Here is a 253137-nt window from a genome sequence, read left to right as displayed (position 1 = left end):
TCGAATGAGGTTCCACCCGCGATGTATGTAGGTAGGATTTTTTGAGTATGGTTATATTTTTACAATAAATCGCTATAAAAAAATCTTTATTAAATTATCAGAATATGTAATAAATAAACAAATGCCTCGTTAGTGTTTCTGAATTGTTACAACTGTTATCCGATAGATGGCACGCGAGCCGATATTAAACGGTTTTGTTTTGTAATTAAAGGAACAATTTTATATACCTACAAATATTTCATAGCTTATTTAAACATTATCTATTTTTTACAAGTTCTCTTCAATATATCGATCAGTATATTACGTTTATTCTTTATATTTTGATACCTTTTTATAGGTATTTCAAATAGGTATTGTTGATATCTCCATTTTACCAAATTTTTCATACAACAATACGTTCTTAAATTCAAAACGCAAACACAATATACAAATAAAAATCGGTATTTACGAACCCTCGTTATTATGTCATAAAGTGTAATTCCGAACTAACAACATTATAAACTTACTAATCATCGCTCGCCCGTGTCATTTGTATCACAATTTAATAACACGTACTCTGTCAATCTTCTGATGGTGTCCCTTTTTTACTTTCCAACAAGCACCAACTTAATAAAACACCCAGCTATAGAACTATGCACCTTAACACCTGCACATACAGTTGAATATTGCGCGAATGTTTTATGCTAGTGTTTTCAATAGGGTTGTGTTTCGAAGACAAACGTGCAGGCTAATGACGTCACGAGCACTTTTCCGTATTAAAATGATAAACGGACGGCTATCGAGTATGGAAATCTACCAATTTATTATACGATAGGTCGTTATTCTATTAGGTAAACAAAATTTGGGGGGTTAATAGAGTCATCTCGGTTATTACGCGTAATATTATAGGGTGTGGTGCTTCACGTTTGGGATTTTAATAGAAGTTTCAAATATAATAATATTTTAGTTAGTAATTTTATAAATACCTAGTAATAATATTAATTCAGGTAAATATTGCATTGATAGGTAAATATTGAGATTGACTATGTACTCTGCACAAGTGAGCTTAGTTTGCATGTTACTATTTTTCTCAAGAACCGATTTCAAAAATTTTAATATCAAAACTCTACACTCCGTGTATTTTTGTTCACTGCATGACTGTATTAAAATGCAATATAAAATAGAAAGAATTTAATGAACTAATATCTAATTTAAGAGGAAAAAAGATTTGCGATTTTTTTTATCGAAAAAGCTCAATATCGATTTTATTATACGACTAGCTGTGCTACGCGGTTTTACCCGCAGTGCTCCGCTCCTGTTGGTCTTAGCGAGATGATGATGATGCCTATAATAGCCTTCCTCGATAAATGGGCTATCTAACACCGAAAAAATTATTCAAATCAGACCAGTAATTCCCGAGATAAACGCGTTCAAACAAACAAACTCTTCAGCTTTATAATATTAGTATATAATATTAGTATGGTAAGAACCGAGTTAATGATTTTGCATAAAGCCTTTTTTCGAGTGTTTCTTTAATAAAAAATATATGTCCAGTTACAAATTAACATAATCATGTTATGGGAATGAAATACATGCAAGTATGCGTGTATTAGATATTAATCTAGATAGGTTTAGATAAAAATATGTTCGGAAATACTATGTTAGAATATCTGTGTGTTATCATTCCCAAGTGGCGAAAAGATTTAACTCCTATAGTTATAATAATTTTAATTATTAAAGACTACATTAAGCATAGAGGTGGATATGAGCTTTTTAAAATATGATGATGAAATATATTAAGATTTATATTTTTACTACATTTCCGCCCGCGGCTTCGCCCGCGTTTTTCCCGTTCCCGTGGGATTTCCGGGATAAAACCTATCCTATGTGTTAATCCAAGTTACCCTCTATATGTGTGCTAAATTTCATTGTAATCGGTTCAGTAGTTTTTACGTGAAAGAGTAACAAACATCCATACATCCATACATCCATACAAACTTTCGCCTTTATAATAGTATTAAGATAAGATGTTGAATAATGAAAGCCGGACTGAATGGTAGTTTACTTTATCTATGTCTTCATTTAATGATTCCAGTAAAACGAAAATATGTACTTATATTTAAAAAAATGCATAGGTATGTACACTTAATGTTACTAATATTGCACATTGAAAACCTTCGTATAATGGTTCTTCACATAAAATAGGTAAAGAGATGAAAAACATGATTATTAATTATGTGAGCAAAGGTGAGCCTTTGCTTTACTAGTTTTATGAAAGCAATCAACCACTGCCACATCGAATTACAGTTTAGGTAAATATTTGTAAGACATAATATCGTATATTTGCCCATAAAAAGTTCGTGTGACGTGAAAAAACAAACCATTAAATACTTTATTTACAAACAACGATATGTGGACATAACTACCTTTAAAGTTACATGTTACTATGGAAACTCGATCGGACATTTTGTGAGTCGCGATCGAGTTGAGTGTGAGTTGCTTATGATTTTCTCTTTTGACGATTACACTGTCTTGTTATGTGGATATACTAAGAAATAGATTTAACAAGAAAATTGTTGAACTTAAATAAAAAAGATTAACTCAAATAAGGGAAATAGGAAGATTATAAATGAACTGTTAAATTGTTCTGCGTGAGCTTTTGCATTTTGAATCGATTATTGTTTGTTTCATTTTGGTATATTTGGCTTGTATGTACCTACAATTTTTTTATTAAAACATGTTCATTGCGTACCTATTAGTATCTTTTAACTTTGAGTAAGTATCTATACAAAATATGTGATGATATTGTGCGTTTAAAATATTGAATGATTCCTAATAAGTTTTAGAACAACCGAAGATCGAAAGAAAACAAAGAAATAACACTTGTAATGTTTCCTTATTATTAATTAATTAAATAAAAATATCATAAAAAAGAAAATATTCCAATAGTACTCCACACTAACTAGCTAAGTCAAGCTCGAGCGGTAATTTCCAAGCAAAGCAAATACATTCGTACGATTTTTAAAGCGAAACGCAAGAACGGCTGTTATTATGAGCAATATATCAAAAAACGAACAGTTAGCCCTTATATTACCTTTGTTTGCTGTACACAAGACCGCACATATTAAACATTTATCCTATAAACACGTCACGCGATATTTAACCCTATTATTCTGTGATAAAGATCAAAATCCTGTGTAGTTTGTTTAGGGTTGGTACATGGTGGAAATGTAGTACGGTGAAGTCACGCGTTGCTTAATTTAAAAGCTCACTCATTAATACGAGCTTGTAAAAACAGTAGGCGGTTTATATTTTGGATTCGTTTTAAAGAATTTTGAACTAAGTACATATGGTACCTATGAAAAAGACCATAAAAGAGTTGTCACTAAGATGGAGAAAAGTCTATTTTAAGATTAAATTCACTCCTTCGGTGAATTGAAATACTCTTATTTGAAAAATGAGAAACTTGTTTGTTTTTATGTAGATACTAGCGGTCCGCCACGGCTTCGCCCGTGGTACATAATATTTACGTTTTCTCTACATAAGAACCATCCTCGTACTTCAAGGAATATAATAAAAAAAAGAATTATCGAAATCGGTTCAGCCGTTCTCGAGTTATGCGCTTACCAACACATTTTGCGATTCATTTTTATATATAAGAAAATTAATATCATTTCATGGTACAGAACTAAATTTCCACAAAAAAAAACGTAACTGGTATGCAGATAATATATAGTTGTAAACCGAAAGAGTTAGATATCATTTGGGGCTTGAATAAATTATTGAACATGTCTAGGTATATCTTATCTGTGATTACTTTATTGTACCTGTTACATAATCAAATTCTTATATATAAAATTCTCGTGTCACAATGTTAGTCTGCATACTCCTCCGAAACGGGTGGACCGATTCTCATGAAATTTTCTGTGCATATCGGGTAAGTCTGAGAATCGGCCAACATCTATTTTTCATATGTACCACGGGCGAAGCCGGGGCGGACCGCTAGTATAATATATATCATTACAAATTTTACTAACTATACATAGCATACGTAATGCAAACGTAATGCAACCTAACACAAAAGATCACAAAATGAAACGAACAAAAAATCCAAGATTCACAAAACCATTCTATTTTCCTTTTTACCAGAGCCAATTATTAAAACCAATAGTCACTTGACAAAACAGAGTACCCATTCATTAGAGCCTAATGGGATTTGGGAAAAACGCGAGCAAACTAAAAAACAATGTTCTATATTAAAAGCCAACTTAGTTTGACTGACGGGCTCTGGGGACGCGCGGGTTTTTCATTATTTAATAATATTCACTCTCAGACCAATAAAAATTATTGGTCTGAGTATTCACTTTCCAATTTGTGTAGCACAAAACTGAAGCTTTAATAGATTTCATGTAAAAAATAATAATAATAGTTTAAAAAAACTAAAAAACACGCTTTTAGGTCGGCGCGGTTTTCTATAAAAAGCGTGTTTTTTATTTTTTTTTAACTATTATTTATTTTATCAAATTAGTGTATTGTCATCGGTCCTCAATAAATCTACAAAGTTTGAACGAAATTTGGCCGTTTAAAGTGGGTCAAAATCGCGCCCAAAAAAGTCGGTTACAAACATACAGGTGAAGCTAATATAAAGCGTGTAATGAGCAATCTGGATAATATTTTAGTTAAGGCATCGATTAATTATCTCTTAATCGATGCTGTGTTTGCTATTCATTTCATCTCATTTGTAGTTTGAAAATGAAACATTAAGCTATTCATATAACATATAATATAAACTGACCACTTATACCCGCTATGAACCTAATTCTATACTATATCCCGTATAAAATCATAAAATTAATATATTAATCTCTTCCTGAATTAAACAAGACCATCTCTGTGATTGTTGTAATATGTTTTATGAGCAATAAACATACAAAATTAAAGTAACCTAGCTGTGGTTTTATCCGCGGACAAGATCATGGGCAAAAGCTAGAATTTCTAGTTTACCTAATTCTTTATTCGCTTTCCGCGCGCGTCCTTATTACACGCTTTATATTAGCTTCACCTGTATGTTTGTTTGTTTGTAACCGACTTCTTTGGGCGCGATTTTGACCCACTTTAAACGGCCAGATTTCGTTCAAACTTTGTAGATTTATTGAATTTGATAAAATTTTCTATTTTTTTAGTTCGGTTTTCTATAAAAAGCGTGTTTTTTTAGTTTTTTTTTAATTATTATTTATGATATACTAACCCTTTAGCTTCTGTGATCTGTGACTAACACCTTCCTCAAGAACTAGGTAGGTACTCTAGACCTCATCAAATCCCTTTGAGTAATTTTAAAAATAATATAAGCTTAAGGGACTGTCATACAGCGACAGCGACTTTTAAACTATTTAGTCATTGTGGGACATCCTACTAATAGATATTATATATTTATTATAAGTGTGAAAGTTTGTGAGGATGTGTATATGTCTTTGTTACTCTTTCACGCAAATACTACTTAACCGATTAAAATGAAATTATGAATACTTATAGAGGGTAACTTGGAATAACACATAGGATAAGTTTTATCCCGGAAATCGCACGGGAACGGTAGGTAACTATGCGACTTTTCTTTGAACACGTGGGCTAAGCCGCGGGCGGAAAGCTAGTAATCTATATCAGCAATTTAGTAATCTGTGATAACACCGCCAAGTTTGATCAAAATCCTCTTTATATATTATTATTATGATATAATTCGAGTACAGAATTAATTATACGACACGACATCCTCTTGTACACCGAATTTGTAATAATAAAATTAATTAATTGTTTACGAGTCATCCGTCCTACAGCCCTCATTGAGCTAATTCTAAAAACCATTAAATCGTTTACATTTTACGACCATTTCGATGCGACAACCACAAAACACAATCTATTCGCAATAAAAAAATCGTACGACGGAAATAAAAACGGTATTACAACGAAAAAAGTTCGTTAAGCTTAATCAAGCGGTACTTAAATTAATCTAATCATAGTTTTTAGGGAAAGAACCCGTATTGGTTTAAAAACAATAAAAATCGTGTGCCCCCAATGGTTTGCTGATTGAAAAGGATGCGACTGTGAGAATCGACTGATTATGTGGGTGTTTTACACTTTACGACTTTTTGGTAGTCCGATTTTAATTGCATTTTTGTATTGTAGTGTTTTATTAAGAGCGAATTTTATATTATTACTAAGACAACAACGACTACTTATTAATTCATAGTTAAAGAATTAAAAAAAGCGTGAAGGCCGAGCATACGTGTCAGAAGTGAAACTTGGTAAGATTCAAAGATACCAAAATCGCTGCCTTACTCTATGACGTGACGTGAAATTTTACTCTCAACGCGCCTTAAAAGTTTCACTTCAAAAGTAATAATATTTTTATGTGTACTAGAATACGTCAATGTAGAAAGGTTTAAGTAAGGTAGGTACACAAACAAGAAAAAATCTACCTTTTTGAAGGGTGTGTATGATCCCACAAACTGATGACCATCTTTTCTAAGATTAATTCTCATTAATCCCTTTACCCAAGACACGACAAATGTCGATACGACATTTTATCGCATCCGTACCGTGTAAACGTCGCCACCTCCCCGTGAGTCAGTCATTAAGCCCAAGCTGTGCTTTAATCAGTGGGAATAACACGTAATTAGTTGATCTACAGTTGAGTCAACTTTCTAGTCGGTCGCCTTTGACTACTAGACCGAGAAATAATGAAGATTTGCATTTACCCTTTGTACAAGTTTCAGGGTTAAATTATATGTGGGATCCTTTAAATGTTATAGATTTATATGTGTGGACGGTATGGATTTACTTGAAGATTATATTAGTGTCTGTAGTCTAAAGAATAGTACATGGTAATCATAGATTCATGAAGGAATTCTTGAATGAACGGTGTTTATCTTAGGTAAACTGTTGCTGCATCTTCATAATTGTGTCCTGGCTCATTATGGTTATAGGGAACAACTAAAAATGCTTAGACAAAAATTTAAATATTATGCTCATAAGTTAATGTTAATATTTGTTTGACTATAAATAATTGTAGTGTTATGAATAACGTAGAGATAAAGTGTGGATGAGCTTTTTGTTGGTTTTTTAATGCAACATTTATGCTGATAGAGTTACCTAAAAGTGAAGTCCCATATCCCCTAGTGGGGTAAGGGGCAGATGCATTATACATCTGTTTCACTGATCGATTTTCTTTAGGGACAAGTACCTACTTGTTGACACAGAAGGCTGATCACCTGATCAGCCTTCTGTGTCCTACCAGACCAAGACATTTTTTTTTCTTCGTCTCCACCGGGAGTCGAACCCAGAACCCCTCGGTGTTACGCTCACGTGTCTGTCACCACTGTACCGGGGAGGCGGTCCGCGGTGGAGAGTTACCTAAGACACTAATTAACATTAAACTTTAATTGGTTGTTCAGAAATAACATTGTAAATTATTAAATGGTACATTTTTCACTAATCATTTAGACTTGTTTGTGTTAAAAAGTTAAAACTGACCTCACGCAGACTTTAAATGACTTGATATGCATCCTTATTAGCCAATCTTTCAATGAAGTTCAATAGCATTTTATTAATAGAAATAACAAAAAATCTCCCACACGATCAACCAAACCCATCCATCACCAAAGACAAAGGGTTAACGCGCTTAAAACAAAAAACAAACAGGCAAACCCGCATGTCATTATATCACTTAATACGTTAATTATAGTCAGATTGCTAAGGGCCAGTAATCAGGAGTTCGTTTTCATTAAGGTAATTAGGGATCGCTATAAAGACGTGGATTTGTGAGCTTTTAAATGGAAATGATTAATTTATGGGAAACAATGAAGGTTGTAATAATTTTGTAATTCTTATGACATCTTCAAGTATGACTGTTGATCTGGTAAATCGCATTAATTTAGTAAAGATCTTCTGTGTAAGAAATCCTTCTTCATTACTATTTTATTTGTAACTTCTGTCTTCAATAAATGACATGGAATATAAAATTAGATACTCCAAGGATACTCCAAACAACAAATGAGCCTGATTGAGCATAAGACATTGCTTACTTGAACCCTTACAATTGGTTATTACTTAATTATTGTGACGGTGCATTACATCAAACGAACGTAGGGAAGCTAGAGTTAGAGCCAGAGCAAGAAAATTATTTCATGATCTTTTAGTGTAAACGAAAACTCGTATTCACTGTTGTTCAGAATTAGAACATTGCATAAAATCTTTTCGAACGAACTTAGAACGACAGAATGCTCTACGCCTGTTCACACTAAAATAATATCATAGTGGGGTTAAAATGAGCATTCGCTCGTTTGATGTATATTATGCACCGTGAGAGGCTAATTCATTGCGTAATAAACTGACATTATATTTCTATTGGTGAACCACACACTTTAAAAAGTTAATGCTCTGTTTAGATACGTAAAAATTATTTTCTAACTAAATTCTTACTTACTAAATTATAGAGGTAAATGTTATTGATTGCAGTTGGATGAATGTTGAACGTGAAAGTTATAGAAGATGGTTGGATGAATGTATTTTTCCTACAAAAATCTATACTTGGTACTATTTCTTGATTTTTTACGATGAAAAAAATCGTAATTTCTAACGCCATAACGTATTAAATATTAATTATAACATCCTCAGCACCATGATGTATGTCAATATTGCGTGCGCGCATGCGGGCCGCTATCTCCGATCACGTCAGCGGACAATTGGTAAAAACGACCGTCAAATTCTGGGTAAATTGCTAAAACGGCGTTTAGTTAAAGATGGTGAAGATTGCCCTTTTTGAATGCGGGCTGTGTTTGGTTTGATTGGGGAATGATTTGTTTTATGTAACAGCTTGTTTTTAGGGTTCCGTAGCCAAAATGGCAAAAACGGAACCCTTATAGTTTCGTCATGTCCGTCTGTCCGTCTGTCCGTCTGTCCGTCTGTCACAGCCGATTTACTCGGAAACTATAAGTACTACAGTGATGAAATTTGATGGGAATATGTGTTGTATGAACCGCTACAAAAATATGACACTAAATAGTAAAAAAAAGAATTGGGGGTGGGGCCCCCCATACATGTAACTGAGGGATGAAATTTTTTTTTTCGATGTACATACCCGTGTGGGGTATCAATGGAAAGGTCTTTTAAAATGATATAAAGTTTTCTAAAAAACATTTTTCTTAAAGTGAACGGTTTTTGAGATATCAGCTCTCAAAGTCGTAAAAAGTATGTCCCCCCCCCTCTATTTTTATAACTACGGGGTATAAAATTCTAAAAAAAATAGAGGTGATGCATGCTAATTAACTCTTTCAACGATTTTTGGTTTGATCAAAGTATCTCTTATAGTTTTTGAGATAGGTTGATTTAACTGTAATTTATTATATTTGCTGCTACGGAACCCTTTGTGCGCGAGCCCGACTCGCACTTGGCCGGTTTTATTTAAGTTTTAATTAGTAAAGATGTTTTCTACATGAGTACGGGTATTGAGTATTGCGCTACATATTGCATTTTTCAGTTTGTACGTAGTTTATTAGAAATATATGTGTGATATATTATCTAATTATTATTGTGCTTCTAAGTTCTATTAAATAACATATAATACCAAGTTTACTTTTATTTTAAGTATCTTTATAATCCGGATTCCGGTCAACAAAACTGTTCTCTACAAAATAGAATACCTATATTAAACAAGTACCTACATTGAACGCTCTGAAATTACAAAATTCATGAAAATACTCTTAAAAAACAATACCCTCCTTCGATCAGTCAACAACATTCTAATGATAAATATCTACCAGTATAAAATACATAATAATTCAAAAAACATATCAATAATACCAATCGATTCGTTAACCACATTACCAATTTGTCAATAAGCGATACCATCTTAACCCGTCCCCGGCCACATGGACCGTACGAATTATAGAAAAAATTCAATAACCCTCTAGCGGCCCAGATCGGCAATATCAATGACGTTTAACCCTAAACATAATCAAGCCGAAACTACCTCGGGGACACAGGGACCGCGAAACTGTTGAGTATTTTTTTATTCACCCCCAAAGTTTAAATTTGGGGTCTTTTAGGCCTGAGGGCGTACTATTGTGCTTAAAGTTTGTGTAAATAACGTTACAGGTTTGAAGTGAAACATTTTTTGATAGAATGTGCAATTGGTTAACTTTGTAATTTTAAAAGTAAAGAAAACAACGATATTAATTTAAAAAGAATCTGATATTGCCAACGCACATTTTTAAACGGACAATTTATTTCTTTCTGCGATTTGTGGTAAGTATTTATTTTAATTTCAATGTATTTTTATTAAACTACGATTATAACTATTTACTATCCAAGTTACCATAAAGATTTTAATGCCCATGGGACAACCGTTATGGGTTAACATTTATTTAATAAGCAGAGTGATATCAAAAGTGATAGCAATTATTTTAATCTCACTACCTCACTACAAAATAATAAGTAGACCGATTCAACAATGTAAGCGCTATTCAGCTCAGAACAATCACACATAAACCACTTCTCTATTTATCAAATTTGCAAGATTCATACAAATTTTAACCCGTAACCAACGCACAAAACTTAACCCTTGCAATGACATTTCCCTTCGCTCGAGGCGACCTAAACGAGCCTGTAATTGATAAGTAAAGGAAAAGAAGTACCGCCACATACATATTTATGAGTTGGCGAAATTGCTACGGGACCATGCGAACGGGAGCACTTGCCTGTCTCATTATGCTTTTAGGGTTACTTTGTTATTGCCTCTTTGATGTTGCAATCGCAGTCAAGAACTGTACTGAACCATAGGGTTTTTCTCTACGGAACCCTGAAATTTCGTATGCTGTGTATAACGGAATATTCATAAGCAAAGTTATGGTGGCGGAAGAGTTTATTGTCACTTTTCTACGTCTTTTCGACGATAATCCGTTTCAAGATCTTTATACAGCCGTGGAAGTGTTATTGCTGTTTATTTGCCTGTGTTTTCGAGTTATTTGCATAATTTCTTTGTTTTAGAAAGGAAATGCGGAAGAATAAGCTGATCTATACAGGTAAAGGTACAGGTAACAGTGTAGAAATTTTGGATACATACTTAATTTAAGAAATTTATCAATAACTAGCGGTCCGCCCTGGCTTCGCCCGTGGTACATATTTACGTTTTCTCTACATAAAAACCATCCTCGTACTTCAAGGAATATAATAAAAAAAGAATTATCGAAATCGGTTCAGCCGTTCTCGAGTTATGCGCTTACCAACACATTTTGCGATTCATTTTTATATATAAGAAGATTAGGTATCAAGGAGTTTAATATATTTTCTAGTCTTATTAGCTTATTAAATTATTGATTATACATATTTCACTTACTGCGAAAAGACAGCTGAACTCATTTTCTTTTCCTAAAATAGAAATGCCAGTACTTTTTATATTATTTACTCCTATATATTTCACATTCTTCTTTACTCATCATTATGATATGAGTAACGACATCCGCAGGGTTGCTGGGCAAAACTGGCGACAACGAGCGAATGACCGGACTCAATGGCTTGCCAAGACTGAGGCCTATTACAGCAGTGGACAAACATGGGCTCACAATGATGATGATGATAAAAACTTTTTCAAAAAACGGAAGATTTTTACCTATATCCTCTCTGTCTAATCAGGAAAATGTTGCATACTACACGAAATACGTTTAACTGCAAACCACACATACAAAGTAATCACTTAAATAACTTAGCATAACAATAATTAAGTTCTAGACCGGGTTCAACAACACTTGCCTGGCAGATGACAATCCGCAGACTTCCTGTGATAGTTTTACAGTATTATTTATAAAGTGTCTCTCTTGAATTATGTTTATGCACTTTGCGAAACATATTGTTGATTATAAAACATATTGTGAAGAAGAATTTTTTGATTGATTGACATTTGTTTGGTTGGTAGAATAAACTGGTCTGTTTTGATGAGATTGCGTTGTATTTTATGTAATTATAATGTACTAGCTTATCGCCCGCGGCTTCACCCGCTTTGTCTAAAACCTAATACTAAATATACTAACACCTTCCTCTTGAATCACTCTCTCTATTAAAAAAAAACACATCAAAATCCGTTGCGTACTTTTAAAGATTTAAGCATACAAAGGGACATAGGAAACAGAGAAAGCGACTTTGTTTTATACTATGTAGTGATGAATAAAAGAGAAAAAAATGTTTTGCTTCAATTAAATTTTAAATGAAACATATTGAAAAGAATAACGTAATCACACTCGAACGACCATTAAAAATCTAATTAATAACAGAAGATTTTATACGATTTTATTGCTCACAGAAGTTAAAACGTCTTCAAATCAACAACATGGTTTGCATAAATATAAAACGTAGAGACATGTGGTCTTCAATTCATAAATTCGCATTACATAACCTCTTAACATATGGTGCTGTTAATGAATGAAACTAGTACAGATAATATAATACTATATTAGTACTTACGAATGTAATTGTAACTACGTATTACTAGCTATCCGCAAGCGACTTCGTTTGTATTTGATGCAAGATATCGTACCTACGTACGATTTTCTATGAAAATTACATATTTCAGCCCCTATTTTCCTTATAAAATAAAATAAAAAATAAATAAAATTGTTTTATTTCAGGAAATTTCCCTTCCCATATGCAAGTTACAAATTACAATCAAAATCAAAATAAAATACAAAAAATTAAAAACAATTAGAGCATCATTTATAGCTTTTTCCTAGCTTTATAGGTTTATCCCTAGCATAATATGATGAATGAACTTTGCACCAGTACAGAAGTAAAGGATTGTCATAAAAGTTAGAGACAGCCACCAGAATACTATTACTGGAGCGTCTCATTCTCTCCCAAAAATTTGCGATTCGCGATCTCATTATGGCCATGAAATCCGGGACCCTCGTCTCCAAAAACATAGCATTTTTTAAGCATATACAATTTAATTCCTATATAAGTTCTATTGTTCAGATATAATTAATGCCTAACATATTTTACTAATGGCAAACATTTTTTGTTTTTTTTTCAGAAAAATACTCTCAAAACAATTTAGTACTCATGGGGGATTTCAATGCACAAGTAGGTACCCAAATAACTGGAGAAGAACATATAATAGGGAAATAATATGGGAAAGGTAAAATAAGTAGAAATGGAGAAAAGTTAGTAGAATTCTTGCTTGAGCAAAATTTAACACTTCTTAATTCCATTTTTCGCAAAAGGCTCAACAACAAATGGACATGGATATCTCCAGACGGAAAGGTCAGAAATGAAATTGATTACATAATAACCAACAAAGCGAAGTTATTTAGTGATACGGGAATAGTGAAAAACCTAAACTTTAATACCAACCACCGTATGGTACGTAGCTGTCTCAAAGCAAGTGGTTTAAAGAAGCCTAGACCAAGAGCCGTTCAAAATATTTACTTAACGTGCAAAAAGGGGGATAAATTCGAAACTACAGAAAACTTAATGGAAGTTGTTAACTCAAATATGTCACTAGATGAGAAATACAAAAAAGTAGAAAACAAGCTCAAAGAACAGGCAAGTACAATAGCAAACAAGAAGAAAGAACCCTATTTAAGTGAAACAACTTTAAAACTTATTCAAGACAGAAAGAAACTGATACTTAATAAGAAAGAAAACCAAAAAGAAATCTCCAATCTTAGCAAACAGATCCGCGAAAATATGAGGAAAGATAGAATAAATAGACGACACAAAACCCTGGAAAATTATATTATCAAAACGGGAGGCACAAAAAAAGCACTTAAAGAACTTAGAGAAAAAGGAAAAGAATGGATACCAAAGCTAAGAGACAAAGAACTGCAAGTTACATCTCGTAATAAAATCAAGAGTATAGCGACAAACTATTATCGTTCATTATATTCAAATCAGGCTAACACACAGACGACTGAAATGAGACATGTTCAAATACAACAATACACGACGGAAGCTAATGAAGATATACCAGAAATATTACAATCGGAAGTAGAGAAAGCTATTAAAAGTCAAAAGATGGAAAAATCGCCTGGTCCTGACAAAATTACAAATGAACTGATGAAAGGGACAATCACAGAACTAGTTCCAATACTCACCGGGATCTTTAATGAGATTTTATATACAAGCAGCATTCCAAGCAATTGGGCAGAATCGCACATAATACTTTTGTACAAGAAAGGTGCAAAGGACGATATAGGGAATTACAGGCCAATATCTCTCATTTCGAACGTATATAAAGTTTTCGCTAAAGTTATCCTGGACAGAGTGTCAAACCAACTAGACGAAAACCAACCGATAGAACAGGCTGGTTTCAGAAAAGGATTCAGTACAATTGATCAAATACATACAATTAAACAGCTTATCCAAAAATACAATGAATACAATAAAACTATTTATATGGCATTCATAGATTACTCTAAAGCTTTCGATAGTCTCAAACACGAATCTGTATGGCAAAGCTTAAAAGAGCAGGGAATTCCAAATTTATACATAGACATCATCAAAAACATATATAAGGAAAGTAAAGCTAGTGTCCGACTGGAATCAATGGGAGATGTTTTTCCAATTGAAAGGGGTGTCAGACAGGGTGATCCACTCTCACCAAAGCTGTTTACAGCAGTGCTAGAACAAATGTTCAGGAAACTAGAATGGGAGCATGTGGGACTAAACATAAATGGATCAAGACTGAATAATCTCAGATTTGCTGATGACTTGGTGTTATTAGAAGAAGACCCGCTACTACTGGAATCTATGATACAAACTTTATCAGACAGAGGCAGGGAAGTGGGTCTAGAAATGAACTCTAGTAAAACTAAAGTAATGACGAATTCAACACCCATAGACATAACCATCAATGGACAAAAACTTGAATACGTAGAGGAATATGTGTATCTCGGCCAGATTATATCACCTTATGATCAAATGTCCAAAGAAATAGACAAAAGAATTGCAGCAGGATGGAAGAAATACTGGGCCATGAAAGAAATCATGAAAAGCAAGACTCTGGGAATTAAGATCAAGAAGAAAACATTTGATACCTGCATCCTACCCTGTATAACATACGGCTGCGAAACCTGGGCTCTAACTAAACGCCATAGGGATAAACTAGCAAGTTGTCAAAGAGGTATGGAAAGGAGCATGCTGGGTCTGAAACTAAAAGACAAAGTTAAGAGTACAGACATCAGATATAAAACTAAATTAACAGACATCCTCAAAAGCATAGACCAACTAAAATGGAGATGGACTGGACATATGCTCCGCTGCAAAAAAGAAAAATGGAGCAAACAGGTCACTGTCTGGTACCCTAGGGATGGAGTAAGGAGCCGGGGTCGCAAAGCTAGGAGATGGGAGGACGAATTAAAAATGACCGCAGGGCCCTTTTGGACAAGAGTGGCAGCAGACAGGGTACAATGGAAAGAGTTGGAGGAGGCCTTTGCCGTAAGGCATACCGAAATAAGAGATATTTTATAGTGAAATTTTGTTTTTAGTTTTAAGTAATTTTTATGTTTATAAATACTTATTTATGTCAACTTTTTTCGGAAATAAAGGCTTTATTATTTAAACATTTTTTGTACCTAGTAGTATTCCTAATTCCTGTACCTATGTATTAAGAAGTTCTAGTACACCTACACACGCTACGAAATTTTCCTTGTAGTCAGTTTTAAAACCTAACTCCCTGAAAAGACACATAATATCTTCTATGGGTCCTATCCCCTGAAACAACCCGTATATTTTTCATCATCATCATCATCATCTGCCCATATACGTCACGGGCCTCCTATGAGGGTAATAACAAATATTATCCATCAATGGTTTCTACCCTGTTAACTCACTCTCACCAAAACAAAGATCAAGACGTTCGTGACACATGAGCTCGACAACAAATCATTACGACGGATGTAACAAAAACACTTATCACAGGAAGCTAATCATTGACACATCTGCGGCTCTCATGCGAATTAATTTGATCGCAGACTCGTAGTTGGAACTTGCTTTTTTAATTGCGATTACGCATGTGTAGGAATTGTGGTGGATCTGTTTCATTTAGAGCACGATGTTGAAAACAAATAAATTTTATTTCCTCGTTAGAATTCATATTCCATGAAAATTTTGATGAAACTAAGACTTATCAGGATTAGACCAATTAGTATTAGGTATATCTGTTGAGAGCCCTCTGTCCTTTTCCTCTGCCAGGAACAAAACCCAGGACCTCTGTCTTTATACGCACTTCCAATCTATCCATTAGGTATAACATGACTGAAAGGTATTTCTTCTCTAGTAGGAATAAGTACCTCTATATCACACGAACTCTTCCTCTAAAGGAATAGAATCTACTAAAGTCTGTATCTGCAAACCGCTCTCTAATTAACGTTCGACATTAGCAAAAACCTCCAAAAAAGATGCACAAAACTCAAAGTACGGACTAATTACGCCTTCGCCAAGTTTGTCGCATTACAATGCAAATTGCTTCAACCCTATTTATTTTACCTGTAAATACCGCAAGGGTTTTACGGCCGGGATCATTTAGAACAATAATAATGATTTTATTCTCTCTTCCTTTATTTGGGGAATTATAATGTAGCTTTGTTTTGAATATTAAGGTCATTTCATTAAGCCTTATTTCAGGGTATTTTGTAAAATATAATTTTAGTCAAACACTTTTCTCGTATACGGATTTTTGTTTGCATAATAATTATAAAATGGTTTATTGTCAGATTATAAAATACCCTACATGTAGATTATTTTTTTTATATATCTAGAAATAGTTAAACGAAATAAGATATACAATTACTAGCTGACCCGGTAAACGATATTCTGCCCTCTTATTACTTAGGGGTAAGAATAATAGATGTTGGCCGATTCTCAGATCTACCCAATAGGTAGACAATATTTCACAAGATTCGGTGCAGCAGTTTCGGAGCATTATGGTAATATGCATTGTGACACGAGAATTTGATATATTATAGCTGGTTAAGTAAGGTAAGGTCCTATATTCTTTTATATTTATAAGATATTTCAAAAATAATCATCATCTCTTTTTAAAGAAAAATATTATTTTTTACACTGAATATATATTATAGTTTTTTATAATACCATGCATACACCACACAAGTTTTGTAGTATCACACTATGCTTCTATTTCAGCACTCTATCAAAATTGCTAAGCAAAAAGACCAAAAACTCTGCATGTGCACAAAGAAGCAAAAACAAGCGGAACGTAAAAGCCGTTTGGAATAAAATTTTGAATTAAAAGTAAACATTGGCTGAAGGTAATTCCGCACACCGGTAACTTCAAATGATTTTTGATAGCTACCCGCTTGTTAAACGTTTCTAGAATACGGAGAGGCCACGAAATGTTCATTATCGATATATTTTTATGAATAATTTTAGTTGTAGATACTTCTGTACAAATATTTCTGGACAAATATGGTCATATTCATGATTTTGAAGAAATGATTATCTGACTATCTGTCGCTGATTATCCACAGATCGATATGTATATACGATTTAATTTAAGGAATTTGTACGAATATGTGAATTAATCATAGTATAACTGAAGACATATTTAATTCGTATTAATCGCATCAATCGCTAAAGGCGAATAATAAAGATTCCTTCGTTATTTTCTTGTATGTTTATGATCTACACTTTAAATTCACACAGCACAATTAAACTTATACTGAATTTTTTAAGACAAAATATCTACTTACCTTCATTTCATAATTATTATCACACTAAAATCCGCTCCCGCTTATAAAACCGCCCGTTTAGTGGCCCACCGGTTAATGTTTTGTATTAATTAACTCAGTATAATTAAAGTGGCACGAAATACTGGCTACCTTCATCCACTTTTACAGTACACAATGTTACAGCCATGCTTTGTAAGTAAAGTTTGGGTAAAATGTTAGAAGACGATTTTGCAAATAAGAAATACAGCGTATTGTATGAAAGAACGGGTTTAAAATCTTATAGAGAGCTTTCTTTGAGCTTAATATAAATATTATTAATTTACACGATAGGTACACACTATTTCAATTTTGAAATTAAAGAAAAATTTAAGTAGAGGCCTCTACTTAAATTTTTGTAAGCTGAAAGGATATTCAAAAATGTGATAAAATAATAATAATGGTCTACTTTTATAAGATTTTATATAGGGATAGTATTTGCTGCACAAAACAAGTAGAATACATTAAAATTGATTCATTCTGTAGTCTGTAATAATACTTACATTATTATAATTACTAACACTATCGTTCAAAACGCAGTCGGAGCAAAGTGCTAGTATGTTATAGTACTAGCGGTCCGCCCCGGCTTCGCCCGTGGTACCTACCTATATATTTCGCAATAAAGGCCTATGTTCTTTCTCAGGGTCTAAAGATTGTCTGTGCCAAATTTCATCAAAATCGGTTGAGAGGTTTAAGCGGGAAAGCGTAACAGACAGACAGACAGAAAGAGTTACTTTCGCATTTATAATATTAGTATTACTAGTAGGGATTAGTAGGGATGTAATACATAGAGCAAACAAATAAGGAATTACATTTTTTTTCAGTTTTACAATAAACAAAATCTTATATATAAAATTCTCGTGTCACAATGTTAGTCTGCATACTCCTCCGAAACGGGTGGACCGATTCTCATGAAATTTTCTGTGCATATCGGGTAAGTCTGAGAATCGGCCAACATCTATTTTTCATATGTACCACGGGCGAAGCCGGGGCGGACCGCTAGTATAAGATACTAAACAACCAAATTAATTAAACGCTTACAAAATATAGATTTACAAAAGCATACCCTTAAAAGTTATAGGCAATAGACTTCCAAAGCTAAACCTTTTCACTTCATTTCAACTGCATATTTATACGGCCAGCCGTTTGCTTGATAACGAGCTCCGATGAAACACTGAAATTAATATTAGAGTGATTATTTTATATTGTCGACAATTTTAGTATAAATTAGAACAATTTGTATTCCGTTGTTTAATTGTATGGAGTATTTATGCTAATTTTTTACCTTGGTTTTAGTAAAGTGGAAATTCCTTTTTAGAGATTATATTGTTGATAGTGGGTGTGAATAATTAAAACTTGTTGAGAATTAAAGCGCATAACTTATTTATAATACAAACATACAATATGTATTATATAATTTGAAGTGAAACTTCTTTATCGGGGTTGGAAAAAAATTTAGTGTAACATTTTTTCGTTACGCGTGACATTTTTCCGTTACGCCGCTATCTTTTTCTTATCCCTACCACGTGTGATTCGACGTATTTCTGTAAATTTGTGTATAGTAAATTATTTTTTGAAAAATAAGGTCATAAAGTAGTTTCACTTCTTACGTGTCTACACTAGTACACGCACACATTTTTTATAATACAAACATACAATATGTATTATATAATTTTTTTATCAATGACGCAGATCCTGTAAGATGAAAGATAATCTAGCAACACTTAAATAAAATATGTTTCTTCGGTATAATGCTCTTTAATTTCTAATAAATTATTGACTTTAGTACCTACTATGTATAGATCGGTCAAATCAGGGCTCCTAAACAATGCTCCAAGCTAAACTAAAAATAAATATAAAAACCTATAAAACAACAATTCCTTCCTAATCAATTCAACGCGCGTCAGTTTTACGAGTAAATCCCGAAAATCAGACGATAGCGAAATTACTTTTATTTCCATACGATCCTCAATTTTTGTATCTCCGGATTACAATCGAGGGGTTCCGCATAATGGGATTCGCTGGCTAGATTATACCGGGATTATTTCTCTGTAAAAAATTATTTGCACAGCCCTATTTTTAATGGCACACGCATGGGAAAATGAACTGTAGTATGTTGTTATAAGGTTGAATGTCGCTTGGTGGTGTTGGAGGGAAATTCATTTTGTGATGAATAAAAATATCATATACGACGGCTTTGCTTTATCATTGCGAAGTGGAGGTGTAATTAGTTTTTGGAAAACGTGTCGATGTTCTTATTCTATATTTTTAAAATAAAAATTAATTTTTCATTTCTGTTTGATTATTTTTGTGCATAAACTTTTTATACTTACTTTTTATACCTTATATTAGGTATTGCCTAGGTATTTATTATAATGATTGAATCAGTTCTCATTTTCATCTTTAGAAAATTCCTGTTTTAAAAATACAACAAAAAAAAAAAACTTCAACTAATGTTTTAATGCCTGATAGACAACGATGACCTATGTTACAGGCCTATGTTAATTCATTTTTTTAATGGTAAACCAGAAATCAGACCAGCTAGTTATATTTTAAAACTTTATGAACTTATGGACTACCTGTTGCGTACAAAAAACAAATTTCTTTATAAATAAAACTAAAATAACATTTAATAACACTGGTCTGCAAATAAATCCTCCTTTGAATAAAAATATGATAAACATGGAGATTTTAACATGCTGAATCTAGATCTACTTTCATTTTTTTTGTATCACATCTAATTTTTTTTTTATTGTCGTTTTTAAATACCTCAAAATTTTGTATTGTTTGGTAGTCTCTCTTGCAATAATGCTATTTTATTCGATCTATATGATATTTTTCATCACAAAAACGACTTGAATTTATAAAACTAGAACGAAATCTACTGAAGACATTATTTTTACACTAATTTGTAGAGAATTTATGGGCTTCCGTAGTTCTCATCATGACTCCGCGTCGCTCAGTTCAAAGTAAAGTTTTAAGGTGACGGTTGATGATTTTGTCCTAATATTTTGGTAAAATTTTTATATTGTACTGATAGTTGATACATTGATGAAAATTGGTGTATAATTTCAACCATAAAGCAAAATTGAATCACGTATTATGGATTTTTAAACGACGCAACATTGAAAGCGCGAGTCTTTAGTGTGGTCTCTAAAAGACTGCAAATGCAGGAGCTTAGATAAGACTTAAATTATGAAATTAAGCAGAGTAAAGCTGTAAAAAGAGTATCTGGTGATCACTATGAAATATTTCACCAGAAGTTTGAGAGGAGATACGGAAAAGCTAACTGAAAATATAGTAAAATATAGATAATAAGTTGGCAGCAAAGCTTGCTGATTTTACTTGATCGATTCGTCGCGAAACTCCTCATAAAATATTAAAAGAAAAGAAAACAACTGATTGAAACAATGTAAATAATGTGTAATTACATTCTCTAATAGTTTTTAATGGTTTTTTTGACATTATTTGTAATATTTAAACCTAATTATTAAAATAACGATGTATTCTTAGAACAAAAAATTGGTTTCTTTCAAATTAAATCACAAAAAATCTAGACGTGATACAAATTTTTTAAAACTTAATTTCTGTTCAGAAGTATCACTTCTATAATAATCTTGTGCAAAAATAAGAAGGAGCGCGAAAAAATTTTTTTTTGCAGACCAGTGTAATTATTTAAATATTTAAAAATAAATATAATTCCAGAATAGGACCGCGGAACGGGATTAGCAAGTTGTTTGAGTAATATCAAGACCTACTGTTTGAATTGAGATGGCCTTTGTTTTAAATATTCATTATTATCATTATTTTATACGTGTAACAACCTATTTATTTTAACTTGAAATGTTTCGCAAACAATGGAAGCATTGCTATTACGATTATTATAAATTTAAACACAATTTCCGTTTGTATTACCTGTGCCCCTATTCTTAATAATTTATAATATTTTTCGTTATTAAAATATGAATGAATTTGAGTAAGTATCTAATTGTAACAATGATCGTATTTTTAACCGACTTCAAAAACAGGAGGAGGTCATCAATTCAACCGGTATATTTTTTTTATGTATGTTTAATAGCTATATGCAGGTTCCGGGGTGTGTTACACTGTTATTTAAATTATTATCTTTACTAATATTATAAAGCTGAAGAGTTTGTTTGTTTGAACGCGCTAATCTCAGGAACTACTGGTCCGATTTGAAAAATTCTTTTGGTGTTAGATAGCCCATTTACGAAGAACTAGAAAGGCTATAATAAATCCAGGCGGGTGAAACCGCTAAGCGCAGCTAGTAAAGATTTAAGAGGTTATTAAGTTTGTGAATTTGTAGGGGTGATCTCTTGTACCTATGCAGAATTAAGTTAAAAAAAATATTTTACCAGTAGAAAGAGACGTTATCTGTGTTTCATAACCCATAGACTATATTTACTTAAGTTTTATCCCGAGCCAACACGGGCGGAGCCAGGATGAGCTGCTAGTATCTAATACATAGATAAATTTATAATAGGTATTTGTTATGCAGGTACCTAATATATGCGTAGATTATTTAACTTATTATCTTCCACATAAAAATTAGCGTAATAGATTTGATAGATATTTTTTCCAACTATGGTTAGGAAGGTTTTCTTAAGCTGAATAGGATAAATAATTATTTATAAGCCTGTAGGTATTCGATTTTGCGTTACCTACACGTATCAATGAAAATTTGCAATTATCTAGAAGAAAATATATATTTAAATTAAAACCAACAACTGTATACAAAAAATAAATCAAATAGGTATTCAAATATTTTGAAATCCAATTTGCAAAAAAAGTTAAATAAATTGCAAATGCATTATGCATCCAAACCACAATAGTTACTTACCTACCTACTAGGTATTTGAACGAGCAATGTAGTATAATTTTATTTTTTTTTTATGAATAATCATGTAGTTGGTAGGTAGGTATAGGTACGAAGGTAATTAAAAAAAAATCTTCTTGCTATGATTTTATTAAAATATTTTTCCTAACCACATAACAATAACAACATTATTAATTTAAATACGCAATCATCGTCATAAAAATAATCATATTGTTACATAAAATTCATAACATATCATAAAGACGGTATTATGAAAGCTGACGTCACTGATATCCACCGATACGTCGATAATCCACGGCTTTACTCAATAAAAACATAATCAACTACACCCATGAAAACCTAATACAAGGCGTATTTATGAAATTTCTCTCGCATCGTTGGAACAATAAAATCTATCAGGAATCATATTATTGTGTTACCTATACAAAGTGATTGTCACGCGTCGCGCGGTGGGGTACGCAGGCGGGGCCTAGTGTTCCACGCCCTCCGCGAGCGATAAGGTTCAAATCTCTATACGAATTGTGAAGATATTCGGCTCTACTGAACAGATAGTCTGTGCACGGAGTGTGCCGTAGCCTTAATACATACTCGCGGCCCGCGCCGGTCGCACGCTCCGTGACAGTTCCATTTTTTAAAAGTGGCGGTTATGTTTTGACGTTTTGATTTTTTTTTTCGAATGACAATGGAAATTAGTGCTATGGCACCGATGCCTTTGGACTTCTCTATGGTGAGAAATGTTTCGCCCGGTTTGCGGGAGGAATCGCCGAAACCGATCTCTAATAGTGCGTTTCGTGTCGTCACTCCGAAGGGTAAGTGATAATATTTGTTTGTAAATATTTCAACACGTCATGTAAAATTTTCGGGTTATGAAACGTATGAAATTGCGCGGTAAAATAATGAAATAAACGTCAGTGATGGTTACTCATAGATTATAGATTTGTTATTTTGGAAGTAGAGAATAAATAATTCTTATAAGAATATTTTTATACACGGCCAGATAAATATGTTCTCTACCATGTATTTATTTTATTACATAGGTATTATTCACATGTAACCGAACAACTGTTTCATTTATTATTATTACCCTCCACACAATACTTAATTATTTTTAACACATAATTGACAAAGTCAAATCTACAAATTTATTTTCTATCTGCCTAGACACTTAACTTAAGTAGTCTGTGACTTAAGTCAAATTTCCTATCCGTAGAAGAATAAAATTAATTTTTAATGAAAGTTCAGAAGCAGGTTTTCATTCATTTTTTAAAAGTACCTATCTATCTACTTATTTAATTTCATATCTATAAGCTTAATTATTACCTAGCTAGCAGACGGAATATTTTTTATAGATTATTTCAGCGGTTAGTCCAATAAAAAAATAAAATTTTCAGTTCGCCCCACTAACTTTTTAATAGGTATTAGCGTGTTAAACCAAACATATAAACAAACACTTACCTATTTTATTATTTCAGTTTAGACATTAAAATTGGTAGGTAGAGCCTTGGTAAAGCAGAACAATATGGGCATTTAATTTCTTTCAAAAACGCACATTATTTTTCAGCTAACAAAATATAATTCCTTATTGAATAAAATTTTAATTAAATTGTTTGTATGGACCCATGATAATACTTAACAAGCTCAGCTTCTTAGGCTTTAGGAGTAAGGAGTGTGTGAGTTATGTACCTAGGTATATAAAAAATTGCTTATAATTTAGCGCTTAAAAATGATGTCGCTTTCTGTTGGTGAAATAATAAATTATTATGAAAGCCAGAATACTGGAATATTACAGAATGATTAATTCTTTATTTAAGGGACATAGGTACTATAAACAACACAACATCAAAAAAAACTGTAAAACTGGCTATTAAATATTAAAATTGTAAACTGTTATACAAGCATGATTAAAAAATACGCATGTAAGTATGTAATGTAAAAAAAAATAAGTAATAATTCATACTTTTTTAAAGAATAGAAATAAAATCGATCACGAGACGGGATTTGAAGCCGCGTCTTCTGTCTTACCTAAGCGACAAAAAATTTTATTTTTAAAAATTTCGAAACCTTACAATATAACTTAAATATCATATTCAAGTTATAAGTGCCCTGGCATTTTTTGGATTCAAATTATTCCTCAGCCTTGGTTGTCGTGAATTGTGTTGATAAAAAAATCAAGAGTCGAATCCCAACAAAATGAATATTAGATATTACAAACGATTACAAACGATTATTATCGATTACAACACCTCTATCATGTCTATAACTATGGTTATTTAGCCCTATTCCTTCTGGTCAAATTTCAGCTCCATGCCTCAAAGCGCATTCTGATTGGTCAAAGTATCCAGTTCAAAGGAATGAAATTTTAATTTTCAATTCTCCCCGATCAGTGGGTTTTGCGTTTTTTACTTTCACTGAATAATCAACTTTAATTGAACTTTGATAAGGATTATGTCTGAGCGATTTGGGGTGGAAAGCTCTTTTTGCTTTGTGCCTTCATAAAAAGCGGAGTTTTTGTGTTTGATTTTATGAGTATTGTGGATCTATGCAATGTCTGTTTTTAAATTATAAACAATAATTGCTATTTTAAATGTATTGTTTCTTGATATTTAAAATATTACAAGCTATTATCCGTACTAATATTATAAATGCGAAAGTAACTCTGTCTGTCTGTCTGTTACTCAATCACGCCTAAACTACTCAACCAATTTGCATGAAATTTGGTATGGAGATATTCTGATAACCGAGAAAGGACATAGGCTACCTTTTATTGCGAAATATGTACCACGGGCGAAGCCGGGGCGGACCTCTAGTCATAGGTATTATAAATTTAATCAAATCGTTCCATTAACATTTCCTTGCCAAAATGCATTCATTTGGTTAGTTTTTCTTATTACCTACAAATATACCATTTAATGTCTGTATAAAATACAGATTATTTAGTCTGACTCTACCTATTATGAATTACTTGAAAACAAGCAATTTTGCAGATGTAGAATGTTGCAATCGTGTTGCAATGTATTGATAAAACTTATCCGTAAATTCCGTAACCTATATATAACTTAGGAAGGAACAATGTTTAATAACTCCATCTAAATAGTTATTTTAAATGTTTGAAAATAATCAACAAGAGAAAAATGAAATGAACTAAAAAGCTCCTAAGTTCACCTACTCTAATGCTATCGATTTATTTTTATTGTTTTACTTTATTTATTAGACTCTAATAACTCTAATAATTAGAGTAAACAGGTACATCTAGAGAAGCGCGCTCCATCTTAGGCCACATCTCAGCTTACCATCAGGCGAGAATGTGGACAACCGCTCCCCTATTGTACAATAAAAAAAAAATATTATGAAGTTACATCTTTACCGGGATGCGATTTACCTTACCTAGAAACACAAATATATAACTCTATCAAATATCATTTCAAATGTGTATCAAATCTATTACTTAGGTATATCTATATTGCACAATAGTGTCAAAAATCAAGTAGAGCGCCACTCTACAACACTTGTCTACAAAACTATCACGTTTTAAAACATCCACTACCGGTTAGCATTGAAAAGTAATGATCCAAAAGGCACGCGTTACCCCAACAATAAACATAATGATAATCCACCCCTCCGTTTAGCATTGATCTGAATTGTATGGAGTGCGTTAGGTTTTTTTTTATTTTTTTGAGTTTTTTGTAGGAAAAAATGTAGGATAGAATTGGTCATTGGTCAAGGTTAATTTATGTATTAATTCTATGGGTTGATGAGTAACAATTTTATGAATATAGCAGGTTAAATTGCATTTGTGTATTAAAAGTTTTTAAATTACTTAACCCCGCGATTTTTGATTGCTCCATTCCAATTGGACGTACATATTATTTTTTACAGCTATATGGATATATATTTTTATACGATGGTAGGTAAACTTTAAATCTTATTTTAGTAAAAATACAATGCAATTTGCAAAACAGAGAAAAACTTTATTTAATAAAAAATAGATAGAGTTCACTTTTATGCACCATTATAAAGTGTGATAGATAGTTCAGAGAGCCTATTACAGTATTAAGGAATATATATATATGGACGATAAAAACCCATGGAGGGTTGTCGCGTAAAAACCACAGGACAGTTCTTTGGCATATCACTATAAATTATGATGTTACTTATGAATTAAGTAATTTGTACTTAAAATTAAATTGTAAAACTGACATGATTAAAAAGAGCAACTATGGAGTTTCTTGCCGATTCTTCTCCGTAGATACTGCTTTCCGAATCGGTGGTAAATGTTAAAAATATGTACCTATGACGTTTCAAAAGTGCTTCTAGAAGAAGTCTAATTGAATAAATAAATGATTGAGTTTGAGTTTGAGTTTGATATTTACTATTAAAAACTCCACATCCGATAAAGATTTAAGGTGTATTTATTACATGTTATTATTTTACAATCAAAGTAACATACAAGCGTAAAGTCTAAAAATATGATTAATTATATTACAATTTTACACCTTCTCTTAATAATTATTTTTAATATTTAATGGATCTAGACCAAAATCTTGCCAGCAAAAAATGGGAGCATTTTAAAGGTCCAATTACCTTTTTATCTATTTAGGTTCACACGAAACCAAGAGAAGTCTACATTACCTTCATATAACATAAAGCTACAAAAAAAGGGTATCTTATAAATAATAAAATCAAAAACACAATTAATATTATATCATACGTGTATAATCCCGATTGCTAATAATTTGGTACGAGACATCTGATCCCAAATAATCCGATTTGTCTGATCGAACACTCCCGGCCTTTATCAAGTTTGTCCATTATTTCTGCGAGCTACCGCTAACATTGATTTTTAATGGTATTGAATATTTATTTTTGTAGTAGGTATATAGATATTATTATTTAGTGATTAAAGATAAGCCTGATTTACGAGAAATTTGTACAGATAATTGGATTGGGCGATTTATTTTAAATTAAAAATGCGTTTCTAACTTGAATTTTATTGAGTAGGTAGTTATGTAACTCCGTTTTGTTTGTATTTTTGTTAACATGTTGTTACTAAATTCTATGTACGCTTTGGTATTATTACTGTAAGTACAAAGAATGATTCTGTTCAAAAAAATAATAAATAAAAATGACTACTTTTATAAGGTACACAGTACACAAAGCGAAAATTTATCTAATAGGTATGGATGTTTCACTGTGACAAATAAATATAATCTATCCATGTTAATTTCAATTAGCTTGTCCAATTTTTATTTTAAGGCACAATATAGATAGGTATCAACCTCTATGGAGAAAGATAACATTATTTCGAGAGGAGAATTTCTAGAACATTCTTCACACGATTCAAAGCTCACCCGTTCTAAATAATTATACCAATACCTATTTTAAGCTAATTAACATACAAATGTATGCATCCAGCCCGCTCATCTCTGATTTGTACGGAACCATCCATCAATGTATGGAAATCCAATTTGTTCACATTCGGCAGCTAGACGGGCCCTTAAATCGATTATAGGGTACGCGCCTACGCCTAGGTTTTTGAACTATCCTAGGTGTGTGTGTATACCTAAATCTTTATTTGATGTTATTAGGAATCTATAGGGGATAATTATTTAGTAGATGTTATTTTTTTATTTCAATATATCTTGTGTATGGAATAGTGTACTATGTACCTACTCATTTCTAATTGGACTTTGGACGACAAATTAAAGTTACAACCTATAAACACGCCAGTAATATTTTACAATGTAAAGAATAGTAATATATCTTTCTTATATATAAAAATGAATCGCAAAATGTGTTGGTAAGCGCATAACTCGAGAACGGCTGAACCGATTTCGATAATTCTTTTTTTATTATATTCCTTGATGTACGAGGATGGTTCTTATGCAAAGAAAACGTAAATATTATGTCCATCGTAAATATACCTACGTTTAAAATTTATTTTTATCTGATTGTTTCATATAATTCTTGAATTACTTTTTCATGTATTTTCAGGTAGGAAACCATTACCTACATTATTTTGTAGGCGCAACTGACAATACTTAAAGACTTCTCACCGTCACAGTATTACAATATTTCTGTGTCTTCGTTAACAGCACCGTAATATAAATTTCAATTCTTACATAAATCTCATGAATAATTTCTCTCATTGTCATCTATTACACCATCACGCAAAAGTTCGCAGTTTGCACATGTGGCGCGACAAAACGACGACATTAAAATCGCATGTCCTTGGCAACATCCTACATCCGCTTCTCACAGTCGCGGCCAATCTTGACGCGCGATGGCATTAATCACACCGTAGCGTAATTATTATTTAATATTATTATTTATTATGTGTTTATTTAGTTGATATAATTCTTGTGTTGTTAAAATTTGCGGTTTCTAAATTGGCAATTGATTAGTTATGCATAATAATTGTAATTAATACAATGATTCATGATTCTCAAACGGACATTTTATTTAGGTCAAATCCAAAGAACCTATAAGTAAATAAATAAAATATTATCTACGCACTGAAAAAAAATCAATACCTACTTTAAGTTAGATAATAATTTTTAACCTATATTCAAAGTGCATAATTACTTCTAAATTGCCTGCAAGAGTTCTTCATTACTATAATGGGGCACACGTGTCGCAAATCCCGGGTACGAAACCCAAATTAAATATTAATGGACCCTTTGACTGTCCACGGGATGATTAGCTGATTATGGCGGATTTTTTGGAATTGTTTAACTGATTAAAGCGATGATTTGGAGGGAAGTGACGGTTAATTTGGTACAAAGATTGCGAATATGGTAAGCATTAGTAGTTATGTTTATTTTTTTTTTGGTTTTAATAAGAACGTCTTACACTTAAAGTCTTATCATTTGTGTGACATTATAATAAAGGTTTTTTCGCAATTGTTTCATATTTTCCATCGAGTTAAATATCTACTACCTACCTACCTACCTAATTAATTTTTGTTACACGTGTGTAAAATGTCGTGTCCATAGACAACCATATAATCGAAAATAGGAAAAGATAATCCAATTGATTTTCCAAAATTTAATTTTTTTTTTCATTTCATCTGCAATCAGCGGTTTTCGCTATAAGCGGATGTGTTGTCAGGCAAAGTTTGGCATGTAGAGCGAGCCCTCCAGTGAGGACAACTGCTCTTCAAGTAATAAAGTTAGATTATATCTTTCCTTTTAAGGCGATTGTGGTAGGACAAAATTAATTTAAATGTAAAAATACAGGGTGCATTTATAATAGATACCCAAAATCCATCTAGAAAGATCTAAACCCACAAAACCCGAACACTTACACAACATTTCATTAGTCACTCATAAGCCGCTGACCCGCGGATCTAAATCTTAACCCTATTAGAATCTTCCTGTACAAATTGTTGAGAAACAGCCGGCTAGTACAAAGGCGGCGACTTCTGACCAATGATCAAATGATGGAAATCATTGGACGGACATGTTGTTGATTTAGTTTGATCGATTTGCGCTTATTTTGTGTGGGGAATTTGGAGTGACAGAATTTCTGTTCATTTTTTATTATTGTAATTTTTTTTAGTCATTTTCTACAACAGTCTAATCAAAACGATTCAATTGTTGTAGAAAGTCTGATTTGGATATTATATTCACACAATATAAAAAAAAATCAACAAAAATGAATAAAGTTTTCGTTTTGGCAAAAAAATGATGTTTTTGGTGATTAATAAAAATATGCAATCAATACAATATTTGCCTTGTCACTTGCATCACTATAGCACAATAGTATCCTCATGAAAAAAAAATATTTTATAGTTTAATGGTAGTCATAATAAATGTGTTGTTTTTATTATTTTCAAAGACAAAGACGGTAATGGGATTAATAACGACTCTGGCCTCAATTGCATGCAGTCCCACGGGATTTGGTTTCAACAAAGATTTTATTGGCAAACCGTGACCTTATACGTACTTATGGCCCTTGATAAAAATACACTCATTATAATTTAGATTAATCGCATAAGACTAAATTCGTTCAGAGAAGAAATGAAAACGGAAAGATAGGAATTAACTATTTTGTATTAGTTCGACTACCTACTTAGGTTCTTAATTATGACGTGTAAAGATAAATAAATAAACGATACAGACAAAATTTATTCAAACAAAATTTAAAAATAAATAGATATCTATGAGTTTATAAAAAAATAAAAAACTTCAACAATATTACACATTCACAAGTTATATTAATACTAGAGGTCCGCCCCGGCTTCGCCCGTGGTACATATTTCGCAATAAAAGGTAGCCTATGTCCTTTCTCGGGTATCAAAATATCTCCATACCAAATTTCATGCAAATTAGTTCAGTAGTTTAGGCGTGATTGAGTAACAGACAGACAGACAGAGTTACTTTCGCATTTATAATATTAGTATGGATGTATATAGAACAAATTTAAAATCTCTCTAAACATACGTATATGTTTTAAATAACAAAATATATACGATAAAACATAGATATCGTATAGAAATATACCTAATCATTATAAACGTAGATTGATCGCTCCATGACTCACTGCAGCTCGACCGCCGAATCGCGGTATTTGTCCAACTAGCGAAGCTTAGTAAAAATACTCAGACAATTGCGTCCAATTTAAATTCTGCCCTGAGAAAACATTCAATCCCGTACAATTAACACCTCTTAACCCGTTCCGACGTTCGCACGACAATCAGTGAGACAGAAATTAGCTGTTCCTAGTTTTTTGGTGCTAGGACTAGGGGTCAAAGTTCAGTTTCAGACTTCGATGGTCTTATTAGAGTTGTTTGAAAAATTGTACCGTCTTCAGCTAAATTGTACCGACGTTCGCACGACAATCATCATACTGAAATTCGTTGTGCCTAGTTTTTTGGTGCTAGCTCTAAGGGTGAAAGTCCAATTCAGACTGAAAAGTCTTATTGGACCAATTAGGAACTAAACCCTAATTTGATAATGAAAAATTGTACATGTGCAATCTTAATCTTCAGCTAAATGGTAGCGACGTTCGCACGACAATGAGAGGACTGTGAATTAATCGTTCTTAGTTTTTTGGTACTAGATGTGTGTTATCGTGCTATTATTTTATAAGAGAGCGATATTATAGTTATAAAGTACCAATGAAGACAATTCCTGTGATTTCCCTTTTACCTGAAACTGAGAATTATGTAACTACTAGGTAAATTAGTAGCTACGTTTAGGTAACTGGGTGTAAAGACCTACTAGCCCACTATTACCAAAACTTACGTTTGTAATTACAAAAAATGCCCGACCTATTTCGGCCCATCGCAACGTTCACACATCCATGAATGAACCACGATTTAATTTAACTAGATCTTAGATCAATTAAACTAGCAGATGACAAACAGTGAGTAATCATGCGTGGGCGGCGTGATTCCGTGGGAATCGGCCTAGATCGTTTATTAGACGTGGGCTAGACGGATGGATTTAGTCACAAAATCATTGTTTTTGTGATTCATGTGATGATTTTGAAATTTATGTAGCTGGAGAAAAGCGGTTGGCAAAGGTAAACAAAGTTATCTGAAAATGTGTATTTTTTTTTTTTAATTTTTCAATCCAAAATATATTTGTTTACTAGGTATATTTAAATTAATAAAGTGTACCTTAATAACCAAGTTCGTAATTTTATAAGTTATGACGTCAATTGATCAACATAATATCAGAGAATAAGATCTCAGATATGAAAATGATATTTTACTATGAACTATTTTTTGATCTACATTACAAAAAATTCTTAGAATTATTCTGAACAATGTTTTTTTTTTTAATATAATTTATGCAATAAAAAATTTTAAATTTGAATTTGATTTATAAACTTAACTAGTTATAGCATTCAATTTTTTTATATGTGACAGAAGTTATTTCGTTCTCTAATCAGTTATGCGTACTTTACAAAAACTAAAAATGTCCGCGCTCCATCCAGGAAATACAACCAACAGCAACCGTTGAATTACAAATTAAAACCTATGCCTATATACATAGCTAATTAGCAGCTTCCTCTATTAGTGTTCACAGAAAAGATTAGACGATATTAATTAAAACATTGTTTTAACAAATGTTTGAAATATCCCGCGCGGAAGGCGTAACCTCTTGCTGACCCTAAATTCTTCAAAATAACCGACTTTTGTATTGAATAAGGATCTTAGTGTTTTATACAATCATTCGTAGACTGCGTGTCACCAAGATAACAAAATGCGAGCGATTTTGACTCTTATGTTAAATGATATATGGGTAAGAATTGTGTGCTGTATTAATAGGTTCTTCGAAATGATAATGCTCGGTTATTGTTATTTGATCAATGGAGCTTTTCAAGTTAACTCGGTGCATGATAAGCGGTGAATTTAGACGATTTTATAATACAAATCATATTTTTTGAATTGTATTGTATTCTATACTTCGATTGTTATTAATTATTACAATTCAACATGTCATTTCAATATTTCACTTACAATTTTTTTTTAAATGACAAAATTTTTTACGTTGACGATTTAAAAAAGAGGATTCTATTATCGCTACGTGCTCTTTAAACATTTATGTGCAAAAGTATTAAAATGCACATATAAAAAATCGTATAATTACTTCAAAAACTACTAAAATTGGTTCACTATGTAACCACGTGGTATATCAATAAAATAATGACTACTGACCTATCCAACATTCTAAGAACACTAATCCTATGAAAACTTCCGTTGAAGTCTAGCTTATTAGTGGTCGCTTGTGAAGATGCCCAGTTGCCCACCCAGGGCGTAATTCGATCTGCACTAAATTGATCATTAATATTTGGTTAGTATATAGGTTTCTTGTGTTTTCTGAATGCCCTCTGTTTTATTTATTTCAATTCAATTTATTAGAGTAACGATTCGATCAATATTATTAATTTTAATTACATACTTTATTGCATTTGTATAAAAATGTAACACTCATTGTTTAAATAAATAAGTGAATCAGTTTTGGTTTAAATACTGCTAAAATTTATTCATTTGTCGACTTCTGGAATAGAAAAATTTAACGTAAATCGTTATATTATTATTTAAAAATGCATAAAGAAATGCATAAAGAGTGTTTTGAATTATGATATTGTATTGTGCAATCTACGAATTATAAAAATGCAACAATTGCCGCTCCATGCAATATTTGTTCTAGTATCATGTTCCATCAGAATATCTGATCGATTCTACATCGATTTATAAAACGATTTTGAACTTTACAACAATAGTTATAAATATCAAATTCGCGAATCAATAGAACACAGGGTCAGATAAGAATAATTGCATTTATAATGTAATTACATTCCGTTCTTACTAATGCGAAATATTATCAATTGCTAAGGGATTACAAAGTAAGTTGTAGATAATTTTACTGAATGGCGCTTTTTCGTTGATGACATAATTATTTAGTCATATATCTAGATTCTAGAGTTCTCAATCAGCGTAGATCTATAGCTATGTATATATTTATATGTATGTTCTTACATAGGAATTTATAATTCAAGAATGGCTAAACTAAAACTTAAAGGGTGAATTTCACTGTAAGTAAAACCGATAGACTAGTTTAATAAAAGCACTAACAAATTTATAAAAGATCAGACGACATTATTATGATGAAAAAAGACTCCGCCACAATAATTGTGATCAAGTGTAGTAATTGAATGATAGCGCAGCGGGAGTTACCGAGGGCGCCGGCCGTGGCGCCGGTGTTGTACTAGTTGTTCATGCGGTTTGCCTTGTGATCTGGAAATATTTTATAGGTTATTAGTATTGAAAAATGGTGTAGATTAACAGTAGTAAATGGTTAGCATTATAGTTTTATTGTTCGCTAGTTAGAGCAAGTAGCATGACTAGTTTTATTAAATAGCGTGTACCTTTGCACTACCGATGCATCTTATTCATAATATGAAGAATATCATTCAAGTTGACACACATTTCATTTCTACTCAAACTAAAACATTTATTTATTCAATTAGGCTTCTTATAAAAGCAGTTTTGAATCGTCATATATCTTAAATTTACCACCGATTTGGAAAGCATATTTTTTATTTGTAATAGGGAAAGAATCGCTAATATAAAAAAAATATCTTTTCTCTATTCAATCATGGGTTTTTACTTTTTACAATATCAGATTTTCACTTAAAGCTTGCATTGTTTAAAAGGTAAATTGACACTAAAAATTGTATTTCTTGGGTTTTTATTATCTAAATACCAAATATGAGTGAGATTGATACGATACAATGCTAGACGATAAATAAAAGAGCGACGGTGAAGAAAAAGAGAGACGACAATTTTAATTAAGCAATTTATCAAATAGAATTTTAAACTAACAATGGTACAAGTACCTACTATAGAATTATACATTCTGTTTTAATTCCTATTAAAGACAAAAAAATTTGATGAATGGCTGAATTCTTTCATAATCTGTGTTCCTCATTAATTATTAATACTAGATATAATTTCAGATAAATTGATAAAAATACGATTTATTTTCATTTCCATTAGCATTTTGACAAAGGAAAGTTCTTTACAGTTTTGGATTATATCTTTTGATATCATGTTAATTATGATTCATGAAGATTTTATCAATATTACTTTGTTTACATATTTATTATTTTCTCAATTAAAAGTGTTGTTGATTTCACTATTATATCCACTCTATTATTATTTTCATGCTTCTCTATCCTTATATTGAGATTCTCTACCAGCGAAGCAAAAGTTTCCTAGTCAAATAGAAAAAGGAGAGTAAAGATTTTGCAAATGCCGTTTTTTACTCATCCACCACTTTTCATAAAGATATTGACAAAACCGCCTTTACCAATTTTTATATTATTTTCATATGTATTTGCATTCGATCGTTTCTTCCATTCGACAATGAATAATTACTTTTTTGTATGTACCTCAAAACTGCCGCACCCCCCACCTCGTTCACAGGAAGCAATATCACAATTGGCTCAACTGCGCCCGGACGACGGTCGGTCATTGATGCCGCTAGTTGGCGCCTCTTTAGTTTTCTTTATATGAATCATATGTGACTCATTGTGTTCTATTCGCTTTGGAGGTCAGATGTGATTTTCGTAACCTTGGCTCATGTGGCATGATGGTTGACTCGTGTATGAAATGTGCTAGCACAGAAGAAAAATAAATCAAACGGCATTTTTTCTGACTCTTGGCAAACTCACAATCACAGATTTTATTGCTATCGTCACATCATTCTTTTTCAAGAAAAGAACATACCATTTCTGGCCAGTGTTCTTTCTTGATTTTTGCTTTACGTTTATTTTTAAATTCTAACTCCTGTTAACAATTAGATAGTTAGTCCTTTCCCTTAAAAAAGACATCAAAGACACACAAAGATAAAGCATCTGCAAACGTTCATACACGGTTGTGATGACTTACCATTATGTAATCTACCAGCTTAAAGCCTAATAGAAAATAAAAAAATTCATCCACTGTTTTTCAGTTCAATCTAGCGAAATATTATCGTAATATGATGTCCTAGAAATCGAAACAACCGTGATATAAGACACTTGGCTGCGTAGCGCCTTTGGACCACTTACAAGATATAAATAGAAAGTTCCTACGCTAACAGTTTTGATTGGATGATGATGATGAGCCGAGATTGTGATGTATTGTCCTTTGTTTTGTAGGAATTGGTATAAGGTGCAAGGATACAAGGTTTGATTTAATGTAGGTATTATGCTGAAATCGGGTGAAATGAAGATATAAACAAACGTAGTGTTGAAAATCTTCAATTACACTAAATCTAGGGCATCAAATTTCATACGCCTTTCAACTGATCTTCAAAAATATTTGACAACTAATATTTGACCTGTCTTTGCAACTATTTTCATTAAATCGCTTAACAAGTTAAAAAAACTGTCTTTATAATCAGATAATACGTACAAAAAGGGTCCAAGAGTGACTCAATTGTCCAGACGCAGAAATAACCAACTAAATTATGATTAAAATCTCCAATCATCCAATACAAAATAATCAAAGCTAAGCCAATTGAAGAAAGCGTATTTACGGGCACGCGGCGGGCTGGCGCCAACAATCGTCGTCTTCCTAAGGATGTGGCACGGATTGTCCTCGCTCTTATGGCTCTTATCCTGTTACGAAATATTCGAACGTCCGTCAGATGCTCCTGTTTTAAATATTTGAAGTCTAGTGAATATCTTCAAATCTTCTTATTATTTATTTAAAAATAAATGCGAAAGTTTGTGAGGATGAATGTTTGTTACTCTTTGACGCAAATACTACTGAACCGGTTACAATGTAATTTGAGATGTAGGTAGCTGAAGACCCAGAATAAGACATAGGCTACTTTTTATCCCGGAAACCCCATAGGAATGGGATCTATGCGGGTTTTCCTATGAAAACGCGGGCGAAGCCTCGGGCGGAAATCTAATCTAATATGAATCATATAACGATTTGATTTCTACTTGAATATCTTTAAATGTGAATTATTGTGTCACAGAAGATACTACTTGGAAACGACTTTACGTGTTAGAATTTGTTTTGGTATATGAAAATAGAATTTTGTAAAGCGCATCACACACGATGAAGTTACTATAATATTTTATGTTAAGATTCTCTAATATAAAATATTACAGTATCTTAAGGTATCCGGTATCAGCGTTCTGAGTTCTGACCATCATTTTTCTTTTTGTCATTGCGTACTAAGACCCCTGTAGAACCGCCATCCTGTTACAAATGACCCGAAACACTGACACAAAATTTCGGGTCATTTGTAACAGGATGGCGGTTATTATTTTACGGTATTCGTTTTTGAATATTTTCAAACACCTTTGATAAGATTAAGACAGAACAACGTTTGCGGTCAGGTTGTATGGAATATGAGTTTTTCTAGATAAATATTGAAAAACGTAGAAAAAAGGCTTAATAAAATTGTCAATAGCGTACCTATCGGTGTTTCATCCATTTTTGTAAATCAGAGATTTCCACGAAAGTATTGTACATGATATAAGTGTATTTTAGAATTCAAAGAAACACGAATGATACTAAAATAGTACTATACCGTGATAATAAGTCAGATAAGAAGGGCTCGTACGAAAATGGTATTTCGGTCCAAAACATAAAGTTGAATTTGCTATTTCAAGCTACTTTGTTGTTAAATAAGTACATTTTTTGCATGTTATAAGATCTCAAAAATACATCAAAGCCAAAAGCCGATAATATTCAAAAAAGAAATAAGTAACAGAAGACAGCATTGAGAAAACTGATATTAAAAATATAGATAAAACATAATATAATAATGTGTACAAAACAATAAATAATTAATTAATCAAAAGAACATGGAAAAAAATTCAATTTGACATGATCGTATCAAATAAACACATTATTACATGCAATTACAAGCGATAAATGTAATTATGTTCGTTATCAGAATATCCGTAGCAGTGATTACCTAAATGTATGATAAAATTTATCGAAAACATGTAACACGAACTAAATTTCATTTGATTGAATATCAAGTGATACATGACATACCTACATGATATTATGCCTACTGAAATATCTTCTTTTAAATAAACATACCTACCTTAATTGACAACGTGATTACAGATTTTTTAGATTTTAGATAATCTGCCTCATGTAAAAATAAATATTTTTCTTATACTTACATTTATATTTATAGGTACAGGTAGTTATGAACACATTTATTAATAGTGAAGAAACAGGTCATAACGTGACCTGACGCACTTATAATCCTAATTTATTTCCTATTTAATTGCATAATTTACTCGAACCAGATATTTATTATCAATAAATTTTTTCATATATACCTTTAAATAAAATGAATAATACTTTTCTTTCTATAGAAACAGATCTTAAAAATAATTTTGACACCAGTTAAGATAGATGCCTATAAAGAGTTCCCAAACGCCACGAACAATCTGACCTCTTTACACCAATCTTAATGAGCGCAAGTGATTTGTCGTATTATGTGTAAAGAAATCGACAGTATTAGGGCCGTAGGGGCAATCGGGGCAATCAGGCAAATCAACTGGTGACACTCTCTTGATAAAGCAATTGAGAGATTTGTCGATGAAAGATCGCTGATATGATGCCCCGTTTATAATGTGTCATTTTTCAATTATTATTGTCAACAGAATTTTAAGACTAGGCACTAAAAAGATAAAATCTTCAAATCTAAAGATAACTTAGATTTGACGATTCGTTAAATGACTGCATTAGAGTTACAGTCATAAATTTTATTGTTGATACGTTAATGTGCGCAAAATTTAATCTCAGATTTATCATTCTTTCAATAATGTATTTCCTTAAATCGTTGTACGAAAAAAATGAACACACACGCCTGAACTAACATATTTAGGAGTAAGGAAAGCGCCAAAAAAAGATAGATCCTTAGCTCACTAGTTACTTCATTTAAAGACAGGTCTTTCTAATCTGGTCTTAACGAAAATACTGTAACTAATTCATACATAATTCCACAGGATTATCAGCTAGTGAAGCCCTGCGGAATGGTCTGTGCCAATCGCTATGGGGCGCATCCAGCGCTCGACCCGAGATGAGGTTGACCCCGCCACCTGTGAACAATGATGTTTATCCTAACAGAGGTAACGTGTTTTAATGAAATGGTTCAGTTCTTACAATTTTGTTTTTTATGATAAAGGCCAATTAATTTCTGAACTGGTTATAAAAAATATGTGGCTCAAATTGTTCACAAATCACATTTATCAAAAATGATTTAGAAGGCACAAGCCCTCTTTATACCCCATATGCTTGTACTGTGTGATATAGGGCACTTATATTAATTTTGCTGATTGTTTTTTCTTTTTTTTTTGCGAAATAATGCCAATTCAAATATCAAATAATTTGCTGCAAAGTAAAAATTTCTGCAAAAATTGCTAAGTCATAATTTTATATCCGTTGGCACTTGGCTGTTATGTAATCATAGCCGCTTTATACAAAAAAAATGAAGATCGATAAAATAAAGACAAGTCACTTTGTACTTGATAAATTGCACCTGCCTCAACAATCGGTGCAAGATCACAAACACCTCACAGGGTTCCAGATATAAGGATTTGGTACATTTCATATTTCACAAATTCCAATAACATCAACCAAATCCCACGGCTTCAGATTTCTGACACTATCTTATCGGACGAAACTGTTATCGCCCGGTGAAATTACGTTTGTTTTATGACTCTGATTTGCTGTCGGCAGCGACAAAGCTTTATCAACCCATCGACAGTTTAAACGTTACGTGTTATGAAGCTTGTAATTCATGTATCGAACACAAATTTCGATATCGCTGATAAGGTACGGACGGCAGAATAAGTTTCGTTTATGGCGGGATGAATGCGATCGTAAATGCGATATTACAAGGGCGTTTCGATAATCATTATTTGTTGCAACCATGTGAATATTTTGGACATCGTCACTGATACTTTTTTCTTGTCCTTTAGAAATAGAAACGACTTTTTTTGCTGGCTGTGCGTTGACCACGTCTCAATTCTCAAACGTTGTAAATCCGATTTGGACATGTGTACCCTTGTAAGCAAACATAAGTGTACAAGATAACGTTGTATGCCTGTTTGTCGTGTATGGATTGTCAGACTTCCCGGGAAATAGAAAAAGGTCTGTCGCTAGACGTTTGTTAAATATTTTTCGGGTGTTTAAATCTGATAATGTTTGTTAAATGATATAAACTTTTGATTTTATATTTATGTGTATTAACAATTCTCGAGGTGGAACTGATGGAAATCTAAATGCTCAAATTCATTTACTTATTGCTTTATCGGATTTATTTTTTATTAGTCGTATTATGAGATTAAACTTTTCTTGGTATTAAAGTAAATATTATATCCATTTGAAAGTAACTATCAGCGTTAAAATTTTTTCGGTCGATGAAACTATTTTTTTTTATTATTGAAAAATTAAGTAAAAATGAACACAACAAAGCAAAGCTTCAAAATTCTTCAATTTATAAACAAACACGTATTTTAATAAACTATCTTTCAAATCGCTAAGAGCATGTTTATCTATTTATTTCAAATTAAATCGACCACCGCAGTATGACCTCACGCGACCAATAGAATAATCATTGAGGAGAACTTAATTCAATAGTCATAGCGCAAAGTCACGCGAAGTTTAAACAAGAGGGCCAATACAGACATACTCAAACAAATGTGAATAATAGGACAAACAGGGGCAATGTCGTGACCACTGTGCAAATATTGACGGCTACGGACACCCTTTGATTGATCGAGCTTTGTGCTTACCGTTCGTGTAACATGTTTTGTTCCACTTGGCCTGGAATTCTGTTTGTGGTCGTGATCCAATTTAAGGAAACTTGTTTTAGGAATATTAAGGCGGTAGAAGAGAAGACACCTGGAAAGTATAGGGTAACAAGTCTTGAAATTTTGGACAAAATTTTGCAGGAAAAAAGAAAGTTTAGTCATGTGAGCACACTCGAGTATGAAAACCATTTCAGGTCAAGGTGAAACTCTCTGTAAAGTCTCAAAAAATGTTTGCTAAAGATACAACAATCAAACATATTAAAGAGCGCTATAAGACTATCATTTACAACAGTCATGTGCATATTTGATTAAAACGTTCGTAACCGTTAAATCCCAACTCATTAACAAAACCTCATTACGTGGGGTCATAACCACAAATCTAAGCGTACGTTGACTGACAATTATTAAAGCAGAATTTAATCTCAAAGATGCCGCCAGCATTTCGTCAATGTTTACAAACAACACACTTAGTGTGGAACAGGAAAACTGATCGTTGCGATTTTAAGCTCTATCACTTGAACTTAAAGTTTAATTTAAATCTGGGTTAGTTTCCCATGTGACGGTTTAAGTTGGTGAACGTCACACACATGAATCGTGCTATTGTTTCAGTAAATAATTCGTGGAAACATTTAAGGGAAATCGGGACATTTAAGACGCCGCTGAGATAGTGTTGCGATGGAATGAATGAAATAACATGAATATGATATAAACGAGCTTTGACTGATAATACATCATAGAAGTCTCCCTGACATAATGACAAAATTAAATGATTCAATAAATAGTGATTGTAAAATGTGGTTTATTAAACAAAACCATTATTCCAATACAGATTTGCCCACTCAGTTTTGTCCCTACAACTGATTTGGACTGAAGATTTAAAATTTGTAGTTTCTTCAGCAGTACCATATTCTTAATTTTCAGAACATTTTTCCTCACCACAACAAAAATTGACATCTTAAGCAAATGTAAAACCGTTTTAGGTTATCAATTCGCACCGTTATCAACCATAAACCTCTCTCAAACGATTTAAGGATTCATTCCTGTTATCTGTGATGACGTAGCGATACCAAAGTTAGGCGTGGCTACTTAGTGCTCTCTGATCTCGCCGCCTAAGGCCTGATTTATCTATCGAGAGCTGATTGACAATGAAAAGTTAAGGCGGATGTGACGAAATATTATGATACTGTCAATAGATAGATAAATGCATCGGACAGGAAAACTACGGAATATGTAGGGATAATTCTGTGCTTGCAACTTCGTGATAAGATGATCATAGCGGGATTACTGTAATAGGCATTTTGGACTAACTGAAATATTTCAATAATATTACTTTACTCAAACGATTTACCACCTGCTGCGGTGTTCCCGGGCAACTACGACATTGGGGCCTACAAGAAAAGATCTTATTTGTCCTTAAAAGGCCGGTAAAGCACCAGTAACACTACCAATGTTAGTATTAAGGCGGTGGTGACCAATTAATATCAGGTGGCCCACCTGCCCCTTTGCTTGCTCTGACACAAAAAAGAACTTTAATCAAACGTCAAAAGCATTCAGTTATTAATTTTAAGGAACCCTCTTCTGTACACTTTCATTAAAGAACGTTTAAAATGAATTTCAGCGTAAAGAGCTTGCAAGAAACATTATAGGTACCTATATACTTCTTAAGAAATGCGCCCGCCTCTTAACTTCACAAATGCAAGGAAGAATTCAATCACAATATAAAACGTAACAAATCATTCATTAAGCCATACGATAAGGTTCGATATATTATAATCGATAGAAACTAATCGTCAACCTTCAAAACTCTGATTAATCCAGCCGAACGGATTACGAGAAATCCAACTTGATTAAACTTGCTTTATTCATGATAATTTTTTTTATAATTTTTTTTTTGTTTCTTGAGATTACTTAAAATGAAGTAGCATATAAGTAAATTAATTCTAAATTCTTACTTTGAGTACAGATGATGCAGACCTAATTTTATTACCTACAATAAATATTTCGATTTTCTTAACGATTTTTCTCTGTAGACTTTCTCTGTAGAGTGAATATCAGCTCCTTAGTTTTAAATTCAAAAATCATATTAAATTCAATAATTACTTGTAAAAACAGTATAAATTAGTAATAGTTAACTATCTTATCAACGTACAAGTGTTATTTAATGTGAAATACGTATAATTACGTGACTGAAGCTGCGTTTTGTATAACGTGGATGTCAACGGCAACGGAAATTCAAATTCGAATTTCTTCTTGGATAAAACCAGGGGAGTACTAGTTTTAATATATCTTATTTATAGATACACACAACATTCACATTCATTTAAAGTTTAAACTAATAACACTGCTCATATTTTATGAGTAACGTCACAATAAATACATGAGCGCATAGTTATCGTCTCACTTTGCTTGACAAGTTGGAAGCAATTTAGAGGACAAAAACTAATAGCTCCAGACAAAATATACTTCAGTTCTAATACAAAACCTATATCTTATCCATTCACTATCTACTCTTTTCTTATAATTAAACCATATTAAGCCTATCTAACACAAGCAAAATTGTTTTAATTGTATCATATTATTATATACAATTTTTAACATCTATTTCACCTGTTTCAGCAACTAAAATTACAACATGCTGACCCGCAAGGCAGTGGCCAAAGATATGGAAAACAAACTAAAGGCCACACTACAGGATTTAAAGGCTTCTCAATCCCTGTGTGAACAACTCTTGCTGGAGAGAGAGGAACATGAGGTAGAAATCCAGCAAATAATAAACAAGAATACTAGTCTGAAGGCCGAGCTAGCGGAACTCCACACTCAATATATGGACAGCCAAAACAAATGCACAGCCCTTCAAGACCTTGTCGACAGCTTCCAACAGTGTTCCAATGACCACGAGAAGGCTCTCAGTCGTATCGCTGAACTGGAATGCAGTTTAATGGAGGTTCAGGAGGATAACTCCAAGCGGCTATGCAATTCATCCAACAGTCTTTTTGATGAACTGCTTGAATGTGGACAGTTAAGTGGTTTTGAAAACAGTAGAAACATTAAGTTCAATTCACACAACAAATTGAAAAAATATCTTAGATTAAGTAAGTTTATAAAACGTACAAAATCAATTATTAGAAATAGATTTTCATGGAAAAATGTAGTACAATTACAAAATAAAAATAACAGTCTTGTGAAAGAGTTAGATAGATATCATAGGGACTTAGAACATTATAAAATGATATATGAAGTGGAAACTACTGAACTGAAGGAGAAAATAGACTCATTAAATGATACATTACTTGACCTCAACCAAAAATATTCTGCTGCCCAGTTACAAATTAATGAACACATAAAAGAGGCAGATTACCTAATTAAGTTAAGCAATGAAAATATGGATCGTTTCGAATCTCTAACCAATAACTATGTATGTAAGTGTTCAATAAGTGACAATAAGCAACAGTCGCCCCATAAGCTAATTGACTGCACTGATATACATAGTATTCAATCAACGGCAACAATTCCATCTACTAAAACGAAACATCTTTCCACGCAGGAAATTATTGTGTTGTCAGACAATATTGGTCAGGGATTTGGCGCTTTGCTTAACAATTTGGGGCATAAAGTAACTAATTTTTGTACTCCTAATAGTTCATTTACATATATCATGAATTCATTAGATAGTTTTACTTTTAATGAAAATAGTATTGTTATTATATTATATGGAGATAGTTTTAAATTAAAAAAACATGACATAGATATAGGATTTCAAAAAATGTTAAAAATTAGTAGTGAGACAAAATGCAAATTTATGTTGTGTACATTACCATATTTGCCTGGTTTGACACAAAATCAATATAAATTTATCTATAATATTAACTTGAAATTATATAATTTAACAAATCATCATAGTGATGCATTTATATATTTTGACATAAATTCTTGTATTAAATCTTTTTGTTTGACAAGGAATACAGTGTATCTGCCATTTAGATATAAGAGAGAACTTGCTATGTTAATAGCATATAAAATTATTAACCAGTCTGGTACATGTTTAGTATCAGACCCTGGATCTACTATAATTTTATGTAGTAGTAATTATATACATCAACCTAGTTTAAGTGTTGACAGACAATCTAGCCCTAAGCTAGATTTAAACTAGTTTATAAGACAACAGCTAAGCAGTCTTTTTCTATTGTGCATCAAAATATTCAAGGCTTGGCTAGCAAATTATTAGAAATAGAATTATTTTTAAATCATAATAGAATTAAAATATTTTGTGTAACAGAACATTGGCTTAAACAATGTCAGTTGTTAATAAATATTGATAATTATAAATTAAAAAGTATATACTTTAGAACAAACGCTATTCATGGAGGTTCTCTTATTTTTGTACACAATAGTTTAAAATGCAAGGAACGAACTGACATTGTTAGCCTTTCTGTAGAACGGACCATTGAACTGTCCTGTGTGGAGCTGGAGCGTTATATTATTGTTTGCGTTTATAGACCCCCTTCCAGTGACTATAATATGTTCGAGACAGTCATGGAAGAAATATTAAAGCGTTTAAGTAGGAGTAAAAAAAAAGTTATAGTATGTGGTGATTTTAATATTGATATACTTTTACAAACACAAACGGCAACACGAATTGTTAATTTGTTTCAGTCATTTAATCTGTATAAACTTTTTAATGAACCCACACGAATTACACCTACTTCTGCAACCTGTATTGATAATATATACTGCGACTGCAACTGTTTAGAGAAAAATATTCTCAATACACTCACTTCGGATCACTGTGGCCAGAAAGTAGTTTTTGAATGGGATTGTTTACCTGAATTTAAAAGAATTAATGTTAGGCCTATAACTAAAAAAGGCATTAGTAAATTTAGAGATAATATTAATAAAAGCCTGCCCGTACTGAATGATCAATCCTGTCATAATAATCCTTGTGAAATGTTTAAAAATCTTTTTAATTTAGTGCATAATGAATTTGAAAAAATATTTAAAGTTAAATCTTTAAATATTACCAAGGATTTACCATTTAGTAAATGGGCGACACCTAGCATACATAGGTGTAGGATCGTTCTTTATGAGTTATATGGTATGAAGCAATATAATAAAGACCCATCTTTTCTTAGTTATGTTAGAAATTACTCAAAAACTTTTAAAATTGTTTGTTTTACTGCGAAGCGTTTGTATATCAGAGATAAAATACGCGACTCCGATAATAAAGTTAAAACAGTTTGGTCTATTATTAATGGTGAAATGGGTAAAAGCAAATCAAGTAATACCATAAAACTTGTTAATAATGGCATGGTTATTGACAAAAATGCTGATGTTGCGCTTGCATTTGAAGATTTCTTTAGTAGTGTCCCTGCTAGCATTACTAATAATTTAAATTCGTCTTCAGCACTTGCAGAGACCTTTTTGAGGGACCATGTTGCGGGGTGCAGCACATTATTTGAATTGCGACACGTAACTGCTAATGATATTGTTACAGCCTTTAAGACACTAAATTTAAAAAATACTTGTGATCTTTGGGGAATGTCCGTAAATTTAGTTAATAATATAATAGAAAATATTGCGAACAATTTAGCTTTTATATTTAATAAGTGTTGTGACTATGGTACATTTCCTAATTTATTAAAGCTTAGTAAAGTTATACCTCTATTTAAGAAAGGCGATCAAGAAGACTGTAACAACTATAGACCTATCTCGATTTTACCAACATTAAGTAAGGTATTCGAAAAGTTAATATTAAACCAATTGACTAGTCACTTTGCATCTAATAATTTGCTGCACACCAAACAGTTTGGTTTCACAAAGGGGCGCTCAACCACAGATGCTGGAGTTGCACTACTAACACATATATATAAGGCATGGGAAAACTCAAAAAATGCTTTGGGGATATTTTGTGACCTCTCCAAGGCATTTGACTGTGTTGAACATTGTACCTTATTGCGTAAACTTAATCACTATGGGATTAAAGGACAAGCTCAGAACCTCATAGCCTCATACCTGCATGATAGGATACAAACTGTAGTTGTTAATGGAGAACGTTCTAGCGGTGCGTCAATTAACATTGGTGTTCCACAGGGATCTATTTTAGGACCCTTCTTGTTCTTGGTATATATCAATGATCTACCTTATTATTTACAGGATAGGTGTGAAATAGTTCTGTTTGCAGATGATACCTCATTAATATTTAATGTGGATAGGCATGACCCAAATGTTGACGAAGTGAACAGTGCTCTTTTACACATATCCGACTGGTTTACTGCTAATAATTTATTATTAAATGCCAAAAAAACAACTTGTGTTGAATTTTTACTACCAAACGTTAAAAAGTTAAGCAGAAATATTACCTTGAACGGGGAGGTATTACACCCTACAGAATCGACTGTATTTCTTGGGTTAACATTGGACGAGAAACTACAGTGGGGAGCCCATGTCAACACCGCTGCAGGTAAGCTCAGTTCAGCAGCATATGCAGTCCGAAAGGTAAGGCATCTCACCGATGAAGATACAGCTAGATTGGTTTATTTCAGCTACTTTCATAGTATTATGTCCTATGGAATTCTACTATGGGGCAGGGCAGCAGATATAGAAACTATATTTATCTTACAGAAAAGAGCCATTCGTTCTATATATAATTTACGTGCTCGGGACTCACTAAGAGATCTCTTTAAGAATACTGGTATCCTTACTGTACCATCACAGTATATATTTAATAATATTTTGCATGTACACAAAAACGCCGACTTACACACAAGAGTGGGAGATAGACACTGTTATGGCACAAGGAACAGAAATAGAATTGAAATGCCATTTTTCCGATTAGCTAAAGTTAAAAATTCATTTATGGGTCAAGGTATACGCTTTTACAATAGAATTCCTCATAATATTAAAGAGTTTAGTAGTTCTAAATTTAAAACTTATATAAAAAATGTACTAGTTCAGAGAGCGTACTACAGTATTCAGGAATATATGGACGATAAAAACCCATGGAGGGTTGTCGCGTAAAAACCACAGGACAGTTCTTTGGCATGTTATTACAATACTTATATGTTGTTACATATGTATTTTGTAAAATTGTAAAACTGACATGATTTAAAAGAGCAACTATGGAGTTTCTTGCCGGTTCTTCTCCGTAGATACTGCTTTCCGAATCGGTGGTAAATTTTAAAATATGTAATGACGTTTCAAAAGTGCTTCTTTAAGAAGTCTAATTGAATAAATAAATGTTTGAGTTTGAGTTTGAGTTTGAGACAATAAACATAGTTATGTGATGAAATGGAATGAATTGAATAAAAAATCAGTTTCAAATGTAACTTTATTGCCATTAGATGATTTCTCATAAATATGAAAGTAGCAGAAAGAATTAATTTGCCGGGACTATGAAAGAGAGCTTAGAATTGTTAGCAATCATACCTAGATCACCCTATTATAGGTATAATATTCTTATCATACATTTATTTGTCTAGATGAAATTTATAAACTAAAGTAGTGAAATGAGCCACTTTGGCTGTTGGCTTCAATGGTGACTCATGTCTCTAAAATAACGAAAATACAGATATTCGCTGTATACTAATATTACTAATAATTTGATAATTAGATTAGTAAAAATAAAAAAAATAAAAATTTTATCAATTTTCGCCTGAAAGCCAAATCACTTAATTTTATGGCTATGGAATAATTTTTAAGTGCCTGTTAACAGATATCTAGATAAATCGCCGTTTTTCAACCGATTGTTCAAATACGATCTTATTTTAAACATTATTTTTTATCAATTTCAACCGGCTTCAGAAAAAGGAGAGAGTTCTAAATTCGACTATATTTTATTTTTCGATTTGTTACTTCAGAACTTTTGATTGGGTGAAAGGATTTTGATAATTCTTATTTTTTTAGAAAACCTTGCCTCCCATGTCATCGTATTTAAATTGGATTGATTCTGACAAATTGAAGTATTTATTTGAAGTATATTTTCATATTAGTGCACTATATTATATTACTGTAAATTTATGCAATAGGTACGCTATAAACTAGCTGAAAAATTATTAATAATTATGAGTACAATATTTATTTTATTCCATTGGGTATTATTATAACATCTGTTACAAAAACCCGTAAACGGCTAGATTAAAAACCCTTTTAGCACGATAAAATTCTACAAACACACACACACGCGCGCTAGCATCACGCACATACAGGATTAACGCACACATGCAAATTCGGACATTTACGATCAAAGATTTACTAATCCATGCCGATAAGTAGTTTTAAAACGTTATTACGATTGATAACGGCTATCGAACGTGAATGATAACATGTGATTTATACTATATGTACGGTGGGCAGAAGTGGAGTGTCGAATGTATGATGGCTATAGAGCTAGAGAGCAACTTGGGTGTGCGTGGGTATTGGAATAAATCAAAGGAATGTGGTATCTAGTTCGCTAGGAATAGAGATTAGTGTTGAGTGCTGTTAAAATACATGCATGTATGTTATAGACAAACCGTATAACATATCTATTGTGTGTGTGTGTGTACTACACTGCAATTACTATTTGTATTATCAAATAATTCTAATTAGTAAATATATACCTCTAAACCGGGCTCATTGGCGTGCCATGACTGAGGCCTATGTCCAGCAGTGCACAAACATGGGCTGATAATGATGATGATGATAATATCTAATACCTCTAAATAAAAGAAAAAGAATGCTATAGGTATATTATCACAATATTTTTTTTTATTTTATTTAAATGTTTACCAGTTTTTCTGGAACAACCGAGCAAAATATTCAATGCTATAGGCAGAATGGACTTCCCGAGTTTAAAATTAGCAACAGGATAAGGAACACTAATTGGACCTATGTATTAACATACACCCAAGTACTTATTATTTAAAAGTTGATTAAAATGCTTGGTATTTATACATATTTAAAATAATGTGTATCACGCCATTTACAACGTTTCACGTCAAAATTTAACTACCTAGGTACTTTAAAAAAAGGTTTAAGAACTTTTTTTTTCTTTTTTTACATTTCTGTCGGACCGTGAACACACTGTAAAATATTTAAAAGTTCTAAATAAAAATATGCTAGTGAATTCATCGCTTTAGATAACCACCTTTAATTTTAAAACAGATATGGATTACAGTATAAATATTTTGAAGATACGAAAGATATACCTAATTATAGACTAGTCATTTGACAAAAAATAAAGGCCGCTTATAAATTCAAAATTAATCCTGCTACAAAACAAATAATAGGTTCAAAATTCAAACAAGAAAGTAAGTTCAAGTGAATAGTATTAAAGAAGTATTATAATATCTACAATAACGTTAAGATTAATATAGGTATAAAGATCCAATAAAAAATATTTAGAAATCACAAAAAACTCGGGCTTTTTAATAATTTAAGCACTAAGCTATGTTATCAACGCACAGATAACAAAAAAATCATAAGATTAATATTTTATTATTATTTATTTCATAATTATTTAACGTATTAAAATTATTGCAACTCGTTTTTAAATCCACGATCGTAAATAAATAAAAAGCAATCGAAACTTTATACAACTATATCAGTTATGTAATAAATTCTTAATCCAATTTTTTACAATTTTATTTAAAACTTAAAAACTTAATAACACTTCTACTACAGGCGGGTCAATTTAACCCCAGTGATAGTTAATTAAAAATATAAGTAAATAATGAATAATATCAAATCAGTGATAGCTAATTAAAAATGTTATTATAATTATTATGAAAAACATCAAATCTAAAGTTAACACTTCGAGTGCGGGCGGGTAAATCATACCCCCAGCGTCAGTTTATTAAAACTATAATTAGTTACGCTCCCCATATCATTGGGATCATTATTAAACATTTTATTACAACCTCTAATCCTGATTAACGATTGCACCGTGACTTCGCATCTATTTTATGACGCTTATAAGCTCATATAAGTGAACTACAAGTATTAATCGAATCAATTGCAAAAGAATGTGCTCTCTGATACCTAATACTCAAAGGCAAATCCAATTATGAAAGAGAATAGTTTAAAAAATTGGCTTTACGATAAAAACGTTAACTATCTTTTAGTTTTATTATTGTAACTAAAACAAAATATAGGTAATAAATTATTAAGATTATGACTATAGATTTTTAATGAATACCTACTCTTTTACTTTAATAGAATATACACTTTTACATAATATAAATACGTCTCATACACTTTTCTATGCGAAAAAAAATCTAACCCATATCTCGTTATCTTTAATTCCTTAAAAGCCGACAAAATAGCAATCTGGATGCAACAGACACACCTTACAATTAAAATTGCATTAAGACCGCAAATAACGACTGTTAATGACGCTAATGCATTTGAATAGAAAAAAGCTTGGTAATATAATTTGAACTAGGTGCAAGTTTTTTGTTCAGTTTACAATTAGGAAGAAATGTCTGGTCTATAAATAGAATATTTTATCTTACAACGGATTTGCACAATTTTATATCAATACTAGATACTAATGTGTCATGCTGATGTTGATGAAATATCTTTAGGTAGCCATATAGCTTGTTTTAACAAATAAAAAAGTAGATATATAAATTATGTAGAAATATGTATGTTATAAAATTAACATTAATTTGTACAAAAATCTAACGTTTCTTTGCGTTTGATTATTCTGAGCAAATACAGCAACATTCGATAACAATTTAATAATGCTTACATTTCAATCCATAATCAAAACTTCAAATAACCCAAATTATCTTATTACAAAGAGCACAATAGGACACAATAATGCCAGTGTTTAAATTTCACCCCATTACCCTGAATGGGGTTGCATTCTATATTTCGCGAAGCCATGAATTCAAGCATACTGTCGAGGCGGAACAATGAATCCAAATAACCATTAATATGTAATAAATACTATGGGGCAATAAAACCGTGTCGTGGGGGACAAACAAACAAGTGTACAGAGGCAACCCTAAACGCCGCGTATTGTTCGAAAAGGCCCAGGCGTGAAATGACCGAGGGCTTGCGAACGTCGCCGATCGAAGCCGATTGGTTCCACTCCGAATGCCGACAGCTGCTGCGTTTCAGATATAGGGGTTGCTCTTCATTAGTGTAACTTGTCTCATCTCTAGATGGATGTTTGTTTTGGACAGCGTGAGTTTGTGCTGATGGTTTCTTGATGATCTATGGATTATTTATAGATGTAAAGCTAATCGGGCTTCTCATGTAGGTACTGTTTGTTCTGGGTATAATTTGTAATGTATTTATAAATTATAAATGTTACATAGTTAGTTAATCATTTTTTTAAGTTTTATGTTAAGATACTTATTTTTATCACTCAACTCAGTTTTGCAAATATTGCAAAAAAAGTATAAATCAAAGAAAGCAGACAACGATTTTTAATATTAGTATAGCTAAATAATTTGAAACACGTATCTAATTGAATTATAAACACAGCAATAGTTATCGTAAACACGTCACAGACATAATAATAAGAAGCATAAATAACGTTGCAAACGCAAAACTAAACAAAGCGAAAAATGTAACGCGCGCCCGCGGATTAGTGAAATGTAAAAAAAGATTGGGGTCTCTCCGACCCGACGTGTTAATTACTAGGGTTGGACGAGGGGTAACAGATGAAAGTCAATTTGCTGCTACGACATGATACGGCCCATTTCATTGACGACAAGTGTGGCACCTGTGCATTTTCACTGGCCCAGGGGTACCCTTTGTGATCTTTAAACAAACAATTCTATTGCGATAGCCTTTTGCGTGTTCTAAATTGGCGAGCTCGTTTTCATTTTTGTCAATGTTTTATTGCTCCTTTCATAGATAGTATTTGACATATTTTGGTGGATGTATTTCACTGGTTTAAAAAAAATGTATTATGATGTTTATTTTATGTTTGTATTAAATAATAAATTATACATTGTAGCATTAAATAATAAATAAATTTATTGGAACAAAAAAGTAATTCATTAACTTAAAAATTAATCTTGCAAGATATTTTAAGCATTATGAATTGATACCTTTTAAAAATGTAATTACGTTAAATAATAATTATTTATGTATAATGATTCTTATAGATTACCCATTATCATTTAGTATATTAAACAAAGTAGGTATATCCTCTATTTCTACCAAAGTATATTATTTGGAAGAAATAGAGGATATGTAATATTTACAATAAAATCTTCTTTCACAGATGAAATCAAATTCGGCATCAACCGTCTGGTCGGTGAAAGAACAGACGAAGAAGACAGCGAATCACACAACAACGAAACCAGAACAGAAGACATCTCCCCCACTTCCCAATGCGGGAGCCCTTGCTGGGCACCGTCCCCACAATCCCCTCGATCTGTCCGATCAACGTCACCAGAACTAGAGGTGGACTCTCCCCCATCATCACCGCGACGACCACCAGACTCCTCCCCTCCGCTCAAACGGTCTGAGGCTTTTTCTGTCAGCGCGCTTCTCAGGCCAGACGCGCCAAGAACACAACCACACAGACCGTTCTTATACCCACCATTGCCTTTCGCGGAGTTTTTGCGAGATGCAGGCAGTCTGGGTCTGCCAGGATGGGGGGGTTATAGCAATCTTTACTTGCACGCTGTGCAAGCGGCTGGTCCGGAATTGTTACGGCTTCGAGCAGCTGTTTTGGGGAATCCCAGTCCGCTGTCTCGACCACTGCCTATTGGAGATGTGTATTCTTGTGTTAAGTGTGAGAAGATGTTCAGTACTCCGCATGGGTTGGAGGTGCATGCGAGGAGATCGCATAATGGGAAGCGGCCGTTTGCTTGCGAACTATGTAGCAAGACTTTTGGACATGAAATTAGCCTTAGTCAACATAGGTTAGTAAATATTCATAGTGGCTATGTTACTTAAATAGTTAAATCTAGCTATTTAAAATTTTATTCTTGGTCATATTTTTTATAAACTGCAAAACTTTCAGCAAATAAATGATCAACTTTTTATAACAAAAACTTGTATAGTTTGTTGTACGCACATGTTAAATGTGTTTTGTTATTGTTCCCCTATCACCATCAATTTGTTCTTTGGTTTCTAAGCCTTTAAATTCTTTTCGAAATTCTTTACGCAATATAAAAATTTATAATAAACAAGCTAAAACATCTTTGGCATTTGCCAGGGCTGTGCACAGCGTGGAGAAAGTGTTCGAATGCAAGCAGTGCGGGAAGACGTTCAAGCGGTCGAGCACCCTGTCTACCCACCTCCTCATACACTCTGACACCAGGCCCTACCCCTGTCAATACTGCGGCAAGAGGTTCCACCAGAAATCTGATATGAAGAAGCATACTTATATACATACTGGTAAGTTTTTTTCGATAAGACAATTTATACTTGAAGTGTGACCACTCACTTTGCGAAAATCGATTTTGTGAAATTGATAGTGGCAGGAGAAAAATAGGGTATCCTTTATAATTTCAGCTATTAAAATTAACAAGTCAAATCACACTTAACCCATAATTTGAAGTACCTATTTACTTTTAATATTATACCTACGTTAAATAATGAAAAACCAATAGTACCTACGTTTTACAAACAGTTACCATAATAATTAATAATAAAAAATAATAAATCGAAAATTGTAAAATGAAAATATTATATAATTTAAACGAAATCTTGCAATTGATAAATCATAATCCTACCTAACATACTAAACGTTTCCACAAAGGCCAGAACATAAAACAACAATTACTCAACATATTACGCAAATAGCACCACAATAATTCAGAACAAACTCCTTTAAGAGGTCCATTTACAATATAATTCTCGGAGACTCTGTCAAAACATCTTAAGCTCCCCCTCACAATAATTAATGTGCATTAACACCTAAGACGAGGGGCGTTTTATAATTGTAGACGGGGTGAGACGCTTTGCGGTTATGTACTAAGGATACACTGCTTTGACGACGTTCAAATTTGTAAGGATATCACTGCCTACTGAGATGTACAGTTTTTACTAAGCAGTTGTAGAAAAGAAAGGTAGAAGTTAAATAATTGATCAATTGAGATTGTTTTGAGTAGTGTGAGTTGATAAAAGTAGGGATAAGAAAATTAATAAGGATGCAAATAAAGTTGTGGGTAAATATTTCGTGCCATATGAACGTAATAATATGAATTACAGGTTTAATACAGATAAATACAAAACCATACAGTTTGATAGTGCTGCTAAATACTTAGAGACAAAACAAAAAATAATAGTACCATCATGACATTGTCTACGTTCAACATCTTATATTCAGAGTCACTTCACAACCAAAAGTTAAAGTGCTTTACGGACTCTTTCTTACCTCGTTGAGATTGTACATGAATATAATATAATGTGGTCGGCCCATTTCACTAGGATTCGCACTCTGGTATATTATAGCTAAACCTCAGGTTTTAGTAGCGGTTTTCGTATTACAGTTATGATAGTTTCAGTGAGGCGTAAATTAATATAATAGTTGACAATTATTTGCCCGATACCATTGTAATATGTGTTTGTTTAAATTCTTTTAAGTCTAAAATGAATTATTTTCGTTATAATATGCTTTCTAATAATCTATATTTAGATAACTTTGTCAATAATACGCCTATGTATATATTATGTTACGATAAATTAGTTTAAGTAGGAGTACCAGATTTTTAACGTTTCATACCACAGACATAGATAGACTACGCAAGTACCGCGATCTGTATGAAAACCAAGCGTGTCATATTTTTTGTACTGACCTTGACGCGTTATGACGTCACGAGCGCTTTTTAGTGATGGTAATTTCATTTTACGCTAAATCGATTAGGACGCCACTCGCGCGGCGATTCTAGTATCGTCCTATCCCATCTTAGTAAATCGAAAGAAATCAGATCAAACTAGATCTATGTCTGAGAGCTATTTAAATAAATGAATCGTAATCGATTACTAAATCGATTCAAGACAGAAAAATGATAATTATCATAGGCAGAGGAATGATAAAATAAATTTATAAACCTTTTAATATTCTAACAAGTAAACTAATGTGTTTTAGCTTTTTCTTACATATGCCCATTGAGTTACCGTGTACTACGTACTAGAGAGGCCATCGAAAGAAAGTAATGAAACTGTTAATCAATCAATCTTTATGTCCCGTTGCATCAATCCATTTTTCTTTTATGTTCGGGTTACTTGGAAAACTGAAAAAACAAACATAGTCTAAGCAATAAGGAGTTTTCTTAAAACCTCCCAAGATGACACTTTAACTAATGGCGTCCATGTCATAATATTTATTTTGTATTAAAATATTTGTATTAAAATACTTAAAAGTTCTAGGTCAAGTCGTATTAAATGACAAAAAAATCTATGCCTTTTTTTCTGAAAAATTGCTCCTTCAAATTATCATTTTTCTGTTCGATTATAAAATCGATTAGAATCGAGAACTGTTGCATCAAATGAACATCACTAACCACAAAATTGGACAGAAAAATGAGAACAGAAAAATGAGAAGACGCTATTCATTGCTTGTTATCATACGACTCGATCTTTACCGTGCCAAGTAAAAGCCGCAATGTATTCCGAATCATTTCGTATGATTTGGTATCCGTGTTTGTCACGATCGTTTTCCACAGATATTCTTTATTTGATTTTAAAATAAATAGTGCATATTTTGATTAGAAAATTACTTACCGGTGGAAGGAAACATCTCTGCTAACTCGGCCACTCACAGCTGTGGAGTTTCTACAGTTTATAACGGCGCCATTCGGTATTTTACTTTATTCAGCTTCACGTCTTTCCTTGGCGAACTACAAGCGCGGACTGAGTGTAGGCCAGCGTCAAGTAAGTTTCATTAACATAGTTTGGACACGGGAAGTACATACACTCGCTTAGTCTATCTTGATACATGTCTGTGTTTCATACCTATATTACTTACCTTACCATAAGGTATACATATTCCATTTAGAATATTGAGTTTCCATCTATTCATACCTATATAACATCTGTCTTATAAATATCTACAGATTAAACCTATAATACGATAATCAAAACGACAAATCGTTACAATACTAAAAGCCTAAAACCCGTCGCCACCCGATGTTTGATACGATTTACCTACCGTGAAGCCTTGGGATGAATAATTCAACTTATGGTCCCTTGTTTCCTTAATAATGACATCCACTGTTGGGGGCCGATGTTACATAGCTCTGAAGATAGTTGGAAAACATAAAAACTGTTTAACCTATGGGCAAGTTGCACGTGTATTTAATTCAAAAATAATAAGGAACCTACAGTTAAAGTAATTTGTTTACTCATGTTTAGTTCTCCAATATTGTAAAAAGACTATCGCAAATATTTTAGTCTTCGTGATTATATTCAATAGAACTAAAAGCAAATACTACAAACATTAAACCTGAATACACTATAGTCCCTTTTATAATAGCTATATAAACTACTGATAAAGCCTACAATGTCACTAATTAACTATCGATTTTCAACCACTCTATACAGATTTCGTATAGTATATAAGGAGATAACACCTCCATCTTTGAAAGTACCTACTCCCGTTCAGTTCATTTAAGATTAGGGTGGTTCGTGATTCAGACGCATAGATTCACAGTTTTATAGCCTCCCACGAGTGCGAAAGGGATGGCAGATAACACAATAGCAGATGATAGGGACAGACGGTTTAGGGTTAGTGCATTTATGTTTTCAATTGCTTGACGTGGAGATCGTATGTGTTTCGATATAGACTGAATGAATAAATAAATAATAAGATTTTGCTGTGGTCTGAAATAAATACGTTTGGAGTAGACATTGTTTATGATGAAAATAGTTGAAATTAATATATTTTTATCAATCATTTTCTAATCATCAAATATGTACATCAAAAATGGTACAATTGAAAAGATTTTAAAGATAAAGTGAAAGAAACATAAGGTTTTAAATTACGAGTAAAAGACGAAAAATACAACGCTATATTATATACTTGCGGTCCGCCCCGGCTTCGCCCGTGGTACATGTTTACGTTTTCTCAACATAAGAACCATCCTCGATCTTCAAGGAATATAATAAAAAAAGAATTATCGAAATCGGTTCAGCCGTTCTCGAGTTATGCGCTTACCAACACATTTTGGGATTCATCACTACATAGTATAAAACAAAGTCGCTTTCCCTGTCCCTATGTCCCTATGTCCCTTTGTACGCTTAAATCTTTGAAACTACGCAACGGATTTTAATGCGGTTTTTTTTAATAGATAGAGTGATTCAAGAGGAAGGTTTATATGTATAATAACATCCATCAAATAGTGGAGAAGTACTGTTATTTTTGAGGTTTCTAATGTGATGTCGTAAAAAATTACATTTTTTCCGCTTACATTGCAAACGCAGGCTGAACCCTACGAGTTTTATGAAAATAATGTACTAAGTATTATACACATTGAAAAGGTCTACAGAAAAGTACGCGACGGTATATGTCTATCTTTTATGGATAACCCACAATAACTTTTTTTGTCATTTACTTTTTACGACAAATAATGGCTAATTTTCGATCCGATTTTAACCAATATGGCATTAATCCTTAACCAATTTAATACCTTGAATACATTGTTCATTTAATATAGATCTATATGGCCGTTTACACCGTATGATTTAAGTGAATATTTTCGAAGATATTACAGATTTAAAAATTGCGGGACGTAGCGTTTGCGGCGATACCGGCCGGCTATCTATTTTATAAGATTTTATACCCGTACGAACTCAACGAAGTCGGAGCGGGCCGCTATGTTTTTATATACAACGTTCACAGTTTTTCTGTAGTGTATTTAGTATCAGCATTGCACCCGTGCAAAGCCGGGGCGGGTCGCTAGTTTTTATATATAAGAAAGAAGATAACATATGTAAATTCAAAATGACTTTAACCATCCAAATGTGATATACAAACATACACCAGTAGGTACCTGATCCCTCAGTAAATAATTCACAATATTACCCTGGCATAGTTGCGAACGGTGTTTTAATCAGTGTCCCAACTTCTTGATTAATGCGCCCCTAACAATTTATCGTGAAAATTTTATAATTACGTGCTAAATTAAGTGGAAGATTAGTCAATGTCGAGTTGAAACCGCGAGCTGCGATCTGTCACCCGACGTAATTTTATTGGGTTTCAAGTTTGTTATCAATGATGTTTAGGTTTTGTGGTTTTGATGTGTTGGTGTCGTGAATGATTTTCATTGCAAAGGCAAAAAAAAAAAAAACAAATACCAAGGTATTTGTTTTTTTTTTTTTAATAATTTGACGCAATACAGTGAAGTGAAGTAAAATAATTTTGTGATGACAATAAAAATAAAACTACCACGCGTTATTGCTAACTCTTATTCAATTTTCACAGTTTTCGGTCAAAAATATACTTAACATTAGTTATTTTCTAAATTCAAATTCAAATTTTACACTCCTGAAAAATATAAATATGCTAATAGTGCATTTACCTTAATGACATTTTAATTTGTGCGTGCAAAAATAAACGTCCAAGTCTACATTTGAAATGCAGTCTACGTTTAAGAAGACCTCGCAAAAATGGCCACCAGTCAGGGATGAATAAAAATTCGAAATTAGAGTGCTTGAATAATCGTCTGACGGTCGGATCATGAATGTTTGATTGCCTGAATGCTGTTAGAGCAATTTTTTAAAACTCTTCCTTCTCTTAATTAGTCAGGGGATAAACAAGAGGCACATTAGCTCTCTGTATAATTACGAAGCGGGAATATTTCTTGCTTTTATTTTTCTCTTTACCGCGGCTTGCGGTAAAATTTCAGAAGCATTTGCAAATTGGTTCCACTGTTATGTGATTAGGCTTTTTAATTAGAAATCTGATTATTGGTTACATTTGGGGTATTAAATGGGATTGTGGTCGAGGTAAACTGTAAAATAAAACGTAGAATTGCGTGTTTTTACCAAATTTTACTTGTAAAATTGATGGATATAGTGGTACATAATAGTGGTCAGCTTTTTATAAGGATATCAATTGAAAAACTGATTATCTGACGAACTAAGTCATTCTTTCTTCATTTCACAAATTCAATTTTATAAAAGTAAAAAAGTCGTTTAACACAAACTTTTATAAAACCAAAAGGCCAGCGAATTTCCATTCAAAAAAGATTGTAAGGAACAAAATTAAGAATATAAAACACTTCATAATTGCGATTCTCGAGCCAAACGATCAACTTTTATCTCACAGGCCCACTGATTACTTTTTAAAACCTTTCCTTGGAAATAAAACGGCATCATTGCTTTAAAATTTCTTTTAATTGGTAGTTCGATTGTTGGGGATCCCTGAGCAAAAATAACGAGACTTTCCTGCTGATTGGAATAATATGCCAATGAGATTTGGAAAAATCGATGCGCAACTTATTAAAAATCGGAAATACATACTTATAAAGTTATCAATCGCAATACTTGAATGTTTAAAATTTCACTATTGATTGATAGCTAAATTTCTTTCCTATAAATAAAAACAGACTTGAATAAGAAAGAAATCATAACAAAATCGATACTGGTCGTAAAGATAGAAGAGAATACGACACAAACAATTCTAAAACTAACGGTCCAATCTCTCAAAACCAATTCGCCGTACAAAATTCTAGTCTTAAAGTATTCTGTCCACACAACCTTCGGGGTGGAAATCTAAGCGCGCCATAAGGAAGAGGGGGAGGTCAAGGGGGGGCGGGAGTGAATCAAGGAGTGCTACGTGCCTCGAGTTTAATTAAAGACTGAGGACGTAGGGTACTTCGATTTTAGTGGCGTTTTCTTTTAATTCTCTCAACGCTATGTTCTGTCTGTAATCTGCTAATAGATAATGTGATTTGATAGTTGTTTCGCTTATGCTGAATACTTATAGTAATGTGTTTAGTATTTTAATACAAATGTGTATCATATTTTGCAGTTGTAGCCTAATTAAGCTTATGTCCGGAAGCTGTAATTTTCCTTAATGTTAGTGGTCGATACGAAGTACTTATCATTGTTTAAAGTTTAGATAATGTTATTAAATTCGGATAATAATATTATATGCAATATCTTGTTATTGTTTCTCGTTAATGATGTCCTATAATTTATTTTTATTTTCTTCATGAATATTGCTAGTTTTACCTTACACAATGATAATTTAGGATATTGGATTAAGGCACACGATGACGTATTCAACAATAAAATTCCGAATAAAAAACAGAACGCTGAGGAGCTGTCAGATTTATTTCCAGAATTTTCGTCGCACGTAACTCGATATGCACGACTCGAGGGATGATAAGAGAAAATCTCTTCGTGATTTTTTCACACGCGAAAAACTGTCACTTGAATTTGTACATCGCACTTTCCCATACAGCATTAGGTGGTCCCGGGAGAGAGGGATAATTAAATTAATGTCCTCAGCCCTCTTTTGGCCCCGCGTTTCGTGCTGGTAATATGACACCTGCATCGTTTCCACTTGGTACTGATGATTTCTTTGTTGTTGGTATTTTCTTAGTATTGATTAGATAGTTTTCACCTGGTGCATATTGTGGGTTACCTTATTAGTAGTGTTTCTGATCTATAGAATTATAGGTACTCGTTTCTGTATTTAGTACCTAATAGTGAAGAATAAGATGAAGAATAAACTTGATTCATTTTCAGCCAGTTTCATTTTACAGGAATATTTTTTTGAAAAAAAAAGACACAGATTTTGACTCGATTTTTTTCTGCGCAACTGATTTTAAGTGACAGTTAAAACTTTGGCATAGTAGGTACTTTAAAAAAATCGTCATTTGCGATTTTATCAAAACTTGCACTACCACACTCGGACGTTTTTCTTCACGCTCGCGCTCCTACAAACTTACACAAAAAAAACTCAACCAAACTCATCAATTAAACCATGACAATTCCATCAAGTGATCAGGTCAATATCTGATTTTTTACCACAACCACTCCTCCATAACGAGCTATGAAACCCGAACCGCGTGGCATCGCACGCGGCATCTAATTCAATAAACACATTATCACGATTAGCTACTGAGACCCCCCGCTGCGTCTAAAACGAGCCCAGAGGGCCCAGTGCAGCTCCCTGAGGTACGCCTGATTCCGACTGATTTGCCCGTATTAATATATCCCATTCAAATGACCCTGTCCGTTGGTACATGGAGAAAGTGTGTTAGAACATTTGGGTAATAAACTGTTATGTCAGTAATTTACATTAAGTCAAAGGCTTGATAGAGGTCAAGAAGAAAATTTTTGTTTCTCAAATATAGTGTCAGTAATGTGACAAATTCGTTAAAATTAATTTATAACTAGATAATGATACCCTTACCTTTCTTTTTTGCAGCTTTATATATTCATTATAAAAGAATAACGTAATCACTGCCTAGTGCCTACCCTCATTCTTCGATCGATTACCAAATGATGTCACGAAAATATTAAAAACAACAACTAAAACAATCAATGACTCTAATTTCAAAAAAGCTCCCATACTTTTAAATCGTATTACAAACAAACGCATCCTTTTTAAACAAAGTTGAATTAATTGAACAGTCATTCATAAAACAAAGTTATTATCAAACTTCCGATTCTATTTAAAAACTCCTACTGCATTGTATAAACACGTATAATGAATCATAATGAGTATGAATTATTATGACCTATAATACTAATGTTGCTGTTAAAAATAAAAACTTGATGAAGCAAATGAAATTGGCAGTGTTTCAGTCCTAGTTAGCTTTAGCACTGAGTTAAATTCGAAACAAAAATTAACTGTCTGAATATTTTTAGATTTTTTTGAAATTGGAATTAAAACAAAAGACGCATTATTTAAAAACTCATTACTCATCTGTTTTAAAAAGTAACAATTTGAGGGCCACGTCATGATCGGGTTTATGCTTTTATAACCTTTATTCTCAATCACTAAGGTTCAAAGTCCAATTGCTATGAAACTATGAAGGGTGACCTTTAATTTTTTTATATTAAGATCTAAATTGGGGTTCATTTAAAACTGGTAGCAATGCATTCTGGGTCACGTGCATAGCGCGTGTCATACACCGGCACTCTGTGATTATTTAAACAATAAATTTAATTTTAATCCGATACTGACGTTTTATTGAAATGCACTATTATTACGCCATCTGGTGAAAATAATTGCGTTCTCTGTTAAATCAGTAAATACTGTTCAATAATGTATTTCGTAGTAAGTTAGCTTCGCTTGTTATCTAAAATCTAAGTCTAAAATATATTTACCTACGTAGAAAAAAAAATATATTATTTTAAATTTTACAGTGTCAAAAACATAATGAAATTTATTGTGTCACACATCTGTCAATTAAGAAATTATCCTTTATCAAACAACATAACTTTTTTAAATAAACTCCATGCTGGTTTTAAAAATAAACCTCACATTCGATAATCAAATTGTTCGTGTTTTGATTGGCCAGTGCGTGCCGCGCGCTTTTCAAGTGTTATGATTCGTCGATGACAATGGCGGCAGCTGTCAAGTGCTTTCACAGAGGCACTGGCTTCAAACCATACAGCCAACACTGCAGTACTATAATGTGACGTAATAAGTTCTAAAATTCAGTAGCAAATTCAATTGACAGGTCAGATGTGCATAAAGTGTTTGAGTGTAAGGAAAATATTGCCAAATGTTTATGAAATCTTGTTTTTACAGTAGCTAAACAAAGTAAAGCTTCATTATAGCGAGACGACATTTATTTTTATATTGTTATCTTCTGCTATTCCTTTAAGATTTTCTCCGTTCTCGGCACGTAGGCCACACGTGCCTTAGCGAGGCAGATTTGCAGTGGGCGGGGGCATTGACCTCCATACCTAACGCTGTAATCTGAAGGAGAATAGTCAGCAATTTTCCTTGAAATTTTCTGCTATACTTTGTCAGAAATGTTTTGCGCATTATTTAGAGAAATCCTTGCTTCTTTAAAAAATATAGAAGCTTGGTAAATAAAGTGGATGACCGTATGTACAATAAATTTTATATAATATGTAAGTTTATTTTTATTTTATTCGATAATAAAAAAGTAATTCTGTAACAAAACTTTATTAATTAAAACAATTCGTATTCTTCATGGTACCTATATTGCTTAATTATGCACTTATTTTAAAATTATGTCAAAAAATATAGCGTGTAGATAAACGATAACAAAATATATAAGATAGTGTAGATGTACAATTATCTCTATAATAGTCAACCCTTTAAGCGGTTGAAAGGCAATTTATTTTGTCATACTTACAGTATTAGATTTGACGCGTAATAACCGGGATTAGCGGTGTAGGGTGTCAAATTGTTTGAATTCAATATCAATAGGGCATTGTGAAGGTATTATCTCGAAATATATTTAAGCTTTATCTGTGATATTAAAAAATTGCTCATATGGTGGTGAAATTTACGAGTAACACAAATTTTTATTGTACAAATAGGTATATTTAAACGTTGAAAATAAATGAATAAATAACTTCCCTCATAGTACAATGATTAGCACATTCATGTAACATAAACTAAGTCTAAAGTCCGATTGCCAGTGGAGACTAAAAAAATGTCTTAGAACGCAGAAGGCATTTCATCTATATGCTTTTATGTCAGAGCAAGCAAAAGGCCCTGAAGTTAAGTCATACCATGTCCATAAATACTAGTAAAACTGGTCTATATACAATCCAAAATTTCCCAGATAGGACTTAAGGGCGCGTATAAAGTCAAATCACCAATCAACTTTTAGTTGATACGTGTAATATTCAAGACCAAATATAAAAAATAAAATATATGTAAAACTTGATGATATTTTCGATTATATTGTCAGATCAAAAACATAAAATATTGAAATTGACTCGATAGAAAAAATTCACGAAGTTACCTCTAAATTTCACACTTTTACGTTTTTTACTGGACATGGTAATACTTATTATGATTTTTTTTTCATAAACAATTATATTAAAACATTTGCAATATATTTGTCAGAGCATTTTGTGTAATTACTTTTAGTTTTGGTTTAATCACGATAAAACACTTTTGGCGCTTACTATATTTTTAATTACGCAAGAAATCATCTTCCATCGCACGTTCCGGGAGCTAAAAACATAATTCTATTTCATACATCAGACGCTATCGCTCCGTTGAGACGAGTAGACCACGCTAAAATTGCTGCGCCGTGTTTTATAATTACGCCGAATATTGATTTGTTGAAAATGGTAAACAACAAAATGAAAAGACTTAAGAAACGAGAACTAAAGAAGATTCAAATTGAAAAGATAACTAAATGTCGAAGGTAATAATGTATATAATGTATAATATAATAGTATTGTTATAATATTAATAAATAATAATTATAATATAAAAAGATAAGTCTTGATTTACCTATTTGAGAAAGTTTAGTTAGTTAAATAAAATTCATAGTGGTACCTAATTCTTACAGTCGCGGTGCAATCAATCAAGTCAAGAAAGATTTATATTATTATATTATTACTATAGGCAGATCCTATGTTCGCTCCAGTAAATAATAATATCAATAATATGTAAACCGGTTGTGAATAGTACATATATATTATATTTACAATCTGTATTAGATAATCATACATAACATCTATACATAGGTATAACAAATTCGTACGAAAGTCAAAATTGTACTTACATTGAATAGGTATTTTTTTTATAATATACATATGTATATGTATATATATAATATATTCATAATCTGTATTACATAGTAATATGTAGTACATATCTATACATAAATATAGTTTTTAGAATTTTTGTATGTGTGTCTGTATGTAGGTATGTCTGGGCTCTAATTTTGGTGCAGATATAGCTTGAGACCTGAGAAAGGTCATAGGATGAGTTTTATCCCGTAAATAAAAAAAACTGTCTGTGTTTGTCTGTTTGTTTGTACACGCTAATCTCCGGAACTACTGGACGGATTTGAATGAAAGTTATTTTGTTGTGTAGGTACTATTATATTATCCGGGAAATATAAAATAATAATTTATTTTGAAAACTGAAACACCTGATGCAGAACCGCAACAGACCACCTAAACTATAGATTCATTTGAGAAAGTTTATCCAGGCGAGTTTGGATATTATTATTTGTGTAAATTCTGTAAATTCGTTTCCGCGAGTTGAGTATTCATGCGACGATATTTATAGATACCTACATTCATAGTGCAACACACTGCCTTGCCTACAATTTACAAAGACACTTTTTATACTTAGTTATGTAGGTACCTAATTCCTACGGTCGCCTTGCAAATGCAATCAATCAAATTGACCCTGTTTGAAAGTAATTTACTAATTTCACAGAACAATTTTAAATTTGGAAAATGTGGACCCTCACTCTCAACCTGTGTCTACTGACTATTGCCACGCAGAAAAAAATACTCCAGAAAGGTACCTGCTAAAGTTACCAGCTGTCGATAAAATAATACGTAAATTTCGAAGAACTTTGTAATATTTTATAAAGGATAATTTTTATTTTTATTTTTAGAATAATTGCTGAGTCGAAAAATGTCGTACAATCTAATAGTCCATTGAATAAAAAGTTCTAGAGTGCGTGAGTTAGTAACGTAAGATGTTTCTTCGGAAACATGTCAAGAGTCCCTAGGTAATAAACATACTAAAACCCCGGGCCACTAGGAGGAGCCCCGGAGTGGGGGGAGGGGGAAAATGGGTCCATTTTTTCATTTTTCGCTTAAATCTCAAAAACGGTACATGTTAGAGAAAAACTTTCAAGGAAAAGTTGAAAGGCCATAAAATTATCTACAAGTTGTACCTGAATCATTTTTTCCTATATCCTACCGTTTCTGAGTTATACGCAGTAAAACATGATTTTGGCTCAAACAATTTCCACATCAATCGATCAAAAAATATTTCTTTCTTCCAAAAAACTCAAAAGTGCTACTTGTGACCGGTACTGATAGATTGCTCTTAATTAGGTCTATAATTGGTAAAATAAACACATTCCTCCATGGAAGCCTTTAGGAGGAATCGATTGTCAAAATATTATATTATGGTAGTTTGAGTTACTGAACTTGATCTTTTTATTTTTTTCTTCCAAAAAACTCATAAGTGCAACTTGTGACCGGTACAGATAGATTGCTCATAATTGGGTCTATCATTGATAAAAATACCAGATTCCACCATGGAGGCCTTTAGGAGGTATTGAATTTTATTAGGGTAGTTACGATACATGAACTTTTTAACTAACTACCCTAATAAAATTCAATTCCCCGTAAACGCCTCCATGGTGGAATCTGGTATTTTTATCAATGATAGACCTAATTATGAGCAATCTATCTGTACCGGTCACAAGTTGCACTTTTGAGCTTTTTGGAAGAAAAAAAATAAAAAGTTCATGTATCGTAACTACCCTGATAAAATTCAATTCCCCGTAAACGCCTCCGTGGTGGAATCTGGTATTTTTAGCAATGATAGACCTAATTATGAGCAATCTATCTGTACCGGTCACAAGTTGCACTTTTGAGTTTTTTGGAAGAAAAAAATAAAAAGATCAAGTTCAGTAACTCAAACTGCCCTAATATAATATTTTGACAATCGATTCCTCCTAAAGGCTTCCATGGAGGAATGTGTTTATTTTACCAATTATAGACCTAATTAAGAGCAATCTATCAGTACTGGTCACAAGTTGCACATTTGAGTTTTTTGGAAGAAAGAAATATTTTTTGATCGATTGATGTTGAAATTGTTTGAGCCAAAATCATGTTTTACTGCGTATAACTCAGAAACGGTAGGATATAGGAAAAAATGATTCAGGTACAACTTGTAGATAATTTTATGGCCTTTCAATTTTTCCTTGAAAGTTTTTCTCTAACATGTACCGTTTTTGAGATTTAAGCGAAAAATAAAAAAAATGGACCCATTTCCCCCCTCCCCCCACTCCGGGGCTCCTCCTAGTGGCCCGGGGTTTTAGTATGTTTATTACCTAGGGACTCTTGACATGTTTCCGAAGAAACATCTTACGTTACTAACTCACGCACTCTAGACCCCCCTTGGAGGGACTCATTCAATGGACTATAACCAAATTAATCAAAATAAAGTTCTGGAGGAATGTGTGTCGTCGACTGCGTATGTTTATTTAAAAATAGTATCTATACTCGCTATTTCGACAGACTTTTTTTACGGATTCGTGCTCTATACTGTTTCCCTAATATTGTTTTTTTTTTATATATTACATACAGACAGTTTTTACTTTTTTTATTGTTTTATAATATGTATAGATTATCATTAATAATTATAAACAAATAATAATAAAAAGACATATTACATAATTTGTGATGATTTCAACTTCACTGTTTTATACAATTATTTTAGACAACATACCTACTAACTACCGAAAATACGCGTTGAACGAGCGAAGAATATTGTGTATAATTTAGCGTGCGATGAACTTTACGTACGTTGGATGAGCCGGGTGTATGAGGGTATTGTGAGGGCGCGCGGCATGGCGCGTAATGTGCGGGGCTTAATCGTAGAATTATCTGGCTTTATACGCCTTCTTAAAGTAAAAAAACAACTGACCATCGCACCCAATCGTCTAATGTTATCCTTAACATTCGCAGCGCCCGCCACTTAATAACTGCAAATTGGTGGCGTCTAATCCACTTAACAGTTGACTAGCGAGAGCCCTCGACTGCACTCGACCGCGCCCCGCCCAGCAATTGTTTGTGCCGCACTTGTTCATTCATTTATGTTGTATTTATAAATGTGTTGCTTCATAATGTTATTCAATGTGTTGGTCGGAAAATCGGTTTGTGAAGTGTTGTTACGGTTTAGTGGGTATATGCGGGTATATGCGTGTACCAAGTTTGCAGGCAGTTTTGATAGGAAAATGGGAGAAATGCATACGACTTCATCAATGTTATTCTAGCATTCTTTGAAATAAGTTAACTAACTATAAATAAAATGACGTTAAAACCTTTAAAAATCAATTAAAAAAACACATTACATTAATTTTTTAATAAATTCTATCGTCTATTCAAAGTAGATACTAAGTTTTTAAGATTATCATTAAGAAAACCTTTCACTACCACAAACTAACCCAACATAATTGTCCAAAATCTATCTACAAATAGCAAAGCTACAAAACAGCATCAAGTATTAAACACAACCTTTTCGCACCTCGTAATCAAGTGTTAGTCGTAACATAAAATGGCCGACGTTTGGCGGGAAGCGGTCAAGTATGCAGTAAGATTGTCCCAACGGGATTGTTCAAAACAATTCGAGAATGTACGAGTCACTTCTGTAGAAGCGGGTATGTCGCAGTCACTTCACTTATTGCGATGTTCGGGAGAATTATACGGATGGAATTTTGGGATTTTGCGAGCAGACGAACATTATAGTTGCGGTGCTAAATATCGGATGACTGTTGTTGCATTTTACATGGACGTTCTAATGGCGCGCACATTTTGAATTTGGAATGTTGTGCGTTCTAGAACGTTGAATTGTTTTAGGTATATCTGTATTTTTTAAGGCGAATGTTCATCTTATTCGATGTAGGTATTATTTTATAGTCTGTGCAGTGTGCATAGCGATTGTCATTATATGAATGAAATTTTTTATTAACTGTAATTCATTTCAAGGAAAATTGGCTTGCTCGATAGGAAGTTGTATTAATATAGTGTATGTTTACTCTTGATTGACGTCATACTCATTATAATTATTTACTATTACAATAACGAACATATTTGAATTAATGCAATTAATAGGTACTGATTGTGTTTTGTAAAGGCGCATACGAGTAAATGCAAGGACACTCAGACACATTTATGTAATGTTTGCCTGAAGCTACGATGAACTTATTTATGATATAAGTAGGTATATAACTTATTTATCCTATTATGTGAAATCAATGTATTTACAAGATTTATAGACTTCCAGTTTTGGATGCGGTATATTACCACTCTACACTACACTTAATTCCTCAATACCAGATCCGTTGTTCGTAGCTCGTTTATCGAGGATCGCCCGGAATGCCACCGTCACCCCCCTTATTGCTTCGCGACAATTGATGTTTGCTACCCCTTACTTGCTTTCAATATTTGGTCTAGCCATTGTCTCCAACTATTTAATAAACGTCCCTCAGTTAACTATGGTATTATTTTAAGTCAAGATGGAAGGAACTAGTCATTCTTGTTATATTTATAGTGGTGACTTTGTAAAAACGTCATTTCTAATTTAATTTGCAATTATTTTCGATTTTCTGTATATTCAATTCTATATAATGAAAATTACCACAATTATTAATGTACCTAATGATTATTTGATAAAGACACAATATGTATAAAATAATATAAGGCATGTATGCACATAATACAATGATTTAGTTCGAAGAAGAAAAAATAATAGAATTCAATTTAATGATTTTATTCAACTTAAAACAGAATAAATTAAATTTGTATGAGCACGTAATTTAGTTATTTCTTCATGCTAAGAAGTATTAATTTTATTCTTACGTAGAACATTAAATGTACCCTCAGCCTAACCAGCCATTAACCTTCACAATTTGCACTACTCCATCAATCAAAACCCACCCCACATCCCCAAGATATAGAGTCCAAATCCGCATAACTCATTTGTTGAATCAAATAGGTACTTCTTACAAAAATATTCGCTCATCTGATTTCAACGGAACATCCCCGAGGGTCGTGGAATTAACGAATTTGTCAACTGTCAACGGACAGGAATCTTATTAGTTTTCTGTGGGTTACCGATGCTCTTACCTTTGAATGTTTTTCGTTGAAATAAAAGGTACTTTTTATGGAGGATTTTTCCTGGTGAACATTTTTCAAAAATGCGCCTATAGAAATTATAAATAGGAAGTTATACACCTAGGTGCAAGCTGATCTTCTAAAATCTTAATATCTTAATCTTAATACTATTGTAAAGGCGAAAGTTTGTTTGGATGTATGGATGTATGGATGTTTGTTACTCTTTCACGTAAAAACTACTGAACCGATTACAATGAAATTTAGCACACATATAGAGGGTAACTTGGATTAACACATAGGATAGGTTTTATCCCGGAAATCCCACGGGAACGGGAACTATGCGGGTTTTCCTTTGAAAACGTGGGCGAAGCCGCGGGCGGAAATCTAGTTTACTATATTCGTTACATAGTCACTTGGATAACTCTTGCCGTATTTTAACAAACGGCTAAGTTCGATACATTGCAATCCAAACATAGATTCGGATCTTACGGTGTCGCATCAATTCGATGGATATTGGTTACACATTCGTGAGCAGTATTTAGTTAATTTACATAGGTAATTCTGTATTCCGCACATAAAAATATTATATAGTACATTTCTAACAGACATTTAAATTATTGCTCACAGTTTTATGTTTATCAAAATATGTAAATCATGCATCTCGTACACAAACAAACATCGGTATGACTCACATTAAACGTAAATCATATACAAAAGTATAAAAATTGCCAACATCCAGTCACGTAAGCCATACAGTTTTAGAGCGGGTGCCCAGCTTCCAATAAATCTTCCTTCTAAGTGGCATTTACACAGCACATATCTTTTGGAAGCAGGAGTCGTAAATGTTTGCTGAGTGACCCTCAACTCACTGTTAAATGACAAGAGGTTGTGAGCGTTACATTTTTCATTTGTTCAGGTTTGTGTTTGGGAATGACGCAAATCTAATGATTAAAAAAAGGTCTATTTATGGAATTTTAGTGAAACTAGTAAGAAACTAGTAAGAATTTTAAATTAAATCTTAATGTTCGATTTAATAATCTACTATATAAAAATAAGTCGGGTTTTCCTCCCTGACGCTATAACTCCAGAACACACGAACCGATTTCCACGGTTTTGCATTCGTTGGAGAGGTCTCGGGCTCCGTGAGGTTTACCTATACTCTAAAGCAAAGAAAAGGTGTCTCTGGTGGCGAAACGGAATTCGCCCGATTTGCTAGTTTATTTATAAATACAGACATAAAAATTGATAAAGCATATATACTAAATGACTGTCATTTTAACGCGACGATCTTAGGCAATGATTATAATCATTAATCACATAATTGTTTGAATATGAAATGTATAAACAATACAGACTCCTAATTCTTATTTCAGTATTGTATTTACCACTAAAACACAACCTGTCGTATGAAATATCTTTATAGCTACTATAGCTACTTACCTTTCTGTAAAAACAATCTATTCCCGCAGGAATATTTAATTCCAAGACTCACTTCATTATTCGATAATTCAACGTCAATATTATCATTATCAGCGAAAGTATCTAATTCTGTCCCGCCCTTCAAGAGAACGCTTTATCCAATCCCAAAGTCTGTTTGTCGACATCTTGAAACAAGATTGTTTCCATTATAAAAGATTCCCGCCTCTTTATTTGATTATTTAATATATTCCGGAAATATTGATTTAACCAAATTTTTCCTGAAGGTGTAAATTTATGGTCGCAGGTGTATATTGAATGAATACTTACATTATGCTTGCCTGATCTTGCCATAATCTATTTATTAGCTTAAACTTAAACTTGGGTTCCTAGATTACCTACTATTGTTAAGATTATGGTATACAGTGAAACTTGGTTAAGTGGGACCTGGATAAGTGAGAAACCTCCATAACTGGAAGTTGGAACTCATGCTGAGGTCCCAACACTTTGGCACTGAATTACCTCTGTTAGTATGGGACGAGGTAAACCTCTATATCTGGGATTTGTTCTTTCGATTTATCATCATAGTTACCTCTATAACTGAGACAGCGAGTAAATTTTATATGCATAAACCTCTGTAACTGAGATAACATTGTTTACTCATTCTTATTCTACCCTACCATATATTTTATTTAATGATCGCACCTGTATAACTGAAATAACCTGTATTCTCACCTCTATTAATGGAACCCTCTGTAAATGAGACAGATATTTATTTATACCTGTATATCTGAGACACTAGGTAAGTGGAATACCTCTTTAAGTGAAACGACATTGCAGGTCCCTTGATGTCTTACTTAACCAGGTTTCACTGTATATATCTAGTATCGTATATAAATGTTTGCAGTATGAACAATAAAAACTCCATAAACCAAACTCTTAACATTCCTACCAATTTTTGATGAATTCCAACCTGTCCATAGAAACACGAATACGCCCAGAACAACACCATTTTCATGCAATCCTTGAAGGACCACATCAACTATCACACACAAACTTGCATGCGACATCATTTATAACGCTAAAAATAAACCCAACCCAACTCATACCTTCGCGGTCACCCACTAGGAGGTAGGGGGAGGGGGGATACAGAATCACGCCGGCCTTGCGGATTTGTTAACGTATACATTTTTACTCTAACGTGTACAATATTCCTTTTGATGTGTATCTTTTGGTGTGATACAGGGTTGGAAGATAGGCGTGGATTAGAAGGAGATCTTTTTATATACGTTTACAATTTTGGTAACGCATTACTAAATTAGTTATGTTTTTAGCAATAAGAAACAGGAATACGCAAAGGTAGTCGAATCTAAATAGAAACATAGGCAGGCCTTAGCAAAATGCAATAATTTAACAATGCTGCTGCAATTCTAGCGGCAGTGGCATAACAATATTCTTAACTTACAAGAATCCATTTCTATGTCTAAAAAGAGCGTGTGTGCCGAGCACATGTGTCGGAACTGAAACTTCTTTGGCAACATTGAAAAATACTAAAATCGTCGCCTTACTCCATGACGTGACGGTATTGCCATTACGAGACCTTTAAATTTTTTCGCGTCAAAGAAGTTTCACTTCAAAAATAAAAGTACTTGTTATTTTCAACTATGTAGTTCCTAGTAATAAGGTTTTTAAAAGACCAATCCTGTAAGGCTGTATGTAATAGAATTTCACGTATGAATAACAATCATATTCTTAAACCAAATCTAAAGAGAAACACAACCCGTCTTGATACCGTCTGAAAACTATAGATTCTGTACATCGACAAAACACTTAGGGACTCAGGTGCAATATTTAGAGTGCATTGCTATCTCTATACAATATGCAGTTCGTTTATATTCAGGGTGACATTGTTTAGAAACAAATTTGATGGAACCTTCTGGAAAGTTTGGTAGACACCTTAGATAAAATACTAAAGAACAAATCACTTCATTTCTGGAATATTGAAGTTTATATATATCACTACATAGTATAAAACAAAGTCGCTTTCTCTGTCCCTATATCCCTATGTCCCTTTGTACGCTTAAATCTTTGAAACTACGCAACGGATTTTGATGCGGTTTTTTTTAATAGATAGAGTGATTCAAGAGGAAGGTTTATAAGTATAATAACATCCATCAAATAGTGGAGAAGTACTGTTATTTTTGAGGTGTCTAATGTGATGTCGTAAAAAATTACATTTTTTCCGCTTACATTGCAAACACAGGCTACGAGTTTTATCAAAATAATGTACTAAGTATTATACACATTGAAAAGGTCTACAGAAAAGTCCGCGGTGGTATATGTCTATCTCTTATGGATAACCCACAATAACTTTTTTTTGTCATTTACTTTTTACGACAAATAATGGCTAATTTTCGAAGCGATTTTAACCAATACAGCATTAATCATTGACCAATTAAAACCTTGAATACATTGTTCATTTAATATAGATCTATATGGCCCTTTACACCGTATGATTTAAGAGAATATTTTCGCACATATTACAGATTTAATAAAAATTGCGGGACGTAGCGTTTGCAGCGGTACCGGCCGGCCGCCCGGCTATATAGGTATTTTATACCCGTGCGAAGCCGGAGCGGGCCGCTAGTTATATATAAGAAAATGTAATCAACTTTTCCATTATCGACATTTATAGGTAAAATTGTAAAACATTAGTCAACAACCTGAAATACATCTACATTCTACATGAAAAATAATATTCATATTCATATAATATGATAGTCGTATAGTCTACTTGTCTACGTCTAGTCTTAGTGTATGTTTTATTGTAAGAAAATGTAATCAACTTGCCCATTACTGGCATTTATAAGTAAAATTGTAACATATTATTGTTAAAAAAACCCAAAAATAAACTTCAAAGAAAGCTTTGTAAAGGTGACTAAAGCACGTAGGTATAGTCTGCCTATACGTCGCTACAAAATAAATTATTAAAAAATCAATCCCACGTGGTAGTGATTCACAGCACTTAAATAATACATAGTACAATATTTCGTAAAATCTTACCGCGCGAGCACTTTAAGTCGAGAAGCATATATTTAATTCAGTGCCGTAAAGTACGTCCCCATAAAAATCCCGCTCATGATACTGTGCAGATGAGACGCCAGGCCCGGATTGTATAATTTAATTATATTAATGTCTCCTTTATTAGGAATCTCGAGTTTACTGTTCTGATAATGGCCGTAATGATTTGTCGGTTATGCGTTGCGTACAGATTGCTATTTCGATTATGAGATTAGTTCTGTTTTTAGCGTGTTTTTGGTGCAGGTAGGAGTGAAAATAATATTTTATGTGGTTATAATTATTTATTAACTATGTAAAGTGGTATTTTAATTTCACACGGGCTTACTTGATAATTGAAAATTAGATATAAAATGAAAATGTATTAAAACTGCCAAAAAAATTTGAAAAGAATTATAACAATTGCATTAATAATATGTTTAACATTAAAATGCTTGAAATGTAAATATTCAATAATTATAACTAACTTTGAAAACTATTCTTATTTCTTACCTAGCGCAAGCTAAAAATTTAAAGTAAAATTATCAAAATACGTAAGTAAAAATTTTGATCAGACTTATTCAATATACAGTGCTTAAGCATACGTAAAATACTCATATTTTTAATAAACTACTAGGTACAGTTCTTACTGTGAATCCGCGCCTGTTTACAACGGAAGATGGCCGGGGCGTAGAATTTACGGTTATCGCCTGCCGGGATACCTTCAATCACGGGATTCTTAATGCTTAACGCTCTAGCCTCCATCGAGCTGGCACTGAAAAACATTATACTCACGTATTATTTATCTATATATCATTGTAGTGACGTCATATTTAGTTTAGGCACAGAATAATAACTAGTAGCTGTTTAAGTGTTTAGGTTTAAAATGCAGGGTTTAATAAAGTCGTTTGGAAGACGTTTGTTGATGGCATGCACTTTCGCAATTTTGATGACTATGGTATGATTTGAAAGCTTGAATAATACCTAGATAAGTTATAGAAGTAAATTAATAATAGATAAAGTTTTATAATTATTGTCATGTTTAGGTTATTATGTCGAACACAAGTAGATAAGTAGGTAAAGTAGGTTTATGGAAAAACATTCATGTTGACATGTGAACTATAGAAATGTGAATAACAACTGTTTCACCGTAATTTAATAAAAACTTCATATTATATGGACAGTTTCAATAACTTTTTAATACTCAAATTAAAGATTTCTTACATACTTATAAAATCTCGTAACATCAGCGTTTCGCTTGTTTCAGTACTGCGCAGTTATCTGTAATAGCCGAGTTAACTGAAACGCCAGTTAAAATGTTACTACCCTCCAGATTCTTTTTATTTTTAGGAGAGCTTTTAGGGCTCTGGAGATTAAATATCCTAATGAATATTTAGGTAGAACAAGAGAGTTTTTAATTATTATCTATTGTACAACGATACGGACATATTATGTTAAAGTTTTAATGAGAATAAGTAAGTAGATATATTGTGGGATATAGATAATGAAGGCTCTTTCTTATAAACGAAATTTTAATAGTTCACTTTTAAACTAGTACAGATGATTAAAAACGTATTAAAATGAACATGATCATTATTTTAAGGTCTATCCAGCTAAGGGTTAAAATTTTCCAATCACTAAAATTATCAAGAAAGATCCTGTTGGATTAAATCCTCATACCAATATCAAACATTTTTACTTGATCGTGAATACAGTAACTTTCATAATCATCTCATAACTCTCAATAATACAGAACTCAAAATTCTCAAAACATTACAAAACCTCAAGGAAAATAAACCGCATCTCAACGGCAAAATCTTCCTTATACAGACTCCTTCAAACTGAGATCTCAATGAATCGTCGATAACCGACCCGAGGGAGTCTTGCGAACAATTACGGGCACCCCCTCGTAATTACGCTCTTGCGAAGATTTTACGCACTTCCGCGTATTACGTGAACGTTGTGATATTTTGATTTGGTAATATCATGTAGAGTGTGATATTTATAACTATTAATACATTTAGAATAGAGCGACAAAACTAAAGAAAAATGGCTCCTAAGTGTTAGTTATCAGTAAGTGAAATATATATAATGTATTAATTTATAACTTATACGGTCTACTACCTAGTACGTAAGAGCATAGACAAATGTCCATGGTAAGAGTAATGAATTTTCAAACCGAATAAATATCTCATTAAAATCAAATCTAAAGCTCCTTTCTCATAAAATATGTACCTAGGTATGTTGTCTGCATTTACATTATGTATTTTATACAATGTACCTATATATCATATATTTTCAACTTGTAACCCTAAAGATACAACATGAAAGAAACTTGCAATACGTCCCACATATCAACATAACAAAACACACACAGCCTCACGAATACCATGAGCGAAAACAGCAACAAAAGAGCATCTAAAAATCTGCTATCAAAGATGGAGTAACGAGCCTCAGCTCTGATTTCCAATTCAAAGGAAAATTGCGATCCATAACGCGAGGGGGGTCCCCCCGTTGCTATGCAACGCGGGGAGGAGTCGCTGAAATCACGGCCAATCGCACGACAGATATAAATTGGTGCGTCATACTGTCGTGCAAAGAGAGGAGGTACCTCTCGTTCCCTCTAATGAAGTCGCCGCGGACCCCTTGATTGAAGCGGCCCTTTTTCAAAATACCTAATTGTTAGGTATCGGTGCGCTGCCGTGATTTGTTCTTGATACTGCTGTAAGGGCCAATGATGTAACCTTTGGACTATGATTGTATGATATAGTTGTGTAATTGAGCTGGTAATATTGATACTTTGACATTTATTCGATTGGATGTAACTTGCCTTTTCTACATCTCGTTAAAATAATTACAGTTTTTTAAGGTAAACAAACGATATAAGTACCTACATAATTAACACTGTTGTAAACTATAATAAATCGAACTAGTTAACATATAATTCATTAAGTAATTTTTTACTCATATTTTATATTACATAGCCTATCATTATTATGTACTATGAACATGCAAGTTTAATTTACGGGAAAATTTTTCGTTGAATTTTTCACAACCCTAACGACAGGTCGACAATCTTCAGTACACGACGGATAAAACTAAGCAATAACCATATCCGCAGAATCACGATACATAAACCCGTAATATCCGGGTATGCCCGGGCGATAAATTGTCCGGCCGGTATCCGCCACGCATCCGTAATGCGGCCCCGACTTGGCACAGATTACGCGGACGTGTATTAATACGCGGACGTGCCCGGATATCCGCATATTCAGGGCTGTCGACACTATTAAATCATTGGTCCGGGAGCCAGCAGCAGATTTTATGACCAAGTTCCTCTCAAGCGGTAATTAGTAAAATGCATCAAAGTATAGTATTATGAAGCCTCGTGAACGACAGCTGGAGCTCGGTTGGGGGGAAGAGCGGTTGTAGCCTCCCGTATCAGCTGACGGTTTTTCCACCAAGATACAGCCAGCTGACATATATATTTATCCACAGTTACATATAAGCTATCATCAGGTAAATTTTTGTTTGAGAGGAAATAACGGAAAATAAATTTTTCTTTAAATTTAACTTTCATGTTCGAGACACCAGCTGACGTATAATACACCATGTTGTAACCAGCTGACTATTTTTTTTCGTTGAGATATTGGGTTAGCTACAATTTGACAAATTTTTAGCTGAGAGGAAATGAATGAATGAATGTATTTTTTTTCCTATGTGCGTGGGAGGCACCCCCCCAACCGAGCGCCAGCTGACGTTCACGAGGCTTTATAATACTATACTCTCATGCGTCTGACGAATTATCTCTTGAGAGGAAATAGTTAACCAAATTTTCACCTGGCTCCCTAACCAATGGTCTTGAGATTACACATAGTTCTGAAAATATTACTAGCCAGCTACAAAATAGTCGTACGATATGATTATCAGAATTTTTCTTTTTACGTCTTTCTAACGACTTATTTTCTGATCCTCGTTTACATGTTTAATTTATATGATGCATACTATATTAATTAAATAATAACTTCCTCACACATTTAGCTATAGGTACTTGATGAAATAATAATAATTGAATGTTTATTTAGGGGAGACCGGGTTTGGTTGTCTCACGGGTTGGTTGTCACAGCGGTCTTAACACAAAACTGAACTATCGAATAAGTCTGTTGAACAGCGTGGCAAGAGTGATACAGTGACAACGCTGTCCCAACTTCGCGTCAGACCGCTCCGATCTGCCGTGAGGGCCTCACACGTGCTTATTGTTTTCGCACAGCAAAAGTAAATTTTTGTGCTGCTGTGTCGAACCTCGTAATTATACGTTCTTGTTTTACAGAAATAATCTTTCAGTTCATTTGATGATGATGAAATGTGTTTTATAATATCGTAGTATAGTTTTTTAGATATTCATTGATCGGAATTTATTTTCAATTTTATTTTTCTAAAACGTGTTATGGGGCTCGTTGTCACAAATTTTCGGGGGCTGGTTGTCACATATTAACCAGCCCCCTGTATGCGAAATGACTTTATTTGCGTTTTGAGGTTGTTTGTTTCAGCCGTAAATTTTCAATCAACACCGGAAAATCACCCTAACAAACCTGCTGGAAGTCCATCTATCCTTGATGACTCTATATTGACTCACGATTATTATTATTTGCTAAAATTGTGATTCTTAATATTCAGACTGAAATAAAGACCGTAGACACGGTTTCATTTGGTTAAGAATTCTTAATTAAAAACTATTCCGTAAAATTATAAGACCAAAAAGTGACTTTCTATTTATAAATTGCCTGTTATTTAGTATGTGACTACCTACCCTAGGCATTGTGACAACCATCCCTGACCCGGGGTTATAAGTCACATTTTTCTTTAGAGTGAAAATACAAAATATTTCTACAACTTATAATATTACACAAAAATACGTTTATTTCTTTTGTAACAGAATAATTACACTATCATTCCTAAACAACGTATTTTGGAAGTTACATAAAATAAGTTAAAAATGTGACTTTCATCCCCGCTCTCCCCTAACCCTTTACTTTCCGACCTACCTAATATAACATCTCTTAATATGTATATATAAATCTCGTGTCACAATGTTTGTCCTCAATGGACTCCTAAACCACTTAACTGATTCTAATAAAATTCGCACACCATGTGCAGTTTGATCCAACTTGAGAGATAGGATACCTAGTTTAAACATGTAGGTACCACGGGTGAAGCCGGGGCGGACCGCTAGTAATATTATAATCTTTAAAACTACACATCTTGGCTTCATCAATTCTAAGTTATCTGTAAGGTTCATTTAAACATACATGTGTCGAGCAGTTGACAGCCCTGCACCCTAACCCATCCCCCGTGTCAGCGGATCGATACCCGGATATCCGGAGCACGGATTATCCGGACCTTTCCATTGGAACGTCAGCGTGATTGCGATAGCCATCATATCTATGTAGCAGATACTAAATAATATTGATCTATAAGAAGTAGACTTGCTTATAAGTTATTACATGCTTTGTAACTTTCTTAAATGTATTTAAGTACATATTAAATATTATGTAGGTAGGTACTTCAAAATACTTAAGTAAAGCATTTTTTTATAACACTGCAATCCTATCCTACTAATATTATAAATGCGAAAGTTTTTAAGGATGTGTGTGTGTTTGTTACTCTATCACGCAAATACTACTTAACCGATTACAATGAAATTTAGCACACATACCTATAGATTTCCGCCCGCGGCTTCGCCCGCGCAGTCAAAGAAAAACCCGCATAGTTCCCGTTCCCGTGGTATTTCCTGTCTATGTCCTGTCTCGGGTATCAAAATATCTCCATACCAAATTTCATGAAAATTGGTTCAGTAGTTTAGGCGTGATTGAGTAACAGACAGACAGACAGAGTTACTTTCGCATTTATAATATTACTTAGTATGGATTAGGTTTTAGACAAAGCTGGCGAAACACCGGACGGAAAACTAGGAAAACAAATAATTCAAAAGATATGAATCAATGAATTTTCCTCCATTCATAAAAGGATTGATCGCGCCTGAAGATAGCTTTAATTTACGGGTTTTATTTACGCGTTGTTCCTCAATTTTTAAATTCCATGAATTAAATTATTCTAATAAAGAATATTAATTTATCCTTCCTTTTGAATATTGCCTTGTACTATAGTACAATTAATAATTTTAATTTTAATACAATTGTTGACTTTATAGGAAGTTCCTCCATATAACAACATTTCCGTATTTCTAATGCTTAATTAACATTACTGTAGGTAGATATTTTAATAGAGAAAAACTCCATTAGTCTATTATAATTAGAAGTAACTAATTAATGCAAAAAAAAACGTATAGATCAGCAAAATATTCTGCGTTAAATTTTCAAATACCTACACTGAGAAAATTTTGCTTTAGCAAAGTACCAATTTAGCTCGGTTAAAAATTATTCTGCTGCATTCAATCAAGACATATTTAAAATGTGCATTAAAGCTTTGCTAGTATTATACAAGCAAGTATTGCTAAATATTCTTAGCTATTATTAAAAAAGTACTTATTTATTTCAAAATTAACGACTCGGTCAATATTACCTTTACCGAATTAGGTTCAAAATAGACAAGCTTACGTTATTATTTAATGATAAGTAAGTTATTTATTTTTAGACTTAACTATAGTTGGCTACTATTTACACAGAGTTCGGTTAAAAATAAACAAGCTTACATTATCATTGAATGACAAGTAAATCATTTAAATTTAGACATAATATTATTTGGCTAAAATTAAATCACTTGCTATGAAGCATATAACCGTGTTTCTTACTTAAAAACAAACAAGTAACTTATCTATTGGTACATAAGCATAGCTCGGCAATTAACAACGGAGCGAATACTATTTTTGACCGAGTAACTTGATAAAAATTAAACAAGGAATTGGCTGCGTAGCCTGCAAAGTCAGCCATTTCTATCAAATCATAGTCGAGTGACGAACGTGTCTGTTGAAGCGCCGCCTCAGCACCTACAAGGCAGATTCAAATTTACATTAAAAACAATAATTTTTCATCATCATTTTGAATTTTAATCAAACTATTATAGAAGAGCAAGATGCAGAAGACAAACAATTATGGCTCAAAAACTCCTCTGAGCCATGGACAGCCGTAGAACTAAGGTGGCAAGAAACTACAGAGACGAGGCTAATTGCTGCAAAAGAGTTAACCATAGCTCCAATACCTCAATACAATGAATATGCTGCTCTTAAAAAACCCAAAGGATATCTTCTGGTGAGTTAAGTTTTTTAGAATTTTTTGTCTGCTTTAGTTTAATTACTTTTGTATACTTACTTACGTTTTTTTTTTATTTGTTTACAGCTAGAAAAAGATATGAAAAGCAAAGGACAATATACCGAAATCACTGAAAGCTTCCCCACAATCAAACCAAAAATAAATTTGAATTAGTAACTAAGTTACTTCTGATCAAGCATCATATTGTCATATACCTATTACTTTAATATGTAAATTACATAAGGTAGGTACGATATAGTTCCGATATGATATCTGCATATCTACACATCAAATTTGTAACGAGGTTCAACCAGAATATTTTATAATAGAAAACGAACAATATGTAATGAGCTTATTGTACTTAATTTTTTTTTGGTGCAAAAAATGTTTAAGTTTTAACATTTATGATCATTTTCCCGAAGACGAATGTGAATTATGTTTCAATGAGAATAAATTCAAATGTTTAAAAAAATTGACGGGTTTACTTGTTGGGTTGTAATAAAATTATTAGATCAAAAAGATTACTTATTCTCCTAGCTTATTCTATGGTTTTTGCCTAAACTTTTGACTTATCAAATACATTTATAAGTACAATTTAGGTGTATTAACTTGCTTACATTACCATAATGGTTGTTTGTTTTTATGTAAACAAACCTAAACCACTTTCATTAGAGAACAAACTCCAACATCGCGAAATAAAATCAGCTGTTCCTTAGATTTTGACATAGTAGATAATTCCGCTTTTATTTTATTTTATTTTATTTTATACACTTTATTGTGCTGCCAACATAACAAAAGTGGGTACAATAGGACTTAAACTAGTACAAACAACACAGAGGGCGGCCTTATTACTAACAAGTAATCTCTTCCAGGCAACCAACAGATTGTGTGAAAAACAATATTACTACAGCGGAGGTAGGTAAAAAGTTAAACATAAATAGATGTTACTAAAAATACAGTCATAATATACACACTAAAATAAGATAAAATATACCATACCAAAAGATATACAATACATATAATAATATAATGCTATAAATAAAATAAATATAATAATATATAAATACATCATAAAAATATAAACATAATATACTATAAAATATACTACAAATACAAAATACTATATCGATTCAAACGCAAGATTTAAAAAGTGGTCACGTATGAGGCTCTTAAATTTAGATAGAGTTTGAGCTTGCCTTATGGGTATAGGTAAGGAATTCCATAGATTAATGGCCGTAATAATAAAAGAATCACCATAAAAGCGCGTGCGATGGAAAGGTGTGCACAGGACAAGCCTATCCACTGAACGAAGGGAATAGCTTTCACAGTGCAGGAAGTCAAATTTATTTTTAAGGTATGAAGGAGTCTTAGGGTCAAAAAGGACACGATAAAGTAACTGCAAGTAATGCACATTCCGGCGAAAGCGGACTGGGAGCCACTTGAGCTTCTTGCGGAAGGAAGAGACATGGTCGTACTTGCGAAGACCAAATACAAACCGGATACCATAGTTCTGGAGGCGCTCAAGTTTTTCTATCTGCTCGACTGATAAATCAGGAAAGCAAGCATCAGCGTAGTCAATAATAGGAAGGAGAAGGGACTGTGCTAGCATAACTTTGGTCGATATGGGTAAGAAATTACGAAGACGCCGCAATGAACTGGAAGCAGCATAAAATTTCCGACTCAGTTCCTGAATGTGATGCGACCAAGATAGTGTCTGATCCAGGTAGACACCTAAATTTTTGACGTGCTCGCTATAAGGTATGATTTCTCCCCGAATCTGTACAGAAGGCAGTATACCCCAATCAACCTCCGATATTTGGTAAGGACTACCGATAACGATGACCTGGCTTTTCGACGGATTGATTTTTAGGCCAAATTGATCACACCATGTTACTATGTTGGTTAGTTCGTTGTTGATGGAATGAACTGCGTTAGGTAGGTTATCAGGGGTTGATTGCGTGTAGATCTGTAAATCGTCGGCAAACATATGGTAGGGAGAAGTTAATTGAGATGTGAGATTGTTAATAAATATGGCAAATAGGAGAGGTGACAAGACGCCACCCTGTGGCACACCGGCGGGTACTGCACACCAAGATGAATGTTTGTCATCCATCAGGATACGCTGCCGCCGGTCGCCCAGGTAACTTTGAAACCAGTTAAGAACTGTCGATGAAAAGTTAAGAAGTCGTAGCAAACTCAGAAGGATATTGTGATTTACCGTGTTAAAAGCATTGCTAAAATCTAAGAGAGTTAGACCAGTAAGTTGCTTGTTGTCCATACCATGACGAATGTCATCGGTAACTTTAACCAGGGCTGTCGTCGTACTATGACCGGGACGAAAGCCTGACTGATAAGGACTAAGGATGTTATTAGTGTTAAGGAAACTGGTAAGCTGGGAGTGGATAAGACGCTCGAGTACTTTAGAAAGGAATGGTAAGATGGAGATAGGACGAAAATCAGGTAAACTCAAAGGATTAGATTTTTTGGGCATGGGAATGACATGAGCGTCCTTCCAGGAACTAGGAAAAGAACCGGAGGTGACTGAAAAATTAAGGATATGTGTTATGACGGGAATAATGATATCAAGGATAGGAATGATCATATTACGACTGATATGGTCAGTACCAATGGCATTCGATGATATGGACAGGATTGTCTTCTTAACTTCATCTACAGAACTTTTCTTGAAAATAAACGGGGGAAAATCAGGAGTAGAAATGGTAGAAAGATTTTTAACAGTAGAGGCAAGTTGTACATTATGATTAAGAATAGACGAAGAAGCAAAGTGTGAATTTAAATTATCGATATTAATGTTACAAGAAGAAAAGGTGTGGGAGGCTTTACCAACTCCTAGAGATTTTAAAAATTTCCAAATTTTAACAGGGTCGCCGTTCTCGACCGACTTATGGATATGGCGCCTTTGTGCATCCCTACACAATACGTTGCAACGATTACGGATACTTTTATATTTGACCTGTACCTCAGCAGTTTTAGCAGTTTTCAATTTAGACTTGGCACGATGTTTTTTATTTAGGAGCGATTTAAGTTCTGGAGAAAGCCAGGGTGCAGGTGTGTGCTTTTTCTTCACAGGTCTTAATGGTGCATGTTTATCATATAAAGCAAGCATGACATCGTTAAATACGCTCACTTTTAAGTCCATGGTGTCTGCATCATAAACTGCCTGCCAATCACACTCAGAAGCATCCAGTCGAAGTTGATCGTAATCCATACCGGCAAAATTACGCAGCAGGATAGAGGAAGGTTTGAACTTAGGTGGGCGGAGTTTGTAGGATAAGTAGATCAGGTCGTGATAGGAAAAAGCATCAGCAGAACACTGCCCATGCTTGGATACGGAAAGAGGGGAGGAGACAATGATAAGATCAAGAAGGGATGGGCAGCAGCCAGGAGAGAAATGAGTAGGATTAAGTGGGAGTAATTGGAGGTTGTGTGAACAAAGGAGAGAGCATAATTTTTTACTACGGTGGTCATCTTTGAGTAGACATGTATTGAAGTCACCCATAAAAATTATGTGATCGTATTCGGGAGTTAGGTCATCTAGGAGATTCTCAAAGGAAGGGAAGTAATTATTGGTCAGGGAAGGGCTATAGAAAACACCAAGGAGAATTTTGGAGTTAGGTAGTAGGACTTCGATGAGGAGATGTTCAGTGGTGTTATTAGGAGGGGGCTGAGAGGAAGATCGAATCAACTTAAACGAGATGTAAGACCGAAGATAAATCGCGACTCCACCACCGCCTTTGCCAATACGATCATTGCGGATAAGGTTAAAGCCGGGAAGGGAATAATTGGCTGAAGGAAGGGAAGGCTTTAGCCATGATTCGGAGATAAGGATAGCATGGATATTATTTTCTACGAATGATGCAAGCATGTCAGGAAAGTGAGCCGGAATACTCTGTGCATTAATGTGAGTCACGTTAAAATTTTTATGGGCATCATTAAACAAGGAAGAGAGGACAAGGTCGAGAGGAGAGGAAGCACTATGAAAGCTATTCTCATCGCTGTTTAAAAGATCAGAACTACAATCGTGATACTCAGAACTTACGTTTGACATTATATATAAAAAAATAATAATAAATTACTTATAAATATTGATAATATACAAATAATATATATAAAGAAAAACAAATATACCGATAATGATAATAATAAATGAATAAGTTAATACTATAATATACCTAGTACCTTCCGGAATTTAACTATAAAAAATAAAAGTATAGTTTAACACAAAACACCAAAAACAATTATTACAATTTAAAACTACTTAAAAAATAAAAAGATTATACAACACATTTACGTAGGAATTTAAACATGGCAAGTAAATGCTTCATAATTATTATTAGACATTTGACACAGAGATAGTTGTCATCTATTGACATTTGACATTTACAATTGACAGACCGGTGACAACCGAGAGATTTGTAAACAAAATAATTAAAACTGTAAGAAGGTAGCTTTAATAATTTGAAAAGGTAGGAGGTAAAAGAGTAGAAAGTTATAAAAATTACAAAAGGAAGAAAATTCGACGATAAATACACTATAATAACTGCAGAGCGAATTACAAACGAACAAATTTAACAACGTGAATTACATATCGTTCCGAAACTATTTAGCTTTAACATTAAGCCTCCTAGAACGGGCTACCTTATTGTCCTTGGAGGGAATACTGGATACGGCAGAGGTACCTGGGTTTGGTTTGTCCGGCGCAACCGCAGAAAGAGCTTTAATATCAGCGATACTCTCAACACGATGACGAACGCCCCCGGGTCCGATGACAAATATGTGCCCATTTCTTGTCCAGCACTTAGTTACTCCAAATTGTTCACGAGCAGCCATAAAAACATCATGTCTATTCTTGGTGAGGAATTCAGAGAGAGTGATTCCTGTACCCTTCAGATTTGTTTTCGACGACCAAATGAGCTCCTTATCGGACAAATCACGAAGTTTGATGAGGATTGGACGTGGTTTATTGTCCTTGGGGTTTTGTATATTATGAAACAGCTGATATTTCTTTTACGATGTTGGATTTGGTCCTATACCTAATTAAAGTTGTTCAGGTTTAGTCTGAGTCATTCCTTAAAAGTTTGCTCATGATTTATATTTCACCCTGTTATTGTGAAAATTAAAACACAGAACTCCAGTATCGTTTCTTGACATTGTGAATTGTGTACTATTTTTAAAAGTAGTAGTATTTAAGTGTAAGTAGTAGATATGTTACTTGAAATGATTGTATCATGTACTGAATAAAGCTAATTTCATTAATGTGCATAATTTTCTTTCAGTTTCTTCTAAGTTTTTGGTGTGTCGGGAAATTAGTGTTGTTTTCCTACATGAACGTTTCATTGGCTTTTTTTCCGACATGCCAAAATTTTTCCCACATAATGGTAGAAATGATAACATATCGAACTAGATAAATATTTTCAGTATGAGCTGACCTCACATTGTATACAGGGTGTAACAGAAAGGGGGTACACATCTAAGCAGGGCGTGATGTACTGATGAAACTGAACAGTACATCACGCCCTGTTCGGATGTGTATATCCCCTTACACCTTGTATAGGTTTTACGAACATTCACAGGTCAGCTTATACTGAAAATATATAGCTTAATATGTGTCGTTTGAATTATTACTTGCAACCAAGTATTTTAGCTATGGTTACCTAATAAACCCGCCTAAGAATTCAAAGTAACTTGGCTAAATATACCAATCTTAATTGACTAGAAATAACAGAGTATATTTAGTTATAGTTACCCAATGAACATGATTGACAGTACCCAGTAACTTGGCTACGTATACAAATTTTTAATTGAGTAGAAGTAACAAAGTAGATTGGCTGTCCCTACCCAATAAATATGATTAACATTATTGTGTTACTTAGCTAGTTTTACAAAGCAACATATTTGAAATCACTGAATTACTTTGCTAAAAACAACAGAGCACGTTGGGTATTGTTAAAAGAGTAACACGATTGACTATAGTAAATAGGTTTGTTAAGTTTACTGAGTGAATAGGTTAAAAGCAACAAACCTTAAATACGTATTTTTTGACCACCTTAGTGGGCTTATATTACCAACATACGTTAACAAAGTTGACTTGTATAATTTTAGCAACAAACTTTGCAGGCTCCCTCCGAAGCAAGTTACTCGGTTGTAAATAGCAGCAACTTGATTATTTATAGCCGTTACGTTTTCTCAGTGTACTTACACAATTATAATTAGACTTAGGTAGCACATGCGGAAATAAAACAAAGTAATAAAGAAAGAGAACAACAAATTATCAACAAAACTTCATAATTCCACACCTACCTACTCCTTTTTAACTATACCCAATTCAATACTTCGTAATTCTAATTACACGTCTTCCCTTTTTAATCCACTTCATTGTCCACAGGTGAAAAGCCGCACAAATGCCAAGTGTGTGGCAAGGCCTTCAGCCAGTCATCGAACCTGATCACCCATTCCCGCAAGCACACGGGCTTCAAGCCATTTGCCTGTGAGCTGTGTGGACGCGCCTTTCAGCGTAAAGTGGACTTGCGGAGGCATAGAGAGACGCAGCACGCTGATCTGCGTAATGCGCAGCATATGCCTACGCATACGGATGTCCATGCTATGCACCCGGATATGCACGTGCCGGATCATAGGATAGGTGAGTTTTTAGCATATTATTGGTACTTTAATTGATAGCTGATTGGGTTGATACTGGATCACTTTCATCGTCTGTGATATCCTGATCCCTTTCGCACATTCGAAAGAATACCTATGCAATTTTTCGAATATTATGTGCATGCACATTTTACATCATAATCAAAATTCCTTGATATTGCAGGAAACTCAGAAATAAACAGAACTACTAACTCAGAAGTAAAGCTTGGCGATCTGTGCACAAAATAAAGTTAAATATGTATGTGTTTGTGCATTTTTATAGATGTATGGCTAAGTATACATCTTCATTGTCCACTCGTCAAAACAGTTCACATTTAACATGGCACATAATAATATTATGACATAACCCTTTTAAAATGGCGCCTTCCAAAAACCATGTGGCTACTTAATCTCTTCTCTTCTTACATTTCACATACCTATTTGCTTTTACATCACAAGACACATGTTAACAATATATTCTATTACAGATATGCGTCCGCACCCAGAGCTGCGGCAGGACTACCGAATCACGCCGGTGCCGCCTTTGCAGCCACTACCCTCTTGAAGCACGACAGCCTTCGCGCCATGGCGCTGAGGCTCTAGCTAATACCAAAGACGTTTGTGATCCGATGTTATACAACAGATGAAAATAAGTAGGAATTTTTCTCGGAAAAAGTTAGAGATTTTTTTTATTTAAGACGTAGGTAACCAAAGAATGCATAATATGTAACATACTTAAATAGTTTTGTAATTGAACATTATTTTCCGTATTCATCCAAAGGGTTTAAAAAAATAGAATAAATAATATAATAGTTACTAGTTAGGTTCTATACGCACATTGATATATTTACTTTTATAATTTACAATTCTTTATTTCGTTGATTTTATTACATTTTTTTTAATTATTTTTTATAAAAATTATCAAGCACCTTCAGCTATTGTATAACATCACTGTTTAATTAATGTAAGTATCTAAATTAGTAATTACAACGAAAAAAATCACTCTATCTTACTCTAACACACAAATATTGTATAGAAAGCGTGAGATAACATGATTTATCGTTCTTCAATTTATATAAAGAATAATTATATTAAAAATAAAATGGCCTAAGAGGTATGTTACCATTGAATAAGTAAAAAGATTCGTAAGGCATGTAAGCATTCGTAAGGAGTTTTTGATCTCAGGCTAAGAAACATAATATATATATGAATAATTTTCCATTTAGATTTTTATTATGTCCTAATGTTAGGTCATAGGTTTTCGATTTAACGATAACTGTACTTTACTTTCATTCCTCTATAGTTAAATATTATTATATACTTTATTTTAGGACGAAAAAGATAAAAAAAAATAATTCATACCTAAGTACATGTTTTCTAGATTTACAATTAATTTTTTCCATATTTCTTTTAAGAATACTAAATAATAATTATTATTTTAGTAATTTTTTAAATGTTTATTGGACTGTTGGATCCATTCCACATTATATTCCATACTTTCCATTCCAATAAAATATAATACGGTTAGAATTTGATTGTAACATTTTTTGTATTTACAGGGAAAATATGTTTATCATTATTTTTTACATTAACAACAATGTGTAATCAATTTTATTAAGAGGTTTATATGCTGTAGTAAATATTCCATTTATTTTGCATTCCAAATAAACATCACCAAAAGACATCAGCCATATAAAATACCAAAGATTAACAAAAATTTTGAATTAATTGATTATAATATAGAGATTTTCTTTTTAAAAGATAGTTCTTGCTAGGCGCTTTTACCCTATCCTATTTTTACCTATCAATTTTATCCAAAGCCTATAAAAAGTAATTAGTTTTTGTCAAATATAAAATTTTATTTTAAATCTACATTCTTGTTATTTTTTTGTATACTATATACATATTAGAGTTAAGCCAAAGCTACACGTTACGTCTGGCTTGTCAAGCAAATTTGAACAAGCATAATTTTAAAACAATCTTTTACAAAGACATTTCTGTGCCTCCAGTGAATAAGGGAATAACTCAAAAACAGCACTTTTCAGGAGAGACAAAAAACTATATATCAATACTAAATCTTTATTAATTCAAAATTTTAAGCTTGTATGTGTAAGATATGATGTTAGACTATATTTTTACATATGAACACATATTGTAACAACCCCATAAATATACTTTTTTCGTGTTTTTTTGAAGTTGTGGCCTTATGAACGAGTACTTCATGGAATAACTCAATGTATTCACATAATTTTTTTTTTACTCTTTGCAATATAACGACTTATGCCCTTATGCACTATGTTCATAATCGCACAACACGACTTATATTATTGCCAGTTTTGGTTTTATAGAAATGATGTGACTTATTATGCTTGAAATTTGTGTACTTTATGACTCAATTGAGGCATTTTAGTGGAAAAACTATGCACGTAGCTTGAAAAACGAATGAAATCAACGGGTTTTTTTATCGTTATTAGATAATAAAAACAAAACAACATTTAGGTATTTATGCATTTAACCCTAGAAGTCCAATCTACGAAAATTTGACGTATGAAGTCTTCTATATTTACCATCGAATCGCTGCAAAATCCAGAACCAACTTATTAGCCGTCGAGACCTAGCAGTAAATAGTTGGCTCTTCCTGGTAAATTCCGCCATTTGGTTGTAAAGAGAATGTTGTGCGTCATTTTGACGTATAATTGGGCTTTTCGTAACTTTTAAGATTGTTTCAAATTTTTATTTTGTGATTTATTTGAATAATTTTTTTCCAAGTCACGTTTCACATGATATCTATAGATTGAGTATAAAATGGGATCCAGACAACTTTTATACTAGGACGAAGAACCTTCAATTTCAGTAAATGACGATTATTGTCCTCCGCTGGATTTGGACTTCTAGCAAGGGGATTGGGTGGCTGAAGATGTTGTCTGGAGTAAAACCGAATATGTTATGGGGTTTTGTTACCCATGTATAATGAAAGTCGTAGATTGTAAAATAAATCTTTAATCGATCTTTCAATAGTACAGTACTATGTTGTTTTAATGCTAAACAATGTTTCACCAGTCACCACAATGAGTCTAGTCTTTACAGGTTAGCAGGAGACAATCATTCAGTATTGGTATTAAATACGTATCAACTGCGTATTGCGTTTTGCTTATTAACTATTGTCCTAGTGAAAATTAATTAATCGTCGAATTAATTTAAAATTCGATCAAGTGCGTTCCGTCTCGGAACGCCACAGATAATAAAAGTGGCAACGCCACAATGTCATGGTGGTATACATTGAGGATACAAGCACCATAAAGAGATAAGAGAAGCCCGAAAACCATATTCCTGTATGTTCAGTTAATACAGGAAAAGTTATAGGTGGTCAGTGGCGATATTTTACGGCATGATATAGAATTTTAACAATTTCACATATCAAAATAATGTAGATAAATAAAGAAAAAACAATGAGCCGCAAAGATTTTAGGAAAAAATTAAGCACAGATTAGAAGGTGCCTTGGATGCACAAACGATTTGTGGCACGCACTTTGAAGAGACTCTACGTGACAATAGCCTAATTTTTTCAAAATATGTGGTACCAGAGTATCCATAAAATGTTTACGAAAATGCAGGACCAAAGAAGTATTATCTTTGGAAGATTTCCCCACTATAAAAAAAAAAAGGACCAAAGAAGTATCGATATTGCGGATTTTTTTCCTATAAAAAAGGCAAATTACCAAAGCACAGTGGCTAAAACGTATATGCGGAGAAAACAATATTCATAAGTGTCAAGACTGGTTATAAATACTTTTTTTATGCGACTATTATAGACTATAGTATTATTGTCTTGATACTTAGTAAGATATTTTTTTTTTAATTAAAAACGAGTTACTTTTAAAAACTACCCAATTATAAGAAAAAAATATAAGTTTAACATATTTTGTTGGCTTTTTTTAGATGATTCAATTATCGTTCTGTATTTATTAAATGCACTTAATGTGTTAACTGTATTTTTAATATCTATTGCAAAAATAGTTAATTTCCATAGAAATATATTAGTATCCCAAGTTAACTGATAAATACCTTTTTTAAAAAATATAAAGATTTGTTGTTGCAGATTTATTGAAAAAACGATTTAAAAATAATAATTAATAAGGAATAGTGTGTGTTGTTTCCGTGCAGTATTCAAATAGACCAATAGCAACACGGCATTAATGCCAAACTGTCTCATGTCGTCACTTGAACCAATGACACTAAAAGAGTTGTTCCTTTATGCTCATGTTAGAAAAATGACACAAATGCGTTTATACTAAAATAGTGTTAGGACTGATGGAATAAAATGAATTAAGTCTTTATTCAAAAAGTATAACTACACATACGTCTTTGTGTTCGTGGGTAATTTTGACTCGAGACGAATAGTTCCTTTACGATTGCCTAAAATGATGGATAAGGTAACTTATACCGTTAATCACACCTACTTATACCGTTTGGGTCATTCGAAAAAATGGGTTAGGACGCAGCTAGAGATATGACCTTTTGATATGTTGTGTATTTTGACGAGCTGAATCCAATGGTGCAATAAAAACCAAAGGGAATAACTCGTCTTACTCCCTTATTCACTGGAGGCACAGATTTGTTAAGCTTAACAATTTACTGTGTAAGTGTATCATCTATGTATACGTTAAAATAATAGGTATAAATGTACATAGATTTTAATGTAATATACCGAAATTATATCGAATATTGCTAGGAAAATTGTTATCTTTGGACTTATTGTTCATTTATGTGAAATCCATTATAACAAGCATCCAGTTTTAACATTATGGTATTGAAATCTTATATATAAAAATGAATCGCAAAATGTGTTGGTAAGCGCATAACTCGAGAACGGCTGAACCGATTTCGATAATTCTTTTTTTATTATATTCCTTGAAGTACGAGGATGGTTCTTATGGAGAGAAAACGTAAACATGTACCACGGGCGAAGCCGGGGCGGACCGCTAGTTAAGAATAAAATATTCCCAGTACGTTTTTTCTACACCTACCTTTTTTCATAAAAAATACTTTTATATGAACCAATAATATCTTGTTATTTTTTCTTTTTCAATCCCTTTTTCTTGCAAACGAATTCATTACTATTTACTATATTTTGAAAAATTGTATCCAAAGAGTTTAAGTATCCTAAAAAATTAAAACACATTTAAATCCATTGTCTAAATTGAATTTTATTCCGATAAGTAATTAATTGAAATAAAATATTATAATAAAGCACTAAATAAAAACTGTTTTCATCATATTGTAGGTATGTATGTCAATTCTTTTTTTTGTTTCAACTAAAATACTGTATAGACTCATATTTATATTAAAATATAAACCTCCGAATTCTAATCACTTCTTTTAATTATTAACAAATACAAATGTACAAAACTTACGTATATTAACAATTGTAGATAAGCGTATTATTATTATTTATATATAATTGTTACGAGTTAATCATAGTACAATTATTTCCTCATTGTTTTAGATGTTTATATTAGAATAAGATTTGTCTCGACATTTTAAATAAGTATGTTACACGTGTATATAATGTAAAGCTATGAACAGATCCAAAGAAATCGTGCAATCCTGTGTTATTATAATTATTATCACTTCAATAAACGATGATATATAGCAATGTTGTTTTATTTTATTTCTTGTTACACCTATGATGACCAACAAACCCATTTTCATGTAAAATACTGCGAAGATCCGTCAGTAGAGCTTGCATTTTGAAAAAGTTATCATGAGGGCTACCATGATATCTGGAAACAGTGTTATTTCCAGTGTGGGAAAGTGATGGCGCTAGATTACCCAGTCATTTTTCTACTCTGGAATTAATACTGCATAAAGACGTCATGTCTCATGTAGAGCCCAACATCTAAGGGCGTATTCAGAAAGAAAGCTTGAAACTTATAAGCGCTTATCGGCGCTTGTCATGTTCATATATTTTCCTGTCAGTGCTGACAACCCGCGCAGGAAAATATATGAACATGACAAGCGCCGATAAGCGCTTATAAGTTTCAAGCTTTCTCTCTGAATACTCCCTATCTCTATACGGCTATTGATAAAAACTTATGTGTAAAATAGCAGATAGCTAGATAATATTAGGATTTAGTTTTAAATAAAACACGGAGCGTTCTTAACATGACAGATCGTATAATAGAGAGAGAGAGAGAGAGAGGTTACAGAATACAGATTAAAAAGATGCGTTCACAATATGACATTGACAAACAACAAATGCGTTCATATTTCATCAGCTATGTATATAAGCTTTTATTTAACAAACTCTACACTTTAGTTTAAATATATTTTGCATAAATTGCTACAAAATCTCTTGTTATAATTTAATAAATTACCTTACGCCCCTGTCATAGACTACTAAACGTTAATTAAGTAAGGTGTAGAGTTTGCAAAATTAAGGGCTTATTTATATACTAAGACTAGATATACTATCTAATAATTCTAAGTAGGTACTAATTAAACTATTTTAAATACAAATTATTATTTATTTATATATTTATTCTTCATTGTAGGTATACATAGTAAGGAAATACAAAAATGAGAACAAAACAAAATATGTAAAAGATACACAATGGGCGGCCTTATGGCTATAAACCAAATTACCTAGGATATTTAAATCAAAAGTTATTGCACCCTCATTTTGTCTTTCACTTTTTAATTTATATCCTACCACCACCATTATTATTTTTAAGAAACAGAATTATGCTAACAAGCATCAATAGAGATGATCTTAATTCGATTCCGAGAGCGTATAGAGTGACTTCTCCAGTTACAAGTTGGGGCGATGAATGTAAATCGCTTTATATCGATTTTCCATCCAATCTATTTAATAAGATAATGTGGCTCGTCTCCTACGTATTTTAGCGTTTTTGTATTTTGGATAAAATAATATCTTAATAAATCGATTTGCTGCATATACATGCATATACATGCATGCATCATTACGACATGTGCAGAAAAATTCAGAAAGAGTTTTTAGTATAAGAAGGTAAAAATTGAAACTGTAGGCTCCATGATGCAGCATAGAAATTCGATTAGTATTTACTATTTAGTACCTAGGTATTACTCAGTCTATTGCATGAAACACAATGCCATGTTGTGAGTTGTGACGAATTACATATGTTTATTTTTTATTTTATAAGGTTTCAACGATGCCATTGCCATTTAATAGAATGAGGACAAAACTACATAGCTTTACAAAAATTGAATAATCGTAAGATAAACATTGTTAGACATATTATATAAGGCAATCCACCCTGTATCATCTACCTATTCTTAATACATAGGTATACATAATAGGTTAAAAAATTACTAACAAAACGTGGTTATTTTGAAAAGCAATCAATTGTCATCGCAATGTTTGTTACCGTTCAATATGTTTGAAGAGCGATGATGGATTTCTCATTAATGTAATGGTTTCATTAGATAATAGTTTTTAATCGGTCCACTTTTATAAAGTACGGAAATGGACGTCATCTCTATAACGACTTGCAAACTTAAAAAATATCATTAGGTATTCTAATAGGATTCTGATAAGATCATTAATGTGGCAAAAATTGGTAGGCCCTGAGTTCCATCGGCGGATATAATTAAATAATAATGCCCTTCTTATGTACAAAAGCATAGTTTTATGTGATATAAAACATATAGGTAGCTACATTCATCTTTGTCCATAATATAATTTCTGTTATTTTTGTAGTCTCGTGTTTCTTTGGTAATTATTAATAAGCCATCTATGCCTCTTAAAACCTACTACTGCGAATCTACAACGCAGATGAGAAGGCAAATGAATTTTCGCACGTATAATACCAAATGAAAAAGAGCATAACCATAAGTAGTTGAACACATAGGTAATGTTGTATTGCATCTAACAGGGAGCATACATATGCATATTTTAGGATTTCAGGATTCTAATAGTTAGGATAAATAAATAAATGTAGAGATATATTTTTTTCTTCGTTTGTTACGTAAACAAAAATTATATACCAATTCCACGTCAGCAACAAAAGGTTTTATTTCTGAGCCCATTCTCATATAATATTCTATCACATACTAAACTCTATTTGATTACAGCTTCTGCGTAAGACACTGAAATAGATTTGGAAATAAAGCTGGGCCCTTTGTCTCTGGGGCCTCACGCTAAACGCCTGTTATCACGCATCAAAGGGCCGGATTGTAGTTTCCTTGTGAATAAATGTAATACATATTATAAACTAAGTATGTACATATTTTTATTTGTCTTCTCCTGAAGATGTTTAATATGCCTGAAAAATAAATTAAAATATGTTAGTTGTTTGTTGAAAATAAACTCAAAGAGTTGTTTCTAATCAAATTAATATGTGAATAAATTAAATAAAAAATCAGGTTCCACCGAGATTTGAACTCGGATCGCTGGATTCAAAGTCCAGAGTGCTAACCATTACACCATGGAACCGGTATTTGACTTAGAAGAAAACTTTAAACACGCTTTGAATATAACTTTGTTTACCTACAAATTTAAACAGGTGTTTTTTCATTAAACATTCAGATATTTGGTTAAATCTGATAGCAATTAAATCGATAGTGAATAATTTATTCATGCATGCATAAAACATGCGGTTATCAAACATTTTTGCTCTGATTATATTATAAATAGCTCAAAGATAATGCATGATTACAATCATTAAAATGAGATTTACGCATTTTATAGGATTCTAATAGTATTTTAGACACATGAAAAATTTTACGTATGATACAATTCGCAAGAGAATAAAGGATATAAAATACCTCACTAGGTACCTATATCTATTAAAATTTAAACATATTTTTTCAATTATAAAATAAAATACAGCCTCAAATCCGGCCCTGGCCCAGTCAGAATCGCCACTCATATATAATGCAGGAACATCCACGTGCGTCTCGGACGCAATCAGTATTGTGAATAATTGATGCGCGCTCCGACGATGATTGCGTGGCCCCACGAGATTGAGATTTAGCTCAATGCGGCCCTGGCGGATTTATTAATGAACGAAAAATGCGAAAAATGTATTGAGTTTCGATTTCATTATTAAACTATATTTTGTAGAAGACTAAGAATTATATATTGATTACATTCATTTTATTAAGAAACCCGTATTGAGTCTGTTGTCTGTAAATTATTTATAAAATAAAATCAATCAAAATTTTAATTTTAAAGCGAATAAAACTATAATCGAATATCTGTATTCTGTACATTTCTATTCATATATTATCTACTTGTTACTATAACTTGTATATCCATTGATAAATTTCCAACAGACTTACTGATCGAACCTTCCATTGTTTTTCTACCCACTGTACAAATTCGACAAATTAAGTATCTACCTATAATTTAAATTTCTACATAATGATAAAAGAATAAACACATATTGCTGACCTAATAGCATAAAATTGATAATGTAGACGCATCTGCCTTTCACTTCACCTTGTGACCTCACACTTGATAAGTGAAAGGTCTACAAATAAGTTTCTCGATTTAATAAATTTCGTATGAGGTTCCATGGTGTAATGGTTAGCACTCTGGACTTTGAATCCAGCGATCCGAGTTCAAATCTCGGTGGAACCTGATTTTTTTAAAAAAAATGTAACACTGCAGTCTATACGTAAAATTCAAGGATGATAATAATATGTTATCAGCTACGTTGGCAAAGTTTACATTTTTAAATTATTATTATATTTTAATTTAATAGTAATTTTTAAATTAAATTTTATAAGGAATTATGAAAGTTATATTAATTATATCTTCTTATATATATAAAATTCTCGTGTCACAATGTTAGTCTGCATACTCCTCCGAAACGGGTGGACCGATTCTCATGAAATTTTCTGTGCATATCGGGTAAGTCTGAGAATCGGCCAACATCTATTTTTCATATGTACCACGGGCGAAGCCGGGGCGGACCGCTAGTCTTATATATAAAATTCTCGTGTCACAATGTTAGTCTGCATACTCCTCCGAAACGGGTGGACCGATTCTCATGAAATTTTCTGTGCATATCGGGTAAGTCTGAGAATCGGCCAACATCTATTTTTCATATGTACCACGGGCGAAGCCGGGGCGGACCGCTAGTTTTCTATATAATATTTGAATATTCACAAAATCTTCAAAATAGAAATCTACTACGTAGTTACTACTTATTGTTAGATCAAATATAGCTAATAGGTATGTATTCTCATTATTTATTTACAAGAATATTAATTAAACCAAGATATATAGATCTAGACATTATATATATAAGAAAATCGAATGAAGTCGAATCGAACCATTCAATGTATTAATGTTCCAAAAATCAGGTTCCACCGAGATTTGAACTCGGATCGCTGGATTCAAAGTCCAGAGTGCTAACCATTACACCATGGAACCGTTGATAATAGTAACAAAAGAAAAATTCTAATACAGCCATATTTAAACAGATGTTAATACGAGACAGACGAGTATGTGAAAAGCATATAACTTAAACAATAGGTTTTCTACATATTATGTTTGCTAACTTAATCGCGGCTTTGTCTAAAACCTTACATAATGATATAACTGAAATCTTCCTCATGCATCACTCTCTCTATTTAAAAAAACCGCATCATAATACTTTGTGCTTTTTTGACGATTTAAGCATAGGTACATAGAGACGGACAGACAGCGACAGCGGCTTTGTTTTATGCTTTGTATGGCCATTTATCTGCTCTATAGAAGTAAAGTTTATAAACGCCTTGTAAAGTTAGTAAGGTTCCGATAAAAACCTTAATAATTGTATAGCTTTGTCACATCAATAATTTCAAAATGGCGGCGGTAAAGACACATTTTTATGTCGGATATTTTGAATATAGAAGCTATATTATCTCGTTCAGCGAATATCAAACTGAATTCAATTGGAAGGCTTGATAATCCGCGGGTCGTGACCAATTTCATCGCGACACTATCACTTTCCGATATCACCCTTCCACAATGGCTGTGGCGCCGTCAAATTTATTCAAATTTTACCCAGTCGACCCACCTGCGAAACAGCACACGCAAAACTGAACTTTCAACCCTAGATATAGAGCTTAAAATCAATAGTACATCCCTCTGCTCAATTCCGAACTTCGCAATATGATTATGGATAGAAATTCTTATTCCACTCAAAATAACATCCGTTTCTTCTTAGCAGTGGTTCACTTCTTTGTTACTGTAGTAGAAATTAGACTTTATTTCAAAAGGTTAACGTAGATATTGCATTGGAGACAGGGTATTAAGAAGTTGGTAAGGAGAAACGTCTGCAGTTTTGTATCAACACGGTAAAAGCTTACCGACGTGATCTTTTGTCAAATATAAGTATGCACTTGCATGGAACTGGCGAGGTAAAATAAAAAGATCTGTATTGCAAAAAAATATATTTTCTTGATTTTATATATACATAGATACATTCCTAAGGGTTCTATAAATGGTTTGTGTAGCCAAGATTTATGTATCTACTGCAGAATAAAATTTAAGATGGTGTAGGTGGCTTTTGTACATTACAATTTGCAATGGATAATGAATCCATTGACAAACAGGAGGCTTTCCAGATTTTAAGAAGATTCTACAATTCATTTAATACATAAGTAGAGGTTATAACTTATTCACGTTCTATCGATATAAGATCTCTACAATCTTTAGGACTATAAATCAGTAATGTAGAGCCTGCTACCTATAGACTTTACCACCGTGTTCCAGCCAGTAATTAACATATAGGAAGAACATGTGGAAGGACCACATAGAGCTCAAATGCCAGCAATCCTGAACCACCGTCATATTATTAGATATACTCGCGAGTCGCGCCCATTCAAACACAAAACACGAGTACATTAAAAAACGTGTCACGCGGGCTAAAATGAAATTCTCTACAAGCGTACCCCTATCATCGATACACGACTGCGAAACGCGACAGTGTAATTTACATTTTCGCAAACTTATCTTGGCGACATTTACATAAAGATAGCACGAACTGTGAGACTTCGACGCATTGGAATCGAGTTAGGGGCGGAGTTACTTTAAAACTGTCGCTTAGTTGAGACGCTGAATCCGTTTAGAGTTTTCGTGAGTTCTCTAGGGATGGCTGCTGTCGATAGAGTTTTCTGAATATTACGTTTCCTTTCAAGCTGTCTATTTATAATGATCGTACATCGTATTACAATAGCAATCTAAACATTTTTAAAGTAACAGATTTTTTAAATAGGAACCAACTCAATTCCAAAAGTTAACCTCACACTTAACACTACCACTTGAAAAAATTCATGAAATTTAATGTGTAGGTACTAAGTAAATTATTATAAATATAATTTTCAACAATTGATCGAATAAACGTTTATAGATAACCATGTAGAATATTAATTCTCTCTCTTTATGCTATCAGAGAGCAAACGATCAGACGCGTGGCTTGGTGGTCTGAAACTATTCATCTTAAAGTTTTATTACAAATGTTCATAAAAACGATTACCTCAATACAAAAGTACTCGTACCATAAAATTCTACAACAATTAAATATCAATTCTGACAAAATATCGATACGACAATCCCACCCCTATCAACCACTCGGGGCGTCCAAGTTGCGTATTGAGTTACGCGCCCTCTCGGTCCAATCGTATCAAGCTGCCTCCGATGCCATTAAAATATCCCGTTGCCATCGTAATCTCCATATTTACATAATAACACTGTTGGTGTACTTTACATTATTTTTATGTGGCTAACCTGCTTTTAGATAATATCATTCTGTTAAAATTTTAAAGCAATATTTTAATGTTCATGAAAGTACTGGCAGGTTTTCTTTTTAACAAATCCGGTAGGTACTTGATCAAAATACCTACAATATGGCCTGAATCAATAATAGTTTCAAATGATGTACCTAGGTATGTTATCCGACTTTCTAATCACTGATATTACCTTATATTATATGGGGTAAAAAATAATTTAATAAGAATAGATAATTAGATTCTGCAGGCTACGAAAATGTCATCTTATTCGAAGATTCTAAAAGATTTGTCCACACCTTACTACTTTCTTATACCATAACATTCTGTACCTTTGAACATTGGTCGTTAATGTTTATCTCAAAGCTACTAGTAAAGCAACAGACTAGAGAAACTAGAGCTGGTCTTGATGGCAAGCTTTTACACTCGATCTCACATTAGATTCTTCATCTAGGCGCAATGTATTCTTTGATTCATGAATTTAACAATTTGGGCATCTTGGACACCATTTTAAACCTTCAACCCGACGCAATTAAAACTCCCTTCAAATCATAAGACCGATTCAATTCCAATTTGCAAAGCGCAGTCCGCCCACCGACTCGAAGACACACAAAATCGATGACACAAGAACGCGTACCGCATTCTTTCACACGCAAATTCAACATTTCTATCAAGAGGGTATTGAATACTCCGCGGGTAATTGATTCGCCGGGGTGCCCTTTGAATTTCAATTGCGATTAAAGTGATATAACTCGGAACGTGACTGATGCAAATCAAGAAGATGAAGACGATTCTTGGACGTCTTAATAAATCTAATCTTAGCTTAAATTTAGGGGAAGAAGCTGTGGAATAGATTGACTAGTTTTGACTTAGAATTTTGAAGCATATTCTTCGGAAACAGCAAAACCTATTTGAAAGTTTTATAATATTATTAGATATTTATTTGTACATTTTGAAAGTTCGCATTTTAATATAACTTGGATCTAAAATTCTTTTAATTAAATGCTATTAAAATTTATATCTGCCTCATTAATGCCAAATGATGTGGAATTCCTTATTGAAAAATAAATTGACGGTACATCACTAACCAATGTGTTTTCTGTCGCACCGAACATTTTCCATGCGCTTATATAACATCTCAATATTGCCCATATTCATACGAAAAGTGATTACTGTGTACAGTAAAAGTCGATCACATACATTTTTATATGTCATAAATATGACAAACCTTAGTATATTTACGATCAGCAATTTGGTACTAAGTGATACGACGATAAAATTTATCCTCTCGTAACATGCGTCAAAGCATATTATATACTAATATGAAATGGGAATCAATTTGTTGAAGATTAGAGTATGGATATGAAATGGCTATAATTTTGAGAGTAGTTCATTGAATATAGTAATGTAAGTGTATATACAATAAGCTAGTATGTATGTATAGAAGAATGTATAGTATTATCACAGACTAATAATAATATACTACGGTATTATGTAGTATAAGGTCGTATCATAATCTATACAATATAATAAATCTGTAGAAGGGTCAATTCTGTACATTGAAAATATTGAAAAAATAAATAGCAGGGGGTGTTACTGGATCGATACCAAACACAAATATGTGATTAAAATTTTTTTTGTCTGTCTGTCTGTCTGTCTGTCTGTATGTGAAGACATCACGTGAAAACTAACGGTTCGATTTCGATGAAACTTGGTATAATTATACCTTATTATCCTGGGCGTAAAATAGGATACTTTTTATTCTGAAAAAATACGGAGAAAAAAAAATAATCTTAATTTTTCAGTTTTATCCATAGACGTTGTTCTGTAGAACAGCGAACACATGTTGGGTATTATAATAGGCCTAGCCGTATTTGAGTCCAATATATATTTATAAGATGTTACTGTCAGAGTTACTCAAAATGGAGAAATAATCCATCCACGCGAAGACCGACATCCACGCGGACGGAGACGCGGGCGGAAGCTAGTTAATAATAATATGTTATAACGTCAGACTATAATTAGTATGATTTGGAAACGTACTCTTAAGTTCAGAAAAATAAAATGCATATAGCGCCTGTATATATTGCAACAAATTAACAGAGCTTTTAATTATAGACGCTTTAAACAACCATATTTCAGCATTTGGTATTTTAAGTATATTTTTTTATTAAAACAAAATGTTAATACGATTTATTTGTTGAGGAATAAAAGTAAATTAGTAAACGTAATATATAATTAAAGATATCTATGCTTTAAGTGAGACTTATAAAAGAGCTTCCGAAACTTCGTATAAGTATTCCATATTTTATTTTCATGTAAGGTTCTTTATTGTTGTAATTAACTAAGAAGTTTCACATGATATAAACATAATATAAATATCTAAGAGAACATATTAAAATTATGTATACCTAATCATCTAACGGCTAACCTCATACGCCAACGCCAACAAACTGTTTTACAGTTTGGCGAAAATTTGTAAAGGTTATATAGTGTTACTAAATGGTAAATTAATAAAAAAAAAAAAAAAAAAAAAAAACTCGAGTTTATAAAAGTAGGTACTATTAAACTTAGTAATATAAAGTTCTTATGTATGTTTCATGTACCTATATTTTACTATATAAGCAATAAATCTTAAGAAAACATAAAAAACAACTTTAATCCCACGTAAAACTGAATACGACCATATTTAATTTGCAAAAGTACATTTTACGACACGTCCAGATATTTGATATCACGGTGGAGGCGGTAAAAAAAAATTACGACGAAATATCAGCATATAAAGTAGGTAAAGGTATGATTGATTTGTACAGCCGTGATGTCGCATAAAATATGGATACCTTGTATCATAAAAGTACCCTCGAATTTTGACCATTGAACCTCTTTGCATAATTTTGCGCCTTGATTCTCTAGGGCGACGATCCTTTCAGGGTATTGAATTTTTTACCGATTGTAAACTCGTCTTTGGGTATCAGTTTTGGTGTTATTTGTGACAGCGTATTATGTAATATTTTATATTATTATGTATGTAATGTTATGACGTATTCACAATGTATATGTTACCGGAAATGTATGTAATCCGTCATTGTATACAATTCCTAGGAAATGTATATAATTCCTAAAATCGCACGGAAATGTGTGAAATAAATTATTTTATACACATTTCCTAGGAAATCTATACATTTCCTAAATAGCTATCGGAAATGTAAAACATTTAAGATATTGATATGTCGCAGGCAAATTGTATATAATCTGGCCGTTTACAAAAGGTCGGCATTTTGTAGTAACTATAATATTATATGCCGATAATTTGTAATCAGAAATTTTTGGTTTGGATAAGGGGGTGGGTTAGGTTAGGTTCGTGTTTTTTAAAACTACACAGAAATAGGAGCCCCACGAAGTGGGGCTCCGTCGGCTCGCGACCGTCTTTTTGTAGAATTTTGGAAAAAGACGAATTTTCGGCATATTAAAACAGCTAGCCGTAATGTAATACGGCGGATTATACAATCCGACTGCGCCAAATATACGCGGGGACAGCGGGACGAGGGGACTGATTACTTGCCAAATGAAAATTTGATTTTATAAGAATAAATATAAAATGATTTTGTGATATTTACGTTAAAAGTTAGATAGTTGATTTTTAAAATGTTAATTAGTAAGATATGAACATAATATTATTACAATTTTACGGTATGACTGTTACCCGATTGTATCAATAAGAGCTATAATAAAAAAAATACACGTGTTTTATTATAGAAAGCATTTACTTTACACATTTCCTAATACGATATTGGAATTGTATACCTACAATTCCTAGGAAGATTATACATTTCCTAGGATATGCATGCATTAAATAGTTTTTTAAACAATATTTTATACATTTCCTAAATGGTATCGGAATTGTACACATTTCCTAGGAATTGTATACAATTCCTTGATTTCATACATTTCCGGTAACATATATATCTACATTCCGACTAAGAAGGTTCCGACATAACTATTTTCGACTCTATGTGCTCTATGAAATGATTAACTTATTACTGTTACTGCTTACTGTTGAACCATTTAACATATTTTTTCAACGTAATTTACAACAACAACAACAGAAACGTAGTCGGCTGTGTAGCTTCTACTTATGTTCAATTTTAAGGTGATTTAAGATAAGCATATTATTTATTTTCAATCAAGATTAGGAAAATCGTTAGGTTCTATCTATTTTGTTTGATAATACATACAAATCTTTGCTATTGACCATCACTTACCATAAGACACTCTACTTACATCTCCAATTTATTCACCACTATTATAAATAACCAAACAAGACTATAACAACCTATTATCGAGTACAAATTGAAACATATGGCGACAGTATAGTTAGCGTGAAAGTTACGTACTTAGCGGTAATAATTGATCAGACAATGTCCTCTGGGAGTACCACCATGGTGTCCTTACATGCAATGTGATAAATTGCAATTTATCCCTATAAGCTATAGAAATACCCTTTTTGTCGTGAAACTTCTTTAGGCGCGTTGTACCTAAGTTAAATATCAAGTCAAGAAAGAAGTTTCACTTCTGACACGTGTGCTCGGCACTTTAGTACCTATCAGTGAGACCTAAAACGAACGCACTGAATCACTATAGAAACTTCATTTTTAACCAGAGACTCCAGGAAGTGCTGTTTAAAAGTACAGTTAACAAAATTTAATTCTGATGTTGTACAGTTAACAAAATTTAATTCTGATGAATGTTAGACATATCATTAATTAGCTTACCGCCCTCGGCTTCGCCCGCGCAGTCAAAGAAAAACCCGCATAGTTCCCGTTCCCGTGGGATTTCCGGGATAAAACCTATCCTATGTCCCGGGGTAAAAAGTAGCCTATGTCCTTTCTCGGGTATCAAAATACCTCTATACCAAATTTCATGCAAATTGGTTCAGTAGTTAATGCGTGATTGAGTAACAGACAGACAGAGTTACTTTCGCATTTATAATATTAGTATGGATTAATACAAAACTTTACTCCTAACATAATAATTAAGTTGACGTCGTTTACAAACACTACTCTTTTATAGGCGTTAGAAAACACACAATATTGATAACTATTGATACTAACTTTATAAATGATGCTTGTTTCGGTACCGTCCGTGTTGACCGGCAATTGGGCATTAAATTTTTCCGAAATTCAATAATATTGGTGTCTCGATGACGCAATATTACATTATTTCTCCTACCAAAAACAGCTCGATGTGGCTAAATAATTTTGCACGCCTCATAAGCGAAGCGTTGAGGTGGGTACTACTGTCACTTCGCGCAAAACATCTGATTTTTCAAACTTAAAATGTCTTTATGTATCATACATTGCACTTGTAAGATAATACATACACACACATATTAAGAAAAAACACTATTTTTAACGTTCATGATATTTTTGATGTCATTTTTGTTATTTAAACTAGTTAAAAAACAGTTTAAAAAAGTTCTGTCTTGGACGTCCGTGTGTCTGTATGTGCGGATCCTTTTTAGGGTTCCGTAGCCAAAATGGCAAAAACGGAACCCTTATAGTTTCGTCATGTCCGTCTGTCCGTCTGTCCGTCTGTCCGTCTGTCACAGCCGATTTACTCGGAAACTATAAGTACTACAGTGATGAAATTTGATGGGAATATGTGTTGTATGAACCGCTACAAAAATATGACACTAAATAGTAAAAAAAAGAATTGGGGGTGGGGCCCCCCATACATGTAACTGAGGGATGAAATTTTTTTTTTCGATGTACATACCCGTGTGGGGTATCAATGGAAAGGTCTTTTAAAATGATATAAAGTTTTCTAAAAAACATTTTTCTTAAAGTGAACGGTTTTTGAGATATCAGCTCTCAAAGTCGTAAAAAGTATGTCCCCCCCCCTCTATTTTTATAACTACGGGGTATAAAATTCTAAAAAAAATAGAGGTGATGCATGCTAATTAACTCTTTCAACGATTTTTGGTTTGATCAAAGTATCTCTTATAGTTTTTGAGATAGGTTGATTTAACTGTAATTTATTATATTTGCTGCTACGGAACCCTTTGTGCGCGAGCCCGACTCGCACTTGGCCGGTTTTTCTTGTTAACACGATAGCGACCGAAATACTTTACTAATCGAGTCTTTTTTTTTCTCTTACGCTTGAGTATGCTCAGGAATAGAACCCTTTCATTTTTCAGGGTCTGATTCGATGTGGTTTAATTGTTATTAAATAAACAAAAATAATAATTAATAAATATTTATTAAAAAAAAATTATGAGGCGTGCACTTTTGGATTTTCCAAATTATTTACATATTCGATAAATCATGGTTTTCTCAATGTATTTAATATCTCTCTTTTTCGCGTGCTTGGTGCCGTTAAGAGGGATCTAATGAAAATTTATAATTTATAGGAAATGCCAATAATAATAATCATTAGATCGTTAAATTTAGTACAATGTACATGTTACTTATTACTTATTAGTTAATAGTGAACGAAATAGTTTACAGCATAATCCATACTAATATTATAAATGCGAAAGTAACTCTGTCTGTCTGTCTGTTACTCAATCACGCCTAAACTACTGAACCAATTTGCATGAAATTTGGTATAGAGATATTTTGATACCCGAGATAGGACATTATAGGCTACCTTTTATTGCGAAATATGTACCACGGGCGAAGCCGGGGCGGACCACTAGTATGATATAAATTATAAATGATATAAATTCCTAAATTGAAATATTGTATTTATAAAGCTTACAAACGTGAAGAATTAATTATATACAAATGACAAATAAAGTATGTACCTACCTACGTTAGCTATCTACTAGTTTCTGTGGTATGGTACTTGGTAGTACATTCACATTATAAATTACTAGCGGTCCACCCCGGCTTCGCCCGTGGTACATATTTACGTTTTCTCTACATAAAAACCATCCTCGTACTTCAAGGAATATAATAAAAAAAGAATTATCGAAATCGGTTCAGCCGTTCTCGAGTTATGCGCTTACCAACACATTTTGCGATTCATTTTTATTTGTTCGAAAGCAAATATACAGTTAAACGACTTTGCTAGTATTATTATCAAAGTGCTCATTTTTCATAATATATAGGTTCTTAAGTAATATTAGGAGATACAAAATGGATATAATGAATTATAGATAATTATTAGGCGATCGATCAGAAATATAATAATTATTCATTAAAGCAACAAATCATATTTATTACGTAAAATTATTAATTAATTAAAATAATTCGAACACGATTTATTTTAATCAATCTTTGTAAATAGATTTTTACACATTTTTAATATGGGTTTTTTTACGTGAAATGCTATACCTTTATAACATAGGTATAGCATTTCATGTAAAAAAAACGTACGTACCTTCCCAGTTCCCGTGTACAGCAGAAAGCAGCAAGCATCAACGCCATAAGTTCAAAGGTAAGTTAGTGTTTTATTTTTTCAGCTTTTCACATAATATCTATTAAAGAAGCCCTTATTATTTCATTAAAAAATATATTCAGGATGGCTTACAAATTCACAAGCGCAGATTAGATTAAGATTAATAACATAAGATTTTAATTCATTTAATTTAAGATTTTCCAAAAATCAGGTTCCACCGAGATTTGAACTCGGATCGCTGGATTCAAAGTCCAGAGTGCTAACCATTACACCATGGAACCGATGAGAGATTTTTAGAAAGTTATTATCGGATTAGAATAATATGTATTATTTAATATTTTTGTATTGAAACCGGTTTTAATATCATCATTAGATACCTAATCCAGTGTGAATTTATAAACCATCAACACTAATGTTATAAAATTGTTAATTAACACATTACTATAATACTTGTAACAAAAAACTAAATAATATTTTTTTCTATCATAAATATAACTCCTAATTTTTCAACCGTATTTCGTTTTATCTAATCGGAGAGGATCATCAGATACTTACATTATTACCGAAACATACAGAAAACGGTAGAGCAGGGGAATATGAATTATGAACAATATAATATAATAAAATGATTAAAAATAAAAAATGTTATTGAAAAGTTCATGAGTAAATACATTATGTAAATACGCTATATACATTACAATATGTTCAATTAAACATATTAATATCTATGGTCAAGACAGCAATCCTTCAAGAGTGTGTAGCAACTAGGTACCTATTAAATATGATTATATTATTTCGTGCTAAACATTCAAAATATGCACATTGTTAGGCTGTATCTTTGAGCCCAACAACTAGTAGGGAACACTTTCATTCATTCGTGTTTTGCATGAAAAACTGTTTTTTTTTGGTTGTCAGACATCATCTCTCTTCTTTTTACAGGAGTAACAATAGTGAGAAATATAATTATAGAACTAGTGGTCCGACCCGGGTTCGCCCGTGGTACATATTTCGCAATAAAAGGTAGCCTATGTCCTTTCTCGGGTATCAAAATATCTCAATACCAAATTTCATGCAAATTGGTTCAGTAGTTTAGGCGTGATTGAGTAACAGACAGACAGACAGAGTTACTTTCGCATATTTTATAATATTAAGTATGGATTTCTTCTCATTAAAAGTTATTTAACACTTTCGATGGCTAGAGCCAAAACACAATAAATAGTAAGTAGTCAGGAAACAGGATCCTATAGAAATTTTGTGTAGCCTAGAGGCTAGAATAGTCAAGGCATAGCCTTCCTTTAAAGGACTCAACTATCGTTCGTTCAGGAGAAACATATAATTATACATACAACTTCTACCCCCACCTCAATTCTAACTATCCAATAAGCGATTCCCATATATCGAAACATCAAATTCCATGGCAATACCCGTAATGGTCGTCGTTAAGTGAGATATAAAAGCAAATTTACATGTGTATTAAAGTTTCCATCTCGCGTGCATGCCGTACGACACACGTGGGTGTCGTCAATGTATGGATAATTATCGAACGGTTAACGTTTGCGAATCGTGTCGTTTACACGCTACGATTGCGACACGATATCGTTGAATTCAATATTGCTTTTTCTATATTTTACTCGTTAACGATAAAATGATTTGCTTTAAGTGATTTTTTGTGAATATAAGCTTTCATTACTTCCGTAATTTTAGTTTTTAAATGTATAGTTAATAATCATTTATTTAAATACAGTTAGCGATAATAAATGTTGCGAACTAGGTAGTCAATAATGTTTTTATGATATTACCACGAAATTCAATTAATTTATTTCTAAAGCTTTCATTTTACTAAATATAAAACGAGACCTTTAGATTAATGCAAGTAGATTAAGTACTCAGTAAATACCAAAAATACTCGCAAAATTTTCACTAAAGATTTAAACAAAACACCAAATACAAAATATAAGTGCATATATATCAAAAACTGGACGATATTTTTCAACTGACAAAATATCGTAACCTGTAAATGCCTTATGGTTAGGCGCAGGCTGAGATCGTAAAGTGAACGTTTACGCGATAGCCCATACAGTTTTGTGGTTGTTTGCATAATTCCTTGAGATGCAGGCCTACCTTTATTATCTAGACATGACTGTCTCTGAACTGAATACCTTAGTTTCTGAGCCTACCTATGGGGCCTACCTATGTAAGAATTATACGCATACACGATTGTCTCAGTGCTTCGAGAAATATGACAAACCAATCGAGTTATTCTGCATTTGTAACTTAAGCACCAGCTAACAGCTAAAGTATGATAAATTATCGTATCTATAGAATTAGAAATCAATAACCACAAACATATACCATACTGTGTATGACTCTATGATCAAAAAAATATACAATGTACATTGTAGGTACATAATACAGACCAATAAAAAAGTACCTACCTACTTATTTTATTGATCTGTGGTACATAATATGAATCAATAAAACTTAACAATTTTCCATTCTATTAAATAAAACGCCAATATTTGAACAAACTGTGTCGATACCAAAATAATCTCGTTAATAACGCACAATGACCGTACATAAATAAAAATTCACTAAAAGGCTAAGCACAGTTGTTTTTGAACAAACGGCGTTTTACGACGAAACGTTACATTTATTACATAATGCTCAGTTAAAGTGAATCTTATTGTGTATGGGACAAGGTACAAAACGGAGTCAAAAAGAGCATCTTTTAAGTTCGGACTCTTATTTCAATTACATTGCATACACAGATTATAACTTATCTAATATAAGCTCTATCCCCACATCATAGAGTCCCTTTTTGATTAGATCATCTGCCGCATAAACTGAAGGTGTATCGCAGGGGTGCGTAAAGCCGTAGGCCTATTTGTGTCGGTTTCACACTTACAACAATAGTGTCATGATTCGTGATCCCGGATTATCCCGGTACAAACCCGGGATTAGGCCATTGCGGGAAACAAATGTGGGGATAACAAGTGACGAAACAAGTGCTTGTAGTCGCGTCATTAATTTGAATTTCGAATTGGAAAATTTAAATTGCGACGTTCAATTTGGCTGTGTGGCGCTTTGCCTCTGTTACGGAATTAAAAACCTTGCTCAGCATTTTGGAGACTGTTCTATAATTCTAATAACCTATTTAGTATTTATTCTAATAACCTATTTATTAATATGCAGTGGGTCATCTGCTGTAGCTTAGGTACATTTTGAACGATCTCCTGTATCTATGCCAGTATGCCGTGGTTCATATTGTGATGCGGATTTTCCTAATGTTTACTTTATCGCGATGTGCATAGTTAGACGATTTAGATGATACTGTTAAATTTCGATTAGGTAGGGTAGACTGGGTACGATTGAAACAAAGGACGGTTGAAACAACACGAATATCTCGCAAACCGTTGGTGGGGGGGTTAGGGGTCCAAGGGGAAAAAGAAGCGCACAACTGTTCTAAACACGAACCACAATGTGGCGTCGATCTCCGCGCGCTTCAGCTGATTTTATAAGACCCTATTGTGTTTTTATGACCAAAAGTAAGTATTTTTGCTTGGAGATTTTTCCAATTATTAGCGTTTCTATTTAAGTGACATTATTAAGTGTAAGTTTTTGTTTGAAGTGAATCTTGTGGAATATGACATTGTGACTAGTTTTTGTGTACCATTGTTGTTACAATTACTATAACTGTATTTTACCTAAAGTAGGAGTTGGGGACGGTTGAAACATTGTTTTAATTATTTTTTGTTTTTTTAGATGCGGATAGTACGTGTAAGAGAGATTTCGGGAAGATAAATAGACTTATCGAAGTACAAAGATGCATATGAGGAGGTGAAAACCGGAGAATCATTGCGAAAAGTGGCAGAGAAGCACAATTATTCGCTTCTAAGGTAAATTCGAATGCGAGATGACTCTGGCGAGCAAGAAAATAAAAAAATGGGATATAATAGAAACAATATAAGGTATAATAATAGAGGGCGAAAAATCAGGAAGTCTACTATTTCCACTGACACACCAGATAAGGAAGAGATAAAAAAGAGCAAGAATTAATATTGAAACGAACAAGAGCTAAGCAAGTGAAGAAACGATTGGATAGAGGAAAAAGGAATATGTTTGATGGAGGAAAATGTAAAAGAAACACCATAAAAGCAAAAAATAAAAATGTACAAGAGGAGATATCATTACAAGATGAGGAGTAGGTTCTTCTGTCTTGTTTTTATGTCACCATATTAAGAGAGCAGACCTTATTGTAAAAGAGTTACTTAATTATTGTTTGATTTAAAATAAACAATCAATAAAACATATTTTAATACTATATTTTGTATTATTCGCATATTTTTCAACTGACCCCAATCACTGTTTCAACCGCCCCTGGTATGGGGACGGTTGAAACAAATCGGATTCATTTTTTTAATTTGATCTACTATTTAAAATAATACACCTGGAACTAAAACCACAGTGCCTATTATTAGACAGATACATGCTCTTTTATTTAACATATATTTTTCATCGCTCGGGTTATAAAAAGCAAAGTTATGGTCGTTATAAGTGAAATTGTTTCAACCGTACCCAGTCTACCCTACCCAGCCAAGTAATTATTTTTGTGTGCAGACCACCTCCACCGAATTCTATAGATATTTTAAGTAGTAAAGCAAGAAAAAAACGATTTTAATTCTTCTTAAAATAAAAATCTTTGACCGACTTTCCCAAACGTTCTCAATTCTGGAGTAAAGTTTTATGCAATTAATAATATCGATTTTTAGTTAAGTATTTTTTTTATATTATTTTAAATAAATCAATGTCGATTGTTTTAAATGTGGCAAAATTCTTTTCTTCATTACCACTTAAAAAACATATCAAACGAAGTATAAACTTAAAAAACGTGAATAGCACACTACACAAGGTCTATAAATTCAAAATCAAAATAGAACTCGCCAAAAACTGGCCGGTGACACCGTACCCGTAATCAACGTTTCAAATATATCCGGGCTCGACCCGTGGATTTGGGGCGTGCATTCCTGAACGACGCGACGACTGAGCCCTGTTATATTATGTCCGTGATTTATTGCATTGAATTCTCTTCGGTAATTAGTGCGTGCCTGCCCTGCCAACTGGGAAATGTACTAAATTGGTAATTTAATTTGACGTCGAGCTAAACATTGCGATTCATAATGGCTTGCCCAAGCGTGCTCGATGTTGGGGTTAGCTGTAGTTACATTTGGAAAGATAAGTTCTTTGAGTGCACGAAGAGTTTTTATTTGATGGATTTGATTCAATTGTTCGTGAAGAACTAAGAAGTTGCTGATAAAAGATAAATTATTAAGATTAAAAACGGAGTGAAAAAATCCACGTTAAATCCCATTGGGATAAGCAGTGAAGCTACATACTTACTTACTAGTTACTGTGTATCCGACTTCCTTGTGCCCATTGCCCTTAATATATATTTTTTTATTAAAAAATATTTATGTTTACGATACATTAATGTGAAAAAGGCTCTATTTCGTACTCTACTAAACAACAAGTACTCAAACCTCATTAAAGCATTATTGTCATCATACAAAGGCTGGATTAACCACCTCCAATTCCGACACAATTATTAATATTAGACCCTAACAAATAGAACAATTTCTCAAATTAATAAACCGACTCTCACCCACGGATTACCGGAGATTGGGTTTAATCGGACCGGGAGCGTCCCATTAATAACGTCCCGTTAATTTAGACTAGTTCCGACTATATTTCAAATATAGAACGGGGATTAAACAGCGCTTTCGGTTAGCGGCTGTCGCTCGATTAATGTGCGGTTACACTGTGCCACCGTTTAAGATCTGTTTAGCGACAGTGATGGTATTTATTAATGATTTAAATGAAGTAAACCTTGAATAAAATTTACATACGTTGCAAATACAATTAGAAAAAATCAAATATCACTTTTTTTTCCGTCCCGTATTTCAAACACTAGCTGCGCTCCGCGGTTTCACCCGCGTGGCTCTGCTCTTGTTGGTTTTAGCGTGATGATTAATGGGCTATCTAACACCGAAAGAATTTTTCAAATCGGACCGGTTCCTAAGACTAGCGCGTTCAAACAAACAAACAAACAAACAAACAAACTCTTCAGCTTTATAAAATTAGTATAGATTCTCAAAGGCCAACAAAACAATCGTAATGTTCCACGACGTTGCATTTGCTTATGGGCGGCGATGAAAACTTAACATCAAGTGCAACGCCCTTTGATGGTTGTCATATAAAAATCTCATCCGTAGGTACGCTTAAATCGCAAAGAATGAAACAATTCAGTTATTCATTGGGTAGTCAATTAACAATTATTATAAATTCATATTTAATCGTTAAACCATGTGTGTAGTTGTTTAATACCCATACCTTACAGGAAAAGATTAAAACTTCAATTTCTGTCAGGCTGAAGTATTAGCATACTGTACATCAATATAGGAGTCTCAAAAAAATCCGTCTAGAACGAGGAAGCTGTAATATGATTGCGCTCAGGTGTGTACATTTTGAGTGTATTGCGGAAAGAGTTTCAGCGCTAAAATTCTGCTGGAGCTTTATGGAAAATCAAAAGAAATTTAAAACACGTTCGATGATTGATGGTTTTTGGATAAGTAGTAAATAAAATGTTTGAAAGTGCAATTTTCTAAAATTGTTGTACCTACCTATTAAACCCTCTTCATAGTAACATTTTACATCACCTCCAAAAGTTTGCACTCATAATAGTAGGTAGAGTATTAAAAAAAAAACAATATGAAGTTACAAATATTAGTAGTTATTAGTATAATATCAGCGGGAATTTATGCTTGTCTTCTGACTAGATATGATCAAAAATATCATGAACGTTAAAAATAGTGTTTTTTCTTAATATGTGTGTGTATGTATTATCTTACAAGTTTAAAAATAAAAAGATTCAACACATACCTACTTATAGAACCTAACTTCAGTGGAGTGGGCATTATCAATCAACAAATTAATCAACTACAAATTGGATTTAATTTACAACAAATAAGTATGATTGCGCTTATTAGATTACAATCTGTCACACGACACTCAATGTTTTCGATTATAGCCCAAGTCCTTAGCTTTGTACAAGAAATAAAGCCGTTATAATAATGATCAGTTGATCACCATTATTACCCAATCGAAAAGTAAAAAAAATAGTTTGGAAAATCCAAAAGTGCACGCCTCATAATTTTTTTTTAATAATTATTTATTAATTATTATTTTTGTTTAGATATTTAATAACAATTAAACCACATCGAATCAGACCCTGAAAAATGAAAGGGTTCTATTCCTGAGCATACTCAAGCGTAAGAGAAAAAAAATAATTTGGAAAATCCAAAAGTGCACGCCTCATAATTTTTTTTTAATAAATATTTATTAATTATTATTTTTGTTTATTTAATAACAATTAAACCACATCGAATCAGACCCTGAAAAATGAAAGGGCATTCCTGAGCATACTCAAGCGTAAGAGAAAAAAAAAGACTCGATTAGTAAAGTATTTCGGTCGCTATCGTGTTAACAAGAAAAAGGATCCGCACATACAGACACACGGACGTCCAAGACAGAACTTTTTTAAACTGTTTTTTAACTAGTTTAAATAACAAAAATGACATCAAAAATATCATGAACGTTAAAAATAGTGTTTTTTCTTAATATGTGTGTGTATGTATTATCTTACAAGTGCAATGTATGATACATAAAGACATTTTAAGTTTGAAAAATCAGATGTTTTGCGCGAAGTGACAGTAGTACCCACCTCAACGCTTCGCTTATGAGGCGTGCAATAAGCAAATTACTTCCATGCGTCATCTTATCGCACCCGATCAGCATATCGCACGGTATAAATCATTATGTCGTAGCGTATTGGATTAAGATTTCCATGCCAGGCTTCATCTCGCGGAGTGACTCGATATTGATGCGGAATTTCCCGGGAGATATATGTAGTTGTACTTACTTACTGTGCGTGTGGGAAATATCTTTTGCGTTTGCTTTGAAGAGATAATTCAAAGAGAAGGAATGATGACCAATCAGCGCCATCTTGTTTATTTAATTGGAATCTTCGGAAGATGTTAACACTAAAATGTGAAAGTGAGTGTTTGTAAGGTAATTTAAACAGATTTGATAATAGGTATATCTATAGAGGAAAGTAACCAAATATGGAATATAAGCATAAATCAACATAACAATAACAAAAATGTAATGAATATCTTTGAGATCAATTAAATGAATGTAACATATTGTGATAAATGAAAGAAGTTACGTAATTACTTGCAAAAGTCACAAATCCAGATCCATCTGGACCAGCACATCATAATGTGTTCAGAGCCCATACATCAAGCATTTAATTCAACTTTCTCCACTTTCATCCATGGAAAAAAGTCTTGAAAAGAAACCTCCTGACTCTGCTGATGCATGTATGTTACATTCTGCATCTGCAGAGTCAGAAGGCACTTGGACCATCAACTCATCATGTCAACTACCTTCATCAAACTGGATAACGTCTAGTTCCTCAGAGTCTTTCTTCTTCACTATCATCCTTATTTTTTTTCGATTGTTTCTCTTAATAAAGTTAATAACGTTGAAAGAAGAAATATAAATATAATATGATGAAATAAAGTTGTCCTAGGGACTTGGAAATCCTGTGCCGCTTTCAAATACCCCATTTTCTTTTCCCGGACGAATTTTATAGATTGTGACGTTTTTTCTTCATCCCAGATTTTTCGTTAGGTTGATTGTGAACCTGACATTCTAAAAACAAAAAAAAAATAGCAAGTTTATAGTATTCCATAATTAGACACCGACGACTGTCCATATTTGGATTTTTATACTCATTCAAACTCTTCTATATATTTTATCAATTCACAATATTTTAAAGACAAAAGATCACAAAATGGTAAAATAAACATAATACCGATATACTAAATTGTATAACACTTATGTAAACAAACTTATTAGCCGGTAAATACTCATTTATTACATACCTTATAAAATTTCTGCATGGCAACAAAACAAAACACGTCTGCCATACGTAATTCGCGCAACTAACTCGATGGTGTTAGTGCGATAATTAGTACACCAAATGAAACAGAAGATGGTCGAATGTTGCGATTCATACTTATAGTCTTAGAGAAATGAAGGAATTCCATATTAGGATACTATTCCATATTTGGTGACTTTCCTCTACTTATTTTAGACGATCTTTTAGTATTCAAAAACTTATATAACATCGCAACATAATAATATGTCCCGAAAAGTTAATATGTTATTTAGAATGTCTACTGATACAACAGATAATATAATAAGGACAGTAAAACCCTATAGCTTCAGATAGGTTTTATAAAACAAAGAGTAAGTATCTATGCCTAAAAATATAACCTATATTCAAAGAATTAAGCCTTTAAGTTAATAACTGTCTATTTATGTCTTCTCGAAGTAGAAGCATATAAAGAAAAACAAAAGAACAGGTTCCACCGAGATTTGAACTCGGATCGCTGGATTCAGAGTCCAGAGTGCTAACCATTACACCATGAAACCGTGGAAGCTTTCTCTCAATTTTGTCTGCGTTTACTATTAGACATTTTGAGCCATTTTTAACATTTTATTTTCAAGACAAAGTATATTTTACGTTCCCTATGAATAACTCGTGTAAATACAACCAATAAAAACTATTAGCTGCAATCATATTTAGTTGTAGATCATTTTGTATCAGTTAGAGATAATGTTAACATTTCAAGGTACTTCCCCATTAAACCTACAACTGAGAACTAAATTGTATACCTACCTATTTTTTGTACCTACTACTAGTAACCTACATATTTAAAGTCAATTAAGTCGAGTGGAATATTAGTAGCTAATGGAACAAAAGAGTTATCACATTTGTAATTTTTATTACGGTTTTAGTCCATTGAAATTTTAGTATGTAAGTAGATACTTACATTTTTATAAAAGAGAAAAAAATACCTTAACGCAACCGTCTTCTATACCTAAGTCTATACCTTTAAAGTAATTTTAGTACCTGGCCTGTTGACTGAGTACAATATTTTTTTTTTATATTTGTACAACAATAAAAAATCCATATAAAAGTTTCTAATCTCTGTTCCAAAACGAAACAACAGGCTCTACAGAGATCCATAACATACCTCCACAAAATACTATAGACCAAAAAGAAAGAGTTTAAAAAAAAACAGAAGCCACCAATTCGTCCATCCATCGCCAGGACAATATTGGACGGAAGACAGATGGTACAAGTTGACGATAAAATATTCACACCACGAACCTTGTGCTCCAACAATCAGTCACTTTGGATAGAGCGATTTAATAAGACTTCCGAGTGAAAAGTATTGTGGCATTGTGAATAAATTATGTACCTACCTATGTTTTAACATGTTAAATGGCGAGATATGGGAAACTTCAGAAGTATAATATCTTTTGATTTACAAAGGTGAAAGGAGTGCTTCCTTGCTACTGCAGCTGAAACTCTAAAGAAAATGTTTCTTTAGGCCTTGGGCTTCTGACAGCATTAGGTTCGCACTTCGCATTCTATTCATTTTTCAATGTATCTATATCTTATCATACACTCGGTAATTGGTACCTGTTCAATTGAATTTGCTATGGGCTGCTATGCTATGTAAATGGCTAGAGTTTTTGTTGTCAAGCGTGACAAAAACCTTAGCCTAAAACTATTAATAAAACGGAAAATATGACATTTGAAGGCGCTTTCATTAAAGCTTTACATAGATACTCGGAGATTTCAAGGCAGTCAGTTAAAAAGACTATTTATTCTCCACTAAAATACATTAGAAAACAGCTGCCTGGTTTGACAATTATTGCAAGGGGTGAAGGACAAATGATTTGCATGCGTCTGGAATGATCTATAAGTCTTCTTAATTTGTTTTTGTTTTTTCTTTAAACAAATTAGGCAACGGCTATAATTAAATAGAAGTCCGTGCAAGTTAATATATTTTTTCATAAAATTTTATTACAATTAAAAAATATAATTAAACGTCGATGTCGTCACAAATAACCCGTGTTACAGAAACTTTCCCTGTAACTTTTGCTGACGTGGGGATCTTTTTGGCATAATTATAATGTAAAATTTGTATTTTAACTGTTTATTTTCTTTCTGTATTTTTTTGTGCCAAATAAATGAAATGAATCGGACAAGATAATTGAATATTGCATCAATAATCTGTGGTATCAGGCAAACTGATCATAATAATCCAAAAAGTAATTTAGTAGTCAAAATAAACAACCAACAAGGAAGACGCAACAAAAACTTTTTTAGATATTACTCAAATATATTAAGTAATATTTACATCCATCTCACTATAAGATTGACATTTAAACCGTATTCAACCCGACTCCTGTCCATACTGAAATTCCCTGTTCAGATATTGGCAAAAACAATATTTTATGCCAATCGCTAAGCGGCTCATCTCAAATGTATGCCTGAAGATGTGACTTCGGGTTACGGCATACACGATATATGGTAAGAAGACGGGTCTGAAGATTTCTTTAAAAATAATTAAATATTTAATATAGTACGATGTGAATCATAAATGTGGTTTAAGGAATGTAGGGAAACGTACCAACCTTACCATGATTTTCAAAATCTTTTGATGTAAATACGCTGTTATGGCAGGAATTTCATACATAACAAGGCAACACATATAAAAAGGCAAAGGTAATCGATATCACTTTAGTTTTTTAGTTACGGAATTTCTGGATTCGGTCCCCGCGCTCAAGGCCCGCGATAGAAGCTATGCAATAGCTTAAGGTGATTGCAACGATCTGTTCCCAGCCAATATCCCGCTAGATGGCGCTGAATTCTACATTTCTAGTTTATTTGAGTTTTTGCGTAATTGGAATAGTCATCAAACCTAGGAATAGTCATGGCGGTTACTGAATATTATATTTTATTGAAATATGTTATATCATTGCCTTAAAATCCACCCAATTCGGTAAAATTATGCGTTTTAACATCTGTCATTGCATACAGGGTCGTTTACACACACAGACGTATACAAAAATGATAAAGATTTAACTCTAGATGGCGTGAATGTAAAGCGCGTCACACACGGTGAAGATACTACCTATAATATTTTATCTAATCTAGTAATATTTTATATTACAGTATCTTAAGGTATCCGGTATCAGCGTTCTGACCATCATTTTTCTTTTTTCGCTGTAGAACCGCCATCCTGTTACAAATGACCCACAAAGGAGAATGACCACGGGTGGTATCGGTAAAATTTTAGTTGTGCCACGTATTCGTTATATTGTTAATTCCTATTTGTATTTATAATGATCATATGTATCAATATTAAGTCTTAATTAAACCGGATAAATTGAAATAATAGTAAAAGTAAAAGTTTTTCTTTTGAAACATGTATGACTACGTATGGAATCGGTAAAATACTAGTTGTGTCACGTGTTCGTGATATTGTTAATTCCTATTTGTATTTATAATGATCATATTTATCACTATTAAGTTGTAATTATACCGAATAAATAGAAATAAAAGTAAAAGTTTTGTTTTGACACATACCTATATCTATCTCTCTTGCAAACGTCATATGTCATAGTTTCTATTTGAAATGTCAAATGAATGTGTTCGACGCATTGTTCGATGTTATTTTGAAATAATGTTTAAATTACGATTTACTTTTCACATTTGTCTTGTAAATTAAAATATTACCTATGTAATAAATGTAAAACTTAACGTTCATCGTTAGTTTAAACTCGATTAAGTAGTTTTTTGAAGTGTTGAATAAAACTATTGTTTTATTGTTATTGTCGCGAACTGCGGCTTATTTACATAAAAACTTTAATCATATCTAAAAGTACTAACATCAAGCTTTAAATTGAGCTATATTTCATCTTGACACAATAAGTTTGATTGCGATACCAAGTGCCATAGTCACTTGGGCAATCTCCTGTGGTTTTCATTTTTCTGTATGGGTAGACAAAACTTCAAAACGCCACCTGCTACGGTTTATATTATTATGAACGATTAGCTTTCCGCCCGCATTTTCAAAAAAAAACCCGTATAGTTCCCGTTCCCGTGGGGTTTCCGGGATAAAACCTATTCAATGTGTCCAAGTTACGTTCAATATGTGTGCTAAATTTCATTGTAATCGGTTCAGTAGTATTTGCGTGAAACACACACATACACATCCTCACAAACTTTCGCATTAGTAGGAAGTAGGATTGTTATAAAAATAAAAGTTATATTTGTTGGCGTAAACTATTTTATTGTAATTTTGGGAAATAAATAATGTCAAAATTGATTACCTACAATAAAACGCAGTTTTATTTTATTACCTACATTACACTATTGTTTTTTTTTATCAAAACATGTATTTGAAGTAGCAAATATGATATTATGCTGATCCAAGCATTTTCACTCAAAACTAATATCACTAATGATTTGTAAAAGTAAATTATTTCAATATACATTTCATAACCAACAAGTAAGAATAATTATTCATACAACAACACTATTTACTATGGAAAAAAAACCAGGAAGGTGAAAAACATATTTACGATTTCGATGCACTCGACTTTTAGTAAAATAATAGGTAAAAATATTATTATGGTTTTGATCACAGACATATCTGTGGTTTTGATTTTAGCTACTAGTATCAGAAAGCTGCGTGTTCAATGCACGTCGGGGTCCCACAACTGTGGAGGAAGGAAGGTAGAATACCTCCATCGAATAAGTGAAGTTTCTCGACATACTCGATTTGCCGGCCGGCCTCAATGAAGATTGTCCGAAAGTTGTATATGTGCTCTGTAACGAAAAAATTTCGCTAGCGCGATTCAGAGTGAGGTGTCGTACAATATACCTAATGAAGTTTTTCATCTTTTTATTTTACTGCAAATACAAAATAAAAATTAAACAATGGTAATGTAAATTCTAAACAAACTACTACCAAAATACAATTAGAACAAAAATCATTTGACTGGTTGATTTCACCCAGAGGCCAGAGGCGGCTCGTGACAAAATTGTATGGGTGTTCACTTGAAATAAAACAACGAAAATACAATAGCGTAGCAGGATAATTTATTACAAAAAAAAATGAGCACCACATTTTATAAATGTCTATAACACTAAAAATTACAAAGTACAGGCTATTTCAAAACGAATTCAATGACTAGGTAGGTATCAATAATTAGTAAATCACCGAATTTGCATTCGCGAGCGTAGGTATCCATAGTGTTTGTCACTGACGGTCACTGACCTCTATAACTTATAGTTATAGAGGTCAGTGGTGTTTGTTGTGTAAACATGTATGTATTTGAGTAGTTAGTAGCATATTATATTCTGAATTTCTGATCCATGCCTATTCACTCAAAACTAATAACACTAATGATTTGTAACAGTAAATTATTTCAATAGGTAGGTATTTGAACATTTCCCAACAAGACGTAAGAATAATTATTCGTAGGTATACAAGATACAATAACAAATCTAATACACTATTTATTATTTTATTATTTACTAGCGGTCCGCCCCGGCTTCGCCCGTGGTACATGTTTAGTGTTTACGTTTTCTCTCCATAAGAAGTAATAGCTAGAGAGCTAGCGCAAAGCTACCTGTATGTATTTGACCAGACCTGGATTTTTGTGTGTTGATTCCCCTATACCTACTATACATGAGATGAGGAGTCACTAAGCCCAGAGTGGTGGACGGGGCGCGCGCTTAGGTAAGACAGGTGGAAATTTTTGGCGAACTTTGAAACCATTTGACCACGTCTGCCATTTTGATATTTGAAAATAGATTATTATTACTATCGGAAAATAACAATGGCAGACCATTATCACGCGGATAACATTCTGGCAGACACTTATGAAAGTGCTGAAAAAAATACAATTTTGAAAGTATTTGACCAGATCTGCCATTCATATATTTTATTTATTAGGGTCTTAAAAACTTATTTTCGAAACGGCAGACATTTTCATTGCGTACAGACTTCAGCAGACAACAAAACTTTACAGACTTCAGCAGTCAACAAGACTTAGCTTCTACATGGTCAGATGTATATATGTATTACGTTCCCTGACCTTACATCAATGATTTACTTTATTAATGTTTTTATGGTCATTTACATTTAATTTTGAAAACTATGGAATAAAATTTATAAATTTGATGATACAAAACTAAATATACATTTGTAAAGAATCTCAAATATAAAGTTGTGTTGCAAATAACAAATCATCATTTAAATATTTAGTTTATTTCTTTATTTAAGAAACAATTAACAATTACAAAACAACATAAAAAACACGCATGCATTTATTGAAATGTTCATTCATCATCACTATCGTATGGCGTTGTGTGACTCGTCTTCATAATCCATTGAATCGGATTCTGTAAAAGTAAAACGTAAATTATATAATAAAAGAAATGAGTCATTATAAACTTACCTAGTAAGGCAATGCCTTTGATGTCGCACGATGCCGCCGCGCCGCCAGTGTAGGTACTTCTGCTGCTACATGAAAATATGCTAGGGTTGCAACAAATGGGAAATAAAACAATTGTGATTATTACTATTATGATGTAATCATTTATTCATATTATGTACATTCAAAACAATTGCTATTATTAAATCTGATGTAATTATTTTTTCATAAATATATAATTATTATTAATTACATAATATATTGCACTGTGAAATATTTACGTATCACTTTATTTTTGATGTTCTTAATTGTCTTTTATAAAATTTAAGTGACGCATTCGCATTGGGATCAACAATCCGATAAGAAAAGAATGGAGACAACATATACATAGCTTTGATTTCAATTCTACAGATACAAAATATACAATCTATCTAAAATGATACAACGGATGTTTCCTGCGTTTTCTCGTCGAAATACCGAAACAACGTAATTATTGTATAGTAGTTGGGCGTGAAAGTAAAAAAACAAATGAAAAGTGTTTTCCATATGATTATTTATTAAATTTACGCGATTAAGAATAATTTCAACGATACAATTTAGTAACCGAGAATTCAGAGGATTAAAGAAAATACCTGCCTGATCATTTTATCAAACTCTAAAAGAATTATGGTTATTTCGCATCACTCGGTTTATTAGTTTGGTAATAATTATTAAAGGTAGTTACAACCCTAGCCATTGAGTCGAACGGTAGGCAACACAATATCGACTTTGTGCGGGTACATATGGTACATTTCTTCTTGCTGTGAAGCGTAATTATTATTATTAAGATTTTTTAGGCTATTTTGAATCAGCTGTTCTAATTTAATTCTAGAAATTTATTAAAACGTGATTTTTTTAAAAGTATATTATGAGTTTATAAATACCTCAACCAATAGTTATTGTGTCCTATCCTCATTTCTTTATATCTTGGTAGTTAACTAAAGTGTTAAATTTACATAACCTCAACAACAACATTTACACTGCCACTGCACTAAAACTAAACTAACTAGCTCTCTAGCTATAAGAACCATCCTCGTACTTCAAGGGATATAATAAAAAAAGAATTATCGAAATCGGTTCAGCCGTTCTCGAGTTATGCGCTTACCAACACATTTTGCGATTCATTTTTATATATAAGACTAGCGGTCCGCCCCGGCTTCGCCCGTGGTACATGTTTACGTTTTCTCTACATAAGAACCATCCTCGTACTTCAAGGAATATAATAAAAAAAGAATTATCGAAATCGGTTCAGCCGTTCTCGAGTTATGCGCTTACCAACACATTTTGCGATTCATTTATATATATATACTAGCGGTCCGCCCCGGCTTCGCCCGTGGTACATAATATTTACGTTTTCTCTACATAAAAACCATCCTCGTACTTCAAGGAATATAATAAAAAAAGAATGATCGAAATCGGTTCAGCCGTTCTCGAGTTATGCGCTTACCAACACATTTTGCGATTCATTTTTATATATAAGATAAGATTATGTGAAAATAACCAGGAAGGTGAAAAACATATTTACGAAAACATAGTAACATAATATGGCTGTCGCTACAATAATTATATTTCAATTTTATCTTTTTATACCTAGTAGAACTGGCCGACGAATAAAAAAAATCGTATTAGAATAAATACAATAAATTACGGAACAAAAAAAGGATTGTAACTGAATTAGGTATGTTTGTTTCTGGGCGCACCGTTTTCGACGACGCGACGCGCGACGTAAGCGTATAGGTATAGGTACCTACTTTGCTAAAACAAACTAATAAAATTGTGTGTCTGTCTGAAAATTCGGAAAAGCATATTTTGCAAGTTTGTAATTACTTTGATAGTTTACCGATTTATAATAATTGTAATTGTAATTGTATAATATATAATTTGCAATGTGGTGAAATTTCATAAAAATCACGGGCCAATTTTTTGTTTTGAATCCCACCGAAAATATAATTGCGTTATTAGAATAATTAATTACTATACCTACCCACGATCAATTATTACAATATAGTCTCAAATGCATACTAGAGAAATATTGCAATTTGATTCAATTAAAATGCATAGCATACAAAAATAAATTCACAACACAAGAAATTCCGCGCGCAAATCATAGCGCGTGTCAATGAAATCAAGAATGTTTTATATCAAGCCGACGCGGACGACGACGCGACGCCGAACAAAAGTACCTACGACGGACGACCACGCTTCGAGTTGCCAAACAACATGAGTAATAAATTGTTTACAAAAAAAACAAGTTTTCCATTTTTCTGTATGAGTAGACAGAACTTCAAAACGCCACCTGCTACGGTTTATATTATGAACGATTGTTATAAAAATAAAAGTTATATTTGTTGGTGTAAACTATTTTATCTTATATATAAAAATGAATCGCAAAATGTGTTGGTAAGCGCATAACTCGAGAACGGCTGAACCGATTTCGATAATTCTTTTTTTATTATATTCCTGGAAGTACGAGGATGGTTTTTATGTAGAGAAAACGTAAACATGTACCACGGGCGAAGCCGGGGCGGACCGCTAGTTGATCAATAATTTTGGAATTTAAAATTGTCAACATTGATTACAATAAAACGCAGTTTTATTTTATTACACTATTGTTTTTTTTATCAAAACATGTATTTGAAGTACCATATAATATTATGCTGATCCAAGCATTTTCACTCAAAACTAATATCACTAATGATTTGTAAAAGTAAATTATTTCAATATACATTTCATAACCAACAAGTAAGAATAATTATTATTATTCCTACCTACAACAACAAACCTAAAACACTATTTACTATGGGAAAATAACCAGGAAGGTGAAAAACATATTATTATTTACGATTTCGACGCACTCGACTTTTAGTAAAATATAGTAGGTAAACATAATATTATGGTTTTGATTTTTGCTACTAGTATAAGAAAACTGCGTGTTCAAACTACTTGTTTGTCTGTCTGAAAATTCGGAAGTACTTTGGTAGTTTACCGATTTATAATAATATTGTATATATCGTTGTTTAAAAAATATTCAAACACAATAAAATATGATATACTGATTTATCACTGGTTTCAGTGATGAACTGATGAGTCAATTATAGCCACTATACTTTCGTCATACGTGTGTATGATTGATGTGATTTGCAACGTGGTGATATTTCAGAAAAATCACGGGTCAAATTGTCCCACCGAAAATATAACTGCGTTATAAGAATAACTATACCTACGATAAATTATACATAATACAATATAGTCTCAAATGCATACTAGTGAAATATTTTATTTGAATCAATAAAATAAAAAAAAAAAATTAAAAATAATAATAATACAAAAATAAATTCACAACACAAGAAAATCCGCGCGCAAATCATAGCGCGTGACAATGAAATCAAGAACTTTCGAGCCGACGCGGACGACGAAGGAGCCTAACAAAAGTACCTACAATCATAGGCGGCTCGTGACAAAATTGTATGGCCGTGTTCACTTGAAATAAAACAACGAAAATAGGTACCTACAATAGCGTTAGCAGTACAAAAAAAAAGAGCACCACATTATAAATGTCTATTTATACACTAAAAATTATAGAGTATTTCAAAACGAATTCAATTATTATTTAGCAATAATTAGAAAATCCCCGAATTTGCATTCGTGATCGTATTCATAGTGTTTGTCTACACTAATATTATAAAGAGGAAAACTTTGTTTGTTTGTTTGATTGTAATGAATAGGCTCATAAACTACTGGACATTTTACCAATGTTTGCAAGTTTGTGATTACTTTGATAGTTTACCGATTTATAATAATTGTATACTTATATCATTGTTTAAAAATATTCAAACACAATATGATATAGGTACTGATTTATCACTGGTTTCAGTGATGAACTGATGAGTCAATGTTAGCCACAATACTAATCACTTTCGTCATACATGTGTATGAACTATGATTGATGTGATTTGCAATGTGGTGAAATTTCATAAAAATCACGGGCCAATTTTTTGTTTTGAATCCCACCGAAAATACATATATTACTAATTGCGTTATTAGAATAATTAATTACTATACCCACGATCAATTATTACAATTTACAATATAGTCTCAAATGCATACTAGAGAAACATTGCAATTTGAATCAATTTAAATGCATAGCATACAAAAATAAATTCACAACACAAGAAATTCCGCGCGCAAATCATAGCGCGTGTCAATGAAATCAAGAATGTAATTTTATATCAAGCCGACGAGCGACGACGCCGAACTAAAGTACCTACAGTACCATTTACCTTCAGTGTACAATACAGTTTACAGACCTACGACGGACGAACAATAATGAGTAATAAATAAAAAAAAACATAGTTTCTAAGGTCATTAGTTTTATTTTATTTTATTGTTATTTTCTTTGAACGATTGGAAATGAAATTACTCAATTTTTACACAGAACTTTGATTTATTAGAATTATGCTCATTATGCAGCATAAGATAACGAACGCGAATGCACGACATCTAGCGCGTCAATGTCTAAACATCGCCTTTCGTTTAGACATTGACGCGCTAGATCTGTAATAAGTATATAGTCTATGCGCTAGATGTCGTGCTTTATGTCGTGTTTCGCTTGGCAAAAGTCACGCACACTACTGTAGAAGTGTCAAATTTTTCCGGTATTTTACTGTTGTTTTTCTAAGTAAATATTGTAAATTATTGATTAAAAAGGTCGAACGCGCACACATTTCATTATAGAGAAGTGATAAAATGATTAGTTTTAAAGAAATAGTGTCTGTGTTAAGTGTTTAGAGGTAATAAAAAATGTATGGAGGGACGGTCGGAACATCAACCTTAAAAAAATCTAAAAAGCATTTACTATAATTAATACGGTGTCTTTCTCACATAGGCATTTTTTTATTATTATTATGTGAACGCTCTTGCTTTCTGCTTGATTTTTTATCCCCATATCAGTCTTGAGACAACAACCACACGTTCACCCCAAAATATTTCAAAGCATCACATTAAATATTGACAAAATAAAAATGTAGAAGACATTCGGACGTGAGCGTTATGTCGACGTCGGATAACCGCTTGAGGACCGTTCCATTTTCAAACGGTTTCCCGCCAATAAATATATTATCGAGTTACAATGCGCGGGGGAGTTGCCATTTAGAAAAAAACTATTTTGATATGTTGACTCCTGTGGTTGACTCCGTAACTTTTTAGTTTTTGGTGCAATTCACTTTTTATATTGTAGCGCAGGTAATATTCATTTTTATCATATTTTGCAAATTCATTTTTTTTAATTTGCTGCTATTGTGTTCGCAATGAAAAACGACAGAAAATATTTTGAAAGAAATAACACCGTACCATAAATAGTTTTTCTAACTTTCTTTAACCTTTCGAAGCTCTGAAGAGAAGACCTTTATAATAAGTGTAAATCGTAATACATAGTTAATACCCGCCTAATGGAATGTTTTTATATCAGATATTCATAAAAAAAATAGTTGACTTGCTTTAAAATACGGCAGTGATTTGCTAATTTGTTGAATAATTTTGTCAAAATTTATGTACATGACCAGATAAACTTGAATCAATGGATCCAAAATTTCGACACGGTTTAACACGGTTCCATGGTGTAATGGTTAGCACTCTGGACTCTGAATCCAGCGATCCGAGTTCAAATCTCGGTGGAACCTGTTCTTTTGTTATTTTTATTACACATTAATAATTATTAATTTTGATTTCTTATTTTATTCGTTTTAGTTCTTATGTTCACGTTTAGTTGGATTTTGTCCATTTTTATACTTCATAGTTCTTTTAAATTTTTCGTAAAAACAATTCGTTAAAAATGTTTTATGAGCTAAGTGCAAAATAAAATTTTTAAATGCAATCAATCAAAATTGTATGTCAGAGCCTGTAAGCATAGATTAGTATTGAATTAAGTTAGTAAGTAAATGAAACCACCTAGGCCGTTTTCAATTATAGGCATGGACTAATAAATCAAGATTATAGGTACCTATATTTTATTCAATCCATATGCATTCCTATTGCAGAACACCGTCAACTGTCCCAAATACATACCATCAAAGCATTACATAAAATTAATTAACAACAACGCGACAACTAGTTTCCTAGATTTCACTGAACAAAAAGCTAATTATGTAGTTAGTATCCATTAATATTGTAACTAAACACCGAAACGTAATGCCGCGCCTGTGGCATCAACTGATTAATTTAATTAAAAAAGTAACTCTTTCGTTAGCATCGCCCGGGGACCGCGTGGCGTGTTTACGGGTTGGAAAAATCTATGTGAGCCAAGCTAAACTAAAGTCTAAAACATAGTTTAAACAGTGTTTAATTAACCATAGTAATTTTGTAACGGAATTGGTTACAGCGCCATCTAGTAAGACGCGTGTGAAACATGTTCGGATGCGAGGGTGTGGCACTCTGAGATAATTTTATGATGTGTCCCGAGATGGTATGGCATTATGCTCATTACCAAAATATATTAGTATATATTTATTTTTTCATCTTATATATAAAAATTAATCGCAAAATGTGTTGGTAAGCGCATAACTCGAGAACGGCTGAACCGATTTCGATAATTCTTTTTTTATTATATTCCTTGAAGTACGAGGATGGTTCTTATGTAGAGAAAACGTAAACATGTACCACGGGCGAAGCCGGGGCGGACCGCTAGTCTTATATATAAAAATGAATCGCAAAATGTGTTGGTAAGCGCATAACTCGAGAACGGCTGAACCGATTTCGTTAATTCTTTTTTTATTATGTATATTCCTTGAAGTACGAGGATGGTTCTTACGTAGAGAAAACGTAAATATGTACCACGGGCGAAGCCGGGGCGGACTGCTAGTATATAATAAAAAACTACCTACTCACTTCAATTCCAAAAATGTCAAAACTTTTATTTGGCACCCAAATGGCGCTATGCTCAACAACTTAGGGCTTAAAGTTACTAATGTTTGTACGCCTAACAGTTCATTTAAATATATAATCAAATCACTGGATCATTTCAGCTTTAATAAGAATAATATTGTAATTATATTATATGGGGACAGTTTAAATATAAATAATAAGGATATTGATGTAGGATTAAAAAAAATGTTAGATATTAGTAGTAAGACTAAATGTAAATTTATGTTGTGTACCTTGCCATACCTACCTGGTTTGACACAAGAACAAAATAGATTAATTTATAATATGAATTTAAAATTGTATAACCTAACAAATCATCATCGTGATGCATTTATTTACTTTGACATTAACTCATGTATTAAATCTTTTACTTTGACAAAGAATACAGTGTATCTGCCATATAGATATAAGCGTGAACTTGCTATGTTAATAGCATATAATATTAACCAGTCTGGTACATGTTCGGTATCAGACCATCGATCTACTATAATTTTATGTAGTAGTAATTTTATACATCAACCTAGATTAAGTGTAGACAGACAATCTAGCCCTAAGCTAGATTTAAACTAGTATATAAGACAACAGCTAAGCAGTGTTTTTCCATTGTGCATCAAAATATTCAAGGCTTGGCTAGCAAATTGTTAGAAATAGAATTGTTTCTGAATGATAACAATATTAAAATATTTTGTGTAACAGAACATTGGCTTAAACAATGTCAGTCGTTAGTAAATATTGAAAATTACAAATTAAAAAGTATATACTTTAGGACACAGGCTATTCACGGAGGTTCTGTTATTTTTGTACATGATAGTGTAAAATGTAAAGAACGAACTGACATTGTTAGTCTTTCTGTAGAACGGACCATTGAACTGTCCTGTGTGGAGCTGGAGCGTTATATTATTGTTTGCGTTTATAGACCCCCTTCCAGTGACTATAATATGTTTGAGACAGTCATGGAAGAAATATTAAAGCGTCTAAGCAGGAGTAAAAAAAAAGTTATAGTATGTGGTGATTTTAATATTGATTTACTTTTACAAACACAAACGGCTACACGAATTGTTAATTTGTTTCAGTCATTTAATCTATATAAACTTTTTAACGAACCCACACGAATTACACCTACTTCTGCAACTTGTATTGATAATATATACTGTGACTGCATCTGTTTAGAGAAAAATATTCTCAATACATTGACTTCGGATCACTGTGGCCAGAAAGTAGTTTTTGAATGGGATTGCATACCTACATTTAAAAGGATTAATGTTAGGCCTATAACTAAAAAAGGCATTAATAAATTTAGGAATAATATTAATAAAAACCTGCCCGTACTAAATGATCAATCCTATCCTAATAGTCCTTGTGAAATGTTTAAAAATCTTTTTAATTTAGTACATAAAGAATTTGAAAAAATATTTAAAGTTAAATCTTTAAATATTACCAAGGATTTACCATTTAGTAAATGGGCGACAGCTAGTATACATAGGTGCAGGAACATTCTTTATGAATTATATGGTATGAAGCAATATAATAAAGACCCATCTTTTCTTAGTTATGTTAGAAATTACTCAAAAATTTTTAAAAAAGTTTGTTTCACTGCAAAGCGTTTGTATATCAAAGAAAAAATACGCGACTCTGATAATAAAGTTAAAACAGTTTGGTCAATTATTAATGGTGAAATGGGTAAAAGCAAATCAAGTAATACCATAAAACTTGTAAACAATGACAGGGTTATTGACAAAAGTGCTGATGTTGCGCTTGCTTTTGAAGAATTCTTCAGTAGTGTCCCTGCTACTATTACTAATAGTTTAAATTCGTCTTCAGCACTTGCAGAGACCTTTTTGAGGGACCATGTTGCGGAGTGCAGTACATTATTTGAATTACGACACGTAACTGCTAATGATATTGTTACTGCCTTTAAGACGCTTAATCTTAAAAATACTTGTGATCTTTGGGGAATGTCCGTAAATTTAGTTAATAATATAATAGAAAATATTGCGAAAAATTTAGCTTCCATATTTAATAAGTGTTGTGACTATGGTACATTTCCTAATTTACTAAAGCTTAGTAAGGTTATACCTTTATTTAAGAAGGGCGATCAAGAAGACTGTAACAATTATAGACCTATCTCTATTTTACCAACATTAAGTAAGGTATTCGAGAAGTTAATATTAAACCAATTGAGTAGTCATTTTGCAAATAATAATTTACTGCACACCAAACAGTTTGGTTTCACAAAGGGGCGCTCAACCACAGATGCTGGAGTTGCACTTCTAACACATATATATAAGGCATGGGAAAACTCAAAAAATGCTCTAGGGATATTTTGTGACCTCTCCAAGGCATTTGACTGCGTTGAACATTGTACTTTGTTACGTAAACTTAATCACTATGGAATTAAAGGAAAAGCCCAGAACCTCATAGCGTCATACCTGCATGATAGGATACAGACTGTAGTTGTTAATGGAGAACGTTCTAGCGGTGCGTCAATTAACATTGGTGTTCCACAGGGGTCAATTTTAGGTCCCTTCTTGTTCTTGGTATATATCAATGATCTTCCCTATTATTTGCAGGATAGGTGTGAAATAGTTCTGTTTGCAGATGATACCTCATTAATTTTTAATGTGGATAGGCATGACCCAAATGTTGACGAAGTGAACAGTGCTCTTTTACACATATCTGAATGGTTTACTGCCAATAATTTATTATTAAATGCCAAAAAAACCACTTGTGTTGAATTTTTACTTCCTAATGTAAAAAAGTTGAACAGAGATATTACCTTGAACGGGGAGGTATTGCATCCTACTGAGTCTACTGTATTTCTAGGGTTAACATTGGACGAGAAACTACAGTGGGGAGCCCATGTCAACACCGCTGCAGGTAAGCTCAGTTCTGCTGCATATGCAGTCCGAAAAATAAGGCATCTCACCGATGAAGATACGGCCAGATTGGTTTATTTCAGCTACTTTCATAGCATTATGTCCTATGGAATTCTACTGTGGGGCAGGGCTGCAGATATAGAAACTATATTTATCTTACAGAAAAGAGCCATTCGCTCTATATATAATTTACGTGCTCGGGACTCACTAAGAGATCATTTTAAGAATACTGGTATCCTTACTGTACCATCACAGTATATATTTAATAATATTTTGCATGTACACAAAAGCTCTGACTTACACACAAGAGTAGGAGATAGACACGATTATGGCACAAGGAACAAGAATAGAATTGAAATGCCATTTTTCCGATTAGCTAAAGTTAAAAATTCATTTATGGGTCAAGGTATACGCTTATACAATAGAATTCCTCATAATATTAAAGAGTTTAGTAGTACTAAATTTAAAACTTACATAAAAAATGTACTAGTTCAGAGAGCGTACTACAGTATTCAGGAATATATGGACGATAAAGACCCATGGAGGGTTGTCGCGTAAAAACCACAGGACAGTTCTTTGGCATATTATGTAGTTAGGTAGATATAAGTTACATATTATGTAAATTTATTGACATTATTTAAAAGAGCAACTATGGAGTTTCTTGCCGATTCTTCTCCATAGATACTGCTTTCCGAATCGGTGGTAAATGTTAAAATACTATGTAATGACGATTCGAAAGTGCTACTAAATAGTAGTCTAATTGAATAAATGAATGTTTGAGTTTGAGTTTGAATGCTTCACCAAATACCTATTACCTACCTCAAAATACGTAAACTAAAAAATTATGTACCTGTAGCGTAGTGTAATGCAATTTATATTATACTAGAGGTCCGCCCCGCCCCCCGGCTTCGCCCGTGGTACATATTTCGCAATAAAAGGTAGCCTATGTCCTTTCTCGGGTATCAAAATATCTCCATACCAAATTTCATGCAAATTGGTTCAGTAGTTTAGGCGTGATTGAGTAACAGACAGACAGACAGAGTTACTTTCGCATTTATAATATTAGTATGGATGTACTGTTAACTGTAGTTTAAAAAACAACCCATTAACCCGCAGCCATGTCACCCAGCCTAACCCTTCCGCGCTGATCGTTATCACCTGTACATCACGACCCAAAGTACATTACTAGTGAATTATTATTTCTGATTAATAAATTGTGTGTCCCTCAAGACCGGGCCGGTACCACGGTCGCGTCAATTATGAAATTTGATGCGTTTTCATTAAACTTTACGGGGCCCAAGAGGCCAGAGCCTTAGTGGGTTAAGGCTTGACACATTTAGGGTTAGTTTTTGGGCGGGGTAATGAAAATAATATATCAGCTTTTGCCGGTAAAATAATAACATGCTATAAATGTACGTTTGATTATTCTGAATTAAGTATTATATTCATCATAAGTTAAATACTACTCTAGAACAGTTGTTATTCAGTGGGAAATAAATAATCTGTCATTGAAAAATATATAGACTATTACTAGCGGCCCGCCCCGGCTTCGCCCGTGGTACATATGAAAAATAGATGTTGGCCGATTCTCAGACTTACCCGATATGCACAGAAAATTTCATGAGAATCGGTCCACCCGTTTCGGAGGAGTATGCAGACTAACATTGTGACACGAGAATTTTATATATAGGTAAGATAGGTGAGGTTAACTAGTAAAGAAATATTCTGTAATCTAAGGAAATAACACGCTTACCTTACAATTTCTTTAATTAAGTTAACCTATTTTATAAAAAAGGTTAGATACTTTATTAGATTTTTCTAGACCACGTTGATTAAATTGGCATACATATAGAAAAATGTAAACACCAATAGATTTTAATTTTGGAATTCTTATTTCAAGGTTCCATGGTGTAATGGTTAGCACTCTGGACTTTGAATCCAGCGATCCGAGTTCAAATCTCGGTGGAACCTATGTTTTGTTTTCTTTTTTTATTTGATTAATTTAATTATTAATGTTCAATTATTACACAAAATCTTTGCCTTATTACTGAAAATATTCTTTGCAATATTTTTTAAACAGAAATTTTATGGTTTTTCTAAATGAAACAAAAGTAAAACATACAAAAATTCATTTGTTTTAATCAAATAAAATATTTAATAATATCTTTGAGAAATCCAGAGCCGGATTTGTAGAACGTTAGAGCTCGTTTAACTTGTAAAAAATAAAAATATTATACCTACCTAGTAAGTACCTACTACAAAATATGCTATAATTAATAATTATCTATCTAAAAACCGTAGGTACGAATTAGGAATAAGAATAACCATATAACAGTGGTAGGTATAACACTACATAATTTGGTTTTAAATCTGCCGCAGCCATTAATTCTAAGAAGAGGAGCATAGGTTATTGTTTCATCGAGGATCCATCAAACTCGTACACGAAATTTTAGAATAACCGGTTCTACGAAATCTCAATACAAACTACTCACTTAAGAATACTTGACCCAAAACGATGTTATTCTACCAGGGTATGCCCCGTCATTGACCTGGATTTACTTGAGAACTTTAACCTTAGAAAAACCGTAATATAAATAGTATAGGTATCGGAGGTACTTCCCCAGTAGTTCCGGTCATAAAAACTAATGACCTTAGCTTTCAGGTAGCAAACCGCGCACGTTTTTATAAATTAGAATGTTGTTGCAAATAATGGCATTCATCTAGCACTTCCTGCAATTAGAAAACATAATAAAACAAAATGAGACAAACGTGCATCAGGTCTAAATTGAAAATTGAAATAATTATGGTTAGGGAGCCAGGTGCAAATTTGGTTAACTATTTCCTCTCAAGAGATAATTCGTCAGACGCATGAGAGTATAGTATTATAAAGCCTCGTGAACGTCAGCTGGCGCTCGGTTGGGGGGGTGAGCGGTTGTAGCCTCCCACGCACATAGGAAAAAAAATACATTCATTCATTCATTTCCTCTCAGCTAAAAATTTGTCAAATTGTAGCTAACCCAATATCTCAAGGAAAAAAAATAGTCAGCTGGTTACAACATGGTGTATTATACGTCAGCTGGTGTCTCGAACATGAAAGTTAAATTTAAAGAAAAATTTATTTTCCGTTATTTCCTCTCAAACAAAAATTTACCTGATGATAGCTTATATGTAACTGTGGATAAATATATATGTCAGCTGGCTGTATCTTGGTGGAAAAACCGTCAGCTGATACGGGAGGCTACAACCGCTCTTCCCCCCAACCGAGCTCCAGCTGACGTTCACGAGGCTTCATAATACTATACTTTGATGCATTTTACTAATTACCGCTTGAGAGGAACTTGGTCATAAAATCTGCTGCTGGCTCCCGGACCATTATGTACTAGCTGTGCGGTGTGCCCCGAGGTTTTACTTGCATTGCTCCGCTCCGATTGGTCTTAGCGTGATGATATATATATCCTACAGAGTACAGGCTACAGCCTTCCTGGATAAATGGACCATCTAACAGTAAAATAGGTAATTGTTCATATCGATAATCGAACCCGTAGTTCCTGAGATTAGTGCGTTCAAGCAAACAAAAGTTTGTTTGTCACTTCAGCTTTATAATATTAGTAGCGTTAGCTACTACTAGGTAAGTATTCTGTGATATTAGCATAGAATAACAACCACTAAAATATATTCAAATTCAAGAATTCATCTATTAGAGGAAAACATCGAGATGAAACGTGTCAGAATGTAAAATTTTGACGTCATGTGAATTGAAATTGAAACACACCCACTGGTAATGACCTAGAGTTTTAGAATAATAATATTATGTAAGTATATTCATTTGGTCATTCAGTTAACTGGTTGTAAGACACTGCTTCATTGTACATATTTAATTGAGTTGGTACTTCATGTACGTATAAACACTTTTTATGGTGATCTTTCTAATAGATTTTGGAAAGTTAGTAGGTTTTATACCTAGTTACGTTATAAGAAACTAGTGGTCCGCCCCGGCTTCACCCGTGGTACATATTTCGCAATAAAAGATAGAAGGAGAACCATCAAATCAACACATTTTATCCTTGTTACCTCTGTAACCTACCACAATCGAGAGTTCTGTACAGAAAATTATTGGGCGTCTCATAAAAATAAAGCTACTCACGGAAAATTAGCTTGATAGTAATCACGTACAAAAATGGGCGAAGGATCCTGGACTATAAGTTTTGAAAATTTTTTGCATACGGTTACCATAAAAGTGATAATTTAGTGACATATCACACTAGCGGATTGCGAGCGGTTTCAAAGCGGAGCGGGTGCGCAACGAATACGTTGCGGTTGCGCAGCGAATTCGTTGCGGACGCGTGGCAGATGCGCAACGTTTACGTCGCAGTCATGTACACTCATTAACAAAATGGAATCCGTGCTGGTTGTTACTTATAACTTGTGATAGTATAATAATTATGAGATCATTATTTTTTACGAGTTTCATAACATGTTAATGTTTAGGGTATTGTTTTATCTATTAAATCTTGGTCGAAATGCAATCAGATAACTTAATTGCTCATTAAGAAAGTTCATTAGTGAAATAAATGTTAAAGCTCCTTAACTAAAACAGGGCTATCTTATTATTAGATAAATAGCAGTGAATAGAAAATTTTATCAAGCAACCAGCAACTCACTATCACTTTGCTCATAATTAGGTTCACAAAATCTCTTTATAACATACGTTGCTATGGGAGAGATTATACTGGTCAGTCGTTACATACTTTTGGAATGTAGGGTAAAAGTGGGATAGATGCCGCACGGGGATAGATGCCTCATTTTCAAAAAACCTCACTTCCCAGAGTCGTGACTACGAATTAATGATTTAAATAGGAGTTCCTATCATCCCGCACCTCGGGTACGCATGAGCTGTTGTTTGGTGAAGACGTGTTTCGCTAGTGTGTGTTATAATATCCGCGGCGAACTTCACGAACACGTTAAAATTTAAAAAGGTTGATATTTGCCTTTGCATAACTTTATAAGTATTAATAAATTTCACTATATTTCTTATTATGTCTATACACTGGTTCATTAAGTACAAATCTAAGTGAAAATAGTGGCTCATTTGTTTTTATTTAATAAAAACAATACTGGGGCAGCTATCCTTATCAAAAAGGATAGTTGCCCCTTTTTTTTCGAGGGATAGATGCCCTTAGGGGCCTCTAAGGGCATCTATCCCTCAATACATATGTACATGTTATTATCAATAATCACAAGTACTGTTTATATTTTTACCTGATTGCGTCAGAGGTTTTCTCTATATTAACCGATTTTACTCGTTTAATTTGCTTTTTTTGTTATGTATACTTACTTATTAATGATCTGTCCTTATACTGATTGTAGGAGAACCACGCCACGAAATTACAAAAGAAAAGAAGGAGTGCGAGCGCAAGTATATTCTTGGACAACAGAACAACTATGTTAACATGACATTTGCTGGTTTATCATATTAATTTTATTAGATTTCGCGTTTATAGAGTATGTAAGGCATCTATCCCACTCTGCAGGCATCTATCCTCCTTAGTATTTTCATGGTGGGGCAACTATCCAACTAGGTAGGCATCTATCCTCAAAAAAGGTGTTCTACAAAAATATTTATTACACATTATCTATAAATGATAGGATAAAAAATATATATAGTAATTCAAAACAGATAATTAACCTAGCTATATTCATACAAAGTGTTCGTATAAGATTCATGTATTTAAAATTATGAGGCTATTTCAAAAAGTAGGGCATCTATCCCACTTTTACCCTATGGTACATTCTAAAAGTCCTAGTAATTCAATTTTATAGCACCTTTTTTTAACAACTCCAGTTGTTATTACATCTTTAGTTAACTGTTAAGTAAGTGCATTTCCACAGTACGGTTAAAAAATTGAGTGCTACAGAAACGATGGAAATATTGAATGGAAGTTAGGCAAGGCGGAAGGGCTGGCTTTTGTGCGAGAGTATACAAAATGACGCGTCCGCAACGAATTCGCTGCGCAACCGCGGCGTGTTCGTTGCGCGCCCGCAACGTATTCGTTGCGCACCCGCTCCGCTTTGAAACCGCTCGCAATCCGCTAGTGTGATATGGCACTTAAGGATAAAATTTTATAAATAAAAATTTATTCGTAAGTATCGTTCGTATGGAAATGTAAATATGTATACCTATTATTGCAATAATTGATTTAACATTTAAAATCAAGCCCAGCCTTAGGGCTTAGAGCCCAGCCCATGCAGCCCAGTATTATGATTTATGATACATTTAATTTCGGTATCGTATCCTAGTTAGGTATTAATAGAAAAGAAATTGCTTATCAGTATTGTTTAACAAAATAAGTTTATCAGTCTTTTAAAAGTATGTACCTAGCTTTATAAAAACAAAAACTCCGTGGAAGAACCTGTCTTCCAAAGATATCAAAGTATTTGTGGTTATCACTATTCACTGGTCCATGTAAAAAGGTTAAATACCCGATGACGTCATTTGTGTTCAATAATTGTAAATCCATTGCTCTTGATGTTATTTTATCATATCGAACAATTTTATCTCAACAATACCCACTTCATATTATTAATTCATGCGGTTCTTTCCGGATATTTAAACTATAATTACATACTATGTTAGATCCATCAAGTATAGTAGGTATTTATAGTTTAAATATCAGCATTTTTTTGCATTGTATTTTTGTATGTGTGTGTAAAGTAGGTACATATTATTATATTATCTGTAGTTCCATGTTAATTCTTAATGTAGCATTACGTAGAACCATGGAACTATAGTCATACTGGAAGCCAAACTCCTAAGAATAAATAAAAAACTGATAGAATGACCGCAAGTAACCCCTGTTTACCCCATAGGGTAGCCAGCGTGATTGTAAATTTTTCCCCTATTGACGTGCATTAAAAAATCGACTGTCAGTAATAATAGTCTATATGACAAAAATCATTAATAAAATCCGCTAAAAAAATGAAATTTTAACGAGATTCATGCAGGTTTGCTTTTCCATTGAAATAACAAAGGTTTACAACTTTTAAAATGGACTGCTTATCGAACACGCTCATAATTTTTTTCCCATATTTTGAATTATGTTATGAAAATCGTTGCGCGGCAGCCCCAATTCTAGGTGTCAAATAATGTTTACTGCAAAGTGCAAAATGGCGGATGTTTATGTTCATTTCGTGAGTTTGTTCTTGTATTTTGGAATTATTCTGAGTATTAATTAATTTAGTAAATATATTGTGCGCGGTTGCAAAAGTGAATGGCATCCAGGATGTGATATTATATTTCATTCGTAAGTACAAAAAACCATGCATAAACTACGCTTCATGTAAAATTGTAGTTTAGTAATATTTCTACTTTAATTGTTGTTAAATCTGGAATAATAGATCTAAGTTGTGATTATAATGTTAATTTTGATTAGGTTTTTTTCCATTTAACATCGTTATTTGCTTATTATTAAATGTTTCATGATTGTAATAAATATTAGACTAGGGTGTCCATACTTTATAAAATTGTGTACATATATTTCGGTATGGTATTTTACATGAGGAGAAGTCTTTCTCCACTTGAGTTAGTTCAATTGGCGTGAAAGTTAATGGTATAAAAACGTTGTTTACTACTTTTATATAATGATAAATTGTAAAATCAAAAACTCAAAGTACATACATATATGGTACCTACTGAAATAGAAGCACAAGACAACAGCACAAATTTTGTGTTATCTGTATCTAAATGACTTTTTTTTATATTTTGCAAATAATCTTCTTTTCTCTTTACAGGTTTCCGTCCAATCTAGCGGAACGTAATACATGGCTAAATATAGTAGAATTAAAAATATCCTGTTTTGAAAAAGTGAAGATATGCAACATTCATTTTAAACCCGCACTTGGCCAGTGTGGTAGATGTGGCTGTCACCTCATAGGAGGCCATGTCCCAGCAGTGGGAACGTAATATATACGTTACGGGAAATAAAATGTATGGGAGGGTTTAAAGTTACATTTTTAGATATTTCTTGTTATATTTAAAAAAAAGTTATTATTGTTATTTTACTCATTAGGTAAAGTATTATATCAGTATCATATCGATATCAGTTTAAAGTTTTTTGATACCTGCAATAGTTACGGAATAATCACCTGTGCACACTTAACGATTACACCCTGAATATATATATTTTGTTTTTTATTGTATGATAGGGAAGCGCTAGACCACGATCTCATATTTCAAGTACTCTTAAAACTATTTAAATACTTAAGGGTATGGAATGATAAAAATATTTTCAGTGAACCGATTTCGTTACTTTTTATTGTTATTATCTTATAATTTGCAAATTTGTAAAGGCAGTTGGCATGGTAATAATAAATAAATATTATAAAAACACATTGATATTTTACTTCATTAATTACTCAAATGACTGGACGTAAGCCAAATTATACAGCAAAATGTTGTCATAATTTATAGCGGTCCTGTGTTCTGAAGATGCATTACAGATAGCGGAAGACGCAAACATGAAAAAACGCTGAAAGGAACATTACAATTTTCCAATGTTAAATACTTGAACATCTATTTTTTATCTATTTGCAAAAACTCTACAGTAACTATATTAGAATAATAAATGCAATTACGTAATTTATTTCCACCGTAAATCATCAACCATCAATCAATCAATAAATATAAAACTCTCCCGTTACTTAGTGACTGACAGACAACGCACAGCCTAAAATCACTGGACCTAAAGACATGAAATTTGGCACACTCTGTATATGTAGAGTATCCTAAAGGTGCACTTAGAAAGGCTATTCCAAAATCCCCACGGGATAAATGGGATTTTATGTTTTATGACTTCAACGAGGACGAAGTCGCGGGCAAAATCTAGTATTATAGTAAAATTTTAATACGAATAAAATTGATGTATCCGTTATTTTTTTCCTTAATATCCTGAATTTTTTACATTTATACTCACCCCACGGAAATATAGACATACTATATATATTTCCATGACTCACCGTAACTAGAAAGAGACGGAGGGGAAACGATAAGATTCAAGGTCAAATTTTTTGACTTTACTTTTTCTTAGGGAGTGTGGGTTCCATACGTAGTATATATAGTTCCATGCGTAGAACGCATTTTTTTGGACGCGCTCCAAATCAAACGAATTCATAGAATTTGTGTCATAACAAGCGACCAAAATACCGTTAAAGATGTCAAACAAATCGACGCACAAGATAAAATAGACACGCGTCACAATAGATTTCTTGTCTTATCTGTGTTTTACAAAATTCGTGTTTCCTTTTAAGGGCAGGCTTGACTGCTTGAGAATGGCATGTTTGCGTCTATGAGTAACCGTGATAAGAGAGTGCTACTATGAAATAGCTTATTAACAGGATGTTGAGATAGTATTATTTGCAGTAAAGATCACAACAATCTCTCTTAGCTTAGTTACTATGTAAACTTTTTGTTTTTAATTTTACAAACAAAGCATGGAATTATAAAAGTAAGACAAGCCTGTAATATTCAAATAAGATATTTGTAAATAAAGAACGTCTTGTAAAGTTCTGTTTTAGCATCTCCAAACAAATCAGATACCCTGATATTTCAAAAACACAATAATATCTTCATTACACAATGCTTCGGCCTTTGCCAATGCCTACATAATTATATAAGTGCATTAAGGAAGGCTTAATTTACTATTACATATACTGAATAATCCCTATCTATTTGCTTTTATTAATAACATTACAGCTACATGCGATTTAAATACCTAATTCAATGTAATTGACCTCACAAAGGTCACTTCACAATAACACACAAAATCCCCTCAATAATTTCCACATGGACAAGAAATTGATAACATGAGTTGTATTAAAACAATAATTATTTATTAATCATAAATCACTATATTTTCCGCTTTATTGGATTCGTTTTAGGTTTCAGGCAATGCCTTGTTACTCGTACCTAGGTACATATTACTAATCAAATTTCCTTGTAAACTGAATTGGGACTTATCCCAAAAAATAAGGTATTTATACACATCCTACTCTAATAACGAACAAGTATAATTACTAAATGTGTTAACTATAGGGTTTGAATTGCCATCGGTCACGTGATGTCTTCATCCACTAAACTGTAATTGACCGTTGTTACCGTAACCGTTGACGAATGTGCACTTAGAGTGTACGTAATATTAAATATTTAGTGGATAGAACGTGTAATGGTTGGGGTGTCCACCTCCACACGATACTAACTAACGAGACTAGGAGCCAGTTTGGCTCTCTGATAGAGCCATTAACATCCGATTTAGCCAACGACGTCATAACCATTTTAGCAAATCTATACTTAATATTATAAAGCTGAAGAGTTTGTTTGAACGCGCTAATCTCAGGAACCTGGTCCGATTTGAAAAATTCTTTCGGTGTTAGATAGCCCGTTTATCGAGGAAGGTTATCATCACGCTACGATCAACAGGAGTGTAGCCACGGGGGTGAAACCGCGGGGAGCAGCTAGTATTGACATATTTTGAAGGAAACTTCATTGAGACTTTTATTAGGATTTTTCTAATGAATCTAAGGTACTTACATTGTCTCATCCGAAACACAAATTTGCAACAGGTATTGTTACAGGACTAGGTTAGTTCAGTTTTACACTTTATTTTTATTATTTCTCTTTATATTTAATATTTATCTTGCATATGAGCAGTATTGTTTCTGTTACATAAAATCCGATACAATTTGAGCCTGCATGGAAACTGTACTGGCTATAAAGTAAAGCAGTGGCTGAAAACTCTACATAACTAAGTACTTTTGTATTAAAAACTAACACATATAGATTCATCATACCAAAAAAGTACCATATTATAAATAGTATATTAACGTGTTCAATATTTCAATCATATTAAATATGGTTTATTTGCCAATAGATAATATGTACCTACTTTCTTATAAGGAATGCAAATATATTTGTTATTTGGTCATTCACTTTAAATTGGAAGTGTTGTATGTACCTAAAGAACGTCTAATATAATATTTAAGACTGAATGATCTTTTTTTTTATTATGATGTGTTGTTAAAACTGTTTTAAATATAAATAAATAAAATCTTTATTTTGCTTTAAACGTGGTATTAAAATATGGTGATACCTTAATATTAATTAGGTACAAACACGTTCACTGTTCAGCCAATATAATATACCTAGCATGCAAAATAGTTTTTACATGATTTCAAGTTATTTGGTAGATTATTGAATATTTTAACGGCCATCCCCACGCAACTTTCCCTGTATTTGACGATACGACTTACGAGGGTTCTCTTGTAAAATTAATTTGTTCGGATCCCTTCGTGAAAACTTACAAAATTAAAATAAAAACTTACAAAGTACATGTACAAGTAACATGCACATTTATTATATTTTATAATGTGTGAAAATTGTAGAGCAACCATAAAATTAAAATCGATGATTTTCAACAAATTTCTTAATTTGAATTTAGAGAGTGTGGTATGCCAGCTTCCAGTTTGTAATCTGGTTGAATAGCTGACTGAATGAATAAGAAGAATACTATGTTTTTTTATATTTAACTGTTACTTCAACAGACAATCAGTAGATTTTCAAATGTAGAGACTAAAGTAAATGTAAATTCAATTCTTTATTTTCATTGGTTTCAGGTAAAGATTTTGACTATGAAATAAAATATAAAACTTGAAATTCAAGCCACTTTATTTCTGCATTAAAATTTTCCTTATAAAGATAAATACCGGATGCTGAACGCTCATCTTAATACAAAACAGGGGAAGAACATTGCATCAATTTATCTGCTCAATACAAAAACAAAAGCTAATCTTCAAAGATTATTTACGATTTGGTGAAAAAAAACACAAACGTCTCAAACACAAAACTTGAAGTTGGGTTCATCAACCTCGCAGTCCACTGGTCATATCCACTTAACGCGAACACAAAACCACAAAACAATTTCTCCTGGAGAAATGACACTTTAAAAACCTAACTGTGTAATAACATGTTCAACGCATGACGAAGGTGAAGATTGACTCGATGACGTCATCCAGGTCTTTGCTGAAGGGCGATAGTTGGGGCTCATAGCTCGAAAGCCTCTTCTCCTTGCCATCGACCAAGAGTTGACAGTTCGGCCCAACTATCGTCACGTTGTCTCCTGTTGAACGCCTCTGTATTGTTATCACACCACCGCTGCCCACCAAGTTAACGGTCCCATAGTTTTCTTTAATCTCCACTCTGCACTCATTACCAATAACTTCCACATCGCCTTGGTTACATTGTACGCGAATAATACAATTATTCCCGACCACTTTGAGGCGGGACACATTCGTCTCCATCGTCACTTTCTTCTTGTTACCGAGAACTGAATACTTCTTCATGGTTGCTTATTGCAAGTGTTGCCGATACAAGATTTGGCTATCGAATGATTTGAATATGGAACGCGCGTGGTATTTATGCCCGCGCTGGCGCAAGCCGTGCGATAAGGGAACTCCCTGGTATGTGTCATTCATTGACCGAATCTCGGAGCTAGAGCATCGTCAGCACGTGGAATCGATTACGCATAACGTAATATTAGCCTTGCAGAATATTTGTTTTGTCAATTATATTGGGTATAGACCGTACACTTTGCACCGTATTGAATTACGAAATTGTCGTATATTCAAATGAATTGTGACGTCACATGTAATTATGTATTCGGGTTCAATAATCACAAAATCAATGTGACTTTGATGTATGGATATGTTTTATTGAGTTATTAAGATTATGTTTATCGAAGATACCGCACATTGATTTTAACTGTGCACCTTGAAGTATAATATCACATAATATCGAGTAGAGGTCGATATCAAATCGGGTCTTTGGCCTTTTGTATAGGTATAGAAACAGCCAACAGGTAGGTAGTAATTTAAATTAGTATATTTATAATAATAAATAAATAATGCTACGTCATTTGCTGTCGATTTTTTTATCGCGGGGCATCACCGTTGCTAACTTATAATGTCTAAAGATAAATTGGAATTTTTAATTAAAATATAATCAGCTGAAAAAATTCCAAATATATTTTAGTTAGTTCGTTCTAGTGTCTCAAGGTAACAAGTATGAGTTCAGCTTCCGTTTAGTAAGAAACTGTGAAACATTGAAAGATTAAAAAATGCCCAACCAATCATTAGATGCTATAAAGTTACAATCTGTGCTTACAATGGTATTGAAATTTACAATTCAGGTTGAAAATAGCCACGTAAGCTTAGCGATTAAGTAATTTTTTTTTGGATAAAGTGCTTTTTTTATTGAGGCCTTATTCCAATGGATTTTTTGCGTATAAAGACATAATCCCAGTGTATTCTAAAATCTAATGAAATAAAGTCAGGACTAAGATTATATTTTATAAAGCAAAGGTTATATGTATTTCAAAATAATTTCGACAGGAAAAACTCCAAAATGTGGATATCTCTACAGAATATTCATGTTTTTCATAAGAAATTAAAGAAAATGCGTTGAATGACTATTTAATTAATCTCTCTTTAACCTCTTTCTATCACTTCAATAAGGCGATATATTGATTTTTAAAGTCTGTCAATTGATTTTAATAGATAATTAGGTATTCTGTATTTAATCAAAATAATTGTGATGATATCTCCGAACTTTTTATTAGTGAAATAATTAGGTACTCCGTAAGTACTGTATAATAATAAAATAGCTATATCCTATAACTATCACATAATATGAAACAATACTCATACAATATTATACAATCCTGAGGTATTTATGACATCCAACTTATTACATAAACAGGATTTAATCTTACGACATTTTGAGAGATATTTTTCAAGGTCCTCTCAATAAAATGGGTAAACTTTTACATAGCAACGTAATAAAAAGGTCACTGTTATACTAGAGATTACTAAGAGAAGTAACTGTTGTTTATATTGAATTATACAGTTATTTATTGCGTATAAATCTTAAACCCTGAAATCAAACCAATGCCTAATTACCAGTTTCAAAATCTATGATCTATGTCTTCTCTTCTTTTAAGTGGTAGGTAGGTACCAACTTTAGCACTGAAATGCCAAATCAGTAAGTCTACCCTAGGTTTTTACTCATACAAACCAACATAATATAAATAATATATCAAACGTACTATATTCATTCATAAATAAGGTAGGTACATCACTGTATGCAATTACCTACAATTGCCCATCTAGTACATCCGTTTTCCTTAATATATGACGAAGCTATTTTATTTCATACAAATCTAATCATAACATCTTTGACGTCACAAATGACAAGTAGGTAGGTACTTTCTTAGTAATTGTTATCAAAAATTTCGGATAATTTTGGTATTATGGCAGGTTATATCATTGCAAGTCATTCAATTCTGTGAATAACATCTGAATGAGCGCCAACATTTCATTTCTTTGAAGAAAGATGACTGAGATATTTTATCACATTATTTAACTACGATGATAATAGAACATTTTTATGTGAAAACTAGCTGTGCCCTGCGGTTTTACCAGCAGTGCTCCGCTCCTATTGGTCTTGGCGTGATGATATAATTGCCTGATATATATGTATATGCCTACCTCGGTACATGTGCTATCTAACACCGAAATAATTTTTCAAATCGGACCAGTAGTACCTGAGATTAGCGCGTTCAAACAAACAAACAAATTCAATGATGTTGACGGATTCGATCTTCATAAAAATCGAATTTAATCTCAAAATTATTAAAAAAAACAAATAAACCATTTTCCTGTCGATTGCTATACGTTGAGTCACACACCTTACCAAATTGATGTAATCTCTACCCTGAGAAAGGGCATGACTCATGAATGCTCAGACGATAGCTCGATAGGCGGTAGGCCTCATTATACGCAAAGAACAAAAAACTGCAGACAAGCCGGTACCTGAGTCTGACCATAGAGTTAGATCGCAGATGCGACAAATTCTATGTTTTATTAACAGACAATTATAAATTAATAGAATAAGAAAGGAATTGAGACATCTATGTACATATTCTCTCGTTAAAAGATGTAGGCAGTTATTGATTGTACGTATTTCGAAATGAACGTAGACAGAGAATCTATTCATTTCTGTAGAGCAGAAATGAATAGATAGTAGATGTCAAAATAATTTCCATTTTCATTCGGAGACGATATTGGTGTTGCTATATTTTATTGTTATCATAGGAAATATCATTTCTATTGTGACCAGTGATTAAAATTGGCAAAATTGAACACATCCATCTATCCGTTTCATAACATACAAGCATGGTTCAATTCTTATCCTATATTATTTAAAAACAATCAAGATATTCACTACCTACAAGCAAGATAACAAAATCAAGCTAGGATTGACACAAATTATAATTCGGTTATCCAATTTATATTCTTATGTATTCTATAGATGAATCCTACTAATAATATTATTATAAATGCGCGAAAGTTTGTGAGGATGTGTTACATGTGTGTTTGTTACTCTTTCACGCAAATACTACTAAAACGATTACAATGAAATTTAGCACACATATAGAGGGTAACTTGGATTAACACATATGATAGGTTTTATACCGGAAATCCCACGGGAACGGGATCTACGCGGGTTTTTCTTTGAAAACGCGGTCGAAGCCGCGGGCGGATAGCTAGTAATAATATAAAGAAAGCCTAACTAATCTTTGGCATCGCAAAATTGAATGCGTCGCGCGTCCAACGGTTAATAGAATAAGGTTGGTGACTCATGCGCCGGCGCATAGTTCTTATTATCAAATCGAAGAAATGTAAAAACACAAGGAAATCACGTTTACGAGGAATGTTTATTTTTGTCCCGTTGAATCGAGTTTCTACTGAAGCTACTTAGGCGATGATATAGGTACTTTTTCGTTGAATTTTTTCAGCTGTTACAAACGATACAACAGTCAACAAGTGGATTTGTAAAGAAAGTAATGACGCGGAAAATTACTGAAAATGCCCTGTATATTATCTTACAGGAAAACTATTTAGGACGTAGAAATAAGATTGTTGTATTTACTGATTTTAGGTAAAAAAATGTCAATATAATAAACGAAAATTACACAGATATATGTATCCAATCTCTATTATATTATCATTATAGGTAATCCATACTTATATTATAAATGCGAAAGTAACTCTGTCTGTCTGTCTGTTACTCAATCACGCCTAAACTACTGAACCAATTTTCAAGAAATTTGGTATGGAGATATTTTGATACCTGAGAAAGGACATAGGCTACTTTTTATCCCGGGAAAATGACGCAATCCCGGAAATCCCTCGGGAACGGGAACTATGCGGGTTTTTCTTTGACTGCGCGGGCGAAGCCGCGGGCGGAAACCTAGTACTATATATAGTACCTGGTAAGGCACTTTGCCTTATAACGTATAACATGCACTAGGAACATTAATAAATCGTCTGTGCGTGGTCTGTGCTACCAAATATGGGTGTCCAATGTCAATTTCTAAGGACTAGGTCAACTCTGTTGAATAAATGAATAATCAGTATTTTCCTGTGTTCAGTAATACAACCACGCAGTCAAAGAAAATATATCAACTCTACCAGGATAATATAAAGAAGAATGTTTGTTGAAGACATATGTCCAAATATGGTACATTATTTTGTCAATTCAGTCCACGTGCTAGGAAGTTGTTCCGCTTAATGTTTTACATAAGAAGACATTACGGAGTAGAGTTATTTATTAGTGATTGAAATATTTTATTTATACAATTATTAACTATAGGAAGCGGGCCGACCTTCAACTATCTCATCAATCATCATATGAAGTGGAACGCCATGCCATATTATCTAGGCATATCATTATATTATCTACACTAATACATCCAAACTAATATTATAAAGCTGATGAGTGTGTTTACTTGAACGCGCTAATCTCAGAAACAACGGGAACGATTTGAAAAATTCTTTAAATATTATCACATGATATTTCCAACACAATTGAAAGTAAATCTTAAAATAGACTATGTAATGAACACGTTACATAAATTTTGCGTTGAAATTTGTTCTGGAATATTTTTATTTTCTCCTTCAAACTTTCCAACTGCACTAAGTGAACGCGAACAGGCGCAATGACCCTAGTTTAAATATGAAAAATAAATGCAATCAACTATGGTGTAAAAAGTAAAAACGTTAAGTACGAGCGAAGCCACGGGCGCAAAGTTAGTTCATTATGTTCATCAAATATTCCAGACAAAATTCTTCAATACACAGCTTCTTATCAACGTATCACTGACGAATACTTTTATGATATTTGTACTTTTCAATTTTCATAAATGGCAAATGAGTCATTGTTTATCGTTACGCATAGATGTTTATCATAATTCTTTCTTTAGCATAAATATGTATAACATTACTCAACAAGACAGTATTCAAAATACTGTAATAAATAAACTGGACAAAAGATACCAAGCGACGCAAAATGTTATAGTATTTTGCACATTTTTTTCCATTTCAACAACGTACAACCATTATTGCAAAGGCAAAATTGCTTTCTTCAAAATAAGTAATAAATTTTTTTAATATCAAATCTCAAATTTGGTAACTGATAAGTAGTTACAATAAGAAGTTCGTTAAAATTACCTAAACATTTTGCGTACAAATATACTAACATTTTAATTTAGCACCACTGTCCACCATACTCAGCATTTGTCCTATTCGTTTGGATTGCCTGGCAGAGATCGCTGTCAGTGATAAGGCCGCCCTCTGTACATTGTTAAATAAGTTATTATGTGTTTTAAATTGTCCTATAAGGTGTACAACAAAGAATTTTTCATTCATTCATTCAACATTTTGAATAACCACACAAGAATATCATAATGTTCTTCATTTTAATAAAAAAACTAAACGTAAAAGGTAAAAAAAGTAATGAGTCTCAAATGGTAAAGCCATTTGACAGTTGGCTTTCTTCAAAACTAAATAGGTAAGTACCTAGTAAATATTATAACAAAAAAATAAATAAAACTACAAACATACTTGTACAAAAATTGTATATTTCACTAGACCGATATCTAAAGACTAGTTACTTACATACTAAATACAGCCAAATATTATTTATTCACTTCACATTGAGGTAACTACATACTACATATGTTACTATATTTGCTAAAACCACTGTTATAAAAGTTATTTACTGAATGTATCTGTGAATAATGAAAAAGATACATTAATTTTAATCATAGACAAAAACAAATTATTTTTTTATAAGAGTTACTATTTGAGAGTTATTATTGTATTGAAAAATAAAAACTGAGAAATATGTGATAATGTGTTAGGTACATCATTTATTAAAATTATTTACTGAAAATTATATGCTACACGATTCAATTAAAGCATAAATTAGCTACTTAAATAATTAATCTATAATATAAAAATGAATCGCAAAATGTGTTGGTAAGCGCATAACTCGAGAACGGCTGAACCGATTTCGATAATTATTTTTTTATTATATTCCTTGAAGTACGAGGATGGTTCTTATGGAGAGAAAACGTAAACATGTACCACGGGCGAAGCCGGGGCGGACCGCTAGTTATTGTATAAAAAAATCTCCTCTATACGTACAAAATGCATCTCATTCATGGCATGAACATAATTTCATTTTTATTACAATGTCAAAAAACCTTCAAAAATACATTATAATATTTCAATAAATAATAGTTGTACAAAATCATTAGTTACGCATACAATACAAAAATAAAATTTAATAAACAAAAAATATATTTGTTTTTAAAAGCGGTAAAATATATTGAAGCATGTACTTCATTAATATTGATTTTTTAACTAAATAACCTTCACTGAGTTTTCTTACTGATCATTTTAGGATTTTTAGGCTTATCCTACAATAATTACAGAATAATTATTTTAAATTTGTTGCAAAACAATTACTTACATTAAAATTAAATACAACCTGTTTTTTCCATATTCTTATTTACAATATCGATTTATGCCTTTGAGATTCAATTAAAATTACATGCAATGTTAGATTAGTTTAAAATTTGCCAAAATCTCACATTTTTTTTTATTTTAAGTTAATTTTGGCATTTTATTTTTAATGCTGCGCATATATTTTTTTTTATCTAGTAATATGATGTCAATACAACTTTATTAAATTTAAAAATTACATCATATAAAAATAAATAAATTACGTACACAAAACAAAGATATCACAAAAGTGAATATTGTATATGATTCTATATCATTATTTAATCTAAAATCACTACTTTACCAGTATTAAAAATGAGTGAAAACTACATTATTACGATTGAACTAAGATCGCAAATCTAAAACAATACTTAATTTACTTGATTCAGTAATTTTAATCGTGAAATTAATGTATTCACTAGAATAGATTGGATGCACATTGAAGAGAACTTCAGAACAAAAGGGAAATTCTTTCAATATTTAGGAAATTTTCAAATATTGTGGTAAATGTTAAAATATGTACTTAATGACGTTTCAAAAGTGCTTCTAGAAGAAGTCTAATTGAATAAATAAATGTTTGAGTTTGAGTTTGAATTTAGCTACAGACAAAATGACACGTCATATCAGTTACAAATGACACATACAGAGTTATGCCTTATGCTATCCGAATGAAATCGGCCTATAAATTATAATCATCATCCCACAATCTATACATTTTTATGGTACAATTTACTAAGCGTCGGCACTTTACGTAAAATCGTTTTTTATTCATATCAGCCACTAACAGCCTCATTACAAAAACTTATATAGACCTGGTTGAAGTCCAGACTATAAACTCATGGTTTAATTTTAGTACAGAGGTTTTAATTTGCCCTTATTCATCGTCCTTGTCTATGGTTTAACGCTAAAACATGTTTTGTATAACTTTAACGACCATAGTTTTAATACGTTTTAGACCCGGTTTTTAAGTTTTTGTTTTGCACTAAGATGGTAAAAAACAATTAAGATTAAATTCCCCCCCTCCCAAAGCTCTTTTCACTAGCTACAATAAAATAGACGTGTGGCACTCGGGGACTGCCGCGGTAAAGGTATTGCATGCTATGCCTTCAAGCCACACCTCCGCCCGTCGGAGTGGGGAGCGTGAGGTTTTACGGAATTTCTCGATTCGGTCCCCGCGCTCAAGGCCCGCGATAGAAGCTATGCAATAGCATAAAATTAATCCAAATACGGCAACAAATAATCATCCACAATGCTCACATTCATGTGCCAATTGAAATGATTAACCCCGGGCACGGTGACCACGTGTAGACGTCCGCTCGTGTCGAGCGCTCGCAGCCCAATGCGGTCTAACGTGTATATGTCTTGACCGCGCATCTCTATGACCGTTTCGTTTGCGTTGTAGTACCCGAATTGGCTGAAAATATGAAAAAATTAAATTATACAGGTAAAGTTTATTTGTGGAAAGATCGAAATCTTAATGTATATAAATCTCGTGTCACAATGTTTGTCCTCAATGGACTCCTAAGCCACTTAACCGATTATAATTAAATTCGCACACCATGTGCAGTTCGATCCAACTTGAGAGATAGGATAGTTTAAACATGTAGGTACCACGGGCGAAGCCGGGGCGGACCGCTGGTTGCCATATAAATATGTTCATATTCACAAGATGTATTAATAAAAAAACTAAAGAACTGAACCGAAAAGAGGAAAGACAATAAACGGAAAATAAATTAAAAAATAAAATTATAATATTAATAATTGTCCTTTCATACTCCAAATAATGTTGTGCTAAGATTGTCTTACTATCCTATTAATCTATACTAATATTATAAAGCTGAAGAGTTTGTTAATTTGAACGCGATAATCCCAGGAACCGATTGAAAAATTCTTTCGGCGTTAGATATCCCATTTATCGAGGAAGATTATAGGCTATATATCATTACACAAAGACCAACAAGAGCGAAGCAATGCGGGTGAAACCGCGGGGCACAGCTAGTATTGTATAAATGCGAACGTTTAGAATAATGTATAAATATTTGTTATTGATTCACGCCAAAACAGCTGATCGGATTTGTATAAAATTTGGTAAAGATAAGTACAAATAATAATCTGGATAAATACATAAACTACTTTTTATTTAGGTACAACGCGTTTGAAGCTTCGAAAGTGAAAGGAAATTGTCGGTACTTACCTACTCTGCCAAGGAGTAATCACTTGATCGTCGGGCCCTCCAATGAGAACAAGCCTCTTCAAGCGAAGTAAATTTGTTTTAAAATCTTTAGATTTTTCTGATCTGAAAAAATTTAATATTTCATTGTAAATATAACAATATGGTGAAGGCTAATAGAAAAGAATATTGCGTTTATAAAACTTTGATTAATGTGAGAATTAAAAAAATCAATTATAAAAAATATAAGTACTATAAATATACCATATCCATAACTATAACTTAAAAAATATGAACGAAAAACAATTATAAAAATAAAAAATCAAAAGAACAGGTTCCACCGAGATTTGAACTCGGATCGCTGGATTCAGAGTCCAGAGTGCTAACCATTACACCATGGAACCATTGAGTGCAGCTCCGAAATTTTACATTAGATGCTTATGGCACATAAACACCATCAAATAGTGAACAAATACACATTTTACAATAATAATTAGGTATAATTATAATGTAGAAAATCTCTATCCATACTCCATACTAATATTATAAATGCGAAAGTAACTCTGTCTGTCTGTCTGTTACTCAATCACGCCTAAACTACTGAACCAATTTGCCTGAAATTTGGTATGGAGATATTTTGATACCCGAGAAAGGACATAGGCTACCTTTTATTGCGAAATATGTACCACGAGAGAAGCCGGGGCGGACCTCTAGTAGATATATAAAAATGAATGCCTATTTCTTTTTATTAAAAAAATATTATTTTTAATGTGAAAAAAAATTTAAAAACCTTAAAAGTTATGACAAAAAGGTTAAAACTTACACAATATGATTATTAATGTACGGTAGGTACACACTATATTTTTCATACAAGGGTTGATGATATGGATCCCTCCAGTAGTTACCTACAGAAGTATGTTGCCCAACTCGAGAATAAAACAACTCATATGCCGATTCTTTCACTAATCCTGGAAAGACGACGTGTAGAAAGCCGGCTGAAAATTATAGAATATTTATATTAATAATGAATTCAGAATTAAATCGTACTACATAGTTATGTATATAATATTCTTTTCAATGTAGAAAAGGTTAATTATCTGTGGTAATTATACATATTCAAGTTTTTTTCTAAACCTCAAGTCAATGAAGCACTTTATTTTATTAATCTATATTTAACAATATAAAGCTCTTTTTTTTGTAAGGACGCGCTAATCTCAGGAACTACTGGACCATTTTCAAAAATAATTTCACCTTTGCTTATTATGTACATGATGCCCAAGTGCAGCTGTAGGCTAAACAGATATGTGCAAAAATACTACCAAAATGGTTACAAAAGTTATATATTTACCTCCGTATTGTCCGGCCTGCGGTGAACTTAACGAAATAAAAGTATCAACAGACACATTAGGAAACGTCTGAACGATACCACGAGCTACCAAACCACCCTGGGAGTAACCTGAAATTGTAAAAATATAATTATATATTTAACTTTTATTATTCAACAATATAATTATTAAAATGCAGTTAGCTTGTGAAAGGTTTAATATATGGACGATAAAACCCCATGGAGGGTTGTCGCGTAAAAACCACAGCACAGTTCTTTGGCATATTACTATAAAATGATGTTACATATGTAATTTGTAAAATTAAATTGTAAAACTGACATGATTAAAACGAGCAACTATGGAGTTTCTTGCCGATTCTTCTCCGTAGATACTGCTTTCCGAATCGGTGGTAAATGTTAAAAATATGTACCTAATGACGTTTCAAAAGTGCTTCTAGAAGAAGTCTAATTGAATAAATAAATGTTTGAGTTTGAGTTTAGAACCTTGTTTTTTTGGATTACGACCTTTTATAAATGTTTTATTCTGTATTATAATTGGTACGAATATCAGCTTATAATGATAATTAATATCTTTAATGTATGTATAAAAATTCATAATTAAACAATTAGCACCAAAAATTCATAATTACACTATTGAAATAGTTTTTTATTACACTTTATTGAAGAATTAGTATTCTTACCTCTATTATAATAGTTGTAATAATACTTGGCCTAATTTAAATTTACAGTCAAGATAAACATTTTTTCTGTGATGTCATAAGAGTTTAAAAAAAGTTGCTAATATTAAATAAGCCAAGGGCATGTTATCTTAATTCATATTTTTATCTTAACATATTATTATATTTAACTGTTTATGAATACATGAGCTTGTTTATAATATAAAGTGTTGAATGAACAATAGGTTCATTGAATAACATTGCATAATGCATTTGCGTAGATGACTATTATTATAAACAAATATTTTATTTACATTAATAATATTTATCTCAAACAAAAGACGCTATCTTATCATGTTTTGTAAATTAAATTACACTGAACATATACAGTAATGCATATGATAAATATGGTTTAAATAGATAATAGAGTGGCAGAATTTATTTTTAAATTTTATATTTGGTTGTAAGATTATGTTTAGATTACATATTTGTTCCTTCCATGTTCTTATTTAATGTCAATATTCTGAAAAATTGTAAGCAAGCTCGATATAGTAATATGTATTATATATAGCAGTGATTGTTTCGTATGTCAGTAACAGTGAGTGTAATAGCTGCTAAAGATATTGTAAATTAGAGTCTGGCTTCGAGGGTAGCGACCCTGCCCTCGAAGCCAGAGGTTGTGGGTTCGATTCCCATCCAGAGCAGATATTTGTGTGATGAATATTGATGTTTGCTCTGTGTCTGGGTGTTAATTATCTATACACATAAGGATAATATGTATATTTAAAATTATAAAATATATGTATGTTTATCTGCCATTTGGTTTCCATAACACAAGCGAAAAGCTTAGGTCATGGGATCAGATTGTGCCATGTGTGAAAAATGTCTTGAAATATTTTATTTATTTATAAAAGTATTGATTAATCAGGTACTAAATGAGTGCTTTAGCAAGGGAGAAATGAAGATACTCTTAATCTATACTTATATTATAAAGCTGAAGTGTTTGTACGAATGCGCTAATCTCAGGAACAACTGGTCCGATTTGTAAAGTTCTTATGGTGTTAGATAGCCCATGTATCGAGAAACCCTATAGGCATATATCATCACGCTAAGACCAACCGGAGTGGAGCATTGCAGGTAAAACCGTGGAGCACAGCTAGACCTTAATACTTTTAATATCTTACCAATAAGATTAATCCCATCAGGGTATTGACTAGATATGTTTGCTACATCTTTCCCTATTTCTAGGACTTGATGCCACATGGTTTCCAAACTCGACCAGCTCTCAAATCTATTCACATTGTATACTTTTGTTCCAGGATGTTTCTGAAATAATTTAATTTATTTTTTATGTAATTGTAACTTGTTTATTTATTTTAGGACTCTATCCTGAATACCTATTAATTGTTCAAATTTTCGCATTTTGTGTTCAAACGGTATCTCTGCTAGGGAAATTATGAGAAAATATAGTTGTGAAATAGATCATCTGTTCCAATAATTTATTTTTTTCTTTATAATATTATCATGAATTTTATAGAATATTTTAACCACTAATAATATAGAAAAATCAAGCTTAGCAACTTAATTAGAGTGTGCAAACATTGCAAATAGATTTAAATTAAACAATTACCTCTTGTATCCTTCGCGAAATAATCTCCATGCTCCCACTTCCCGTCATTATTCCATGAATTAAAACCACGGGTTTATAAGCAAAACATTGCACGAAACACAAAAGCAAGGTTATAGCTAACTTTAACGTCATCTTCGTAATATATTACAATACGTAGCAGAACAAAGAAACTTTAAATTAATTCGTTTAGAACTTATTCTTCTAAAATCAGGGCCTAATAAAAAATGATTATCATAAGATCAAACGATAGGATACTGTTAGCTCAGCGTATTCATATCAATTTTAAATATACTTTATGATATTATCGCGTTAAAAATGGAATAAGAAAATAAACAACAGTAAGACGCGCAGCCTCCTCACAATAACAATACGCGAATGAAAATTTGAAGTTTTCACTTTTCAGTTTTGACTTTTGATTTTTGAAATTGAATTTGACTGTTGAGTGTTGACATGTTTTAGCAAACGTCAGAATAAAATGATGTTTGAGTTCAAAAACATTTTTTAGGGATAAGAAATTACAGAAATAAGAAAAATGGTCCATGAAAGCTGTACTTTTTAAACGTTTACGAACCTTATGATCACCTTAATGCGACGGGAATATAATTATTTAAAATCTCGCGAATATCAAAAAGGTAACTGAGCTAACTGATTTAAATTTCTATGAAATAAAAATTACTTAGGACTATATTAATATAATATACATTTTAAACCCATTTTAGAAAGGTCGAAGACGTTCAAGTTTTCGATCATAAAGGTAAATGTTATTGTCAAATGTCAATGCCATGCGTTCGGCGTTCCTTCCTATTGTCTTGCAGCTGTCACTTCCATGTGTTAAGTTTGTGTTGTCACTTGTCGTGATATTTATAAAATATTAAATTAAAAATTTACAACAAATAAACATTATAATACGTTAATAAGTAGCGGTTATAAGTTATTTCGAATGTTTAATTAATATTTAACGTAATTTAAATACAAGTGCAAAGCTGTGTATAACCTAAAAAGTCTTAACAAATAGATAGCTCTGCTTTCCGAGCAGTAAAAAGACCATGGCTGCTACATCCCTGAGTGAACAGTTGCAGAAATTAGCTGCACCGCAAACTTCAATCTACAAAGATAATAAGAAGCGAGTATCACTTCTATTCGATCCGAAAGAAGCAGCACTTAAGGATCGCGATACTTTCTATGAAATCGGTATCAGCGGTCTTAAAGAATTAATAGCGCTATACGAAGGATTCTGTGTCTATGAAGATTCATTATTCAGCCTCTCATCCAAGGATTTTGAAAGAGCGGTACAAACAAAAGAAGTAAATAGAAATTTAGACCAGACAATAGAGAAATTTCTTCTTCAACTATCGCCGTATTTCCTACTCCAATCATCGCACAAAGCGTTGGAATGGCTTGTTAATAGATACCACATTCATGAATACAACCAGGACGCAATAATGGCTTTAATTCTTCCGTACCATGATACAAAGATCTTTGTGCGGTTTGTACAAATACTCCACATTAAGTCGACTCAATGGAAGTGGTTGGAGCCAGTACAAACACATGGCGTTGCATTATCCAAGCTTACTCTCTATCAGCAGTGTGTTTCAAACACTTCAACATTGCAATTTATAGCCAAGACTACAGTTAAATATGTGACACAGTTTGGTGATAGAGCGACACACCTGAATACAGTTTTTGCGTTTTTCTGCTCATCTACAATTGGCACAATGAATAATGTTCACAATGTTTCTGAAGCTATTGTTAGTGCCTTGCTACCGACTTTGATGGAGGCATTAGAATCACAAGTCGCAGATTTCAGATCATGTGCATACGTCATATTCGGCTTCCTTATGACTAAAGGGAAGTTAAAAAATAAAACAATAAATGAAATTATTGATAAACTGTTAGCGTCAGAATTTGAAATTAACCCTGATGTTGTGCTACTGATAAATTTAATTTATGCAAATCAGAAGCATATGCACAAAATGTCCGAATTTGTTTTGAACAATATCTCTTCAGACACTATGCAGATTATTTGTAAATATTTGAAGGTATTTAGTGCGAAGAAAATTAATTGTCAGCCTTTTATACTTGCTTTCTTGTCTGGTGTTTTACCTCTTTTAAAAGATGGCACGGAAGGGTTTATGAAGTTTACACCTTTACTGAATATTTTGATGGATGAAGTAGACCTAAAAGATATGGGGCCTGAAAAGGCTATTGAGTAAGTTATTTTTCTTATACTACTAGCTTTCTGCCCGCGGCTTCGTCAGTGTTTTCAAAGAAAAACCCGCATAGTTCCCCTTCCCGTGGGATTTCCTGGATAAAACCTAGCCTAATATTAACTTTATTGCAATCGGTTCAGTAGTATTTGCATGAAAGAGTAACAAACATTATATTATGTACTTGTACACATACACATACATCCATCCTCACAAACTTCCACATTTATAATATTAGTATTTATAATATGTATTAGTAAGATAAGATTAACATAATCTTGATGCTGTTACTCTTACTCTGTATTCTATTTGGTTTTATGTGCATATAATAGAGGTGCTTTAACAATATAAGGTGTCACCACTGTAAAACAAAGGTTGGTTGTTTCAAATCAGGCCTTGTGATAGAACTTTTGTCTGCTTTGAAATATTAATGAATTTATTGAAGTTTTTTTTATTTTTAATATCCATAAATATAATAAATTACTTGATAAAATAACATATTGATTTAGGATAAAATAATACTTTACATTACTTAGGATTCAAATTATGTGCTTTTTTAATATCCATAAACATGGTAAATTACATTTAATAACATAGTTTTAGGACCTTACCTTACTAAGGATTCAATAAAATATATTTTTGTTAATAACATGCTTGTTTCATTCCAGTTTCAACAATTAATTTTGTCTTGTTGCAGATGTGTTCTGAATGCAGCTTGCTCATTGCGAAAACCTGAAAAACCATCAGCTGACGATGGAAGTGACATTGAAATTATTGAAGACGACAATGATGTATCTCAAAAACTTATTAATTGGTACTCAAATTTCCTCAAACAATTTGAAACTAAATACCCAAATGCTTTTGACTCAGTTGTGAAAAAGGAGATGAGGTCAGATAACAAAATTTCAGCAGAGCGGAAAGCAAGCCTTGCCAAAGTATTGGGTTTCAATCCAGCACTCGCGCATCAGTTCGGAGGAGCGTATCTTTTCGAAAATCTCAATCACGTTAACCCAGAAATACGTATAGAAGCAGTCAATTATATAACAAAAGAATTATATTCGCTTAAAATCAAGAACAAGGATTTCGTTAAAGATTCCATTATAAACCGGCTAAATGATGACGATCCTCATGTAGTGATGGCGGTTTTATCAATAGAGAATAAACATTTGAATGAGATTCTCAGTGACACAGATATAACTGACGCATTTTGTAATATTGTGTCGAAAACTTCTAAAAAATGGAAGCCTGTTATTAAGGCGGCGATTATGAAATTCTGTGTACTAGATAACCTACCAGTGAACCATGATACTGTAATGGCAATGATTCCACACCTCTTCCCATACAGTCCAGAAAGTAGTTTAAACACTTGGGAAATATTAACCTCTTCATGGGGCAAAAAGTTCGGCTTGAAGGAGAAAATTTCATGCAAAGAATCATTTTCTGACAATTCTCAAGTTCTTAGGCAGATTATTTTCAAAGCCCTATTTGTAGACAATGTAATTAATTTTGATGATATAATTGACATAACTCGGCTTAAAAAAGATAACACACTAGAGTTATGTTTTTATTTGCTTTTGAAGACATGTTCCATAGAAACGGCGAAAGCAGAAGATATTTTAGATATCCTTGACTTGCTTCTGGATTCTGTTCAAACGCGCACAATTATTTCAAGTGAAATAGGGACTACATTCACTAATGAAACAACTTTGGAATTTATTAAATGTGCAAAGCATGATAAGATATTGTTTGAAGTGTTGGCATACATTTTTATTAGAATTACTGATACATTAGATGTAAGTGACATTTCCAAGCCGTGGTGCAATGTTTGCGAAAATCCTAAAAATATATTAACAAGAAGGTTATTTGAACTTTATATTACTGGTTGCGGAATACCTGGATATAGTAAAGAGTACACAAAATTGCTCCAAAAACTATTTCAACAGTTATTCAAGAGCCCCAAAGAAAAATTCGAATACATTGCTAATATTGCATTTGGCCATATTCTGTATGCCGCTGACGCTAAAGACTTAATAAGTCCAGCTCTTCAACTAAGGTGTCTGAAGCTTCTCAATAACTTTATAACTGTTCAGAAAAATGAAACTTGGCTGTATGAGTCTGATGTTCTTATATTAGTTATTATTTTTGGGCTGAATCATCCTATTTCTTACATACGGGAAGCTATTTTTCAATTAATTGATCTGGTAATAGGAAAAGCTAAAGGCAATGTCATATATGTGGAATTAATTAAAGAATTAGCAAACCACAAAGAGCAGATGCTATTAGATCATGAACAAATATCCCAAGTGTTAAGGAAAATTCTAACTCAACAATCCATTGGAAGTAAAACATTCAAAAAGAATTGCTTGTTAAAATTAACAGGAATCTTAAATAATGACACACCAGCATATGTGAAATCAGCATTGGTAAAATTGTTTTCTGATATCAATGCCAACATTTATTCCCACATTGTGCCTTGCCTAAAAAGTTTGATAGCAACTCTAAAGAAAAATAAATCAAATGAGAAGTTCTCATTCAATATTTATGAGTCCAATTTATTTAACAATGTCATCAGTCAATTGAATGAACAAACCGTGTCGGCAATTTCTAAAGATGAAGTATGGCAGGTCATTGAGGATTGTTTAAAGGAGTATAAAGAATGTATATTGGAAGAATCTATGACTTTTACGAGTCCATGTGTACTCGTGTTTAAACAATTAAATGAAGATGTATTTGCTAAAGTCCCTGAAAATAGATGTTCTGATTTAATTAATCTAATAACTCTAGCTGGCGCGATTAGTAACAACCCCACGATTGCAAGTACAGCATCAAAAACTATAAAGAAAATGCAAATTAAACTTACTGATTTCAAACCGATTCTTGACAAAATGCTCAATGTTACTGATCCTGCTGACAATTCAAATAAGAAAAAGAAATCAACTGTATCTATGCTATCACATCATATAGTAGAAACTGAAGAGTGGCGTCTAGGTGTCACTCTACTTGAATATGTTCAAAACAAAAAGAAGATGAGTTTGGACAATAACTTTGTCTTCATACTTTTCCAGTTGCTTAAAAAATGTTTAAGATTTGAAGAACAGTCATATGTAGAATACACCAAGCAATTAATTCTGTCATCTATTTGGTACTATTTAAAGAAGTATGTTATCAATGAAGATGAGGACCAGCTCAAAGCTGTTAAGTCTATGTTTGATGTAGAATTAGTCGTCCAATGCATTCGTGGAACCCAAAATCCACAAACTCATCATCATGCGCTAATTGTACTATCTCATGCAGCTTATATATTACCAGAACAAGTACTTCATCATACTATGGAGATATTTACTTTTATTGGATCCTCAGTTTTACGTCACGATGACGCGTACAGCTTCCAAATTATAACAAAGATTATTGAGACTTTAGTACCCATTCTTGTTAAGATGGATAAAAGTATTAAAGATTATGGTGATGACGAACTGCGTCAGTTACAGAAACGAGTTGTCCCTGTTCTTCGAATCTTTGCAGATGTGGTGTTGCATGTTCCTGAACATAGAAGGTTACCTCTTTATAAGAAGTTGATCGAAACATTAGGGAAAGACCACTTTTTATGGGTTTTCATTGCTATCCTGTTCGAAACACACATCAGTCATTTCAACGATGAGAAGAAGAAAGATAAACAGCCCGCACGAACACTGGCCGATAAAGAGTCTCCTATTAACAGAATTGATTTCGCACAAAGTATTTTAATGGAATTCACTCCAGAAACTGCTTTGGATAACTTCATAAAAATGATTAAATATCTGAAATCATTGCCAGAGCAAAAGGATGAAGAGGCAATGGACACATATATTGATCCTTCCGCTATATTCAGTATAAAATGTCATTCGGCGATTCAATTGAGGCATTTCAAATACGTCATTGTTACTTTCCTTAATACTTGCTTAGCTTCCCCAGTTTTTGTGGAAAGATGTCATCAAATCACTGATTCAAGTATGGAGAATCACTATAAAGAACTGATTATAAATGTACTTACTTTCATTCAAAGTATAACGAAGATTAAAGATGAGAAGACAGCAAAATATTGGCGTGTGATGTTACACCATAGTTACGATTTATTAGATCATGCCAATAATTTACTATCGGCACCGATGTTCCTATCAGTAATAAGAGGATTGCTCAAACACACTCTTCAAACTGTACAGAGAAAGGCAATGGAACTTCTGAACACCAAAATTCAATGTAGCCCGGAAATGTTTGATAATGTAGATAAAGAACTGCTATTCTCATTACTTCCGATCTTACTGAGTATTGTCCAAACTATTGAGAATACATCTAACAATACAAATGAAAACGAAAACCAAGATTTGGAACTGAATCAGCAAACAGCATTATTGTCTTTGAAACTGCTCACTCGGTTGCTGGCTACTCAAAATCCTGAACCATTTAAAGCAGTTTTGGAAGTGGTTACAGATTATACTTGCAACACAAGCATATCTCCAAATGTAATGGCTTCTGTTGTTCTTTGCTTAGCAGAGTTATGTGGCAATCTAAAAGTTCACGCTCTAAGCTCACTCCGAAGATTCATGCCAGCTTTAATCAAAGTCCTAAAACGGCAGAGAGAAGCTGAAACACCAGAGTTGGTACTTTTAAGTACAGTAACTGCCATATCTAAAATCGTTGAAAGTTTGCCTCTGTTCTTAAGTCCATATCTCCAAAAAATCATTTACGAATATGCTATTTTGTGTGCCAAGTGGCAGAGTCAAGATCAAGAGTGTAATAAAGTATCGGCGATTGTTTCAAAGCTGGTAACTATCAAGAAAAAGTTGGCTAATTCGATTCCTCCCAGAGTTTTAATACCAGTAGCTAACGAGACGTATCAACTGATAATTAGCAAGCAGAAATATGATGTTGTTGGACCAGTTATGTCAGTTTTAGCTGATAGCTTTACGAATATAACCACTGCAGACTTCACAACATTGCAACAAGATTTGACGTCATTTTTCATAAGTGCGCTGCAATTGAGATGTGATGCAGGTGAACAAAATGTTGATGCTAATACAATTGACAAGGCAGAAGATGAAGTTGTTAATGCCCTGGTTTCTCTAGTACTTAAACTATCGGAGACCAGCTTCAGACCATTCTATTTCAAAATATATGACTGGGCCATTCGGACTAATATTGAGGGACATAAGGATCGAGCTATTACTTTCTATAGGTTTGTATATTTTAATAATATAATATTATGGATGTTTTTACCATTTTTTATGGACAAAATAACGTAAGCTTTACACACTTTTTTTAATTACCTTTGTTATAATAATAGTACTTCTCGAAAAATAACTTTGTATTATATTAAGTGATATGTTTCAATGAAAATTTTACTTTTCAGGGTGAGCAGTGCTATAGCAGATAAACTCAAAGGGCTATTCGTGTTATTCGCGGGACATTTTATAAAGAACGCCGCAGATTTACTAGACGCGTGTAATAATAGTAAATCCGAACAATTATACTTCGATTCAGAGGAAAAATGCATTATACTAATCAAGTATATAATAAAAACACTACATATAGTGTTCTTGTATGACAGTCAAAACTTCCTAGATAAGAATAGATTCGAAACACTGATGCAGCCAATAGTCGATCAATTGGAGAATACTTTGGGTGGGATTTCAAGCCTTAAAGAGAGAGCCACAGAGGTGATAATCCCGTGTGTGTCGCAGTTCGCAGTTGCTACAGGTGATGACTCGCTGTGGAAGCTTCTGAATTATCAGGTGTTGTTGAAGACGAGGCATAATGATGCGGAGTTGAGGTGAGTGTAAATTATATTATTTATAATTATAATAAAGAATTATTATTTTAAGATAACATTATCTAAGGCATAAGTGTTATTTTTAATATTATGTTCAAAACTTAACTTTTATCGTAATACAGACATAATACAATTGCAGTATTAAGTAGTATTTTACCAACTTTCCAATAAATATGATTTAATGGAAAATATCTTCGATTGGCATTTAAGTAGAAACCATAATATTTCGAATGTAGTCAAATTTAACAGTAGCAAAAGTCGAATGCTAATTATCCTTTCCACGGTTCTCACTAAATCTTAAGGGAAAGCCCTCTAGTATTTTCTAAATCATCGTATTAATTATATTGCAGATTAACAGCGCTCGATTGTTTTGTTGCCATGGCGTCACAGCTTGGTAGCAACTGGCTCCCTCTACTGGCGGAGAGCGTTCCGTTCCTCGCAGAACTGTTGGAAGATGGTGACCAAAGGATTGAAACTGCTACTAAAAATGCTATACGTACTCTGGAACAGATTTTGGGAGAACCGCTGGAGAAATACTTTTAAACTGTTTGATTAATAAATGTATGAACTGTCAGTGTTGTTTTTATTTAAAAGCTCTATTTTTATATGACACTACAATACAATAATGCGTAGTTGAGGTACCTTAATATCGTATTATGATATGCATATGTTAACATTGGTATAGGTACAGATGTAAACAGCAAATTGTAGTTTTCTGTAGCTACATATTTTATAATTATGTCAAAACTATTAACTAAGTACTTATGCATAAAATCATATAGAAATAACACGTTAATGTTTGCGTTTTCTTCTGATGGTATTTTATAGAAAATATTTGGTTAAAACTGCATAAATATCCAGAATACAAGATGAACGTAAGATATTCCATGTAAAAAGTTAAAAATACACCCAGGAAATAAATTTTAAAGTAACTTTATCGTCATTAAAAATACAGCGCGAAATATAACCTACCTATGTTCGCAAACTTATAACAGATCTCTGAAAGTACAATAATAAGTTTTAACGAGTAAAGTTTAGAATTAACCCCGTGTCTCACAATTACAAGATAAATTGATCTAGAATCTAATTATTATCGAGATATTAGTACTTTAATGGGTTTATAATTGAGTTTAGTGTTCTAATATAATTGAGCATGTGTGCTTCAAATCGTAGTGAATAATATATTAGACTTTTAATTTACTTTCGTGTAAAGTTTGATCAAATTAAGTATTCTGTGAGAGAGTAAAATAATTATTATCAACGTTATACGTTCTTACTCGACAAATTTGTGCTTGGGACCATGTTGACTATTTATGAAGGTTACAAGGTAGCATCATAATATTACTAACGCTTTTTTGTACCTACCATTTAGTGTGGTCGTAGGTATGTGTTTATTGCAGCAAACAATACCTATAGTATGTATTGTAGGTACTTAATCAAAATCAGCTCAATAGCTTCGCTCTAAGTAATTTATGAACGGAATTGACTCAATGAGCAAAGGGTATTTTTATTTAGACAAATAAAATAAATTTGACCAATTCAATTCACTCAGGGGAAATGTTTAACCGAGCTAAGTTTAGAGCGCGAAGTGGTAACAAACTAACAGACTAATTAACAGGTTTTAGACTAAGTTAGGCAGGTGGGTTGCCGGGTTGCAAGAGCCTAATTGCGGCAACTTTAACCGCTTTCAAGTCAAATGTTACACAACTCTTTGGATGAATAATATATTAGCGTGATGAATTTAATGATGCTGTTGACCTAGTTTGGACTGGAAGTTTGACGTAATTGTTTTTTGACTAAAATTATCACGTACTTCTGGAGCATGTAGATAGGTAGGTATTACGCGCTCTTTTGGGAACGTCTATGAATTAAGTACTTACCTATATTAGACTTTTTGAGGATTCTCGTAAGCTTTTTCTCGTATCTACTTTAAATTACACCCGAAATTTGTTAGTCAAATTGATTTAAAAAAAAAAACGCAATTTGCTACATTGAGACATTTTTATGTAGTTAAAAATATTACATACCTACGTATACAAACATATTATAGCTGTACCTACAAGCTACTCGTTTCTTAACTTACCTCCAAAGTTAGGTAGGTACTTTAAGATTTAGGTGCAGGCTGTAAAATTTTCCATTTTCAATTTCGTTTCTTGTTCGTTTCACTAAAAATCGCGTACAAAACTTTAAGCTCATTCTTTCATATGCAATAAAATTATCATCTATAACCATGGTATAACCTAAGAGCATTTCGACAGGTAAGCCATAATTCATTAGAAACTACTCCCGAAAATATACGAGATTTGGAAATAGTATCACATAAACAAGCCAATTCGTTATTGAGCGGTATAAATCAAATAAATTCGCTTTTCATTACGGAACATACGCTGAAGTTAACAGAATTTTGTTTGTGTCCTTGATTTACGGGACTTGGACATTGTTGGAGGTATGTTATTAATCTCTCTTTTATATAGACCTCGGGGATTTATAGTTAAATGTTAGATGATTTGGATGATAAACATGTAGTTAGTTACGTAGGTAGGTTTTTTTGATGTTGCCTGTTGAGGCTATAAAACGATATACCTATTAAGGATTTCCCTTCAATATTAATTTTAGGTACCTAGAAACTTACATCTCCTAATATGTAGATCTTATATTAAAATAGGTATATGATAGGTACATAACATGGCTTATATAAATGATTTTATAAAGATGACTATATTATAGATATCTACTTATATATCGAATGAAATCGACCTACTCCAACCGAATATCTAAGCGTCCCATCATGGTTGTTAGAGAAAAAAAAAATACCGGCCAAATTGAGAACTTCCTCCTTTTCTGAAGTCAGTTAATTATTTAGGTATAATATATTATTGTTTTACATTTAACAATAAATTAAAAATGTATTTTGAGAGTACTGAAATATAGTCTGAAATACATAAACACCAATGAATATAATGTAAATATCTGCCAGTCTGACTGCAGCTCTGCGGCTTGATTTGCATCACAAGGATCTCTGTGTCTAAGTTACGTAGCTTTTAGAATATTCTTAAGATATCTGCATTTCAGATTTGAGTGCTATTATAATATAAACTATATTATTTTGATAGCAAATGTAGCCTGTGGTTTAGTATTGCAAAACATGAGGTAAGTCTATTACACAATTTTTAATTACCTTCTGCCCGCGGCTTCGCTCGCGTATTCAAAGAAAAGCCCGCAGTTCCCGTTCCTGTGGAATTTCCGGGATTTCTTAAGCTACCTACTTACATACCAAATTTTATTGTTATCGGTTCAGTAGTTTTTAAGTGAAAGATAAACAAACATCCATCCATCCATCCTCACAATCTTTCTCGTCTATAATATTAGGTAGTAGAATTATTCATGTATCTATATTTTACTTGTATGTATATATATATATATTTATTTGTCTTGGCATAAACGCAATTGTATTTATATGCTTATACTAGCTGCGTTCCGCGGTTTCACCCGCGTGGCTCGCTCCTGTTGGTCTTAGCGTGATGATATATTATAGCCTATACCTAAGCCTTCCTTGATAAATGGGCTATTTAACACCGAAAGAATTTTTCAAATCGGACCAGTAGCTGTAGTTACTGAGATCAGCGCGTTCAAACAAACAAACTCTTCAGCTTTATAACATTAATTAGCATTGATTTAATTTAAAAAATATTTTTATATGCTACACGCATCTATCCAATATGTAGGTCAAACTCAATACTAACATGTTTTTAAGTTCCTTCCATAATTCTTGAATAATATTCCGCATTTCCACAAAAATATATGCAAAGAAAAGGATAAATTAGGAGTTTCCAAGTTTTCGTTAAAATATGAAAACGAAACTTGCTTGGTTTAACTTTAAGTAGGTAGAATTCACTTTTTTAATATATTTTCAGTCCATTTTTTTAACAGATAAAAATATTATCGATATTTTGATAAAAGCGATTCTTTAATTTGTTCATTAAACGTTTGTAGCACAAGCTCTATCGTAGAGCCGTAGCCGTAGCATATTTCGTAGCAAACTTCGTACTGCATGATTGATTTTCCTCCTACGGTAGATTCTTTAATAAGTAAACCACTATAGTTAAATTATCATATTTGATTCATATATCTATTTGATATCATAACTACTTCAATCAATTTCAATTTCATTCTATTCCAACTTCCTCTTTAAATATAATCGGATTATAAATAAGTGAAGTCCCGTGTCCCCAAGTGGGGTAAGGGGCGGATGCATTATACATCTGTTTCACTGATCGATTTTCTTTAGGGACAAGTAGGTGATCAGCCTTCTTTGTCCTGCCAGACCTAGACATTTTATTTTTCTTCGTCTCCACCAGGAATCGAACCCAGGACCCCTCGGTGCTGCGTTCACGCGTCAACCACTGTACCAAGGAGGCGGAGGCGGATTATAAATTAGAGTCATATAAAGAGTTTCTTATAAGTATTACTTTTTGAAAGTTTACGCAACAAATAGATAAGATTCGATAATATGTAATTACATAATATTATGTTTATTCATTATTAACAGTTATATAGGCAGGAACAAAATTATTATTTACCAAGGAACGTATAAATGTTTATAAACACATTGTACATCTCAATTGTGAATACTAAAGCGAAATGAGTGTATTTACATTATTCTGTTACAGTTTACATTCGCTAATTACGTACAATAACATGACTAACAGTGTTAATTAATCACCCTATTTTAGTCCATGTGCCGTGAGATTTTCAACTAAATACGTAATTTAACTTTTACAAGCATTCGCGTTTGAATTGTGGCTTAATTATTAATTACGTTAGGAACTTAATGAGAAAATGATTCGCTTATTTTCAGTCATGGAGATGTGTGACTTTAAAGTATTAAAATAGTTGTATGTGGTAAATATTGAATTTTTTTAAGGTTTTTTTAAGGTAATAACAAATTTTATGAAAAACTACTTGATCGTTTTAATAATAATATATTTTATCCTTGTAGTCCATGTTTTTATAGATATAAATATACAATTTTTAATACAATAAAACTAAAAATAGGTTCTGATTTTTTTGTTCTGATTTTTTTTGACACGAGCTAAAATTATTCATAACTACATAACCAAGTCGCCCACGTAGACCCGAAATAAAACTAATAAAACATACAGCCTCTATCATAAAAGTAGTTGTATACTAGTGAAATAATTTTCAAACGTAATCAATGGAACTGTGTATTAAAGTTTGGTTCTTCAAATGAACTTGGATGGGGGTGAAGGTAGTATATTCACTTTCAATTAATTACTTTTCTATAATATATTTTATATTTATCCTATTAACCACATATACACATTTTCGTATTGTTAAAAAAAATAAAACTTAAACATTATAACATAGGTAACACATGTACTTTCAATTCGACCTCATAAAGCATATCCATACTAATATTATAAATGCGAAAGTAACTCTGTCTGTCTGTCTGTTACTCAATCACGCCTTAACTACTGAACCAATTTGCATGAAATTTGGTATAGAGATATTTTGATACCCGAGAAAGGACATAGGCCACTTTTAATTGCGAAATATGTACCACGGGCGAAGCCGGGGCGGACCGCTAGTTATTAAATAATCCAAAACCACTCATGAACTCATCTTCAAGTACAAACACAGATCACAACTAACTCTAGTTACTCAAAATTAAATCCGACCAAACAAGAAACGCTAGCGTATCAGGCCAATTCAAGTTGAGTGTTTAACTTGCAGTGCATCTGCAATTCAGTTGCAATTGTATTAAGTGAATTTACTTCTAAAACTATTAAGGGTATACAATCGTAGTGGGGCAGATGCTGATTTCAGCGGGCAAAGCCGTTTTATGTACCTAATGTATTATTACTTTGGAAAGACTACTGTTGGCTGTAGTAGAATAATTCGATTTTTTTAGTATATTTATTATATACTAGCTTTCCGCCCGCGGCTTCGCCCGCGTTTTCAGAGAAAAACCCGTTCCCGTAGGATTTCCGGGATAAAACCTATCCTATGTCCTTTCTCGGGTATCAAAATATATCTATACCAAATTTCATGCAAATTGGTTCAGTAGTTCAGGCGTGATTGAGTAACAGACAGACAGACAGACGGAGTTACTTTCGCATTTATAATATTAGTATGGATTTTCTTATTAGTTTATATAGGCCACCCTGGGTCATAAACAACTCGACTGATCGTGTTTTAAAATAAAATAAAAATAAATTTAATATCCATGCATTTTATTATGAGAAAAACTATCATTAACAACTTGTATTTAAGCTAAACTTATTAAAAGAAGATAATTCCTTCTGAAAGTCCTTCAGCCACGTTTCATAGAGATTTGGAAGGGGTTAAGTGTGTTGACCTTGACGTCACTGACATGTTAATGTGAGTGTTAAATAACATGACGTGTCGTGTCCAAGAAGCTTATATCTAATACACTGGAGATTTATCCCTTTCACACCTAACTTGGCAAGTGGGTGTGAAAGGGATAAAAAAACATACAGGCGTTATTCAAGGTCATATTTTTTTGTTACAAGTTAATGTTCATACTGAAATCTCCAGTGTATTATACCTATATATAAGCTTCTTGGTCGTGTCAGTCTGGTGTTAATATATGATTGTAAATAAACACTGTTTTATGAGAAAATTGTTTTATTATTAGTACCATTATAAGTACTTAATTAGATAAAAATAGAAAATTTTAATAACTTCTTCGTCCAAAGTTTTCACTTAAGCCGTCCCAATTGTTGTTTATTTTTTGAACACAAAGAACAAATATTTTTTGCTCTCTCAATAGAGAATAATGTTTTCTTAGCTTTTCTATTTACTAGAAAAGAATTATGATACGATATCACAACATTTCTTTAATAATTTTCATTCAAGAAAATCGATTATGGTTTACAAGTCATCAGAATATCATTACACCTTTAAAATAAGGCCCCGTCTGGGTTATATATAGATTGAATTTTGTTGCTCTCATATCCTTTGACTCGCTCATTCATAATTCAATACCGAATTTGTCGCTCAACCCGCAAAAATGAACATATGAGTCTCACGCAAGTCTCACGTACAATTTTTGACAAAAGAGCGCTTCAAGTTATGATTACTAATGCTATGATTATTGTGTGTAAAACATGAGCATGCCTTTTTAATGTACAAGCTGTGCCCGCCGGTTTCACCCGCATTGCTCCACTCCTGTTGTTCGATTTTGCGCCTTTCTCGATAAATGGGCTACCTATCTAATACCGAAAGTATTTTTCAAATCGGACCAGTAGTTCCTAAGATTAGCGCGTTCAAACAAACAAATAAACTCTTCAGCTTTATAATATCAAGTACTTATAGCTGTAGATTGAATTAATTTTTAATTATCTAATCTTCTTATATATTAAAAATGAATCGCAAAATGTGTTGGTAAGCGCATAACTCGAGAACGGCTGAACCGATTTCAATAATTCTTTTTTTATTATATTCCTTGAAGTACGAGGATGGTTCTTATGTAGAGAAAACGTAAATATTATGTACCACGGGCGAAGCCGGGGCGGACCGCTAGTTGGTAATAAACTTACCCGCATATCATACCACGCCATTAAAAGCTATTTAAAAGCACATGTTGATAGGTAATGATATACTTTCGACCCAGAGACAATTTAATTATGTAATTAGTTACCAATAAGTGTATTTTTAAACAGATAAAAGAAGATACAGATGTGTTATTTTAAATTTCAGAGACACGGTTCCATGGTGTAATGGTTAGCACTCTGGACTCTGAATCCAGCGATCCGAGTTCAAATCTCGGTGGAACCTGTACTTTTGTTAAAAAATTCCCAATTTTTATTACATTTCAAAATCATTATTTTTCTATTTTTAAAGCTCACATCTCGGTATATAACGTTCATATTTTTACTACCTATATTAAGTTTTCGCACATGAAATGTTTAGTGTTAATATGTTTAAATTTAATATATACCAAAATGTTGAAGCTAAACTACATAATATGCTTAACCGAGCTAGAGAAAATTTGATCCCTCCTTCAAATAATTAAACGGATAACACATAATTTTGAAGAGCAGCCACGAAATCAAATTAAACATTTATAACCTTTGATACAAAGCAAAATAGAATAATATTATTGAAGATTGTTACATTTCTTGTTAATCCTTTAATGAGAGGAAGATTACGCGACTAAAAACATTTGATTGATCAATAATATTTAAATGAACGCTGATTTTTTATATTAATTGAATAAAATAATATGGAACATCTTTAAATATATTTACTGAATAAAGATATTAAAATATGTAATATGATAAAAGTAAAATTAAAATATTTTTCCATTCAATCAGATCCAATTTCATTTTTATCAGGAATCGAACCGATACAATTTTTATAATTCAATAACGAATTTCGAGAGATTAATAAAAAGACCGAAGAACGGTAAGAAGCATTCATTAAGATAATTAATATTTATTAAAACTTTTCTCCAATAAATTGTTTGGAAGCCGAAAATTTTCTAAAATCTTCATTAGCGTATTTTATGCCCTTCGTTATTAGTAACTTTTTAAGACCAATTATTAAGTTGAGAGTTTGTAATGCAAAACGTATTTGTAATATAATATTTTAATGTTTCTTGTTTTGGTGGTGAAAGTACATATAGATCATAATTGTTCCGTTATTTATGTTAGCTGAAAGATATTGTGAAGGAAAATTTTAAGAGTCCTCATCAAATATTCAGCTATTTCAATAACCACATATTGTGTTAAGGCCATTAAGGCATTTTTATGTATTTTTTTAATAAAATGTGCCCACTTATAACTCTACATTTAACTATCAAGGCTTTTTTTTTGTATTTTTTTAATAAAATGTGCCCACTAATAACTCTACACTTGAACTATCAAGGCATTTTATGTATTTTTTTAATAAAATGGAATAAATAAATTAAATCACTTATAACTCTACATTTCAACTATCAACTAGAGTCCAGACAATTGCAGTATATGATTAGCATTATAAGGTAAATTTGCAATAGCTCTCAACTAGCAGCCAACATTAAAACTGTAAATTCCGCGCAGCGATTCCAGAAAGTTCGACTAGTTATCCACATTCATGTGAACCACGTGTTGTAATTCAATCAATTCTCTTTAATTAAAGCTCTATTAGTTCTCGGAAACTAATTTGAAGCTGAAATTGTTTTGCTTCAAGATCGTCGGAGAAGTGGTTTATTAATAAACAGAAGGGGTAAATAGTTTGTGTTTATAACGCATTCTTTTGTGAACATATTGGAATTTTAATGATTTTGAGCAACTTATTGCTCGGTTAAAAATGAGGAAGATATAAGTAGATATAAGTAGGTGAAGATGTTTTTTAGTACAGTGTGTTTGTGTTATGAATAAGACGTCCTGGGTTATCTTTGGCAAAGAATGTCACTTTCTCATACTATACAATGCTTAATTGAATCTGTAGGAGACCGCCACAGCACGCAGACCTTTCTCTTGGGAGACCAGCCCCCCTAGACAAGTGGCTTTCTATTAGCGTAAAGTTCAATAGAATAGATTATGAACGTATGAGATTGACGTTTGATTACGACGACGTTGACGATTGATTACGTCAATTTCATACATTCATAATCTATTCTATTGAACTTTACGCTAATAGAAAGCCACTTGTCTAGGGGGGCAGGGGGTTATTAAGCGTAATTTCGTAACTTGTAACAAAATAAGACGATATCGCCTTGACTATAAAAAGTTCTTCGAATTAATATGTTAATTATATTTCCTATATGTACTTGTATTATGTCCGTTTGTTATTTTACGACTAGACGATACATTCGTCAAAATCTTAATTTTTTCATCGTATCGAATTTACTACAGCTACCAATAACAATAACAATAAAATTTTATGGTGATCGGCTATCAGAATAACGATCCATCCATCGACAGAAAGTAAACAAAAAATTCAACGTTTTCAACTTTACTCCTAGGGTCACCATGATGTCTAAAAGCAGTATTAATTTCAATGTGTGTAAAAAAAAACAGAGCTATATAGGTCTAGCGCCATCACTTTCCCACAATGGAAAAAACACATCACGGTTTGTCTGTGCCAGTTAGTGATAAATCATCGAATAAACAAACAAATTCATGCAATATATTCACGCATCAATATTGTACGTGAACAGGACGATATCCCTTTATGTCGTCACGTTGTCACGCTGTCACGGTGTCACGTTGTCACGTTATCATGTTATCACGTTATCACGTACGAGGTAATTCGTACCCCAATTCTGAACGGTATTTGGGTGGAAATTCATTTGGACGGTTAGATTGAAATAATCGATCATGAGTATTAAAACGTAATGTAAGGGATTAATTTGTGATAAGAGATTATTAAAGGATTATAATATACTAGCTACCAACCCGCGGCTTCGCCCGCGTTTTCAAAGAAAAACCCGTATAGTTCCCGTTCCGTGGGATTTTCAGGATAAAACCTATCCTATGTGTTAATCCAAGTAACCCTCTATATGTGTGCTAAATATCATTGTAATCGGTTCAGTAGTAGGTATTTGCGTTAAAGAGTAACAAACATACACACCTACACATACACATACATCCATATTCCATACAAACTTTCACATTAATTATAATATTAGAAGGAAGGATTATGTAGTAATTATAAAGTTTAAGGAGACGAATACGAATATTAATATTCAAAGATATTTATATCTATCAATTAAAATATACGACTTATTAATTCTTTTCAGCATATTTAGTTAAATCAAAAATATACTTAGCTACCACCGAAAAGTAAAGAAAATGCTACTATAACTTGATAAAATGTGTTAAAAGTATAAATACACACAGAAAATCCAATTGGGAATCCAAGGTATCCAAAGTCTCTTCAGAAGTAAGTAATGCTGCTAATTTCTTTCTGAAACTTATTAGGTACTACAGTAACAATTACAGCAGTAAAGATTTCACGAATCAAACGAAATTGTAACAAGAAAAAAGAGAAACGGAATTTCTGCCAATTATATCTCCAAAAACTTTACTCCATTCCCGTAATGTCCATCACGAATCATTAATATGCATGTGGCCAATGGACGAGGAATTCGCAAACTGTCAGCGTAATGAAGGTATAGTCGTGGACAACAGTTCAAAGAACATTGATCCTATATTTACTGGATAGGACTTTATACTGTTATCTAGATATACAAATTTTCTACAGAAGTAAATATCTAATAATTAAATGAGTAATTTAAAACCATAGAGCTTTTAAAACAGAGACATGATATGTAAAATTAGTCTTTATTTCTAGTAAAGCTAAGTAATATTGCACGCCTCATAAGCGAAGCGTTGAGGTGGGTACTACTGTCACTTCGCGCAAAACATCTGATTTTTCAAACTTAAAATGTCTTTATGTATCATACATTGCACTTGTAAGATAATACATACACACACATATTAAGAAAAAACACTATTTTTAACGTTCATGATATTTTTGATGTCATTTTTGTTATTTAAACTAGTTAAAAAACAGTTTAAAAAAGTTCTGTCTTGGACGTCCGTGTGTCTGTATGTGCGGATCCTTTTTCTTGTTAACACGATAGCGACCGAAATACTTTACTAATCGAGTCTTTTTTTTTCTCTTACGCTTGAGTATGCTCAGGAATAGAACCCTTTCATTTTTCAGGGTCTGATTCGATGTGGTTTAATTGTTATTAAATAAACAAAAATAATCTTATATATAAAAATGAATCGCAAAATGTGTTGGTAAGCGCATAACTCGAGAACGGCTGAACCGATTTCGATAATTCTTTTTTTATTATATTCCTTGAAGTACGAGGATGGTTTTTATGTAGAGAAAACGTAAACATGTACCACGGGCGAAGCCGGGGCGGACGGCTAGTCTTATATATAAAAATGAATCGCAAAATGTGTTGGTAAGCGCATAACTCGAGAACGGCTGAACCGATTTCGATAATTCTTTTTTTACTATATTCCTTGAAGTACGAGGATGGTTTTTATGTAGAGAAAACGTAAACATGTACCACGGGCGAAGCCGGGGCGGACGGCTAGTCTTATATATAAAAATGAATCGCAAAATGTGTTGGTAAGCGCATAACTCGAGAACGGCTGAACCGATTTCGATAATTCTTTTTTTACTATATTCCTTGAAGTACGAGGATGGTTTTTATGTAGAGAAAACGTAAATATATACCACGGGCGAAGCCGGGGCGGACCGCTAGTAATTAATAAATATTTATTAAAAAAAAATTATGAGGCGTGCACTTTTGGATTTTCCAAATTATTTTTAATTTTCCATGTGTTTTTGGGTGATAGATTAGAAGTACTGAAACGTATTACATATTAAGTACCTATTACATTTTCATTTTCTTAATAATATGATAACACAAACGTAAACAACTACATATTAACAGCTTTATGCAATCAAATCTTCTTCTTCTTCTTCTTCTTTTTATAAATATAAAAATGAATCGCAAAATGTGTTGGTAAGCGCATAACTCGAGAACGGCTGAACCGATTTCGATAATTCTTTTTTTGTTATATTCCTTGAAGTACGAGGATGGTTCTTATGTAGAGAAAACGTAAATATGTACCACGGGCGAAGCCGGGGCGGACCGCTAGTTGTGAATAAAAATATTAATTAGAATAGGCATCCATTCGAAAACCTGTAAATAATGAGGTAAAGGTTCATGTTCTTTTACTTTGCGAAATCCTTAGCTCATCTAGTTGACTTCTTACGCAAAATCTATTTACGTAAGCAGTTGACTATTAAAATTTGATTTGATGGTGACCGCACAAACACCGGTTGAGGGTTTCATTTTGATAACTGAGAGGATAGTTTCTTTATAATTTGAAGCTTCTTAATTGAGCTTATGCATATTATTTCTAGACGCGGGCAAAAACGTTTTGCTATATTATTAGGTAAGGGTATAAATGCATATTACAGTTTTGTTATATTAGGCAAGGTAATAAAGTTAACGACCTATTTGCAGAACAAAAGCAAAAGTAAACAAAGAAGTCATTAAACTCGGTCATTCGGTTAATTACATGTACTTTTAGACAACAATATATTGATAAGGATTATTATCTTATATATAAAAACTAGCGGCCCGCCCCGGCTTCGCCCGTGGTACATATTATGAAAAATAGATGTTGGCCGATTCTCAGACTTACCCGATATGCACAGAAAATTTCATGAGAATCGGTCCACCCGTTTCGGAGGAGTATGCAGACTAACATTGTGACACGAAATTTAATCCTTAAGACTAGCGGTCCGCCCCGGCTTCGCCCGTGGTACATACCTATGAAAAATAGATGTTGGCCGATTCTCAGACTTACCCGATATGCACAGAAAATTTCATGAGAATCGGTCCACCCGTTTCGGAGGAGTATGCAGACTAACATTGTGACACGAGAATCTTATATATAAAAACTAGCGGCCCGCCCCGGCTTCGCCCGTGGTACATATGAAAAATAGATGTTGGCCGATTCTCAGACTTACCCGATATGCACAGAAAATTTCATGAGAATCGGTCCACCCGTTTCGGAGGAGTATGCAGACTAACATTGTGACACGAGAATTTTATATATAAGATGAATCGTAAAATGTGTTGGTAAGCGCATAACTCGAGAACGGCTGAACCGATTTCGATAATTCTTTTTTTATTATATTCCTTGAAGTACGAGGATGGTTCTTATGTAGAGAAAACGTAAACATGTACCACGGGCGAAGCCGGGGCGGACCGCTAGTTTATTATATAACGTAATATGTAGCCCTCAGTATCGGGTTATATTACATAGGATAACCTTTTTTTTTTCAAACGCCAGTATTTAGTGTTTGTTTAATACTTTTGGGTGAATCATATTTTATTGCAATAAACAGAAATATGTCAGTTGTCACAAATTTGACGAGGAAAGAGTATCTATAAAACCACAAAAATTCTTCCGTTCCAGGAATGTTGCTCTTTGTTATTTGCATCATCCGATGATTGGTCGAGCGTGTGACGTAAATTGGTTTAAACTGGATTTTCCACAATCCCCTGCCCCTAATGGGGTAAGGGGCAGATGCATTGCATGTTTTATACTTACCTATCGCTTTTACTATAGTAAGCTGTCTGTGCTTTCCGCGACAATCGTGGCAATGTAATATTTACTGGTACTCTTGAATTAAGGATATTTTTCTTATTTTTCTTTTTCTTCTTACTCAGTGATATATAAGCAACGGCCGTGAAATATATAGAACAAAGGTTTAATGATTCATAATTTTATAATGACTAGTTGCTAACATTAATATTTAAAACGTCACGAAAGAAAAAACTACACGCAAAAATCAACCTATGTTTTTTTCACAACAAACACTAGACTGTACTATTTTACGCGAATTTTTATTCCCAAACCGTACAAATCCTTTATATTTAGACAATATGAAAGGTGATTTAAAAAATTTTAACACAAGAGCTTTTATTTAAAGCTACATGTTTTGAAATGCCGTTCGCGGGTAATTTAACGTGCCTTTTAATCCTGGGAAATTTAAATAGAGGGATTGCGATTTTTGTACTGTTCTTTTTATATAATTTATTGTGTAAAGTATGAAATCAGGTTAACAATTCAAAAAATTTAATTAATATGATATATTCACTTCACTATAATAATTGTTTTCATCATACAAATAATTGTCGCAAAAACAACTCACTTTAGAAGTTTTTAACCATAGGTAATGAATTATAATATTAAAAATAGTTTTTGTACAAGCAAAATGAATGATAATAAACTTCGTTATTCTAATTCTGTTCGCCAAAACAAAACTAACACTCTTTTATTATGTTTTCGTGAAGCGTGCTATAGTGGGACCAACATTCATTCCTTCTAACGAACCGGGGACATGAGGGCCATCAGATGTCACTGTTTTGTCCCCAATTAAGAATAGTGTGTGAGACCTCGGAATTGAATGAAACATTTTTGTTGTGAGGTAAGTACAATGTAGTTCTGGCAATAATAAAAGTGTTATAATAATTATTTTTCTTAATATAGGATTGTATGTATGGTAATAAAGATATAGTTTTGACTATCCGCTTGTCAAAAAATATTAAGTAGGTTACTCAATAAAAACGTAAAAAATAAAACAAAATATTTTGATGCTCTCAAGTTTAATTGTGCATTTTTCTAATCATCAGTAATACCCATAATTGCAAGAATTTGAACAAACATGATTTTAAACAAACGCCTGTGGCTTTTTCTTAATTGAAACACCGATTTGGTTGAAATTTATAACTTTTAATTAGTTCCAGTGTTAAACATATGCTAGAAGGTTGCATGGCAGAGATGGCTTTTAGCCATAAGGCCGCCATTTGTACATTTTGAATGGTTTTGATTTACTTTTATTTTAGACTGTTGCACTATTAAGTATAAATAAATACTTAAATAAAAGGAGAAAAAGATGATAAAAGGTTTTCCTAATTATATTTTCCGCGGGTAAAATCGCAAGGGAAAGATTTAACATAATATATTAGGTTAAAAGATCGAAGGGTAATTACCCTTGATCTTAAACATTTCGTGGTTCAATAGAAGAAAGCGAAGGTCCGTATCTTGCATCAGCTAATTAATACGGGACGAAATCCCATTGATATCCTATCTGATGGATACGTAACCTTATTTGATTTATTATTAAAGCTTCAGCCTTTATTGGGAATGTAATAACATTACTGGGCATGATTCTATTTGATAAAAAGCTGTTAAAATATATGTTAATAAATACAGAGATTTTATTTTTCTGTTAGGGTGACAAATCAACATCGAGCTATGCTGCGCTGTACTGCGCATTGCTGTGCTGTGTTTCTTAAGCTACGTTTTTTTAACAATTAAACGATGCTGCGCTGTACTGCGCTGTGCTGTGCTTTGTTTCTTAAGCTACGTTTTTTAACCTTCCTATACTCGCGCGTCGGTCTGTGAGACCGACGTAACACATTTTCGTAATTATTTTTATGCAGGTAAATCCTGTGAAGTCGAGTTCCTTGCTTGTTCCTTGTTTGTTTTTTGTTCCTTCCTTACATGTCGCGTGTATCGCGGCTGCCGAGTAGGTATACCTACTCGGCAGCCCACCGTCACGCGACATGCGCTACACAAAGCAGTGTTCGGAACCGTTCGAACAGTTTCACTTTTACCGTGGTTTCATAAAACCACACAACATTTTTTTTAGTTTAGTTTAGTTTAGCCGGGCGGCCGGCCGGTACCGCCGCAAACGCTACGTCCCGCAATTTTTAAATCTGTAATATCTTCGAAAATATTCACTTAAATCATACGGTGTAAAGGGCCATATAGATCTATATTAAATGAACAATGTATTCAAGGTATTTAATTGGTTAAGGATTAATGCTGTATTGGTTAAAATCGCTTCGAAAATTAGCCATTATTTGTCGTAAAAAGTAAATGACAAAAATAAGTTATTGTGGGTTATCCATAAGAGATAGACATATACCATCGCGGACTTTTCTGTAGTCTTTTCAATGTGTATAAATACTTAGTACATTATTTTGATAAAACTCGTAGGGTTCAGCCTGCGTTTGCAATGTAAGCGGAATAAATGTAATTTTTACGACATCACATTAGAAACCTCAAAAATAACAGTACTTCTCCACTATTTAATGGATGTTATTATACATATAAACCTTCCTCTTGAATCACTATCTATTAATAAATAACCGGCCAAGTGCGAGTCGCACTCGCGCACCGAGGGTTCCGTACAAATAAGTTTAAAATTATTAAAAAAAAATATATTATGTGATGTAACTAAAAATTTATGGTTTTCGTAATTTTTCCTTTATCTATGCTATAAGACGTTGCTTCGTACCAAATTTCAAGATTCTGAGTTCACGGGAAGCACCCTGTAGGTTTTGATTCCCTTGCAAGTGTCGAAAATTTGCGGCATAAACGGCTGTATCTTTTGATTGCGTTGGCTTAGAAGTTTGATTTTTTCACAGCTTCAAGGGACAGTAGACCTGACTCCTGAGTAATTGATATAAATTTCAGCTTCATACCTCCACGCGTTCCTGAGAAAAAGGGTCTTGACAGACGGACGGACGGACAGACGGTTCCGTTTTTTCCTTTTGAGGTACGGAACCCTAAAAAAAACTGCATCAAAATCCGTTGCGTAGTTTCAAAGATTTAAGCGTACAAAGGGACATAGGGTCATAGGGACAGAGAAAGCGACTTTGTTTTATACTATGTAGTGATAAGCTCGACACAGCGCAGCATGGCAGAGCTCTATAAAAACATAGCACAGTTCGGCACAGCGCGGCTCAGCATGGCGGGTAGCGCGCCTCGCTTGAGACTGCTGCGTTTTTAAACAGAGCGTAGCCTCACACAGCGCAGCACAGCATGGTTTGTTTGTATCCTCATTAAAATATTAGACGAGCGAGTTGACCAAACACAGCACAGCGCAGTACAGCGCAGCATAGCTCGATGTTGATTTGTCACCCTTATGCTAAGTAATTTGGCAAATTAATGACTTCGTATTGTGACGTCTAAACGTTATAATAGCGCACAATTTAATTGAATGTAGGCAATGAGTGTTTCAACTATATCTATAAGTAAATATAATAATCTGTATTAAAACAATAAAATATAACTAATGGGCTTTCCTTGAACTTACTAATCTTAGGTTTTAATCGAATAAAAAAAGGGAATATAGATTTCTTAAAACTTTAACATACGACCAATAGAATCGATTCATCAAAATATCATATTGCAAAATACGCGGGAAAAACTACGTTATTTGGAGAGTAAAAACATCGGGCACAGCTAGTCAAGGACAAAGTTTTAATCAAGCCTGAAAGCCATACCCGTTGACAACAGTTATAATCCGAAAGTACAACTTCCAAGGAATACGTCGTAGGGATAAAAAGTGCCTCTAACTTTGTATCGGAGATTACAAAGAAGAAATTCTAATAGAAAATAATTCTTGAAGTATAGGAATTTATTGCTAATATTTATTATGACACAAAGATACTAGTCCGGGATACATCGCCCATTTTTGCAAGTGATTACTATCAAGCTAATTTTTCGTGAGTAGCTTTATTTTGATGAGATGCCCAATAATTTCATGTACAAAACTCTCGATTGTGGTAGCTACCAGAGGAAACAAGGATAAAATATTTTGATTTGATGGTTCTCAAATATTAATTACTAACTGAATGTTTTTTTTTTGTTCAATCTCAAGATAATTATCTAAATTATTCGAAAAAATATTTGTCCTACAAAATCTATGGTTTGATCAAAGAGTCCCCCTTTCCAATGTGTATCGATAACGAAGTCATCATAAATGATTACTAACCAGCTGTACAATTTTTTTATTTTCACTTATTTTTTTATTTTCACTTATTTAATACTTATATAATTCAACAGACATATTGTCCTACAAATTGCGTAATAAATATTTGAGAACCGTCAAATTAAAATTTTTTATCCTTGTTACCTCTGTAAGCTACCACAATCGAGAGTTTCGAACATGACATTATTGGGCATCTCATCAAAATAAAGCTACTCACGAAAAATTAGCTTGATAGTAATCACTTGCAAAAATGGGCGATGTATCCCGGACTATACATAATTTGTCTCCATAAATTTTATTGATCCATCCTTTCTTTTATAATTTTGAAGTAGGTAAAATAAAAATGTTTTTTTTCTTTACAGTATCAACTGTTAATCTTATTCAAGACCGAGATAAATTATTTCGGTAGATAAATTTGTTTATTTTCTCGAATATGTAGGTGAATACGTGAAACATTGTATATTTTATTATATTTAATTACATTATCGGATCTACTAACTTTTCATGTAATAATAAGATAAATAAAATTCGTCTCACGTCTTTTTGAAATACATTTCTACATTCAAGACATTGCAATAGTCCCTCATGAGTGAAGTCAAAGTGTGAGCAAAAGCATTTCTCCTTTTAGTTTTCAGTTCTTTCTAACATTTAAATGGAAGGAAAGTCGAGTTCAAAACTTGAGTGGCTTTAAGATGTGAGCTATGCTTTGGCGTAGAGAATTCTTAGTTCGTTGGATTGTTTTTGTTAAATAATGTTCATATTATGTTCAATTAGTGTACAATTTAAAGAAAATTGCTATTGCTGTTACAATAGATTTTTTTAAAAAAAGCCTTAAATATATCCATGATATCCTAAAAGCAAATGTTTTAAGGATGAATATTTTAAATTGATAGAAATTTCTTACTATTTCAACATAAAATAGGGTGATCGAGTCTGGATGAAATTTGGAATATTTTTGTAATACACAATACTATAAACTTATAAAGTAAAGATTAGCTCACAGGCTACTTTTTTGATACAGTTTTTATTAGAAATAGTTGTGGTAAAATATGGTAATAAAAATAGCTCGTTTTCACTTGTATACCTTCAAACATTATGAATTCGAACTGAAATTCACGCTGCTATTTACCGCTGTAAAATTGTATAATAAGAAGCTTTAGAAAGCGCAAAGTTCACACGAGAGAACTGGGAAGCCCTTAAAGCTAGTATACCTACAGGTATAAGAATAGTCCTGTGCAGAAGCTAGTTATTTATATACAGCCTGTCTGAGTGCTTCAAGGGTCTCCAGGAAACCTTAGAACTAAACATAAGGGTTGTTTCAAAGCTTTTCCCAAGTCACTATCACAGAAATTCACTTTCAAATTTGTCTCTGAAAATTGTGCAAGTAATCAAGGTTTGACTCTTGCATAATAAATCATAGCCGGGTCACGCATTTAACAGATATGGGATTCGACCCGACCTTTTAGCTTCGTCCTTTTGAAATCAACTCTGAGGGAACAACTTAATATATTATCACTTTATAAATGTAGTTTCGGATACGCTTCGCTGGTTTCTGTTGTTGCCGGTGGTCATTCACCGGTTCTGTAGTGATAATGTAAATCTCTAGCTGAAAGAGGTGTGAAAGAGCGTCTCTATTGTATGCTTTATTAAAAAGTAATGTTGCCTTATATTTTTGAACTTTACGACCTTCTAAAACGATATTGTTTCACGATTTGAGTGTTTTATAAATGCGAAAGATTTAACGTTTGGATAGATCGATATACTATATGTATATAGTCAATAACGTCAAAATTGCTGCACTGATTTAGATGAACCTTTACAGTAGGTATAATTGCAGAAAAATCTAAAAAAAAAAGCTTTAACGGGTTTTCCGCGAGTCTCAAGGGCACTGCTAGTAGTACAATAAATGTCGTCTTAGTTTTTATAAAATTGTATCTAATTAATTAATCTGCGAATGATAACATCCATACCGTATGTGGTATGTACTTATTCAACTTCGCACTATGACAAGATAGCACGTCGCGACTGTAGGATATAAAATCGATGTCGGTTGAAATATTACTTCATTTGGTCATGAACATCGCTCGCGTGTTCCATCCTACATACCTACCTTTGACGCTGTAGCACTGAGTGATACGAACAAAAATATTTGATAGTTCAAGTTGAATATATTTTTTGTAGCCTGATGCACAAAAATTTAGCTTATGACTATTTTTTAATGAACTAGGATTTCGTTTTGTCACTGCCGTAGAAACGACTCTACCTGTGTTCCACTGCTTGTAATTTGTATAGTAGGTATTAAAATAAATACTCAGAAAATGTGCTTACGAAAATAATGAGATTATATGTATTGCAATACACAAAGGGCATCCTATTATCCTAACTATAAATTGCACTGACTCTGCCATTAATTTTTAAATAAGCAATTAGTGTATTAAAAACTTTAGAGAATATTACACTAAAACATATTTTAACATTCTTATTTCAGAAATTTTATATTTTCCGTCCTTCACAGATACAGATAGCAATAATGGCGAATCATTAAAAACTTCCAGTAATTCTGTACAGCAATTAATATGGAACTTCTTTTAGTTGTTATTTACGAGACTTGAAAAACATTTGCAAAAGTTCTTTCTTATAAATGAGGTATCTTTGAACATTTCGACGCCCCCGGGGAATAAAATCGTAATAGACAAAAGTAAATTTTACAGGACGAGCAAAAAACTGTTTTTCTGTTCTAGCTCATAAACTAATCGGCCTATATTAACATACAATACATCATTTTTTTCGGTATTTTTTTTTCTTAATAAGAAGCTACAATAAAAAAATATCTAATGTATACTTTTAAAGTTATTACGAAAGATGTATAATACTGATTTTTTATTTAAGTGTATCCTAAGTAACGGCACATAACGATTTTATTCTCGTGAAATTGTAATATCATGAAAACTATATCCCTACATTACGATGTTTTTCTACAGTATTTTCATGAATGAATAGGAATTGTAATAAACTAATACAATTTTGTTCTTGTAAAAGCTACCAGTGTCTTTTTTCGTATAGCTATATAACGACTTTGTTTTTGTATAAATGTGCTTAGAGAGTTCATCGTAATATGCAGTAATGTTTATGAATTTTGGTTATAAATTATTGTAACACCACTAGGTACTTGGTACTTCGTGGGTGCTTTTCTACACTCAGTCAGTATCTACATATTCTAAAAAGTTAAATAAAATAAACAATGAAGTAAGTATAATAAACATAATTTTTATTTAAGAAAATCACAATTGTTACATTAATCAGTCTTAGTTCTAAAAAATCAATCAGCCTGTTTCATTGCTCTCACTGTCACAGTCATCCTCACCTAAAACGGCTTCAGTATTATTTGTGCTTATCAGCGAATTATAAAAACTGTGATAATGGAGAGGTATGGCGTTAATCCTACAAAGACTCAACAGGTCTTCGTGTAGAGCTTTAGAAATTGGAACTGGACCGTTATAAGCTGGCTGCAATGTTACGTCATCAGCGATAGACGAAGTTGCTGCGGTAGAGGCAGATTTTCGTTTTCTTGTGTTTTTAGTTGTAGTTGATCTTATATTCATTTCAATATAGTCGTCATCATAATCATATTTAAAGTAAACAGATTGTGGATGTGTATGAGCAACTTTTATTTCTTTAATCTTTGACCAGTATATTTTGTTACCTTTTGCATCATTTAGCCAATTTTGTCCTGTAATCAATGATTTTATGTCATAAAAATTGTCTTGTCTCATTTCCTTGACTTTGTATTTTTCTCCAGTTTGTTTGGCATTCATAACTATACCATATAATTGATCAGGTGTATAAATTTGTTTATTTTTCATTGCTCGTTCTACGCATGCATGCATAGAATCACCTTCGTTTTGGCTGTGGCCAGATTCAAAGAAACGATGAACAATTTCCAGTTTGAACTTATTAGCAGCAAACAGATAAAGGGCAAACACAAATCTATTTTTGTTCTGTCCTGCGCAACCATCAGAATAAAAGGAAATTTTATTTATTTGTTTATGATATTGTTCTTCAATAAAATTATAAAGACAGCTACCTATCTCTATAGATCCTCTTTTAGCAATTTGCAAATGCCACATATAACAGTATCCTTTCTTTCTTGAAGCATCGAAAACAGTGAAGTTATACACAGGATACTTCCGTTTATAATGGAATATTCCTACCTCTGACTGAGGTACGCCTAAAACCTTTTCTAAATCAAAAATTGCTAGAGTGAAGTTTGCATTAAGATTTTCCTTTTCCGAATTTTTGATTTCACGAATTCTTTCTTTATTATGTATATGTTTTGTGTAATTATCTTTTAATGATTCCTTATGTTCGCCTTCTGCTTGTTCATAAAGCGTACAAGTACCACATAAATCTTTCTTAGGATGAAAAAAAGAATAATTAAACTTTGTATTAAATATAGTCTCATACTGCCTTTTGGTAGCCATCTTAATATCACTATAACCTGTCTGTTCCTTGAACCAATCTGTGTATAAACGGTACATTTTTGATATATTCAAAGTTTCGCATAAATACTTTCTTTTGGAAGATTTTCTAACATAGTGTGCTTCTTTTACTGGAAATAATTTTATGTGTGATATGATGCTCTCTTCTGTTGGAACTAACATTTTGCGTGGTCGATTGTTATGTTTACCTCTACAGTCAGTTTTGTCAGAATCACTTTTGTATTTTTCTATAGCAGTATAAACCATTTGTTCGGATATTCGTAAAGTATTTAAGAAAAATACTTTACATACACGGACTTTATTATTCTCTAATGGCAAATAATAACTTATAGTTTGAGTTCGGTTTTTATTTCGAACAACTTGAAGTTTTTTGACAGAATCTGACATAATGTATTTAGTTATAAATTGCCATTGCAACTCATGGTCACCTAATTTATAAAATGTCTCCAAAATGGCATTCCTTTTATCATAGGAAAACGTTTCACCACATTTCAATTTACATTTACAAGAAGGTCCTACCGATTTTGCAAGGAACTGCTTTTTAGAATGACATCCAACATAGGCTTTTCCAGAGTTTTTTAAAGTTTTAGATTTATTGGCTATCCATTCTTCTTCATTTCGGCGTCGCTTACGGGCTAAGTTCTTTGTGATAGAGAGAGAGTTATCGTCGTCATCAGTATGTTCAATAGAGCTGCTTGGCAGTGACCCTGATACAGAAATTGTAGTGAGTGATTCTGATTCAGATGTACCTAATACTTGTATTGTTACAGAATCTTCATTGTCCACTATACCTTGTTGCCTTGGGCTTTTATCGCTATTAATAATTATAACCATCTCGTTGGGGCTTAAATTAGATCTATTTTGAGGCGTTAAAGTCTTATTTATATCAATATTGGCATGTTTTACGTCGATTATGCTATGTACAGAATTATTCTCAATGGGAACTAATGTTTCATCGAGGTTTCTATCATCTGAGTCTAAAATAGTATTATCTTCCTGTATTGTGCAATCAAACAGAGTCGGCGTATTCGATTTACTTTTACTGGCATGAATAATATACCCATCTGGTGAAGCAACAAAATCAACATTGTCCAATATAAAAGAAAGGTTTGATACTGATGTTGGTGTTCTTATAAGCTGATGATTAATAATGTCAATATAATCTGCACCTGAACTGGAAAGCATTTCATTTTCAGTAGAATTTTCACGAGTTAGGTTTACTGTTTGTAGTTCACATATATCTAAAGATGGTTCCTGTACATTGTCACCTTGTTCCCCGTTAGATGTAGTCGGTACATCTAAAATATTAACAGATATTATTATTATACTTAAATTAATATAAAAAAATACAACATTTTACAGATTGAACAGGTATTTACGTACCAATTAAAACTTTCGTTGCTATGCCGTCACATGGAAGAATATCAGGCATTTCAACATCATTATTATCTTCAGACCCTGTAAGTAATGAAATAATTATTGAAAGTAAGTAGTAGCAGAAAGAAGAAGTAATAATATTCAGATAAATCACACACGGCAATCTAATCCCATACTAAGAATAGCTTTTAAGTACCTATTATGGCAACCAGATCCCCGGACACAGAACAAAATATAATCATGCTCATCACTCAAAGATTTGTCTTGGGTGGGAATCGAACCCACAACCTCCGGCTTAGCAGTGAGGGTCACTAAACACTAGATTAACGCATAATACCGAAGGAGGTCGGTATTTAACTTAAAAAAATAAGCAGGTAAGTATACGAATTTCCTCCCTTTAAATTTTTATTTCAATAATATACTATAAATTTACGTAATAATTAAAAAAATACTTACCACTTTCCCCTCCCTCAACCATTTTAAGAATTCTTCTAGCTCGTAATCCTTTATGCCGATATTCCATGGTTAAATTTATATATTATTATAATTATCACAGAATACTAATTATGTTTATTTGTTTGTAAACAATAGAATACCGTCACATCCCATCGACTTCAAATTACGTAATGCTTGATTATTGTGCATGATCACCGTCCGCGCATAGTAACTTGTAAAAACTTGTCGAAATTCGAGAGAAAAAGACAATAATAACCAAATACTATATTAATAGAAGGAGAAAAAAATAGTATTACATTACTACATGTTTTCAAATTCATTAAGAATATTGTAATAGATGTTTACGTGAAATAGTATTGATAATAATGTCAATAATAAAGCAGTAATATACGTTTACCGTTCAAGATTCACCAAACTAATTTAGGTAAAGCATGTTATTGAAAAGAATTATCAATTTATTTACGTGAATAAAATCGTATAATGCCTTACAAATTTCTCGCGACCTGCGTTCGTTCCATAATGAACGACTACGATGTTTTTACGGGAAGAATTTGTTACATGATTTCCGTAGAATAAAAATAAAAATTGTTATAACTTTATGAATTTTCTGTAAAAAAATCTAAAAAAAATCAGTAGGTTTATATCGACACCATAGATGCCGAAAATGCAAAAACATTAAAAAAGTGGTAATAGCGCATAACCATTTTATTCCCCGGGGGCGTCGATTTTTATGGAATTCGAAACAAACCTTGGTTTATTTTTTGTGTCTTTTAATGTTACGTATATAAACGTGAACCATTTTCAGGTTATATTATATTAGAATTAGTATGTAAGGGAATATTCAGGATATTTTTATTTTAATCTTCTGGGACCAAACGAATCACATTGTTTTTCAAAGTCACCCAATGCGAATGTTTACATGTTTGGTTGTTACTTTTCACACAGAAACATCTGGATTGCTTTTTATGAAATTTGGCAGAAACATAGAGCGCGGCGTAACTTGGATTAACGCAAACAATTTTTATCGAAAACGTAGGATAATTTTTATCGAAAATCCCACGGGAACGGAATGCGGGTTTTCCTTCGACTAAACCGAAGCTGCGGTCGAAAAGCTAGCTATACCAAAAAAGGACTAATAATTCATAAACATTATCACTGTCTGTAATTAATATTAACTCAGAAGAACCGTTTCGGTTGAACGAGTTTTGTTTGGAGAAAGTTAAATTAGCCTTGACGCACAACTTGTGTTATTTTCGAGTTTACAAGAAAACTTTTGTGAATCGGAACAATCAGGTGGAGGAACGAGCGAATTTATTATTTCATTGGGTTCCGTAGTTTCATGTTGTTTGAAGAATTTGGTAACTTAATATTATATGAACTAGTTTAACCTACATGATTGACAAATGTAAGCCAAATGTAGCGTTTATTATTTTTTTAACAAAAGTGGAGGTCTAACTACATAATTATAATACGTTGAAGATAAAAAACTGCACTAAAAAAATAAGTGTAAGTAATAGAAAGAAAAATGATTAAGAAGGGCAATACCAGCCCCCCTAGTCAAGTGGCTTTCTGTTAGCGTACGAATGTATGAGATTGACGTAAGCTGTAGAGAATACGTTTATCTACAGCTTACGTCAATCTCATACATTCGTAGTCTATTCTATTGAACGCTACGCTAACAGAAAGCCACTTGACTAGGGGGGCAGATCTGGAGATTGTATAAAGATAAAAATATAATGTAATCGTTGTTTTTAAATTTTCTTTAATTACACAACTTGTAATCGAGTGAATTAATGTTTAATTAAAGGATTAAAAAGGGAGCGTATTGTTTTCGTCGTTTCTTAAAAAGTCTTTGTAAGAAATCTTTTCATTTTTTCTTTTATCTTAAAACAATGACTTCAGGCGTTTTATAAATACGCGCTTATTATTGTCGGCGTGAAAAACGAGAGTTGATTTTGATAAATATAGAAATAATTAACTAGGTAACTCTTTGTTAAATATCATGAAAGTAGCGTAAACATTTATAATTTTAATTGAGGTGTGTTTACCGACTGCCTTTACTAATTGTAGGTACAGTATGGTATTATATTATCTGTAGTACAATTATCCAAAAAGGAGGTTAACGTTTACGGGATCAAAATACATTTCTTATTACTTCACGAATATTCTGAATTATTAAGCTATTGCATAGCTTCTATCGCGGGCCTTGAGCGCGGGGACCGAATCCAGAAATTCCGTAACGAAAAAACCTCACGCTCCCCACTCCGACGGGCACGGAGGTGTGGCTTGAAGGCATGCTATGCAATAGCTTTACCGCGGCAGTCCCCGAGTGCCACACGTCTTTTTTTTATTCTCTGTATGCAGTCAAGAGCATCTCTTCTTCCTACAAGTTAACTTGTTCTGTGGGTATGTATTATTTAATAAAAATAGAGAATTTACATTTTTAATAAACTATTTAGTTTATCCGACTATGTGTACATAATATTTAACCGAGTCGTTTACAACTTAGATAAATGTGTAAAGCATTAATTTAAGCTTAATATAATAATCATTTTAGTAGGTAGGTAGGGTAAAATATAAACGCTCATAGAAGCCACATTATGTAATATTATAGACCCTAATAATCAGTATAAGAGCAGTTCAAATATGTACAGACTAGCTCTTAATAAAATTAACTAAAGTTATGAGGAAAATTCGCAGTGAAAATCCTTAAATCAAAATTTCTCGAGTTCATACAAATTTGTTAACTTGTGATCCATTTACTTGGTTTGTCCTATGTAAATACGATTTGAAGAAACTTTAAACTATAGATATTATAGGTACGTAATATTGTTTAAATCCTATTTTTGGAACCTATATATGTTAATGCTATTAATATTATAAACGCGAAAGTTTGTGAGGATGGATGTATGTGTATGTGTATGTATGTGCTTTCACGCAAATAACCGATTTCAATGAAATTTTGCACACATGTCGATATCATTGTTTTATAGATTTGTCTTGCAAGAAGGCCATGGGGACAACTCAGCGGACTAATAAAATAAAAACATTTCTGTTTTAAAACTGCAACTTGCTAGTAAGTTGCGAATGCGAGGTTACAAAAACTACACAGAAAAGCAATTGCAAATAATATGTATTATGTTCGTCTGTATGTCCTTTTTAAAGTATTGTGTATGAACCCACGAAGTTTTCTGAGTTAGTACCTACAATCTCCAATAGTGTATATGTACTTACAACAAGCCAAGCCGGTGTGCAAAGTAATTATACATACATTAAAAATAAATAAAAAAGACGTGTGGCACTCGGGGACTGCCGCGGTAAAACTATTGCATAGCATGCCTTCAAGCCACACCTCCGAGCCCGTCGGAGTGGGGAGCGTAAGGTTTTTTCGTAACGGAATTTCTCGATTCGGTCCCCGCGCTCAAGGCCCGCGATAGAAGCTATGCAATAGCTTCATAAAATAAATCCTTTGTCACATAGTTATACCACATTTATTCATCTCATAGTCAGTCAGAAAAGTACACATTGATTGAAATTTATCGATGATTTATCAATTCCATTTCTAATTACCGCCAAAGCGAGTAATTGATGACGCTAATTACAAATATTATTGATGATACTTAATCCTTTTATAATGTGCAATATGCCATTAAATGTTTAATGCGATTTAGGAGAATACAACTAGCTTTTACACGCGGCTTCGTTGACTAAGAGTAATATTTTTTAAATTAACATAGGTAAAAGAAGTATGTATCGAATGGGAACCATTATTAATCTAAATTATGTTGTTATATTTGTCAGGAAAGAAAGAATCGTTTTATACTAAGTATGTATGTAGATTTTATGTATTACATTTTGTACGTTCAATTTTAATGTCTTCTAAGATTAGTTGTGAATATAAAAATAAATGACAAAATTATGCATTTTTATTATATGTAAAGAAATAGAACCATGCTGCACAATCCATTTCATTTTATTCCAAATTAGGTAAGCAAATCCAGCCGCTATAGCTAGTACAAATACGTAACATTCGAGCGAAGCAAATAAACCAAAATGTAAGCCGGAGCTTTCAGCAATGTTTCCAAATAAAGTATTCGAGTCGAATTTAACAGTTTTTTACTCTTTGTTATGTACATAAAATATTTTAAACCTTTATGCTAGCTGCATACACGACTTTTTATAAGCGTACGTGGATAATATTGTGTTTGTGTTTATGTTTACTAAACCTGTTTTAATTTTTATAAGAAACGACAACGTTTGTTGTTCATCTAAATTCTAAAAGTATACGTAAAACTGACAACAGTAAGAAAATGAAGGGCGAAGAAAAGAAGAAGACCACAATGTAGATACTGTATGTCCGTGTGTCCATATCTGAGATATATAACTAATATATAAATCAACTTGAATCCAAGTTCCTGCCCCATACATAGAAGCATTTCTCACTTTGTTATCTAAAGTTTGGACAATTGCACTATAACGTTAAACGCAAGCAAAGTCTGATAGAAAGCTAATATATAATATCCATTAATAGCATACATAAAGTTGGTATCTACATAATATACCATTAAAAGCATACATGTCGCTCATATACCAAAACAATGCAAACAGTTCAAAACGTTCTCAATTCCCCTCAATTCAAAGGACTCATATTACATTCCGAATCTATTCATATTATTCTGATATTCCCATAGCCACTTCCATATCAGGATACCCAGGGATCATCACTAAAGCTTAATAAAACCACTGTTGAGATATGCTGGGTCAGCAAATCACAATGCTGTATGGAAACAAAGGGTAGACGTTGGTTGGGTAATTCACGGATTGGCCGTGTATTTAGCGGGTAATGTATTTTGTATACGCTGTGTCTTTGATTTTTTGCAAGTTTGAAGGTATTTTAAAATTATAGATAAGGCAATAGTAATGGCAAAAAATACATTAAAAGAAAAACTTAACATAATAACAACAAGAAAGATAATGAATGTGACTTTTAATCAGAGTAGATAATAGGTGACTTTTAATCAGAGTAATTACAACGCAACATGTACTTGCTTTACGGGAGTTAGGCTAGCCAGTTAATTACATATCCTATTATTGTCAGTTGTTGTATGGTCATTGTTTGTGAATAAATGTTTGTCTATGTCTACATCTATATTATGACTAGCGGTCCGCCCCGGCTTCGCCCGTGGTACATAATATTTACGTTTTCTCTACATAAGAACCATCCTCGTACTTCAAGGAATATAATATAAAAAGAATTATCGAAATCGGTTCAGCCGTTCTCGAGTTATGCGCTTACCAACACATTTTGCGATTCATTTTTATATATAAAGAAGATTATTGCTATGCCTCTACCCTACACCTTCTTTTGTTAAATTTGCCTCAATAGGTACCCCAGTTACTTATTCTATCTACGTTACATCGTTATCAATATACCACTCATAATAAAAAAAAATATTATGACCGTACTTAAATTCTTGACCTAAAAATCCTAGTTTCAATGACTAGTCACAAATATAAAGTGCGGCCCCGCCCTTAGCACTTACCGCGACACCCAGTGCAGTTACTTCGATAACAATAGGTAACTCTAAATATCCTGATATTTCCTCTAAAATAGCTACGAAAAGCCATTAGTGTACGTGAAATATTCAGAAAATTGTTTGCATTTTGTTGCGATGTTTTGCTCGCTTTGATTAGAATTTAGATGAATGTTAAATCTATACTTAATATTAAAAAGAAAAGAGTTTGTTTGTTTGTTTGAACGCGCCAATCTCAGGAACTACTGGTCCGATTTTAAAAATTCTTTCGGTGTTAGATAGCCCACTCATCGAGGAAGGTTATATATATAGGTTACATATCATTACGTTGGTCTTAACCAACAGGAGCAGAGCCACGCGGGTGAAACCGTGAAGCGCAGCTAGTTATATTTTATTGTAGTCGCATTAATACGTGAACGATTTTTTGTTTGAAGAATTTTCTTTAACAAACTCACAGTTCATTGATTCATTTATAAAAAAAAGTCGTGAAAAAATCAATTTAGATGATTTTTCAGGAGAGATATTAATAAGTTATTAATTAATTTGCCTTATATTATTATAGACACATTATATTATATTATGATACTGATATGAAAACGAAAGGAGAAACACATTTCCATGTAAAGTTTATTTTTGGGTTTTCTTTATAATGATGCAATTCAATACCTACAATATGCTGAACTTGCTAGCTTTTAGTTTGTTTTTGCAATTAGCGTGGTTTATTCAATAAAATATAAATGTACATAGAATAATTTGTCTGCGATAGTATAGAACATAGCATGTAAGTATGTATTTATTTTATAGACAATTGTCCAAAAAAAGTGTAAAGTTTTTATCGTAAAGAATGACAAAACATCTTCACAGACATTTTCGTTTTTGATGCCACCATCATCCAAGAGTAGGTATATCATCTCTAATACTTGAATGCCATATAAGAAAAACCAAACACACAACGCTTATAAAATCATTAACGCAGCATCCATAGCACATATAAACCACAGACCTAGGCAGTCCAATATTTCGAATCGACGCTTCGGGACTTTACTAGATACCTTACTTTACGCAGTATTATCCTATATTTCATGGATCTAAAGCTATAAAGGCAGTATCACAAATCCAACGAAGCCTTCATTATGACCACATTTACGGTATCACGTGGAGGTAGTGTAACGTGTGTCCCACGCCTAATATTGTGAAATGACTCGTCCTTTGGAATAGATTGAATTTTGACAACTCTATTACTATTAATCTCTATGAAGACGAATCCCTATTTTTCTTGGTCATAGCATCACGCACGAACAGCTGAAACGAAGGATAAATAATGCATTTCTAATGAAAATTAAGTTGAATGAATAAATGTTTAATATTGATTTTGGAAACGTGGTTTTAAAGACGTTACTCATATTACAAAAAACACAATAATACGCAAATTAACCAATCAATTTACCCAAACTGATATAATACCTAAAATTATCAAATATATAAGCTAGCTAATTCTAGTATTACAATACACGTATTCAATTACTAAAGCCTTACAGGTAAATTGGCGGTGTTGATGTAGAAATAGGTCTTTACTTCAAACAGGCACTTATACGAAAATTATCCAACGAGGTAGCGGTGTGGAACGATCGAGAATTTATGAGTTTGACGTGCGAGTGGTTCCTTACTTATAAGTATGAGAGTTTATTTCAGTACTAATATTATAAAATGGAATTTTACCATTACAAATTTCATCCTTAACCTTAGCGTCCTTAACAGTAGAGTAAAAGCAAGGCTTACTTACCAATATGTTCAAATCCCGATCGATAATTTGATTATAGCACTATTAAAAACCAAACACATTTATATTAAAATTCGTTTTAATTTCAAACAACTAATAGATAGGTTGCTTATTTAATGTTATTTGTTATAAAATAAAACATTACTTCATTACAAAGTTCCATCTGTACAAATGGTATATTTACGATGCCCCAGACACTTTAAATTGGTATTCGGTTCTGTAACATCCAACAAATTGACATAATCAAGTCGAGAGCTCGCTACTGAGGAGGCAATTTAAGATATGACTTGAGGATAATTGAATCGTATACTAGATATACAAATACCTATTTGTGTGTCTTTGGTAACACACTAGAGAGCGGTTTTAATCGCGTGGTACATGAGTTGATGGCTATGTGCTTATCCTGACTGTTATATTCCAAACTAGCGGTCCGCCCCGGCTTCGCCCGTGGTACATATTTACGTTTTCTCTACATAAGAACCATCCTCGTACTTCAAGGAATATAATAGAAAAGAATTATCGAAATCGGTTCAGCCGTTCACACGTGATGCCGTGACAACGAGAAACGGGTGCGGACCCGCCGCCTTTTTATAGCTCCCGCCGCGAAGCGCGTCGAACGCGGCAACTGATACACAAAAATAATCCTTATGGCATGTAATTCACGCGCGATGACTTATAGCGTATTTCATGTATAACTTTGGTGTTTCTACACCGATTTACATGATTCTTTTCGTGAAAAATTTCGTGAAAATCCGTCGTGTAGTTTTTGTTTCTATAACGAATATACAGACAGACAGACAGACAGACAGACAGACAGACAAAAATTTTACTGATTGCATTTTTGGCATCAGTAGCGATCCCTTATCACCCCTTCATAGTTTTTTTTTAAATATATTTCATGTACAGAATTGGCCTCTCTACAGATTTATTATAAGTATAGATTTCATACAAATCGGATCAGCCTTAAGTCATTCATGCATCTGTTGCGTGCAAATTTTGTTATTTCGCCGTTTACAAACAGCGTCGTCATTTTTAAAACGCTCGGCATTTTGTCGATGTTTACCCTGTGTACTTTGTCTGGACATTTAATAAAATGCCTATATGTTATCTATAAAATCCTCTATATTTTAGTGAATTCCTTATTAAATCGGTTCGGTAGTTTCTGAGTTTAGCACTGACAATAATATATCCTTGAGAAAACTCTACATAGATGCTTTAAAATCACACAGTTACAGTTTTATTTGCAAGTATGTATAAATATGTATATTATTATGTAACTGGAATGAAAGTATCTATGTGAATATTTATATCATTAGCACTAAAACCATATAGGACTAAAATAAAAAGTGGTAATGCGGTCAAATAAAGTTCTCAAAGGAGCACGTCTACAACACATACATATATGCTATCCGTACACTACATATTGCTACATACATACGTAATATTCAATATCAGTCCGTTAACCATACAAATAGCAGGGCAAGGTCGACACACAACCTGACAAATCGTCCACACCTACTGACTAACCGACTGAATTACAGGGTACGGTCTTACGTGTGTAGCGTTAGCAAATAAGTTTATATTTTTCGGGTTATTTGTTACATTTGTTAACAAAAACTTTTGTAGAGCATAATAATTATCAAATGAGAACAATCTTAAAATAAAAAGTTAAGAATGGTTTGGATTAGAACAGAGCGAAATATTAATCAACAAAAATACAATTAAGCACTTCGAAGAAAAAATAAACCTGGCAGAAATAGTAGAATTTCAGAACAATTAAATCAAGTATAAAATTTCAGTATTTACCTCTCTGTCAAATCAAGAAACTCTATGGACACTATACATGTACATTTTTTAATAGAAGTAAATTAAATAATATAAAAAACAATAATACATTCGGTTCTCAATAAACAATCAGCTTACAATCAGTAATCCAGTAAATTACATTCTAGACTCTAGAGTCTAGAGAGGTATGTCGCTTGAAATCAAACTCAAGAAAACACATAAGATTAAACATTCATGTTTCCCCACTAAATGTACGAAAATATATTTTAATAATATATATAAAGAAAATATATATATTTTATTACACAAAGGATCTGTATTTTACAACATTATTATTATTTCCTAAATCCTCATAAATTATTCGAGGCCGTAATCTGTCCCCACGGAATTTTAAAATAAGCTAATGATTCTTTCAAAGTTTAATTCAAATATTCAACTTTCTATCCTTCTTCCCTTTATTTTTGGACCTGTTAAAGTGCCTTTATTATTTGATTTTGCAACATAAATAACGTCCAATCAATTTTAGATATTTTTGTTAATTTTATTTTATAGGAAACTGTATTTTTATGCTGACCGTACATTTTTCTTGAACTTGATTAAACTGAAGTTCAATCACAATTGGTATGTAAATAAAATAGGTTCTTGACATAAATTAAAGTCGGTACCTACGACGGGCAGAAAATAACTAACCTTTGCATGTGACGTCGTCCGCATTTTCGCTCGATATTGTTAATTTCAATTTTAATTATATTTTCCTGTCATATCATTCTATTTTGTTACCTGCAAGTAACAAAATACAATGATATAACATTAAACATAAAGTTGATAAATTTAATAAGAAGTATTTACTTATTTATTTACTTATTAGTACTTATTACTATTAACCATACCACATTGCAATACTGAAATTTCAAATCTACCTTCTCCTCACCCAATCTCAACCTACCAAATTCATGCACATTCAGTAAAACTTACCGTGAATTTATTTCCTATTTACACAGATTTCAAACACTGTCAAAACCAGCATTTCCCTTCAATAAAGTAACATATAAGACCAAAAGTTGAACGCAATTCTGTAAACGGCTCTGCTATTTTTTCACCGACTTCATCTGAGAGCCTGGTACTGACAGCGTTGAAAAGTTAAAAATATATCCTAAGAGTTACTTTAACCCTTGTCGAGTTTTTGAAAATATGGGCTACGGTTTTGAAGGTGTAAAATGTGAAAATGTAGAGTTTTGTTTGTGGTTAGAGCTTTTAGTGTAAAGTCAAGCTTTTTCTAGAGTCGATTTAATATTGAGATTAATAATCAAATAATAAATAATTTTATGAATTGTAAGAATAAGAGAGACTACTAGATAATATGTATATATGCAGCAAAATTTTAATATTATTTATTCAGTACTAGCTGCGCTCCGCGGTTTCACCCGCAGTGCTCCGCTCCTGTTGGTCTTAGCTTGATGATATAGCCTATAGCCTTCCTCGATAAATGGGCTATCCAACACCGAAATAATTTTTCAACGCGAGTAGAACAGTGTGTGGCCAGAGAGGGCAATGTCGCGGCGAATAACGGTAGCGCGATGAGCAGAGCGATGAGCAGGACGAGGAGCATAGTGTGGCTGCGGTATTACAATAGATTATTTTATTTCGAACACGTTATTAGTTACGGTTGCACAAAACTATGTATTACCTTTTAAAGCTGTTTAACATCAAGTCAGTACATCACTTTAGATATTGAATTAGAAAAAAATACAAAGTACAGGATTTTTTTTTTCGTTGTCTTAAAGCTCGATGTAGATAAGATAGAGTATATAGACGAACAAATCGGACGAATTTGGCAGGTAATAAAAATCTAATATGTTACCGTACTGAAAACGGTGCTTTTCATACGTATAGTAATTGTATTCAATTGAAAATGTGATCTGAAAAAAGAAATTGAACTGTATCCAAATTAGATTTGGATATCGTCCAAAATTATTGTTTTTAATTTGCTACATTCACCAGAAATCAAACGCAGATTCTATTCATATAGTTTTAACGATCAACAAAATTTTCTTTGAAATTGGAGATAGATAACATAGGTGTAAAAATTAATTTAAGACAAAACAGACTAAATTACGAGAATTATACAGAACAATACACACAGACAATGTATTTAATACTGAGTTGACTAAACTCAACAGCAACGACGTCAGCAGTGTCATATCTATTGAATAGACTTAACAGAAAGACTCTTTTTGTTGAAAAATAAATAAATTTATATACGTACGTACTATTTATGTACAAATATTTCATGAATTTTATGTATAAAATCAAAAAAATGTGAAGCTAGTAGATAAGTAATTTTTAATTAATTTCCATATTAGATTTACAGAAAATAAATATAAAAACATAGCTCCGCCGAGACAGCTTGCGCTGCCGTGACCAGGATTCGAACCTGGGTTACTACGGCCACAACGTAGGGTCCTAACCACTAGACGATCACGGCTACCGGAGCAGGTAAGAGTGTGCTCGAAATTTCGAAAGGTTATCTTCAAATTACTTTCTCTTTTAATATGGTTCGATAAGGTTTGATAGTGTTACGTGTGGTTACGTGGTGTCATGCTTGGATGACAGCGTACCGTCAGCAAAAACATAATAAATAAATAAATATTTTTTAATGAAAATTGTGGGTATCTGGTAAGTATCAGAATTTTAATGATATTAATTATTAAACTACGTAATATTATTCCAATATTTATATTGGACTATCTATCTCTATGTACCTACATAATAAAATATTATAAATATACGTAATGTTTTCGGATATATAAGCATGTCACTAGAGATTTTATAGTAGGTATTGTACTAACATAACTTTCAATATATTATTTTTCATCAAAATATATTTAATTTTGAAATAATTTGCAAGTGGTATATACCTAATAGATATTTTTTTCACCAATTTGAGAACTTACTATCAAACTTGTTATGTTGACGTTACAGCAATACAAAAAAGTAAAAAATAAATTGTATCTATTAGTTTTTACTTTTTATATTTCAGCAACCAATCTTCTATACAATGTCTAACGGCAAATACTTTAAAAGCTGTCTCATACTTGTAGGTTTCTATTAAATTTTAAATTTTCTCATTTTAGTGCTCATAATATGATGCGTCGTCATTTTATGAGTTTTAATATAATATTTTAAGTTATCTATACAAATAAGTTGTTATCTACATAGTACATACCTACTTTAATCCCGCGGCTTTGTTCGAATTTTCTTCGGGCATTGCCATTTTCACTTTCAGTTAGGCTCTTTTCAATTCATCAACATTTGTTCAGCTATTTAGAGTAGCAATATAAACAAACAATATAACAATAATTGTTTATAATTATTAATTATTCAATACATTAACGCAACCATTCACCACTAATTAGTTAAATTCGTATACTTTAAAAAGTTTCCTATCTTTATGTTTTTTCGTATTTGCATATCAATGTACAACAATTTGTCGTCTCATTTGCCAATTTTATCACTCACAAGAGTAATTTACCGCCATTTTGGCTTATTACGCTTTCCCGCTCTTTTGTTTGCGCGGGAAAGAGACAGAGGAACCGTTTAATCTGAATATTTTGAGGTTATTACCGTAATAAAGTCTTTTGGTAAAATCCTTACGTGTATTCATTTATTGTTGGTTAAATTGTTGAGTCATAAAAGTATATGTAGAGCAAATAACTTAACTCTTGGTCTACAACTATTGTCATTCCAAATTTCACTCAAATCGGTGCTGTAGTTTTGCAGTGAAAACTTTCGCATTTTCGCATTTTTAACATTAGATTGCTTATTAAGGATAATTTATTTAAAAACTGACTAAATAATTTGATAAACAAGAGTTCATTATTAAATTATTTATCTAATTAATTTGTTGTAATTTCACAAACATCATAAATTAACGGCAATCGAATTGAATTGCATATTGATAATTCGCTATTGTGTAGAAGTATAATATAGCCCTATAATTTGGATTATCAAAGATTTAAAAAAGTTAAAAAAAATTACCGTTTATTTCGTAAAACAAGTATTTTACAGTCAAAAAATATAAAACCGTTCCAAACTCTCAAGACTATTTCAAATCGATGCAAACGAATATTTGCATGCTAACGTAGATAACTCTTTGACTAGTAAACAGTGAGGATCGAAACATCGATAGCAAATACGGGAACTAGTCGATGTTTGCTCTATCGATATCGATAGACTAATGATGTACTCTCGATTGTTTAGCGCGAATGCTAGTTTCGCAATAGAAATTGTGTTGATTGTATGAATGTGTTATGTGTGCAAATGGTACTAATGTTCGAATTTAATTTACGTTTAAGTTTATTTGTACTATCTCACTATTAGTTAGAAGAAAACTTGTGGCGTTTGTGTCTGGATGGTACGTTTTTCAGGATACTAGGTACTAGGTATGATATACGCGTTATACGCTAAGCACAATAATATTACATTGTACCTACTTATTATTTAATCTGATAAAAGTTTAGTATTTAGTATGAGTAAAAGTTCAATTATATGCAATCGCATGAGTAGATGCTCATGCGATTGCATATAATGCGTAGAACAAATGTTGTTACTTATGATGTTAGCTATCTTGTCCTGCGAGGTTGCTGGTGTTTTACAAGTAACCCTGTATAAATAATGTAAAAAAATAAACACTACTATTTATGACCAAAATTCCCTTAATTTGCCAACGTTAATTAAAAAACAAAACAAAATGTCATTCGCATGTACTTTTTATACGTCTGTATATTTTTAATAACCCCACAATGTTGCGAAACGTATCTGAGTTCATATTATATGAAACATTTTTACGGGGTATAAAGTTGTGATACATAAAGCGTTACGACGTACACAAGTGACGGTCTATTGTGTCTCTCGATGTTTCTTTGTGTGCCACGCGCCTTTCTCTGTTATCTCTTTGTTAGGGGATAATAGCAAATGTATAAATAGGTATCTTATGTTGTATGTAGGTAGTTTTAGTGAGGAAGACGTTCCTACTTATCTTTAAGGAATAAGAAAAAAGTAGAGCAAAGGCAAAAGTTGGTGATATTTGGTCGATCGTGTGAAATTTCTAAGGGTCTACATTTTTTGAACGAAAAACAATCTTTTTAAACTAAATAACTATTATTCGCAAATATATGTTACATACCTAAATTTTGTAAATATGAATTAAATATATTTATATACCATACCCATAACAAAGTGTTCTTTCATTTTACCAGAATATGGATTCGAATCCACAACCTCTTTAATCATTAAAATGTTTATGGTTTTCACGTAGCTCCAAACCACCTTATATCAACAATAGAGGATTTGCATTACAAAAATTGTTCTTACAAATTTTGTTACATAAAATATACTGACGGCTCACTCAACCCTTGAACACTTAACCCATATCGGAACGTTTATTTTCAAGAAGAATCGATTAATAACAAAAGAGGAGGGATCATTGAAGAATGAGACGCCGGCTCGGTCACATTGACGTATTATTAAGAGAAAGATATTTTTTAAACACACGGGGAGTCGTTTGATGCGGGAACGCAAATTTTGGTCAATAAAAATGGGATAAAGGATTATATTTATTTATTATTTATTTATTTAACACTTTATTGTGCTATAAACCAGGTACATAAAATAACAATTTACAATAAACAAAAGCACAAAGGGCGGCCTTATCACGATTTCTGCCAGGCAACCACGTTTATCACGTTTATCACGTTTTAACCACCACAATTATAGTGAACTTAAGGTAATTAATAGCAAGGTAATTGTAGCAAACTTATGAATTTCATAATTTATTGTACTTAAACGTAGTTTGGGTTCAACGATCGGGATTTAATTAAGTGTACTCTGTAAGTAATAGTACTCTAGTAGTATGTAGTACAAGATAGCAATTTAATTTTATATTATTTATGACAGTCTTTCGTTTATCAGTGTCTCGTTTAACTAAATGTGCGATATAATGAAATATTGGAAAAGCGAAAATCAGACGCATGCACGATAATCCTGAAAGATTCACAATCATTTTCCGTTAAAACGTTATGTTTCATACATTTCTAATTATTGAACATCTTGTACGAATACATTACAATTTACAATACATAGTATTTCATATGTTAAAAAAACGATGAATCCTGAAGTAGTAACTGTAACTTTAGAAACACAAAACAACAATGAATTTATTTTGAGGTTCGGAACCCTAAAATTAAAAACGCCGCGTTTGCCAGAACAATATTAATCCGTATTTTCCTTAAGCCGCTGGAAAGTTTTACCGATAAGAAATGTTTTTACATCAACTTCCTCCAAGTATCTTGAAGTAAATTATTAATACCATAATCCGATAGTGTTTTCACTGTATATTTTATTACTTTTACCAGTGTCTTTTTGTTAAGGTAACAACTAAGATTAATAATAATATTTTTAAGTTTTCTTTTTAGAAAAAAAAAGTGTCCAAAATGATAAAACTCTTGTAGTAGATACTTAGCTACTTAGAGTTCTTACAGACGAACGGCGAGTTGTGAACGGCAGGGGCTACTTCAGCCGCCGCCACCTGTCGACGGCAGTCGTTGAAGCGTCGACGGCAGCAGTCAATATGTCGTTCACAACTTGCCGTTCGTCTGTTAGAACTCTTATATTTACAAAGTATATATTAAGTAATGAGGAGTGAGTACGTATTTTTTATGTATTACCGTAGTACCTAATTATATGGTAATCTGTGGTATCACTGATATTCGTAGTAACGTTAACTACATATATTTCACCAATTTCTAACCCGTTAAAAAGCTTGCTTATCAACATTGTAACAACACAATTGTTAACGTCTCAATATAAACCTAATCATGTGTGCCCATGAAAAGAAATTCACCCATTATGCTCGATAAAAAATTGAAAAAGCATCATAATGCGATAACGTGGTACTTTATCTGGATATTCTATTGTTGTGGCATCGAGTAGGCGATCACGTGCTTTTAACATTGTATTCTGGAGTGAACTAGATTGTTCTAGAATGTTCGAGTAGAAATGCTTCGATTTTTACAAAAGGTCACCCTGTAACCCGTGCTAGTATATTTTATTAGTAATCATCAGGTGACCCAGTCACTCCATTGCTTGCTCTACCATAAAAAGTAATAATTATAGGCTCAATAATAACTAGTAACTACCGTTAACTATACCTACGTAGGTTCGTGAATAGAAGATAGCTCAAATATATTATAGCTCAAATGTTAGCTGAGATTGGTAATTAATAATTAGTAATTACGTACTTAATAAAATATATTGTTCAATTTATTATTACTCTAAGTATTAATTTACTCTAAATTTCGTTAGACATGGCACTACTATTGAGATGCGAACTTCAGAAGTGATGATACTGGCTTTGTTGCCATCCATCTTTATTTACCTATAGCTTGAAAAAGGTTCTTCAATAATTAATAGAAACAGATGACCCATATCAATAGACCTTACGATACGCAGAAATATTCATCTGTGTGTTAAAAAACTCTCTGAAATTCTTGGTCTAAAGAGTTGAAAAGAGAATATTTGAAACTAGATTAGTTAACAACAAATTAGGATTTTTTTAATTTAAAAAGCCAATACTTATTACGGAGATGGAATTAATATCATTTTACAGACGCCGTTCGTAATATTTTGTAATAATCTTCATTATAATAGTAATCATGTAACACTCTACCGTATAAACGAATAATCATGTACCAAATTTGTCCTAAACCTATAAAATGTAATCCATCAAATAAGCAGTCATAATTCGTCCCTGTAGAAGAAAATTACCATATTTTCACACACACAGAAGCAGCATATGAAGACGTATATGACACTACAGTTTAGAAACAAATTCCTTTCATTATTTCCCTACATTTCGAACAATGGAGCTATCGATGTATGAAGGCGCTTTGTCGAAGTCACCTTTGTATCAAAAGAAAACGTGTCTCTAATGAGAGTTCTTTATGCACTTTTTCGCTTTTAAAATTATGACTCTGAATGTATGGTGTTCGTTAGCATGTATTTAATGTCGACCCTCGTGTCGCATCCATTTAATTAAAGAAACCGTTGACATGTCGGGGTGTTTATTGAAGATGCACTATTAAAACTGTAATTGCGATGTGTACAGGATTTAAAATTACATTTTTAAGTTGTAGAAACTGTAACAAGTTTTAACGGGTACTTTTGGGCATGTGGAATGATTCAATGCTATTTGGAGTTGATTTCTATTATTCGTATAAGTTCTTTATTTTATTTAGGTGAATCTAAATTAGTAAAGTTATACGAAAAAAACGAACCAACAACAATTTTCGATAAGCCTTGGTATAATCGGTAAGATAATAAGGATTAGTACAATCGATAGGACAACTTCACAACCCTTATACAGTCAGGCTAAAAATCGCTGCAATAAAATCAAAATATTCCTCAATTAATCTCCACTACGAAAAAAAAATCATTGCGTTAACACAATAACAAAAATTACAATATTCCCCATCAATAACATCCATCGATATACCACTTACCATCTAAACCAAAGGAAATATCTCACACCGGGTTCCGTTTCCAATCTCGACGTGCATTTGCATCACAAGGGTAGTCTGTTCAATTCCTCGTGAATGCAGAATATAGATGCAACAACGTCTGGCGACAAACAAGATTCCTATGCTGTATAATGTATATGTGTAAAGCATTGGAATTTTTGTAGGTTAGATTCGTTGGTATAATTTATGTAGAAGACATACCATCATGTCTTGGAAAGCGTTAAATAGATGTTTATAATTTGAATAACCTAATTGTTTTATGAAGCTTTTAAGTCTAGTATTATGTATGACTGCTGTGCTGTGCCCTGTGGTTTTACCCGCAGTGCTCCACTCCTATTGGTCTTAGCGTGATGATATATTATAGCCTTCCTCGAAAAATGGGCTATCTTGTTACTAAAGAATTTTTCAAATCGAACCAGTAGTTCCTGAGATTAGCGCGTTTAAACAAACAAACTTCAGCTAAACAGTAATATTAGTATAGATAATCATAAGATTGACAATTGATCGTAGATGCAATTGTTTCTTACATTGTTTCACTACGAAACTTTTTAATGAATTGTACGAATTGTTATTTATTTATCTATTTTAACATAATATATTTACCACTTGGCTTATAACACTCTCTGGAATCGCAGGTGTGCGCGATGTCGCAATCGCTATCAAGTACAAGTCCTTCTTAGGTGGCCCAATGCATCCTCTAATAATTGTCGAGGTTGACACGCCTTTTAACACCAAACACCAAACGTGTTGTGTTTGGTGTTTGGTGTTCGTTGTTCGTTGTTCGTTGTTCGTTGTTCGTTGTTCGTTGTTCGTTGTTCGTTGTTCGTTGTTCGTTGTTCGTTGTTCGTTGTTCGTTGTTCGTTGTTTGCTGTTCGCTGTTCGTTGTTCGATGTTCGTTGTTTGTGATTGTGTTTGTGTATGTTCACATTCACATTCACATTCACATTCACGTTGTTCGTTGTTCGTTGTTCGTTGTTCGTTTTTCGTTGTTCTTTGTTCGTTGTACGTTGTACGTTGTTCGTTGTTCGTTGTTCGTTGTTCGTTGTTCGTTGTTCGTTGTTCGTTGTTCGTTGTTCGTTGTTCGTTGTTCGTTGTTCGTTGTTCGTTGTTCGTTGTTCGTTGTTCGTTGTTCGTTGTTCGTTGTTCGTTGTTCGTTGTTCGTTGTTCGTTGTTCGTTGTTCGTTGTTCGTTGTTCGTTGTTCGTTGTTCGTTGTTCGTTGTTCGTTGTTCGTTGTTCGTTGTTCGTTGTTCGTTGTTCGTTGTTCGTTGTTCGTTGTTCGTTGTTCGTTGTTCGTTGTTCGTTGTTCGTTGTTCGTTGTTCGTTGTTCGTTGTTCGTTGTTCGTTGTTCGTTGTTCGTTGTTCGTTGTTCGTTGTTCGTTTTCGTTGTTCGTAATTCGTGTTCGTGTTCGTTGTTCGTTATTCGTTGTTCGTTATTCGTTGTTCGTTGTTCGTTGTTCGTTGTTCGTTGTTCGTTGTTCGTTGTTCGTTGTTCGTTGTTCGTTGTTCGTTGTTCGTTGTTCGTTGTTCGTTGTTCGTTGTTCGTTGTTCGTTGTTCGTTGTTCGTTGTTCGTTGTTCGTTGTTCGTTGTTCGTTGTTCGTTGTTCGTTGTTCGTTGTTCGTTGTTCGTTGTTCGTTGTTAGTTGTTCGTTGTTCGTTGTTCGATGTTCGTTGTTTGTGTTTGTGTTTGTGTTTGTGTTTGTGTTTGTGTTCGAATTAAAATTCGAGTTTGTGTTCGTGTTCGTCTTCGTGTTCGTGTTCGTGTTCATGTTTGTGTATGTTCACATTCACATTGTTTGTTGTTCGTTGTTCGTTGTTCGTTGTTCGTTGTTCGTTGTTCGTTGTTCGTTGTTCGTTGTTCGTTGTTCGTTGTTCGTTGTTCGTGTTTGTGTTTGTGTTTGTGTTTGTGTTCGAATTAAAATTCGAGTTTGTGTTCGTGTTCGTGTTCGTGTGTTATGTACTGTATATACACGCCTTAACCATTAGAGGATGCATGGGGCCACCCAAGAAGGACTTGCACCTGTTAGCAATTGCGACATCGCGCACACCTGCGATTCCAGAGAGTGTTGCGGCAATAATCGCCACCGCGACGCTGTAGCTGCTCCGCCGTGGACGACGAGCACTCTTGGTTCCAACATTGAACGGGAGGGACGTAGTTTAAGTTAGGAATAATTTATAATGTAATTTTTTTTTACAATAAATTATTAATAAGTAAATTTCGGTTTTTTTTTGCGCCTTCGCGGGTCGGTCAATATAATTGGCGCAGTCTTGTGGATAATCCTTGAGAGCCGTCTCTCGGAACGCGAAACCACAAGCATCGAGTATCGCTATTCCATCGGAGGGACGACGACGGGGATCCAGAACCTACACCGTTGGCCGCCGCAACGCGAAGGGTATCCGAACATTGATACTGCAAGAAAGGCCGAAATGAAAATCCTGTAAGTACACTAATTCTCTTAGTGTCTTGCCACTCCTAGATTGTAAGTTTTCCTAGATTACCCATTCACGGGAACCGAGGAACTGTAGTGCGTAGGCTTAAAATATATTAATTCATCGAGAATTAATTGTAGAATTTTACAAAATCAATTTGTAAAATTCAAATATATAGATATTAGGTTGATAAAAGATTAATAAATTTAAATATCAATTAATTACGAATTGATTAATTTTCGAATTTTACTAATTAATTCATTTTATAATTCAAATATATTAGGTAAAGATTATTAATTTTTTATATTAGTTTAACGAAGTAAATAAATTTAATTAAATTTAATATATTTTATATAGGTAATACAGATATTTAAAATGTCAGATTTGGATAAAATTTTTAATGCACTTAGGCTTTTGCCAGAATTTGATGGTAATGTTAACGTTTTAACAAGATTTATACATTTAAGTGACCAATTAGCTGAGGAATTTATAGATAAAGATCCCGGAAATACTTTAAAAACTGCCGCGTTATGTAATGGTATTTTAAATAATGTTACTGGGCCCGCAGCCCGAGTTATTAATGCAAATGGTATACCTACTACTTGGCACGGTATTAGAAGCGTATTAGTTAATAACTTTTCTGACCATAGAGATGAGACCGCCCTTTATAACGATTTAGCCTTATTAACGCAAGGTCGTAGCTCTTCTCAAGAGTTCTATGAAAGATGTCAGCATCTTTTTAGTACCATAATGACGTATATAGCATTACATGAAACAGTCGTTACTACTCGTGAGGCAAAAAGGGACCTGTATCAAAAATTAACACTACAGGCTTTCCTACGTGGTTTAAGAGATCCGTTAGGCTCACGCATACGTTGCATGCGCCCCGCAACCATTGAAAAGGCATTAGAATACGTTAATGAAGAACAAAGCACTTTATACCTTCAACAACGTAATGAAACTTTTGATAGGAAACCCCACGTACCTTTTAGAATGCCGTACTCGCATGAACCGTTTTATAGACATAATGATTTTAGTGAACCTATATCTTCTAAACTACAGCCTATACATTCGTTTAGACCGCAATTTAAGCCACCAAATTTTAATCGAAATTTTAATCAACCGCAAGGACCAGCACGTCCAACTCGTACTATGCAAATTTTCCGCGCTGCACCCCCTAACTATAACCCGCAGAGCAATACGTTCAGATTACAGCCTAAACATCCCGCGCAACCGAAACCGCATCCTATGAGTGGCGTTAGCCATTACGTGACAAAGACTTTACCACCGACACCTTTTGCACGCGCTCATGATTGGTCAAAATTTGGTAATCCACCCCCGAGTAATTATTTTAAGACTAGGGAGATGAATCATAATGAATATCTAGATGAAGATTATTACTGTACCGATTTATATCCTTATGAGGATGACTATTATGATAATGAATATTACTGTACGGAATATGAACATTATGTACATTACGAACAGACAGACGCACCTGAAAATTCTGATGAAACGTGTGACGTACGTTCAGAACACGATCAGGATTTTCCGAATCCACCAAAATTAGAAAAACCAAAATAGAATTAAATCTACACACGCAACGTCAACTTCCTTATATTCAAATTCGTAATCCTCCACTTAAATTGTTAATTGATACTGGAGCTAACCAATCTTTTCTTAGCCCCGATGCAGTACAGAGATATTTTCCTGACGTTACTCTTAATTATGATCCCTTTGAAGTAAGTAATGTTCATGCTGTAACACGTAATAAATATTCTATAACATTACCTAGTTTTCCTGAATTTAATGACCCTGACGATATCACATTTTTCGTTTATAAATTTCACAATTATTTCGACGGCTTAATAGGTTCAGATTTGTTAGATAAATGGGAAGCATCAATAAATTATAAAACTAAAACTTTAAATACTTGCAATGCAACGAATCGGTTATTAGTATATGACTCACGGAACGCTAATCTTTATGAGGACGTCATACCCGCAGGAAGTAGTAAATTGTTAGATTACCCGTAGATGTTGAGAATGGAGACGCTATTATACCGGAAAAAATTATATGTAATTGTCATATTTCTGAATGTTTAACGAAGGCGAGGAGCAATCGCGCTATCGTGGAAATTTCTAATCCAACCCGTAATGATGTAATTTTTTCAATGGATCGACCAGTATGTGCCGAGGTTTATAATAACGAGTACACGCGCACCAAACGTTCGTCCGACCGTGTGAAACAGGTATTATCTCGCTTGCGTACTGATCACTTAAATAATGAGGAACGTTTAAATTTAGAGTCATTATGTTCAGAATATGCGGATGTATTTTATATAGAAGGCGAAAACTTAACATTTACGAATAAAATTAAGCATTCTATTAGAACTAAGGATGAAATACCGGTTTATACGAAAAGTTATCGCTATCTATTTATTCATAGGCAGGAAGTACAGAATCAGATAAGTAAAATGTTAGAACAGGGTATTATTAGACCATCAGATTCAGCATGGAGCTCTCCTATTTGGGTGGTACCTAAAAAGGCAGATGCATCCGGCAACGTTAAATGGCGTTTAGTTGTTGATTTTAGAAAGTTAAATGAGAAAACTTTGGATGACAAATATCCGATTCCTAATATCACAGATGTCTTACATAAATTGGGTAACTGTCAATACTTCACAACGCTAGATTTAGCAAGTGGGTTTTATCAAGTGGAAATGAACCCGGCTGACATTCCAAAAACTGCTTTTAGTGTAGAACATGGTCATTTTGAATTCTTAAGAATGCCCATGGGTCTAAAGAATAGTCCATCTACTTTTCAAAGAGTAATGGATAATGTACTGAGAGATTTGCAAAATTCTATTTGTCTAGTTTACCTAGATGATATAATAGTGTTTAGCACTTCTTTACAGGAGCATATCGTTAATCTTAGAAAAGTGTTTCAGAGATTGCGTGAATCCAACTTTAAAATACAGATGGATAAATCGGAATTTCTTAAACTCGAAACCGCGTATCTAGGTCACATTATTAGCAAAGATGGGATAAAGCCTAACCCAGATAAGATATCTGCCATCCAAAAGTATCCTCTTCCGAAAACTCCAACCGACATTAAACGATTTCTAGGTCTATTAGGTTATTATAGGAAATTCATACCAGATTTCGCTAAAATCACGAAACCCATGACACAATGCTTAAAAAAGGGTTCAAAGATAACATTTTCTAAAGATTACATTGAATGTTTCAATAGGTGTAAAACATTATTAATGAACGATCCAATTCTTCAGTATCCTGATTTCAATAAAGAATTTATTCTTACAACTGACGCGTCGAATTTAGCTATCGGTGCTGTACTCTCTCAAGGCCCCGTTGGTTCCGATAAACCAATTGCGTACGCTTCACGTACACTTAATAGAAGCGAAATTAATTATAGTACGATTGAAAAGGAGCTACTAGCAATTGTCTGGGCAACGAAATATTTCCGCCCTTATCTTTTTGGTCGAAAGTTTAAAATTATGACTGATCATAGGCCCCTTCAATGGGTCATGAATTTAAAGGAACCTAATTCCCGTCTCACACGTTGGAGGCTCAAACTTAGCGAATACGATTACACTGTAATTTATAAGCAGGGAAAGCAAAATTGTAACGCCGATGCTTTATCGCGTATTCAAATTAACAATGAGGAAACAGATTCTTTAGCGGTTAATCCAACAGAAACAACACCTTCATTAATAAGAAGAAGTTCAGATACAATTACTGTTAATTCAAATTCAAGTACGATTACTGCACATTCGAAATCAGGTACTCTTGCAGCAAGTTCCGACACCGTCACAGTTCATACTGACGCGGAGAACCCAATTTTAGATGTACCTATAACAGATCACCCGTTGAATAAATTTAAGAGACAAATAGTTATTACTTTAATAGATAGAGTACCGAGTAAGCCTATAATTTCAAAACCTTTTGAAAATCATACTAAGATAGATATTAATGTTAACAAAGCGAATATTGATAGTGAAATAGTTTCACTTATTAAAAAATATGTAGATCCTAAGATAAAAACTGCAATTCTAGTTCATCCCCCTGATGCTATGTGTGCTATAGTTCCAATAATACAGGCTAATTTTAAAAGTTCATGTATGGATTTAGTTCTTACAAAATTAGAATTGCAAAATGTCAAAGATTACTTTAAGCAACAGGAAATAATACGAAATTATCATGAAGGCAAAACTAACCATCGCGGAATTAACGAAACTCATTTATCTTTATCTAGGAAATACTTTTGGCCTAAAATGAAGGAAGCTGTAACTAAATATATTAATGAGTGTAGCATATGTGGTCAAGGAAAATATGATAGAATTCCAGTAAATCCAAAATTTCGAATCGTAGTTCCTCCTACAAAGCCTTTTGAAATAGTACATCTCGATTTACTTAGTATTGATTCTCAGAAATACCTCACTATAATAGATGCATTCTCTAAGTATGCTCAAGCATATTGTTTAAAAGACGCAACCGCAATAAGCGTAGTTCAGACTCTTTTGACGTTTGGTACACATCATGGCTTACCTATGACTGTCGTAACGGATCGAGGTCCTGAATTCACGAACCAAATATTCAGTGAATTTGTAAGACTTCATAGAATAAATCACCATAAGTTATTAGCTCATGCACCTAACGAAAATGGTATGGTAGAACGGCTTCACTCAACTTTATCAGAACACATACGTTTACTAAAACTTGAACGACGTGGTGAATTAATCATTAACTTAATGCCGTATGCTGTTCTTGCCTATAATAGTTCGATCCACAGTTTCACGAAGTGCAGGCCTCTTGACATTATAACCGGTCATTTAGATCCCCGCGATCCTGTAGATATCGATCTATCAGAAAATGTCTTACAGCAATATATGCAAGAACATCGCGATAGTATGCACAAAGTATACAAAATTATTAATGAATCGTCTTTGGAACGCCGTACTCAAATTACAGAAAACATTAATAGGAACCGCGAACCCGAAATACAGTATTATCCAGATCAACAAATTTTTGTAAGAAATCCTATGGCTAGACGGCAAAAGACCGCACCGCGTTTTACGCACGATACCGTACTAGCTGATTTACCTATTCATATCTATACTAAGAAGAAATATGGCGCTGTTGCTAAATCTAGGCTTAAGAGGGTACCTAAATTGTTACAGAATCCTTCCTCTGATCCTGTGCCTGATTCAAGCGGAGGATCCCACCCTGAGTAGCTTGGATGATGGACCCGGTATACTACCATTTAATATTGGAACTGCAAGAATTGTCACACATTATCATTCATTTTTGCAAATTATTAATTTAAAAGATATTCGCGATAGTATAACCATTAGTAAAGGATCAATTAAATTCATTAACACCTAATTTGCACGATAGATTATTTTCGCTTTATAATTCACATATCGAACACCTGCATTATAAGATTATTAAATTATCAAATCAGTTAGAAACTTTTGAACCCAATCGCAAAAAGAGAGGTCTCATAGATGGTTTAGGTTCAGTAATAAAAAGTATTTCTGGTAACCTAGACTATACGGATGCAATTAAATATGATACCGCAATTAAATTATTACAAAATAATGAAAATAGATTGGTCACAGAAATGAATAATCATATAAGCCTCAGTAAAGATTGGATAAACCAACAATCTGACATTTTAAACAACTTAACTAAAAATCAGGAAAAAATTGAAATAGCTATAATGATTTAAAGGAAAATAATTTAAACATTACTATATACATCGATTTAATTCAACGCGTAGCAATTTTATCAGATAACATTGATGATATATCTGAGGAATTACATAGATTAGAAAATTTATTAGGTTTTATTCGTGCGAAAAGTACGCATCATCTTATGTTCAATTCAAATTCACTAAAAGAAATGTTAAATAAGTAAAACAAATTTTATGGCAAAGATCAAATCCCTCAAGTTAATTATAGAGAATATTTTGATTTAGTTAAACTAGGCTATTATTATAGTAATAGAAATATAGTTATAGTTTTTATGTTCCCGGTTGTCCTTCCTGCTACCTTTGAATTATTTAAATTATCCATAGTTCCTAATAAAGATAGTAAAGTCCTAATTCCACCCTATCCTTTTGTGGCAATTCACGACGAGGATTTTATGTACATGGAGGCAGAATGCCCGAAGTCTGGCCTAGGGTATCTATGTGAGGACAAGCTGAACCATCATCGATCCAAAAATGACTGCGTGTATCACCTTATTACCACGCAACGAGTCGTCGCATCTTGTCTCTTCACGCCTGTGGAGCTCGGAGCACCCGCACTAGAAAAATTAGACGACGCCCACTACGTCATCAGTTTCCCCAAGCCATCAAAAATTCACCTATCATGCTCGCAAGATCAATATGACGTCATTAAAGGAAGCTACTTAGCCACAATACCCAAAAACTGCATTCTTCAAACGGAGGCTTTCAAGATAGTCAATCGAGAAGACCATATCAAAGGGCAGATAATGAAAATTGCAAACCTGCCAGATTCCAGCCAATATAATACAGATGAAGAAGTTCTGAAGCTGAATTCGATAAATTTGGATAAATTACACGCTAGTAACAGAGCTATATCAAGGGAAATGCCTATCAGTACCAACAACGGATACGAGATTCTCTATATGCAGCCTTCCATCATACCGATATATGTTATATTAATAACGAGTGCAGTTGCCCTAGTGACATGGTACGTCGTACGGAGAGTGCGTACATCAAAACCTAAAACTACGAGTGTTCATGGTAATCAAAAAGAAGAAATAGAACATCAATCGGCGGAGTGTGAAATTTCAGCGATATTAACGAGCCTTGCCCGCCAATAATCGCTGAACTTCAGGAGGGAGGTGTTATGTACTGTATATACACGCCTTAACCATTAGAGGATGCATGGGGCCACCCAAGAAGGACTTGCACCTGTTAGCAATTGCGACATCGCGCACACCTGCGATTCCAGAGAGTGTTGCGGCAATCATCGCCACCGCGACGCTGTAGCTGCTCCGCCGTGGACGACGAGCACTCTTGGTTCCAACATTGAACGGGAGGGACGTAGTTTAAGTTAGGAATAATTTATAATGTAATTTTTTTTTACAATAAATTATTAATAAGTAAATTTCGGTTTTTTTTTGCGCCTTCGCGGGTCGGTCAATATAATTCGTGTTCGTGTTCGTGTTCGTGTTTGTGTATGTTCACATTCACATTCACATTCACATTCACATTGTTCGTTGTTCGTTGTTCGTTGTTCATTGTTCGTTGTTCGTTGTTCGTTGTTCGTTGTTCGTTGTTCGTTGTTCGTTGTTCGTTGTTCGTTGTTCGTTGTTCGTTGTTTGCTGTTCGCTGTTCGTTGTTCGTTGTTCGATGTTCGTTGTTTGTGTTTGTGTTCGAATTAAAATTCGAGTTTGTGTCGTGTTCGTGTTCGTGTTTGTGTATGTTCACATTCACATTCACATTCACATTGTTCGTTGTCCGTTGTTCGTTGTTCGTTGTTCGTTGTTTGCTGTTCGCTGTTCGTTGTTCGTTGGTCGATGTTCGTTGTTTGTGTTTGTGTTCGAATTAAAATTCGAGTTTGTGTTCGTGTTCGTGTTCGTGTTTGTGTATGTTCACATTCACATTCACATTCACATTCACATTCACATTCACATTGTTTGTTGTTCGTTGTTCGTTGTTCGCTGTTCGCTGTTCGCTGTTCGCTGTTCGCTGTTCGCTGTTCGCTGTTCGCTGTTCGCTGTTCGCTGTTCGCTGTTCGCTGTTCGCTGTTCGCTGTTCGCTGTTCGCTGTTCGCTGTTCGCTGTTCGCTGTTCGCTGTTCGCTGTTCGCTGTTCGCTGTTCGCTGTTCGCTGTTCGCTGTTCGCTGTTCGCTGTTCGCTGTTCGCTGTTCGCTGTTCGCTGTTCGCTGTTCGCTGTTCGCTTTTCGCTGTTCGCTGTTCGCTGTTCGCTGTTCGCTGTTCGCTGTTCGCTGTTCGCTGTTCGCTGTTCGCTGTTCGCTGTTCGCTGTTCGCTGTTCGCTGTTCGCTGTTCGCTGTTCGCTGTTCGCTGTTCGCTGTTCGCTGTTCGCTGTTCGCTGTTCGCTGTTCGCTGTTCGCTGTTCGCTGTTCGTTGTTCGTTGTTCGTTGTTCGCTGTTCGTTGTTCGTTGTTCGATGTTCGTTGTTTGTGTTTGTGTTCGAATTAAAATTCGAGTTTGTGTTCGTGTTCGTGTTCGTGTTTGTGTATGTTCACATTCACATTCACATTCACATTCACATTGTTTGTTGTTCGTTGTTCGTTGTTCGTTGTTCGTTGTTCGTTGTTCGTTGTTCGTTGTTCGTTGTTCGTTGTTCGTTGTTCGTTGTTTGCTGTTCGCTGTTCGTTGTTCGTTGTTCGATGTTCGTTGTTTGTGTTTGTGTTTATGTATGTTCACATTCACATTCACATTCACATTGTTCGTTGTTCGTTGTTCGCTGTTCGCTGTTCGCTGTTCGCTGTTCGCTGTTCGCTGTTCGCTGTTCGCTGTTCGCTGTTCGCTGTTCGCTGTTCGCTGTTCGCTGTTCGCTGTTCGCTGTTCGCTGTTCGCTGTTCGCTGTTCGTTGTTCGTTGTTCGTGGTTCGTTGTTCGTTGTTCGCTGTTCGCTGTTCGCTGTTCGCTGTTCGCTGTTCGCTGTTCGCTGTTCGCTGTTCGCTGTTCGTTGTTCGATGTTCGATGTTCGTTGTTTGTGTTTGTGTTCGAATTAAAATTCGAGTTTGTGTTCGTGTTCGTGTTCGTGTTTGTGTATGTTCACATTCACATTCACATTCACATTCACATTCACATTGTTTGTTGTTCGTTGTTCGTTGTTCGCTGTTCGCTGTTCGCTGTTCGCTGTTCGCTGTTCGCTGTTCGCTGTTCGCTGTTCGCTGTTCGCTGTTCGCTGTTCGCTGTTCGCTGTTCGCTGTTCGCTGTTCGCTGTTCGCTGTTCGCTGTTCGCTGTTCGCTGTTCGCTGTTCGCTGTTCGCTGTTCGCTGTTCGCTGTTCGCTGTTCGCTGTTCGCTGTTCGCTGTTCGCTGTTCGCTGTTCGCTGTTCGCTGTTCGCTGTTCGCTGTTCGCTGTTCGCTGTTCGCTGTTCGCTGTTCGCTGTTCGCTGTTCGCTGTTCGCTTTTCGCTGTTCGCTGTTCGCTGTTCGCTGTTCGCTGTTCGCTGTTCGCTGTTTGTGTTTGTGTTCGAATTAAAATTCGAGTTTGTGTTCGTGTTCGTGTTCGTGTTTGTGTATGTTCACATTCACATTCACATTGTTTGTTGTTCGTTGTTCGTTGTTCGTTGTTCGTTGTTCGTTGTTCGTTGTTCGTTGTTCGTTGTTCGTTGTTCGTTGTTCGTTGTTCGTTGTTCGTTGTTCGTTGTTCGTTGTTCGTTGTTTGCTGTTCGCTGTTCGTTGTTCGTTGTTCGATGTTCGTTGTTTGTGTTTGTGTTTATGTATGTTCACATTCACATTCACATTCACATTGTTTGTTGTTCGTTGTTCGTTGTTCGTTGTTCGTTGTTCGTTGTTCGTTGTTCGTTGTTCGTTGTTCGTTGTTCGTTGTTCGTTGTTCGTTGTTCGTTGTTTGCTGTTCGCTGTTCGTTGTTCGTTGTTCGATGTTCGTTGTTTGTGTTTGTGTTTATGTATGTTCACATTCACATTCACATTCACATTGTTCGTTGTTCGTTGTTCGCTGTTCGCTGTTCGCTGTTCGCTGTTCGCTGTTCGCTGTTCGCTGTTCGCTGTTCGCTGTTCGCTGTTCGCTGTTCGCTGTTCGCTGTTCGCTGTTCGCTGTTCGCTGTTCGCTGTTCGCTGTTCGCTGTTCGCTGTTCGCTGTTCGCTGTTCGCTGTTCGCTGTTCGCTGTTCGCTTTTCGCTGTTCGCTGTTCGCTGTTCGCTGTTCGCTGTTCGCTGTTCGCTGTTCGCTGTTCGCTGTTCGCTGTTCGCTGTTCGCTGTTCGCTGTTCGTTGTTCGTTGTTCGTTGTTCGTTGTTCGTTGTTCGTTGTTCGTTGTTCCATGTTCGTTGTTCGTTGTTCGTTGTTTGCTGTTCGCTGTTCGTTGTTCGTCGTTCGATGTTCGATGTTCGTTGTTTGTGTTTGTGTTCGAATTAAAATTCGAGTTTGTGTTCGTGTTCGTGTTCGTGTTTGTGTATGTTCACATTCACATTCACATTCACATTCACATTGTTTGTTGTTCGTTGTTCGTTGTTCGTTGTTCGTTGTTCGCTGTTCGCTGTTCGCTGTTCGCTGTTCGCTGTTCGCTGTTCGCTGTTCGCTGTTCGCTGTTCGCTTGTAGAGTGCGGGTTGCGGGGGTAATGAAACACGTGTATCTTCCTCGAGTGATTTATTATAACTGAACTTATAATACACTACAGTACAAGACAAGAAGCTTATATCAAATACACTACACCACAGGGGTAGGAGATAAAAAAAAAATTGTTATACTAATTTTTTTTTTTTTGTTAAGTAAGAAACAAATTAAAAGAAAATTCCTAATTTTTATATAATTTTGTTCGATTTTTGTGTACAATTTCTTCTTTATTGTTCTTAAAAATTATAACATTAGGTTCCTTATCTTCAATAACAATAAATGGACCATTATACAAAGTATCTAATTTATTTGCAGTTTCATTTTTTAACAATATTAAATCACCTTTCTTATATCGGACTTGATTTATGTTTTTATCATATACAGATTTTCGCACTTGTTTACTTTTTAACAAATTGTTTTGTGCGTCTCTATGTGCTACTTGCAAACGATATCTTAATTCTAAACTATAATTATCTGGGTTATATAAAGGTTCTATGCTAGTACTTAGTCTACTCGGAATTTCACTTGGTTTTCCAAAAACTAATTCATACGGGGTATATTTTGTAGAGGAATGTACAGTATTATTAAAATTAAAACACCAAAAGGGTAGCCAATGGCTCCACGTTTCAGGGTAATTATTGCATTGTATTCTTAAGAATGAACCTAAATGTTTATGTGCATTTTCGAGTGATCCAATCGACTCGTGATGGTAGGAGGTTGAGTTTAATTTTTCAATTTCTAAAAGTTTACAGACCTCTATCATAGTAGATGACATAAACTCAGTGCCTCTATCTGTTGCTATAATTTTTGGGATTCCGAACCTTAAAATAAATTGATTAACAAATGCTCTAGCAACGGTGACCGTTTCCTTATTTTTAAGAGGATAAGCCTCAACAAACTTACTTAATTCACACTGTAACGTAAGTATATAATTATTACCGTCTACATCTTGATCCAATGGACCAACTAAGTCTAAAAATACTTTCTCGAAAGCAAACGAGGCTGTGGTTGTTATAACCATCGGCTCTTTGGTATTTCGGGAATACTTAGATTTTTGACATTTTTCGCATTTAGTTACAAAATCTCTTATGTCTTTTTCCATTTCTGGCCAGAAATATTTTTTCTTAATATTATTTATCATTCTACGAATGCCTGCGTGGCCACTAGTGGGCAGTAAGTGATAGTCATTAATAATAAATTGTTTATCATTTTCATTATCAATTCTTTCTACACCTCGTAATATACATATCCGTGGACCGGTCCATATATCTTTACTTTTAATTTCTTCTATTAGTTCTTTTATAAATAACGCGTTATTATTTGTTTTTATTATACATATTTCGTCGACATTAATATTTTTACTTAATTCACTTAATTTCTTCACAAAAACGGCTCGCGTGTATTGTGCTTTGAAATCAAGATTAATGTATAAAATTTTCTTATTTTGGGAGAAAGCAAAACACTCGGTTTCTACATCTATACCCATTCGATTTCGAATCCTATTTAACTCTTTTCCTTCTATTAAAATCATCTCTATCGCACCACTCGGAACTCGCAATAATTCCACGATTCTCGGTTGATCAGGCCGATAGTCTGTGTCATTATTGGTAGTTGGAGTGTCACTCTTTTCTTTAACTTCTTCTAGTTTCTTTTTCTGTGCTCTAGTCATTACGTTAATTATTTTATCGTTGATACATTTCAATTCGTTTGAGTTTATTGTAATTCTAGACAACGCGTCTGCTACGGCGTTTTCTTTACCTTTAATATACACAACGTTAAAATCATATTCTTCTAAAGTTAACCTAAATTTTAATAATCTACTCGATGGATCTTTAATTCCGAATAAATACAATAATGGTTTATGGTCCGTCATGATTGTGAACCTTTTACCTAAGAGATACGGCCTAAAATATTTAACTCCCCACACTATCGCAAGTAATTCTTTTTGTATAGTTGGGTAATTTTTTTCAGCTTTGTTTAAAGGCCGACTTGCATAAGCGACTGGTCTTTTATCTTTATTGCAAAGTACTGCTCCTACTGCAATGCCAGAAGCATCAGTTTGTAAGATGAACTCGTTTTCGTCTGAAAAGTCTGGATATTGTAAAATGGGGGGTGATACTAACGCTTTTTTCATGATTTTAAACGAGTTTTCGCATTGTTCAGACTATATAAAAGGGGATGTCCCTTTACGACACAAATTATTTAAAGGGATAGTTATTTCCGCGAAATTCTTTATAAATTTTCGGTAATAGTTACAAAATGCAACAAAACGTTTTACTTCTTCTGTATTTTTTGGTGTTGGGTAATTTTCAACAATTTTTATTTTAGTTTTATCTGGACTAATTCCATCTGCTGACACTGTGTGTCCTAAATATAATAATTCCTTTTTCAAAAAATTACATTTGATGGGATTTAATTTTAAGTTAACTTTTCTAAGTCTCTCAAAAACATCTATTAAATTTTTATTATGACCTTCTAAATTACGGCCAAAAATTACAAGGTCATCAAGATAAACAAAACATTTCTCATACGTTAGACCTGACATGGCTATAGTCATTAACCTTGAAAAAGAACTTGGACTGGTTTTAAGACCCATTGGCATTCGTTTCATCTGGTATTGTCCAGTATTGGTTGTAAAGGCAGTAATCTTACGTGATTCGGGGTTCAAGGTCGTTTGGTAATAAGATTGACTAAGGTCTAAATGGGTAAAATACACGGCACCAGCAAGGGACTCTAAGATATCAGTGATATTCGGTAGCGGAAATTTATCATCTTGTATAACTTCATTTAATTTACGGTAATCTATCACTAATCTCCACTTTTTGCTATCATCATTTGACTTTTTAGGAACAAGTAAAATGGGGCTAGACCACTCACTTTGAGCTTCTTCTATAATATCATCCTGTAACATTTTCTCAATTTGCTTATTTATTTCAGGTTTTTGACTATGTGGTAACCTGTATGGTTTTGTATAAACGGGGCTAGCATTCGGTTTTAAATAAATATTATGTTCATATGAATTAGTAGTTGTAAGCTTATCACCCGGTAAGTGAAAGATATCATTGTATTTAGTACAAATTGCTTGTATAGTCTCACGCTCGGTAGGATGTAAGTGATCCAATTTTAATAATTCTAACAAAATATTAGCTCTCTCTGCGTTTGATTTACATTTATTAAACTGACATATTTGGTAATCGTTTAACGAGTGTAGGTCTGGTTGAAAGGTCGGTATAGTAATTGATTCTTCTTGAGTATTTAATATTTTAATGGGAATAACGTTATTTACTGGCTTCACTATTAGAGCTGCTAAAAATAGACCCTCTTGTAATTGTTGTGGTAAAACAACACAGTCATTATTTAATTTATTATTCATAATTGGTATGTAGTGAATGGACTCGCTTCTCGCAGGAATAGTTAAGTAGTTATGTGAAGTAGTAGGTGACGCATATAGTGGTATAATATTTTTGCATTGGTTATATAAAATTAATGTATCGTTTTCTAGATTAATATGTGAATTAAATTTCGATAAGAAATCTAAACCGAGGATTCCATCTGATTTACACGGTAAATGATCGAACAAATAAAATTTATGATTAAATCTACCATTTTGAGTACGCAAAGTAAGATAAACATATCCTTTTGAGCATATTTTTCCACCGATACCATTTATTATAATGTTATCTTCATACAAAGTAGTATGTTCTAATAAGGCGTTCTTAGAAACAGCGGAAATGGACGCGCCGGTATCAAGTAACCATGAATACTTGGAATTGTTTATGTCGAAATGGACGTACCTAACATTTTTATTGCAGGTTAAAATGTTATAACATTTAGGACCGAAAAAACTGGTTTTTGGTCTCTATTTCTTCGTTATTTGTTTGACGGTTCGCGCTCCTTTCAGCTGAGAAAATTTTGTGCTGGTTGTTCCTACCTCGACTACCTCTACCACGATAATATCCTGAAGCATTATGATTATTGCCAAATTTTGGAAAATTATTACCTCTTCCGCGTATATATCCACCACGGGGATTGCCATTATAATTTTGCCGATAATAATAATTATTATTATAAACTTGACCTCGAGAATTGCCACGGTAATTGAAACCTTTATTATAATAATTATTCTGCCCTCTTCTAGTGAAATTATTATTATATCTCTTGTTTGACTTACCCCTGGCGCTGAAAATACCTCCGGAAGTCGAGGGCTGCCCCAGCTCCTCGTCCTCCGCCGCACGCACCGCATCTTTCAACTCGGAAAAGTTCCGCGCTGAAATGATAGTGCTCAAGCGTTTATTTCTTAATCCATCAGAGAATCTTTTAATAGCAATTTTTTCGTTTATAGGTCTCAGTATTTCGCAGGTCTTTTCGTTACCGTTAGCCTGTGCAATAGTGAGGTCTATGAATAATTCAGATAGTTTATTTCCATAATCACAAATTGACATATCATTTTGACTCAAATTATTTAATTGATATAGTATTGCATTGGCGGACTTTTTTGTAAGTAAATAAGTTTTTAAATCTTGTAAAAGGCTTGCTACATCATCATATTTGCATTTTAGTTTTAGTTTAGCGGTTTTAGTTAATCTAGTTTTCAAAACAAAAGATATTAACATTTTTTCTTGATCTGTGTCCTTTAGGCAATCGCTATATAATTCTACCGCGTCTATGATTTTTTCTGTCGTACTTTCTGAACCATCCATAACAGGTATCAAGGATGTTGCAGTTTTGATTTCAAACTTCTCCATGTTTGAAGTAGTTGTTTCTACGTTACCTTGAAAATCATATGATAGAATCTTATCGTAAATAACGTTTATTCTCTCCTTCAAGACTTCATAAACGTATTCAGCTAATTCTAACGAGGTTTTTCGCTCAGAAAATATACTAATAATAGTTTTATAAGATGAATATAATTCCTTAGCTCTTAATATATTATCCTTAACTTTGCTTTTATATTGTAACCTTCTAGATGGGCCTAACTTCCTCAAAGTAATTTGAATATCAGATAATTCATTAAAAATACTTTCTAAATCTTTTTCCATATAAAACGAAATTAAAACATACTTACATAAAAATGATTTATTTACCTAGTAGTTTGGTCCTTACATGAATGCATTACGGCCAATATATTTTCCATGTGACATTCCGAAATACTTAGGCTGTAAGATACAAGAAACATAAAATTATGACAAAAGTAACAATTACATTGGCATTGTAATATAATTATTAATTATTTTTAATCCGACACTTATAGTTCCTATTATGTCGATAGTAGATGACGCAACACAGTTCGTTGTTTTTATTACTTTTGCTCACTAAATGATTACAAAAAGAAAGCACTTAATATACGATATATGTTTTTCACTCGGGCTCACTAACACGGAATTCACTTTTTTTTTACACGGATTCGTTTCCTTCTTCACGTTCTCGCCTTCCCGACAACCGCAAACGCATTCTTCTTATAAATTGTTTCTCGATCCATTTCTTTTGTCTTTTGTCCTTCAGCTTTTTCCATATAAATATGACGATTATAATAGCGAAAATTGTCAAGGTTGTCGCCAATAATATATTATTTATGTGGATATTAGATTCGACCGCAGAATTACTTCCTTGGGATGCATTTTGTGCAATTATCACATCCTTATCTCCGGTTTTAGAATAACTTTTGCCCATTTTTTAAACGACGTACGTGACTAGTTATGGAGAATGTTCCTTGCGTTATCTCCATTTTCATTACTTCAATATTATAAACGCTCTAACTTAGAGCACTGAGGCACACAGGAATCCGCTGAATTGCATAATTCGCCCGATACGCGACACCCGGCAACTTACACCGCGGCGCTCGCGCATGGCAGGGTCGCCATGTAGAGTGCGGGTTGCGGGGGTAATGAAACACGTGTATCTTCCTCGAGTGATTTATTATAACTGAACTTATAATACACTACAGTACAAGACAAGAAGCTTATATCTAATACACTACACGCTGTTCGCTGTTCGCTGTTCGCTTTTCGCTGTTCGCTGTTCGCTGTTCGCTGTTCGCTGTTCGCTGTTCGCTGTTCGCTGTTCGCTGTTCGCTGTTCGCTGTTCGCTGTTCGCTGTTCGCTGTTCGCTGTTCGCTGTTCGCTGTTCGCTGTTCGCTGTTCGCTGTTCGCTGTTCGCTGTTCGCTGTTCGCTGTTCGCTGTTCGCTGTTCGTTGTTCGTTGTTCGTTGTTCGTGGTTCGTTGTTCGTTGTTCGCTGTTCGCTGTTCGCTGTTCGCTGTTCGCTGTTCGCTGTTCGCTGTTCGCTGTTCGCTGTTCGTTGTTCGATGTTCGATGTTCGTTGTTTGTGTTTGTGTTCGAATTAAAATTCGAGTTTGTGTTCGTGTTCGTGTTCGTGTTTGTGTATGTTCACATTCACATTCACATTCACATTCACATTGTTTGTTGTTCGTTGTTCGTTGTTCGCTGTTCGCTGTTCGCTGTTCGCTGTTCGCTGTTCGCTGCTCGCTGTTCGCTGTTCGCTGTTCGTTGTTCGCTGTTCGCTGTTCGCTGTTCGCTGTTCGCTGTTCGCTGTTCGCTGTTCGCTGTTCGCTGTTCGCTGTTCGCTGTTCGCTGTTCGCTGTTCGCTGTTCGCTGTTCGCTGTTCGCTGATCGCTGTTCGCTGTTCGCTGTTCGCTGTTCGCTGTTCGCTGTTCGCTGTTCGCTGTTCGCTGTTCGCTGTTCGTTGTTCGTTGTTCGTTGTTCGTTGTTCGTTGTTCGCTGTTCGCTGTTCGTTGTTCGTTGTTCGATGTTCGTTGTTTGTGTTTGTGTTCGAATTAAAATTCGAGTTTGTGTTCGTGTTCGTGTTCGTGTTTGTGTATGTTCAAATTCACATTCACATTCACAATGTTTGTTGTTCGTTGTTCGTTGTTCGTTGTTCGTTGTTCGTTGTTCGTTGTTCGTTGTTCGTTGTTCGTTGTTCGTTGTTCGTTGTTCGTTGTTTGCTGTTCGCTGTTCGCTGTTCGCTGTTCGCTGTTCGCTGTTCGCTGTTCGCTGTTCGCTGTTCGCTGTTCGCTTTTCGCTGTTCGCTGTTCGCTGTTCGCTGTTCGCTGTTCGCTGTTCGCTGTTCGCTGTTCGCTGTTCGCTGTTCGCTGTTCGCTGTTCGCTGTTCGCTGTTCGCTGTTCGCTGTTCGCTGTTCGCTGTTCGCTGTTCGCTGTTCGCTGTTCGCTGTTCGTTGTTCGTTGTTCGTTGTTCGTTGTTCGATGTTCGTTGTTCGTGTTTGTGTTTGTGTTTGTGTTCGAATTAAAATTCGAGTTTGTGTTCGTGTTCGTGTTCGTGTTTGTGTATGTTCACATTCACAATCACATTCACATTCACATTGTTCGTTGTTCGTTGTTCGTTGTTCATTGTTCGTTGTTCGTTGTTCGTTGTTCGTTGTTCGTTGTAACGCGTGGTTGTATTACGTATTGAAATACTGATATAGTATTTCTTAGACATCTTCACTCAACCAAAGTCGGTACAAGAATGACTCGCAACTGCAGACGACCGTTATGTATAGGACGATTATTCGAGTGGCGTGACTGTGTGAGTCAGCGCAGTTGTTATTTGTGTTGTTTTGATCGTTATTTTGAATATGACATGTAATTTTATTATTATTTGATAATTAAATGATTATTAATACTTTTATCCATTTGATGGGGGGGCAAGTATCTCGCCTCGCGGCGGTGTTGTGAACAACTCCGGCTGAGTGGCCAGACGGCCGGAGTCTAGGGCGACTGAGTTAGGAACCTACGGACTATCCGAGCGTTGTCCAGCAGGACTGCCCGCTGTATCCCCACTGTCATGGGCTTTACTTTACTTTACTTTTCTATTTTTTTTTTTTATCCATTTGATTATTATTAAAATAATTAATTAAGTTCATCAATTGATTTACTTTTAAAATATAATTTTATCTTTAAATTAAACGCGGTAACATATCACTACATAGTATAAAACAAAGTCGCTTTCCCTGTCCCTATGTCCCTATGTCCCTTTGTACGCTTAAATCTTTGAAACTACGCAACGGATTTTGATGCGGATTTTTTTATAGATAGAGTGATTCAAGAGGAAAGTTTATATGTATAATAACATCCATTAAATAGTGGAGAAGCACTGTTATTTTTGAGGTTTCTAATGTGATGTCGTAAAAAATTACATTTTTTCCGCTTACATTGCAAACGCAGGCTGAACCCTACGAGTTTTATCAAAATAATGTACTTAGTATTATACACATTGAAAAGGTCTACAGAAAAGTCCGCGATGGTATCTCTTATGGATAACCCACAATAACTTATTTTTGTCATTTACTTTTTACGACAAATAATGGCTAATTTTCGAAGCGATTTTAACCAATACAGTATTAATCCTTAACCAATTAAATACCTTGAATACATTGTTCATTAATATAGATCTATATGGCCCTTTACACCGTATGATTTAAGTGAATATTTTCGAAGATATTACAGATTTAAAAATTGCGAGACGTAGCGTTTGCGGCGGTACCGGCCGGCCGCCCGGCTATCTATTTTATACCCGTGGCCGTGGCCGTGCGAAGCTGGAGCGGGCCGCTATGTTTTTATATACAACGTTCACAGTTTTTCTGTAGTGTATTTAGTATCAGCATTGCACCCGTGCGAAGCCGGGGCCGAAGGGTCGGTCGTTTATAAAATATTATATTATTTATTATAATATTTTATAAACAAATTTCAGCAGCTTTAGCAGTAGCAGCAGTTTGATTGCTTGAACGTGCTAATCTCAGAAACTACAGTTCCGATTTGGAAAATATTATCACTGACCAATAGGAGCAGAGCAATGCGGGTAAAACCGCAGGATACAGATAATAATTATATAAAAAAGTCTCATGTAAGGTACGTACTACGTAGTGGTTATATTTTTTAATACGTTTTTCAGCGACTAAGTTTTAACACAAGATTGAAAAATCGCCATTTAATCAGGCGAATAAAGCCGGGGTAAAACTACACACGACTATTTTTTACGAACGGGTCCAAAGTTAAGAGAAAATTGAGTGGAAAAGGCATTCGTCTTCGTTAAACAGGCGACAGAGCCTTCAACCGTACGAAATGGTAAGTTTATGTGACGGCTTCGAAAATGTGTTGGAACGTTTTCATTTTGAGGGTTTCTAATTTGTTAATAGAGTCATAAATTATATGAGTAAATTATAAATTATATTATCAAAGTGAGACATTATGTACGATTTACTTATATTGGGGATCTTAAAAGATTACAGAGTTTCTTCCTACTTCTTCTCTGTAAAAACTGTTTACCGAACTGGTGGTAAATATTTTCTTATTGAATTTAGAAGATCAAAAGCGATTCAGTGATGTTTTAGAATTTGTTTTAAAGAATAAGGAGAAAGCATTAGGTACCTTCCTTTTTCCTGTATTTATACGTGATTTATACTTTGAAAATATATAAACGCTTACCCATTGAATTCGATAGAGTTAACTTAAAATAGCTTAAATTACCAATTAAAGTTAATTTATTGCATTAATTATACTTAATAGCCACTAATTAACGTTGTTAGTTACTGTTATATATTTTGTCATAACATATTTTTAACATTAAATACTATTTTTTATATTAATGAAATAATCCGTTTTAATTTTTAACGCACCAAATTATGTCTATAAACTGACTGTTAAAGTGAAGTGGTTTGCGTATTAAAATTTAACGAGAACAACTCCTGTCAAAGTACGGGAAAGCTGTTATATGCAATCAGTAATTAAAAGTGTCGACAGGTTTTCGACTAACCACATTGTTTAAGTTTAAACGAAATATTTAGCACTAAGCGCTCGACAGAGATGGTTTTGAAAACCGTTAAAGCCGTTTTAATTGATTTTTCATCGGTTTTTGTTATTTGCGTGGTTGTGACTTATGGATGGATGTATCTCTATTTATAAATCACTACATAGTATAAATTAAAGTCGCTTTCTTAGTCCCTATATCCTATGCTTCTATCCATCGCTTCATCTTTAAAACTACACAATGGATTTTGATGCGGTTTATTAATAGATAGAGTAATTGTAGAAGAAGGTTTCAGTATATAATTTAGCAGTTCCTGAGATTAGCGCGTTAAAACAAACAAACAAACTCTTCAGCTTTATAATATTTGTATAGATTTATAATTTAATTCCCGTATGCATTACACGGTTATAATATATCTTTTATTATTTTCATTTTGCAATCTATTTCGCATAAGCAGAACACAATATGCAGAGATAACAATTTTTCCCTAACTTATGGGTTTTTATATCGTTTCAGCCCTTTATATTCGCGCCAAAACGATTATTATATTTTTTATCAGATCGTGATGGAGGACATATGGAGGTTATTATTTCTTACTGTTTTTTTTGCTTCAAATGTGTATTTTTTAGTCGTTTGGAATGTTGACATTTCTTATGATAATTCTAAAACGGTTATTTGATAATTATTCCAGGATGATGTTTAAAATGTAGTAGTACTTAATTAAAAAAAAAAACTGGGTAAAACCACAGAATATATAATAGTATGGTAAAACTAAGATTAAATTTAGGTAGTAAAATTAGTTTAATAAGAGAATGTTAAATTGAAATGTCTATGTATAAGCAGGTATAAAATAAACCAAGATCAAAATATATATATATATATATGTATATATACCTATCAGATTAAATATTTTTTTTCAAAAGTTACTTTGCTGGTATAAGTATATATTGAACTATTTATTCTAGCTAAGGCGATTAACACACCGTGCCGCGTGCCGCCGCGGTTGGCGGTGAAGCGGTTCTCAAGTTGCATTGCCTTCTATTAAATCCGTTGATACCAAACACACATACATACCCCGCCCGACCGCGCGGTCGAATGGTCCGTTCCTCGTAGGGTTTCACTGCCAACCGCCGCGGTGCGCGGTGCCGTGTGTTAATCGCCTTAGTTTTATTTAAAAAATAAACTGATACTAGATTAATTAACTACAGCAGACGATCGCAGGTGCTTTGCTAGTCTGTGATATATATGTTCTCGTATCTGAAAGTTCCGAAACAGATGTGCTTGTGTACGATTTCTTTTTTGTCCTTTTTAAACGTAAATAAAGTCCTTCTATGGAAAAAGAAACAATTTTTAGCTAGATAATAGCACAACTAAGTCAAGTTGCGTATTTAATAATACCGTTGTTTAAAACATAAAAATTGTTAAGATCTTTAAAATGTGATTAATACATGCTTAAACAGTTATACAAACAACCGGTTCTGTTTTTTTTATTCTTTCATATATATAATATACACACATACAGGCTTCTAATACCAAATACTTGTTGAAAGCTACGTCATTAATTATTATTTTTTAAAGAAATATTACTAGTTGAAATTGATATTTTTTGTTTTATGGCATTCAAACGCTTTATAAATATAAATTTATAAAGAATAGAAAAAATTCGATCACGAGGCGGGACTCGAACCCGCATCCTTTCGCGCCATTCCGGGGCGGATGCCTGACCAATTCAGCTCAATAGATGGTGCGCGGTGTGTCCCTTAGACACATAAAACTGAAAGAATAGAATAAATTCGATTGCTCTGGCGGGTCACGAGTGGCTGAATTGGTCAGGCATCCGCCCCGGAATGGCGCGAAAGGATGCGGGTTCTAGTCCCGCCTCGTGATCGAATTTTTTCTATTCTTTATAAATTGAAATATTACTAGTCTAATTATTATACAAACGAACAGGACAAAACCTCATTAACCAGTTTAATAACAACTACTCTTGTAAGGACGTTTATTTTGCTTTTCATTTCCCTTTATCCTTTATGTAAGCTATTTAAAAATTTAATCAAAGCGCTGGTTTACAATAGAATGATAATCTTCAATAGGTACCTCTATAATAAGTGCTTAACCGTAATTGCCTTTCACTCGTATTTTAGTACTAGGAATTAGGATATTAAAACTAGCAGCGTTTTTCTTCTAATTTAAATTTTATTAGTCGCTCGGAAGGCGAAGCTAATATGTAGGTACTGTATTTTATTATAATAAGGAAAATTCAAGTCTTATTTTTGAAAAGGATTTAATATACCTACCATTATTTTGATAAAGTAACAAGTAAAATTCGATGCAATGAACTCGACATTTACTCACATAATATTCGACAGTTTTTATTTATAGAATTTTCCAATCCATACTTCCATACTAATATAGATATTATTATAAATGCGAAAGTAACTCTGTCTGTCTGTCTGTTACTCAATCACGCCTAAACTACTGAACCAATTTGCATGTAATTTGGTATGGAGATATTTTGATACCCGAGAAAGGACATAGGCTACCTTTTATTGCGAAATATGTACAGTCACGAGCAATAATATATGCCTAGGGGGCGATGTGCAAAAATATCTGTCACTAGAACAAATTCAATAATATCTGTCTGCCCGTATACAGCAAAAATATCTGACATTATTAGGCAGCATAATAAAGTGGCATCAAAATTATATGACGAAAATGTAGAGCAAATAATTGTGACAACCTCTCGAAGCATAAATATGTGACGTCACCTAGGAGGCAATAATATCTGACACAATTTTATATTTCTGTATTGTAAAATATAATTGATTCCTCACAAAAAGCATAAATATGTGACACTAGCTTTCCGCCCGCGGCTTCGCCTGCGTTTTCACAGAAATACCGCATAGTTCCCGTTCACGGCATAAATATGTGACATCAACTAGGTGGCAATAATATCTGACACAATTTCATATTTCTGTATTTTGCATCGATTCCTCACAAGAAGCATAAATATGTGACATCAACTAGGAAGCAATAATATCTGACACAATTTCATATTTCTGTATTTTGCATCGATTCCTCACAAGAAGCATAAATATGTGACATCAACTAGGAAGCAATAATATCTGACACAATTTCATATTTCTGTATTTTGTATCGATTCCTCACACAAAGCATAAATATGTGACACCAACTAGGTGGCAATAATATCTGACACAATTTCATATTTCTGTATTTTGCATCGATTCCTCACAAAAAGCATAAATATGTGACATCAACTAGGAAGCAATAATATCTGACACAATTTCATATTTCTGTATTTTGCATCGATTCCTCACAAAAAGCATAAATATGTGACATCAACTAGGAAGCAATAATATCTGACACAATTTCATATTTCTGTATTTTGCATCGATTCCTCACAAAAAGCATAAATATGTGACATCAACTAGGAAGCAATAATATCTGACACAATTTCATATTTCTGTATTTTGCTTCGATTCCTCACACAAAGCATAAATATGTGACACCAACTAGGTGGCAATAATATCCGACACAATTTTATATTTCTGTATTTTGCGTTGATTCCACACAAAAAGCATAAATATATGTGACATCAACTAGGAAGCAATAATATCTGACACAATTTTATTTTCAATTTAATATTGAATTAATATAAAATAAATAAATTTTATTTTAACTACGTTGTTTTAAAACATGATTACCATATTAATTAATATGTGCCGTCGTTGTATACTACATATTGTATGTCTAGATATTATATCCTACTAGCTTGACACCCGCGGCTTCGCCCGCGTTTTCAAAAAAACACGCATAGTTTCCGTTCCTGTGGGATTTCGAGGATAAAAGCTCTCATAAGCGTTAATCCAAGTTACTTTCTATGTGTGTGCCAAATTCCATTGTTTTGTCTTTTATTTGTGTGAAAGAGTAACAAACATCCTTACATGATACGAACTTTCGCATTTATATTATTAGAAGGATATCATATCATGACAAAATTAATTTATAAATTTATAAAATTAAAGTATTCATATACTTGGGTAGATCTATTTTATTTGAAGGTTCAGTGTAACCTTCGTGTATTATTTAGAAATTGTTTTGTTATATTTGACGTTAGCGGCGTTTGACACGATTGCTCCGTTATTCATTTTCATTTACCTATAATATTGCTATTATTTTAAAAAATTATGGCAAGTTATCATATTATCGTAATTTCATTTAAATAAAAAATATTTACAAAATATAATGTGTCTTTTGTCCATATTCTTACCCCAGCAAAATACAAAACACTAATTCAATAAAAAAACGTTTCGCCTTTTTAAAATCCTATCCTATCCTACTAGTCCTACTATAATCCTACTTCCTATCCTACTAATCTAGAATTATAAATGCGAAAGTTTGTGAAGATGTGTATGTGTGTGTTTGTTACTCTTTCACGCAAATACTACTGAACCGATTACAATGAAATTTAGTAGACATATAAAGGGTAACTTGGGTTAACACATAGGATAGGTTTTATCCCAAAATTCCCACGGGAACAGGAACTATGCGGTATTTTTGTGAAAACGCAGGCGAAGCCGCGGGCGGAAAGCTAGTGTCACATATTTATGCTTTTTGTGAGGAATCAATTATATTTTACAATACAGAAATATAAAATTGTGTCAGATATTATTGCCTCCTAGGTGACGTCACATATTTATGCTTCGAGAGGTTGTCACAATTATTTGCTCTACATTTTCGTCATATAATTTTGATGCCACTTTATTATGCTGCCTACTAATGTCAGATATTTTTGCTGTATACGGGCAGACAGATATTATTGAACCCGTTCTTATGACAGATATTTTTGCTAATCTGCAAATGGTAATATATTTATGCTTCTGACTGTACAGTCACGAGCAATAATATATGCCTAGGGGGCGATGTGCAAAAATATCTGTCACTAGAACAAATTCAATAATATCTGTCTGCCCGTATACAGCAAAAATATCTGACATTATTAGGCAGCATAATAAAGTGGCATCAAAATTATATGACGAAAATGTAGAGCAAATAATTGTGACAACCTCTCGAAGCATAAATATGTGACGTCACCTAGGAGGCAATAATATCTGACACAATTTTATATTTCTGTATTGTAAAATATAATTGATTCCTCACAAAAAGCATAAATATGTGACACTAGCTTTCCGCCCGCGGCTTCGCCTGCGTTTTCACAGAAATACCGCATAGTTCCCGTTCACGGCATAAATATGTGACATCAACTAGGTGGCAATAATATCTGACACAATTTCATATTTCTGTATTTTGCATCGATTCCTCACAAGAAGCATAAATATGTGACATCAACTAGGAAGCAATAATATCTGACACAATTTCATATTTCTGTATTTTGCATCGATTCCTCACAAGAAGCATAAATATGTGACATCAACTAGGAAGCAATAATATCTGACACAATTTCATATTTCTGTATTTTGTATCGATTCCTCACACAAAGCATAAATATGTGACACCAACTAGGTGGCAATAATATCTGACACAATTTCATATTTCTGTATTTTGCATCGATTCCTCACAAAAAGCATAAATATGTGACATCAACTAGGAAGCAATAATATCTGACACAATTTCATATTTCTGTATTTTGCATCGATTCCTCACAAAAAGCATAAATATGTGACATCAACTAGGAAGCAATAATATCTGACACAATTTCATATTTCTGTATTTTGCATCGATTCCTCACAAAAAGCATAAATATGTGACATCAACTAGGAAGCAATAATATCTGACACAATTTCATATTTCTGTATTTTGCTTCGATTCCTCACACAAAGCATAAATATGTGACACCAACTAGGTGGCAATAATATCCGACACAATTTTATATTTCTGTATTTTGCGTTGATTCCACACAAAAAGCATAAATATATGTGACATCAACTAGGAAGCAATAATATCTGACACAATTTTATTTTCAATTTAATATTGAATTAATATAAAATAAATAAATTTTATTTTAACTACGTTGTTTTAAAACATGATTACCATATTAATTAATATGTGCCGTCGTTGTATACTACATATTGTATGTCTAGATATTATATCCTACTAGCTTGACACCCGCGGCTTCGCCCGCGTTTTCAAAAAAACACGCATAGTTTCCGTTCCTGTGGGATTTCGAGGATAAAAGCTCTCATAAGCGTTAATCCAAGTTACTTTCTATGTGTGTGCCAAATTCCATTGTTTTGTCTTTTATTTGTGTGAAAGAGTAACAAACATCCTTACATGATACGAACTTTCGCATTTATATTATTAGAAGGATATCATATCATGACAAAATTAATTTATAAATTTATAAAATTAAAGTATTCATATACTTGGGTAGATCTATTTTATTTGAAGGTTCAGTGTAACCTTCGTGTATTATTTAGAAATTGTTTTGTTATATTTGACGTTAGCGGCGTTTGACACGATTGCTCCGTTATTCATTTTCATTTACCTATAATATTGCTATTATTTTAAAAAATTATGGCAAGTTATCATATTATCGTAATTTCATTTAAATAAAAAATATTTACAAAATATAATGTGTCTTTTGTCCATATTCTTACCCCAGCAAAATACAAAACACTAATTCAATAAAAAAACGTTTCGCCTTTTTAAAATCCTATCCTATCCTACTAGTCCTACTATAATCCTACTTCCTATCCTACTAATCTAGAATTATAAATGCGAAAGTTTGTGAAGATGTGTATGTGTGTGTTTGTTACTCTTTCACGCAAATACTACTGAACCGATTACAATGAAATTTAGTAGACATATAAAGGGTAACTTGGGTTAACACATAGGATAGGTTTTATCCCAAAATTCCCACGGGAACAGGAACTATGCGGTATTTTTGTGAAAACGCAGGCGAAGCCGCGGGCGGAAAGCTAGTGTCACATATTTATGCTTTTTGTGAGGAATCAATTATATTTTACAATACAGAAATATAAAATTGTGTCAGATATTATTGCCTCCTAGGTGACGTCACATATTTATGCTTCGAGAGGTTGTCACAATTATTTGCTCTACATTTTCGTCATATAATTTTGATGCCACTTTATTATGCTGCCTACTAATGTCAGATATTTTTGCTGTATACGGGCAGACAGATATTATTGAACCCGTTCTTATGACAGATATTTTTGCTAATCTGCAAATGGTAATATATTTATGCTTCTGACTGTACCACGGGCGAAGCCGGGGCGGACCTCTAGTACGTAATAATTTTGATATTCCACACTGGCCAAAACATGAAGTTCTTTCTGAATGATGTATTCAATCCCATGTTTACACACACACATACACTAACATAAAAAATACACAATGTACTTACAAACTTTTATTTTCAACTAGCGGTCCGCCCCGGCTTCGCCCGTGGTACATGTTTACGTTTTCTCTACATAAGAACCATCCTCGTACTTCAAGGAATATAATAAAAAAAGAATTATCGAAATCGGTTCAGCCGTTCTCGAGTTATGCGCTTACCAATACATTTTGCGATTCATTTTTATATTATAGAAGATTTATTTATTCTTTCCTCTTTGACGATGTAGTCAAAGGTCTTTAGAAAAGTCATGGAATACGTCTTTCGTAATTGAAAAGCCTGAATATAATGAAAGTCGATCTTTTTCTTTGCAAAGTTAAATAAGGGTTGGGTTACGTAAGACCTACAAGCATGCCAAGTTGTTGTATGGAAATCCTAACTTTTCTTACTACTTGGTAACGTGACTACAATATTATAGATAAAATTTTTAATGAGGAGAAGTTATAAAGAAGTTATGGCTTTGGTTTTAATTACAAATTCATTTTTATGTAAGAAGGTAAGTTCTTAAGTCTTTTCTCAGTCTCTATCTAAATATTGTACCTACTTATATAGAGGCTTATTTAAATACAGAAATATAGAATATAGTGTAAGCGTATATTATAAGCATGCTATTTTGTAGGTATTTAAAAAAATTAAGTATTGAAGCTTAGTTTAAAACCAGATGGTGTTTAACTTACTTTATTTTAAATTTTATTTATTTTTTTTTTTTTTTTTTTTTTTTTTTTTTTTTTTTATTGGTAATAGGGAAGCGCTTGACCACAATCTCGCCTGATGTTAAGCTGAGATGTGGTCTAAGATGGAACGCGCTTCCCTAGAAGGTACCAGTTCACTCTACGCTTGAAGACTCCCATATTGTACTCGTCGGGGAACACAGACTCAGGAAGCATGTTCCAGTCCCTCGCGGTTCGGATAAAGAATGTGGAACCGAACCGCTTAGTCCGGGTACATGGAACGTCCACCATATGGCGATGCCTAGAGTCTGTGCGTCTCGACGATCGATGGAAGAACGGGGATGGCGGAACGAGATCGTGCAGTTCCGCAGCGCACTCTCCAAAGTGTATCCGATAGAAGACCGATAAGCTGGCCACTCTGCGGCGGTGACCGAGGCTTTGGAGCTTTTTGCCTACTAGGTCATCGTCGTTTATGAGCCTCTTGGCACGCCTCTCTATCGCCTCAAGCGCCTCCAGCTGGTACTTGGCGGAACCGTCCCAGAGGTGAGAGCAGTATTCCATGCACGATCGGACTTGTGCTTGATAAAGGTTGAGCAACTGTCCCGGGCTGAAATACTGTCTCACCTTCGCCAGAATTCCAAGCTTTTTTGAGGCTACTTGGGCTTTAGATTCAATGAAGGAACCAAAGTTCAGAGTGGGCGTTAAGGTGATACCAAGAAGCTCGAGGTGGTTAGTTATCGGCACGGACACACCTTGGAAATTTGGAGTCAGGTGGAATGGACTCCGTTTAGCGGAGAATAGACACGCCTGGGTCTTAGACGCATTGAACTTGACCAGATTGGCATCGCCCCAGTCGGAGACTGCCTGTAAGGACAAGTTCATGCGATCAACCATCGCCTCCCGTAGAGACTGAATTTGTGCCGTACTGGCTCGCGCGCTGGAAACATATCTCTCCACAACAGTGCTATCGTCTGCGAACCCATAGATACCGGGTTTCAGCAGATCGTTGATGTGTAGCAAGAAGAGTGTTGCGGAGAGAACTGATCCCTGAGGGACCCCGGCATTAATAGCCATTTGGTCGGACGAGCAGCCGTCGACGACTACCCGAAGCGACCGGTCTCTCAGAAAATCTGAGATCCAGGCGCAGAGACCAGCAGGCAAACCGTAGGATGGAAGCTTGCCAATAAGACTATCATGCCAGACCCTATCGAAGGCCTTCGAGATATCAAGGGAGACAGCAAGTGCTTCACCATGATTCTCGATGGCCTCGCTCCAGATGTAGGTGGCGTACGCTAGAAGATCCCCAGTGGACCGGTTTCGGCGGAACCCGTACTGACGGTCACTGAGGAGGTCATTCGCTTCTAGGTGTGCCAGGAGCCGGCTGTTCAGTACACGTTCCATAGTCTTACAGAGTATGGACGTGACTGAAATTGGCCTGTAGTTGGAAGGGTCGGCACGACTGCCTTTTTTGGGCACAGGCTGCACGTTGGCAAGCTTCCAAGATTTCGGTACTTTTCCAGTCGTCATCGAAAGGCGAAAGAGGCGTGTCAAAACAGGAGCAAGTTCAGGCGCACAGGTTTTTAGAACTATGGCTGGAATTCCATCAGGTCCACTGGCTTTATTCACATCAAGATTCCGCAGCGTTTTAAGAACCTCCGTCTGACGGATGCGAATTTCCGGCATATTCGCCTCGCATCCAGGTAGACTGGGAGGTTTTGCGCTGGCGGGATCCAGACGAGAATTTTCCGCAAATAGAGTGGCAAATAGGTTCGCTTTCTCTACGGCGGTGTGAGCCAGCGTCCCGTCTGGTTTCAGCAGTGGGGGAAGTGAGGGGCGGCAGAAATTCGATTCAACCGACTTTGCCAGGGACCAAAACGCTTTACTACCAGAGGGGTAAGAAGCCAGTTTGTTCCCTATACGGCTAACGTGGTCGAATCGAGCTTTCCGTAGAGCCTTCTTGCAGGACTTGGCGGCCCGGTTAAAGGCTTTCTTCTTTTCTGATACGTCCTTCGCTTTGCGGTGTCGAGCGTCAGCCCAAGCCAGATATGCCTCATGCTTTAGCGCTTCAGCACGTCTGCAATCGGCCCTGAACCAGGGCTGAGCATTGCCGGACATGGCTACGTCCGAGAATGGAATAAAGTACTCCATTCCCTGATGCAACACATCAGTCACAGCATCCGCGCAGGTCGAAGGGTCTTCAGAAGAAAAGCAGACAGGCCGCCAAGGATAAGACGCAAAAAAGGAACGCATCTCATCCCAATCTGCTGACTTGTATTGCCACACGCGCCGAGATCCCCTAGGACTAGGATCGGGCGGCGAGTAGACAGATACAGATTTCACCAGACAGTGATCGGAGCTGCCAAGCGGCGAGGAAATGGCTACCGAGTAACGGTCTGGATCTGTTGTCAGCAGAAGGTCCAAGCAATTGGCTGTATGGCTCTCAACATCAGGAACCCGCGTCGCTCCTTGAACCAGCTGGGTGAGATTCAATGCTATAGCGAGTTTACGCATCTCTCTCCCAGCGAGGTCAGTGCACTGGAATGGGTATAGCCACTCCTGGTGGTGGGCATTAAAATCCCCCAGTAACACAAGCTGAGCGGAAGGGTATTTGTGTTGAGCAGCGTCCGCCACCTCACTAATGTACTCTGTGAGCCTGATCGTCTCCTGGTCTCCGCTGTGCGCTCGGTAAACACATGCATAGAGAAGCTTCTCCGGGCCTGTGTCCACCAGCATCCATAGTACGGAAAAATGGGAGTCTTCAAGATACCGGAGACGCCGATAACAGATGTCGTCTCGGACGTACGCGCACACACCTGACCGAGCTTTAAAATTGTGCTCCAGGGTGTAGCCGGGATAAGATAGGTACGCCAAGTCAGACGGACATCTTATCTGCGTCTCCGTGAGGAACAAGATACAGGGTTTATGAGTCTCAAGGTGGAAGTGGACTGCAGCGAGATTTGAGTGGAGACCTCTGATGTTGGTGAGGTCCACTTTTAGCGAGAGGGAGTGCTGCCGCTGTGCAACCTTATTTCTGTATCTTGCTTTCATGTTTTTGTTTTTGTAAAGAAGAGTGAAGTAGGTATGAAGACGGCAGTGAATCGAGGCGCTTAACATCAGGACCAGAGACACACACTTAGCAGCCGCATTTTTGGGGACTAGTCTGGAGACTGCGGGGACGCCCGAGCCCCCCCAAGCTGTCCATAGGGCCCTCTCGTCCGGTCGCCAACCGGCACTATGGGGCAACTTGGGATTTTTCGCTGGTTGGCGGGGCAGCCTTTCGCGAGTGGCTAGCACGCTACTTGGGCCCCCTACTGACCAGCGGTCGGCCAGCGGTGCACCGTGCCTCGGATCCCGCTAACCTCCATGACTAGCCACCAGATGCAGAAACGTCAGTGTGTGTCAGATCGTCCCGATTGTCAAAGCGCAACTGATTCGACCCGTCTTCACTTAGGCTACATCAGCTTCTTCGAGTCGGAACACGGACGCTTGGCGACTCGTCTTCAGCTGATGGGTGGTCATTCTAGCCTCGACAATTGTCTCCCACCATGTCACCTGTTTAGCACCACCCAGGGGCCACGTGTAGGGTTACAGAGTTCAGGGTATACTCCTACGGACGGAGGTGACTCGGCCCCCAGATACTGCACGATAAAATGTTTTTGAAGTTTTAAGTAGTATACCTATAATAACTATATATTTGAAGTAGTATACCTATAATCTTCTTATATATAAAAATGAATCGCAAAATGTGTTGGTAAGCGCATAACTCGAGAACGGCTGAACCGATTTCGATAATTCTTTTTTTATTATATTCCTTGAAGTACGAGGATGGTTCTTATGTAGAGAAAACGTAAACATGTACCACGGGCGAAGCCGGGGCGGACCGCTAGTAACTATATAAGAACGATTAATTTATAACATGACATCAATATGTACGATGAATTTGTAATAAACTCTACAAATAGCATGTTAAACAGCCTCATTTAACCATTAAACCACAAAAGCACAACGCCAATTCCCCATTATATCAAATACACCTCGAACTTCGAAGGTATGAACCGCTATATGATAATAGGGTTCTAAACCCCAATTTGCCTTGCAAAAACTTTCCGCGGAATTGTATTTTTGGTCTTTATTCAAATTTTCGCATGGCAACGTTAATCAAGCAAGGATTACTTGTAATAAAAAGCCGTGTTCTTCAGGGACTTGAATAATCCAGCACTTTCGTTTATTGAATTAAGAGAATCCTCGTGTATAAGATTCGCTTCCTACATTATAATAATGCTTCAATTTGTAACTTTGAAGTTGTGGAACTTTGGAGCCATATGGTTATAAAAGATTTTGTAACTGCTAATTTTCTGCATGGTATTCCTTACATCTGCAATGAATATAAAAGTCAAGTCCCGTGTCCCCAAGTGGGGCAAGGGGCAGATGCATTAGGCATACATCTGTTTCGCTGATCGATTTTTTTTGGAGACAAGTATGTGATCAGCCTTCTGTGTCCTACCAGACCGAGACATTATTTTTTTCATCGTCTCCACCGGGAATCGAACCCGTCGCGAACCGAACGCGTCAACCACTGCACCAAGGAGGCGGTCAAATGCAATAATTTGCAATAAATATGGTAATATAAAATAATGGATACAGAATGTATAAAAATAATATTGTATACCTACTCATTCTTAGTTAAAGTAAATGGCTCCTTTGTTGAAACTTTTGTCCAAAATTAAATAATGTTTCAAAACACTATTATAGTCTCTTGACGATTCTTTACAGTAGAAGAAACATTCTGAATAGACGACGCTTTCTTTACCTAAAACAATAACTATTCATAAGCAAATGTTTGCATGAGCAAAAACGTTTTGAAGTTGGTCTTCTAATTAAAAAAAGAGCGTGTCAGAAGTGAAACTTCTTAGGCGAGATTCAAAGATACCAAAATCGTCGCCTTACTCTATGACGTGACGGTATTGTCACAGTATATACCAGTATATATTGGTATCGCTTTGTTACTCTCAACGCGCATAAGGAAGTTTCACTTCAAGTTTCACTTCAAAAATGTTCATAGATATTATTTTCCAAAAAACATTTAAATAAAAATATATTAAAACTAGTGGTCCGCCCCGGCTTTGCCCGTGGTACCTACATGTTTAAACTATCCTATCTCTCAAGTTGGATCGAACTGCACATGGTGAGCGAATTTTATTATAATCGGTTAAGTGGTTTAGGAGTCCATTGAGGACAAACATTGTGACACGAGAATTTTATATATAAGATTAAGATTATTCACAAATCACACATCTACCAAATTTTACTAGATATACGCATTTAATTTCAATACCTCCTGAAGCGAATCCGTGGTATTATATTCAAATCGGAAAGTCAAAAGTAATTTTCCCCAGAGTGTTGACCGAAGTTCTCCAGTCAATGTAAGTATTAGGCACTTAACCTGTATTTCTGATGAAACCGAGATATTTTTTCGGAGGATATCGATTATATCTGCTTGTGTCATTGAAGGATCACCTGTCAATGAGGGAGGGAGTATATGAGCAAAACAATAGATATGTGTTTGTTATGATCACTTAGGTAATTTAAAAAGCTTACAGTATGGTATTATAATATTTAAACATTTAAGTAACCAAAATGAAAGAAAGAAAGAAAATATATTTATTGGAAAACAAATAAATACAAAAATGTGTGTATTTTAACGCTCCGTATTTTAAGTCTGAAAATGAATTAAAACGATTTGTGAAACTATGGTCTGTGATTCCTTGTGAATCTACAGACTACAGTTACTATATGAAGTTTTTTCTTCAGAATTGTAGCCGTTGAATAATTTTTACAAATTATAATGGTTGCTAAAAGGTAATATTTAAAGAACCCTTGATACCGTGTGACCGACTCGCTTTTGGATTTTTTTCAGGTAGAGCTACATTGTATATTTATGAGTCAGCCAAAAAATTGGGGTTTCATGAGTTACCCTTTGATATCAATGTAAACATCTCAACCTTGGAAATTAAAAGTTGATCTTTTATGACAATATTGTACTAACCTAATAAATTTTTAAAGAATTGAAAAAATTCTATCACGAGGCGAGACAGAATTCGCGGTTTCGAAATCCGTTCTGTGATAGAATTTTGTCAATTATTTTTAATTTATATGTATAAAGCATTTGAATCTTATAAAACTAAAATATGAAATTCGACATCGTACCTTATGTTTAAAATATAAAAGTGTCTAAAAAAGTGTATAAGTGTGATGTTATTATGCATAACAGTATCACCGAAGACAAAATCGTCTTCTTCAAGTGTAGAATGACAGGTACCTTCTAGGGAAGCGCCACAGGAAGCGCGTACTATCTTAGACCACATCTCAGCTTAACATCAGGCGAGATTGTGATCAAGCGCTACCTTATTCACAATCAAAAATAAAATAACTACATATACTATTAATCCCAAAAGCTTGTGATGTTTAAATAAGTTCAGTTAAAATATAGATATTCGTTGGGATTTTCTTTGAAATGTTAGCGTTCCCAACATGTTAAAACAACTAATGCATTTTCAAATAAGGTTCTTACATTTTGAAATGTGGAAAAATCAACAGGCTAATAACATAATATTTAATTCAGCAGAAGTCGTAACTTTTTCCGCCTGACTCTGAGTGAGGTTTTAATTTAATTTTTCATACTGTACGTAATCCCTACGATGCGAGTCGGTACGACCTCTTGTTTATAATTTAATTATATGTGTTACCGGTAAAGTTTGAATTGTGGTCAATTGTGAAAATAACTATATATGTAATGTAAGTAGTGGATGGGTGAAACTAGTGTATGAAGTAATAGTTTTGCTTATTATAAGTATTAAGTGGGTATGTTACTTGTATGTACCTCTGCAGAGAATATATAGCTAACATTAGAATAGAATTTGATTACCAGTAACGAAATAAATCAGGATACATACAAACTTTACCAGAGTTTTAGACATTTTTTTGCGGAAATCCGACGTTCTAGTTTACTTTTTTTATACTTTCGATTAAGTATTATTTTCGCAATTCAGAAACAACGAAGCTATCAAGCTAAATTCCACCAAATGATATTCGCTACAGAACGTATCAAAGAAATATAATAATAACCCAAGTACATAATATGTATTACACTCGAAAATAAAGCTCACTTTTAGTGCAGTCATTTCATAATATTTAATCGTCATTTTTTATGCTTTAACTGTAACATTCATACAGTTTTCATACATATTATTACCGTTATTATAAAATTTTAACCAACTTATCACGATAACTCTCAGACATATCCTTGCTTGTTTAATCATATTAATGAGTTTTAATTCCAAAAGTAGGTACGTTTATTAATCAAAAGCCATTTTAATTACAATGTAGTTTTAAGGTACGTTAACCCTGTTTTTCTCTACTGATAGTATTTGGAGTTATAATTAACTAGCGGTCCACCCCGGCTTCGCCCGTGGTACATGTTTACGTTTTCTTTACATAAGAACCATCCTCGTACTTCAAGGCATATAATAAAAAAAGAATTATCGAAATCGGTTCAGCCGTTCTCGAGTTATGCGCTTACCAACACATTTTGCGATTCATTTTTATATATAAGAATAAAGAGTCAAATATCGATCTTAGTTTTCAGTTCAATATCATAAAAATTTGCATTGAGGTATTATTATAGAGAGGAGGCGGCGCGGGCGGGCTAGTGAGTCATAACTCATACACTTTGTAGATATTCTGCCTCTTATTACTTATAAATTAAAACCAATCAATGTAAGTAACAAAAAAAATGGTTTGAGACGATTGACTCTAACTCGTGTTACAAATAGTGTAGTAGCGATGTCCTCTCTATTACGTAGTACTTAGTAACTCAATGTTAGAATCCCATATTGGTCGTAGCAGTCCAGATGCATATTTCATAAGGTTGATATATTCTCCACATACTGTATTGAACGAAGGATGAAAGATCGAGCGATGCAAATATGTTTAGAGATTACTTACAAGAATTTTAATATCCTTTGCTAAATAATTTCTAGCTTGTAGTCCCGGAGCCGAGTTGAGTGACATGAATGACATATAAATCATTAATTTTAAGTGTTTTTTGGAAAGTTCAATTTTAATACTTTTTAATAATATTATTGGTTATCTTGACATATTATGAAGTCATTTAATTTATAAGTATTTTTTGAATTATTACTGCATTTTGGTTGATATTATGGATATCTACAAATAAATGTGTTAAAAATCCAAGTATACTAATACTATGTACATTTAAACATTCTCCTGCGTATTTAGAAATGCGCACTTAAATTATATTGTAGAACCCACATCTTAATTATTCATAAGTACAAGTAAATACTTGGTTAATAATAAAACTGCGGTTACCTGTCGTCACCTTAATCTTATCAGTCTCTCTTCTCATTACCCACCACGTATTTGATACTCTACTGAAGTAAAAAAATCCTTTGTTATGTTAGATTTCTGATAGTATCAAATGTATTTGTGTGAACGAGAAAATGTTTGTGTTTGTGAACACAGCTTAATGCATACATTTGGAGCTAATTCGCTCATACATGTTTCAAAATAATCCCGTATAAGCTGATCATGTACAAACGAATGGGCTTTATGAATGTATCTACAGTGAATTGTATTTTATCGTGTAAACATTCCCTAAAATTTTATGGGGAATATATTCGTCAGTCAAAAAATACGGCATTTGAGATAATATGAACAATGATATGGGCATTTTGAAACCACAATGTCATACAATAAGACAAGACGTGTTCACTTTTTGATAAGAATACTATTTACAAAAGAATTATTAAATAAATGGTAAAACCACGCTTAAAATTTACAAAATAAATAAATAGCACGAATTGAGAATACGCTACAAATACACTGAATAAAATTAATGTTGTAAGTTGTAACTCGTTACCGTCTGTAAAAGAAAAAAAAAACTACACAAAAAAATGAGATCTATTTTTATTAAACCAATGAAGCGTCACTTTCAATTGTTCGTATAATAACGATAAAAAAGAGCGTTGTAATATAATTGCTTATTTCAGCCGTTTCAGTACCTGCTCCGGTAGCCGTGATCGTCTAGTGGTTAGGACCCTACGTTGTGGCCGTAGTAACCCAGGTTCGAATCCTGGTCACGGCAGCGCAAGCTGTCTCGGCGGAGCTATGTTTTTTATTTTTTTGTAAACTATGTTATTTTTGCGTTTTATTCTCATTTACTTTTTCTAAATTTATTTTCAATAGTTTTCAATATAATAATAAATCCACCACTGTCGTTCAACTTATTTGTTTTTTTTTTATTTTGCTCAGTTCTAGATATGTAAAATGAAATAGAAGAATATAATATGAGGATAACATTTTAATGAAGAAATAGGAGGAACGTAACTGTAGGAACGTCGTCGAATTCAATATTCATACAAAATTTATCGACAACTTATATTTTAAAGAGTTGGGGTTTTACTTTTTATAACTTTTAAATTAATTGAAATGTAGAGTCTGCAAGAAAATTTTATTTTATTTCAAGACATTTTTCGCAGAGTGAGCAAAGCCGGTTTGAATAATTAATCATAACGTTTGCATTGTTCTAAGGAATACATTGTATAAAATAAAGGTCATTATGATGTTTAGGAGTTTTACCGTTTTATTTAATTCTCCGAGCGTTCAATGAGAGGAGAAAATGTTATCAAAATCGTTTCAACAACAATTTTTTTTCTTATAAGTGTTTTTTAAATAAAAATTATTTATTAAGAATATAAATATATGGTCACATTAATCGTACCTACTTATTTTTAAAAATTTTAAATATGAAAATAAATTGTGCTTAGGAAGGATTGATATAAACTGGGCCAAAAATGATTATTACATATCGGTCGATATCACTGATAAGATTTTAACTCGAACCAAAGACTAAATAATATTACTGATACGCTTTAAATAAATGGAAATTTACTCACATTCAGTATTTAAATTATCCTATTTTTTCAGGTCTAAGCTTCTAGGTTTTAATTATATAATTATTTTTTAATGCGACACACGGCAGACACAAACTTTCTAGAAAAGAATCATCAAAATCGGTAACAAAGTCAAATAAAATACAGTCAAATTAAGAACCTTCTCCTTTATTTGAAGTCTGTTAAAAACTATTGAATTAAATAGTATTTTATTATAATAGTAATACAATTATCTTTTGTTCCAACTAACCAGCATCTTATCTTCAAAACAATACAATCTGTAGATCTCAAATCTATTATTAGCAACTATCAAGGCTTCTCGAACATTCCAGAATTTCTACATTCAATTTGTACGAAATGGGCCAGGTAATGACGTTGTTACTGTGGAGTCTAGAATCTCCGAATCGATGCCGTAATACATGAAAATAAGATTTTATTGCTAATGACCTGTCATATGTTAAATTGGCTTCATTGTATTTTTTTTTTCGTTTGATAAGTGGATATAAATGAGCTTGTAGCTTACACTGTAATTTCACACTTTAAAAACGAGGGATTTGATTGTTTGTCTCGTTCACTCATTGTATGTATATTTTTTTAATCAAACAGATTATTGTTTAAAATGTATACCCTGCCCCCCATAAAAATGACATTTTGTACTTCAATGACACTTTTGATTCAATAAAAGCTTAAATAAAAGGCCGGAGAAGATCTGTCCATTAAGTGCTTACGCCCTGGTACTTCTTTACTTGATACGCCAAAAAACTACTCCATACTGTTATTACCTCCAGTTTTAGGTAAGTATCTAACCGTACTGGAAATCTATTATACACAGGAAATCATATTTTATAACCTTTCGCATACAATTCCAATTTCAGAATCGCTCTATACCTATTGACGTAATCAAATACTTTACCAAGCTAGTTTAAGGTTGAAATATTGAAAATATTTCGTTCCGTATGCTACATTGATTGACGTCCCCGAAATGGATTTGGAGATAGTTCTGCCGATCAAAGGATGTGAGATCAAACATACTTGTTTATGTCGTTATTCAAACAGTTGTTCGCGGGTTGTTACGATTTGAAGTAATATAAATAAGTAGATTTACCTATAGAGTGATTGAAGTACTGCTTTTTTTATTTATTGTTCATAAACTAACTCTTATGGGACTTTTTAACTTAATTCATTTATTTATTATTTATCATTCAAGCGGCTAGCGCTTTGTCTAAAACCAAATAAATTATTAATTAAATCTTTCTCGAGAATCAGTCTATCTATTAAAAAAATCGCATTAAAATCTGTTGATTAGTTTTAATGCTTTAAGCAAATAATGGAATATATGGATAGAGAAAACGACTTTGCTTTATATACTATGTAGTGATTATAATTAGTATCAAATTATTGCCATACAATTTCTTATGTTAAAATATGATTTCTCATAAACCACCCCTAGTAAATATAGTATTTTATCACCGTAACAAACATTGCAACAGCTGGCTACCCTCGTCACAGGCTCCAATTATTTCTCAACTGTCGTGTCAAACCTGACTGCAACCGAACATTTGCCATCTTGATTCTAGTATTTGCCAAGTCTAAATATTGGAGTAGTTACTTAACAAAAATGTGCCAATAAATAGGACGTTGGGTTAAAGATGATAGAAGGAGAAAATTATCAAAATCGTCCCTACAAAATCATCCTCAAAAATACGCCAATAATCAAACATCTCAAATGAATCTCAAAACTGCAATTTCGCTTTTTAAATTCACAACTATTTTATGCGAATCCTTTTATTTAATTTTCACTACAAAATAATATCAATGTTTGATACAATAATCTTATATAATTACCCAAATATTATAAAGTCGAAGCACGACCCACGATATTCCCCCATTAATTTATATAACCCACGCACTTACATTTTCCGCACTCATAATAATTTAATTTATTATCGGAAAGGTTAAGCGAATTTGTATGACTTTTAAGTTAATTTGATATACATATAGAGCTGAATTTACCTCGAAATGCCTATTTTGGGTTCTCGACAGTTAATAATAGTTTGTATTATTTTAAATCTCGTTTTGAATGATTTCAAGTTAACATATGAAACTCTTTGTAAAAATATTACGTGCCGTAATTCTTAACGCTTTTAATCGGAAATCTGATTATTCAATAATATTGATTTCCGAACATTTATCTTATAGACATTAAAAAACTAGTTTTACATTTCCTTACTTATAAAATATAAAATAACGACATCACAATTAGGTTACTGAAATCCTTCAAGAGTCCTTCTTTCGTAACAACTCCAAACAGGTGAAGTTTGTATTGCAATAGTTGGAAAATTTACAAAGCATTCTAACGATACTTTTTACGTTTAGTTCCTCGTTTCTAACAACATACAAAATTAAAATGAAGACCCGGTGCGAACGTTTTACTTTGATAAAAATTGCCTTTTAGAAAACTCTTCTAAGCGTGAATTTTTAATACTAAGAAAATGTACAAGGACAGACGATGAAAAACAAACTTTTTTATTACATACTAACTGTGCCCCGCGGTTTTACCTGCATTGCTCCGTTCATTGGTCTTAGCGTGATGTAGGTAGATACATATAGCCTTCGATAAATAGACTATTGAACAGTGAAATAATTTTACAAATGGGATCAGTATTTCCTGAAATATATGCGTTCAAGCAAACAAACTCTTAAGCTATATAATAATCCATACTAATATTATAAATGCGAAAGTAACTCTGTCTGTCTGTCTGTTACTTAATCACGCCTTAACTACTGAACCAATTTGCATGAAATTTGGTATAGAGATATTTTGATACCCGAGAAAGGACATAGGATAGATTTTATCCCGGAAAGCCTACGGGAACGGGTTTTTCTTTGAAAACGCGGGCGAAGCCGCGGGCGGAAAGCTAGTAGTAAATATATCTATTAGTAGAATGAAGAAAATAGTTATTTATGGAACGAATAGAGATGTCCATTGATTGAACAGTGTCAGACAATAAC

General features: G+C 33.3%; 5 protein-coding genes and 11 non-coding genes across 16 annotated transcripts; 7 read left to right on the top strand and 9 right to left on the bottom strand.

Annotated features, from left to right (window-relative positions):
• Positions 1 to 23281: 23281 nt before the first annotated feature.
• Positions 23282 to 89583, top strand: sens-2 (zinc finger transcription factor senseless-2). Its single transcript, XM_090115969.1, has 6 exons — positions 23282 to 23414; positions 39094 to 39216; positions 53120 to 53765; positions 54062 to 54243; positions 88768 to 89022; positions 89507 to 89583. Exons 1-6 carry the CDS (start codon positions 23282 to 23284, stop codon positions 89581 to 89583), a joined length of 1416 nt encoding a protein of 471 aa, XP_089972095.1.
• Positions 89584 to 97422: 7839 nt separating this feature from the next.
• On the bottom strand, positions 97423 to 97494 carry TRNAQ-UUG (transfer RNA glutamine (anticodon UUG)). The gene has a single exon. It is a non-coding gene; the product is annotated as a tRNA-Gln (tRNA).
• Positions 97495 to 98571: 1077 nt separating this feature from the next.
• TRNAQ-UUG (transfer RNA glutamine (anticodon UUG)) lies at positions 98572 to 98643 on the top strand. The gene has a single exon. It is a non-coding gene; the product is annotated as a tRNA-Gln (tRNA).
• A 726-nt stretch (positions 98644 to 99369) lies between these two features.
• TRNAQ-UUG (transfer RNA glutamine (anticodon UUG)) lies at positions 99370 to 99441 on the bottom strand. Its single transcript has one exon. It is a non-coding gene; the product is annotated as a tRNA-Gln (tRNA).
• Positions 99442 to 109390: 9949 nt separating this feature from the next.
• Positions 109391 to 109462, bottom strand: TRNAQ-UUG (transfer RNA glutamine (anticodon UUG)). The gene has a single exon. It is a non-coding gene; the product is annotated as a tRNA-Gln (tRNA).
• A 9202-nt stretch (positions 109463 to 118664) lies between these two features.
• TRNAQ-CUG (transfer RNA glutamine (anticodon CUG)) lies at positions 118665 to 118736 on the bottom strand. The gene has a single exon. It is a non-coding gene; the product is annotated as a tRNA-Gln (tRNA).
• Positions 118737 to 130252: 11516 nt separating this feature from the next.
• On the top strand, positions 130253 to 130324 carry TRNAQ-CUG (transfer RNA glutamine (anticodon CUG)). The gene has a single exon. It is a non-coding gene; the product is annotated as a tRNA-Gln (tRNA).
• Positions 130325 to 136339: 6015 nt separating this feature from the next.
• TRNAQ-UUG (transfer RNA glutamine (anticodon UUG)) lies at positions 136340 to 136411 on the top strand. Its single transcript has one exon. It is a non-coding gene; the product is annotated as a tRNA-Gln (tRNA).
• Positions 136412 to 146138: 9727 nt separating this feature from the next.
• On the bottom strand, positions 146139 to 146861 carry LOC149910670 (uncharacterized). Its single transcript, XM_090108315.1, has one exon. The coding sequence runs from the start codon at positions 146828 to 146830 to the stop codon at positions 146459 to 146461; it is 372 nt and encodes a 123-aa protein (XP_089964441.1). The 5' UTR covers positions 146831 to 146861; the 3' UTR covers positions 146139 to 146458.
• Positions 146862 to 154551: 7690 nt separating this feature from the next.
• Ppt2 (palmitoyl-protein thioesterase 2) lies at positions 154552 to 159577 on the bottom strand. The gene is made up of 6 exons (XM_090108303.1): positions 159196 to 159577; positions 158750 to 158891; positions 156913 to 157020; positions 156388 to 156559; positions 155589 to 155690; positions 154552 to 154808 (listed from the first exon to the last, which is right to left on the bottom strand). Exons 1-6 carry the CDS (start codon positions 159325 to 159327, stop codon positions 154610 to 154612), a joined length of 855 nt encoding a protein of 284 aa, XP_089964429.1. The 5' UTR covers positions 159328 to 159577; the 3' UTR covers positions 154552 to 154609.
• On the bottom strand, positions 155897 to 155968 carry TRNAQ-CUG (transfer RNA glutamine (anticodon CUG)). The gene has a single exon. It is a non-coding gene; the product is annotated as a tRNA-Gln (tRNA).
• A 492-nt stretch (positions 159578 to 160069) lies between the features above and the next one.
• On the top strand, positions 160070 to 167782 carry l(2)k09022 (HEAT repeat containing 1 homolog l(2)k09022). The gene is made up of 4 exons (XM_090115957.1): positions 160070 to 161404; positions 162100 to 166614; positions 166789 to 167208; positions 167559 to 167782. Exons 1-4 carry the CDS (start codon positions 160242 to 160244, stop codon positions 167749 to 167751), a joined length of 6291 nt encoding a protein of 2096 aa, XP_089972083.1. The 5' UTR covers positions 160070 to 160241; the 3' UTR covers positions 167752 to 167782.
• Positions 167783 to 174957: 7175 nt separating this feature from the next.
• TRNAQ-CUG (transfer RNA glutamine (anticodon CUG)) lies at positions 174958 to 175029 on the top strand. Its single transcript has one exon. It is a non-coding gene; the product is annotated as a tRNA-Gln (tRNA).
• A 14119-nt stretch (positions 175030 to 189148) lies between these two features.
• On the bottom strand, positions 189149 to 192132 carry LOC149910665 (uncharacterized). Its single transcript, XM_090108293.1, has 4 exons — positions 191901 to 192132; positions 191451 to 191525; positions 190530 to 191365; positions 189149 to 190000 (listed from the first exon to the last, which is right to left on the bottom strand). The coding sequence occupies exons 1-4, from the start codon at positions 191965 to 191967 to the stop codon at positions 189917 to 189919; spliced, it is 1062 nt and encodes a 353-aa protein (XP_089964419.1). The 5' UTR covers positions 191968 to 192132; the 3' UTR covers positions 189149 to 189916.
• Positions 192133 to 203412: 11280 nt separating this feature from the next.
• TRNAH-GUG (transfer RNA histidin (anticodon GUG)) lies at positions 203413 to 203484 on the bottom strand. Its single transcript has one exon. It is a non-coding gene; the product is annotated as a tRNA-His (tRNA).
• A 45761-nt stretch (positions 203485 to 249245) lies between these two features.
• Positions 249246 to 249317, top strand: TRNAH-GUG (transfer RNA histidin (anticodon GUG)). The gene has a single exon. It is a non-coding gene; the product is annotated as a tRNA-His (tRNA).
• The last annotated feature ends 3820 nt before the right edge of the window (positions 249318 to 253137 follow it).

Source organism: Colias eurytheme, chromosome 2 (assembly GCF_061535395.1).
Source record: "Colias eurytheme isolate Ceu_HAF_F1 chromosome 2, ilColEury1 Martin Lab GWU primary, whole genome shotgun sequence".
Classification (NCBI taxonomy): Eukaryota; Metazoa; Arthropoda; class Insecta; order Lepidoptera; family Pieridae; genus Colias; species Colias eurytheme.
The sequence above is the reverse complement of the archived record's forward strand: the minus strand, read 5'-3'. Positions and strand labels throughout refer to the sequence as shown.

Coding starts and splice junctions, on each gene's coding strand:
- sens-2 (XM_090115969.1), top strand. CDS start 23,282: ATGACAATGGAAATTAGTGCTATGGCACCGATGCCTTTGGACTTCTCT. Junction 39,217..53,119: donor TGATGTTTATCCTAACAGAG/GTAACGTGTTTT, acceptor CTTCTTTCACAG/ATGAAATCAAATTCGGCATC. Junction 89,023..89,506: donor CGTGCCGGATCATAGGATAG/GTGAGTTTTTAG, acceptor ATTCTATTACAG/ATATGCGTCCGCACCCAGAG.
- LOC149910670 (XM_090108315.1), bottom strand. CDS start 146,830: ATGAAGAAGTATTCAGTTCTCGGTAACAAGAAGAAAGTGACGATGGAG.
- Ppt2 (XM_090108303.1), bottom strand. CDS start 159,327: ATGACGTTAAAGTTAGCTATAACCTTGCTTTTGTGTTTCGTGCAATGT. Junction 157,021..158,749: donor TGATGGGATTAATCTTATTG/GTAAGATATTAA, acceptor TTACAATTTCAG/GTTACTCCCAGGGTGGTTTG. Junction 156,560..156,912: donor GCAGGCCGGACAATACGGAG/GTAAATATATAA, acceptor TATAATTTTCAG/CCGGCTTTCTACACGTCGTC.
- LOC149910665 (XM_090108293.1), bottom strand. CDS start 191,967: ATGGAATATCGGCATAAAGGATTACGAGCTAGAAGAATTCTTAAAATG. Junction 191,526..191,900: donor GGTTGAGGGAGGGGAAAGTG/GTAAGTATTTTT, acceptor CATTACTTACAG/GGTCTGAAGATAATAATGAT. Junction 190,001..190,529: donor AAACGTTTTCCTATGATAAA/AGGAATGCCATT, acceptor CAAAGTTTAATT/ATTCTTTTTTTCATCCTAAG.